Here is a 249,475-nt window from a genome sequence, read left to right on the forward strand (position 1 = left end):
GATCTCTAACTGCACCCTCCTGTCTAATGAGTTTTGGTGACCTTTAAAAAAAAAAAAAAACCCTAATAGTTTTCCACCCATTACATTTCCAACTGAAAATCGCCAATCTGTCAATCAACTCTATAGCTGCTTGAAAAACAAGCAAAACTGCATGCAAGTGCTCTGCATTTTCCTCATTTCCCCCCCTATTAATTCTGGAAATTTTGTGCCCAGCAGCAGTATAAGGAAACACCTAGATAAAACACAGCAAGATGCTGAAGTCTGTCTGCCCTCCTAGACCCAATTGGCCATGATAGCACAGATCAGACCGAACTAGGACCAACGGCAATCACAGGTCTCAGCTAATTCCAAACCACCAGGTGGATGCTAGAAGCGATAAAACACATTAGCAATTCAGTTGAAATATTTTTTTTAAAAGCCTAAAAATATTTTTTTTAAAGAAAGATGTTGCAATATCAGAGTGCGCACTTGGTTGATTTCCATGGGTTCACTCGTTACTTCCCCCAATATGAAAGCGGGAGGTGAAATGTGTAGTAAATCAAATGATTTCTGATCAGCTGAACAACTGGGAAACAAGGGTTTGTTCACTGTTGTCTAAAGAGGTTGAATCTACCACTGAAATCTACAGAATTGCACAAGGGACAGACTGTCTGGATTCTTGCGATCACAGACAGGGTGGAAATGGCAGATAAAACTCATCCATCTTCTTATAAACAAACATGACAAACCTCACCATCGCCTTTGCGGTTTTAAAAATGAATGTAATTCATAAGCTTGGGCCACATAGATCATTCCGCATTTCTCCACAAGGAAGAGTAGCTCATTGAGGAACTGGCTACTCTGGTAGTCTCAGCAATTGAGGGGTTAATGCCGACGGTTTTCAGAGACACCTGTCCACTGGCCCAAGCGTCACTGACCATCCCAAGCAGGCCATGAAATGGGGTAACCACACAGCATTGCAGTAGATCTAAAATGGAGCTCAGAGACATAGAGTTTCACAACTTATCACTAATCTGGCTGTATCTGTCTGAAATTTTTCTCCATCAAAACTGTTCTTTGACAGAAAGTTGGGTTTGCGAATAAATTCAATGTTTTACAGAAAGTTTTCTGTTTGCTGTGGAAATGTTGAATTTTTGTTTGCTGAAAAACTAAATGTCCCAAACCAGAAATATGTCGACTCACAAATGCTGTCACAGTGCATCATGGGAATCCCCCAGGGCTCTCATGGTGAACCGCTTCCCCTCTCCAAGATGGAAGATTATGGTGCATCATGGGAGATGCACACTGACCAGGGAACTTGGCTTGAACTACAATTCCCTTGCAACAGAATTTCCAAGTCAATTTTTTCCCATTTCTGGACATTTTTTTGTGGGGGGTTGAAATTCCTCCTCCCCCTCTCCCCCCGCCTCGGCAAAAAATCTAAATTTTCCATGGGGAGAAGGAGGAAATTCAGTCAACTCAACCCCTGAGCCATTCAGTCCCACCCCAGCCAAACGACTCGTTGTGACACCGTGGAAGATGACCTGGTAAAACTGAATTGCACACGGGTAGCACTTCCTAGGTTCAAATTAGGATTGCAGCAGGGGAAGAGAGGTTGTTCTTAGAATAATGATGCCTTGGGAAACTCGGCACCGACAACAGAGCGTCACTCGCTTCAGAGTTGGAAGGGGAGACCTTGTGAAAAACACCTAAGACTGTTGGACGGGCAGGGGCATCAGAAAACAGCAGCTGGGGCAAAGCAAGATATTACGCTGCTGGGTCCCTGTTAAAGGGACTCATGCCCATTATCAGAGAGGAAGCAGGAGCAAAGGGGGAATCCAATTTGAGGAGCAGGGCATGCACAATAGGCCGGGGATCTCTGCAGTGCATACCCACAACAGCAAGAATCCCAAACCTGCACCTGCTCTTCTGGGATTCAGAATCAGAAACTGACCAGCGGGCTAGGATTCCCATTTACACTAAGGCTCACTGTTCCAGCAGTGCAAAGGGGTCTTCGTGCCCACTTTAAAGCCCTTTTAACACTGATTGTGCAGCATCATGGGACCTTAGTGTAAATGTGACTGACTTTATCGGACATCAGGGAAACTCCCTGAAAACAAAACAAAAGTATCCAGTTATTCTGGAAAGAGACCAACTCCTTCAGGGAGGTCCCCCGCTTCCTTGCTTTCCCGAGCTCACCCGACTTTACACCCTTGAGAAAGCCCCCCTGACGAGAAAGCAATCCGTCGGAAGTGATGGGAAACATTTTAAAAAGGCATGAAATCGCTTTTATTTCAAATCAACTGATCAGCGCCCCTTAGAAATCACTATTACAAGCATGCGCCCTGCTACGGGTGGGCGGGGAGAGACGGGATGGTTCGAGTTACTGGTTTCTTCTTACTTCTTTTTTTTCCCGAATTGCAGATGCGACGAGCCGATGAGGAACGAAACTGTTTAGCACCCAGGGAGCCCAGCGGGGAAGGAACAGCCCAGACGATCAGATCAGCTCGGGCAGGCCGGCCAGCTACAGACTGCAGGAATGGAGAGGGAACAGGGAAGGCTGACGGACGATGAACGTTACGGCGGCAGCCATCAGGATCGGGGCCAGGAAGCAGATAACAGGGGTGGCGCTCCTGCAAACCGCTCTGTGGAGCTCTCCCATCCGAGGAGCACCCAAGCCTGGCCCTACTGAGCTGGCAGGATCCCAACACATGGGCAGATGCCTTGTTTTCCTTCCCGTCCTCCCCCATTTCTTACCAGCCCCTCCCCCTGAAGCCACTGGGCAAAGTCCGGCTGATTTCCATGTGACCTGCACCAGGCCCTGTTTGTGAGGGAACCTGACCCCTAGCCTTCCCTCCCCCTCCCTAAGTAGGGCTGACGTGCCAGGCCCCACCCTCCTTCAGTCCCTACCTCTCCTTGTGACCTCTGATCTCCTCCGCGGCGGCTTTCTCCTTCCCCTCTTGCTTGGCCTCTCTCGAATCCGGGACTCCGGTGGGGTCGCTGTTCTTCTCCCCTTCGGGGGGGCTGGCCTTCTGCTTCTCTCCCTCCTTGGGGGCTTCTTCATTCTCCACTTTCTTCTCCCCTTCTTTGCCCTCCGCCTCTTTGGCGCGTTTAGGGGAGTCCTGCCAATGGGAAAGGATCAACTGGGATCGCCGGTGAGCGCACTCCTGAACTGCCTATGAGCGAGGTCCCTGTCTGCAGGCACAGATACCCCCCAACCATCAAGCAGCCCTGTTCCTTTGATCCCCTGTCTCAGGGATAGGACGTGGGCTTTATTCCCTGGGCTCTGAATTCATAGAATCCTAAAACTATGGAAGGAACCTCGAGAGGTCATCGAGTCCAACTCCCCTGCCCTCATGGCAGGACCAAGCACCATCTAGATCATGGGTTCCCAAACTGGGGGGGGGGCGTGAAGAAATTGTGGAGGGGGGGGCACGAGGCGATCCAGTCCCCCCACCCCCAAGAAAGAGCCTGCTTCATCTGTCTGCTTGGCCACCTTAAAAGGGCAATGCCTGCTCTGCTCTTAAAAGGGCAATCTTTTTTTTTTTTGGCTCAATAAGTTTTGCTGCTATTTGGGGGGGGGGGGGGGAGGCGTGAGGGTTTCTCAAAAATCAAAAAGCGGGCGTGATGCAAAAAGTTTGGGAACCACTGGTCTAGATCATCCCTGACAGGTGTGTCTCTAACATGCTCTTAACTATCTCCAGAGATGGAGATCCCACAACCTCCCTAGGCAATTTATTCCAGTGTTTCACCACCCTGACAGGAAGTTTTTCCTCATGTCCAACCTAAACCTCCCTTACTTCAATTTAAGCTCATTGTTTGTTATTCTATCATCAGAGGCCAAGGTGGTTCGCCCTGTAACAACCTTTTAGATACCTGAAAGCTGTTATGTCCCCTCTCAGTTTTCTCTTTTCTAGGGATGTAAGCAATAGTCAGCTATTCAACTACCTGATAAACTTATGCTTATCAGGTAGTCGAGTGCAAGACTTGACTACTCACTTCCCCTATCCTTGCTGCCTCCCTCCCACCCACCCCCACTGCCTCTATCAGGGGGTGGGGGAGGATAGGGGAGGCAAAGCAGCCTCTGCCTGCAGCCAGCCCAGGGCCACCATGAACTGGAGCTGTTAGACCCGGCATGAGCTGGGTCCAAGCAGTCCTGGCTCGAGCCAGCTCCAGGACTGCCGCATCTCTGCATTTGAAATGTAAGAGCTACCCCCGCTGCGGCTCTGCAGAGCGGCCCTTATCGCCTAATTGCGTAGTCGATTCAAATTGTCGCAACTGCATGATTAGCCAAATAACTGCTCTCTAACACCCTTACTCTTTTCTAGATAAACAAAGCCAGTTCTTTCAGTCTTCCATGTTTTCTAGACCGTTAATCATTTTTGTCGCTCTTCTCTGGACCCTCTCCAATTTCTCCACATCTTTCTTGAAATGTGGTGCCCAGAACTGGACACAATACTCCAGTTGAGGCCTAATCAGCGCAGAGTAGAGCGGAAGAAGGACTTCTCCTGTCTTGCTCATGTTGGGTTTTTTTGCAACAGTGTCACACTGTTGACTCCTATTTAGCTTGTGGTCCACTCTGACCCCTAGATCCCTTTCTGCAGGACTCCTTCCTAGACAGTCGCGTCCCATTCTGTCTCTGACACACAGATTGTTCCTCCCTAAGCGGAGGACTTTGCATTTGTCCTTGTTGAACTTCATCCTACTGACCTCAGACCATTTCTCCAGTGCGTTTCTCCCTCTCCTCCCTCATTCAAGAAAACGCTGTCACCCATGCTCTGGTCCGCCTCTGAGCTATAGCCCTCTCTCGCCCTCCAAAATCCTACCTCCAAGGCATCTTCCGCTTTCCTCTTGATCCCAGCCTTCTCGTTCTTCTCCTTGGTTTGCTCGTCGATCACCAGCTTGCCCTCCTCGTCGCTGCTGCCCTCCGCGTTGCCTTTCTTCTCGCCGTCGCCCTCCGGCTCCCGCTCAGGCTCTGCATCCTCTGGGCAGCTCTTCTTCTGGGTCGGCTGCTGGAGGGCACGGGGGAGGGAGGAAAGATGGACAGACAGGTGGAGGAGGAGCAAAGGGGGACACATAGTTATTGCATGACCGATGCCCTGTCTCTGCCCCTCATTCCCCACGGCAGGTCTTGAGGGTCAGAGAGGGTTCGATACAGCCTATTTCTTCCCCCATGGCTCAGAAATGCTATTCCTGGCAAGCATCTGAACACACTCCCTTGGAAAGGCACCAAGCAGTCAGCCAGCAGGTACAGCAGCCCAGATCGAGCGTCCCCCTCCGTGCCTCGGTTTCCCCTTGGCAAGGAAATAGGGATAGGAAGAGTCTACTCCACAGCAACCACTTCCTCTCCACAATCACGGTTCTATAGCAGCAGGTGGACTCTCAAAGCCCTGCACGGCCACGGCCGAAGGACCCCCAGAGAGCTGCAGCCACTTCTGGGTCAGAGCATGACAACCGCTCGTGAGAAAGGAAGCAGAAGATACTTGCGCATTCGGTTTAAACTGCAGGGGGAACTTAGGGAGGCAGGACTGAACATGCAGATTTTGGGCCAGGACTCAGGCAAACACCCCCAACCCCTATGATAAGATAGATCTTGAATGACCATAAGCCCATGCGTTTAGCCATCCTCCAGAATATGGTGCCTCCCAGAAGGAGGTACTGCCTTGCGCAGAAGAGAACTCCCCTGTGTCAATACCCCCATCCAACGTGCCAGGGTGGCTAGAAATTTCTTAGAGGTCTCCCATCCACAGCCCAGACAAACCAGTCCTTGCTTAGCTAATAAGACCTGACAGCATCGCAGCGGAATGCAAGGCGGCTGCAGGCGCCTTGGGGGACTACTTTAGTGACGATGATGAGATGGCAAAGCAGAGCTGCTTTGCCCCACACATGCTGCCCCCTGTGGAGAAAATCCAGCCCTGACGCATCCGTGCCACAGAGGATTTTAGTGGGCGCGCTCGCCGAGCTAAGGGATGAAAGACACAGCGGGCTTCAGAGCAGCCCTGACCTATCTGACGAGGCAAAGAGGGCAGGCAGCGGGAGCCCACGTTTCAAGCACTGAATGAGGGCTCAAGGCATCTTTGTTATAGCCCCTCCTCTACCAATCGCGAGCAAGTAACCCCCCCGCCGCTGTTTCCTCAGTTTCCTCTCCCACCCTTTGCCCCTGTGGTGTATTCAGACTGTGTGAACACACAGCTTCTCCCACTGGCTTTCGGCTGAGGTCTCTAATTGTGTCATAATAATCGCAGAATCATAAGACTGGCAGGGATCTCGAGAGGGTATCAAGCCCAGTCCCCTGCCCTCACGACAGGACCAAGCACTTTCTAGTTCATCCCTGTCCAGTGTTTCTAACCTGCTCTTAAATATCTCCAGTGATGGAGATTCCACAAACTCCCTGGGTAATTTATTCCAGTGTTTAACCACCCTGACAGGCAGGAAATGTTTCCTAATGTCCAAACTAAACCTCCCTCGCTGCAGTTTAACTCCATTGCTTCTTGTCCTATCCTTGGAGGTCAAAGAGAACAATTTCTCCTTGTAACAGCCTTTTAGGTACTTGAAAGCTGCTATCATGTCCTCTCTCGGTCTTCTCTTTTCTAGACTAAACAACCCCAATTCTTTTAGTCTTCCCTCACAGGTCATGTTTTCTAGACCTTTGATCATTTTTGTTGCTCTTCTCTGGACCTTCTCTAATTTCTCCACATCTTTCTTGAAATGTGGTACCCAGAACTGGACACCTTATTCCAGTTGAGGCCTAATCAGTGCAGAGGAGAGCGGAAGAATAACTTCTCGTGTCTTGCTTACATCATTAATGAAGAGTAACAGATTAATCCTTGAGCCTGGAGTTGATCAAAGTTTTACTGCAGAGGGATATCACCCATCCCCAAGTGGCTTTTTGACAAAACTGAAATTTGTGTGAAAAAAATTCCACTTTGTCAAAATAAATAAATAATTGTTATTATTTGGCTTTTACGTGAAAAACTAGAAACCAACATTCTTCTGTTTTAAACGGGAAAGTTTTCAGTTTTGAAGATTTTGGTTTTTCGATAAAACTTTAGTCTAACATTTTTGATGGGAGAGGAGGAGAAATAACTATTCTACAGGGGTTGCAAGAACAAGGCTCCTTCAGCCAACTTTGGATCAGGGCAGGAGAGACTGAGGTCAGCTTTCCTGTTTTGTCCCCATTTTACAGACAGAGAGACTGAGGCACAAAGAGGGCCGGAACTGAAGAAGAGCACTGGACAGAGCTGGGAGTAGATTCCAGGAGTCCTTGTTCCCAGTGTCATCTGCTCTAACCACTCAACCTCACTCCCCTCCCAACAGCCAGGCACAGAATCCAGGAGCCCTGACTTCCAGCTCCATGACTTCAGCCGCATGACTAAATTCCCTCTCCCCCTTCACGATTACCTGTTTTTAGAACATTGGTCCCTTGAGCTCATGCCTAAAAAGATTACTGGGTTGGGGTCTCTTAACCCCGGTAACCTAACTCCACTCACCTCCCCCAATACCCCGACTGAGTTTGTAGGACGTGTCCTCCTAGTGCCTGGCCCCAGCCGTGGGTTTGGCCCTGTCTCTCTTGTATAACGAAGGAGACCAAAGTGGAGTCGCTACAGTGAAATTCCCCTCTGGGCATCTGATGCCCAGGGACACGTTCTCCCCTACCTGAATCACCCGGGGACCAGCAGAGAGACTTAACCACTAGACGCACCTGGTACCCCGAGGCTTTGACGGTCGGGTTGTTCTCGATCTCCCACAAGCCTTCGCTGAACCCTTTCCGCTTGTTGGGCTTGCCAAACTTCTCCTTGCACTCTTCATAGGGGAAGAGGTCTTTGGGACCCAGGAACGCCCTGCGCGGTGGAAATGGGAAGCAGCCTTAAAGACAGCACACCATGCGGTCTACGGTGCCCCCCAGCTGTGGACCGCAAGCATTCCAGCCGCCAAGCTTCCCTCCCAGGGAAACTGAGGCCCCAAGCGTGGCAGTAACTTGGGGTTTTCTAAGGCAGGTGAGCGAGAGCGGCATCCAACTCCCACCAAAAGTTAGCCGGGCCCTGAGGAGCTTTGTAAATCCCTGCTGTGATTTCCCAGACTTGCCTTATCAAAGATTTTTGTCAATGAATTCATACTGGGGGCTAGTAAACGTCCAGCCTCGGATGGAGCTGGGAAAGTCTGTTCTGGGGTGGAAGCAAACAGGCACAGCCTGGTCGGGGGGACAGTAACGTTTCTAGTATTATTATTTGCACTGTAGTAGCTCCTAGGAGCCTTAGTCGTGGTGCAAGGTGCTGTACAAACACACGGCTCCTGCCCCAAGGAGCTTACAATGGGAGTACCCTGGTTTATTACGTTCATCTTATTTTTAGGGCTAGTCTGTCAGAGGAGGGGCCAGCTCTGGTTTCCACACAGGAAAGGGGATCCGCCACCAAAGACTGTATGCTAGGACTCCCCTTTTGTCTTCCCCCCCGCCCATTCCTCATCACCATCTCCCCTCCGCCCCAAGTGCAACTGACAAGGATGAAGGCTGTCCCGCTCATGTCCCAGCTGAGATCTGAAACCAAGACCCCATCCTCAGCCACCTGGTCCGTCTGTCTGACTGCTGCTCCCATGATTCGGACAGACCTTCTCCTCCCCTGTTGCTCCCCCAACACACACACTCCCTCCCCTCACATACATGGGTGCTCCCTCCTTCCCCTTTTTCAATCCCACTCACGTTTCATGGGTCCCGAAGAAGAAGACTTGGTATTTATTGGAGGCGGATTTGACGGCAGCTTCTGGCATCTCGTCGATCTGTTCAGGGGACACAAATTGCGGGGTGAGAAACAGAGCGCGAACAGCCCTGACCCAAAGGCACGCTCGGCGGCTGCAGCTCACTCCCGCGACAGCGGTCACCCAAAAGCTATGTGCGTGCAAAATTCAAGCACGTTGGGTTTAGCTAACAGAACACCCCAATCTTTACAGACGGGCCCAACGCTGCTCAGAGATGATTGAGAAGACAGACCAGGAGGTTCAGTGACCTTCGATCTCCAACGTTCTCAGGAAAGACGACGGACATATATGGAACACTTGTTAAAAGGCCAATCAGAAGCAACCCTCTGTCCTTCAGAGAGGGTCAGTGTCTGAGATGTAACAACCTAGACCTTAGGGATGTAAAATCCCATTTCAAATGTTATCCAGTTAAGTTATCTGTGTAACTGGCCGGGCTGCTCCAGCCGGGCTGGGTGCTGGTTAACCAGTAATCAGTAAGCAACACCCGGTAAAGATGATGCTTACTGGGAAACTGGTTACATCCCTACTAGAGCTGCTGTGTTTGTCCAGCACCTAGCATCAGCAGATCTCAAAGCAGTTCACAAAGGAAATCAGCGCCGTTATCCCCCTTTTACAGAGGGGGAAACTGAGGCACGGAGCCGGACTTGCCCAAGGTCACCCGGCAGGCAGAGCGGCCTGGGATAGGCAGGTACATGCAGCCTTGGGGAGGCATTAAGTGTCATCTCATGGCATGGGCTGGTTTCCAGTTCCTTGGAAATGAATCATTTACTGACAGATACACACACAAACACACACGCAAGAAAAAAAAGCGAAGCGCTTGCTAAAGATGTAGCCTCCAAGTAACTGCAGGGCCAGAGGAGGAACAAAGCCATTGATCTGCAAATTAAATTATTTGCCAGTTGATAGGGCGGGGCGGGAATCTTAACCTAACACTCGCCGTGAATATTATTTTGCATGCCAAGAGCACCAGTCTGGCCTCGGTCGCGCACAGAACAGGCCCTCGGCAGAGATAAGGACCAGACATGGCTCCTGCCCAGAGAGCTCACCATCTGGACAAAGGAAGGATTTATTACTTTCATGTCACTGAAGGGAAACTGAGGCACAGGCTAGCACTAGGGACTGAAGCCAGCTCTCCACGCTTTCTCCCAGAGGACTCTCAGCCAGGCTTCCTCCGCCTCGTGTGAAGGGGGATTTTACATCTTGAGGCCTGGGCTAGCCACACCAGCCCTCCCAGAAGGGACCGTCCCGCCTGCAGCTAGCGTTCTTTGCATGCATGTTTCTCAGGCGGGCTGCCGTGGCTGAGGCATTATGGGATGGCTACCCAGGGTTCCCCCCCCCCCCCACGAACTGCTCTGCGCATGCACCAGTCCCCGTCGGGGCCTCTGGGCACAGTCGAAATATTAACCATTTTCCCACAATGCACCACGCAGGTGTCACAGTTGGGACAGCTGCACCATGACACGTGGCGGGGCTAGAACAAGAGCTGCTCCGGCAGCACAATCCGCCCCTGGGTGTTGGTGCCTGCCAGAGCCGAGCCAGAGCACGCTGTTGCATCGATAGCTCTGACCCCTGGCTGGGAACCGGCCTCCAACTTCATGGAACATGCTTCCTGTGGACATGAATGTACTGAACCCTGCGGACAGGGGCATCCCTTGCACAGCCCTGTACACCAGTGGGGGCCAAAACACAACCAATGCCCCCTGGGGTAAATGCCTCCAGCTTGCCAGGAGGAGGAATGAACTGCAACCAGAGAACCCAGCAGGCAGAGGCTGGGTGCATAAATAACATCCAGCCATCATCCGATCCCAGGCGTTCTACTCCAACTTCTACTGGAAACCCGCAAGCTCTGAGGCAGCCAATTAACTCCTCGCTACCAAATCATGCCCGCCACAGAAATAGCCTCTGTCTGGCTTAAAGCTTCATTTCCTGCATTGCCCCTCACTCTTCGCAACTGGCGACAACATCCAGGGCAGGGCCCAGAAGAGACGATTTAGGATTGGCTGCTTTCCTAGCCAACCGTAAGCTCCTGTCTAGACTGGCTCAGACATATTTAGCTCAGCAAATTCGCGGGGCTAGGCTGTGTGCTAAAAGGAATGTCAGTTTCAGAGAGGCTGGGAAAGCCTGTAACAAAGCTGGGGGGAGGGAGGGGAAAGACACCCGCAAATCAGATCCAATCCGGGAAGTGTTGAGATGTGAAAGGGGAAATTTCCGACTATCAGCGTGGGTTTTTCCTCTCCTCCGATTGAGTTGGGCCAACTCATCTTTTCACTCCTTTGTTTATTTTTACAGAGGGGTTTCTCAATTAACATGCACCCCCGGGGGGGGTGCACCAGGGTTTTCCAGGGGGTACATCAACTCATCTAAAATGTGCTTTCTTTTACAACAGGCGACATAAAAAGCCCAAGTGAAGTCAATACAAACTAAAATTTCATCCAGTGACTTAAAAGTCTCGGAGGAGTAGCCATGTTATTCTGTAAGGGTACGTCTATGCTCGCTCCCTATCTCGAGATAGGGATGCAAATGGAGTGTACCGAAATTGTTAATAACGCGTGGGATTTAAATATCCCACACTTAATTAGCATGATCGCATCCAGACGCCATTTTGAAATCGCAATAATTGGGAAATAAAACGCCCCGTGTAGCAGCGTTATTTCAAGACAAAACCCTTCTCTTGAAATAACTATTACTCCTCACACAATGAGGTTTAACAGTTATTTCAAGAGAAGGATTTTCTCTCGAAATAATGCTGCTACACAGGATGTTTTATTTTGCAATAATGCGATTTCAAAATGGCGGTTGTACAGGATTACGCTAATTAAGTACGGGATATTTAAATCCTGCGCTTCATTAGCAATTTCGGTACACTCCATTTGCATCCCTATCTCGAGATAGGGAGCAAGTGTAGACATACCCTAACTGAAAAAAATGAAAAAAAAACAACGAACAGTACCTGCAGCACCTTAGAGACTAACAAAAAATGCAGAGGGTATCATGAGCTTTCGTGGGCACAACTCACTTCTTTGGATGAATGAAGTAAAGGGTCCAGGATACTTGTTATTACAGCTTTATGCACTAAAATATAAGTACAATATTTCTTTGATAATTATATGATAAACACTAAAAAACAAGCAATTTTTAAGTAGTGCCCTCTGACACTTGTATTTTTAGATCTGACTCTGTAAGCAAGTAGTTTTTACATGAGATGAAACTTGGGGGTACACAGGACAAATCAGACTCCTGAAAAGAGTACAAGGGTCTGGAAAGGTGGGATCACCACTGGTCTGAAACATACATAGGGCAAGGAACTGGACTCGACCCCTCAAGGTCCCTTCCAGTTCTAGTGTTCTATAGATCTGAGAGGAGCGGGGGAAAGGTAGACCAAGGATCCATGGCCTTAGACTGACAAAGGGCCCACAGACTTGGGGTAGCTCTAACGGAATTGGCTTGCTGCGGTGGAATCCATTCACGCAGGGGAGCTGGAGAGAACCTTGGTCAGGGGCGTCTTTTGCAAGGGGAGGGCTCAAATTCGTTGCCACTTAACCCTAACTCAACCGTGAGCAGCGAGATGCCTTCCACACCACTCCAATGACGCCGACGTTGCGTGACGGGGGCGTTAAATGGTGCAGCTGGAAAGGGGGTTATGCTTGCAAACAAGTTTGGATGGGGGCCGATTCCTACATCCGAACACGGTGATTTCGACCTGCCTAACAGGGCAAGAAAGCAAAACTAATCAAAACGCCACTGAGCAAAAATCTGCTATTTCTTCCGGCCCAATGAAACAGCCAAGAATTAAATCAGGAACATTTTATTGCATGATTTCAGCTCAAACACTCATCCACCCGCAGCTTCCAACTGGCCCTAACTCCTACACTCAACTGTCTGCGGCAAGAAGCACATTGCCACAAGCTTTCTAATTCCCCACTCAGCCCCCTGTCCATCCAGCTGCTGGAGCTGGAGAACGTCTTTTAGGTCTGCGTTTGCCCAGTGCCCTGATCTAGCTGGTACAGCAACACACACACAAATAAGATGACAACAACCAGGAAAGTTTATGTGCCTGGTTATTCGTCAGTTATCCAGGACTCTTTAGATCTGGTCCTCACAGGACAACAGAGCCAAGCTGCTTAAAAACGATTCCCTCCTGTGACATTTTAGATCTTTGCAAAACTCCAGTATGCTCGGCTTGCATTGATGCAGGGGGCTTGGCAGGTGAGCACAAAGGGAGGGAACAGACTGTGAATAGTCTGTATTCCAAGATAGGAATGTTAGCTCGCACCCTGGTTGGGCTGGTGCAGCCGCCTGCCTGATGCAGGCGGGGAAGTGGGGGGGGGGGGGGCGTGCTCCAGCCCAGCTGGGCCCCCCACCCATGGGATCCCGGTTGTGTGGTTAACCCGTTAAATGTTTAACCAGTTCACTGATTAAACGGAATTTTACATCCCAATTCCAAGAATACATCACAGTCTCTTAGAACACGAGGGGCTGTCTGAGTCTTTCTGTACACCAGGACTACTCAACATGTTAGTTTGTGGCCTGCAGTGTGGTTTGGGTTTATGCGGGGCCCGCGGGTGGGAGCCAAAACAAAAAAGTAGTCAGTATAATGGTCTTCTGTTGATATGCAGATAAGTAGTTAAATTCCTGGACTGCCAGTGCTCATTAAAAATGCAGTCCTATAGCTGGAAATCGGGTCAATATTGCACTTTATTAATATCAGCAACTCTGACTTAAATGAGGCCTGTGTTGTGTAGTCTTGCCTTTATCTTTGTACTCATGCCCGTCAGTGGGAAAGAAGCTATTTGCATATATTTGCATGGATGTATACGCAACCACACTTAAGATGCGGCCCTCAGCATGTGCTGTGAGTATTATTGTAGCCCCCGGGGCTTCCAAAGTTGAGTAGCCCCGCTGTACACCAAGACTCAAACCAGGAATCGAGACCCACTCTTCTAAACCACTCTTTGTGGCCGGACCAAATCCAGGCACTTCTGGGACAAAGAGGGACGGCCATTTCCACAGCAAACATCCTCCGTGACCTTCCTAGAAGCCGTGGTGCTATCCAGGAAAAACGGGCTGGGCAGAACACAACCAGCAAGACACAAAGCATTCCCCCCGCCCCGGCACCCCATCCCTTGTTCCATAAAATCGCCTTCCCGCAGCAGCTGGTCTAGGGAACACGACACCGTGACACAGAGAAATTCCTCAGCCGCCGCACACCTCTGCTCCAGGGCCGCGTGGGGTGTCTGACTTCAACCACAACATTAAAATTCTCCATAGCAGGCTGGGATAACAATGCAACTTTTCCACTTGGCTGGTGATCAAAGGCTGCCCGGCGGGATGTCTGGGCTGGGGTGGGGGAGCTGGGGGGTGGGAGGTCATATCCCCGGGCCCTTTGCATGCAGGGAATAGAAAGCCCCTTGACTAAAAAGAAATAATCCCGCCTCCAATTTCAGCCCTCCACTCCCTCCCTCCGTTTAGAAAGTAGGCGGGAGAGGGGGGGAGGGGATCAGTTGTAATTGGATTGGCTCAAAACCCTCTACAAAGGCAAGAGGTGATGCAGTAAGGGCTAGTGGTTGGAGAAGGTGGGACCAGAGAGTCAGGACTCCTGGGTTCTAATCCCAGCCCTGGTTGGGAGGGTAGCAAGATCCCCAGTGGGCTAGAGCAAGAGATCTTGGGATGTCAGGCACCCCGGGAACACCGCTGCTGACGTGCAGTGTGGCTTTCATCAAGTCATTCTCCTGACACTCTGTGCCTCAGTTTCCCCATATACCAAACCTGGAGGGGTGGGGGTTAAGCTGTTCATAAAGCGTCTTGAGACCTGTGTAAATGCAAACACCCCAACATCCAAGGGCTAATGGGGACGGTACAAGAACCTATAGAGCAAAACGGTTTTGGACCAAGATGCTTCGTTAAAACATGAAGCATTTTGACTTGGGACTCGTTCCCCCAGGCAAAAATCAGACGACGCGGCTCTCCCTCCCCCACCCCACCCCGGCCTGGGGCACGGGCCCATGATTAGTGGGTCAGGCCGACACTCGGAGCCCCACAAGCCGGAGGGAGCAGCCACAACGTGGGCGACATTTCACATGGGCACTGGAGGGTGAAGGCGCCTGATGTGCCGAAGCCCCAGGGTGGAGTCGCAGGCTCGGCATCACGGGGAATTAGCCCAAGGACTGCAGGGCCGGGGGCCAAAGCACCCACATTATCCCCCATGGGAGCACGGGGCCTGCACCCTACCCCCCCATACATACCTCGAGTCCAACCCCCCCCCGACCTAACGCCCCACACCCATCCCACCACACACGCCAATTCTTCCAGTCACTTGCTTACAACCGCACCTCCCCTCAGATACTCACAATGCATCACAATACCGCTCCTCTGCTGCACTCACAACAGCCCCTCCCCCTTACACACACACACACACACACACCCATTGCCCTCTCACTCGGAGAGCAGTTCCCCCTCCCGTGTGTACATACACACACCCCGCACCACACTCTCACAATGCATCTCCCCATTGCCCGCCCATCACACCAGATGTGCTGTGCGCGCACACACACACCCCATTGTATGCCCCCCAGGACTCCTCCCCCTGGCTCTCCCGTCTGCCTTGCCTCGGCCCCCGCCGACTCAGCATGGAAAAAATGTAGGGTCGGCCCCGCCATCCACCGCCAGGCCTGACGGAGAGACGCCGCCAAGGAAACCACAACCACCTGGCAGGGCCTGATCCGCTGCCCCCCAGCCATGCTCGCTGTACCCTCCCCCGCTCCCTGGGGATCATCCCACCCTGGGGACAGAGGGGGGAAAAGCGTCACCGCCGGGAAACCCGCACGGGCCCAAATCCGCAGTGCAACGGGCGAGATGCCGGCACGTGGCCCTGTACAGCTTGGGCGGGAGCGCTGGGAGAGGGGGCGGAACGGGGGCATGGATCCCAGCTGCAAGAGTCTGGATCTGGAGGCCTCAGGCTGGGCCCATCTCTATTATTAGGGAGCAGATCACAGGCTTCCCAGATCTAGAATTAGAACCCAGGCGTCCTCCCCCCGCCCCAGCAGCACTGTGCTCTGACCACTAGACAACACTCCCCTTTGAACACCGCCGCGCCCCTCCCGCCCGCCCTGCACCATGCTCTGACCACCAGGCGACGCTCCTCTCCCCGATCTAGGAACAGAACCCAGGATTCCTGGCTGCTATGCCCCATGCTCGGATTTCCAGACCACGTTGGGAAGTGGAGTCAAGTCTCCAGGTGGAAACCAAACAGAAGCAACATTGCGCCGATCAAAGCTACACAACCAAGGGAGACCTCAGGAAAAAGACAAGCGGGACCGGGGGCGGGGCAGGTCCCCAGATCCTTCCCCCGGCCGGGGAGCTGCTGTCTTGGGGTTTGTTCCAAGCTCAGGGCTGGAAGGGGCCATGAGAGGTCACCAGGGCCGGCCGGCCATGCTGAGGCAAGGCCAAGCAAGGGAGGTTTGTCCAGACTGTTCTGGAAAATCTCCCGGGAGGGGGATTCCCTGGGGCGCTGTTCCAGAGCCGCCCTGAGAGCTAGAACGTTTCTCCCCTCTCCTTCCCTTGCTGTAGTCACCCCAGCACGCCCGGCCCTGCCTCCCGTGACCACGGAGAACACCCAGTCCCCACCCAGCCCTGCACTAAGCTGAATGCTGGTCTCAAATCCCCCTCCGGCTGCTCTTCTCACCACCCCCACCCAATGGGGTGCAGCTCTGTCTTGGGGGCAGCTTAGCCCCACTGTTGGATAGCCCCCCCTTTGGGGAAAAAACCAGCAACGCTCCAGTCCTTCTGCATCCCCCTATTCTCCCCACAGTTCCAGGGTTGGGGGGGTTATTCTGCAGGCAGGGTCAGAGTGCAGGATAACTCCCCCCTCCCCTTTGTTGCCATCAACCCCTCTCTGAGCAAATCGAGCCAGGGCGGGCACAGGAGAGGCACCTGCGGCTGCCAACACATCTGCCCCCTTTGCAAGCAGGTATGCAAGGGGCAGCCCTTCCCCCAAAACTTGGCAGCTAACCTGGAACCTCACCCCCCTGGGTCCACAGGGCTTCCCCCAGCCTGTTCTGCCAGGGCTAAAGGCAACAGAGTCCAAGGGCCCTGCCTTTCAGCTCCCCGCCCTAATCTCTCGTCCCCATCCCTGCCTAGCGCTTGGAGCAGAATAGACACTCCCTCGTCCCTTCCCCTCCCCCCAGGACTTGGCTACAGTGAGAGTTAATCCGCAGCAGAGCAGGGTGTGAACGCAGAGGGGATTAGCGACTCCCAATTAGCGAGCAGCACACATGGGCCATTCGGAATCGGGGCGATTCTGGACCCCGAGCGCCTGGCCGGGGAATTAACCAGGGACTCCGCTGGGGACACTGCCCCGAAGGAGCGAGGCCGGGCCAGCACGGCCCTTTTGTTCCCGCGGCGCATTTCCAATCGCTTTGTTTAGGAGGGAAAGCGAACCGCAGCTCCCCTGGCTTCCATCTTCCCAGAGGCAGGGCTGGCGGTGCCGCGGAGCCACCAGGGCGGGTGTGGGGGCTCTCCCGCGGGAGCCAGGAACCCAAGCCGCACCTGCCTTTGCGGGTAAAGACACTGGATAATCACAGGCCAGAAGGAAGGGGGAAATCCCCCCAAGAATTGCCCCTCCCGCTATGCAGAAGCAGGCTAGAATGTCAGCTCCAGAGACCACGGCCTGTGCCCAAAGCAGGCATGCGGCACGCACACTCAGCTCCCTGCCAGCCCTGCTCCCTGCCAGCCCATGCCTCAGCCCCGATCCAGTGGGCCAAATGGGCCTTCCTGGGCCCGTCAGAGCGTTGCTCTCTCTGCTGAACGACTACGGCCAACTGGGATGAAAGTTCCCGGAGACATTTTCCGCCCTGTCGGCCTCCCAGTCTCCAGCACCATCAGCAGCCAGGCATCTGACCCCAGGAATGGGCAGCAATGGAACAGTGTCCGTCCCTGGGAGGGGATCTGTCCTACCACGGGGCAGCCAACGACAGGCTCAGCGCAGCTGTACAAGGATTCGTAACTAGGGGCAAGTGTCCTGCTGCACGTGGCCTTCCACGGGGAATTCAGGCTCTGACCGACCGATTCAACAGGAAATTTCCATTTTTGTCCAAAAATCCCCGAACAGCTCCATCTGGAAAAGCTGCCGCACTGCCTTCTGGGAGTTGCCGTCTGGTTGGATTCTGCTCCAATTTCCCACTAGGGGCCTGGCTCCCTGGCCAGACCACACCTCCCATGAGACCGTGGGCATGGCCCTTCTGGCTGGGAGGCTCAGCCGCTCGCAAAGGGCCAGGTCTTCCAATAGTGGCAATCAGCAGAGGGGACGTGGGAGGTGCCAGATTACACCAGCACAGGTTACAGCTCCAAATCCGGCCCAGCATCCCATGGAAGGCATCTATACCTAATTCAGGGCTCGTTAACGATGCCTATTTCTTAGGCAGCCATTTCATGGTCCATCTCAAAGCGCTGGACAGTCGTTAGCGTGTTTTATCTTCTCAACAGCCCTGTGAGTCAAGGTAACCCGCGTTGTACACATGAGAAAGAGAGGCAGCGGGGGTGCGGCTAAGTGATGTGCCCAAGGACACCTAACAAATAAATAGCACTGCAAGGAACTGAACACAGATATATATATATTTTTTTTTAAATGGAGATTGCCTATCTCCTAGAACTGGAAGGGACCTTGAAAGATCATTGAGTCCAATCCCCTGCCTTCTCAGCAGGACCAAGTACCATCCCTGATGAATTGTTGCCCCAAATCCCTAAATGTGGTCTCCGCAAGGATTGAACTCGCAACCCTGGGTTTAGCAGGCCAATGCTCAAACCACTGAGCTATCCCTTCCCACATCTTAGGCCAGGGCCTGAGCGTCCTTCCTCTTTCGTCTTCCCTTTCCCTCCCAGACAGCTAGTTCAAGCTTACAGCAGATGATGTTGCGATAGCAACTCTAAATCACACACACCGGCCACCTGTGTGGGGAAAAAAAGAAAAGAGTCGCTCTCTGGAAGCTTTTTATAGCTTCTAAAAATAGCCCCAAGTTTCAGCCAGAATACAGCCCACATTTCCAGTGGAAGCCACCAAAAAGTGCCGGAAGAAGGCCAGTAAGAGGGGTCAGTTTCCTATGGGCTCAGGTGGGACCTGCTGCTTATTCCCTGCGTGACCGTGGGCAAGTCACATGCCTTCCCCGTGTCTCAGTGTCAAACGGGGATCTGAGCGACCCAGATCAGAGAGCCCTGGATGGAAGGCGGCGTAGGTGCAGCACAACACGATGGCATCATCTACACTAGGGATGTGCATGGTAAACCTGTTAACCAGTAAGCCTCACCTACTGGTTAAGGTTAAACTGTGGGGTCTAAAGCAGCTCCCTCCCTGCGGGGGGGAAGAGGGGGAGGAAAGGGAGCACTCCAGCCCAGCAGCGGGGCCCCCCATCTAATCCATTACCCAGTTAAACAATAAGTTTAACCTGTTAACCAACTAAACGGGATTTTATATCCCTCATTTACACAGTAAATATGTTTAAGGTAACATGCGTCTTGGGTAACCCAGCCTTTACTGGACAAGTGCAGAACCCGAACTCCAGTTCTAGAGAGCGCATTAAACTTTAGCCGAGGTGCTTTGCGGTAGGGATGTGACGGGTTAACCGGTTACCTGGCATGCTTGCTAGGGTAATCGGGTAACCAGCGCCCAGTCCAGGCCTTCTCTTGCGACATGGCAGCCTTGGTCTGGCCGAAGCAGCTGGCTGGGTCCAGTTAACAGGTTAAGCGTAACACTTAACCAGTTAACTTTTAAACCAGAATTTTACATCCCTACTTTGCGGCCGAGTGCAGCCCTAGCTAAACTCTCCTGCTAGAAGTAGCGACGAGGAGTCCCGTGGCACCTTATAGACTAACTGAAGTGTAGGAGCATAAGCTTTCGTGGGCAAAGACCCACTTCGTCTTTGCCCATGAAAGCTTACGCTCCTACACTTCAGTTAGTCTATAAGGTGCCACGGGACTCCTCGTCGCTTTTGCAGATTCAGACTAACACGGCGACCCCTCTGATACCTGCTAGAAGTAGAGATTTAAAATCCCATGTAATTGATTAACCCTGCGTTTCTCAAACTGTGGGTCCCGCCCCCCCCAGGGGGTCGCGAGCAACTTAGAGGGAGGTTGCGATATCACAAAGTTTGAGAACCCCTGGCTTAACGTAATTGGTCAACAAATTAAAGGGGGGGACAAGCAAGAGGGCCGCTCCAGCCCAGCTAGGCTGGAGTGCTGCTCCTCCCGACCCCAACTACCGCGGCTGAGCTGGAGTGCCCCCCAATGCAGGCAGGGTCTGCATCAGAGGGCTGCAGTAGCCTCTGCCTGTGACGCGCCTAAGTCCATCACAGACAGGAGTTATTCCTGAGCAACCCCAGGTATGTGGGGAGCCGCCCCACCTCCAACGGTTAACCAGAGCCGGTAAGTTTCACTTGCCAAGGGTGATACTTAACCTGTTCACTTGTTAACCTCTCACATCCCTAGCCTGCAACCTGGGTTACTAACTGTGACGTAGTGGGGGGCTGTCTGCTCTGTAACCCGGGGTTCCCCTGCGCTGTGATGTGTGATTCCCACTGACTCACTCACATGTGTGGCCCAGACACCTAGTCCCAGCCAGAGCAGATAAGTCTCTTCCCAGGGGGAGAGAGAAAGGAAGGGAGGCGGAGACCGGTCACCTGGCTGGGGGGCAGGGTCCGGGAGCACGGTGGGAAACAGGAAGGGAACAGACTAAGTTGAAGGTTGAGGGGGTGATGGACCCTCTAACCCAAGGGGTCTGAGGCATCCTGCTCCTGACTCCTGTAGCCACATCACGTCCATGCTGTGCTGTATCCTAGAGAAGCAATACACCCCCTCTAGTCTACTGGCTGGCGGAGTCTGTTCTGGCTGTTACGGGGGTGCAGGATTGGGGGGAACCTCGACGTGCCATCACACTAACAAGTTAACATGACCCTTGGTGCTCAGATAATGCTCCGCTCCCTCCTGCCCCCACCCCAGGATTTAAAAAGCTCCCGATGCCAAATCTCCTCCAACGCCAACAAGCAATGGGGAGACCAGGACTCTTGGCAGCTGCTCACAAGAGTTACACACTAATCAACATGGACTTCAGCCGCAAGGAACCCAGAGCGCAGCGTGCCGTGACCGGGCAAAAAGCCTGAGGAAACCTGAGGGCCAGCACGGGAACAGCCAGACTTGTAATGGATGGGATCGGGCATCTATCCAGTGCTGTCTCCAGTCACTGTCAAGGCAGAGAGGTCCAGCGGGCAGCACACCAGACCCGCTTTCCATCGAATCTTTTCCATCCATGTGTGGAATAATTTTATGTGCACCAAGGCATGTGCCAATGTGCACCACCAGTAGAAATGCAAACCTAGCAGTGGCGCTCTGCTAATCCGCTGGGCGGCACTGGAATCTCTCCTGAGCCGCCGCCCAAGCGCACGGCTTATAGGGAACACTGCCCTGGACAGGAACCTGTGGGTTCCATGCCTGGCTCTGCTCTGTAACACAAGGCTGGATTTTCCGGTGCTCCAGCCCCACAACAGAGCGGTGAATGTTCAGAAGAGCTCAGCTTCAGTTGTCCAGAACACCTTGGCAATCGGGCCACGACACTGCTCCAGGCCTCAGTGTCCCCTTCTGTGAATGGATAAAAGGCCTTTCTTGCACTCATCTTTGTCTCTGTTGAGGCCGTGAGCTCTGCAGGGCCAGGCGTGGGTGGGGCAGCTGCTGGCACAAGGGGTCCTGATCTCAGCTGGTGCCTCTCGGGGCCGCTGTAACACATACAAACCGCAGAGAGGAGCAGGGTCGCCTCAGGAAGGTGCTGTGATCACAGCACACGCTGCCCCACACCAGTGTTCCCTGGAAGCTGAGCACTTGGGCAGCCACCCAGGAGAGATTCCAATGCTGCCCAGCTGATTAGCAGAGCGCCCACAACTGGCAGCAGGTGTTTGTACTGGTGGTGCACTTCTGCATATGTCTCAGCGCACGTAATACAATTTATTCCACACATGGGCAAAAAAAAAAAAAAAGAAAGAGAGAGAGAGAGAGAGAGAACATTCCTCCGTGCCCTGAACTCTATGTCCATATAAATGCCTTGACTTTACGCTCCTGGGCAGGAGAAACAGAGAAGTCAGTATCATCATCCTTGTTTAACACATGGAGAAACTGAGGCCCAGAACAAAACCAGTCCAAGCGCACACAGGGAAACCTTACAAGAACCAGGACTAGAACTTGCTCATTTCCAGCTCCCAGTCTTCTGTTTGGGCCCTTTATATTATAAGAGCAGTGCCTAGTGGTGCCAGGCGCTGTACATTCCCCTAGGGCAGGGTTTCCCAACCTATGGGTCGCGACCTCCTCCCCCTGGTTTTGAATTGCCTTGGGTAACCAAGTCTTCCTGAACTGTCAAAATGGGTCCCCATCTGGAAAAGGTTGGGAACCGCTGGCCATGGGAAAGGCAGCTCCTGTCTTGAAGGACCCTCTGGCTGTGCAGTAAGAGGATGAGAGGGGAAACTGAGGCAGGGTGGGATTACTTGCTCAAAGGTCACCCATCAGATCCATGGCAGGCCAAGAAAAGAACCCAGGACCTGTCTCACTGCAGGCTGTACCACTCAGCGTGGCAGGAACTGAGCTACAAGAGGGCCCTCCCTTTCTGTACTGGGCTGGAGCTCAGCTCCCCCTCGACCAGGGGGACCTCAGCTACCTGGCTCTGAGCAATTGACTAGAGACCGGGGCACGTCCTGGGAAGGGGGCGGGGAAAGAGGGTGGCTGGGAGAAGCTGCAGGCGGGAGGATCAGGACGCATACCTGCCCAGCGACGGCAACCGCAAGCCGGGAAGCTGTTAGCCCGCAACAGACAGGAAGCAACAGGGCTCTCGATGTCAGGCCGTTTGCTGCCTTCCCCTGAAACACCCCGTGCCTCCCCTTGCAGCCATCTGGAAAAATCACAGTGAGCCATGTGCTTTCCCCTGGACTCCACACCCCAAAGAGGCGGGGGGGGGAGGGAGGAGGGAAAGTTAGCTGGGGCCTTTTTGTTTGTTTTGATCCACCCCCACAGATCCAGGGGTTCTAGTGGCTTTAGATGGCATCTGGCCCAAAGCTGGGCACTGAGATCTCACCGACCAGGGCAGCACCAGCCCACACAAGGACGGCGGAGTGGTGGGGAGGGGGCAGAGAGCTGGGAGCCAGGGGCACAGTGGTGCACTGCGATGCACAGGCTAGGGATGGGGGGAAGGCTGCTTCCTGACCCCACATCAGTGGAACGGCATGAGTCTCTGTTTAATGCCGGAGGGGAGGGGGAGATTCTAGCGGTGTAGCTGCACTGGTGCAAACCCCTGGTGCGGCAGGGGCTGCACAGGAGTGAAAAGGTGGCAGGCCCTCGTGCGACTTACACCAGTGCAAGATGTTTACCACAGCAACTCGCACCGATGCAGACACATGGGTGCAAAAATTCCACTCGTCCCTGGAGTCTGTAGTGCCCGAGCCTAAGGTTGGTAAACGAAGCCTTCACATGTCCGGGCACCGGCTAAACCAGGGCCAGAAGGAGGCCAGATACAAAGACTGGATGCAAAGGGAGTCACGTGACGGGGAGGCACCGGCTGCTGTCTGGAAAGGTTAGGAGGCAAGGAGCAAGTTCAATCATGCAATGAGGCCCCAGCTACTACATGACACTGAGTACAGCATGACCTAGTGGGTAGAGCACTAGATCAGCCAGTCCTGGGTTCTATTCCCAGCTAGAGCACTGATACGCTGGGTGACCATGGGCAGGTCTCCCTGCCTGGTGCCTCAGTACCCCTAGTTGGAAAACAAGGAAAAGGCAAGGACTGCCTGCATAAAGTCCTTTGAGGTCCACGGATAACGAGTGCAGTATAATGGCTACGTGCTACAGTATCTTCTTGCTGACCCCCCAGCCCTTTGGCTATTGATCTGGCTCTCAGTCCCTCCTAATCATGAATGGATTTTATTCCTTCCATCTTCCTTCGGAGGGCAAGGAAAGGAGTAGCCCCATTTTACAGATGGGGAAACTGAGGCCCAGAGCAACCAAGGCCCAGATTTTCTCTGTGTGGCAAAGGTAAGACAACGGAAGAGCCTCAGTCTCAAGGACCTACCTCTCCCTTGAAAATGAGATGTAGGCTCCTAAATTCATCCCGTTTGCAACATCTTGCTGCTTTTAAAAATCAGTGCAGGACCGGGAGCCGGTGTGTAACCGTTTACGGTGTCAGTTAACTGTTTAAACCGGTGGTTCCCAAACTTTTTGGCATCACGCCCCCCTTTTTGATTTTTGGGGGGAAAAAAACACCCCCAACAGCAAAACTTGTTGAGGGGGGGGGAAAAAGGCCAAACTTTTTGGCAAAAAAAAAAAAAAAAGGAACTGACCGGGGCAGCAGAACTTGGCGGGGTGGGATAGGGTGGGGCTGGGTTGCCTTTCGGCCCCCCTGGAATTTCTTCAGGCATGCCCCCCCCATTTGGGGACCCATGGTTTAAACGCTTATACTATTACATCCCTAGCTGTGATCCCACATGCCAAGTAGCGCTGCCTGGGGCCGAGAGCCGGGTCTACCCCAGTGGGATAAGAGCCAGCACTGCAGGGGGCATACCAGTCAGCCGTACGACCCACGTGGAAAACGTCCGAGGTCCCCCCCGGAAGCCAACTGGGAGTACGCTGTACAATGCTAGTTGCATTGTCCGGTGATTTCTCCTCCATGGCACTGGGCAGCCCCCGGCACCGCCCCGCTCAGACCATGAGGCCAATGGGAGTGGGGATCGGGCCCAGCCTGGCTGCCCTGTGGTGCAGGGGGGTGAGCCCTAGCAGCCCCCCTCAACCCTGCCGTACGGTCACCAGTGGACCGGGGAGAAGAGACTGGAGGCTGGTGACGGAGGGAGCTTGCCTCAGTTGGACGAGATAGAAGATGACGGGCAAGCCCCCCCATGATAGCTTTGCCTGGGCCCTTCACTCCCGCCCCTCCGCTACCCCAGCCCTTCCGCCACACACAGGCAATCTCAACTTGCTACCCCCGGCCCCCCAGCTCTGTCAGTGTCCCCCTCAGATCCTGATTTGCAACCCCTCCCATCCCCCCGCTGCTCCAAGCCCTGTGCCCCCCCAGGGCCTCCCCTGAGTCACAGCCCATGCTGGAAGGCTGCGGGTCCGCAAAGTGCTTTGGGATCCTCCGGGGAAGGCGACACAGCAGCTGAGTCTCTGTCTGGCAATACAGAAAGGCCTCCTCGCGTCTGCGGCCCAAGCAGCAGCAAGGGATGGCAGCCCGAGTACGAGGGCTGGAATTGGTTCCCTTGCCTGATCCGACAGGACAAAGGTCACGCCCGCCCTTCCGCGCAGCTGTCACGCCCTAGGCCGTGCCAGCAAACTGCAAGATCACAGGGCTTAATCTTTAAGAGTTTGTGTTGCATGGGCTGCCTACCTCCCATCTGCCCCCCACCACCTCCGATTGGAAATCTGGATGGGAGTGGAAGCTTGGGAAAGGTATTCCCACAGCCCGGGCCTGCTCTGGAGCGGCTGTGACTAATCTTGAGCAGCGAAGAGAATGAGTCAGAGTCACGGCAGGCTCCCGGTGGCTCTCCTCCTTTCCCTAGCATGGAGGGCCATGCTGCCCAACGGCTCTCTTGGGGTACTGACCCCCGGGCCCACTTCTAGTGTTTGCACCGTTCTGGCTGCGGAAAGGAGCCTGGGGGTAAACACGAGATGTGCCAAGCATCTGATGCCCCCCACCCCGAGTCTGACTCCCATGAAGCCGCCCGGTACCCATGAGAAACAGGGATTGCAGTCACTTTCACAAATGGGTAAACCGAGGCAGCGAGGGGTGGCGTTACTTGCCCACAGTCACTTAGTCTGTCTACGGCGGGGGCGCCATGTGAGACGGGAGCCCCACTGTGCCAGGCACAGACACACAGCCAGCGACCGTCCCTGCCCCGAAAAGCTCAGGCTGAACAGTTGAGACGGACAGAGGGGCAAGAGAGGGAATGGAGACAGCCTGAGAGAGGAAGCGACTTCCCCAAAGACAGGAGCGGAGCCCAGGGCTCCTGGGCACAGGACCCTAACCACTAGCCTACCCAGCCTTTCCCAAAATAAGAGTCAACAGCAGAGATGGGGCAGATTCTTGCCTTCCCTCTCCTCCTCCCCTCCCCCCGCCCACAGCTCTGACCACTGGACAGCACAGCCTCCCTGTTCACCGGGAATCCCACTCTCCCAGTGCAAGAGTCAAGAGAAAGTGGACTCTGCTGGGCTTAGACAGTAGGGACTGATCCTAAAGCTGGCATTGCCCTGGCAGGGTGTTTCATCCCCCCCCCCCACCCCCACCCCCACCCCCACCCCTGCCTCCTTGCACGGCCATTTACTCCAGCCCCATGTGAGTGCGAGTTACTGTCGCCCCAAACCAGGCAGCATGAAGTGCGATTCCCAGGGGAACCAGGCGCTGAGAGACCAGAGGTGACATTTTCAAAAGACACCAGGCCCTGGCTCTCTGCTGGGAAGGTGCTCGGTGCCCTCCCAGCGGGGAGCAGCCGGAGACACACCAGACCTGGCTGTCACCGACCGCCTGCTCTGGGGGAGAGGGAAGGGAGCCGGCACCCGTCCCTGCACGGCATGCTGGGTGCAAAGGAGAATCGGGTCCCGGGGGGTTGGTGTTTACAGTTAATCAGCGGGAAGGTCAGGCAGCCGCCAGCAGCCATGCGCAGGCTCAGTGCAGGGCGAGGCGGGGGAACCAGGGCGCGTTTATCTTCCCCAGGAGATTGCTCCGCCTGCCTTTGCCCAGGCACTTTCCCTGGGCCGGTCACTTTCAGCTCCCAGGTGCGGCTCCTACGGGGTGGGGGAAGGTAGGTTGTGGGCCCTGGAAGAGGGATCTGGGGTCGGAGGAGCACTGAACACGGGAGCTGAGCCAGGGGCTCACTGGGGTCTCTCTTCCACAGCTACTTATTGGAACTCTGGCACTGCTCTTCCCTCCACCCCATGTGACTCAGTTTCCCCATCTGTAAAACAGGGGATCGTATCCCTCATAGGGTGCACAGTGAAAATTCAGAGAGTTGCTTAGCAGTGTGAAAGGCTGGCAACTTTCATTACCTGTTTAGCTAGAGTGTTGCGGACAGGCACACTGGACTGGGGCCCAAAAAACCCGGCCTCCGTGCTAGGTGACCGGGCAAGTCCCCTCCTTTCCCTGAGCTCCCCTTCCCCTTCTTGGCTATTTACACTGCAACTGTTTAAGGCGGGGGCGGTCTCTTACTATACGTTTGTACAGCGCCATGCTCAATGGGGTCTTGGGCCTCCCGGCCGCTACCACAAGACAAATCGTGCACCACTGCCCTCTACTGGATGGAACGTGAGCCATGCAGTCGTGTGTCACAGGCCCTAGACTGCACCCTGCTAGCGGGGGATTCTCCTGTAGCTCAGAACAAGGCTGAGAGTTCTGTCTCCACTCTCTCCGCACTGGGCCGAGAGGCTTCAACGTCACGCAAGGTCCCGGCCTCGGTACCGTAGGCCAAATCCTTCATCGCCAGAGTCCCTGCTTTAGAGAGAGACCAGCTTCCGCAGCACGAGATTTCTGTCGGAGCAGCATCCCAGGTTCCAATGGTCCCGGGCACCATGGGGCTGATGCAGGCACTAAAGTTCCCTCTACGCTGCACGGCCCTGCTGCTGCCTAATAAGCACCACGCAGCGCTCAGGGCTGCAGTGAGGAAAAATGCCTTTCCCGCTGCCCCGGAGCTGCCGTGGTGGGGAGAGGTGCCTCTCCCTCAATTCCAACTGAGCCCAGCCCAGCCTGGACCTGCCAAGGCTGAGGGAGAGGCACCTATCCCACGGCACCAGCCCCGGAGCTGCTGTTGTGGGGAGAGGCACCTTTCCTCACCCCAGCTAAGGTGCTGCTATGGGGCAGGGGGAGTTCTCTCTCTCCCCAACAGCCCTGGGGCAGCCTGCACCCCAAATCCCTCATCCCCTGCACCTCCAACTGGAAACCTCACGCCCCCGGTTCTCAGCCCCTCATCCCTGGCCCCCTACCAGAGCCCACACCCCAAACCACAGCCCTCAGGGCCCTCCCCCCAGATCTCAACCCTGAGCCCCCTGCAAGCCCCTGGGCTCCACTCCTGCCACATGAATTTTGCTACCTGTTCCACTAGAGAGGTGCTGTGTTGCACCTCACCTCCCTGTCGGTGCAGATCACAAAACTCGTTCTGCACAGGGGCGGGAAAAACAGAGGGAACACTGTCAGGAATGGAGACAAGAAAATAAGGCTGCACTTGCTCACTGCCGTTGGAGAGGCCCAGACATCGCCTCACCCAGCCTGGCATCTGACACGTCTGCATTACTGCCCTTGTGCCGGGAGCAAGCGCACACACTGTGGGGAGGAGGGGAAGGGGGCTGGGCTGGTTGTGCAGAGGGGCAGCTGGTGGATTAGAGCAGGAGGGCTGCCTGCCGTCTGGATGCCAGGCAAGACCAGATGAACTCACTTGGGTCGTCTGGATGCACCGGCTGACATCTACAGAGCTGGCCTGCGCATCGCCTCTTTTTCCCGGCAACAACCCGAGCCTGTTCCTTGCCTGTGTGAAGCAGACAGACATCCGCCAGGACAGGCAGAGAGGCCTGGCCGAGTGTAAACACACTCGTATCATTTGTCTTCCCAAGCAGAACTCCAAACCAACTCTAGCAGGGTGTCAAGGAGACAGCAGGTTCCCAATACCTGCCCATGATGTAAGGCAGAAAACCGGCCAGGTGCTAATCTCAGGGGAAAGCCAGAATAACTTTGGAATTAAATCAGCATACCCGAGACCGACATCCAGATGGAAAAAACGGTTGTGGTCTCGTTTATCAAGGAGAACTTCACCCCGGGACTAGCGCTGAGTGAGTTTTCAAGCAAGGCCTTTTTCCCCTGGCAAGCGCCGCGGCGCTGAAATTGGAACTTCTGCCCGAGCATGGAGTGATTATTTGGGGAGGGAGTGGGAATTAAAACAAAGCATTTCAATAAGGTCGCAAGATGCAATTTTGGCCCACAGCACATGAGACCATCTTTAAGTTTTCACTGGAAAATTCCTTCCCATTTTGAAATTGGATTACAAGGGAGAGACAAGAAACATTTCCACAAAACAAAACCTGCAAAAACTCCTTTTTGTGGGAAATTCGGAAACTCCGACAGAACAAAAGGCAGTTGGGAAGTAAGGATGTTAACCATTGTGTAACTGACTAATTGAATAGTCGATGCATTTTTGCATTGACTATTCGATTAGTTAATAGAGCGACGCTGCCCCTTTGAAACTCTGCAGTGGCGTTTCAAAGCGGCAGCGCTGCATGGAGCCTGGGGTCAGATGCGGACTCCCTAGCTGATCCTGGGCTCCACGTGGCGCTGCCCCTTTGAAACTCTGCAGCCACATTTCAACGCAGCAGCACCACAGGGAGCAGCTGACCCCGGGCTCTGTGCGGTGCTACCGCTTTGACGTACCCCCCTCTTCCCTCACCCTTGCTGCCTTTATCTGATAGAGGCAGCAAGGGAGGGGGGGAGCAACCAGTCGAGTATTCTGTCGACTACCGGATAAGCATTTGCTTATCGGATAGTCTACTAATCCTTAACATCCCTAATGAGAAATCACGGAAGAGACAGGAAGAGGAAAAGAGGACTCTGGCCTCAAGGACGTTATTAGGGATGTTTAAAAAGTGGGTAACTGTGTAACCGCTGAAAAATTCAAGCGGTTACACGCACCCGCAGAGGCAGCCAGCTTCCCGCTAGCCAGTGTGTGCCAGACGCTGGCTTTTAAGCCAGCTGCCGCCTGCCACCCCACTGTCCCGGCAGGACCGAGGCCTCGCCCGTCTTCATCCCCCTGCGTAGAACAGCGAACGTTAACCGATAAGCCCAGCCGCATCGGTTTTCCGTTGACACGGTTATACGTTCACATCCCTAGCAGCTAAGAATTCGGATTGCCCGCTTTGGCCACCACGTCCTGGGGCAGCGACAACTAGGGGAGTGCTGGGTATGCAGGGAGGAGCTGCTGCCCATGGAACACTGGGATAGCATCATCGCCATGGCTGGCCCAAACTGGCTTCCTTGGGTGGACATTTGTGGGTCTTCAGGCAGGAGGGGGACTCCGGGTGGCCCACTGTGCCAGACTCCCAGTGAAGCTAGGCATGGCCCAGGGTGCTCAGGGACTGGATGGGAAACCCACAGCCCCTCTGGACATGGGATCGGTGACTCAATCGGACCAACGCCCCTCGGCCGTAGTGCTGGGGGAAGCAGTCCGTGTGTGACTCAGCAGGGGGCGCTCTCCCTTCCTCAACAGGGGGGAGGGGGATGGATTGGGGGTTCCACCCAGCAGCTCCTGACAGCAGCTGGTCTGTCGGGCCAGGACCTGAATGCTGGGATCCCAGGCTTGTTCAAACGAGGGATGGAAAATGGCTGGAGCGTCCCTGCCCCCGGCGCGCATGGGTTGGGCCCGCCGAGAATGGGGGCTGCTCCGGCTATGCTGGAACGCCCCCCGACCTGTGGCAGCTTCATGGGCTGCAGCAGCTCCCTGCTTGCGGGACAGGGGGTGGTTTGCTCCAGCCCCCGCTGGTTAACCATAACAAGATCCCCATTCACAAACCTAGTTCACGTCCCATCTCCTTAATGTACCCCCCTCATCTGTGCTGATAAGACCCTTCCTCTCACCAGCCAAAAGGAGGAAAACACTCGGGAACGTATCACACAAGCCGAACCCAAAAAGACTTTATTTGGGGGGTGGGGGGATTTCTAATAGCAAGGCAACAGGCCTGCCCACCCGTCTCATACCAGTATAACTGTGTCGGCTAGGCACATGACTGTCTCACCAACAGTTCCACCCGTGCAACTCCCACCGCAGACGCAGCTAGAACCGTGCAAAAGTACACGAGCCCAGGGTGGCTTCCTCCCCTGCCCGTGCAACACCAGTATAAGCACCTTTACACCAGGATAACAGCACCCATGCTATACTGCTTTCACTAGCCCAGTGCTATTACAAAGGTCCCGTTGCTTTGGGCAGACAAGGGCTAATGGATGTGACCACGGTCTCCTAGGAGGCGGGTCTCAAACCCAGAGCGTCCTGCCCCTCATCCCAAAGCCAGCCTCCCTCATGCCCCATTCATAAATAATAGCCCCCCCAAACCCACCCGCAGCTCTTCAGCAGGAGAGATCACAGCACTTCCCAAAGGAGGCCAGTGTCACTGTCGCTATTTTACCGGTGGGGAAACTGAGGCACGGAGGGGGAGGAGCTCACCCAAGGTCCCCCCGCAAGTCAGTAGCAGAGTCAGATCTCCTCTATCCAGTGCACTAGACCCTAGGCCGCACGTAAGCCCTGTACAGAGCTCTAGCCAGGTTGGGTCACCCTGAAGGCCCCGCCACCCCCAGCGTCCCATGGAGCCTGGAATCTGCAACAGGCTGCTCCAGGACCCCCGAAAGAACAAAAACCCTCCGGAACTCATGGTGCTGCCAGATTCACCCACGTCACAGGTGCTGTGTGTGAGGGGCCATCGGGCCCGCAGTGAGCTTTGCACCCGGGAACGGTGCTGAGCTCGGCAAGATTTCTCCCAGAAACTCTTCTCTCAGCCTTGGTAATCCCACGCGGTCAATGGGGCCAGGTCAGCTACACGTCCCCGCACGCAGCCCAGTTCTCAGCCACTCCATGGCTAAGCTTGAGGCTCTGCACCCCCTTTGTCCCCCCTGGATTCTGAGGCCCCGTCGCCAATCGGCGCGGCCCCAAGACTGCTCTAACTGAACACCTGGCTTGCATGCCCCCAGGAAGCAGGGACTAGCCACAGTGCAGTGCGCTCCGGCCACACCCGATTCACACCTTGAGCCCATGGGCTGGGGTAACGGGGGTGGGGAGGGATATGACAGTTCCACACCAGCTGGGGGTTTCCCTACTCGGGGGGTGATTCTCGGTGGGAGGTGGGGGACTTTACAACTTCTTAGGCTGCCAGGGGGTTCTGCACCATGGGGAATCCGGCCTCCCCGGAGGCACAAGGCAACCAACATGGTCCGGGTGGCTCCACAGCTCACAAGACCCCTGCAGGGTCTCCCAAGCCGTGGGGAGCCAAGAACCCATGGCCCGACGCCAGGGCACGCAGCACCCTGCAGAATGCAACTCCTAGGCTGCCACAGGTAAAGCCCTCCCCCCAGGGCCCAAGCTGGGGTACCCCAGTCCTTTAGCTTACTGCTATGGGGGGGGCATGTTAATAAAGGGGAGCAGCACCTGGAGTGAGAGCACCAAGTGCCCGCATGCAGAGACCCGCCCGCCCGGCCTGCCGCCGCTCCCACTCTAGTGCCACGCCCGGCCTCGGGGCGTCTATCTGCAGGGAAACGTTGGGCCTCGCCCCTCTCGTGCAGCAAGCACTCCCTCCCCATGGGCAGGCCAGGACAGAGGAAGCAGGCTGGGCCTACGCTTGAGGCCCTCGCCTGGGAAAGCCGGATCCCAGGTGCCACGTGCCCTTGGCCAAGTCACCCAATATGAGCAGAAGGGGAAACTGAGGCTAGCGGGGCAGCTGGAGGAGGAAATTCAGGCGGCTGGGGGACATGGGGGGAGACCGGGAGCCAGAGAGGACCACAGGCTCTGTCCGAGTCCAGCAGCCACAATGAAGAATTTATATTCCTGTCCCTTTATATTCCTGTCCCTTTGCTGCCCCGGGGGACGTGGCAGCCCCTCTCTCGGGTGGGGCTGAGACCAGACCCGGGATCCCGGTCAGAATGTGGCAGGCCGGGCTCTAGAGGGATCAGGAGAGAAGAGAGCCCTGCCAGGAGAACAGCAGGGGCTTGGATGTCGAAGCCGAAGGTGTTTCCCTTTAAGACGCTCCCCCCTCGATTCTTTCCTTTCAGAACAAATGGCGCGGCCCGGGGAGAGCAGCTCCTTGAAGCGGCGGCGGAGCCAGCGCCTGCAGCCACCAGGCCAGCTGGATCCGGTTTCTCGTTTAAAGAGGCAGGGAGCACAAGGCAGGAAGCACGAGGCCCGATCCTGCAGGGTGCCCAGGATTCTGCAAGGTGCTGAGCCCCTCCGGGGCAGTATAGTCTCCCCCTCCCCCCATGGATCAGGCTCAAACCTGCAACACCTCCACTGAATTGTCTGTAAATAAATAATGGGGCTATAACTAAGAAGGGACTTGGATCCCAGAGCTGCAGAGGGGGATGTCCCTACGGTGGGGAAGGCAGAGCGACGGTAGCCGCTGCGCCGATCTATGTACTGCTGCCTGCTCCAAGAGCATCAGGGCCCCACGGCGGGAGCTGGGATTCCTGCTCGGACCAGCTATGATCAGGGTCTTGATAGCAAGAGGAATAATGGTTGTGAGCTTAAAGGGCTAGGTTATGAAAACCTGGGTTGTGCCTGTCCTGCTGGGTGACCAGCCCTTGCTGTGCCTCAGTTTCCCCTCCCACTTCTTGTCTATATTTAGGTTGCGACCTCCTCAGGGCAGGGGCTGTCTCTTATCACACTGGCATACAGTGCCTAGTACCAGCTCAGCCTTGGCCAGGGTTTCTAAGTGCTGCCATCCTGGGTGAAATTATTAGTATGGATCAACTGGACTCAGCAGAGTGGGGAATTGAACCCTGATCTCCTGCATCACACGCTAACGCCTCAACCATAAGGCCAAACACCCCCTCACCCGTTACCTAGGTTAGGTTTGCAGAGAATTTTTTTTTTCCCTTTTGCATGGTGGTGACCACATTCAATTGGCGGGGCTGTCAAAGCTGCCTGAGTCCCATAATAGGAACTAGGAGTTTAAGCCCATTGGGGATTCGGGAAAAATCTTATCTTAAAACTAAGAGGACACATTAACGATGAAGACTGGCTAGTCATGTTAATTACAGGAGAGCTTAGAGACCAGCCTCCACTGTGCTAGGCGCTGTACGGGCTTCAAGCCAGCTCCAGACCTAGAAGAGAGGATGATCTCAATGAGCTCCGATCTCATTAAGCAAGATGCCCCCTCTGGTCACACTTCCCTCCTCGTTATGCCTATTTTTAATGTACCGATTGTCTCTCTAGATTCCGCTCACATCTGATTTAGACCCCCGGGTGTTTTGCACGAATGCACCAATCCAAAACATATTAAAAACACCCTTTAAAGTGTAAACAAGCTGGCCCATTCTTTGTGAGCAAACCCTGCGCAGTTTCCTCCCACGAGTAGTGGGATTATCTGTGGGAGGAAGGACAGGAATATCTGCCCTTTCCAGGCTGCATCCTGCAAACATTTCCTGCCCTAACGATTGCTCACGAGCGGGGGCAAGACCCTGAGTTGGCAGGATATGCGCGCCTGAGAGCAACGCTCGGCACCACGAGCAAACCTACTGGGTCCAATTCCCCACTGCCCTGAACCTGGTTGTGTTGTTTACACCCAGGCAAACAGAGACAAGGACGCTGCTGTGCTGATCTGGGAGCGTTTGATGTCGCTAAGCTTTGCGCCGGTGTAAACGGCCCCGCAAAGCACAGGGAACAGAGGATCCGCCCTCCCCGCACACACAACCACGCACACACACATTCACCAGGCTGCGAAAGGGCAACTAGGCCTCTGGCCTGAGATAAAACAGGCCGGGAGCTCTTCGGGGCAGGGACTGTCTCTGCTGTGTGTCTGTGCAACACCCAACACAAGGGGGCCCCGAGCTGTTCCTGGCCCATGAACAATTAATAAATAATAAAATAATAACAATAATTATAACAATAAAGTGGTTCTTTGTGCACACTGAGCTGATCACATGCCCACTAAGAAATCTGCCTCTGTTCCCCTCCTCCCCCACGCCTCCCCACGCACTGTTTTCACAATTTGATCTACAGGGAGCTCTCCTCTCCCGGCAGAATTCTCATCTGAAATCGACCCGCCCGAGGGACAGTCCGCAGCCCCCTCCCACTCCTAGGCCCCTGTGCGCGGTGTCAGTGAAGACGGGAGTCAAGGCCACGTTGTTTTGCAGTCCCCCCCCCCCACCCGGTGCCACACGCTGCCAAAGGAAGAGACTTTCCTCTCTTGAAGCGAAATGCCAGCCGTGAATTAAAATGTGCCCCCCCCCACTCCTTTGGGAGGTCCTGGGGAATCACAGCAGCAAACCACCACGGCTACTTTTTGAAAAATCACACACGGGAAGGGCAAAATCCATGCCCCCCCCCCCCCCTTGCAGCCAAATAAGAGCAAACTTAAAAAGACAACAAATGGTCTATACAGACTAACTTGGCTACCCCCTAAAGCTTCCAAATAAGAACACTGGCCCGTACTGCCCCCTTCCCATCCCCCCCATAACCCCTTCCCCCACGCTGGAAACAGGGCGCTGAAAACGCTCCGACACCGAGGGTAACTTGTTGGCTCCTCCTAGCAAAGCTGCTTTCAAACACATTTTCCAGGCCAGCGCCAAATTGTAATCCCCTGCCCCTCCCCCCAGTGCCTATGAAACCAAACAGAAGTAATTCCACACAAGCCAGGAGGAGGGGGAAGGGAGATTGGGGGAAGGGGGGAGGGAGAAGAAGCGGGAGGCTCAGAACCACCTCGATGGGCTTTCAAACAGGCAGCTCTTCTTGGGGGGTCATTTTCCCATTTGAAATCGCTTTCGATTTCAGCCCCGTCCCGGCTGCGCGGAGGAGGAAGAGGGCGGGGTAAATCCTCCAAGGAAATTTTAAACTGCATCATCAACCGCTTAAAAATAACCAGCAACGGATTCTGGAGCAAGAGTCTGTCTTCCCCACCCTCTTGCTCCGGAGCGGCTGGATTGCCTGTGAAGTCGGTCTCTTCCAGACCTGGAACTGGCTGCTGTTGGAAGTGCATAGCAAAGGCTCTGGCTGGCTGCCTAGCAGGATTAGGCCCCAAGGAGCACAGCACCCCCAGGTCAATACCAGAAGGGGGGCAGCAGGACATCAGCAGGGCTGAGGACCCGGGGGGGGGGGGCTAATTCTGCAAAGCACTAACGCACGTCATGGGTGCTTCCACCTGTTCCGTACCTGCGCTAAGCCCTTTGCTGAATGAGGACCTAGGCCTGCCCAGTGGCACAATCTACTCCCACACTTATTACTCGACACCCACACTATGGCAGGGCCCAAAGGCCGAGACAGGACTTTGCCGTTGGCTTCGATGGCCCCAGCCCGAGGAGGGGCAGAACACGCCCCCATAAGGCTCCGCATATTCGTCTTGAGTTTTAAAAGGCGACTGTTCACACACGCTCCAACCAGCCCCACCTGATTCCAGAGCAAACAAGAGCAGAAGTCTGACCATCTGCAACAGAATCAGGCTCCCAGAAGGGACAAGCCTGAAATGGGAGCCACCGAAAGGCATCTAGAGGCAGAGAGCAGGACAATCATTTATAAATCCATCTTAACGATCTCCATTTGTAACATCCAATCAGGCTTGTTATGAAATAAACTACATTTAACTTCAGCGGCGCCTTCTACAAGCAAAATTAAATTAAAACCAATACACGACATTTCTGGCACCTTAAACTGATGGCTGGGGCACCACATGGTCTCTCCTGGGTTACAGCTACATCAATATACTTATAGCCGCTGCCAACACCCCCTTCTCCTGCCTAACTGGTGCAGTATGGGGCCTGCACTGATTTACCACTCCCTTCACTGATGTAAAACCATTCTGTGCCCAGTAGAGCGTGATTGCATTATAGGGGCATCCTCACCCAGACAGGTACACTGGGGTGATTCCCTAGCCCAGCCCAGCCTCTTCGGGTGTGGCCCACCACATGACTCCAAGGACCCCCACACATGCTCAGAAATTACTCATGGGACCTGCTACTCTTGAGCAATACTCACACAAAACAGGCCCCCCCCCCCCATCCGAAGAAGGGAATCAAATAGTCAAACTTCTGAGCTTGTGGGCCTAGGACCCAGGTCTATTAATAAAAGAGTTTCACTGTAACAGAAGCACAAAACTAAACTAGGTCAAGATAAGGAGGAAATGTCTAATCTAAAGTTCTGGATTTTTTTTTCTCCGCCGTTGGTTTGAACTAATCATGTCCACCACGTTCGTGTTATAACATGTGTCATCTGCAGACCTGGTCTAACAAACCTTCACCCCCACCAGCAGGCAACACACCAGCACATGTGCTCCCATAATTACACCCCCATTTCCTAGACTGAGCCAACAGCTTCACAGAGAAACTTTCCTCCATTAGCCAGACATTTGCTGTTTAGTAACGTGCGAAATTAAAATTCCAATCAATCAAACAACAAAGGAACCCCAAAAAGGCCAGATCCTGAGCTGGTGTAACACATTGGGGCTACTTTACGCCAGTTAGGGATTTGACCCAGAGGGGACTGGGTACTAAATGGAACTATTGCACTTTTAAATGAAATTTAGAAGATAAATAAACAATACCCTTAAAGCTCTGACAAAGCAAAAGCAGTTACCAGTGATCATTGACTAGATCTTTAATCCATAGTTTATTTTTTGTAAAGCTGTTTGTTGCATTAAAGATTAAATATAACGTCCCATTCCTATCCCCTCCTCCAACACAACAGGGGAAGTGTAGTTTCACTTAGCCTCCAAGTAGATTAGCAAAAAAAAAAAAAGCAAGAGACCCTCTTAGGAGAAAACTTTGAATAGAACCAGGTTTACTTTTTAAACAAACTGCTCCATGTTCATTAGCCAGCAACAGATCAACTGATTTTTTTTAAGAGGCAGCAGCTTTCAGTGCTGCTGGAATAATTCATGATCACAGAAAATATTGATAAAGGTGAAGTTATATAAAACAGCCACAAAAATACATGGTGTATATTGATAATTCACTTTGACTCCCATATATTCGTGTATGATCTAATGTCTGTTCTCAGAGATGTGTATTATACAGATAGGACCATGTAAACACACGTGGAACCCTAATCAGATTTTCTTGCACTTTTATTTTTTAACATTAATCTGTCGTCCATACGTTTCTAAATTGGTCTTTTCTTTTGGAGCAATATATTTCTTGTCCAGCATGAAAATGCACAGGCCAGAATATACAAACATATATTAAAACAAGTGAATAGAGCTATAATCTACTTTGCTTCCTACATATTTATTATATGGCCTCATTTCAGTTGTTATGCTCACACAGAGAACGGCATATATTCTGATTTTCTTTTTGATATTGAATTTATCTGACCTGATTTCAGACACGCTACCTAACACACACCTCTCACGTGGAAGCTGAAATTAGACCATCTGAAATATGGCTGAAAAGAAGAGATTAAGAAACTAGACAACGTGAAAGCCGATATTACACTCGCTTGTGCACAGGTAAACACGGAGGGCGATACAGATAATCTTGGGGTTTATAATCCGGGTAAAGCAGGACTCCCATGTCTAATCTGTAGGCTCCCAGGCCATGTTCCAACCTAGCCCGACAGTTGTTTCATCTGATCTCTGCTTTCCAGGGCCCTGAACGACCCAAGGAGGCCCCTGGCTCCATTTAATTTCAGCCCCAGAAAGGTTACTAATCTAATCTCCCTCCCCAGGTTGCCCCCACCCCATCTATAGGCTCCCAGCCTAGGTTTCTAATCCCAGGCATGGGGCTTCCAGGCTGTGTCCCACTCCAGAGCTATTAACTGTCCCAGCCCCCCATGTGGGGCGCTGCTCCACACACACCCCCGGCCCCACGTGCGCTCTCCCAGGCGGGGGGAGGGGATGGTGGGGGGGCAGCCTGGCCGGCCTTGCACCCCCCCCCCCCCGCCTCCTCGTGCAACGTGCAAAAAGCCCGCGTTATGCAACTGAGAATCCCTCTACGGGGGGGGGGGGGGGCTGTGTCGATCCTCCCCCCTGCACACCGCCGCCCCCCCCCCCAGTCCCGATCCTCCCCCCCTCCTTACCCTCGCAGGCCAGTGGGGGTAGCCTTTCATCTTGGCGAACACCAGGTCCCCGCATTTGTACTCCTTCTGCCTGTTGGACCGGGACATCTTCGCCTTGAGCGCCAGGCTGCTGGAAAGTGGGGGGGGTGGGGGCTTCAGCAAGGGGGGGGGCGGGTGAAGTTTGGAGGCAAAGCCCAGCGATCCACCCCGCAGCTCTCCCCCACCCCTCGGGAGAGCAGGCGGCCTGGGGGCGGGGGGGAGCTGGCAGCGGCGCGGCGCCCAGGTGCTAGCAGCAGGTTGGCTCCCGGGAGACGGGTCGGTGCCCCATGCAGTTGTTTGTGTTTGAAATTCAATTGCTCCCTCCCTTCCCCACCCCCCTCCCGGTGGATGCGATCGGAGGCTCGTTTGCTGATGCCTCGTCCCGGGCAGACACACCACTTGGTGCAAACCTGCCCCCCTCCCAAGGAGGAGAAAAGGGGGGGGGGGGAGTTTGCAGTCAGCAGGCGGAATGCGCAGAGCTCAGAGTGAATAGATAGAAAAGCTGGGGGGGGGGGGGGCAGGAGTGAGCAAATGTAGCTGGAAGCTGCCCAGTGGGGCCCTCATGCTTGTAACAAGCCACAATCGCTCGGGTGCTACATTTGTCTTGTAGGAAAAGACTTTTCCGAATAATAAAGTATCCAGGGAACTGGCTACAGTTGTTGCAAAAACAACAACTAGGATCAGGTTCCGGAGGGGGTGGTCGAGTGTCGCCTGTTTCAGCAAAAATAGGGAGGCGTCTGGGGGCGCCTTAGAGGCTAGCAATTTTATGGTGAACAACAAAGGAGTCCGGTGGCCAACCAAAGCCATCAACGCATGAGCTTTCGTGGGTAAAACCCACTTCCTCAGATGTGTTGGAGCGGAGGGAGGGAAGCCGATGAGTCTGTAGATTGTTGAAAATCTCCGAGGGGCAGCTGTGTTAAGACTGCACTTTAAAAACAACTTTTAAAAATGAGTCATTTTCTGGGCACCTTAGAGGAAAACAAAAATATATGTAGAGTAGCGTGAGCTTTCGTGGGCAACACCCACTTCATCAGATGTGTTGGAGTGGATGGAGGGAAGCCGATGAGTCTGTAGATTTTTGAAAATCTCCGAGGGGCAGCTGTGTTAAGACTGCACTTTAAAAACAACTTTTAAAAATGAGTCATTTTCTGGGCACCTTAGAGGCAAACAAAAATATATGTAGAGTATCGTGAGCTTTCGTGGGCAACACCCACTTCATCAGATGTGTTGGAGTGGATGGAGGGAAGCCGATGAGTCTGTAGATTTTTGAAAATCTCCGAGGGGCAGCTGTGTTAAGACTGCACTTTAAAAACAACTTTTAAAAATGAGTCATTTTCTGGGCACCTTAGAGGCAAACAAAAATATATGTAGAGTATCGTGAGCTTTCGTGGGCAACACCCACTTCATCAGATGAGACGATCTTGAGATTTTTGTTCGTCTCTAAGGTGCTGCCAGACGCCTCGTTGTTTTTAAAGTGACAGACTAACACGGCTCCTCTTCTGAAATGTTATTATGCCAGTTCATCTGATGAAGTGGGTTTTACCCATGAAAGCTCATGATTCTATTTATAGTTTTTGTTGGTCTCTGTGGCTACGTCTACACTGCAGTGATAAATCGGAAAAAGATATCTTTTTGCGTATCTTTTTCCAATTTACTTTTGAAAGAGGCCCTTTCGAAATTGGGCGCATCTACATGGCTCCAAATATAAAAAGAAAGTGCTCTTTCAACACATCCCTTCTTCCTCGTAGAACAAGGTTTACAGGGATGGTGGAAGAGCGCATCCGTTTTTTTGAAAATATTTTGAAAAAGCAGACACGTTCTTTGGACGCGGTGTTGCTTTTCCGGGATACTTCTGCTATCCTGAAAAAGCAATGCAGTCTAGATGTAGCCTAAATTGCCACAGGAATACTTGTTTTTAAAGTTACAGATTAACACAGCACCAGCCTGAGAAATTTTATCATGGTATAAGATTTCGTGAGTGGCTTGCAAAAGAAACAGATCTCTGTATCCCTACCAGCTGTTTCTTTCTCTTTCATGTCCTGCATCTAATGAAGTGAGGGTCCACTCATGAAAGCTTTTGCCATAAAAAAACTGTTCATCTCTCAGGTACCCCCTGACTCCTTGTTGTTGGTCTTTTTTCAATAAATAAGAGTTCACTAAAATAAGCAATGAAGTGGCTAGCTCCCAGTTTGAGGGGAGGTGGAAGGTGGAATCCAGCTAAAGTTTGTCATGTTGCAACCTAAAATTATTACTAGAGCCCGCCCGGTAAATGTGTGGCTATCCGCTTTATAGCCGCAGCTCATTTTTGCACATATGGATGTGGATGCAGATACAAATTTTGTATCTAGAACCCTGAGAATTTGTGACTATCCACTTTATATCCACAGGTATCAACATCCGCAGACATCAATGTGGATAACTGCAGCTCGTTTTTGTAGCTGCGGATACAAATTTTGTATCTGCACATATTACTCCTCCTAATAGTCATCCAGCTGCCGGTGACTTTTTAGGAGGCTGGGAGTGGGGAATAGCCAGCTAGATTTGACTTGTGGCAAAATCATTATGATAATTAATGGCCCTGCTAATTAAAGTATTTAGCTATTAGTAACTTTTTGGGATGAGGGGAAGGAAGCCTCTGGCTAAATTTGGCTGGCTGCAACATAATAATTAGCTAGTGATAAAATATCCAGCTTCTAATGACTTTTTTCATTGGGGTAGAGAAGTATCTGGCTAGATTTGCCTTGCTGCAAAATAGTGAAAAAATAATATTGTCACAATAGAAATACTTAATTTTCTAGTGTCTGGACGCTTTCTGGGCTGTGGGGAAGAGAAATAGTCAGCTAGATTTAACTTAAGGAAAAAAGTTTCCAGTTATGAAAAATCAAACACATAATTATAGAAGATAACTGGCTGGATAACCGTACTCAGAGAGTAGTATTAATGGTTCACAATCCTGCTGGAAAGGTATAACAAGTGGGGTTCCACAGTGGTCTGTTTTGGGACCTGCTCTGTTCAATATCTTCATCAACAATTTAGATATTGGCATAGAAAGTACGCTTCTTAAGTTTGCAGATGATACCAAGCTGGGAGGGGTTGCGACTGCTCTGGAGGATAGGGTCATAATTCAAAATGGCCTGGACAAATTGGAGAAATGGTCTGAGGTAAACAGGATGAAGTTTAATAAAGACAAATGAGAAGTGCTCCACTGAGGAAGGAACAATCAGTTTCACACATACAGAATGGGAAGCGACTGTCTAGGAAGGAGTACGGCAGAAAAGGATCTAAGGCTTATAGTGGACCACAAGCTGAATACAAGTCAGCAGTGTGATGCTGTTGCAAAAAAAGCAAACAGGATTCTGAGAAGCATTTCCAGGTGTGTTGTGAGCAAGACACGAGAAGTCGTTCTTCCGCTCTACTCTGCGCTGGGTAGGCCTTAGTTGGAGTATTGTGTCCAGTTCTGGGCACCGCATTTCAAGAAAGATGTGGAGAAATTGGAGAGGATCCAGAGAAGAGCAACAAGAATGATTAAAGATCTAGAGAACATGAGCTATGAAGGAAGGCTGAAAGAATTGGGTTTGTTTAGTTTAGAAAAGAGAAGACTGAGGGGAGACATGATAGCAGTTTTCAGGTATCTAAAAGGGCGTCATAAGGAGGAGGGAGAAAACTTGTTCATCTTGGCCTCTGAAGATAGAACAAGAAGCAATGGGCTTAAACTGCAGCAAGGGAGGTTTAAGTTGGACATTAGGAAAAAGTTCCTAACTGTCAGGGTAGTCAAATACTGGAATAAATTGCCCAGGGAGGTTGTGGAATCTCCATCTCTGGAGATATTTAAGAGTAGGTTAGATAAATGTCTAACAGGGATGGTCTAGACAGTATTTGGTCCTGCCATGAGGACAGGGGACTGGAATCGATGACCTCTCGATCATAGAATCACAGAATACTAGAACTGAAAGGGACCTTAAGAGGTCATCAAGTCCAGTCCCCCACCCTCCCAGCAAGACCAAGCACTATCCTAGATCATCCCTGATACATGTTTGTCTAACCTGCTCTTAAATATCTCCAGTGATGGGGATTCCACAACCTCCCTGGGCAATTTATTCCAATGCTTGACTACCCTGACAGTTAGGAACTTTTTCCTAATGTCCAACCTAAACCTCCCTTGCTGCAGTTTAAGCCCATTGCTTCTTGTTCTATCCTCAGAGGCCAAGATGAACAAGTTTTCTCCCTCCTCCTTATGACACCTCCCTAAGCAATTTGTTCCAGTGCTTAACTACCCAGACAGTTAGAAAGTTATTCCTAATGTCCAACCTAAACCTCCCTTGCTGCAATTTAACTCCATTGCTTCTTGTCCTATCCTCACAGGTCAAAGAGAAATTTTTTTCACCCTCCTCCTTGTAACACTCCTTTAGGTATTTGGAAGCTGCTCTCATGTCCCCTCTCAGTCTTCTCTTTTCTAAACTAAACAAGTCCAGTTCTTTCAGTCTTCCCTCATAGCTCATTTTTTCTAGATCTTTCATAACTTTTGTCACTCTTCTCTGGACCCTTCTCTAATTTCTCCACATCTTTCTTGAAATGTGGTGCCCAGAACTGGACACAATACTCCAACTGAGGCCTAATCAGCGCAGAGTAGAGCAGAAGAATGACTTATTGTGTCTTGCTCACGACACTCCTGTTAATGCCTCCCAGAATCATGTTTGCTTTTTTTGCAACAGTATCACACAGTCGACTCCTATTTAGTTTGTGGTCCACCGTCCACTATGATCCCTAGATCCTTTTCCGCAATACTTCTTCCTAGACAGTCGCTTCCCATTCTATGTCTAGACTATATCCCTCTTTCAAAAAACCTCATTTTTTGAGGAGTACAGGATCTTTAGAAAAAGTTTTTTTTTCCCAAAAAAACCACGTCTTGGTGGCGGTTTCACTTTCAAAATACTCATTTTTGAAAGAACGTGCGGCCGCCATTATGCAGATGGAGCATGGGAAATTCAAATCCCAGCTTTATTCGCAATTTTGATCTGTCTAATTTACCTCCCTCTTTCGAAAGAGGGATGTAGTTTAGACATGCCCTATGTATGAAACTGATTGTTCTAAGTGGAGCACTTTGCATTTGTCCTTATTAAACTTCATCCTATTAACCTCAGACTGTTTCTCCAGTTTGTCTAGATCCTTTTGAATGAAGTGCAAAAATGGATGCACTTCGCAGATGAATCAACCCGACTGAAATCCATTGGATTTATGCCCAGGCATAAAGTTTAACCATATGGCTGTCATCAAGTCCTGAGCTATCATCAACCTGTTTGCTACCTTCTCCTTGCAAAATGCTCTGGAACAATTTGCAGGATCTGGCTTTTGTTTTGTTTTCAATCAAGACAAATAACCATAGCGAAGATCCCCATTTCCACAACCACGTAAGCACCCAAGTAACCTTCTGTTGGTGAGTAACCTCCCTGAGTTCCTGGAGGTTTTAGTGTATTGAAGTTACTCACTCATGACAAAATAATGAGGAGTCCAGCGGCACCTTAGGGTACCATAGTTATTTCGGAATAAGCTATTCCAGAATAGTTATTCCGAAATAGTTTATTTTGAAATAACACGTCTACGCTGCAGGGAAGCCTCAAAATTAGTCCGAGGCCGGCTTCCCTAATGTAGACGTGCTATCTCAATTGAGAGCTATGGGAAGAATAACGTAGAATGGCCCTGATGAGGAGCTATTTTAAAAAAAGCAGCAGTGGTGTGTTTAGACGTCTTATTTCAAAATAGCTATTTTGGAATAGGTGTTATTCTGCGTAGAATGAGGTTTACAGACGTCAGAATAAACCGTCTGTTATTTTGAAATTATTTCAAAATAAAGAAAGGGCTGTGTAGACACTCGCATAGTTATTTTGGAATAACAGCCATTATTCCGAAATAACTTTGCTGTGTAGGCACACCCTTACAGACTTAACAGATTTATTTGGGCATAAGCTTTCATGAATAAAACCAGGGATTGCAGGAGCCCAGTCTAAATGTGTCCTGTTGCAAATAAGGTGGGAAAAACAGAGAGAAAAACAAAAGAAAATACAAGACAGTCCAACTAAAGATACTTTATATGAACAGAACATTCTGGTTCACAGTTGCTATTGGTCCTGTACAAATAAATATGTAAATAAAGTTTCCAATGACAATTAATAACAATATTGCAAATACTTAAGGCCCCAGCAATTAAGTTACTTATGTGTATGTGTCAGTGTGGCTAACTCAGGCTATATTTAGTGTGTTTCTTAAAGCTAATGTAGTGATAGGCAATTAGGCTAGTGACAAGTATCAGAGGGGTAGCCGTGTTACTCTGAATCTGCATAAACAACGAGAAGTCCTGTGGCATCTTATAGACTAACAGATTTATTGGAGCTTTCGTGGGCAAGGATCCGCTTTGTCAGATGCATGTAGTGGAAATTCCAGAGGCAGGTATAAATATACAGACACATGAAAAGAAGGGCGTACCAATCAAGAGAAAGGCCAGAGATAACAAGGTCAATTCAGTCAGGGAGGATGTAGCCCTGTCAGGGAGGATGTAGCAACTTCAAGCAGCTGATGTGGAGGTGTGAACACCAAGGCTGTGTCTACACTGGCATCCCTTCCGGAAAAGGGATGCTAATGTAGCACTTTGGAATAGGCAAATCTGCGGGGAATTTATATATCCCCCGCGGTATTTGCATTAACATGGCTGCCGCTTTTTTCCGGCTTGGAGATAAGCCGGAGAAAAGCGCCAGTCTAGACGTGATTCTCCGGAAAATAAAGCCTTTTCCGGAGGATCTCTTATTTCTACTTGAAAGTAGGTGTTTGTCTCATAAGAATATGAGAATGGCCATACTGGGTCAGACCAAAGTATGAAAGTAGAAATAAGAGATCCTCCGGAAAAGGCTTTATTTTCCGGAGAATCACATCTAGACTGGCGCTTTTCTCCGGCTTATCTCCACGCCGGAATAAAGCGGCAGCCATGTTAATGCAAATACCGCAGGGGATATTTAAATCCCCCGTGGATTTGCCTATTCCAAAGTGCTACATTAGCATCCCTTTTCCAGAAGGGATGCCAGTGTAGACACAGCCCAAGAGAGGAGAAACTGCTTTTGTAGTTGGTCAGCCATTCACAGTCTTTGCTCAATCCTAAATTGACAGTGTCGACTTTGCAAATGAATTGTACCTCTGCGGTTCTTTTCATGTGCCTGTATATTTATACCTGCCTCTGGAATTTCCACTACATGCATCTGACGAAGTGGGTCTTTGCCCACGAAAGCTTATGCTCCAATACATCTGTTAGTCTGTAAGGTGCCACAGGACTTCGCGTTGTTTAGGCTAGTGAGTGGGCCACAGGAGTAGCCCTCCTTCATCTCAGTGGGCCGCAAGATCGGTGTAACCAAGACGGTCTCCCTGGATGAGGTAGTTTTGCTCACTGTGCATGTGGACCTAGAATTTGCCAGATGTGTCAATGGAACTGTAGCAGCACTTTGATTGGCTGCAGAGGGAGCGCCCGGCTCTCACAGTCAGTGCAGAGTGCAATCAGCCCGCCCCTCCTTCATGCGCCCTGGCTTTACGCACCTGTCACCTGCAGAATCTGGCAACCCTACACATGGGTAACAGTAAACAAAGAATCTCATGGGCACTCATAGAACCCCAATGGGTCACAGCTTGCTCTCCACTGAGCTAGAGTTATAAGGTTAGGTAAGAATCTTGGTTTTTATTTAAAGAAGAGATGTTTCTAGCCCTTTTGATGGCAGAGAAAAGCTTAGAACGGTGACGCTTCCTCCCTTCCCAAGCGCTGCAAAATGAGAAGGGGCATTAAAAGCCCCCCAAATGTGTTATTATTTACCCTCCTGTGATTGTTAGGCCCAGGATTGGGGCCTTAAATAAAGGACTACTCAGAGTGTGAAGTCAAGCTGGTGAGCACGTCTTTGTGGGGTGGCAGCCACCACTGTGAATGGGTGAGCAAGTTCTCAGAGTCCATCAGAGCTGGGAGGTGATGGAGTTGTTCATGTGTGATTCATACGCTCCCTCCACCACCCTTTCCGCCAACACTAGAATTAAAAGCACTCAACGTAAAACAGGACTGAAACTGATGAAGCTCTGAATATGGGGGATTTCCACTTCTGTACTCCCCGTGCCATTTAATAACTGGACAGTCAAAAGAGCGGGAACAGGGGTTGAATGCGGGGAGCTCCTGGAAGCTGTAGGTCAGATTGATCTTGCAAGGGGATGACGCACAGATCCTCAGAGAAAATTGCACACCCAAACGCCCATTCATTTCAACAGGGGACTTTTGGTCTGACCTAGTATGGCCATTCTCATGTTCTTATGAGACAGACACCTAGTTTCTTCTGAGAATCTTGTTTTCCTTCATTTGAATCACTGCTTTCGGGTGGAGCTAGGGCGGAAGGGATGAGTATGCAGACTGCCCCAGGAAGAGAGGACTACCCCGGCCCTCTCTAACCACAGCAGCATGGGGCCAGGTGAGAAGCGCCTCTCTGTGACCACTGCACCCCATTGGGCACAGCCGGGGTGCATGTTCCCTGGCCGAGTCAGGACCAGGTTCATCTGCCCCCCTGTGTATGTTTGCCAGGTGTCCGGTTTTGAACTGGACAGTCCAGCATTTGAGCTTTCTGTTCGGGAAACAAATTGAGTAAATATAAATGAGACAATATAAACGTCCGGTATTTTCTAAATAAGATGTCATATAGATTGTGATGTAATGTCAAGTGCATCCGGTATTTTTGTTGAAACCATCTGGCAACCCTACCCCTGTGCTCCGCAACCAGAGTGGGGAGTGCAGCAAACTGTGCACTTTTCCCTGGCTCCCTGACAAAGGGGAACAGCCAACAATATCCCCGTACAAATTGGAGGGGACGGACGAACTTCATCTTCCCCCTCCCTAAAGGGCTCCTGGAGGGTGGGAGGCTTGGGGTGGAGTCAGACGGCAGTGGCGGGGGGAGAGGTGCATCCCTAACCAGGCCCTTTCATCTGCCTGGTGATTCTGTCTCTTTTCTGTAGGATTGTATGAGAACCAATCCCATTCTAGGCACGTCCCATTTTCCTGGCACAACCAAACTCTGATCTTGCTTTATGTTATGATCAGATACACCAGATTTGGTGGCCCTGGTGCTTACTGTTTAGGAGAAGTTCCTGAGCAGGCAGGCAGACAGAGGGACACACAGCCTCACAGACAAACTCTCTCAAATCTCTAGTAGACAATAATAATTAATTAGTACCAAAGTAGCGGCTAGAAGTTTCTATTGACAGCAGACCCCCATTGTTCAAAAGAGTATTCACACACATTGCAAGAGACAACCCCTGCTCCAGAAAGCTTCCAGTCTCAACAGACAAGACAGACAAAGAGTGAGGAGCAGGAAACCCTATTATCCCCGATAGCAGGTGGAAACTCCAAATGTACTGAACAAATTAAGCCTCTATATTATTGATGTGTGTGTACTTCCATTCCTTCTAGCCCTTGGGGAGGCAAAGATAACCTTTGACGCATGAACCAGCTGTATACAAAATCAGTGGTGTCTGCCTGAGTTTGCTACCAGCCTGAAACAATAGGTTAGAGAGGTCTGAACGTTCCCATACATCTCCATGCGCTGATCCTTCTGAGGCTTGAGGATGTTGTGAGGACCAGGCCTTTAACAGGGTTCAAAAAAGAGCTAGATACTTTTGTGGAGGATGGATCCATTAATGCTTATTAGCCAGCATGGGTAGGAATGGTGCCCCTGCCTCTGTTTGCCAGAAGCTGGAAATGGGCGACAGGAGAGGGATCACTTGATGATTCCCTGTTCTGTCCAATCCCTCTGGGGCACCTGGTATTGGCCACTGTTGGAGGACAGGAGACTGGGCTAGGTGGACTTTTGGTCTGACCCAGTGTGGCCGTTCAAAACCAACCAACCAACCAACCAACCAACCAACCAAAAAAGCTTCCCCATGACAAATGTAAGGCTAACGCTGCTAACTCTCTCCCGGCTGGAGGAGCGGGAGGAAGGCAATCCTTTCATCCCTCTGGAGAAGACCCCATTCCCAGCTCCTTCCCAGTTTTCTTTATCATCCATGTCTAGAACCATCTGCTTCCCGAGTCATCCGCTCAGCTCCCAAGCCTGGATACTTCCGCCCATCTGGTGATTCTGACGGGCTGCCTGTCAGTCCTCTTTCAAGTTCATGCTGCATTTCCCTCCTCTCCCCATTGGCCAGAAGGGCCGATCTCTTACCGGGGGCCACATTCTGCTACTGTGACTCTCGCTAGAGTGCGCCGCATGTTCAGCACAGTCGCATTGAAGTCAAGGGGGCTACTTGAGGAAGCAATGTGAAGGAGGGTGTGATCCTTAGCCCTTCGGCCGTGGGCAGCGTTTAAAACAACAGGGCCCTGATCCTGACGGAGCCCAGCCCTTACAAGTCCCAGCTGAGATCGGTGTTGCATCATGCGAGGCACTGCACGAGCGCACAGCGAGAGACACCCTTGCCCTGAAGATTTTTGCAGTCAAGACAGCCGAAGGATAAGAGGGAAAACAGAGACCACGAGTGGGGAACGGCTCTGCCCAAGGTCAACCAGCAGATTTGTAGCTGAGCTGTGCATGCCCCCCAGATCTCTGACCTTGTCGAGACCCCTAACCACATAATATAACTAGGGATGTGAACGGGTAACCGGGGAAGGGTTAACAATTAGTTGGGAGCAGGTCTGCTTCAGCCCTGTGGGGCTGCCAGCTCCCAGCCCACCATCGGCAGCCTTGCACGGGGCCAGAAGAGGCAGTTGAGGGAAGAAAGGGGGGCTGGGAGGACCTGGCTTCTGCACCTGGCTACCACTTCCAGCCCCATGCGAGGCTGCCAGCGCCCCATGCGGGATGGGAGCTGGCAGCCAGGATGGGGCCGTAAGCAGCCCCAGCCTGCGGCTCCCCCACTTGTCCCCATTTAATCAGTTAACTGATTAAACTTTTTACTGGTTAACTATTTAAATGAGATTTTATGTCCCTAAATATAACATAATGAATTATAATGATCTAAAAACAATAAGGAGTCCTGTGGCACCGTAGAGTATCATGAGTGTTCATGGGAAAAACCCACTTCTTCAGATGAGGTTGAGTGGAGAAAAAACGGGGAGCTCTCAGAATTTATAACAGAAAAAGAAGGGAAGCACCTGTCCATCGCAGTGCCGGTGATAAGGAGGCTAATTGCGTGCGCAGGAAGTGTCCCATACTTACATACATTTTGATGTCAATGATGTTGAATGTAAGGAAAGCTGGTTTTATAATGGACCATCCAGTTCAAAAGCTTCAGGGGGTAGCCGAGTTAGTCTGTACAGGATAAACAGAAAAAACAACAAATGGTCTGGTAGCACTTTATAGATGAATAAAACATGTAGATGGTATCAGGTGGGTATCAAGTGTACCCATGAAAGCTCATGATACCATCTACATGTTTTGTTAGTCTATAAAGTGCTACCAGACCATTTGTTGTTTTTTAAGCTCATCCAGTTCAAGTCTTTGTTCAGGCCAAAGGAAACAGTGTCAAAATATCTAATTAAATCTAATTATCTAAGTAAATCAACCAAAGGCAGAGGGAGAAATCACTCCTTCCCACCACTCAAACCTCATAACCAAAGTCCCTTCCCCCAGATTACAGCTCAGTAGAAAGCATTACTGCTCTGTGTTGCCATCTAGTGATACGGATTTGTGAACATCTCAGAGAAGCTGCCATAGTAACTCCCATGTCGACTTCTCTCCTCTTTTGTTCTTGTTGTCTTGCATGGATGTTGATGGCCTCTGGCATTGGAACAGCCCTTGCTGGGAAATGACTTGGATTCGGAGTTGTAATGTTTTTACAGGGAGGCATGTTTGAGGGACTGCCCTGGGCCAAAAGATGGTGGCAGAGAAGGAAACTGACAGAACAAGGGAGCACATGGGTACATCAAGGAAGTGCCAGAGACCTCTTGTAAACGGCATGGCCAGTTGTAGTATTTGGAAGATTGGGATATATTTCTGAGATGGGTGTTAAAGGAGAGGGGAGTGACGTCCTCACTCTGACTTCATTCATCACATTAAATTTCCATTGACTGCAGAGGGAGTTTTGCGTGAGAAGACTGGAGCTGACCTGAACTTCCATGATCTTTTGGTTGTTGTCAGTTTCAGTGGAAATGATTCTCATAAATTTGTGACAAGAGCGAGCGAGCAGGAAGACGATTTAAAAATGTTCCTGCCATGATGGAAACCCAGTCACTTTTATGATAGGTCCAGTAATGTACAAAGTCCTCAGGATTAGTGCTAGGTGCTGTACATACATATGGTGACAGAGGAAAGTCCTGCTCGGAAGATTTTACTATTAACATTGACTAGGCAGAGGATGGGTTAATATTTGTGTGTCACAAACAGGGAATGGAAACAACTCTGTGAGGTCACACCATGAGTCTGCAACAGTGGCAAGAATTGAATCCTGCTTTCCTAAGTACCAAACCACTACTTTAACCACAAGGACAGTCCCCCTCTAGTGGGCTCTCACAAGCCCACCAAAGTGAAACTGACTAAAACCAAGAGTGAAACCAGCCAGATTCATTTCATTGTGCCAGCTTATAAGAAATGGAGAGAAATTCAAAGTCAAGATCATAACCAGTGAGGAGTACATGCAGGTTAATATTCTTGCAGCTTCCATAACCTGTGGTCTTCATCATACAGGGGAGAACATTGATTTTTAACACAGAAGGGACTAGCCAATTCTTTGGGCTAATGAATAAGGGTTGGGGCCAACTGAAGAGTAGCCCATAGTGAGCCCTTCCAAAGAGGTAAAATTAAGGCACCGGCATCACAAAATGTACTTTGCTCTTTTCTCTTGATCTGTCTTTAATTATTTATGTTAATAGTTCACAGCATACTAGCAAATGGGCTTCATTAGGCTTTGGATCACATTTTCAAGGAATAATAATATCTCAAGTCTTCATCCTGCCCTTGTAGGTCAGGAACACCTTCCTTGAGATGATACCAGTATAAAAACAGCACGCATGAGATGATGATGATTACTGGTTTGTATTGCAGAAGTGCAAGAAGCAACTTGTTCAAGTAGCAAATTAGTGGAAGAATTTGAACTAGAACCAAGGTTTTTTCTATCAGCATTCATCCCTGGACCACATAGCCCTTTGCCAAGCCTGATACGTGGGACTTATGGTTATAATTAGTCATTTTGTAGTTAACCCAGATTCTACCTTTTCTGGTCCAAATCCTAGGCACTGAGCAATTTGGCTGGGTGATTTGCAGTTGGCAGTATTCCTGTAAAATTCAGTGTAATAATATGGCAAAGCAGCAGGTGCAATACAAAGGAAAGGCTGGAAACATGGAATCTTGTAGCGGTGCGTCAGGAAAGTAGGCATTTTGACTGGGAGGCCCAATTACAGCATGACTAGTTTATGTGCTGTCAGGAGTCTGCTGCACCCTGACACCCGTAACTGGAAGAATAAAATGGCTAAGTGCTAATGCCCCCAGCTGTATCATGGAAAACAGTGCACCATGTGAAAATTGGTGGCTTTTACAGTGAGGGAACAACAGAACAGTTCAGGGGAGAAACAGGGCTGTGATTAAGGCAAGAGCATGAAATGGGGAGGCCAGGCTCCTATGTAAGGGCCTGGCGGTCTAGAGCCCCTAACTCAGGGTAGGCAATCATTTTTTCAGGAGGCCACTTAATGAATTTTGGTACCGGTCATGGGCTGGCTCCACCACCACCCTCCAAAAGGGGTGGGAACTGAGATGGAAGGGGTGGGGCAGGGCTGGGAACTAGCCTCTTTCCAAAGTTGTCTTTGAAGTAAAAACACAGCTAAGGGCTCGCATTTCCCGGCCCCGCTGCTACCAAGTTTCCTGGCAGGTGCCCAGGAATGCTGCAGCTATTTAAAAGGCTGCCGCTCCAGCCCCTGCCAGGGTAACCATTTAAATAGGATCCTGCTGGCTGAGCCACTGTCTGCAAATTCGGCAGCAGAAAATAAATTGAAAATGGCCACACGTGGTCCATGGGCCAGATCAAAGCGTTAAGGCGGGCTGGATCCGCATTTTGCACAGCTCTGCCTAAACTGAATCCCTGGCACCTCTCGCCACGCTTGGCATTGGGATCAGCAGCCACTCTGGGAGGAAAGCACCCACTTCTCTGAGCCGCCTGCCCCGTTCTCTGCACCCTAGAACCCAGAGCAATGCCCTGGGACAAGCAGTGACTCTGAGAACAGAGTGTTCCCCTACAGAGCTTCTCCCCCTTCTCCCTACTCTGCAATAAGGGACTAATTCAAAGGGGAGACCACCCTTTGCTGAGTGCAAGGCAATTAACTACAAATCCCAGCATGCCCTACAGCGCCCCCTGCTGTTCAGGACTGAGAAAGCGTCTCGCTTGGCATTGTGGGAGTCGTAGTCCATCTGCCCTAGAGCACTCTGGGTCCTGATTTGGCGATTAACTAACACTCCTGGCACGCATTGCGTCAGGTCCCGCTCTCACAGCCAATGAAGAGTTCACCCAGGTGCATTGTGGGCGTTGCCGTCCACCCACAGCAATGCACCATGGGAGTTGTAGTCCTGCCTGGGGGAACGCCGGCTCTGTAGCAACGATAATGAAGGGTGGAGGGAGAGGGGGGCATTATTTGCAATGCATTATGGGAATAACCGTCATTGGAGTCTGGGAAAGCTATTAAATCCCTACGGGCCCGGGGCACTCTGGGAGTGGCTATGGAACGCCGCGGAGTCACCACATGACTACAAATCCCAGCATGCGCCGCTTCCGCTCCCTGTGGGCGTCAAGGGCCTTTTGCCGCGGTGCACTCTAGGATCTGTAACCGTACTAGCCAGAAGAAGCCCGTTAACCGCCTTTGGGCCGCGGTGCGTTCTGGGATGTCTTCCTGGAAGGCGGGGGAAGGGGCTGAGGCTCCCGTAACCACCGACGGCCGCGGTGCACGCTGGGAGTGGTCGCCCCGCCTTTGGGACTCCACTTCCCGAAGTGCAGCGCGGCGGCGCTGGCCGCGGCGAGCTACGGGGACTCTGCCGCGGTGCCCTCTGGGAGTTGTAGTTTTGTCGCGCTGAGGCGCAGGAACGGGGGGGCTCTGTCGGCGGCCATTAGCCGCGCGCGCGCTGGGCTGAGCGGAGCGGTTGGGTCGCAGCCTTCGCCTCCCCTTTCCCCCCGGGGGTGGAGCCGCCATGGTGGCTTAGCTCCGCGCCCAGCTCCGGTAACCGAGGAAGCGGGCGCGGCCTAGCCGAGCGGGCGGATCCCCGGGCTCGCCTAGCGGCCGCCCTTCGGCCGGCCGCGGGGCGGGGGCCATGTCCCTGGTGGCCTACGGCAGCAGCGAGGAGGAGAGCGATGCGGAGGAGGCCGCAGGCGAGGAGGAGGAGGCCCCCCCCGCCCAGCCCCCTCCGAGCCGGGGGCTCTTCTCCGCCCTGCCCCCTCCCAAGCCCCTCTTGCTGCCCCCCCACCAGCTGCTGGGCCCCGGCTTCCCCCTGCTGCCCCCGCCCCCTCCCTTCCTGCTGGGGCCCCCTCCCGGCTTCGGCGCCCCCCCTCCAGGGATGAGCCCTGCCCAGGCCTCTGCCCTAGGCCTGGGCCTGCCTGAGCCAGCGGCCGCGGGGAGCCTGGGCGGGGAGCAGCCTCGGCTGGGAGGACTCCCCCTGCCCCCGCCCAGGGACCCCTCCGGGCTGAGTCTCCCCCCTCCCGCCGTGGCCTCTGCCGCTCCCCCGGGGGGAGGGGCCGGCTCGAGCCTCCCCAAGGGGAAGAAGAGGATGGAGCCGGTGAAGATCGCGGCCCCCGAGCTGCACAAGGGGGATGTGAGTATGAAACAAAGTCGGGGGGATCCCCTGGCGCCTCCCCCCTGAGCAGGGGGGGCCGCATTCTGCAATGGAATGGGGGCACCCCCCACCCCAGGGGCTTCTGACACCAGTAGAGGGAGACCCCCCCCAGGGAGCGTGTCCCTGCACTTGCCCCCTCTCGTTGGGGTGAGCCTGTGTGCCTGTGAAATATTGTCCTGACTCCAAGCATCCGAGCCCGCTGAGGGGTCCGAGCAAATGGCACTGACGTGGCAGCGTTCCAAGGGAGATGAGCCCCGGCCAGCAACTCTAATCCTAAAGCGCTTTGCAGCGTTATGTTGGCATAGAAACCTTATGTACAATCATACAACAGCAAAACACGAGTACCTGCTGGCAAGTTCTTTAGAAAAGCGAATTAATGAATGAGTGGAAGCAGGATGGTCTCGGTTTTGGGGTATCCAAAATATTTTTTTTATTTTGCTAGTCCAAATTTTGCATCAAAACTCAACTTTGTCTATTGAAAACTAATTATTTGAGGGTTAGGTGGTAATTTATGTGGAACTTGCCTTTTTGTTTTCATAGTGCCTCTGATCCCACTGGGTCACTAAGCACCATGAAATTGCAGCTGGTTATATGCTGTACAATAGGAAGGGGAGATAAATAGCCTTGGTTGAACAGAGGGTAAGCACTCCTATGGCAAGTGATGTTTTCAAAGTATGCAGAACCGATGGGACCTTTATTTTTCCTTTGAAAGAGCCTGCACAGAACTCCGTTCTTTTACTGCTAAAGATTAGGGTGATAGGATTATAGTTGTTGAGTTTTTAGGACATACGTATGTCAAAACTAGTGAAACTAGTTGGTTAGGGCTACTCCCATCAGGAGATACATTGGTTCAGTAATGTCTACTATTCTGAAAGAAGCTGTGGTATTTTAGCATAAAGACTTACATATAAGCTACTGTATGCTGTATAGGATTGATCTGTATGGCAGTAAAATGCAGCCTCTTCCTGAATGAAAGTGACAGCTTTTTAACAGTGCCAAGCAATCCTGTTTTTAAAAAAACTAAGAAAGGAAGTGGAAGAATAGCCTCATCCAGCTGCTGTTGTAGCACAAATTTAGGCAGGCAGATTGAAATTGGACGTTGTACAGCTGGGATTATGCCCCACAAGTGATCAGGACTTGCTTGGTTTTAGGTCTCTCTGAAAGATGACCTATTCCCTGGCACATTATCTCGCTATTCCCTGTCTAGGAATTACATATATTGCCTCTCTTAGGATGCAAAGAATTATCAGAAAAGTCTTTGAGACCACAGGCTGCCTATTTTAAGACAGGCAGCTGCAGAAAGTGGACTCTGAGTATGAAGTTATAAATAGTTGAAGCGATGTCATTGGTTAGACAGCATCTTAGCCTTGGGAGAACTGGAATTGTGTCAATGTCAGTTCCCCTTTCACCTTGCTAGGAGTCTCCAGGGATGGTAGAGAAGAATGTACACTGTTCTCCATCCTCCCAACAACTAGGAGCTCTGGTTTGTCTGTTAAGTGGCCCAGCCTAAGTCCAGAACCAAAAATGCCCAAACATAAGAGATGTGGCAGATAATATCTTGTTGCTATACAGTGGGAACTGTTTATAGTGAATTTGAATTTTATTGAAAGCATTGATAAACGAGAAAAATTCATTCCGCTTTCATGCTGCTTGTAGTGTGCAGACCTCCATTGGGGGTGGGGAGGTAAATGACTTTGCTTTAAGTGTGCTCCATTCTGTCCATCTCTAATAGTGTGTCATAATCCTCTTATTTCTATCCCTTCTGCTGACGATGTACATCTGTTGGGCAATGCGATGTATTGATCAGTCTTGTTAGCAAACTCATTACTAGTGTTCCATGCTCTTACATCCTCTATTTGCGCATTCCCTTCCTCACAGCATTTAGCTGAGAAACAGACATTTCATAATAAAACAGATGCCAGCCTACTGGAGTAAAGTTAATGAGGACGCTTAATGACTGCTATTCTGAGACAATCTGTTTCTCTTTGTGTATTGATCCTTTCTTACCCCATGTTATGGAAGTAAAATCTCGTTTAATTGGTCAAACGTTAAGTTTAACCAGTTAACTGATTAAACGGGAGGGGGCAGTTAAGAAGGCTGGGCTAGAGCGCCCCCACCCACCCACTGCAACTGGGCTGGAGTGTTCCCCACCCCCCACGGACAAGGGCTGCTGTGGCCTAGAGTGCTCCTGCCTGTGGCATGCCCTGCTGGAGTTTCAGCTCCTACCTGTTAATCATCAACGTTCCTATCCCATGTAGGAGCATATTACTTTGCACAGTTTATGTGGTACTAGTTGTCCCTGGCTAGCACATTGATGAGCAAAAGTCAGTAAAAAGAAATGTGTAACAATGGAGCCATTCTTATGCTTCACTACTCTACACCTGGAATGAAACCTCTTTTCCATTGTGATAGTTGTTGTCCCTCAAACCCTTCCTCAAAGTTCCTTTCTTTCACCTTGCATCCCACCAGGATTTTCTACCTCAGTCTCTGCTTAAACATATCACAGCTTACATGTTGTTTTAAGTCTTGACTCTCCTTATTTGTTTACTTTGGAAAGCATGAAGCTAGATATTTGTATAATGTAGGTAGTAAACTTGGACAGTGGCCATGTCTCCCTTAATCTCTGTAGATCCCCATGTCCAACTATAGGAATGAATAAATCTTTAGGGCCTGATTGTTCACTAAGGTCCCTTTATGATGACAGAGCATGGAAAGGGGCCTTACGTGTAAGAGTCAATCTCCAAACACTAATTTCTAATGGGACTTGGGTGTCTAAAACTTCTAAGCATCTTTAAAAAGTCTTCATGCTAAATTACCAGATCCACGATGTTAAGAGTTTGTTTTTCCTCTTGGGCTTACATTGTCTAAACACAAAAGCAGAGCGCTCTCAGTTTTGGGGTGGGAATTCTTTGTGATTTCAAAACAGAGCCTGACTTATAAAAGACTCAAACTAAGTTTTGCCTCAATGTTTTGTTTCTGATATTAAAAAGTCTCCAACACTTTAAAATCACTGTTGGCCCTCTGTATGCTAATCACTGGTGAGCAGCTCAAAATGTGCTTCTCATTTGCTCTCTCCCCACATACCTGTTTTGTAACAATATTAAAGTGATAGCCTTAATATTTTAAATCCAATTTAATTTTAATTAAATGGGTCTTTTAATCCACATACTATACCGATGAGCTTGATCTTAATTTGAACAAATCGTTGATCAGTTGCATCAAAACTGCCCTTATGAGATTTAAAGTACTAACACTACTGCACTTGTTTCTATAGTTATAGTTTTTACAATAGCTTAGTGTCTTATATGTGGCCCTGTCCAGGCTGCATTAGTTACAACTATCGCTAAACATATCAGTGAGTAGCACAGTCTCTGCTTCCATTATTGTTTCTCGTAATAGTAACCAGGGCTGGCCTTTAGCAAGACACCACTTCTTGACCTGATTTCCCATATCAGTAGGCCTGTAGGTGAAAGAACATCAATCTCCCACTACCTTTTCATCATCTAGGATCCTTGCAAACCCAAAAGCTGGCCCCACTGCCAACATGATCTCTTGGAGAATGAGTACATTTATCTTTTGCTTTTTACTGTCACGTGTGCTGCCTAAATTGATTTTATTTTTCTTTCTCAGTCAGATTCAGAGGAAGATGAACCAGCAAAGAAGAAAAATTCTCTTCAGGTAATAACTTAAAACGTACTTCTCAAACTTATGCTTCCTGTGGAATAGGGATATGAGTGGTTACCTGGTAAGCCTCACCCTTAACGGATGAAGCTTACTACTTCTTGTTAACAAGCAGGGACTGGAGCAGCTCCCTGCTCATGGTGGACAGAGGCTGGACTGGAGCAGGACTTCCGCCTTGATCGGTTAACTGGTTGAGTGTTAAGTTTAACTAGTTAACTAATTAAATGTGATTTTACATCCCTACTGAGGAATCAACTTGATAAGCTCAAGATTGTGCCTACACCTGGGACGCTCAGTCAGCCTCCTATCAGAACCAAGGGGACACTAATGTACAGTAGCAAACAACCGAAGTTCCCAGAGGAGAACTCCGGTTGTTTGCTGCATATTATATGCATGTGGTATGTTCAGGCTGTGCAACAACTGGTTAGGTTGATACTAAAACTTTGAGTCAGTTGAATCAAGTTGCCACAGGTTAAATGGTAAATTAATTTAACGACATGGTAAATTAATTTAATATGAAACTTAATCTCTAGTAGCAAACAAAATAATCGGCAGATAAGTCAAGTCACTTGAATCTCTGAACCTGCTTCCAAGTTCATAAAAGTGACAGAGTAAGCAGACACTTGGTTAACAAAATGCAATTGACTTCAAAGTACTGTACTTCAGAAAAATGACTATCAGTCCAACCCCACTGCTTTTGAAATCAAGAGACTTTGCATTCACTTCAAAATGGATGGCCTTTTGGTTAAGAGACCAGAATGGGGCTTGAGAAATGTCCGTTGAGTTCCTGGCTCTGTCACAGTTTCCCTGTGCGATCATGGGAACTTAGTTTCTTATTGTGCACTTGTTGCACTTGGGCAGTGAGATTTTCAGTTCAGGGACCCCAAAAGAGTCTGGGCAGCCTAAAACCCTACGTCTATGTCTACACTGGCACCCTTTTCCAGAAATGCTTAAAACGGAACAGTTTTCCGTTATAAGTATTTCCGGAAAACACGTGTCTACATTGGCAGGATGCTTTTGCGGAAAAGCACTTTTTCCAGAAAAGCATCCGTGCCAATATAGACACACTTTTCCGCAAAAAAGCCCCGATCGCCATTTTCGCGATTGGGGCTTTTTTGTGGAAAACACTACTGTGCTGTCTACACTGGCCCTTTTCCGGAACAGTTTTCCGGAAAAAGGACTTTTGCCCGAATGGGAGCAGCATAGTATTTCCGGAAAAGCGGCTGATTTCTTACAGTAGATCGTCAGTGCTTTTCCGGAAATTCAAGGGGCCAGTGTAGACAGCTGGCAAGTTATTCCGGAAAAGCGGCTGATTTTCCGGAATAAGTGACCAGTGAAGACACAGCCTACCTGTATTTCTTATTACTTATCCAAATCCTCCACAGACAAGTTGGTTACTCCAGTGTTTTCAAACTACCAGTCAGCCAAATCCTATCTCCAGAGATTGGTGGTAGCTCATAATAGATGCAACATTTAAAAAAGGGTAATATACCTGGATTTCAGGTTGGATAAACAGCAGAATTGAAGGTAACTGTTTATTGCTTCCTGACCTGTATGAGTTTAAACATTGTTCAGGAGTGACCTATCTATTTAGAAAACACCTGTCATTACAGACAGCATGGCCTAGTGGATAGAATACTGGACTAGCACTCAGGGGACTTGGGTTCTGATTCTGGCTCTGCTCCTGGCCAGCTGGGTGTCTTTGGGCAAGTGGCTTCACTATTTTGTGCCTCAGGTACCCTTTGGTAAAATGAGGATTAAGATAGTGGCTGCCCTTGTAAAGTACTTTGAGATCAAATAATGAAAAGCACTATATAATACCTAGGTGTAATGATTATTCTCCATCAGTAGATATTGAGGCTAGACTTTAATATTTGTAAGAGTGGTAAAAGCAGAGGAGCTGGCATTGGGAGGGAAGTAGATTTCCAGTGCAGAAGTACCAGATGAAATAATTAAAGTACAGTTCTGCATGTTCAAAAGCATGTGGTTGTAGGGACAATCTGTAGTGTCTCCCCTTCCTCCCTCCTCCGAATTCTGCCTCCCATTGCTTCCAGGTGTGAACTTGAGAATGGGATTATTTATTTCAATAGCTCTGTTGGGCCATAGTCATGGATCAGGATCTCATTGTGCTAGGCATTTTACAAACACATCGGCGGTTCTGTGGACCTGGCACACTTATGCACTATTCATACTTCATACGAATGGCCTGCAGGGCGGAGACTAGGCTTTGTGATGTGAAAAGCTGGCACAAACGCACAACTCATCAATCTTTCCCTTACTTGCAACCAGCCTGTATATGTGAAATTTGGATTAAACTCCAGACTGGAGGGCCTAAGGTGTAAGTGATCAGATACCTTTCTGAAAAGGGTTCTGTAGGGTAAAGCAATGTTCAGAGCATGAATCTGGAAAATACAGACTGATGCCTTTGGCTGTGTCCAGACTCCATGCCTCCGTCGACGGAGGCATGTAGATTAGCCACATCGGAAGAGGGAAATGAAGCCGCGATTAAAATAATCGCGGCTTCATTTAAATTTAAATGGCTGCCCCGATCTGCCGATCAGCTGTTTGTCGGCAGATCGGGGGAGTCTGGACGCGATGCCCCGACAAAGAAGCCTTTCTTCATCGACACAGGTAAACCTGGTTTCACGAGGCTTACCTGTGTCGATGAAGAAAGGCTTCTTTGTCGGGGCATCGCGTCCAGACTCCCCCGATCTGCCGACAAACAGCTGATCGGCAGATCGGGGCAGCCATTTAAATTTAAATGAAGCCGCGATTATTTTAATCGCGGCTTCATTTCCCTCTTCCGATCTGGCTAATCTACATGCCTCCGTCGAAGGAGGCATGGAGTCTGGACACAGCCTTTGAGAATTAGACCTTCATTTAAAAGCACCCCCTTCCATTCCTTTATTTTTGGAGAAGAGAGCATCTGGCAGGTTTTTCCTCTCCATTCACAGTGCTAGCATGCTGCAAAACCCCTTTCAGCTCTTCCTGGTCTGTCAGATTTTTCTATCACTGGTTCAGGGCAGAATAGAGCCTAATTATAACCAATATAATTTTCAGTCCCTCCAGTGCATGCTGAGCATTGCCCATTGGCAAAGGTAGATAAAAGTGAAACTAGGGGAAATATTGGGCACTAGGTTGGGAAAATAAACTCATCTATTTTCTTGTTTCCTATGTTTCTGAACCATCTTTTCTGAATGAAACACACCAGGGACTCAGCGAGGGCTCTGGCTTGTCTGCTTTGCTCCCTCAACCCAAAAACTTGACAGTGAAAGAGACAAACCGGTTACTTTTGCCCTATGCTTTCTCGAGGAAAGTGGCAGAAAATGCCCCTGAGTCGAAGCCAGCTAAGGCTCTGACTTCTTCCTCCAAGCCAAAACCTCTGTCCAAGCCAGCAGTGGCCACATCTCCTTCACCGTCTGCCATCAAAGCGGCTGCCAAGAGTGCTGCCCTGCAGGTAACCAAGCAGATCACCCAGGAGGAGGACGAGAGTGATGAAGATGTGGAGCCGGAGAACTTCTTTTCTTTGTCTGACAAGAGTGAGCCCAGTGTGGTCAGCGTGGAGTCATATGTGTATTCCGGCACCATGGTGACAGAGGATCTGCCCCCTGGGACAGAGCCGGAGCCTGAATTCCAGGATGCTGCGGCTAATGCTCCTCTGGAGTTCAAGACGGCTGCAGGTTCAAGCACCACTCCGCACAGCTGGGCACCTAAGCCTGGAGAAGACTATGGCAACCAGCCATATAACCAGTTCCCTGGCTACAATGATGCCAATGCTACAGGAGCATATTATCAGGTGAGAGCCAAGAGTGCCAGTATGTGAAACACAATGGGCTTGGTTTCTAAAGCAGCCCATTTCTTGAAGTATCTGCCAGAGCGGGTTACAGGAAAACATAATCCCAGCTATACATATAAAACTATGGGGTCTAAATTAGCTGTTACCACTCGAGAGAGCTTGGTATAATTGTGGCTAGTTCTCTAAAAACATCCACTCAATGTGCAGCAGCAGTCAAAAAAGCAAACAGAATATTGGGAACCGTTAAGAAAGTAATACATAATAAGACAGAAAGTATCTTATTGGCCTCTTTGTGAATCCATGGTACACCCACATCTTGAATATTGTGCGCAGATGTGGTCATCTCATCTCAAAAAAGATATATTGGAAAAGATTCAGAAAAGGGCATCAAAAACTTTTAGGAGTTTGGAATGGCTGCCATATGAGGAGAGATTAACAAGATTGGGACTTTGCATCTTGGAAAGGAGACAACGGGAGGGGGAGGAAGTGTGATAGAGGTGTATAAAATTGTGACTGCAGTGGAGAAAGTAAATAAGGGAAAAATATTTAGTTGTTCCCATAACACAAGAACTAGAGGTCACCAAATGAAATTAAAAGGCAGTGGGTTTAAAACAAACAATAGGAAGTATTTCTTCACTCAACACACAGCCAACCTGTGGAACTCCTTGCCAGCGGATGCTGTGAAGACCAGGACTTTCACAGGGTTCAAAAAAGAGCTAGATAAATTCATGGAGGGTAGGTCCAGCAATGGCTATTAGCCAGGACGGGCAGGGATGGTGTCCCTAGTCTGTTTGTCAGAAGCTGGGGATGGGCAATAGGGGCGGGATCACTTGATGATTCCCTGTTCTGTTAATTCCCTCTGGGGTACCTGGCATTGGCCGCTGTCAGAAGACAGGATCTTGGGCTAGCTGGACCTTTGGTCTGACCCAGTACGGCCATTTCTATGTTCTTATGTTCTTCCTGCTGAGTCTATATGCACTGAAATGCTAATCCTGTGTCTAGAGCATTCTGAGTCTGCCTTGGTGGTCTCACTCATTAATCTGTTTTCCACATGAAGCCAACGTTGGGGACAAAGCATTAATATACTGTCCTTCTAGAAGAGTTCAGGAACTTCCTAAATGTTCACTGAGCTTTTTTGAGTACAGAAGGAAATTGTGCATTTCAGTTGATCCTAAAAGTAGGCAAAGATACAGGGAAAAGTACATTAGTGTATTGGGATGGAGCTGCTTCTGGTGTGGTTGTGGAGATACAAAGCTGTGGCTCCAGCAAAGCAGAATTGACTGCAGTCTAAGGGTAGGTAGTAGTCCCTATGTACACATCTGTAAAATGTCACTCAGACCTGTGACACTGCCAGAGTAATGATGAGCTGATCTGAGTGTGGGAAAGGGCTAAAAAGAGGCATCATTCCCCTTGGGGGGAGGTGTCAGGGCAGTTCCCCACTCTGAGTGCAGAAGGTGGGGGCCCACAAGAACGTTTTAAAATACCTTGCCACTAAAGGCTTCTGTTTAAAACTCCCCAAAGTCACAGATTCCCTGGCTTTGGCATGGTATTGTTGCCACCACCCAAATGCAAAAACCCCTTTGAGAACCCAGGCACACTTGGGAAATTCCTTCCTGTGGGGTACCCTCTTTAACCCTCCCTCTGGGGAGAGCTTGAAAAATGTGTAATTTTTCTTACTGGTTGGCCTTGTAGTCTTAGGCACATGCACGCAGTACCTCCTGCCTTCTAGGACACAGGAATCAGATCATGGTCTTAAAACGCTGATTTTTATTAACCAAACAAAGAACATACTTGGTGAAACATTACTTGGTTGCTAGGTGTTACAGAGCAACTGAAAAAAGAGAGATTAAAACAGAGAATTGCTTCCCTGGGATTCAGTTTGGAGACTTATAGTGTAAGGGGGTAATTACATGTGGTCAGCACAGAGAAGTCCAACAAATCCAAAAATAAAGGAAATAATCTGATTATGTCTGACTAAACATTCCGGTTGTGTCTACACTGGGCCATTTATTCAGGAAAAGCAGCCACTTTTCTGGAATAAGCTGCGAGCTGTCTACACTGGCCCCTTGAATTTCCCGAAAAGTACTGACAATCTACTGTAAGAAATCAGCTGCTTTTCTGGAAAAACTATCCTGCTCCCGCTCGGGCAAAAGTCCTTTTTCTGGAAAATTGTTCCAGAAAAGGGCCAGTGTAGACAGCCCAGTAGTCTTTTCCGCAAAAAAGCCCCGATCGCGAAAATGACCATCGGGGCTTTTTTCCAGAAAAGCGCATCTACATTGGCCACGGACGCTTTTCTGGAAAAAGGGCTTTTCCGGAAAAGCATCCTGCCAATGTAGATGCTCTTTTTCTGGAAATACTTATAACAGAAAACGGTTCCGTTTTAAGCATTTCCGGAAAAAGGTGCCAGTGTAGACACAGCCCCCCTGTTCAGATCACTTCTGTTGTTCCAAGATTTAGTCCTCTCCTAGGTCTGGATATCGCTGAACCCTCCATGCCTGTTTTCCTGGCTTAACTCCTGTCTTCCAGGCTCTGTGCTGGTCACACAAAGACTAGAACAGGAAGGTCACTGTTCCCAATTCAAAAACACACACTCTGTTTCTGTTGGCTCTCCTGACTTCCTGCCAACTCACTTGCTGGAGACTTTCTAGGACCCGCTGTCTGTGGTTTTAACGCTTATAGGTAATTTAATTAATTGAGTGACACAAATGTCCAGAAAAGGGTAGTACCCTTCCTATTCATCACGGGGATGGGGGAGGTTTGGTTCATTTGTAGGGCTCAGGGTAAGGCATGTACATGACTCATTATGTGTATCAACCAACACACACACCTCCAAGGTCAAGTGATGTCCCTGAAAGCAGCTTTTTTTAAGGTACCCCCCCCCCCCCCCGGGCATCGTATTCCAGATCCAGTGCTGCATCTTGGTACCTGTGTCTAGTTTTGTTCTAGTATCTTGATGACAAACCTATTTTCCTCTTGATTACAGGATTACTACGCAAGTGGCTATTACCCAGAGATGGATCCAGCCCTAGGACCACCACAGGAAATGGGCACCGACTCATCCTTCATGGACGATGAAGCGGTTGGCATTTATCATCTATCCTACCACAGAGTTCACAATTATGTGTTATGAGAACATAGGATCTGCTTGGCAGCTCAAAACACTGGTCCCTCAAGCCTGTACCTCACTACTTGCCATACTGGGTCAGGTCTAGTGTCCTATGGTGGGCAGCCATTGATACCTGCTGCTACCCACTTCCATTCCCTTAAAGTAACCATAGTCAGTTTGATAATACCCATATCTCACAGGGAAAGGGAAGAATTCTGAAATGTAACAATAATACTAGGGCTGTCAATTAACGCGCATTAACGCAGGGCAGAATTAACCTTGCCATGGCATTTCAAAGGGGCAGTGCAAACGGAACCTGGGATCAGCTGTGCAGTGGTGCCCCTTTGAAATGCAGCATTTCAAAGGGGCAGCGCCAAGTGGAGCCTGGGATCAGCTGTGCAGCACTGCCCCTTTGAAATGTTGCCACGGCGTTGGGGCAGCACGCGCAGTTGATCCTGGGCTCCACTCTGCACTGCCCCTTTGAAATGCTGTGGCAGTGCAGAGTGGAGACCTTACAGTGCTGCCCCTTTGAAATGCCATGGCGCTTCAAAGGGGCAGCACAACGTGAAGCCCGGGGTCAGCTGGAGTCTTATTTTTGTTTAACATTGCAATTAATTGCAATTTAATTTTTTTAATCACTTGACAGCTCTAAATAATACATTTGCTTTTAATGATGTAGTATGCCTTACTAAACCAAACTACGCCAATGTGCATAAGCAGCACAGCCAAATAAGCAGAGATCAGAAGCTGCATTAACATTGACTGATCTCTCACTAGTCTTCAGTAATAAATAAGTCTCCCATGCTAAGAAAGTAACTAACTCTGGGTTATAGGTCTGTGGCGTTCTGCTGACTTAGATGGAGCTACAGTGATTTATGGTGAAGTCAGTAGAATTGCATGACTTTGTATCAGCTTAGAATTTGGCCTTGTTGCCTGTACAGAAGTATGCCCATACTGGGTCATACCAGTAGTCCATCTTACCCAAGGATGGGGGAGTACATTTTGATGGAGGGCCACGCCAAGAATTTGGTAAGTGGTCAAAGGCCAAGGTTGGGTGCAGAAGAGAGCTTGAGGTAAGGAACTGGGGTACAAGAGAGGGTGTGGGATCTGGGAGGGAGGAGTGAAGGAAGGTGGTGTGACCTGGGGTAGGAGACAGGTGCAGAATGGGATGCAGGGTCCAGGAGAGGGTCTGAGTGCAGGAGGGAGTGCTGGGTCTGGGAGGGGGTGCAGGAATTTGGGTTGTGACTAGGGGCAGGGGATTGGAGGGGTTGTGACCTTAAGGAGGGGTCTAGGAGAGAGTGCAGGATCTGGGAAAGGGTTGTGACTTGGGGAAGGGAATTGGGGTGCAGGGCCTGGGAAGGGGTAGGAGTGCAGGAGGGGGATAGAGGATTGGGGGGAGGGAGGGGCTGGGGTGCCTGAGACAGGCTCTGGCCAGGAGGCACTTACCTGGGCAGCTCCTGTCCAGCAACCTAGCAGGTTCCTCCGCCAGGCTCCCTGCCTTCCATGCCCCTGCATCTGCTGCAGAGGCCATTTGTGCTGCTCTGAAAACTGTGAGCCTGGGGGGAGAGGGGGGTACTACTTGCGCTGCCTGTCCTGCAAACAGGCAGCTCCCATTGGCTGGAAACCATCCAATAAGATCTGTGAGATTGTGCTAGGGGTATGGTCAGTGTACAAAGCCTCTCCCCCTCCCCCTGGGCTTTCAGCATTCAGAGAGCTGCTCTGAGCAGCATGTGGCCCTGGGCAGACAGGGAACCTGGCTGAGGCTTCCGTGGGCGGAATCTGGTGTCTTGGCAAACCGGAGCTGGCCCACGAGCCATATTTTGCCCACGCCTGGTCTAGCCAATATTACATCTTTTGAACAGAGCCTTGGAAGGACATCCAGAGCATGCAGTTGTGTCCCTGACTATCTTGGCTAATAGCCATCGATGGGCCATTCCTCCATGAATGTCTCTAAGTCACGTATTACATTCCTGGGAGCATGTTTGGCAAAGCCAGCGGCCCTGACCTCTAGGTGTGTCATTAGGTTTTCCTGCCTTTTTTCCTTTTATTCTAGTCCTTGTTATGAGGTCACTGATTGAAAATGGGCAGCTCAAAAGTACTTTTCTCATACCCCTGCAAGGGATGTAAACGACTAGTTGCTTTCCCCCCCTCGTTGACTCGACTAGTTGCTTTCTCCCCTCTCCCCCTTGCTGCCTCTCTCAGAGAGAGGCAGCAAAGGCGGGGGATAGCAGGAGCCGGGGCGGGGAAGGCAGAGACATAGCTGGGACTGGGCGTGAGCTGGGAATCAGCTGTCCCTGCTTGCTCCTGGTCCCTCCCCTCCCCCCCCAGCTACGCCTCTGCTTTTTAAATGTATTTAGAGCCTAGCAGCTCTTAATACATTTGAAAGGCAGAGCCACAGCAGGGTTAAGGGAGCGAACCCCGCTGCAGTTCTCCAGTGCCCCCCTTATTGACTAATCAAGCAGTCGATGGAAAGTCCATAGACTACTCAGTTAGCTGATTATACACAATTTAACATCCCTAATGCCAGTGATCTCCAGGTCTTTTACTCCGGGTGGTATAGTTTGCTTTATAAGCTGGTATCAGCAGGAGACCATCCAACAAGTCCAGTGTAGTTTTCACTCTGGATGTAGCAGGGAGTCGATGTCACACACAACATGGTGTGGTATGTGCAGCATCTAGCTGGCTTACACTGTAAAGCAATGCAAAAACTGCAGCTAAACCAGCTTGGATCTACCTTAATGCAGCAGCGTACTCCATTCGCGTCCCAAGGACTTAGCAGATTCAGCTCAAAATCCGAATGAAATGGGTCACAGACTGCTGCCATGGTCCAGAAACTGCCAGCAAAGTTAGCATCTGGAATCAAATGATGCTGCAGAAAGCACTGACTGTTGTGTGCTATTCCCTTCCAGCTGCCTCAGCTCATTTCATATGCCGTGTTGCTTTAGAGCTCTGCTCAGTTGGGCCGCATGAACGTGGAGTGACTGAACATTTTCAGTGCTTCCTTGACTCCTAGAATGGGAGGGCATGGAAGCCAGGGCTGCTCAGTTTTGTTTCTGGCTTTGCCAGTGACATAGGGCAGTGTTCCCTCTTGCTTTTATGCCCATGTGCAGAATGACTTTTGTGATGTGCCTGAGTACGAAGGGGTGTATTACCTCCACATTGCTGCACAAAACACATGTCATTCTGCGCATGGACAGTGTGTGGAGGGGATGGGGCCATGAGGTTAGGGGCCTCAGGGCTGGGACATAAGGCTCGGTGCAGGAGGGTGAGTGCTCCAAATGAAGATACAAGCTAGGGATGTGAAAGTACTAATGATCATGGTTACATGCATGTACCATCTTCCTGAGGCCCTGCTGCGTCTGTATCCGAGGCAGCAGCACGGGGAAGCAGGCAGGAGATGGTACACGCACAGGGAGCTGGCTTAAAAGCTGGTTCTTCGTTTGCACCAGCTCCTGGGGAGCCTACTGGCGATATTAGATATTGGGTAATTAAATAGTCGAGTAACTGCATGAATTCTTATCTGTAGTTGCCAGGGGCAGGGCTGGCAGCCAGTAAACTCCGGCCCCGCTCTCGGGGAGCCCCCTGCCACTCCACACGACTGCCTTTGTATCAGAGGCACCAGCCCGGGGTGCCAGGTGGGATCCGGTCCATGAGGGGAGCCAGTTTAAAAACCAACCTCCTGTGCTGCTGACTGAACGAAGGCAGCAGTGTGGGGTGGCAGCAGCACCTGTCCGTGGGGGGTCTGAGCTCCCCATGAACAGAGGATGCTGGGTCCGAGTTCCCCCCAAACAGAGGCTGCTGTGGAGGGGGACAGGCTCCGGTTGGTCGCTGACAGTGGCTGGTCCAACAGCAGCCCCTACCCACGGGGGGGTCCCAGCTCAGGCAAAGGCTGCTTCACAGCAGCCTCCCTGCCCTCTGTGCTGCTGACTCCCCCCCAGCACCATCTTCCCTTCCCCCACTTGCTGCCTCTATCAGTAGTCGACAAGATTAACCAATAAGCCTAGGCTTATCAGTTATTCGTATAGTTGACTTCTCATTACATCCCTAAAGCCTACTGCTGCCCCCTGTGTAGCCGCTTACAGGTTACTTATTACATGCATCTTAACATCCCTCGTGCCAGCTATGGATTGAGGCCAGCGATGAGGAGTTTGGGGGAGAGGACTCCCCTTCCCCTCACCCAGCTTTCTCCCATGGCAGCCACTTGGGGCCAGGTGAGAGGCTCCTCTCCATGGCCACCCGAGCTTCAGAGGGTGCGGCTGGGGGAGAGGTGTCAGCTGTGCAGGTCTGGGCTAGGTTTGGTGGGCGCCAGAGAAGGGGTGTATGTCCACTAGCCATGGCAGCTCTGTGCAGGGCTGGTGGGCAGAGCCAGCTATGCCACCATGTGACTGTGCAGCTTAGAGGGAACGTAGTCTTCAGTTGCTTGTTTCTCCATTTTTAAAATATATTTCCCCATCTCATGGGTTGGGTATGAGGGAGAGAGTTTGTGGGGCTCATTATTTGTAAACAGCTGTGAGATCTGCTGCTCTTTAGAAGAGCAGAGTTACTAAGAAGGACTTTCTGGCGGAGAAGAGGCACATGCTAGTGGCCCAGCATTGCAGATAAGCTTCATCTTTCCAAGCCCCAGACGCTGTTGCTTGGTGCAGTGTATCCAGGCCCTGTAATAGGAGCATAATTCTCTTCTGACCTTTGTTTTCATTCCCCTCTCAGTTCAAGCGTCTCCAAGGCAAACGGAACCGTGGGCGGGAGGAGATAAACTTTGTGGAGATCAAAGGGGATGATCAGCTGAGTGGAGCCCAGCAGTGGATGACCAAATCCTTAACAGAGGAGAAGACCATGAAATCTTTCAGCAAGGTAGGGGCAGGACGTATTGCCTAGTGGGTAGAGTGCTGGCTAGGATGCTGGTGACCTACCTTTAGTTCCCAGCTCTGCTCCAGGCAAGGGCCAGTCATGTCATTGACCTTGTGTCCCAGTTCCCCATCTGTAAAAAGGGGATGTTGAGGATAAAATCCGTTAATGATTGTGACCCACACAGATGCGGTCAGATAGGTAGATTGGTAGCAAGGGGATGGTGAGCCTCAGGGCTGCTGTCAAAGCTGTAAGGAACTTGTTTCCACATCTCTGAATTGCATTGGTGAGATCAGTACTGCAACGCAACATCCATTTTTCATGCTCATGTTTTAAAATGAATGTTGAAAACTAGGAGAGAGTGCAGAGAATATCAACAAAAATTATTTGAGGCCTGGAGAAAGTGTCTTATAAATGAGACCTTTTATCAGAAAAGCCAAGAGGTGATTTGAATATAGTGTAGTGCAGGTTTTCTCAAACTGCGGACCACTGGGAGTGCCTGACCCCACTGAGAAACTCCTCTCTCCCTCTTCCTCAACGTCTCTCCCTGCCGACCGTAGTTCTCTCTAAGGTGCGGGCCTGCACGGCCGCGCACAGACAATTCTACGCCCGCCCACCTCCTTCGCAGAGCCATGCAGCAGCATGTACCTTCCTACTGGAAGGCAAGAGACTGGTGTGTTCCTGCTCCCGTGGTAGGTGGGGCTGTGGCAGGTCCCGTGTGCGAGGCTGGAGCTGGGGCGCTGTGAGATTGTCCCTGCTGGGGAGCTTCGCTGTGGCCCCGGTTCCAGCTCCGGCAGCGGCCCTAAGCTGCAACCACTGCACTCCTCTCCCCGTACCCTCACAAAAGGCGGCCAGGAGTGGTGGAAGGAAGGCACCCTAGCGAGGTGCAGGTGAGTGTGTGCATGGTTTGGTTTGGGAAGAGGAGGGTGACTGGGGGTGGGGGAAGAGGACTGGAGTTTTTAGTCCACTGAGAAAAAGCGGAGGCTTCGGGTGGGTCCCTTTGTGTGCACATGGGAGAGGGGAGAGGCGTTGACTGTGAGCTCTTGGATCCCACTCTTACTGGCCTAGCCACCAGCAGTGCCCAGCTCACCTCCACCTGCTTCTTGGGCTCCTTCACCCCCCTCACCTCCCTACCCCCACTCCAAACAGACTTCACCACTGATTGCTAATGACACTGGCAGGGTCCAAAATAACTGATGGGGCTGCAGGTAGGAGGCTCCCCCTTCCCTGCCCTGACCCTGCAGCAGGGCCAGTTTTTGAAAGTGAATTGAACTAGAGGGGTGGGGGAGAGTCCAGGGAAGCGATTTGGGTGGACAGTGAAAATAGTATTTATCCCTTTGTGAACCTCGAGGAGCTGCTCTTTATTTCCAGTGCTCCATGGAGTCTCATTGTGCTTATAGCCAGTATCCCAGCTGGGCTGTCTGTCCCACCCACCAGTTCACACCCACTCAACTCTGCCAGCCCAACCCATCCCAGCTGAGAACAAAGTTCCATTTGCCCCTGTGTCCTCCTATATCCTCTTTCCATCTGAGCCCCACATCCTAGGCTGGGGTGGGCAATAATTTTGCGGGGGTGGGGCCACTTAATGACTTTTAGTATGTGGTCATGGGCTGGCTCCACCCATGGAAGGGGTGGGGCCTGGTGCGGAAGGGGTGGGACTAGCTCCCTCCAGACTTGTCTGGGGCCAGGTGCTTTGAATTAAAAACATAGCAAAGGGCTTGTGGCTCCTGGCCCCCCACTACTGTGCTGCCTGGCAGCCGCCTGGGATTGCAGCAGCTATTTAAAAGGCTGGTGGCTCCAGGCCCTGCTGGGGTAGCGCCACAACTGGGAGCTATTTAAATAGGATCCTACCGCCTGGAAATTTTGTGGCACAGGCAGCAGGGTATAAATAGAAAGTGACCAGATGCAGACCGCGGGCCGGATCAAAGTGTTAGATGGGCCGGATCTGGCCCCCAGGCCGCATCTACCCAGCCCTGTCCTAGGCTCATTCCTAACCGTTCCTACCTGAGCCAGCCAGGTTCAGAATTCCCAGAAACATTCCCCTTCTTCTAAGATCCATCCTTCTTCCCACCCTGAAAAAAATCTTTCCTAGCCAGAGTGCCCATAGCTCTGAGCCCTTCTCTTCCCAAATGCTCCTTCACCCTGGATCAGAACCTCTCCTGTTTCAACTCATACCACCCCTCCTTACAATATTTTGCTGCCTTAGATAAACTGCTAGCTGTGTGGCCTCTCTGTCTATTTTACCCTGTATTTTACTTTTTATTGCTATTCAGGCGCTAAAGCAGCTTTATATTAAGTATCCACCACGTCTGTGTTGTGTTAATTCTGCTCTTTCTTTCCTTCTTTCCTTCTTTCCTTCTTTCCTTCTTTCCTTCTTTCCTTCCTTCCTTCCTTCCTTCCTTCCTTCCTTCCTTCCTTCCTTCCTTCCTTCCTTCCTTCCTTCCTTCCTTCCTTCCTTCCTTCCTTCCTTCCTTCCTTCCTTCCTTCCTTCCTTCCTTCCTTCTTCCTTCCTTTCTTTCTTTCTTTCTTTCTTTCTTTCTTTCTTTCTTTCTTTCTTTCTTTCTTTCTTTCTTTTCTTTCTTTTCTTTCTTTCTTTCTTTCTTTCTTCTCTTTCTTTCTTTCTTTTCTTTCTTTCTTTCTTTCTTTCTTTCTTTCTTTCTTTCTTTCTTTCTTTCTTTCTTTCTTTCTTTCTTTCTTTCTTTCTTTCTTTCTTTCTTTCTTTCTTTCTTTCTTTCTTCCTTCCTTCCTTCCTTCCTTCCTTCCTTCCTTCCTTCCTTCCTTCCTTCCTTCCTTCCTTCCTTCCTTCCCCTGCCACATACACCATTTTTGGTGTAATTTTTCCAATATTTTTTTGTTTCCCTTTTTCCTCACTTTTCTTATCCCACTTCTTCCTCTTTTTCTAATTCTGGGTTCTGTTCTCTCATCTCCCCTCCATCCTTCTCTTATTTTCTCCTCTTCTCCCCTTTACATTTTTAACTTATTCTTGTCTAATTTATGCTCTCACTGCATATCTATTTTCTTCATGTTATCAATATGAAGGCCTGACTGACACAGGGTAATAGAAAGAGTGTTCAGATCTTCTCTGACAGTTTATTTTAGGCTTGGTTTTACCAGGAGAAAAGGTTATCTGTCATGTCTGGCACATATTGGAATATTTCTGGCCATTATATTTTTATCTAAAGTACTGGAGCTCCATTTTCATGAATCTTAATATTCTTTCTTCCATCACATTTTATACATATATTTGTTAATAACGTGGGTGCCTGTCACGGTGGCACACATCCGAACCAGCGCACGTGACTTTCATATTGGTGTCCAAGGCAAAACTCTCTCTGCTTGTGAATGGAAAACCTTAGAGGGAACACTGCTGCTACCAGGGAGGAGTGAGGACTTCAGCTCCAAGCAGTGTCTCTGGGGCCCACGGAGCACCTTGAGAACTTAACCTGCAGCTAGCTCACTGCTCAGATCGCAGGTTGTGCAGGGTAGGGACTGTGTCCTGATTTGTAAGGCCCTCAAATCTACAGTGATGCTGGGCATGTGCAAACCTGTATAGAGTAGAATGGATTTGTTCACCATTAAGCACGGCGTGTTTCTCATCTGGTTAGTGCCTCTGAGTGCTCTTTTAACAGAACTAGGAACAAACTATTATTCACTCCAGTTTCTTGACCACCGAAACGGTAAATCACAAAATTAAAACTTCCCATGTAGCAGGCACAAGGAGGCAGCATGGCTCAGGGGTTAGAGCAGAAGGCTGGGGATTGGGAGATTTGGATTCTATTCCCACCTTGGCTTTGACTCACTGTGACCTTGTAACCCACTTTATCTGTTTCTACTTCCATTCCCCGTCTGTAAAATGGTATGACACCCAGCTTCTGTATGTGCTGTGTGGTTTAATCAGTGTTCAGAGCACATGGAGGAAGATGCTTTGTAAATACAAAGTAATTAAGTACAACTCGGCTGTACAGCCTCTTGAAACAGGCCCTTAGACCCAATGAGTAAGCAGCAACCATTGATTAGGAGCTTCCTCAACAATGGGTCTGCCTCTGGATTCATAGATTCTGAGGCCAGACAGGATCATTCTGTCTGACTTCCATATGTAGCACAGACTGGAGAAATTCCTTTTAAGCTAGAGGATATCTTTTAAAACAAAAAACAATTGCCAGAGGTGGAGAATGTCCCACAGCCCTTGTCAAGGGCTTTTAAGCAAACCCAACACTTCTGGTTTCTACAGCATCACCTTCCTATCCATGATACATTCTCCTTTGCTGATTTCACTAGCTGGGGGCGGTGTCTTTCCATCAGCGATAGTGATTTTGAATTTGTTTTGTCTTTAGAAAAAAGGAGAGCAGCCAACCGGACAGCAGAGAAGAAAACACCAGATCACGTACCTGATCCACCAGGTCAGCTGCCTACTATGGAATGTTACAAATGCACTGTCACTTAGGAGTGGAGAGTAGCAGTGAAAATGAGCTGGTGGAATCAATGACTTGTGCAGTTATGAGGGAGCGCCCCCCCCCCCCGTGTGTCTGACATCAGGCAGATCTCAATTGATGGCTGATGGCTTCTCATTGAAACCTGCAGTGGTTTTGTGGGGGGAATTGAGGGCTGCAGCAAGCTGTGTGGGATGGAGGCCTCGCAGAGCTGAACCCACTCTTGGTGCTTCAATCATTTCTGCCTTTGGGTTGAAACTTTGTGGTGGCTGAGACCGGATCCAAGCCCTGAGTGTCCCTCATCTCCCTCTCAACTCTTATGTACCGTGCATCGACCAGAAAGAGTCATTAGAGGGTAATGCAAGCCTCTTCCAGTCTGCCTGTTTCCGTCCTCCCCAGCTGGGGTGAATGCATGGCCTCTGTTAACACTGTGTGGGCTGGGATATGTGTGGCTGATCTGCCAAAGATAAAAGCCCTAGGAGACAATGGCAAAGCCAAGTGGTCAAGGGCAGTGCATTGATACCATGGGTATCTGAAATAGCAGAGGGTCTTGATGCACCATGAGTGAAAACTCATCTATGGCGCTTTGGCACGAGGTTAATGGGGCATGCCTATGGCATATGGAAACAGAGTTAGGCAGAGAGGGTTCATGCAAACAATTTACAGCCTGGACCTCCCTTGGGCAAGCTTGACAGTACATGCGTTAAGCCTGGTTCCTGTGCAACTTCTCTGGATTCCCCAGACACTTGATTAGGCACACCAGCCTTTCGATGGGCTGCACAGCTGGAGCACGTGTCTAGGGAAAGCCAGGCCAAGGCCAGGAAGAAAGCCATGATCCTGACAGACAGTACCTCACAGTGTTTCTGGTAGATCCTCCCCTCACCCAGCCCTGACTTCCCAAATCTGGGATTGCGTGTGATGGAGCCAAGAATGCTGAAGCCACTAGGTGGCAGAAGGCCTGCTGTTGCTCGTAGAACTGACCCTAGCCACCACTTCTGGTTTCCTGACTGGAGGATGAGGGAGTCAGTGCAGATGCCTTCCTAAGCAGACTGTTTCCTCTTAAGCCCAGTGTAGAGCGACAGAGAAATGGCTTGTCCCAGGCTTGTGTTTGGAGGTCACTGGCTTAGCCACCTGCTGTCAGCTGAAGGAAGTGTTGACTAGTGGTTAGAATGGGAGCCTGAGAGTCTGGACTCCTGGGGTCTGTTCCTGGCTCTGCATCAACTTGCTGTGTGGGTTTGAGGCACATTAATCTAATGGGGCCCCAGTCCGTTTACTTTGCAGAGGGAATGCATACTCTACAGGGCTTTTGAGACTTGATAGGAGTCTGTGAACCTCTTGGGGCAGGGGTGGCCAACCCATTCTGGGCAAAGAGCCAAGATAGTAGTGGATCCAGCACGAAGAGCCGGGGCAAAATTGTCAAGCAAAAAAAAAAAACAAAAAAACAAAAAGATTGCCCCTTTAAAAGGAGCCTCTGGTCAAGCAAAAAAAAAAAAAAAAAAAAGGCTCTGTCCCTTTAAGAAACTACATTTAAATGCATTTTGAGGCTTTTTGGCCACAGCGGGTTCCTGCCACCATCTTTATTTCTGCAGCTTTCATGGCTGCACCGGACAGCTCCCCTGCCCAAGTCAGCACAGGGAGCTGGGAGCAGAAGGCCGTTTTTGGGGTGTGCGGGGCGCTTTGCGAGCCGTATCCAGGGTTGGGGAGGGAGAAGAACCACATGCAGCTTGCGAGCCTCGGGTTGGCCACAGCTGTCTTGGGGCATCTCCGGAGTAAAACTTCTAAGGAATGAGCTGCTGCAGGAAGTGGTTCTGTAGGTGGTGCCCTTCCCTCCGAATGGCCCGAGCCAGTGTCCCAGTGTGAGTTGAAGGATGCTGCGCTGCTGTAGATGGAACTTAAACCAGAGGGCCTGGCTGCCTGTGGTCACTAAAGATCCCTTCCCACCTGTGAACATCACTTGCATGCAGGATTACACGTTTCCTCTGTCAGGTAGCACAGCTGCTAAGGCTCCATCTCCAAGTAGCATTTCATACCTGGGTCAACGATGCCTAGGCAGCCCTTACCTCTTACTTCAGGTCTCTATCAGGATATTTATATTACACCAGTGGCTTTCAGCCTGTGGTCTGCACACTGGGGGGTCTGAAGATTTTCAGAATGGCTCACGCCTCCATTTGAAATGGTTAGCAGTCTGCCGATGAAAAAAGGTTAAACTCTCAACCATGGCACTAGAGATCTAACTGTGAAGGGCTCTGCGGTTCTCATGTGAAGGGACAGAGGAAGGCAAAGGGCTACTAAAACAACAAACAACTGTTGTGATTTTAATCTCTTCACTTCCTTTTTTACAGGCGAAGGAGCGAGAACTGGAACTGAAAAACACATGGTCCGAAAACAAACTCAGCCGGCGTCAGACCCAAGCCAAATATGGATTTTAGCGCCTCTCCTGTTCTCTGGGCATTAGCCCAGATGACCTACCACATCAGACTCCTCCTGGCCTACCAGGAATTGAGGAGGCCCTTGGCTCTAACTGTGTGGATGGGAGTATACAGCACTCCCCTGTCTGTGAAGAGAAGGGTTAAATGCTAACCATTTCTGAAACCCACACTGTAATTTTTTTTAATGATGATATAGAAGGTTCAAATCAAGTCTGGTTCGTTCAGCTGGGGACCCTGGCACCGGAAAGCCACAGGCTTGTCCAAAGAGGACGTGACTGGTGCAAAGTTTTGAGCTCTCATCCTGTAGGTGTACAGACTACCAATTTTTTTTCTTTATAGTAGTCACCAAAACCTTAGGTAGAGTCTCAATAAATTTCCAAGTCCACCATTGCTCCCTTCCTTGGACCTACTGTGTGTTGAGTGTAATTTCCTTTGAGTTTCAAGGGCAAACTTTTTGTATTATTATTATTATTATTATAATATTTGAAAAACCCTTTGGGATAGCTCAATTTGTACTAATGGACACACTTCTCCTACAGGCCATCTCAGCAGGTGTGGAGTGTTTGGTAATTTTTGTTGTTTGCTCTCCATGCCCTGCTGTACATTTTGAGTCACTTTTGAAGGAAACTTTTTGTTTTCAAGATGTATATCGGCTAACAAGATGGTGCTTGTTTCACTTTAAAAAGATCGCACAAATAACCCTAATCTTGGGACTCCACGGAAGATTTTCTGGTTTCCTCTGCCAGCACAAGAAGCTATTGTAAGCTCTGGGATGTACATAAATGAGGAAGCTGTGGGTGCATCTCCCCAAGCCACCACCCAGAGTGCTGCAAAAATCTGATCCAAATACTAGTCGAATCCAAGTATTTCTGGGGCGAGATGGTGCCCTGTAGCTCACAATGAACTGAAATCACAAATGGAAACCGCAGTATTTCCTGTAATAATCCAAACCTAGGCAAAAGCTGCCTGTGGCTCATCTTTGTTTTTTAACCTGTCAGCCTCTCTGTATGGCTCCTTGTTCCTGCTGACACATCAGCTCTAGTTTAAATGTTAACTCCACCCACCTGGCTGGAAATAGAAGGCAATATCTAGACTTAAAAAACTTGGTTTCACAGAACATTTGAAAAATGAATTTTTCCTTTTCACGTAAGCTGGTGAGCTTCCTAAAGGCGCAGATGGGGCCCTGCCTGCAAGTAATACCCAGGCCAGCTTTCCAAATGTGTGTGCACCATTCTCTCTGGCCTCACTTCCTAGCTGATTGTTTGCTGCCCAGTTCTTGTCATGCTGAAGCCAGGAGTGAGTTGGTCCAGTTCTTTAAGCTACATTCCTGACATCAAAGGTTTTATTTTGTTGTAACTGCAACTGAAGCAGTTAATTGCAGCAGTTCCATTGTGGAATATGCCAAAGGGCAACTCGCTCCCATCAACTTGTCCAACCCCCCAAAAAAGGTACCTGGCAATGAAGTCTGACTGGGTATTTTAAAATCAGATTCATAGGCTAGTTCCGTGGATGTTTTAGTACTTTGCAAAGCCCGTTTTGAGTGTTCCAACGACCAGAATAAAGTTACTATTGAGTAATTTATTCATATCTGTACAGTGAAATCTTCTGAAAAAAGATTTGATAAAGGAATAAAACTTTTAAACGAACCAAACCACCCCTCTGGCTGTATCTCCAGGGGTTGGGATTGTTCACACACTCTTGTCACTTTCAATAACTGGATTGGCACAGGAGTGATTAGTTCTTACCAGTGTTAACACGCTCACCCCACAGTTGACTCCTGCACACGAAGGCCCTGTTGCATCATACCCAGCAGCATCCTCGAGGAGCTTTACAAGGGGTTCAGCTGCGACTTATAATCACTTTAAAGTCCCTTTCCTCTGCCAAAACCGTGGCTTGTCCCCACAGATATAGGACGTCTTAGTGAGAGGTGTAGCTGTGTTGATGGGAGACGTGCTCCGGTCGAGATGGTGCTGCGTACAGCAGGATCTTGGCAATATCAGATTGGAATCCAGAACTATTCCCGCCCTGGAATTGAAGAGCTGAGGCAATCAGAGGTCAGTAGGGGTGGGTGGAGATGGCTGCCTGGCTTGTGCTTGTCTCCTGCAGGGGATGCCAGAAGAGATGCTGAAATGGAGACTTCGGGCCATGGAATGTTCAAACGGCTGCTCCCGGCGGAGCTGAATCATGGAGGAGCCTAGTGGCCCTTGAGCCCAGCAGTTGCTTTTCTGATGGTCTGTGTGGTGGTGGGGTTTGCAGCTGCTCTCCCCACAAAGAAGTGGTAGGTCTTGGGGAAGAATCAGGCAGAAACCAGGAAATTGAGCAGAAGCTCTCTGGCCTCCTGCTGCTTAGCAGCCCTGTTGTCAGGTGCACACTTGTGAGTCAGGCCCCTCAGGATGGGGGCTGCTCTTAGGAACCTTTCACGTGTAGGATTTTGTGTAAGTTTCATCTTCGCGTTGAGCTTCTTGACTTTGAGAGATGTACTCTTGTTCTTAACTGCAGCATTTCTTAGGCCCCCCCCTCTGCACGTTACCTACTGGCCCCCTCCGCTGCTCTTCCCCAGGAGAAGAGACTTGCTGTAGCATGCAGCATTTTCCACCTACCATGGTTCCCAGGCCATCCCTTCCATACCTCTGCCTCTCTGTTCCCACATCTCCCATTACCTTGACCTGCGCACCTTGGGCCCCTCTCTATGCTGCTCCTAACTGGCAGCTGACCCTGGCAGCTGCGCGGGCACCAAGGGGTCCTGTCTCTGCTGCTGGGCCTGGACTTAAAGACCATGCTCTGAAAACACTGCCTTCAAACTTGCCTGCTGCCCCGTCTGAGAGTAATGGGGGGCGCCATTACAGCCGTGTTTGGGCTGAGCAGCATCCTTCTGAGGGTGCTGAGACGCCTTAAGTGAGGGTCCCAGCTCAGGGAAGGCCCATCGCTCCGGTGCTAAATTCTTGCCCTGAGAAGCAGGAGTGAAATAGAGTCCACGGATACGTATGGAGCAGCAGAGGGCCCATAGGATCTCATCTAAGTGGGACTGAAATGCTACCCAGTGGCAGGCAAATGGATTTCCTCCCTTTGTTTCTGTTTATTCCCTTTCTTTAAAAATAAGAATCATTCTTATCCAAACCGCTCTGTCCCTTCAAATCAGTGGGCGTCCGTCCCCTCTGGAGTGGGTAGTTCCACCACATGAAGCAGCTTCTCCGACTGCCCTAAGGCTATGTCTAGACTGCAGCGCTCTGCCACGTCCAAGGAGCATGTCTGCTTTTCCGAAAAAATTGTTGGAAAAGCAGACACGTTTTGTCGGCCTCCCTGTAAACCTCGTTTTACAAGGAAGAAGGGAGGTTCTGAAAAAGGGTTTTTTCTGAAACGTGGCCCCGTATAGATGGGCCAAATTTTGCAAAAGCCTCTTTCAGAAGTAAATCAGGAAGAGAGATGCTATTTGCATACTGCAGATAGTTTCTTTTTCCAATTTATTTTTGTAGTGTAGACATAGCCTAAGAAGCAAAGGACTCCCTCCTCTCCCCGCCCTCTCCCCGATTGAAGGGAGATCGTGGGTGCAAGAAAGACCTGTCTTGGGTACCAAGTCACCTCTGACGGAGAGCTGGATGGATGGGAAAATGCAGCGGAGAGCTCTGAGGGAAGAGACTGTGAGCTGAGGACTTTGCTGGTTTTTGACTGGCGATGGTCTGTATTGGCCGGGCGATGGAAAGCTCCTCCGGAATCTCCTCCCCTTGCTTGGAAGAAGGGGAGAGCGCCAGTGCTTGGGATCCTTGGATTCATGGAGCAGGCTGCTCTATGCAAACGGAGCGAGGCGGTCGAGCAGCATGTCTGCGGGAATTCCGTGTGCTAGGGACCAGCTGGCTGGGAAGAAGCCGTCTCCTGCGTCTCTCGACTCCTGGATCCCTGGACAGTGGGTGTCTTGCCAGCTCGCCTTGAATGCAGGAGGGCTCTGGGAGAAAGTTTAAATGCTTGTGTCAAACTTTCCTAAGGAGCGGGTGTTTGCATTTTCCCTCTTCCCAGCTCAGGCAAGGAGCTGGGTCGGCACTAGGGGCTGAGTGTCAGGGATCTCGGGGGGGGGGCAGGCATCTTATGGTCACACACGGGTGTGACTTCCTACTATTTACATAGCAGAAAACTTATCTAGGCCAGTGAGAAAATCTAGCAACTTCTTAAGAAGTTAACATGCCCGCCTGGCCCCTCGGTGCTGTAGTTTTGCCTGTCCTTTAGCTGGGGTGACAGGCTGTTTTCGCTGAGCCAGGTTGGTTTTTCTGCTAGATTTACAGAGAAACCAACTAGAGAACCGGTCAGGCCAGGGGCTTTTCAGAGCTGCAGAATTCAGATCAAGACACAGCTCGGAGGGCCTGGTTCCTGGTTAGGCCTTCAGGTGCAGCCCTGACAGTGTAAAGAGGCCTCGGAGCAGGTGGAAATGGTTCACTGAATATCCTCCCCTAACTTTCTGGGTAGCCAGGAGCAGGTGAAAGGGCCGCTCCCAGCTGTTGGGGTAGGAGGTGAATTGGGGGCAAGGCTAGAGAACTGGAGAGGACCCAGAAAAGCAGCACGACAGTCAGTGTAGGCTCCAGTCTGGGGGAGCGAAATGGTGGCAGAAAATCCAGCCCAGCCAAGCCCAGTAATGGGACTGCAGGTTGCATCTCCCTAAACATGAATGTTCCTGGATGAGCGAGCCCTGGGGAAGGAGGACCAGCAGCTGGGAGCCTGCGGTGGGGGTCTGGTGGTAGTGCAGCTAGAACAGCCCAACAGCGGGGCTGGGGCCATGGCCTCCTGGACGGCAGCTAGGCTGGAGACGTGGCAGCCTGGCCTAAGAGGTGGAGCAGCGGGGCTGGAGCTGGCCAGCAGGCAGGGGTGGAATGAGTTGGCAGCAGACTTAGAGGCTATGGCAAGAAACCTCCCTTGATCTGGTAAATACCTTTCTTTGGGACCTTTCAGGGTGTGCTGGTCGTGTTATAATATCACCCCCCTGGCTCTTATCCATCAAGTTCAATGGGGTCCGTTCCATTTTACTGATGGGGAAACTGAGGCACAGAGTTGCAAAGTGACTTGTCCAAGCTCGCTCAGCAGGCTAGTGCCAGAGCTGGGCCTAGAGCCCAAGTTTCTCGACACCCTCCTTCGCTCTAGCCACTAGACCACACTGCCCGCCTTTCAGATTCAAGTTTGGGTTCAAATTTTGACCTGCCGTGGAAGGGATGCTCCTGTCAGTTTAGCCAACCCAAGTGGGTTTTTTTTTTCCAATTAAGCAACTCTTCCCCCAGAAAAGGCTACTACCAGAATATCCTTTCCCCATTTTCCTTTGAGATTAATTAAATCCAGTGCCCACCACACCTCCTGCCGGCTGCAGCATGAGAATCCGAAGGGGACACTTACCCCAGACGGGGTGCAGGGCCGCAGCGGTGCATGGACATCATGTGCCGGTGCTCCCTCTGCCCAGGGGGAATCTCAGCCTGATCCCCTCCCCCAGTGATATTGAGGCTCATGGACTGCAATGGAGACTGGATTGGGCCTGAGTCTCCTTGTGGTGTCATTTCCCCAGTGGGTGCAAGCGCTGGCCGTGGTTGTGTAAGGGCTGGCTTCCCCTTCTGCCCCCTTCTTCCCCCAGGTTGCCTCTAACACCTACCGCGGCGTCACTGCTTCCTCGAGGCATGCAGGCTACGACGGTCTCCGGGGATCAGCTCGTAAATGTTTTCTAGCTCTTCCTGTCCCCGGCTGGTGGCTGGGCCGGCCCGGGGGGCTGTCTTCCTGTCATAGACCGGGTCATCAAACTCCCGGGGGGTCTGGGAGGAAGGAGGAGAGGGGGCAAGTGAAAGGGACGCTGAAACACGCCATGCTAGTCCTCTTCCCACCGTGTGTCGCTGTGGGGAGGGGGGGCCAGGCAGCCCTGGGGCCGGTAACGCCTCGTACGCCCACAGTCCACGCGTGGTCCCCACCAATAGGCCTCTGCCCTGGCTTCAGTGGCATGAGACTCAGGAAAACTGGGTTCTGGTCCCAGCTCTGCCACTGCACTGCCAGGTGCCTTTGTCATATCCCTGCTCTGTGCCCGTTTTCCCTCCCGCCTGTTGTCTTCCCTTCCTTGTAAGACATAGACAGGCTTGGGCTATGCAGCTGCAGTGCCCAGCACAATGGGGCCCTGATCTCGGGGGCAGTGTCTAGTCCAGGCACTACTGTAACACCCCCAAATTATGGAAGGACCAGGCAAAATCAGTCTGGGGGCTCTCTACTAGTTGAGGGGGGACATGGCTTTAGTAGGTTGTGGCGGAGAGACCCCCCACACCCGCTAGGACCTGGTCTGAGCCCCACCAAACTCATTGCACACATGCATGCCCTCCAACAGCCAGCAGGATTTGAACCAGCGGCCTAGAGAATTTCAGGGCCCATCCGAACCGACTTATCCTGCCCCCTTGGTGGCCATTTAAAGTGCTGCTCCCCACTTGTCCTTCCATGTGACACCCACCTCTGAGGAGGGGCCAGGCGGCTTCCCCAGACTCTCTTCTACAGTGGAAGCTGCAGGCAGCCGGATCCTACTGGACCCCTGAGCGGACTTGCTCCGGAGGAGCCTGCGGTGCCCCGGTGAAGGCTTGGCGGGAGGTCTGGACAAGCCCCGGGGCAGGGTGGACGCCGTGTCTCGAAGGGCTCTAGGTGCACGGTGAGACAGGGCCTGGCCCGCCAGCTCTACCTCCGCGTAGACGTTCTCAGGGTCAGGGAAGGGCAGCGAGCCGCGCCCCATGGCGTAGAAGGGGATGGGCTCGTCGGGTTCATAGTAAATGCGGCGTTCGGGCGGCGAGAAGCCCTCGCAGGGCTCGGCGTAGGTGTGGAAGCGCATCAGCTGCTGGTACTTGGCCTCCACGGGCTGTGCCGGCGGGGGCTGCTCAGCGGGCACGGGCGCTTTGTTGACGTGGGCGTATGGATCGGCTGAGGCCGCTGCCTCTTGCATGGGGCTGCTTGGCCTTGGAGTGGGGTCAGCCTTGGTGGGGAGCGGGGGAACGGAGCAGGAACCCTAAAGGAGCAAAGAAACATCAGCTTGTGTCTAGGTAGCTTCACCCTCTTCCCCTTGACTGTGCCCATGTTTACCTCCCTGGAAGGGCATCCTTCCTGCCTTTGCTCCGCAGCCAGCAGGCAGGAGTGGGTCTGCTGGTGGGATGCCTGGCCTTGTTTGTGGACAAAGCTGTACGCTTGGCCACCTTCTGCCGGGGGGACGTTTGCTGGCTCAGGTGGGGCATCGGATGCTGCTTCGGCTCCGGCCGGGATCCCACCATTTGTGAGGCTCTTGTCGTTCTGCAGCAAAGAGGAAAACAGATGTGGCTTGAAAAGAGGGAAGAGAGCGTAGCCTAGTGGTGAGACTCGTGTTTTAGTTATTTGTACAGCGCCTTGCACAACACACTCTGGTTCCATGACTGGGTGTGCTAAGGGCTATGGCAATAAAAATAACAAAGAGCAAGAGAGCAGGGAGTGGGGACTCCTGGGTTTTCTTCCCAGCATGCCTGGGGTACAAGGGATTAGAACTCCCAGCTGCTATGCCACTGCCTCTCTGCGGCCCCTGGCCCAACTTGCCTTGTAGTTTACTCAAGGCAGGGAAACACTTCTAGTGCACTGGGTATAGTTCTGCACGGCCGCACTTCTCGGCAACAGTGATTCAATCTGGTGCTAATTACTGTAATATCTGTAATTTACTGTAAAAGGGCGTCAGGAGGAGGGAGAAAACGTGTTCGTCTTGGCCTCTGAGGATGGGACAAGAAGCAAAGGGATTAAACTGCAGCAAGGGAGGTTTAGGTTGGACATTAGGAAAAAGTTCCTGACTGTCAGGGTGGTGAAACACTGGAATAAATTGCCCAGGGAGGTTGTGGAATCCCCATCTCTGGAGATATTTCAGAGTAGGTTAGATAAATGTCTATCAGGGATGGTCTAGACAGTATTTGGTCCTGCCGTGAGGGCAGGGGACTGGACTCGATGACTCTCGAGGTCCCTTCCGGTTCTAATATTCTGTGATTCTATGATCTGTGCCTGCCTCGGATTCCATGGCAGTCATTGGGCTGACCTTAGCTCTCCAGCTGCACAAGCCCAGAGCGGTGCTGCTTGGCCTGGAAAATCCACACCAGCAGTACAGGGCCTATGACACACACTGGAGCAGCTCAGATCCCCTCCCGTGGAGGGCAGTGGTGATGCCAACCAGCCAGGATATTCCTGGGCCTTTGTTGAGACGCCAGCTGCTGCCTTCCAGCGATCCCTGAGCGTGACGTGGGATGCCAGGCGCTCTGGGCAAGTTGCTCCCTTACCCTTGGGCATGCCACTGTGAGGAACTCATAGTACGGGGTGACGGGAGCCGTGGTGTAGTGCTGAAGCAGGCCCTGGAGCTCGGGGTGGGCGCTGTCCTCTCCTAGGATCACGTAGCGCTCGTCTTCCAGCTGGTCTAGGATGAAGTGCCGGCAGCGATCTCGGCCCCTGGTGCCCGGAGAGAAATCGACACCGGTGGGGGGGGGGGGTGAAATTTCCACCATACTCGTGGGAAATTGTGCTGCTTCCACCCAGTGGGGACTCAGCGGGCACTGTGTGCACTTTGTCTCTTTCCCTCTCCCCCCACCAGGGGCAGCAGGGCCATGTAACAACAACGGCCCCTAATTACACGGTGCCAGGCTCAGCAACCAGTATCAGCGAGGGCCTGGTGGAGCACAGAAGAGTGTGGGGGGATGGGGCCGCTGGGTGAGCTCACCTGCAGGGCGGGGCGGGCTTAGGAGCAGGGGCAGCCAGCTGACCTCACCTGTAGGACAAGACGAATCCGACTGTGCTTTCGCTGAAGCGAATCAGGAACGTGCCCAGCGGCTTCTCCTGCAGCAGCTGCTCCGTGTCCCTGGGGGGGAGGGGGGAGCGCCAACAGCATCAGAAATCGCCCGGCGCGGGAATTGCCGCCAAAGGGCAGCCGCTCCTGGGCGTAGGGGGCTGGGAGGTGCTGCCGGCAGTTCAGGAACAGTATCTCAGCCCCCACCCCCACGCACACTTGGAAGGGGACAGTCCAGGCATGGGGGCTTCTGCAGACTCACAGCGAGTGGGGGGCAAATCCAGGTTGTTAGTAGAGCAGCGGGGGAAAGAACCCAGGGGGCCGAGCTCCCTGGCCTGCCCTCCGGACGCTCCCTTGAGTTTGAAACTCTTTCCTTAGCCATCGGCGTGACAGCTGAGAAGAGCCCCCGGATCCTGGGGATGCTGCTACAGGGCCCACACCAGGCAGCCCCACATCTCCCCCCCCGGCTCCTCACCTCCTGCTGATGAAGCCGTGGAACCAGTGCGGCAGCTCCCCCTGCTGCCGGATCCGGCTCACCTGGGTGCGCTCGAACCACGCCCGGGTCTGCGCCTGCAGCGCGGAGGGGGCCGCGGGAGGGTCCAGCCTCGCCCACGACTCCGCTCCCTGCGCAGGGTCCCCGAGCAGAGACCAGCTCAGCTTGGCGCTGGCCGGCGGCCACGTGCTGAAAGGGACCTGAGGGAGTGGGAGCGAGAGGCCTGGATGAGGGGGAGGGCAGAAGTAAAGGGGAGGGAGGAGGACGGGCCTGGCTCCCGGTGGGGGCAGCCAGGCTGAAGGATGCTAGTCCAGCCCCTGCTTAGTGCCAGGCTGGGGTTAGCGATGACTGTGGGGGGGAGCGCCACCTCGCCCTACCCTGCAGCACAGCGCCCCCTAGTGCCAGGCTGGGGTCAGCAATGAGTGTCTGAGGGGAGCCCCACTTCTCCCTGCCCTGCAGCACAGCGCCCCCTAGTGCCAGGCTGGGGTCAGCGATGAGTGTCTGGGGGGAGCCCCACTTCTCCCTACCCTGCAGCACAGCGCCCCCTAGTGCCAGGCTGGGGTCAGCGATGAGTGTGGGGGAGAGTGAGGGAAGCCTCACACCCTGTTCTGCAGCACAGCGCCCCCTAGTGCCAGGCTGGGGATAGCGATGACTGTCTGGGGAGAGCCCCACCTCTTCCTGCCCTGCAGCACAGCGCCCCCTAGTACCAGGCTGGGGTCAGCGATGAGTGTGGGGGAGGGAGAGGGGAGCCCTCCACCCTGCCCTGCAGCACAGCCCCCCCTAGTGCCAGGCTGGGGTCAGCGATGACTGTCTGGGGGGGGGGCCCACTTCTCCCTGCCCTGCAGCACAGCGCCCCCTAGTACCAGGCTGGGGTCAGCGATGAGTGTGGGGGAGAGTGAGGGAAGCCTCACACCCTGTTCTGCAGCACAGCGCCCCCTAGTGCCAGGCTGGGGATAGCGATGACTGTCTGGGGAGAGCCCCACCTCTTCCTGCCCTGCAGCACAGCGCCCCCTAGTGCCAGGCTGGGGTCAGCGATGACTGTCTGGGGAGAGCCCCACCACTCCCTGCCCTGCAGCACAGCGCCCCCTAGTGCCAGGCTGGGGTCAGCGATGACTGTCTGGGGAGAGCCCCACCTCTTCCTGCCCTGCAGCACAGCGCCCCCTAGTGCCAGGCTGGAGATAGCAATGACTGTCTCGGGAGAGCCCCACCACTCCCTGCCCTGCAGCACAGCGCCCCCTAGTGCCAGGCTGGAGATAGCAATGACTGTCTCGGGAGAGCCCCACCACTCCCTGCCCTGCAGCACAGCGCCCCCTAGTGCCAGGCTGGGGTCAGCGATGACTGTCTGGGGAGAGCCCCACCTCTTCCTGCCCTGCAGCACAGCGCCCCCTAGTGCCAGGTTGGGGTCAGCGCTGACTGTGTGGCGAGCCCCCTGCAGCACAGCGCCCCCTCATGCCACACCAGGGCATTGGGGCCAGCAGTGGCTGTGAGCGGCAGCTCCCTTCCCTCCCGGCTGCATGGTGGACGTGGCAGCCGGCGCACGTGCCCAGTGGGGGCAGGAGAAGTCCCCTCCTCCCCCGCAGAGCTCGTGTTTTCCAGCGGGCCCAGGGGAGGGCGGTTCCCTGTGCTGACACTGCTGGGAGCTCTTCTCCAGCTTCTCCAGCCACAATCTCAGAAGCGGCTGCTGCTTCCAGACACCCCATGAGGATCCTCCAGGGTTTCTGTCCTTTTAGGACCAAAGGCCCCATCTCTCTGATAAGGCCCAGACAGACGTCCCAGGCGGATTAAAAATATCCCCTTTCTGGGAGCCGGCTTTGCAGGGAGAAGCACCAGGTGCCTGCCCCCTGTCCCCCCTCGCCCCAGCGGCTGAGCCGAAAGGGTGGCCTCTTTGCAGCGTTCTGCTAAGGCGGGGGGGGATCAGCCCCTTTGTGAGTGTCAGAGGGAGGCAGGGGGGGGTCAGTGAACATCCCTTCCCCCTTGCAGAATCCAGCATGCCCATCAGCGGGAAACCGGAGCCGGGGGCCCGGGTCTGCGAGTGGGGCTGAGAGCTGGGCCAGCAGCGCCCCTGTATGCCCCCCGGCCATGCCCACCCTCACCGGGCCCACGCTCAGGGCTCCGTGCGCTGCCTGCCACATCCTCTGAGCCTCTGTGCCAGGGGGCATGTGCCCACACCCTCCCAGAGAGACAGCTATTGAAGGGGGGCCAGGCATCAGGCTGGGTGGACAGGGACTGGGGGGTGGATGGACGGACGGACGGAGACACTGTAGGGTTATGGGGTGGGTAGCGTACGCTGGATGGTGCAATGGAGCGGACAGATGGATCGATACAGAACGGGGACAGAAGGACGTACGGATGGACAGATACCACGGAGGGGACAGACAGATGGATCCTCTGGGCAGGTTGGTGGATGGACAGAGAGGGAGGAGGAGGGGTGGCTAGACAGACGGACGGGCCAGGCGAGCGGGCTGGAGAATGTACCTGCTGCATCCCCCCCCAGCAGCCATGAAATCCACGAGTCCTGCACATTTGCTCTGGTATTTAACCTGCCGAAGCAGGCCTGAGCATCCTCCCCCTTCATTCTGCACCCGTCGGACCTCCCCACACCCGTAGAGCTGCCCTGCCACTCCCACCCAGCCGGGCCGGATCCGAGGGCTCCCCGCTCCTACCCGGGTGCAGGTGCCCTGGTCCTGCTGAGAACAGGGTGGCTGCTCCTCCTCTTGGGCTCCTGCTAGTGCCATCCTGAGCCCAGTGTCCAGCGGCGCTGGCTCATCTGCGTCAGTTTTGCTGAGGCTGTAGGGTTTAAACGTGCTGAAGAGGCAGGACCCTGGATTGTCCCAGACATCGGCCTCTGAGGACGCAAACAAACAGGCTCAGTCCTCCGGCAGGGCCTTTCAGAGTGTCAGGCGAGTGCTCTATCCACTAGGTCACACTGCCTCCTAGCTCCCAGGCCTTCTCTGGCCAGGTGTTGGGTGCTGAACTTTGACCCTCCAGCCTGGGAGGATATCCTGGCCCATCGAGGACAAGGGGAGCCTTTCTTGAGTCAGGATTTTACCCTTACTGGGCCAAGCCAGGCTTTAGAGACCACTCTCTCAGCTGGAAAATGCCCTGGGAACAAGGCAGCCTGGGGCCAGCCCTGGTCCATTAGCCCTGCCTCGCTGCACTTGGGCCAGATGCTGGTTGGAGTGTCTTTGTTCTGCTCCTATAAGGAGGGGTCAGAGGCTGGCTGAGGACAGTGGCTAACCCCAGCCCTTGCCGCCGGAAAGGGGAAGGATGTGGAGTTTGTTTCAGGCTTTGGATAGCCTAACCAGGACGCTGTGACTCCAGAAGAGGTTGAACGTGTCACTTTCTGAGTCCAACCCGCAGCTGGAACGGGTTGGGGAAACTGAGGCAGGACGGCTGCAACGCCCTACTCTGCAACAAGGGGGTGCTCTGAGACGGGCCTTTAGCACCAGTCTCAAGATAGTGGGTGTTTTTCACCAAGCTCCGGCTCCTGGAGTCCCGTGATGGGGTGAGACGCCCAGTTCTCCCTGTCTCTTTGTTAAAATACAGTTTGAGCGTGGGGGAGGTTTTTTTTTTCAAAATATGAGTCCTGGTGTAATCCAAAAGGCCCAGAAATTAGAAGGCAAATACAAACAGAAATGTTGAGAATCCTTCAAAAAGGAATACGGAATAAGAGAAAATATCTTATTGCTCCTGTATAAATCCCTGGTATGCCCCCGCCCCTAAATACAATGAACAATTTTGATTGCTCTAACCATGTTAGTTATATGATCAAGAACACATATTCCTGCTCATCCAGAAATATAATTGATGCCATCATGTGCCAACAGTGTCCGTCTGCTATATATATTGGACAGACTTCTCAAGACACTTTGCCAAAGAATTAATGCCCACAAATCAGACATCAGACATCTTCACAAGGAAAAACCAGTTGCTTTTCATTTCAACCTAGCTGGACATAGTCTTAACGGCCGTACTACATGAATCTTACTTCAAAGACACTTTAACACCAGATTACAGAGAGAAACTTCAGAACTTTCAAGCATGCTCAAATGTAACACTTTACGCATGGGCCTTAACAAAGATGCTAATTACCTTACTCATTACAAAGATAGCTTCCCCACTTATCAGCCTCTGATTAGCCATTCATTGACTCATAAATAGCTATTCCTTCCCTCCCTCCCTCTCCCTCACCCCACCTTCTGTACTAAATCTGATTTGTCAGTTTAATAATGTGTTCACTTTTTTCATTGTACTACTTTGGTGTATATGGTCATGCCAATTCTGTTCCACTATTTGATCTGAGGAAGTGGGTCTGGCCCATGAAAGCTCATCGCCTATTAAACCATCTTGTTAGTCTTTAAAGTGCTACATAGTTTTTCCATCTCAAAAAAGATATCTTGACACTAGAAAAAATTCAGAAAAGGGAAATGAAAATGAGTCGGGGTTTGGAATGGGTGTCATATGAAGAGAGATTAAAAAGAGTGGGACTTTTCTGCTTAGAAAAGAGGAGACAAAGGGGGGATAGGAGAGAGGTCTATCAAATCATGACAGGTCTGGAGAAAGCGAATAAGGAAAAGTTATTTAATTGCTCCCAGAGCTCAAGAACAAGGAGTCGCCCAATGAAAATAACAGGCAGCAGGTTTAAAACAAACAAACGGAAGTCTTTTTTCATGCGACGCACAGTCAACCTGTGGAACTCCTCGCCAGAGGATGTTGAGAAGAGCAGAACTTTAACATGATTCAAAAAAGAGCTAGATAAATTCATGGAGGTTAAGTTCATCAATGGCTGTTAGCCAGGATGGGCAGGGATGGTGTCTGGGAATGGGTGACAGAAGAGGAATCACTTGATGATTCCCTGTTCCGTTCATTCCCTCTGGGGCACCTGGTACTGGCCGCTGTTGGCAGACAGGACTCTGGGCTAGATGGACCTTTGGTCTGACCAAGTATGACCGTTCTGATGTTCTTACAAAGCTTCCAGAACGCCTTATAGATTTCAACATTTCACGACTCACTCTCATGATGTTCTGGGCTCTGACTCACAATTTTTGGACTCTTGGCGTTAGCCAAGTCACATCCTGCGGGCATCCCTTGGCACTTGCTTTCCCTGGGCGTCACGATGCCTACGGGATGGGGGAGGGGAAACGAACCCCTTGGGTGCAGCGGGCTGCCAAATGCAGCTGCTTTGCTCCAAGACGTGAGGAAAGGTGAACAGATCCATTGTGCATCTCTGCAATAGCAAGATGCTACAAGGCATATGCGGCTGCTTTTCTGAGGATGCAATAAGACAGGTGCTGTGCCGCGGCTGATGCTAAATCCACGTGTCACCTCAGCCACTCACTCCTCTGAGCCTTTGTTCTAGACGGCACTAGGAGCACAGCCCATAGCGGCAAACAGGATGCTTTCCCTTACAAAACGTACTGGGGGGTTGCTTCTTAACTTTGCCAAACTCCCAGAAGTTTCCCAGGCTGGGTATTTTCCTCCGGCTGAACTTCTGGGGAAAGTTTCAGTGACAAACATGCATCTGTTTCTTAGAAAGAGGGACGGGAAATATTTGTCATTCCAGCCAGGCAGAAAAAAATTCTTCCTATCCCATATGTGATTTTGCAATCAAAGACTGCATCCTAATTTCGGCCCTTTGTGCCTCTGAAGTCAGTTTGCACAGGGAGCCTTAACTGGGCGTGTAATTTTTCCAGGTTGTTTGATTTTTGCGACCTTAATGTTCTTGTAATGACAACGAGGAGTCCTGCAGCACCTTAGGGTACGTCGACACTACAGAGTTTTTTTGGAAAAACCTCAATTCCGTCCACACTGCAATTGCATTCTTCCCAAAGAAAATCAAAAGAACAGAGGGATTTTTTCGGCACTGGTAATCCTCATTGTACGAGGAAGAAGCCTTTTTTCCGAAAGAGCTCTTTCAGAAAAAGGCGTGTGTGGACGGGGAAGAGGGAGTTCTTTCGAAAGAAGAGGAATGAGGAAAAAGCACAGGTGCCCTGGTGGCCATTCCACCCACAGTAATCACAGCTGAAATGTGAGAGAGCGTCCATGCAGTGTCAAAAAGCCAGATCGCTTTTCCGATGCACTTTTGCTGTGTGGACGCTCTCTTTTGGAAGAAATTTTTCCAGAAGATCTCTTACGGAAAAGCTTCTTCCGAAAGAAATCTGCAGTCTAGACATCACCTTAGAAACTGACAAAAATGGGTAGAGTAAGGAGAACTTTTGTGAGCAAAAGCCACTTCTTCAGATGAACTGAAGAGGAATAACAGAAAGCCAGAATTTAGAACGGAAAAAGAAGGGGGAGGGAGGTACCTGTCCATTGAGACTAAGTGGGCTGGGAGTGTACCATACTTTGCTTTTGACGTACAAATGAGGTGTGAGATTCAGGGAAGGCTGGCTTTATAATGTGACATCTAGTTAATGTGTTTGTTCAAGTTCAGAGAACGAAAGCTCACGATACCATCGACATACGTTGTGAGTCTTTAAAGTACTACCAGACTATTAGTTGTTTTTTAAGTTTTTCCTGTTACAGACGAACTGCCCCTCTGAATGGTTTCAAATGTCACCTCAGCCCCTTTCGGGTGTTTTTCTAGCACCTTGACTGAGGCCTGGAAGGTGATTGTAAGATCACAGGAAATACCATTGTTCTGTTGTGTTGTAACCCTGAGCTAAGGATAGGTGAGCTCTCAGCAGAGGTCAGTAGGGAATCATTCAAACAGGTGGTAAAGGGTTTACACCAGTTGATCCAACCCACCATCTTCATACTCCGGAGACCTCTGCCAACAATTGCCGGGGCAAGTTTCGGAGTCCTTTTAATGACAGCCCACCCCCTGCCACACAAGTGAGAGCCGTGTGCCGATCCTGCCACCCGACCAGGACATGTTTGTGCCCACAAGGACAGCTGGTGAGTTCTAGGTGCCTGTGGTACCCAGACTCCAGGAATAATCTTGGCCTAGGGGCCCAGCTCCACAAAAGTTTGGGGCCGGGTCTCTCCCTCGGCCCCACGTGCCACCTCCACGTGATTTAAAAGGGCTCCTGCGACTCTCACCCCTCCTGCACTCAAACTCCCTCGTGGAACCTGCACCCACTCCTGCACCCCAGTGCCCTGCCCCAACCCAGAGCCAGCACCCAAACTCCCTCCCTAAGCCTGCACCCTTCCCCCACCCAAACTCCCTCCCAGAGCAATAGGCAGGTGGGGGGTGGGGGGAACTTGGACCCATTCTGGCCCTGCCAAAAATTCTACAAGCCTGCCCTCTCTGTACCTGGTGATCCCCTTGGAGCTCTGCCCAGGGGCCGGGGTTCCCCCCCCGCCCGGGACCTGATTCCAGGATCGGGCCCACGGAAAAGCAAGACCCCTCTCTCGAAAGAGAACTACCTGCCTTTGCTTGTTGCTGCAGGCAGCGGCAGGTCCCAGGCTATCAGAGAGATGAGGCTGGGGAGGGTGCCTGCTGGCGAGAGAGGCACCGGCTCAGCCCCTGTTGCGCCTGCGTGTGGTGGGAGCGTGGGCTCCTGCCCACGCTGTTTGCGCAGCGCTGGACATCAGCTTTGCACGGGGTGGGCGGGTCGCCCAGGGGCGCGGGGAAGCTGAGTCGCTGTTTCGAAAACTTTGCAGCTGAGCCGGGCACTCCCAGCTCATCCACCCCTCCGGCCCCGATCAGCTGCTCCGGGACCCGATGTCGCCCCCTAGAGGCTGGCATGGAACAAGCAGCGTGGGGCTCAGAGCCCCTGCTGGGCAGGTGTCTCCGTCCCCCTCCCCCTCCATAGCTGGGCAACCTCTGTAAAGACGCCCAGGATGGCATGAGGCAGGGGGCAGAGATCCTAGCAGGAGAGGAGCAGTGGATCACCCCAATGCATGGCGGACAGTCGCCCCCCTGCCTGGAGGACTCCCATTTCCATGGCTCCCACCTGGTCCTTCTTTGCTGGACGCCCCCTCGGGGAGCTAATCTGATCCCATGATGAGCAGGAGAGATTGCTCCTGTGTCCCCCCCTCCCCCCACACACACCCTCCGGCTCCTACCCGTCTTAGGCCTCTCCTTAACCAGGGAGTCCATGCCCGGAGATGCCCCCTGCGAGGAGCCGCGCTCCGGGGCCCTGGCAGCGATGGCTGCTGGCGGCAGGGGCTCTTGCAAGTTCTCCTCGCGCTCTCGCTGCGCACCCCGGGCAGGAAGCAGCTACTGAAGCCACAAGACGCGGCCCATGCAAGGCTGAGTGCAGGAGCGAGGGCTACGTCACGGAAAAGGAAAGCGCAGCGGCACAGCCTTCTGGGGCGAGAAGCCGGGGAGGGGAGGCTGGGGTCACCGCAGCGCCAGGCCCAGCCGGGGCTGGGACCTGGGGGAGGGGGAGACTATGGCTGTCACCTCTCCCCGGGTGCAGATGGCATGAGCCAGTGAGCTGTTGAAATGACCCGATCCCTGCGCATCCTAGGGGGCTGAAACGCCACCTGCCGCCAGTGATGCTTGACAATGCTTTGTGCCTCCCCCCTCAGCCCGGTGCCTCACCCAGGAGACCCGGGTTCAAGTCCCTGGGCTGCCCAAGCCCCTGGGCTGCTCCTTGAGTGACCTCCGACAAATCACAGGAACTCAGTCTCCTTAGGAGGAACGGAGAAGAATTTCTCTTTGCCTAGTCAGAGCATAACTCCTACTCGCCGGAAGGGACTGTCCGCCCCCGGGTCTGTGCGTGCCTGGCCCAGCAGGGCCCTGATCTCAGCCCCCCTCCGTGTTATCCCACCCGTGTCGGGGATAAGCTGCCTTAGCTATTCGCAGGCTTATATGGGTCAGGGAAGCGGTCTGGGGCCGGGCGACTCCTTGGCTGGGGACTCAGAAAAGGGGAGCTCCCTTAACCGAGGGGGAGCTGTGCTGCAGGGGTGATGACTCAGCAGGGGGCGCTCTCCTTGCGGGGGGCTCCCCCAGCCGGGCCGTGCTGTGCAGCTGAGAGCCGCGCCAGTGACCTAAATCTCTCCCTGAATAAGGCAGCGGCAGAGCTGCCTGGGGGAGAGGCCACGAGCTTCCAGCGCCCGTCTCTCTGTTTCCAGACTCTGCCCCAGATGTCCCACAGGACCGGGTGGTGTGTGAGGCCGGCAGGAGGCCTGTTGATGAGCCAATTCACGTTTGGCCAGGGCTTTGGAAACTTAAAATAGCTGGAAAAGAGCCAGTCCTCATTTACGGGGCCCAGCCCACAGGGGGAGGGCAGAGGCGGGGAACCTTGGTTGGATGGGGGCCACTGAGCCACAGAAAAATCACAAAAACGAGAAACTACCCTCCCTCAAAACAACCCCCCCCTCACTGACATGGCGCCCGACTGAGAAACAGAAAGACCCCCCCTCACGTTCCCCTGGCACACCAGAGCCTGGGGGAGCCAGAGGTAGTAGCTTTGGTGGGCCCCCCTGTGCTCCAGGGTGGGGCCAAAAGGGGGTTGATGTGTGGGAGGAGGCTGCCGGGAAGCAGACTTGGAGTGTGGGGGGTTGGTGGGGCGGGGAGGGTGGGAGGGTGCAGGAAGGGGGATCGGGGTAGGAGGTAGGGTGCAGGAAGGGGAGGAGGTAGGAGGTAGGGTGCAGAAGTGGGATCAGGGTAGGAGGTAGGGTGGAGGAAGGGGAGAGGGTAGGAGGTAGGGTGCAGGAAGGGGAGGGAGTAGGAGATAGGGTGCAGGAAGGGGAGGGGGTAGGAGGTAGGGTGCAGGAAGGGGAGGGGTTAGGAGGCAGGGTGGAAGAAGAGGAGGGGGTAGGAGGCAGGGTGCAGGAAGGGGAGGGGGTAGGAGGTAGGGTGCAGGAAGGGGAGGGGGTAGGAGGCAGGGTGCAGGAAGGGGAGGGAGTAGGAGATAGGGTGCAGGAAGGGGAGGGGGGTAGGAGGTAGGGTGCAGGAAGGGGGTGGGGGTAGGAGGCAGGGTGCAGGAAAGGGAGGGGGTAGGAGACAGGGTGGAGGAAGGGGAGGGGGTAGGAGACAGGGTGCAGGAAGGGGAGGGGGTAGGAGGCAGGGTGGAGGAAGGGGAGGGGGTAGGAGGCAGGGTGCAGGAAGGGGGTGGGGGTAGGAGGTAGGGTGCAGGAAGGGGAGGGGGTAGGAGGCAGGGTGCAGGAAGGGGAGGGAGTAGGAGGTAGGGTGCAGGAAGGGGGTGGGGGTAGGAGGCAGGGTGCAGGAAGGGGAGGGGGTAGGAGGCAGGGTGGAGGAAGGGGAGGGGGTAGGAGGCAGGGTGGAGGAAGGGGAGGGGGTAGGAGGTAGGGTGCAGGAAGGGGAGGGGGTAGGAGACAGGGTGGAGGAAGGGGAGGGGGTAGGAGGCAGGGTGGGGGAAGGGGAGGGGGTAGGAGGCAGGGTGGAGGAAGGGGAGGGGGTAGGAGGTAGGGTGCAGGAAGGGGAGGGGGTAGGAGGTAGGGTGCAGGAAGGGGAGGGGGTAGGAGGCAGGGTGCAGGAAGGGGAGGGAGTAGGAGATAGGGTGCAGGAAGGGGAGGGGGTAGGAGGCAGGGTGGAGGAAGGGGAGGGGGTAGGAGGCAGGGTGGAGGAAGGGGGAGGGGGTAGGAGATAGGGTGCAGGAAGGGGAGGGGGTAGGAGGCAGGGTGGAGGAAGGGGAGGGGGTAGGAGGCAGGGTGGAGGAAGGGGAGGGAGTAGGAGATAGGGTGCAGGAAGGGGAGGGGGTAGGAGGCAGGGTGGAGGAAGGGGAGGGGGTAGGAGGCAGGGTGGAGGAAGGGGAGGGAGTAGGAGATAGGGTGCAGGAAGGGGAGGGGGTAGGAGGCAGGGTGGGGGAAGGGGAGGGGGTAGGAGGCAGGGTGGAGGAAGGGGAGGGGTAGGAGGTAGGGTGCAGGAGCGGAGTTGGGGTGCATCGGGCGGTGCCGCAGGGCTGGAGCCCCAGTGCCAGCTCCCTAATGCTGTGGAGGGAGCTCTGAGTCTTAGGGGCTGGATCCAGGCAAACGGGGGGCCAGATCTGCCCCTTGGGCTGTAGGTTCCCTACCTATGGGCTAGGGATTCCTAGACCCCAAGGCTGGCGGAAACACTGATCATCTAGGGCCCCTACTGCAGACTCCAGGCCAGAGACAATTCCTAGAGCGGAGCTTCTAGCAAGACATCCTGTCTTCATTTCAGAATGGTCAGGGAGGGGTTAAGGGAGCAGCTTGGGAGCCAGGACTCCAAGTTTCTTTCCCAGCTCTGGCAGGGGAGACTTCATTGGTGAGAATAGGGAGCTGGTAGGCAGGATGCCTCCACGTAAACCCCTCTGCAAGCGACCTTGGATGAGCATCTTCTCTTCTCTGTGTTTGATCCCCGCCCCTTGCAAAATGGGGTAAATATTTAACCTCCTAGGCAACGTTCCCTCTCATTTTTCCATCCATGTGCAGAATACATTTTGGTGTGTGCACCGAGGCAGGTGTGGATGTGCACCACCTGCGGAAACACCTGCTGCCAGCTGTGGGCTCTGCTAATCAGCTGGCTGCCCTTGAATTTCTCCTGGGCAGCTCCCCCCCAAGCTGTGTGTAGAACCCCTGCGGTCTCAGTGGAGTGGGGGGGATGCTAAATTTGGGCTGGCTGGTAAAGCCGGTGGGGGTCTGGTCAAAGAGTATGCCCCTCCCCCACGAGTTGGGGAAACAGCTGATCTTCATACCGATCTTCCCCTCTCTCAAATCCAGGCCAGACCCACAGTGGGATTTACGACCCTCCTGCCTCAAAAAGTGTCTTGTCCAGCCACGAAAGGAAAAACCGTCCCATGGAGCGAGTGAGGCTGCCAACCGCACATTGTCAATGACTCCCATATGCTGGAGACTTTATCAGAACAGCTCATACTTGGCAGGGAAAGGGGATTGAGTCGTGAGCCACTGGGAGGCAGAAAAAGGGCAAAATTCTGTGTTTTACTTATAAGGAAAAATGTAGGCCACGGCAAGGCACCGGCTCCCCCTAGTGGGCCATGCTTCTCCCTGCAGCCCAGTAGGATACGTCTACACGGCAGTGTCATTTCGGAGTAACGTCCGTTTTTCCGAAATAACTATGTGGGCGTCTACCCAGCGAGCCCCTTCTTCCGAAATAATGTTGAAATAATGGGGGGCTTGTTTCGCTGTTTGGAAACCTCATTCCACGAGGAACAACGAAATAGCTATTCCAAAATAAGGTGGCTGTGTCTACACTGGGCCACTTATTCTGGAAATGCAGCCGCTTTTCCGGAATAATTTGCCAGCTGTCTACACTGGCTGCTTGCTTTTCCGGAAAAGCACTGACGATCTAATGTAAAATTGTCAGTGTTTTTCCGGAAAAACTATGCTGCTCCCATTCGGGCAAAAGTCCTTTTCTGGAAAAACTGTTCCAAAAAAGGGTCAGTGTAGACAGCACAGTAGTCTATTCCGCAAAAAAGCCCCGATCGCGAAAATGACCATCGGGGTTTTTTTTGCGGAAAAGTGCGTCTACATTGGCCACGGACGCTTTTCCGGAAAAAGTGCTTTTCCGGAAAAGCATCCTGCCAATGTAGACGCGCTTTTTCCGGAAATACTTATAATGGAAAACTGTTCTGTTTTAAGCATTTCCGGAAAAGGGTGCCAGTGTAGACGTAGCCGGTGTGTGCAGACGCTCCACCGCTGCTATTTCGAAACTGCCCCTCAACAGGGCCATTCTGTTATTCCTCCACAGCCTCCTGGGGCTGTAAACTGAGATAGTGCGTCTACATTAGGGAAGCCGGCCTTGGACTCATTTTGAGGCTTCCCTGCAGTGTAGACGCGCTATTTCGAAATAGCTGTGCGGTGTAGATCTACCCTAAATTGCATCTATTAGGCCTGGAGTCGTGAAGGGCACATCAGTAGAGTTGTTTAATCCAGTCAGAAAGGGCAGCTGAAATAAGCTCACCCACCCTGTGATCCAGGCAGTGGTGGGTCCTCTTAGTGCTTTTAGCATATGCAAAAGCTCCCAGGGATCTGGGTTCTGTCCCCGGGCACGTCCCCTCTCTGTGCCTCAGTTTCCCCTCTGTAAAATGGGAGTTATGCGACTGACCTTCCTTTGTGAAGTGCTGCAAGTTCTATGGCCCTGGAGAGCCAGGCCAATTATCTGGGGGGGTAACAGAAGCTTAATTTCTCTGTTGTTGATTTTTCTTTCCCTGACTTTCTGCAAATTACCCAGCCTGGCACTTCAGGGCCCCTCTGCGCAGAAATGCTGAATTAAATCTGTCTCGTTCAATCAGCAGAAGCCTTGTGTGGCTTGCTTTGATAATCATCCTTCTCTGCAGGAGAAAGTTCTCTGCAGTGATCCCTCGCGTGTGCACACCGTGTCAAGTGCCAAAGGGCCAGGTGGGGAAATGGAGTCACGGGGGGTATGTCTACACAGCAAAGTTATTTCAGAATAACGGCCGTTTTTACGAAATAACTATGCGAGCGTCTACACAGCCATTCCGTTATTTCGAAATAATTTTGAATCAACGGGCGGCTTATTCCGAAATCTATAAACCGCATTCTATGAAGAATAATGCTTATTCTGAAATAGCCATTTTGAAATAAGACAAGCGCGGACACTCCACTTCTGCTATTTTGAAATAGCCCCTCACCAGGGCCATTCTAAGTTCTTCCTCCCCAGTGCCTCCTGGGGCTCTAAATTGAGATAGCATGTCCACATTTTAGGGGAGCCAGTCTCGGACTCATTTTGAGGCTTCCCTGCAGTATAGACATGCTATTCGGAAATAAGCTATTTTGGAGTAACTACAGGCAGTCCCCAGGTTACGTACAAGATAGGGACTGTAGGTTTGTTCTTAAGTTGAATTTGTATGTAAGTCGGAACTGGTACATATTGTAGGGGAAACTCTAGCCAAACATTTCTCCAGAGCTCAGTTTTATTCTCCCACACCTCACTTCCCTCAGTCCTTTATTCTCAAGCTGAGGTGTCTGCTGAGAAAAGCCGCTCCGTGTCTCCCTGGTCTGCTGGGGGGGGGGGGCGCTAGCTTCGCGTCTCCCTGGTCTGCTGGGGGAAGCAGCTAGTGTGGGGTTGCCTCACCCCGTTTGTAAGTAGGGATCCGTTGTAAGTCGGATCCATGTAACCCGGGGACTGCCTGTATTCTAGAACAGCTTATTCCGAAAGAACTTTGCTGTGTAGATGTGCGACAAAATGACTTGCTCACGCTTACCCAGCAGAGCCAGGAATAGAACTCTGGACCAGTGACCACTAGACCACCCTACATTGCTCTGCCAGGTGGCCATAGCCCAGAATAAGGGTGGCTTATATCAGTATTATGGTCAGTTTAAATTCTCTCTCTGAGTGACCCAGGTGCAATGGTCCCATGTGGACAAGACTGCAAACTCTGTCCCTTCATGAATGGGCAGCACCTAGCACTCCATGGATGAGGCTACAAATGCACAATCCAGCTATTGTGGCAAGGTTCCCTGGAAGCTGAGCATTTGGGCAGCCACCCAGGAAAGATTCAATGCCGCCCAGCTGGTTAGCAGAACACTCACAGCTAGCAGCTTGGATTTCTACGGGTGGTGCACATGCACACATGCCTCGGTGCACAGAACAAAATGTATTCCGCACTTAGATGGGAAAAAAATAGAGGGGACACTGCCCTGTGGCATGGCTATTTTGGTGGAATCCTTGTAATTCCAGCCTCCCGTGACCCGCCAGTCTATTCTACCTTAAGAGCTCAGTCCCTCCTCCTTACACCTTTGCAACCTCACAGACTTACCCGTTTCCCCTCTGGGCAATTTGGTGAGACTATTTTTATCTGTCAAACAGGTTTCCGGTTTGCAATCCCCCAGCTTTGAGCCACAGAGCAAAGGCAGAGAAAGGGGAAGAAACAAGAGAGGTCTTTTTACAGCTGATTCGCCCTGATCCCTGAGCAGAGCAACAGCTAAGCAGAAAGCAGGAGACCCGGTGGTCTGGGAACAGTATCGGATACAAACACCTTTGGATTTGCTGCTCCAACTCCGGGAGAAACCCAGACGCTGTGCACTGCTGCTTGGAGTGGTCTTAAGAAACCTGTCCTAGCCTCTGTTTGCTGTAGGCCATGAATTTCCACTGGGGAGGCCTATTGCAGAGCTTTCTCAAGAGAACTTGAAGGAAGGATCATAGTTTTTTTAATGGGCCGTCTCAGAATCGTGCTCATTTCAGGGTTTGATGCTGCTATTTTTCTTTTTTTAAAATCCTGTGAAAGTGCAGGCAAATCTAGGGATTCTGAGTCACTCTTTGGAGCCTGCTTTGCTGAGTCTGGGGGTGGTAGTTAAATGAAGAGGAGGAGGAGGAGGCATGAAACAGATGCGATTGGTCAATATCAGAGGAAACTGACCACAATCCCCCAACCCCTCCCAGGAGAGGTATCATAGATCCCTGCTCTTTCCTATCAGTCTCCTCTCATCAGCGAACTAAGCAGAGCTGCTTTGTGTACACACTGGGGAGACGCGACCTCTGGTCCAGGACAATTCTGGAGTGACTCTCTGTATAGGTTCTGTGCGTGGTGGGATTTCTGGAAGCAAAGCAGTGACCCGCTGCCAGGCACGCAAGAAGAGCCCAATCATCGTGGAAGATCCGGAGACGAGAACTTGGTGAGTGAGGATGAGCCCTGTGCAGAGTTTGTTCTTTTTCCTCCATTGCAGACAGGTGATGGCTTTTGTCATCAGCAGGACCCCAGCAGCCACGTCAGGGGGTAAGGGCGTCTGACACACAAGGGAGATATGGGGTGTTGCTGCCGTGGGGAAGATCTGGGGGGCTTTTTTGGATGGCCAGTGATTTTTGTGTAAAGGGGGCATGTGGGGTGATGGCCACCCTGCTGTGATCCTTTGAAGCCAGCAGGTTTCACACTAGCTCCTTCTGCCCAACAGTCATCGAAATAGAATAGGAGACGGATGGGGCGGGAAGGGATCTACCGAGTGGATGTAGGAACATTGACTGTTCCATGCACAGTCACTATTTGCCCACTCCAGAGAAAAAGCAAAGGATGTTTATACTGGGTTGTGTGGAGCAGAATCTTACAAAGCTGTTTGTTCCCCTGGGGGCTGCTCTCCCGGCTTTTTGCTAGTGAGACGGGGAGAGAAGGGATGATCAGAATCAGAGGACTGACCCATCTATGCGCCACAGTTCCTGCACTTTTGGTCTGTCCCCCTGCGCTTGGGCACCAGGGTATTTTGGAAGCGAGAGTCTATATTTAGAAAGTTGCATGGGGAACCGGCTGGCTTTTTTTCCTCTGCGCTGAATGCTGCGAATAATATTTATTTTGTGCAGCTGCGGAGAGGAGATTGAGGCTGATTTGGGTAAACAACGGCAGTGGGCAGGAGCCGGGAGAGCGGATTTATTTTTGGTTCGGCTACCGGGAGGGGCAACAATTCTTATCAATGGGAGCAGATAGGGACCTGTCAGTGGGAACAGCAGGAAATGCTGCATTAACCTCCTGGACTTCTGCCTTGGCTGGCTGGGTCTGTCTGGAGCAGAGCTGCTTTGGTTGCTGTTGAGTTAAATTCACACTGGGCTGGACAGAGATGTGGGGTTTGCACAGCTGAGAACGGCCCAAGGTATTGGCTGCTTTGAAACCTGTTTGAAGCCATCTGGAAATCCGTGCCTGGGTAGGATATGGAGTCTTTTCTCTTGTAGGTTGCTATTGTTACTATTATGCCAGGTTATGTTGATGGCCATCAAGCAGGCCTTTGATCTAAGACAATCCCAGATTAAAGCTAAGCAGCCTTCTTCCAGGTTAAAGAGAAGGCGCAACTAAGCCCCTTTTACACAGCGAGAGCTGGAAACAATAGAAGCCACCGCCCAAGGCAATGAGTTGCCAGTTCTGATCTGGTGGATTCCCTGTCTGCAGATTCCGGGGGTGAAGTGATTAGTAGGCAGCAAGACAGCAAGAGAAGCAGTGTTGTGAGTGGCACTGAGACAGAACAGAGACAGAGCTTCTTGGGCACAGAACACACTGGAAAGGCAGGTGTGGGGAGTGCTGAACAAGGAAAAGGATTGCACCAAAGAATACTCCTGCTTCGTATTGTTGGTTTCCGAATGTCCTAGCAAGGTGCTGAGTATTGGCTCCCTGGTCAGGCCAAAAGAGCAACAGAACCATGTAATATGTGTCCGGTGCCTTTTATAAAAGAGGTCAGTTTCAGACTGCCCTCTAGCAGCCAGGTGTCCAGGTAGCATGTAACTGACCGGCTCTGGCTGGTGATTGCCTTGACTCACAGAGCTGTAACTCCTCATTAGCTTTTCGAGGGGATACCAACAGGGACAGAGCAGAGGAATGGTGGCTGCATAGCTGATGACCTGGCCATGTTTGCAAAGTCTCTTCCTGGCTTATAATGCTCCAGAGATAGCTAAGAAGCTACTTAGCAGTGGGCTGCTGGATAGCTGCCCTGGCTCGGTAGCTGCATCCAATGTGGGTACTTCCCAGTACACTGAACTGGGATTCTGGAGTCCTGCATGGTAGTCTTGGCCCTGCTACTGGTTTGCTGGGTAACCTTGGGCAAGTCATGTTCCACCTCAGTTTCCCCATCTGGGAAATGGGGAGAAAGATAGCGCTTCCCTTTGAAAAGCACGTTGAGAGTTGCTGACGAAACGTGCCCGATGAGACCTCGGGGCTGAGGACACTGTTGTTATTATGAAGTGTACTTGGCTCTGGCCGGATTGGAATGTCTGTTTGTATTTTTTGCTCCTGGGGAACAGCTGAACTATTTCAAGCCTAACTGTGGGCAGGGCTCAGGTTCCTAACCACTTAGCATGCCTGCCTTCCTAGTTCCCTGTTGGAATTCCTGCAATTCGTAATTGCAACACCGCACGCCATCGGCAAAACGCTGTCAGCCCAGGCAGGGAAACTACTGTCCATCTCCATCCATCCCTCCCTTCCTGCCCCCACTCCAATCCTACTACAAACATCATGCACAGACTGCCCTCGATCATAAAAACAGCCCTATTTGGTCAGATCAATGGTCCATTGAACCCAGTGTCCTGTTTTCCAGCAGTGCCAGGGCTTCTGAGGGTGCCAGATGAAGACAGATAAACAAGACTGGGACTTTTCAGCTTAGAAAAGAGGAGACTAAGGGGGGATAAGAGAGAACTCCATAAAATCATGATAGGTGTGGAGAAAGTGAATAAGGAAAAGTTATTCACTTGTTCACTTAACATAAGAACTAGGGGTCAGCAAATGAAACTAAGAGGCAGCAGGTTTAAAACAAACAAAAGGACGTTTTTCTTCATGCACTGCACAGTCAACCTGTGGAACTCCTCGCCAGAGGATGTTGTGAAGCCCAGGACTTTAACATGGCTCAAAAAATACCTAGAAAAATTAATGGAGGTCCCATCAATACTTATTAGCCAGGATGGGCAAGGATGGTGTCCCTAGCCTCTGTTCGTCAGAGGCTGGGAATGGGGGATGGGAATGAGGGATCGCTTGATGATTCCCTGCTCTGTTCATTCCCCGCGGGGCACCTGGCGTTGGCCACTGTCGGCAGACAGGACACTGGGCTAGATGGACCTTTGGTCTATCCCAGTCTGGTTGTTCTTGTGTTCTTATGCTCAGGACAGTAAAGAGTGGCCCATCTGCTATCATCCAGTGCCAGCTTCTGACAGCCAGAAGTTTAGGGACACCCGGACCATGTGGCTGTAGCCCTGCCTATCTTGGCTGATGCCAACCTCATGCCTCGGTTTCCCTACCATTAGAATGGGGCCAGGGATACTCCCTTGGCTCTGAACATAACTCATTCTCTCCTCCTGAGCAGATTGAAGGTGAAGGGACAGAGCAGGGGCTGGGATAAATGGCTGGGGTATCGGAGACCCTCATCTGTGTATTAGAAACCCCCTTTTCTACATGGGGAAACTGAGCCCAGAGCAGGCAAGCGACTTGGCCACAGTCAAACATAGCCAGGACTAGAAACCAAAGCTCCTGATTCTCAGTCCAACTCGCCTGCCCTCACCTCCCTGAGAAGATAACCCAGGAATCTGCCTATCGCCTGCTCTAACCACTGGACAACACTCCCTTCCCACAGATGAGTTGAAGAAGCAGGATGCCTGGGTTCTAATCTGTGGCTCTAACTCTGTTGTCTCCCGTCTGGGCAGGACACTGACGCCAGTCAGGGAACAGGACAGAGACGCACGTCCTCGACCCGCCAACTGGGATAAAAGCTCCCAGCCTGCTTTCTGGGGGAGTCAGATACGCGCAGGATTATCTATTTCCCTTTAGCCCCCGACAGAGGGATCAGCTGCCTGGCAGGCCCTTGCCAAGATCTTCCCATCAAAATTTCATCCCACTAGAGCACAAACAATGTCTGGAATTTAGCTAGGGCAACAGATTTTTCCAGGCAGTAAATATAGTTCAGGGCCAACACCCCACCCGCTTAATTAAGGGGCTGTCCATTGTCTTCCATTTTAAAGGGACAGCTCTGAAAAAGTGGGATATGCAAGGGGCATCTCTCCCTGGGGCTTGGGAAGGGGTTTTCCGGCAGGGAGTCTTCTGCGCATCTTCCCCATGTGATTGCAAGCCACCGGGCCCTGTTTGTTTCTAGCAACGGCTGGTGGTTCCCAGATGGGGGGAAGCGGGGCAGAAAGGCAGCCAGTGGACTCAGGGATATGTTCCCGCTGGCTTTCCACCGCTCATATTGCAGTCACCCGGGCAGAAACTTTGTGACGTGGTCACACAATACAGACTAGGCCAGGCGTGGGAATGAGAGCAAGTATTTTCCCGTGGTTCCACGAGGCGGATGTGAGAGGGGTCCCACCCCCTCAGCTGCTCTGCTATTGCCCCTCAGACCTGACCCACAGCCCCCTACTAGTCCACCCCTGGGATCCCCACCCACCCACTCTGCCAATGCCCCTCAGTCTTGACCCCCAGCTGCCAGCCTGCACCCCTTCATTCCTGCACCCCCATCAGTCTCAGGGCCAAAGTGCTCTGCATTCTGTCACAGCTGGGCTGGCAGTGAAATCCCTGTGGCAGAGTAAACATCTTCTCTTTAGTGTCTCCTCTTCTGTGCTGGGCAGCTGCTAGGAGGCCTGGTGGTGGGTGGGGGGGTGCAGCTGAGCAGAGAATGGAGGAAACGTGGGAGAGGGGCAGGCTGGGAGTCATGTGACTGGCAGGCTGGGTTCAGCTCTGCCACTGACTTGCTGGGTGACCTTGGGCAAGTCACTCCCCTCCCTGCCCCTGCTCCATGCCTCAGTTTCCCCTAGTGGAAAAAGGAGGTTAATCCTGACCGATTCCTCCCCCCAAAGGACTCAGTGAGGACACTGTGGGAGGCAGAGGGCAATGGAGCGTTTGCGTTGCCAACCAATTACTCCGCTCGCTGAAGCAATGGGATTTTGGCTGCCCAATGTTAGCGAGCTCTTTGGCCTCTCCCCACCCGGTGTCTTTGGCATGCGCCCCTCCCCCGGCTCCCTTTTCATCTCGTCTTCCTCCAGCCAGGTGGTTGCCCTGTGAGTTCTTGGGCCACATCCTCAGGCTAGGATTGCAATTTTCAGAGCACCAGGGTCTCCAAGGGTGTGGCTGGGCTGCCGGTTAACAAGCAGAGGCTCCGAGATGAGAATCCAGACTATGGATGTCAAAGAGCGATGCTGGTTTGCACCCATTGAGGATCCGGGCCACTGTGTCCTTTTCTCTTGAGATAAAACGAGCCGTCCATCCTGCCCTGTCCTAGGGCTGCGTTCTTGGCATTTAGTGACTCAACACCTCCCAACGGGGGCTGTTCGCTACCCAGGATGTCAGGGCTTTTGCCGAGCTCCAAGCCTGGGGAATTCTGCTGGCAGCCTGCCAGGTGCTATTTTTTTTTCCTGTTGGGGAGACCCCGCCCTTGAACAAGCCTTGAACTTGCTGTTTACCCAGAGCCTTGTGTGTGCTCTGCAGGGCATGGTGTGGAGCAGCGTGGCCTAGTGATTAGAGCACTAGCTGAGCTCTCGAGATGTTTCTGTCCTGCAGAATGTCAGGGGTAGGGCCAGGAATAGAACCCCGGAATCTGAGCTCTACCCACTAGCCCCCGCTGCCTCATGTAGACCCAGACTTAGCAGAAGAGCAGGGGAAGAAAACACCTTTAAAAAGCCTCTCTTTTTCCTTGTATGAAATATTTGCTCTTTTCTTTCGGAGCGTGGAAAGAACCGAGATGGGGCGGGGGAAAACTTGTCACGTGAATAGTTTTTTGCTGAAAAATGTGGACTTGGGTCGACTGAACCAAACGGGGCAATTAGGCCAATAGTTCCAACCAGGGGGGCAGAACAAGAAACATGGAAATGGGTTCCCTTTGGGTCAGACAGTCATTTGGCTACGTACCTTCCACTTGCTTTTCAAAACCATTAAACCTGCTTCAAAAGCTCCTCGAATCTAAACAAAGCGTGGTTTGGCTGGTTCAAAACCAGTCCTCCAAGTTGGGCAGGGAACCAAAGACTTGTTTATTCATCCGGCCCTAACCTAGCATCAGAAAGGGCTGTGGGGGTGGAGATGGAGGATGGGCGAGCCGGAGGCTCTGTTATCTCACACTCTTGAAGGAACTTGCTATTGGTTCTTTCTTGCTTTGCTGTTTCCATGAGCCTCACATAAATCCCTTAGAGCATGGGTTCCCAAACTGGGGGGGCGTGAAGAAATTCCAGGGGGGTGCAAGGCGACCCAGCCTCCTCCCCCCATCAAGTTTTGCTGCCCTGTTCAGTTCTTTTTTTCCTTTTTTGCTCAACAAGTTTTGCTGCTATTGTGGGGAGGGGGAGGGTTTTTCAAAAATCAAAAAGGGGGATGTTTGGGACCCACTGGTCTAGAGGGAATGTGGGTGCTGGTTGCAGAACAGTGCGAACAAATCATCCGCTGCAGTTCCGGGCTGGGTCACGGGGGTATGCACTAGGGGGTATACTAGTGGGGAGGAAGCTGCAGGAGGATTATTCTAAGTTGCTGTCCTTTAACCTCGAGCCGGCCTTACTCTCGCTGCCTCCCCCCACCCCGCGTGGGAAGCTGGGGCAGAGGGAGCCAGGCAGGGGAAGAGGGAGCAGGAACTGATTACTGGAGAATACAGAAGTCCAGCTCTGCACCTCCAGCCCTCCGAAGGGGAAGCGAGCATGGTGGCCTGGGTGTTACGGTGTGGAGAGCGGGCACACCGTGCACCCCAGGCATGGCCCCTGCCTCTAAGAGAGGGCCCCAAATCTGTGTCCAAGCGCCCCATGCCCTCCGCCTCATCGCTCCCACCCTGCCAAATTCCGCTTGCCCTACGCAGTCTCCTCTGTCACTGATCCTGGCTCTTTCTCCCTTGGTCACCCCCTTGCTCCTATCCAGGGGCCGCGCCTCCTGCCACCAACTGGGCTCCAGCAGCTTTGGATGGAGTCCTGATCTGTGCATGGCTCCTGCCTCTTATCCACCCCTCTGCTGGGGGTGGGGGTGGGGGGCAGCCTTCCATGGCTGCCCCATGGATCTCACAGCACCAGTGTGTGTTTCTGTTGCTTTGCAAAGGGCGGAGCCCAGTCTGGGAGTTGGGGGCCTGTGGTGTCGGGGGAGCAGGTTGGGGGCCAGGAAAGTTTTCCAGTGTCTCCTGCTCTTCTCTTCCCCTCCCCCCACAGTCGAACAGCTGGGCCACGGTCCAGCATCCAGCGCCTGGAGAGGCCAGAGGCTCCCCAAGCTACCCACCTAGCTTTAAATAACTCTCCACCCGGACCAGCCCCTTCCCTGCGCTCTTAGAGCTGGGTCTTGAGGCTCCTCTCCAATCTGCTCCCGAGGGGTTCAAGAGTGGGAGATTTTTTTTGGGGGGAATCTCCTGATTGGGGTTAATTTACCCCCCACTGTCTCTCCCCCGTTGATCATTTTCTGCGTTCCACCTTACATTGAAATCCTCTCTTCCTCACCCCGCCCCCCATGCAAGAGCTGTCCCTCCCCCTCCCCGGGCTGCCCCATTGGGGTGGATGGTGCAGGCAGTCTGCTGTCGCTGGCTCTGCAGTGGTCCAAAGAGAGTGGTCTGCTTTGTAGCTTGGAGGGGGGAGGGGAAGAATCTTAAGGGCTCTTCCTGCCCCTGCAGTCCAGCCTGAATTCGATCTCCTGCCCCCAAACTAACCCTAACTTCACTCTCTCCCCTGCCGCCAACCGGAAGCTCCTTCACTCTTACCAGAAACCACCATCCCCCAACCTCTTCCATGGACAGCCTAACCCCCAGGTTCCTTTGGGCAAATCACTGCCTTGAGCTGTGCCTCAGTTTCCCCACCTATAAAATGGTGTCCTTGGCCTCTGTTTGTCAGGGATGGCAGGAGACAAATCACTTAATCATTGTCTTCGGTCCACACTCTCTGGGGCACCTGGTACTGGCCACTGTCGGCAGACAGGCTACTGGGCTAGATGGACCTTTGGTCTGACCCAGTACGGCCGTTCTTATGTTCTTATTATTGGGGTTTGTTAGCTGTGTCTCCCTAGCAGCTGCGAGCCCAGGGTGCTTGGTGCTGTACAAACCCAGAACAATCAAGTAGTCGGCGCCTTCCTGCACTTGGGACTAGAAGAGCCTAGAGTCATTCCCATTTCTGCCCCTATGAGAGAGGCAGTGGAGTCTAGTGGCTAGGTCGCCCTCAGCGAGCTGGAGTGACCTTGGGCCTGTCCTGTCCCGAGTTCACCCTTCCCACCTATGCTCTGTCAGGTTCGCCGGGAAGCTGCGAATCCCCCCTATGCCTGTACAGCCCCTGGCACAGCAGGACTAGGTGAGGACTCTGGTTTCTGTTGCACTAGGAACCTACCCACCTTCCCTCCAGCAGCCGGCCCTGGGCAGATCAAACACAGCATAGGCGCTTTGAAAAATCCCGAATTAAAAATCAGGGGCACAATTTACGCTCCCAGGGGCTGGCTGCCCCCATGCAACAAACGGGCACAGGCTGAGCCCTGGCAGCAGGGGCCAAGGGGTATGAGCGCCCCTAGACGTGTCGGGGGGCCCTCGGGGTAGGCCTGCGGGCTGCCCTTGTGCAGAGCCGGCTGCCCCCCCCCCCCCCCACTTCCCAGGCAGGATTTTCACGCCCCGGCCTGGGAGCGACATTTTTCAGAGGATCCCTCGTTGCGGCTCCACCTCCCGCTTTGGGACTCTCCCCCCCTCCCCGCCCCGCGCACCCAGGCGTTAGGTGAGTCGCAGCCTTGGGCTGCAGGTGCGCCGGGAGCCGGGGCGGGCGGGGCGGCAGCGCTCCCCCTACCCCCGCGGGAGGTCGGACGCCTCGCGCCGTGGGGCGCACTTTCTCCAGGCTCCCTGCCCGGCCATGGCTCGGCTTTAAGGGAGCCTGCCCGGGACAGGTAGGCAGGGGCAGGCTGGGGACGGGTCCCGGGAGCCAGCTGGGAACCCTGCATGGGATGGGGATGGGGAGGGGGCTTCTAACCAGGGGTGCGCCCCCCCGGGTCCAGCCCGTGTGTGTGTGTGTGTGAGTGTGTGAGTGATCTTTGTTGTGTTGTGTGCATGATGCGGAAGGGGTGTGTGTGTGTGTGTGTGTGTGTGTGTGTGTATGTGCAATCTTTGCAGCGTTGTGTGCATGATGCGGAAGGGGTGTGTGTGTGTGTGTGTGTGTGTGTGGTGTCCATAGAATTTGCCGCGCGGGGTGTCTGCCGGGAAGGAGGTTGTATATGATCTAGGGTGTTGTGTGTGAGAGAACTTTGCAGCGTTGTTGTGTATGTTGCACAAGGTAGGGGTGTGTGTGTGCGATCTTTGCAGCGTTGTGTGCATGATGCGGAAGGGGTGTGTGTGTGTGTGTGGTGTCCATAGAATTTGCCGTGCTGGGTGTCTGCCGGGAAGGAGGTTGTATATGATCTAGGGTGTTGTGTGAGAGAGAACTTTGCAGCGTTGTGTGTATATTGCATAAGGTAGGGGTGTGTGTGTGTGTATGTGCGATATTTGCAGCGTTGTGTGCATGATGCGGAAGGGGTGTGTGTGTGTGTGTGGTGTCCATAGAATTTGCCGTGCGGGGTGTCTGCCGGGAAGGAGGTAGTACATGATCTAGGGTGTTGTGTGTGAGAGAACTTTGCAGCGTTGTGTGTATGTTGCACAAGGTGTGTGTGTGTGTGTGTGTATATAGAAGTTGCTGTGGTGGGTGCACACTAGGGAGGGGGCTGGATCTGATCTGTGGTTTTGTGTGTCAGAGATCTTTGCAGCGTTGTGTGCATGATGCGGAAGGAGGGTGTGTTTGTGTCTGTAGAATTTGCCCTGGTGGGCGCATGCTAAAGCGGGTCACATGTCATCCACCGTATTGTGTGTCCTGGGAAAAGGGTGTGTGGTGTACAGAATGTGCAGGGGTGGGCATATGGGGAAAGGGTGTGTGGCCTGTACTTGCAGTATTGTGTGTATGCTGGGGAAGAGGCCCGCGTTGTGTGCGTAGAACTTGCAGAGTGTGTGTGTGCAAGGAAAAGGTGTGGATGTGACACTGTGTGCAGGAAGTGTTGTGTGTTGCCTAGGAAAGTTGTGTCTCTTCTTTGCAAGGGGTGCTGGGGAAGGAGTGTGTGCTGTGGAGGGGTACACAGAGGAAGGGGGGGTTGGGGAAGTGTATGAGTCACACTGAGATGTGTATGATCCAGGGGGACTGTGCTGTGTCTGGGGGGAATTACAGAGGTGAGAGGAATGGGGGGGGGGACAGGATTCCCCAGTTAGCTCAGATCCCACCGCCCACTCTCCCCCCACCCCTAACCGCCCCCTTCCAGCTCCGCTCTCCACAGGCTCCCGCTTGGCATCTTCTTGCTGAAACACCACAAGGCAGTTGCATGCAGGCCCATGGGGGCAGGAAGCACGTGGGGGAAGGGCTCAAACCCAGCAAGCTAGGGTGATCCTAGGGCAGCTGCTGTGTCCTCACTTTTGGCTGAGGCACCTCCCCAGGGCAAGGGCAGAGCAGGGCTGGGAGGCAGAGCCAAACAGAGGAAGGATGGTCTAGTGATTAGTGTGCTCCCCTCCCCCCGGAATTCTGGCATTAGGGGGATCAATTCCCACCTGTGCCACAGACTGCCCATGTGACCATAGGCAAGTCACTTAGTTGTTTGGTGCCTCAGTTTCCCCATCTGCGCCATGGGGCTAGTGATGCAACTCTACCTTGCAGCAGCTGGGGGGGGGGGGTTATGAAAAATATGGTGAGGAGCTCAGATATTGTGGGGGGGGGGCAGAGCTGAGTCAGCCTGGGGAGGGGAGGCGGGGTGAGAGGAGGCCTAGAGTTGAGTGGGAAACAATTTTTGTGTTCCCAAGATAAAATTCAGATGAAAACAGAAACGGTTTTGTCATCTACATTTTTCTTCAAAGGGTTGGGGGCTGTCTGGTTTGTCAAAGACCAGAGCAGGTGGTGGTTTTTATTTTTTCAACAACTGCAGAATTTCAGCCCATAACGCAACACTTTTGTGGGCTTGGCTGGCGATTGTATTGGGTGTCTTTCAACTAATCCCCCACCCCCAAATGTCATCAGAGATGGATGTTCCTTGCAGACGTCTCTGTTTGGACCAAAAAAATGTTTTTTTTTCATTGACGTGGGGGCATGTTTTCAATGAAAACAATCCAATCCACTCTCATATTAGCATCTCCCTGTCAAGTGCTCCTGGTTTCAGTATCTGAGTGGGGCTGGGGGGGTTCACCCAGTCAGGCCACTTGGATCTTCTGCCTAGATTTGTAGTTCCTGCCTAGCAGTGAATGGATGCATCAGAGGCAGGTGCAACTCTCCACAGATGGCGTGACATTGTGCAGCGCGCTGGGTTGTAAGAACTGAGATTTCTTCCTGACCCCACCTGCTGACTGATGCCCTGAAGCATGTCTATTGTTGATGTCTGGTGGTTCTTTTCAATATGAAACAAAGCTCCGCCTTTATAATTCTGCTTGCAGTGATCCGGGGCGCCAGCCTCTTGGCTTCCGTCAATTTTCACTGTAAATGCAGAGCAAGTCTGTCTACCCCCCTGGTGCAACAGTGCTGGGGGAGCTAGTTTTGTTTTGCAGTGTAGATTGGGTCTTGCCATCACTTAGAAATTACACTAAGACCTTGGACTCCTTCCCACTGTCTGGTGCCAAGTGGAGACCTCTGTTTTATGTTTCAAGGTCACGCTTTGTTCCACATTCTCTGGCACAGCTGGGTTTGTAAGATAGGCAGGGCAGCAATGAGGTGCAGGCATGGTTACGCAGCCCCTCGCTGCCTGGAGCCATCTATCACTGTGTAGTCGCTCGGTGACCATATAACATTCCTGCAGCCCCCAGATCAACTGCCCAGCTAAGTACGGCACATAAAATAACAGTGGCACTTTTTAATATTGTTTCGGAGGGGAAAACAAGAACAAGGACCTGAAATGGGCTTCTGGTGGGTTACACGCTGGGCTGGACTCAGGAGGCCTAGGCTTTACCCCTGCTCTGCCACTGGCCTGCTGGGTGGCCTTGGGCAAGTCACTTGCCCGCTTTGTGCCTCGGTTTCCCTGTCTGTAACTTGCAGACAATGATGCTGCCCTCCTTTGTCGAGTGGGGTGAGATCTGCGCAGTGTAGGAGCTGGGTGTGATGGTTATTGTTCTTTGGCCAGGCTCCTATAAAGCATTTGGACAATTCTCTGGATAACGACCCTGACCCTGCGTGTCCTCAGAGAAGAAGCAGAGTGATGCCAGTTTAGCAGAGCCACGAAATGTGTCGCCTGCGGGGAGGGCTTGTGCAGGGTACAGCTCTGGCTGAGAGCACAGGGTGCTACACAATGGAGAAGCTGGTCATCTCGTTAGTGCAGGGCTGCTTCTTTGTTCTGAGTCTGAATGGGGTTCTCTCAGAAATGTGAAACTAAGCAGGTGTTGGCTGGTCAGTTCTTGGAGGGGAGACTACTGTGACTGTCACCAGATGACACATGTTGAGTCTCCCCTCTGAATCAGCCCTAGCGGGTGCTGTGATATAGAAGAGGCATCCCTGTGGAGCTACTCTTGAACTTTCTGCCCTCTACTGGATGGCATCTGAACTGTGCAGTGTTGTGTCATAAGCCCAATAAAGCTAGTGGGGATTCTCCTTTTGCCCCAACTCTGTCCCAGGCATTACTAGAAAGCTCTGGCTGGCTTGCAGCCTGGTAGAGATAACAGTGGGTGGAATCACATATAGACCAGATGCAGTGATCATTTCCCACAGAAGTCATTGGCGTCTTTTGTCCATCATGCTGCCCATGATGCTAACAGATTTGCTGAAGTATGTTTAGGAGGCAAATGCTGCTGTTGGTGATACCAGTAAGGCCTGAATTTTTCAGGATCAGAAAAACAATGAGAATCCAATATCCCCCAGTACATGGTTTTCATTTCACTCTACCGGTCAATTTCACTTCCTCTCTCGTCATTTTCACTTTCTGGCTCTGTGACTGCTAGCCACAAAGCACTTGTGCTTCAGGGTGATAATGTTTTGATATCAGGTGCATTTTGTTGGGGGAGGTGGTGGGGGGAAGAGGGCTCTCTGTTGGCAAAAGGAGCCCCTGGTGCAAATGATACTATGTTTGGTCCACTGGTCCTCCCTCAGGCCCTCAGGAAGTGCTCGGATGTGGAAGCCCCTGCAAGTCAGGGTGTGAGTTTAAGAGCACTTAGAAAACCCGGCAATGAAACAATAAGTAGTTCCCGGCCTGAACAACCGCAGAAGCCTGGAGGCATCTCGCTTGGTGGGTCAGAGCGCTTTTGTGTAACCAGGTTTGGATGGGAGACCCGGTGGGCGACGGGCATCTGGTGCTAACCCGTTTTGGCAGAAATTGGAGAAAAACTGGCTGAACTCCAGTTAATGTCAGTGCAGCTAATCCTGATTTACCCCTGTCTGAGAAAGGGGAGGCGCAGCTCCAAGTGCCTGGCCTTGCTAAAGAAACAGCTGAACAAGGCAGATAACACAGAAGCTCTGTTTGCAGAGGTCTCCAAAGCACCAAGCTACATGGGGGGGAGGCACAGAGAAGGGAAGTGACTCACACAGGCTCAGAGGTGGGGATAGAATCCATCTCTCGTGAGTCCCAGCCCCTCGCTCCCCCCACTGGATCACAGCAGATGTGAAAGCTGCACGGGATGCTAACGAAGGCCTGGCCTGTGTTAGAAAATTAGGCAGGCGTAATGACGTCATAAAATTCTGCATTCCTGAGCGGGGCGGTTAAACTGCCCCTCCTCACAACATGGACGGCAGTAGAATCCTGCCACCCTAGCTCCCTGGGAGATGGGATATTGATGCTGATGGGAGAACCGTTCCTGTCGGGGTGGGTCGTGTCTCTAGACTGAAGATCTGCAGCGTTTCACTTGTAAACAAGCTGTAACTCCCCTGTCTGGATCTGTAACCACTAGCCTGCACTGCCTCCCTATGCGCTGGATGAAGGGGAGGCCATCCAAAGGTGTTTTGTTCTTCCCGTCCCCGGTGCTCCCTTGAATTTTTCCATCCACGTGCAGAATGAATTTTGTTGCACACACTCAGGCATGTGCACATGTGCACCACCAGTAGAAACACAGGCTGCCAGCTGTGGTTCCCTGGCTCATGATTGGGGCCTGGGAAACGCAGATGCTGATGAGCTGTCTGGAGAATCAGGAGTTAATGAAACCACTGAGCTGTGTTACCACTGCTGGTGGAATGAGGGCCCGGGTGTGACACCCACAGAGCTCGCCTGCATGACTGTGTCGCTTCCACTCCGGATTTGAGCCTCTCACCAGGGCGTGAAAGCCCTGTTAACATCAGTGAGTTTAGCATCACAACCCCTCTGCAGGGTGGAACATTGTTAACCTCCCTCTTTATAAAGATGGGGAAACCGAGGCACAAAAGGGGCAGGGACTCCCCAAAAAGTCATCAGTGGAGTTGGGAATAAAACCTAGGGCTCTTGACTCGCATGCTCGCAGTCTCTACAGCACTAGTCACCACTCCCCTTCCAGAGCCGCGAATGGAGCCCAGGCGTCTTAGCTGTTGCCTTAACCACATGGCCAACCTTCCGGGAATCAGCCAATGAGAGGGCTCCTCACCAGCTCACCTGAGCAGCCTGTAATTGGCATGAAGGGCAGGTGTGTGTGTGGGGGGGAGGGGTATCTGCGCTGCGACTTCTGGGGCTCAGCAAATGTCTCCGGTTTCCTGAGCCTCCGTCCTGTCTCCCTGAGCTCACCGGCTCTGGGGATCCTCCGGCAGGAAGGTCAGAGCCTGGAGACCTGGCAGGCCCTGGTCTCAGGTTTGTTCGAGGCTTTTCGTCCGGCGGATCTGGAAGAGGATTGACGCCTGCTTGCTTGTCATTTCAGGAGGAAAAACCTATTAAAAAACCAAAAACAATCTGGAGACGATAGCTCGTTCTGTTTCCAGCCCACCCCCACCCCCGGTCCTTCCCTGTTCATCTCATCCTTGCCCTCGGCACTTCACCAGAGAGGGCTTAGAAACAAAAGTGGAACTGCTGTCGCCACACCTGCCCGGGGAGCCCCTCACCGTGGTCTCGGGACATGGCGTCTCTGGGATTGATGCTGCAGGCATGGAGGCTGTGGGAGAGCAGGGGCCACGTCAGGCTGGGAGGGCTGATCCGGTGCCTGCGTGTGGGGCAGGGATTAAGGGCTTTAAACCCTCGGTGCTGTCTGTATTCTCAGGCTCTGCAGGCCTCGTCCACTCCCGGGGCGCTTAAAGCAGCCTCAGGGGTGCTCCTCGTGGGCCTGGGGAAGCAGAGGAGGATACCCGTCGTACAGCGCCGTGTGACTTGACCCACCAACAAGTTATAAAAGGGGCCTTTGTGCATCTGTGACTCCACCCCCTCTGGGCAGCGTCTCCCTGATAAGTCCTAGTGGAAGATCAGAGGGGGCAGCTTTCCCCCCCCCCCCCCAGATTTTAATTCCTTCCCCCTGATGACTATAACGCTGTAAATCCCTCTGCAGCTCAGCAGAATAATCTCCCTTGTAATCGCTCTCCAGGGTTCCCCGGCTTTGCTTCCCAGCTGTCTCCTCTCCACTCCTGAGTTCATTTCACTCCAGCGTTTGGGCCCCCTCTGTAGCCTGGGGGCTGGAGAGGGGCCGGGGGAGCCCACGGCTCTGGACTGGGCTTGCAGGGCGCAGGTGAAATCAGTTTGCTGGAGAGGTGAACTCAGAGGACAGACTCTTCGGTGGTGTGGGGGTGCCGGTCCGGGATTGAGGGGCCTCGTAGATGTGTGTGTGTGTGTGTGTGTGTGTGTGTGTGTTCAGGGCTAGGACAGAAGGGGGTTAAGGGCATCAGGAGAGTTGGGGAGAGCTCAAAGTTGCATGGGGGAGGAGCTGTGATGCAGGACACCTTTACAGGCATCAGCCCCCCCACATCCTGCTTTTCTCTGGCAGGTGACTCTGAGCGCCGCTGTCCACAGTCCACCCCGGCAGGGCCCGGCCCCACATCCCTTCCCACCTAACCTGTGCCCTCTGTTTGTTTTTGCAGCTGATGGCCAAGGATGGCGGGGCCGTGGGCCTTGCCAATGGGGGGTCTGGGAGCCCCACCGACACCATCAAGGTGAGAGTTGACCCTGGTGCATGGTGGCTGGGATCTGCTCTTTCCTCCGGTCGTTGAGTGGTCGGGAGGCTGGGCTCAGGTGCCTTATGCTCCTCCTCCCACTCCCTGTTTTCCCGGCAGGGGATGGCGGGGGAGCAGTGGTGTCTCTGGTTCTCACCTGCCTTGAACACTCCATCCTGCCGAGCTCTGGGACCCAGGGCTATCCTGTGGCAGCAGGTTCCGCACCTGAATTTTTGCATTTTTTACAAAAGTTTTGCTTTTAAATGCAGCTGGCGTATTTATCCAGCCCCAATTATTTCAGCCCTTCACAATCAGCATCATATGCATTCTTGTGTCAGAGCAACTATACCCAGCGGGGGAAACTGAGGCAGGGCGGCTAAGTGACTCAACCAAGGTCACTCAGTGAGTTGGTGGCACAGTAAGGCGTGGCACCAGGTCTCCCAAGCTCTGGCTTAGTTGCCTAGCTGCTGGACCAACCTCTCTTGGCTGCCTTTCGCTTCCATCAGCTTTTCCTCAGTCCCTGCAGCCCAGCTCCTGGCTAACCCCTCTGCGGACCAGCCGGTTGGTTCTAAAGAGGTAGGTCAGGGAGGCTGCGAAGTGGCAGGGTTTGGGGAATGGTGCTGTGCTACAAATGGGGATTAGCTGCACATGGCTGGGAGCTGGATGGTGAAGGCAGCTGGTAGCAAAAGATACTTTGATCTGCCAGGTGGCAGCAGGAGAGGCTGGAAATTGACCCAAAGGGGAAGTAAGGGCCAAGTTTCTCTCCGCAGGGAGGCTTTGCCCGGGCTCAGCCTCTAGCAGATGCTTCATCTCTGGGCTCTGCGGGTTGCCACCGGGCAGGTGTCGAAAAGGCCAGTTCCTGCTCAGCCCATCAAGGCAGGACTTTGCTCTCAGGCCTGAGTGGTGGGGCCGTTCTGAGTATGAGCTGAGCACCAAGGGAAGGCTGAGCACCAAGGGAAGCATATGGCGGAGAGCTGGTCATCTCTGTTCACTTGTTTCTGCCCATTGCACGGGCGCTAGCTGGCTCCTGGCTGGCCGCCTCCACAGAGAGGCCAAGAGTTGAATGAGTTATGGAGTCTGAAATTCCCCAGAGCGGGGGGAGAGGCAGGGGGGAGAGGCAGGATCCTGCCTGTGCCGCTGGGCAGCGTGGCTGGGCATGGTTGAATCCCTGCCCTGCCTCACACAAGATCTGGCAGCATTTTGGTTCCACAGGAATGATCCCAGGGTGGTGACGCAATGGGCTGTTTTTGCCACGACTCACCCCAGAGCTGGCCGCATGTCAGTGGCCGATGACTGTTCCCTGGGCAGCGTTGAGGTATGCTGTTCAGCTGCGATGCCTCCCCCCAGAGGTAGCTGCATTGCAACTACCCCATATGCTGGTTAGCCTGAAGAGTCAACGCTTGCCAGTAGAGATCACAGCAGGGGGGAGGAGGGAATGTCATTGAGGTACCCTTGTGTAGGAACCGACAGCGCTTTCTGACAGCGCTCACTGTGGGAGGAATTTGAGTAGCTCCTCAGAGCCCTGTGTCTCTGCTGCCCGGTTTGGATGGAAGGTGCTGTGTAACTGCAGGCATGCTGGCGCAGGCACAGGCATGTGGATAAAGCCGGGTGGCAGACATTGGCATGTGGGAACGGGGGCCTACCAGAGGAGTCCCAGCCAGGCCCCTCTCCTTCTCCCCAGCTCTGTGATCCCTTCTTCTCAATCAGGATGATGAAGTGAACCTGTTGTGTTATTGTAGCAATGCAGCATGGGAAAAATCCTGCTCTTCCTCAGTTTACCTTAAAGGTGCCGGGGTTGATGTTAGTCTTGGTGATGGGGGCTTTGCGCCGTCCCATTCAAGAGCTCTACAAACCTTCACTCTGTTTCTGCCACAAGCCCCCCTGCGGCCAGAATCCCCCTGCCCGTGGTGCACACTGGAGTAGGGAAGCAACATGCCCAGGGGAATGCAGGGAGTCAGTAGCAGAGGCTGGAAAACAACCCAGGAGTCCTGGCTCTCAGCCTGCTATGCCTTTGACGAATAGCTCCCTGTAGACTTGTAGTGTATTTCTGTACCCACCTGTGGCTGGCTCTGCAGGGACTGGAACCTGTGACTTTCCACACAAGCCCAGGCGTTGCTACCTGCTGTGCTAAGGAAGGGATACCCCCTGCAGCGGCCTGACCCTGCCAGCTAAGCTGCGGTGTTGCCTTCAATGTCTTCTCTGCTGCCCTCTGCAGGAGACCGGCTGCCCAGAGGACGATGAGGTCTTTGTGTCGGAGCCACCGCTGAGTCCCAACTCCATGGCTACCTTCCGAGCCAGCAACGTGGAGGACCTGTACGAGCTCTTGGAGAAACTGGGCAGGTGAGGTGCCGCAGCTCAGGCCGGCCCTCCGCTGTCTCCGGGCTGCGTCTCGGTCCAGCGTAACTCGGGATGCTCTGCTCATGTCTGTGCCCCATTGCGGGGGGAGGAGCGGTGCAGCCCTGGAGCTGGAGGGAGTCTGGGGGTGGGGGGGAGTTGGCGCGGGCAGTCCTGAATTTTGTCCTGCGGACGTGTTGCTCTCTCACGTGGACGGAGGGTGCTAAGCTCGGGGTCTCTCCCCGCCAGCTCAGAGCAGAACAACCACCGCAGGAAATTCCTGCTTGCTTCCCGCCCCTGGCTTGTCACAGAGCTGTCCCCCATGGCTTCTTCTCGCTGCCCCTCCCTCTCGGCTCTTGGCAGGGCTCCCCTGCAGCCTGAGCAGCTGAAAGGGTTGGATGGCGTCAAGGTGCAGTCGATCGCATGGAGCCAGCATCAGTGATGGCCTAAAGCACCTTCCCTAACCATGAGGCTTTGCGTCTGTCCCAGGAGTGCACACAGAACCCAGGAGTCCTGGCTGCTCCCCTCCCTGGGACTAGAACCCAGGAGTCCCGGCTCCTCCCCTCCCTTCCCCCGCTGGGACTAGAACCCAGGAGTCCCGGCTCCTCCCTCTCCCTTCCCCCGCTGGGACTAGAACCCAGGAGTCCCGGCTCCTCCCTCTCCCTTCCCCCGCTGGGACTAGAACCCAGGAGTCCCGGCTCCTCCCTCTCCCTTCCCCCGCTGGGACTAGAACCCAGGAGTCCCGGCTCCTCCCTCTCCCTTCCCCCGCTGGGTCTAGAACCCAGGAGTCCCTGCTCCTCCCTCTCCCTTCCCCCGCTGGGTCTAGAACCCAGGAGTCCCGGCTCCTCCCTCTCCCTTCCCCCGCTGGGTCTAGAACCCAGGAGTCCTGCGTGGATCCTGGGCATGGGTCACGCTACCCCTATATGCCACATCAGAACTTGCATCTGGTGCCCCCTCCCCATGGCTGGCCTGTGCGTGGGGCAGGGAGGGCATGTTGCAGGCCAAGCCGCGGAGGAGGCGTCGCTAGCGTCGCTGACGCAGCGAGGGGCAGTGTCGTGCTGTGATCGCCCCAGGAAGGCCGGGTGCTATGGGGCCGTGTGTCTCCCGGGGGGCTGTGCGCGCAGCCTCGCTTGGGGCTCTCGGAGGCTGAACGCACGCTCCGTGATGTTTTATGGCGCACGTCTTGCAGGAGCCTCGTTCCATGGAACCGTCCCTCCCTGCCCCGGGTGTGGCTTTGTGGGGGCATCAGCCAGCGGCCAGCCTGGCTCCTGCTGTCAAGCCAGGCTGCTCCAAAACACACCGTGGGGTGGACGTCTTCCCCTTGGCTACGTTCTTTAATCACTAGGGAAAGTTTGGTGAAAATACGACTGCTGATGGCTCAGTGGTACATTGGCTGCTGCTGCTAGTTCTGAGGCAGTGGGGCCTAGGGGTTAGTGCAGGGGACTGGCTGCGGGGCAGGACACCTGCGTTCTATTCCTAACTCTGGAGGGGAGTGGGGCCTAGTGGTTGGAGGGGGCACTGCTTGCCCATTCTGATGCCCCCTGCCCCTCTGCACCCATGGCTTCAGCCCCCACTAGGTTACCTCTCCACCTTGTCCCCGCAGTGGGCACTTCGGGGTGGTGAAGCGCTGCCGGAAGCGGAGCTCAGGGTCCTTCTACGCCGCCAAGTTTGTGAAGACGCGCAAGTGCAAAGGCAGCCGGTGGGGGCTGGACCGCGAGCAGGTGGAGCGGGAGGTCAGCATCCTGAAGCAGCTGGAGCACCCGAACATCCTGCACCTGCATGATCTCTTCGCCAGCAAAGCTGAGACGGTGCTGATCCTGGAGTTGTGAGTGAGCGGGCCGGCGTGTGGGTGGGGGGCAGGGCACGTGGGTTTCCCCCTTTCCCTCTGTAATAACGCTGTGTTCCTAGCGCACCCCATCCTCTCCCTGCTGGGGGACCGTCCCCATTGCACTCAGGGGAAACTGAGGCACATAGAAACCGGGAAGACTTGCACCAGAGTCCTGCAGTGAGTCAGTGACCAAGAAAAGCTGGGGAGAGAGCCCAGGAGTTCTAGATCCAGTCATTGTTCCCTCTAATAATTTCCATCCATGTGCAGAATAAATTTTTATGTGCAGATGTGCACCACCAGTAGAAACACTTAGGCTGCGGGCGCTCTGCTGATCAGCTGGGTGGCACTGGAATTTCTTCTGAGCAGCTGCTCAAGCACACAGCCTACAGGGGACACTGGTCTCAGTCTCCTTTGCTTTAAGCGCTGTAGATCACGCCCCCTGCCCTCTGGGCTGCGGTTAAAACCCAGGAATCCTGTCTACCAGTCCTCTCTGCCGCTCTAATCGCTAGCCTCCACTCATCACTCGCCTTGGCACAGCTGCTCTGCCCTGGGGCGTGTCACACGTGGGCCCTGAGCTCTGAGCCTGCTTCCCCGTGCCGAGCTGCGGTGTCTGGGTTGAGATGGCGGGAGAGGCCAATGATGCTTAGACCCGCCCCACCTGCAGAGGCTGCAGGCTGACATGATGCGGCTGGGGGTCCCAGTCCTTAAACTCTCTGGGATGGGCAGCGGAGGGCATGGGTATTAGGTGATGATAGGGCTAGGGGAGGCAAGCCCCCACCCCGCCCCAGCCCTGCCCCTTCTGCCTAGGCCCCGGTCCCTAATGGGAACCAAGCCACCCCCTCCCCCACTAGCTCCTCCGGGAGGCCCCGGAAGCACAGGGAGGGAGGGGGGCTTGTGGCTCCAGCCTCTCCGGCCCCGACGAGCGGGCGCTCGGGGGCAGCAACGCTCCGCCCCCATTACGCCTACAGCCAGTGTTCTGGGGGCGGAGCCTGGGCGGGGCCAGGCCAGCAGTTTGGGAAGGCAACGCCTTCCCTTGCCTCGTGTACCCACCGCCCGGGGCTGAGGGTTTGAAATACCGGGCCCTTAATGGTGCCTCCCCAGCGAGAGAAGCACGGATTTGACTTGGGCTGCGTCCGCTTCACTTTTTGAGCCCGGTTGGCTGATCTTTTTTTTCATTATTTTTTTTTTAATCCTGGCAAATCTCATTTAGATCCTGTGGTGAAAGGGCCTGACTCTCCGTGGGCCTTGGGCCACAAGGCAACCGGGACCCTGGGTGATCCGTGTATGTGCATACGCTCCTATCTGTCTGCCTCCTGTGGGTATGACATGGCCATCTGCTTGGGCAACGCCAGCTGTCCAGAAAGTGTCCGTGGGACATCTGTCCAAGGGTCGCTTCCCCCCCCCACTGAAATGCAGCCCCCTTCTAGGCTGCAGTGGTTTAACAGCAACACACAGCCAGAAGCACTCGCCCGTCTCGGAAATGCAGCCACCTCTGAGGAGGAGCCTGGCCGGGAACGGCAGAATGGAATTAGACCCACGCAGGGCCACATCACTCCAAGTCAGGACTCCTGGGTGCTATTCTCAGCGATGCCTTGTCCTTTGCTGAGGCCCCAGGTCAAATCGCTCCCCCACTTGGTGCCTCAGTTTCCCCCGGGAGGAGGTGGTGCCAATTCCACCTGTGCCGGGGGCTTTGAGATCCTGTGGCGCCAGGCTGCGTTAGGCGGGTGTTGAAACCGCCCCCGTTCGAGCACGCGCTTGCTGCTGTCCCTGCTCTCAGGATCCGCGGCGGGGAGCTCTTCGACTTCATCGCCGAGAAGGAGATGCTGACGGAGGCGGAGGCCATCGAGTTCCTGCAGCAGATCCTGCAGGGCGTCGCCTACATGCACGGGAAGCACATCGCCCATTTCGACCTCAAGGTGCCTGGCTCCCTCCCTCGCTCCCCGCTGGCCCCTTCGCCATTGCGTCTCCGACCCAGCATGCGGGAGGAGATTGGAGGTGGATGTGTGTGGGGAGGGCAGGGGGGCAAATGCCCTTTGTAGCTATGCCAGGCCTTGCCTGGTTCCCCGAACTCCAAGGCTGCTCTGCCTCGTGCGTTTTCCTCCCTGCGGAGCAGAGAATGCCCAGAACATGGCTTGTTCCAGCCTCACCGCCGATCCACCCCGTTCTGGGGGCTGGGCAGGTCCAGAGCCCAGTACACCAGCTCCACCCCAGCCAGGACAAGGGCTGTTAGTGGCTTGCCTCCGCTCTCTTCGAGGCCCTCTTTTTGCTGCCATGGAGACCCAGGCCCGTGGTACAAATTCTGTGGCTTTTCCCATGGCCAGAGGGGTCTGTGGTGGCCCCGGGCCTGTGAGTTGCCCCTGAGTCTGCTTGTTCCATCTCCTCTCTCTCCTTCCCACCCCGTCCACTCCCCGAACTCCTGGCATGGCCACTGCCACCTTGTGGCCAGCCGTAACTCTGCAGGCTCAGCAGTTTTTTACACAGGCCAACCTCCACCTCCCCTCCCCAAATTGGACAGCAGTTGGAAAAATTAGACCTTCCTTCTGCTCTGGGGCAGAGAGATGGGGCTGGGGCAGAGAGATGGGGCCGGGGCAGAGGGCCCAGATAGTGGGGCTCTCCTCCCTGGCTGTATCGGCTCTCCCACTTCCACGCTCGTTGGAGACATTGGGCTCAGAGCCCAGCCTTGCGTGGCGGGAATCTCAGCAGGAACTCACCGTGGGAACCTTCAGGCCTTGTGTGTTCCCACCTTGATCCCTGCTGGCATCACACGCCCACCGCTTAACTGTTCCAACCTTTGCAGCCACCACAACCCTGCCGTGGGCACGGGGCCTGCAGCGTGAGCTGACCCCTTTTAGCTCAATGTCCCTTGCATCTGTTTGCACCAGGGCAAAGGGAGAGCGAGATGCGGCCCGCCCCGATCTGATCACATTCCCACACGTGCTTTGCACTGGTGTCAGGGACCGGGTGGGGCGTGGGGCACCGGAGAACGGGGCTCATGGTGTCTCTTGCCACACTTCCACAGCCAGAGAATATCATGCTGCTGGAGAAAGATGTCCCCAATCCAAAAATCAAGATAATTGATTTTGGCCTGGCCCAAAAGCTGGAAGATGGAGTGACCTTCAAAAGCCTTTGTGGGACTCCGCAGTACATAGGTAAACAGCCAAGCACTATTGATCTGCTGAGAAGCTTATCCAGGAGCCTGTGGGACTCATTGGCATAGTGTTCTATTGGGGGGTTAACCTGTGGAACTCTCTGCCACTGGATATCATTGAGTCATAAGGTGCAGCAAGATTCCCGAAAGCCTTAGCAGGGACACACAGAGCAATCTTGTGTGGTTCCCATAATGTCTTTCATTCCCAAAGCCTCTGGGAATACTTGATAGCAAGGAACTTCACCCCCCTCTATAATAGTGCTACCTCTGGGGACAAACACAGTGGCTGCTTCGAGCAAGTACAGACCCTTTAGGATGGGATGTGGAGGAGACTCTTGTTTCCTGTTAACCTGCAGTGGAGGGTTAAAGAGGCAGAATGTGGTACCCAGAGGTTTGGGGACAGCTCTTAACTGCCCTTTCCTTCCCAAAGCACCAGGGGCTCTTAATGACCTTCTGGGGTGAGAAGTTTGTACTCCTGGCCAGTCTGAAAGCACAGCTCGGTATCCCTAGCAGCACTCAAGCAGTGGGAACGGCTGGATTTTTAGCGGAGCGAGGGCCCTTCTGTTTTGATTTGCTATACATCTTGGGTCCCGTAGGGGGTGTACGGAGTCAGGCAGCGGATGCAAAGTGACACTTGGGTATGTCTACTTTTTTTTTTTCTCCTCCAAGCTCCCGAAGTGATTAACTACGAGCCCCTCAGCTCGGCGACAGACATGTGGTAAGGACAGGAGCCCACCCAATTCCCCTTCATGCCATGGCTCGGGCGAGGGGTATGAGCGGGCGTCAGCTCAGATGGGTTCTCAGAATCCCCCAGGGTACATTGTCCAGGGCGCGGTCTTTGTTTGAAACACTCCAAGCGCCGCTGGGAGACGATTCCCTGGCCCCTCACATCCAGCTAAAACGGATCTGACAGCCAGTCTTAAGGAGGTCCATCTGCTCCGCGAAAGGGGGTTCTGATAGAGCTGTGTTTCTCACCCCCTTTTTTTTTAAAAGTGTCCCTTTTAAAAAAAATTATAAGTGGCCCCAGGACCTATAGTTTTCAGACACACAATTTTTTTTCTACCGTTGCAACACATTTGTTTAAACAACTTAATTGTAGCTGGGTAGGCGATGAAATTTTTGGGTGTAAAAAGTACAAAAATAATAAAGTGCTGTAAAACTTAAAACAAACATTCAGTGTTCTCCAAATTTCAGTTGTCTTGACAAACCCACTCAGACTTCTGTCAAGTACCCCTAAGGGTACTTGTCCCATTAGTTGAGAAACACTGCGATAGAGGTCTATACAGTCATGACAGGTATGGAAAAAGCAAACAAAGAAGAGTTATTTACGTGTTCCCGTAACATAAGAACCAGGGGTCACCAAATGAAATTAATAGGTTTTAAACAAACAAAAGGAAGTTTATCTTCACCCAGAGCGCACACAACCTGTGGAACTCCTTGCCAGAGGATGTTGGGAAGACCAGGACTTTAACAGGGTTCAAAAAAGAACTAGATAAATTCATGGAGGTTATGTCCATCAATGGCTATTAGCCAAGATGGGTAGGGATGGTGTCCCTAGCTTGTTTGTCAGAAGCTGGGAATGGGTGACAGAGAGGGATCACTTGATGGTCCCCTGTTCTGTTCACTCCCTCTGGGGCACCTGGCATTGGGCCTTCAATCAGAACAGAGATTGAAAGGTGTCTGGTCGGGAGGAGAACACACTAGCACCTCTTTTCTTTCTGACTTCCATCCCATTGCAGCCAGCTACTTAAAAAAGCATTTCTGTCATCCAGTCAATGCTTCCAAGCCATGCAATCGGGGAGGCTGGGGGAAGCGAGGGTGTTGCACACCTGGGCTATGTCTACATTGGTGGCTTCTTGTGCAAGAACATCTTGCACAAGGGTTCTTGTGCAAGAAGTCTTTCATAAGAAAAAGTCCACACTGCCATGTGCGAGCTGTGCTTTTGCGCAATATCTCCCATGGCGGTGTGGACGCTCTCTTGCGCAAGAAAACTCTGATGGCCATTTTAGCCATACGGCTTTCTTGTGCAAGAAATCCCTGCTGAGCATCCACACTGCCCTCTTGTGCAAGAGCTCTTGTGCAAGAGGGCTTACACCTGATAAAAAAGAGCGTAGCTCTTCCGCAAGGAGCCCTCTCTTACCACGCCGTACTGTAAATTTCCTTGTGCAAGAGCAGGCGGGCAGTGTGGACGCTCTGCAAATACTTGTGCAAGAACGGCTGTACTTGTGCAAGAAGCCACAAGTGCAGACATAGCCCTGGAATGTGGGAAGCGAGCGGTGGGTTAACACGCCATAGAGTGAAAGCTGCTTGTCCAGCCTGCTCAGGATAAACAAGGGAGAGACAAATGGATCAGCCAGGATTTGGGATAAGAGTTGGGGAGGAGAAAAGGGACGTTTATCCCACTCTGGCATTTATGTACCTGGCCCCCCTCCCTGATTTCTGCCAGCGTAGCCTGTGCGCATGGCTGATCCCTGTGCCTCAGGCTGGCTAACCTAGAATGTGTCTTTGTATATTTCAGGAGCATCGGTGTTATTACCTACATTTTGTAAGTACCTGACGTCTTGGGCATCTCTTCTTCTCTGAGCCTCCCATCTTTGGCCCCCGCATTGTTGTTTTTATCCAGAGACCGTTTCCCTTCCCCCAACTCTTCACCAAAGAAGGGCAGAGTGGGGAAACTGAGGCACGGAGCAGGGGCACAGCTTCCCCGGGAGCTCTGTGGCAGAGCCAGGAAGGCAACCCAGGCCCCTTGATGTCCTCACCCAGGAATGGGACCGTCCACCCCATTTCAGTCTGTTTTACGCTGTCAGCGTGGGGCAGAGGGCAACCAGGCCCTTTGCTGACAAGTGCTATTGGGACAGGAACCGGGACTGTCTGGATGTCTGTGCAGCACCTAGCCTGCGGGGGTCCCGATCCTGGCCAGGGCTGGTCCCGATCCTGGTTTCCGTCTGGGTGATAAGGCAGGTAGACGGGGCCCTAAGCTGACTGCTTGGGGGAGAAGGCAGCAGTGGGGAGTGGATTACGGGGATGGAGGGAGAGTTTCATACCAGCTGAGGACCAGGCTGGCTGCACATGCATCCTGTCTTTGGACAAAGGGGCGTGGCTCCCAGTAGGGGGGTGGACATCACGTCCTTTGCAGGTCAGGTGGGTCTCACGCTCCTTGCTAGCTTGCCTCTGTCCCTGGCGGCTCGCCCTGGCGGGGTCCTGTGGACTCAGCCGGCTCTCAAGGGGTCCTTGTCTCGTGCAGGCTGAGCGGCATGTCCCCCTTCCAGGGCGAGACGGACGCCGAGACCCTCTCCAACGTCGTTGCCGGCATCTACGAGTTTGAGGACAAGTACTTCAACGAGACCACCGAGATGGCCAAGGACTTCATCCGGCAGCTGCTGGTGAAGGAGCCGGGGTAATGCCGGCACTCGGCGTGGCCCGCCGGGCAGCGAGACCCTGGGGTGGCTTGTGGACAAGGGGGTTCGCTGAAGGAGCCGGGAATCCCTCGGACGCATGGGGGTGACAAGCACCTCTGCTGACAGAGGCCCCTGGCAGAGGGCTCAGGTGGGATGTGGGGGCCCCATTCTGTCATCTGGCACCGTGTGATTTCTGCCCCGAGGAGCTAGGCCAGGGGTGATCCCAGCTATGGGGGGAGGTTCCTTCAAGCCAACCTACCCCCAAATACCCCAGCTGGAAAGGCCAGCGTGGGTGTGCGATCAGGGCCAGCTGGACCCCAGCTTGTAACCTGGGGGGGCAGCGATGTTGGGTGAGTGCCAGAGGGGGTGGCAAGAGCAGCCCGTCTGCTGCTGCTGATGTTGGCAACAGAGGGGCGGGTGCGGGAACAGGGGGTAAGAGGGCACGTCGGTGGGGGGCGGTTGAATCCATTGCACAGCGTGGCACATGGGCGGGCTAGGGAGATGGAGTGGAGGGAGCATACGCCTGCCTGGGGGGCTCGGTGGAAAGCACCGCAAGGGGAAAGGGCCTGGGAGGAAGTGTGTGGGGTGGGGGAGAGGGGAGGGCCCCAAGAGGAGCAGGGGGAAAGGGCCTGGGGAGAAGGGGAGGGGAGCGGGAGGAGGGCCCAGGGAAAAGTTAGGAGGGAGAGCCCCAGGGGGAGCAGGGGGAAAGGGCCTGGGGAGAAGTGGGGGAGGAGCCCAGGAGGAGCAGGGGGGGGGGGGGGGCGGAGGAGGGCCCCAAGAAGAGTGGGGGGAAAGGGCCTGGGGAGAAGCTGGGGGGAGGGCCCCAGGGGAAGTAGGGAGAAAGGGCCCGAGGAGAAGCGGGGGAGGAGCCCAGGATGGGGGGAAGGGCCTCAGTAGGAGCAGGGGGGAAAGGCCTGGGGAGAAGCGGAGTGGGAAGGGGGAATGCGGGGAAAGGGCTTTCCCTTTTCTGGTGGGAAAGCAGCGAGCCGCTCCCACTCTCCCCATGGCGTGTGTTGCAGGAATCGCATGACGGCGGCCGAATGCCTCATCCACCCATGGATCAAGGTGAGGGGGCTGCTGGTGTTTCCACTTGGAACGGGGGGCACACAGGGAGATGGGGCCTACTTAGACTTGCCAGGAGCTTTCAACAAAAATCCCGAACATGGCAAACTTGGTCAAGCAAAAAAAAAAAAAAAATCCACGGGAAACCAAAGTTGCTGAGCCAAAAAAAAAAAAAAAAAAAGTCACTGCGCCTTTAAATGACTCCGTGTTCCTCACTCCCCGGTCCCTGCCAGACCCGGCAGGGGAGAGCTGTCCCTGCCAGGCTTCTGTCCGAGGGAAACAGGAAATACTGGACATTTCACATGTCTGGTATTTTCTGTTTTTTTTTTTTTACCGGACGGGGGACCCGAATACCGAACTGTCCGGGTGAAAACTGGACACCTGGCAAACCTAGGCCCCCCAGGCTAGTGAGGGATGCCCTTGAGTCCTGCACCTGGGGTCAAGGCAGCCACTTGTGGTGGCTTCCCTCTTCCCCCCCGGGCCCAGGCTGGGGTGGGGGTGTGAAGCCAAAGGCCAGGGGCAGAATTGGGCATGAGCCATCGAATATGAGCTGAGTCCTTCATGGCGGGGAATCCTTCAGACATGGCTGTTTCCTGCTCCCTCAAGAGCCTGATCCCCATGGAAAACCCCTCCTCCCAGCCCCCCGGGCCCGGTTCCCTAAACAACCCAAGCCGGGGCAAAGAGCCTGTGGTCTGATTCTCACCTCTGCTGGGTGTTTGTGGGTTGTAGGGGATTGTGTGTGTAAAGGTACTGGGGTCCCTCTGTGGATGGGGGGGCATGCTTGGGGTCCGGGAGGCCGCGACCACTCACGTGTTGCCCGCCTCTCCCTCTCCCGGCAGCCCCTGAGCCGAAAGCAGGCCGCCAACCGCAGCCGCTCCTCCATCAACATGAAGAACTTCCGCAAGTTCAACGCCCGCAGGAAATGGAAAGTAAATCCGGGAGGGCCGCGCAGGGGCACATCCCCAGGACAGCCGGGGGCGCTCTCTCTCCAGTGCTTGCCCCAGGCCAGGTGTAGGGGGCACTGTGTGGTGGGGATTGGGGCAGATCTCAGCAGGGGGCGCTCTCCCCTCCGTGCCAACCCCAGGGGCTCAGTAAAGCCTTTGGGGGCACTTGCCCCTCGTAATCCTTGGTGCACCAAAAGGGGGTGCCGTGTTCCCATCTTTCTGATGGCAACTGCCCCCCCCCCCCCAAAAAGCTCTGGGTACATTTCCCCAATGTAAAAGCCACCGGCTCGTTCCGACTGGGTGCAAATGCCTCTTCGGTCCCTGGCCTAAACTTTACCTCAGCTACTGTGCTCTGCCCCAGAGGTGGACACACTTTAGTGTGTGTGTGGGGGGAGTAACCCTTTAAGATGAAAGAGGCTGCATAACAAGGGGAATTGCTCTGGGGGGTGGGGTGGGAGAGGGCTCTCGTACAATGTGGGAGCTGGGGACTCAGAGACCTTCACCTTAAGCTGCCCCATTGCGGTTGTGTTTCTCCTCAGCTCTCCTACAACATGGTGTCGGCCTGCAACCGGCTCTGCCACCTGAAACTCTTGTGTGTCCAGAGGAAAGAGGATGAGAATCTGGTGAGGCCTTGTTGATTAGCTTGTGCACTTGCTCCCTCGGCAGGCGGCACTGGGGTGGGGGGCGATGGGTAGGCACTGCTTAGGGGCCCCTGAACCCACTGCTTAGGGATTGGAGACAATGTTCCCTCTCATTTTTTCCATCCATGTGCAGGGTAAATTTTGTCCAGTGCACTGAGGCATGGGCGGATGTGCACCACCCCTAGAAACACCTGCTGCCGGCTGTGGGCGCTTTGCTAATCAGCTGGGCAGCATTTGAATCTCTTGTGGGTGGCCGCCCAAGCGCTCAGCTTACCGGGACTGCCGGCTGGGGAAGTGATGGGTGAACAGGCATCAATTATTGATTAATGAGGTTGCTTTAATTCATAATAACTATATTATTATATTATATATTATTATTATTTATTATTAATTATCCAGGTGCCAAACCAACCCCGCCTTCCCAAAGCTCCTGGTCTTAGTGCCGGGGCTGCTGGCCGACCGGCCGGCTCTCTAGCCCAGTGGGTTTCAAACTTTTTTTTCTCATGACCCAGTTGAAGAAAATCGCTGATGCCGCGACGCAAGAGAATGTGACTGGAGTGCGGGCTTTGGGGTAGGGCTGAGGATGGGAGCTTTGGGCTGTAGGAGACTCTGGCTTTGAGGGGGGTCAGGGCTGGGCCAGGAGGCAGCTCCCAGTCAATGGTGCAGCAGGGGGGCTAAGGCAGCTTCCTGCCTCTCCTGGCACCGCAGACCAGGCTGCCCCAGAAGCAGCCAGAAGCAGGTTCCTAGCCAATACAGGTGTGGAGCTAGTGCTCGGGACAGGGGCAGTGCGCAGAACCCTGTGTGCTCCCCACCCCCACCTTGGAGCCGGGTCTGCTGCCGGCCGCTTCTGGGGCGCAGCACAGTCTGTGGTGCCAGGACAGGCAGGAAGCTGCTTTAGCTCCCCCACTGCTCCCCTGATCCCCCTGCAGCCACGAGACCCAGGGCCCGACCTTCCACCCCCCAGTCCTGAGGCACGACCTGTCGTTTGATTCCCACTGACCTAAGCAAGGCATCGCTTCAGGCCGGCCCTTCTGCTTGGTGCCCAGTGTTGGCATCGACCTGGCCTGGGGGCAGCGGGGCCAGGCATGTGGCCGCGCGTGTGTTTGCCAGTGTGCACGGGGGTCGGTGTGCACGAGGGTCCGTGTGCGTGTGCACGGGGGCTGGGTTTACACCCGGACGTGCGTGTGTGTTTGCCAGTGTGCACGGGGGGTCAGTGTGCACGAGGGTCCGTGTGCGTGTGCACGGGGGCTGGGTTTACACCCGGACGCGTGTGTGTGTTTGCCAGTGTGCACGGGGGTCGGTGTGCACGAGGGTCCGTGCGCGTGTGCACGGGGGCTGGGTTTACACCCGGACACGCGTGTGTGTTTGCCAGTGTGCACGGGGGTCGGTGTGCACGAGGGTCCGTGTGCGTGTGCACGGGGGCTGGGTTTACACCCGGACGCGCGTGTGTGTTTGCCAGTGTGCACGGGGGTCGGTGTGCACGAGGGTCCGTGCGCGTGTGCACGGGGGCTGGGTTTACACCCGGACACGCGTGTGTGTTTGCCAGTGTGCACGGGGGTCGGTGTGCACAAGGGTCCGTGCGCGTGTGCACGGGGGCTGGGTTTACACCCGGACGCGTGTGTGTGTTTGCCAGTGTGCACGGGGGTCGGTGTGCACGAGGGTCCGTGTGCGTGTGCACGGGGGCTGGGTTTACACCCGGACGCGCGTGTGTGTTTGCCAGTGTGCACGGGGGTCGGTGTGCACGAGGGTCCGTGTGCGTGTGCACGGGGGCTGGGTTTACACCCAGAAGCGCGTGTGTGCGGGTGCATTGTGTGTCCTCCCTCCTACCCTGCCTGACCCTCTGCTCCCTCCCCTTTCCCAGCGGGACTGCGAGAGCGACCAGGAGGACGAGGCCAGCCACCCGGTGACGCTGCTGCGCCGGCGAAGAAGCAGCTGCTCTTGAGACCCCTGCCCTCATCACAGACTCCAGCATGCTCCCACGGCCCCTCCCCACCTTCTGCATCCACTGGGCAGGGGCAGCTGTCGCCCAGGGAAGGGGGACCCGCGCTCAGCCCTGGCAGATCAGACACCCCGGGCCCAGCAGGAAGGAGCATTGACTTTGGTCGGCTGGGAGCGGGGTGGGGCTGGAAGCAGGCGTCTGCCTCTCCCCCCGCCCCCGGCCCCGCTCTGTCCTGCGGCCCAGGGAAGCAGCTGGCTGCAGGTGGAGATGGTGCCCGGGGCACACGTGTACGGGGGACACGCTGAGGCTGGGCCAGGGGCCGCCAGGCAGTGCCCGTGGGGAGGGGCATTGGAGGGGCGTGTGAAGCCATCCTGCTATTAACCCTTTCGTTGCCCTTCTGTTATGCAAAGAGACCCCGCCCCCCGATTGGGCCTTTCAGGGTGCATTTTCTGCACCCCACTTATGCTTGCCAATGGGAACCCCCCACTAGCTCTTCTGACTGGCACTTGCGGGGTTAACTGGAACCTCCCGCCTCCCTCACTTCCAGCCCATGTGCTCCAGCACTCTCAGGGTTAATCCAACTATATAACTCCCTCCTCCCCCCACCCTGCCCCGGGCCCAATGTGTGAGGGGCTCTCTTTTTCCCCCAGTACATCTGGGGTTAATAGGACGACCCTCCCCCTGCCCCCCCCCCCCCCCCACCCAGCACTTGGGCAGAGCAGTAGGGGACGAAGGGCGGCTCCACATGCTGCCCCAAGGTGCCATGTGCCTTTATCCCGGCTGCAGCCGTCCAGGGACAGCCAGAGCAGCCCTTCCCCGGCGCCCCGCAATCCCCTGCCTGCCGCCCTACGGCGCGGGGCAGCCCCCCGGCCATGCCCCGCCTGCCTGATCATTTGGAAAGAAATAAACATGCGAAGCATCGGCTCTGCCTGCCCTGGTTGCCTTTGCAAGGGGCGGGGTTGCTCCCAAGACGAGGCAGGTCCAGGGACCCCCTGCCTGGCCTGAGCCCCCCCCCAGGCAGGGGCTGCCTCTCCACGGCTGGGCCTCAAATCTTCCCAGCAGAACCGGCTCTGACCGCTGGGTGGTGCCAAAACCCAGTTCATGGTGCTTGGTGTCTCCATGACTAGATCTCCCAGGCAGGTTGCTACCTGGGCTGGGTGGTTTCTGCACGGAGCTGTTCTAGTGTGCTGGCAGGTTCATGGCATGCCTGTCCCGCTAAGGGTAGGAAGGACTAGTGGTCAGATGGCACCAGGGCCGGGCATGGCCCTTAAAGGGACGGAACACCGAACAGCTGTTCCTGGCCACGGATCCCGACACCCCGCAGGCAGGTGCAGTCTATCCTTTCAGGTCAAGGTCCAAATGTCTTGCTCCAGAGCCAGACTCCCAAGAAACATTTTTCACCCCCCAATGGAAACAGGGATGGAGACAGGAGGTGGCCCGGATTTGGCCCACGGGGACAGTCCCTCCCGTTAGGAAACAGAAAAGGCAGCTGATGCTGGGGAGCAGCAAACTGGTGTGTGGGGGCATCTGCGGAAGATGCGGGGCTGCAGATCCAGACAGTAGCTGCTCCCGTAGCGGCTGGTGATGGGAACAGCCACCTGGTCCGGTCCCTGTTCAGACCGGATGCTCCCTCGTTAAATTCCTCCCTCTATTCATCTTGTGCGGAAAATTCGCAGCCTTCCGCAGGGCCGGAATCCAGGGGTGCTCTCGGGTGGGAGCAAGGTAACAGGTGGAAACAACAGCCGGCCTGGGAGCTGGCCTTTCCCCCTGGAGAAGCAGCGGCTCAGCATAGCAGTGGTTTGTTTCCTTAAGCTAAAAACCAGAGTCCTTAATTGTGCTGATCCAATGGGCCCCGTCTGCCACGAAACATAAGGACTGGGTCAGACCAAAGGTCCATCTAGCCCAGTGTCCTGCCTTCCACCAGTGACTAATGCCTGATGCCCCAGAGGGAATGAACAGAGCCGGGAATCATCAAGTGATCCCTCCCGTCGCCCATTCCCAGCCTCTGACGAACAGGCTCGGATACCATCCCTACCCATCCTGGCTAATAGCCATTGATGGACCTACCCTCGCTCTTTTTTGAACCCCGTTAAAGTCCCGGCCTTCCCAACATCCTCTGGCAAGGAGTTCCACAGGTTGCCTGTGCGCTGCGTGAAGAAAAACTTCCTTTTGTTTGTTTTAAACCTGCTCCCTATTAATTTCATTGGGTGACCCCCTAGTTCTCGTGCTATGGGAACAAGTAAATCACTTTTCTTTGTTCCCTTTCTCTACACCAGTCATGGTTTTATAGACCTGTCATAACCCCACACCCTTGTCTCCTCTTCCCTAAGGTGAAAAGTCCCAGTCTTTTTCATGTCTCTTCATATGGCAGCCATTCCAAAACTCTCCGCATTTTTGTTGCCCTTGGGTAACATCATTTTGCTGCTGGGTATTTACGGCCCGCAGGCTAAAAATTCCTTTAACAAGAGAGGTCAAAGCTTTGTCTAAGGGAGGAAGCTCCCAGCTTGCTCCATCCTGAGCCCAGATGAGGCTGCAGGAGGACAAGTTTCACTGCTGGGCTTCATCCTGTGGAGGGGGGTGATCAGCCGGGTGCAGGGACTTTACCCTGTGCTGTATGTGCCACTGCAGACGTGTCCCGTCGGGCCAGGTTTTCTACCACGCCAGTGTTCCCTGTACGCTCAGCACTGGTGCGGCCACTCAGGAGACAATCCAAGGCTGCCCAGCTGATTAGCAGAGCGCCCACCTCTAGGTTTATGCTTCTCCTGGGGGTGCACATTGGTGCACTTGGCAAAAAAATGCACGTGGATGGAAAAGATTAGAGGAAACATTATAGCTATGCCGCTGCCCTTCCCTAACCCTGACAGTGGCTTGCAGGGCAACCTGGCCCTAGTCTGCCCTCTTACTGTGCCTCCACGCTGCCCCCCAGGAAGAAGGGGGGAGTCAGTGTTGCAGTGAAAAGGGCCCCTCCTTTCGGCCTCCTTGCTGGAGAAGAGGGGAGGCGGGAAGGAGCCGTTGCTGCTGATCTGCCTGCCGCTCGCTCGTGGGAAGAGAGGCCAATGCAGCTGGCTAGGGCAGGCGAAGATCTGGCCGTGTCAAGGGCCTGTTAGTGGTGCCCGAGCCGGTCGCTGGCTGTGTGGGAGATTTGACTCCCTGCTGCTCCCTCCTTCATCCGGGGTCGGTGAGAGAACGGGAATTCTCCGCAAGAAGTTTGAAACGAGAGGCAGAACTCCCCCCCAACTTGGCTTGCAAGTTTTTCCCTGAAATTTTGAGTCCATGAGCCTCTCTGCCTCCTGCCTGCCCATCCCTGTGGCATGGGAAACTGAGGCACGGAGCCTTGCCAAGGGTCGCAGAGTTGATCAGTGGCGGAGCTGCGGGGTGTGGCGAGCCCAGGCAGCCCCCCCCTCACAGCTAGCTGAAGTGTTTGGGGATCTCGCTTGCCTCGCCGAACTCTCTGACTCCTTATTTCCCAAACAACCTCCCCCCCTCCCGCCCAACCCCATCTGGGTTCAGTTGTCAGGCTAAATATTGTGGATGTAGCAATCGAAAACAAAAGTGGACCGGAGCCCAGCCTGTTCCGGGCCCCGCAGCCGGGGCAGCAGTGGAAGGAGGAGTCTGGGCTCCTAAGTGAAGGTGGGTTCGCTTTGGCCCTGCCCCCTGGCTGGCACCTGGCCACGCTCGGGGAGGGCCGCAGGCAGCTCCGCCCGCCCTTCGGTGCCCAGGTGCGCTGCTCAGCTCGCTCAGCCCCATGCACGGAGGATGCAAATCAGCGAGCGCAGCAGCTGGGAGCTTTCTCCGTGAAACCCGGAGGGAGGTGGATCGAGGCCAGTGGCGGTGGAGGCCACGGACCGGCGCTGTCACTGCCCGTCCCCTGGAATGAAGGGGGAGGCACTGGGGTCCCTCTGTTCCCAAGCTCCCCGGCCGGCGTGGCGCCTGCTTCCTGCCTTATAAGAGGAGCTGCCGGAGGCGGGGGCGTGGGGGGCGCCTTCTGCCTCGCTTTGGAAAGCGAGCGGGGGGCAGGTGGGGGCGTTTCAGTCCATGGACCATGGGGGCGAAGAAGGACACAGTGACATCGGTATCCCTCTGCTCCCTGCTGCTCAGGATCACGTTGCTGGGGCTCAGCCGCCTGCCACCCGTGCCCGCGCTGGCCACTCCTGGAAGTAAGTTTCCCCCGCCTGGCCTTGGACGTCCTCTCCCGGGTCGCTGAGACAGGCTGGCTGGGGCGGCCTGGCCTCAGCGGCGTCTCTCCCGGCTAAGGCAGCGGGCTGGGGCTGCGGCGGCGGTGGGGGCTAGCGAATGGAGAACGTGGGCAAGAGATTGCAGCTTCTGTTGCTCAGTCTGCACCTAACCTGCTTCATCACCGTGGGCAAGTCACAGGAGTACGGCCAGTGGCCCAGCTAGCCACTAGCTTGTCTCTGACACTGCCCAGTGACTTCAGAGGGAGCGCACAGAACAGGGCAATTAGCCGTGGGCGGTGTAGGGACACCCCAAGCATGGGGCTTTGTCCTGGACCAGCATGGCTAATATCCATTGATGGGCTTGCCCCCCGGGAGCGCATCTAATTCCTTTCAGAACCTACTTCTGCCCCAGTATCCCCTGGCAGGGAGTTCCACAGGTTGTGGGTGGTGGGCAAAGGGGTACTCCTGTTTGGTTTAAACCTGCTGCCTAGTGATGTCATGGGGGTGACCCTTCGTTTTTGTGTCGGGGGAAGGGGCTCCTCTGTGTCTGTTTCCCCTCTCCCCTGTGCCTTGTGAGATTGTAAGCTTGCCTGGCGGAGCTTGCTATGTGACCATGTAGCTTCCAGCACCGCGGGGCTCAAATTCTAGGTGTGATTGTCATACAAATAGCACAATAATAATAAGACCCAGGAAAGCATTGTGTATGTGTGTGGGGGCACTGCCAGCTCGTCATGCCCACCCTTGACTGGGCGTGATTTACGTTGTCCCAGAACTCGCTGCCCCTGTCTTTGGAAGCAGCTTGTGCTGCGCACAGGAGGCGTCAGGATACCAGGGTAGATGGAACCCCTGCTCTGAAATGGTCTGGTAGTTTCGAGGGCCTTTGTGGCTAAACATGCTGGACTGGCACCATCAATAAATGCTGATCCCTCAATTTTTTTCAGCGTAAGGATGGAGTAAACTGTCCCTGAGCAAGGGGTCACTTGACTTCAAATCACGGTGACCGTTTCTGGAGCAAAACGGCACCAGCAAGCGCTGGTGGGGGGCGGGGTAGCGGCCTATTTGTTTTTTTTAATGGACTTTTGATGGGCGACGAGGAGCTGATCCTGGGGGTGGGGAAAGCAGGCGTTCAGGCAATAAATAATTCAGGTTTGCAGGGAGTCGTGGAAAGAGACGAGAAAGTGGAAAATTGTAGCGAAGAGGAGGCGGGAGGCAGGAAAACAAAGACTTCAGTGCGGCAGTGGCCAAAGGCAATAGTTTTGACCCCTGCTCTTCATACTAAAGCCCAAAGCAACAAAGTGAGGCAGGAAAAATCCCCAAAGGTCCCATGGACATAGGGGGAGTAAGAGGAGGGTACGGGACTGGAAAGGGATGACAATGCAGTCTGGGAAAAGACCTCTGAGCTCAGCTAGAGTGTGGCTTACAGGCCGAGTCTGGGGAATGGGAACAGCTGGCTTCTTATGCTGCCTTCCCTGCTCAGTGCCTCAGTTTACCCATTTGTCTAATGGGAGCAAATGATCATAAGGAAAGACCCATCTCACAGCCGGGGAGGTTGAACCAACAACCAATGCGGGTGAAGAGCCTGAAAGGGAGAGGGGTGGAGCCGGGGCATTAAAATGGATGAGGGTAGGAGGAATAGCCCAGGGAAGATGCAGCCGTGGAGGTTTGGAGACCCCAGAGCAGGGTTGGAGCAGGGTTTGGGAATTTCAGGGGAACACAAGCTGCCAGGTCCTGCGTGCTGGGGACCAGAGAAAGTGGCTTTTGTGGTTGAAGCTTTTTATCACCTACACATGTATGGGGAGCCAGCGCCTGGGAACAGAGCCCTGTGGGTGCGTCTCTGGGGAAGTTGCTGGTGCCCCCCAAGGGGGAACGCCCCTGCCCTTGCGACCTGGATTCTTCCCACTCCAGCCCCTTGGGAAGGCTGCTGCATTCAGAGTGCCTCTTCCCAGGGCCGCTGCCCCCTTGGTGTGGGGTAGGGGGAGTGAGGAGGGCCCTTAGCACCCTGCAGGATCGGGGCCTTAGAGCTGAGCAAACCAGGAGCGACACTGTTCCTACTGCCTGTGATTGGTGGCGGGGGGTGGCGAGGGCAGACACTGCTGCCCACACTCGGGAAAGGGGCATCTGGCTTCCCCGGATGGCTGAATGGAGGGGTGTTGGAATTTTTGCCATTCCCATCAAGGGAGCCAGGATCTCACGCCTGGGGCTGGACACACTCGGAGCAACTGGCTGGTGCCAGTGTGAACAGACCTGCTGTGGTGCCGTAGACAGGGCAAGAGGCTGAGTGGAGTCGCGCCTGATTTAGGTCCGTGTAAACAGGAGAGTTGGAGCCCGTTGGGCCAAATGGAGTAGCCAGTGGAGCAGTACACTCTAAATAGTCCGGACAAAGGAAGGATTGTATTGGGGGAGGGGGAAAAAATGAAGGTCTGTATCAACCCCTCTTTAGGGCCAAGCTGGATCCTTTCCTCTGGAGTTTTGCTTCGGGTTCTGGCTCTAATTTCCATGAGCAGTTTTGCAGCAATGTTGTAGGTTCCTTGGGGAGCAAGCGGGATGACCCTGGAACATTTCTGGGTCCTTCTATTAATATGAAGCGGCGAGGAGTCCTGTGGCACCTTATAGACTAAGGGTACGTCTACACTAGCCCCCTAGATCGATCTAGGGAGGCTAACGGGGGCGACCGGAATTGCAAATCCAGCCCGGGATTTAAATATCCCGCGCTTGATTTGCATGTTCCCAGCTGGTTGCCATTTTAGAAATTGACTAACCCGAAGTAACTGCCCGCGTCTACACGTGGCAGTGAAACGGGCTTCCGATTTAAAGCCCCTAATTTGAATTAGGTGGTAAACCTCATTGCAGGAGGAATACCAGCTAATTCGATTTAGCGCTTTAAATCGGAAGCCCGTTTCACTGCCGCGTGTAGACGCGGGCAGTTACTTCGGGCTAGTCAATTTCTAAAATGGCGACCGGCCGGGAACATGCAAATCAAGTGCGGGATATTTAAATCCCGGGCTTGATTTGCAATTCCGGTCGCCCTCGTTAGCCTCCCTAGATCGATCTAGGGGGCTAGTATAGACGTATCCTAACAGAAGTGTTGGAGCATAAGCTTTCGTGGGCAAAGACCCACTTCGTCAGATGCAGAGTGGGCTGCCCATGAAAGCTTATGCTCCTACACTTCTGTTAGTCTCTAAGGTGCCACAGGACTCCTCGCCGCTTTTGCAGATTCAGACGAACACGGCGACCCCTCTGATAGGGTATGTCTACACTAGAAAGTTAGTTCGAACTAACGGACGTTAGTTCGAACTAACTTTCCTATGCGCTACACTAGCGCTCCGCTAGTTCGAATTTGAATCGAACTAGCGGAGCGCTTAGTTCGAACTAGGTAAACCTCATTTTACGAGGACTAACGCCTAGTTCGAACTAGCTAGTTCGAACTAAGGGCTGTGTAGCCCTTTAGTTCGAACTAGTGGGAGGCTAGCCCTCCCCAGGTTTCCCTGGTGGCCACTCTGGCCAACACCAGGGAAACTCTATGCCCCCCTCCCGGCCCCGGACCCCTTAAAGGGGCACGGGCTGGCTACGGTGCCCGTGCCAGGTGCAAGCCTGCCAGCACCCAGCTAGCAGACCCTGCACCTGGCACGGCACAGAGCCACCCACCCGATGCCCCCCAGCCCACCCCCTCTTGCCGGGACCAGGCTGGCGGCTCCCGGGAGCTTGCCCTGGACCGCAAGAGGCGGGCACCTTCCTGGGCTAGTGCGGACATCGTGGACCTTGTCCACGATCTCCGCACTAGGCACAGGAAAGTGGCCGTCTATGGCAGGAGAGCTGCCAGCCTGGCCACCCAGGACCAGGTGTGCATGAAAATCAAGGGGGTCCACTGAGACCCCCGACACTGAGCCCTGAGCTTACAATGGCCGTCCTGGGTCAGACCAAAGGTCCATCTAGCCCAGTAGCCTGTCTGCCCACAGCGGCCAACCCTAGGGACCCTGGAGGGGATGGACCGAAGACAATGACCAAGCCATTTGTCTCGTGCCATCCCTCTCCAGCCTTCCACAAACTTTGGGCAGGGACACCACTCCTACCCTCTGGCTAATAGGACTCCATGGACCCAACCTCCATGACTTGATCTCACTTCCCTTTAAACTCTGTTCTAGTTGTAGCCTTCACAGCCTCCTGCAGCAAGGAGTTCCACAGGTTAACTATTTGCTTTGTCAAGAAGAACAACTTTCTCTTACTAGTTTCAAGCCTGCTACCCATTCCTTTCCTTTGGTGTCCTCTAGTCCTTCTTTATGGGATCTCAGGAAGAACTTTTCTGAATGCACCCTCTCCACCCAACCCCTGCTTTTACAGACCTCTATCCTGTCCCCCCTCCGTCTCCTCTTTTCTAAGCTGAACAGTCCCAGTCTCTGTAGCCTCTCTTCATCTGGGACCTGTTCCCAACCCCTGATCATGTTAGTTGCCCTCCCCTCTCCCAGCCTTTCTCTTCCCCTCTCCCACCTCCTTTTCCCAGTCTCCCCCAGTTTTTTTCAATAAAGACAGAGTCAATGTTGGAAGAAACGTTATCTTTATTTTGTACATCAAGAAGAAGGGGGGCTAGGGAAGGGCGAGTGGAAGGAGGTGAGGGAGGAATGGGGTACGAGCCCCCGATGGGGAGGACTGGGCTGGCTCTGCGGGCTTCTGGGGGTGGAAGCTCTCCTGCAGCCCCCCAATTACTCCCTCTCCCCAGATGGCAGCCTGCGGCAAGTGCAGCCGGGCTGATGGCCGAGTGGTGTGATGTGCCCAGTGTGGGCACTCAGGGCACTCCAAGCCAGAACTTCTTTGCAAGCGGGGCACCCCTTAGAACTGTGTGTCCGGGGTGGGGGTCGGGACCCTTTAAGCGCAGCCCTCGGCTAGCCTGAGACAGCATCTCCATGCTCTAAGTCCTCCTTTTATGCCCTGCCGGCACTGCTTCCGGCCATCATTAAGCCCTGTTCAGAGTCCACTCAATGTGGACTTACTAGTTCGAACTAGCAAAACGCTAGTTCGAACTAGTTTTTAGTTCTAGATGCGTTAGTTCGAACTAGCTTAGTTCGAATTAACTAATTCGAACTAAGTTAGTTCGAACTAGCGCTGTAGTGTAGACGTACCCCCATCTATTAATGTGATTCCCTGGCTTGGCCAGGAGTTCCTGGCACAGAAATACAATTTGTTGCTGCATTGCTGTTGCCTGGCCCTCGTTTACAGTGTATCACGAATCCCTGGCACTTGTAACCGTCAGGGAAAATCGCCTGCTGCCTGGCACGTGTTGTCTGGTTTATAGTCCGGGAATGAAAGGCCCTGAAGCCCCTCTATTTTCAAACAAGAGAGACCCCAAACTAGCGCCCAGTTTCTCCTTGCAAAGCTGCATGGACTGTGCGGGGGGAGAGGGGGGTGAAACTCAAAGTGTCAATTCAAAGAATAAAGAAAACCTCATCAAAATACAGGTGACCCCTGCATTTACGACCTAATTGGTTCCTGGAGAACCATTGTAAGTCATAAGTCGAACCCTTATTTCCCATAGGTGCAGTGTTATAAATGGAGGTTCTATTCCTGGAAATCCATTTCATACCCTAAAAACACCAAAACTGATGACAGAAATGGAGGAAAACTAAACTACATAGTTCAAATAATGCACAAAAATAATTAAAAAGTGGAGACCGATGTGCAGAGGTCAAGCGCTGCACTGGTGAGTCGGACTGGCCTTGTGGGTTTCTCGTTTTGGGATGATGTGTGGAGTCTGCATGATCCGCCGTCGTAAATACGAGCTGAGGGCGTAAACGAGGGGGTTTTAGGAGCTATCTTGCACGAAAAAGAATGGTTGTAAATGCAGGGAGTTGTAAGTCGGGCGGTTGTAAGTTGGGGGTCGCCTGGCTGGCCTGCAGGGCGGGGCGGTGGGAAGACGCCAGCGCCCCCGCCAGTGTGGCAGGAGGCAAGGTGGTTCATGAACGACCATGGGAATCACTGTGCTGCAGCTGACAAGCGTGCTTGCTGCAAACCGAGCGGAGCGGTGGTAAAATGACTGGCGGTGACACGTGCCACCGGCGAGGCCAGCTGATGTCGGCTGGCGGCTTGCCCAAAATGCCGGGCAGAAAGAGCCAGGCGCTGCAAAATGGAACAAAGGTGAACAGAAACGTGAGCCCCGGCCGTTGTGCTCCGTTGCTTCCCCCCTGGGTTGGTATTTCCTCCTGTGCAAACTAACGGCGCTCGTGCAGCCAGACCAGCTGGGCGCCCGGGGTCAGCGCCCCCCCCGGCGTAGTGCGCCACGGCCCCATTGTGGAGGAGCAGGCCTGGGAGGTTCGTGCACAGGTGTGAATGATCTCACAGCCTACAAGGCAGGGGAGAAACCAATGGCCATAGCCAGGAGCTTGCGAGAAACCAAGCCCTTGCGCCGTGGCGAGGTTGCTAATTCCCTGAGCCTCCTCTCCCCGGGTCGGCTCCCTGCGGTGGCGCCTTCCCCCTGGAAGCGTGCTCCTGGCAGGTGGTGTGTTTAGGGTTGAACCGAAGTTCAGCTGTGTTTGATTTGGGGTGTTTACAGTAAATGTCGTGCTAGGAAACAGGCTGCCTTAAAAACTGTGCGCTGGGTCGTCACTCGGCGTCAGGTTTCAGTCGGGCGGGATGGAGCGGATCCTGGCGCAAGAGTGTTCCTCGTGCACAACAGGAAGGGGCCGGTTGGCCATGGGGACCGTGTAGCCCTTCATGCCGTGTTCTCTCCTGGCTGCCCCCCCAGATGAGGCACCTGCCCCATGGCTTGGGAGCGTTGCATGCTGGGTGGTGTTGTTTCCATATGCCCCAGAGACTCTGCCCAGCGGAGGACCAGAGCTGGGAGGGTCTGGACCGAGCCGCAGAATAGGACGACGTGGGGTGTGTGGCGTGTGCTTCCCCTGCCTCTAATGTCAGGCCCTGGATGAATTTCCCGGCTAGCAGCCAGACATGCTGAGGGCAGTGGCATAGCCAGAAGGTGGGTGGGCAAGAATGAGGGGTGGGGAGAACCGGACAGGAGGGATCGGGGGCTTAGCCCTGGTCCCGTTCCCTGGCTGACATGCCGGCTGGAGCCAGGTAAGCCCCCCCGTGCTTCCCTCTCACTCCCCATCTGGCTGGGGTTGGGTCTGGGTGCAAAGGAGGCGGGCCACGGCCCACTCAGACCCCGCCCCTGTGGTTCCGCCCTGGCTTAGGGACCAGCCTGTCGTGAGCAAGAGAGGGCTCAGGTGATTTTTTCCAACAAAGGAACATGTAGGGAAGACTCCAGTACTACGGCCGGGTGGGGCTTTGGGGGCCTCCCAGGCTGGTGTCTACAGCCTTCTCAGCCAGGGGCGGAGGGCAGGGAGCCGCCACGCCCGGCAGACCACAACATGAGAACTGGTGCCCTCTGCTCGTGGCACGCAGGCTACGTCCAGACTGGCATGATTTTCCGCAAATGCTTTTAACGGAAAAGTTTTCCGTTAAAAGCATTTGTGGAAAAGAACGTCTAGATTGGCACGGACGCTTTTCCGCAAAAGCACTTTTTGTGGAAAAGCGTCCGTGCCAATCTAGACGCGCTTTTGTGCAAAAAAGCCCCGATCGCCATTTTAGCCATCAGGGCTTTTTTGCACTGTGCTGTCTACACTGGCCCTCTTGCGCAAATGATTTGTGCAAGAGGGCTTTTGCCCGAACGGGAGCAGCATAGCATTTCCACAAGAAGCACTGATTTCTTACAGTAGGAAGTCAGTGTTCTTGTGGAAATTCAAGCGGCCAGTGTAGACAGCTGGCAAGTTTTTCCGCAAAAGCAGCTGATTTTGCGGAAAAACTTGCCAGTCTAGACACAGCCCTAGTGTTCTCAGCCCTCTCTTGTTGCCTCCGAGCAGACAGGGCCTTGGTGCTGATGGTTCTGAAAGCCTGAGTGGGAAAGGCCGGGGCAGAGTAAAGGCCACAGGGAAATTGTCTGGAACGGCTCGTGTGGGCCGGCTCCCTGGTGAGCGCCATTTGGGACAAAATGCACTTCTGGCTGGTTATGTTTGCAGCTGTTAACCTCTTATGAAATCTTTGTAACGTTCCTCATTCTCACAGTTCCTGAATGTCTCACAGTGTTACCCCGAGCTTACCACATTTGAATGATACATAATGTGAATGGTTAAACTATAAATAAATCATTTGCATGACACCGTTAGCAGACTTGCAAAACCTGTTCCTAAAAAGCCCAGCCAGTTTCCCGTCGTATTCTGCCTTGTCCGTGTTTTGCATAAAAGAGCCCGTTGATTTAATAGCGGTGCTGAGGGGGGGGCAGTGCTTAAAGTTAATTTCAATGTGATTTTTAACGGATCTGGGTTTGTTTTTTTAAAGTCACAAGCACAGAGCATGGTGCAGGACCAACTATTCAGCGCAGTACAGTAAGATATTGAGGCTCCAACTGAGACGGCAGTCCTGCTGCGCTCGGTGCTGTACATAGCAAGAGACAGCCCCTGCCCTGAAAGCTCAGAATCGTGCAGGGGGAATGGTGGTAGAACTGGGACTTGGGTTGAGGACTGCGTGATGGCTCACTCGTGATTTTAGCCCTATATACATCTTCACTCTGATGAATCTTGGGACATTGAGGCCGAGGCCCACAACGCAAGTGTGGTTGCATATACAGGCAGTCCCCACGTTACATGGATCCGACTTACATCGGATCCCTACTTACAAACGGGGTGAGGCAACCCCGCACTAGCTGCTTCCCCCCAGCAGACCGGGGAGAAGCGAAGCTAGCGCCCCCCTCAGCAGACCAGGGAGACGCAGAGCGGCTTTTCTCAGCAGACACCTCAGCTTGAGAATAAAGGACTGAGGGAAGTGAGGTGTGGGAGAATAAAACTGAGCTCTGGAGAAATGTTTGGCTAGAGTTTCCCCTACGATATGTACCAGTTCCGACTTACATACAAATTCAACTTAAGAACAAACCTACAGTCCCTATCTTGTACGTAACCCAGGGACTGCCTGTATATGCAAATAGCTTCTTCCACACTGATGGGCATGAATACAACGATTAAACCTTAAGCTGTGGCGCTGGACCCAAACGTGGCCAGTGTGAGCTGGTCCGCACCTCTAAGGCTTTGCCCACAAGGCTAAGCACTTCCCACAATGCCCCACCGACACCCTGCACCCGTCTGTTCCAGCCAGCCCGTCCGCTTGCGTCTTTCAGTGCTCACCCTGCCTGGGAGACGCCTTGCTGTTGTGGAGCGTGTTCCCAATGGAGGCCAAGGATCTCACTCACAGGCCACATGTTGAGCCCCGTGTAAACCCAAACTGCACTGTGGGCCACAAACAAAGGGGACGTGTGTTGAGTAGCCGTGGTGTAGACGGTGCTGGGTCCTGCCGTGAGGGCAGGGGACTGGACTCAGTGACCTCTCGAGGTCCCTTCCAGTTCTAGTGTTCTAGGAAATGTATCTATAAAACAATAGGGCAGCAACTCAGAAATACCTGTGTCAAACAGAAAGTCCACGTCCTCTGGGCGTTGAGAACATGCTGTGTTTGTGTGTGTGTCCCGGTGTCTCTCACACACGCATATTTAGCAATGCTAGAAGAGGGGAGTTAATGAGAATAACCTCCCTGGAGGTTACATAACCCCTCAGTAAATATCAGCCCCGGGAGAGAGATTAGACGCGTGTGGGGATGAGAAAGTCAGATGCCAGGGAGCGAAGACGGTTGCTACCAGCCAGAGGAGCCTGCATGGTCGGAGCAGAATGCTAGCTAAAGCAAAGCGCTGCATTGTGAAAGGCAGGTCATCGGGGTGTGGGGACTAGGGAGCTGTAGCATCCCCAGACTCAAAGTGGTTTCTAACAGGATGTCCAGTTTGGTTCACAGGCTCTCAGCACGCCCACTATCCCCAATACTCCAGCGCTTGACAGATCAGGTAGTTTGTATGTGGGGTGGAACCAACTGAAATGTTTCCATCCAATATTTTTCCTGCTGAAAAAAATCTCAGATTTTCTAAGGGGGGGTCAAAACTGACTTTGTTTCCACGGGAAAATGTCATCTTTTTTTTTTTTAATGCCAGTTTTGCTACTTCCATGGGAGACCTTGAAACACAAGAAAAGGGAAAAATTTTTCATGGGGTTTAGATTCAAGTGGCTTCGTTTTTACTTCCAAAGCTGGAATGCAAGGGCCCGTTCATTTGAACACGACTCACATTCAGATTGGGATTAAATTGAAATGAAAAAGTTGTGCTTCAAAATTTTCCGAAGAGGGGAAATTCATTTTCATTCCAAAATTTTCCTAGGCTTGGGGGGAGAAATAAACCAAAACATGTTGTCACTCAGATCCAAACACGGTGTTTTGGTTCTGCCTATCGTATGGATAGAGCCCCCCCCATCACAAAATCCAGGTGGTCATTTCAAACCATTGCTGCCCACCTCCAAAATTCATAGGCCTGAGACTTTGGTGTGGCATATAACGATAATCTCACCACATTGCTTTTTATCACGAGATCTGACAGCATTTTACAATAAGGGTCTGTATCATTCTTTCCATTTGACAGGTGAGGAAACTGAGGCAGGGGGTGTGACTTATCTAAGACCACCCCGCATCAGAGCTGGGAGTAGAGTCCATGTTTCTGGTGGGCTAGATGAGGGCTCTAACCACTGATCCACACTGTCTTATATGTTACTACCACACTGTGCAGTTGTATTTTGTGCCCATCGGGGGGAAGGGGAGGGACAGAAATGAGGGGACTGGCTTATTGAGATATGCCAAGAACAGGCTTTGGGGGGGTTGGTCTTATGGTTAGCTAAGTTCAGCTCCTTCTCCTGCCACAGGGGCTATGTCTAGACTGGAAAGTTTTTCCGCAGAAGCAGCTGCTTTTGCGGAAAAACCTGCCAGCTGTCTACACTGGCCACTTGAATTTCCGCAAGAACACTGATGATCTCATGTAAGACATCAGTGCTTCTTGTGGAAATACTATGCTGCTCCCGTTCGGGCAAAAGGGCCAGTGTAGACAGCACAGATTTATTTTGTGCAAAAAAGCCCCGATCGTGAAAATGGCGATAGGGGCTTTTTGTGCAAAAGTGTGTCTAGATTGGCACGGACGCCTTTCCGCAAAAAGTGCTTTTGCGGAAAAGCGTCCGTGCCAATCTAGACGCTCTTTTCCGCAAATGCTTTTAATGGAAAACTTTTCCGTTAAAAGCATTTGCGGAAAATCATGCCAGTCTAGACGTAGCCAGGCTGTTTGGCTAACCGTTGGCAGATCACTTAATAGGGGCGTTCCTCCATTTGCAACTTAGAGATAATCAGGCTTCCTTGGCCTGTCTTGTATCGTTTCACTGTAAGCTCTCTGAGGACAGGCATGTCCCATATACAAAGTGCCTTGCATCATGTGGCTTTGCTTGGTGGATTGGAGCTGGGGCTGGATTGTCTCCATGCTACCGTGACACACAGGGGAGGGGGCTGGTGAGCATCTCTCTCATTGTTAAGGGGGTTTAGGCTCAGCTTGACTGGCAGCTGTTGAAATTGGCGGGAGCTCCCAATGCAGCTGGGCTTGCAGCAGGAACGCACAGAGGGCACATGTCTCTCCCTGGGAGCCTGTCCTGGCTGATCCAGCTGCCTCAGGCACAGAGACAGTTCCCTTGTGTGCCAAGGTGGCCCAGTCCCTTACTGCCTGCAGGCTGGTGTGCCTGAAGGAAGGCTATGAAGGGTCGCTGGGATTTTCCATCTGTAGTTCTGTGTCCTTCATGCCCTTATGTTTCTTTATGGGTGCTGCTCCCTAGCCGTACTACATCTTCCATGGCACACTGCGGCACCTAAGTCACAGCTGGAAACTGTGGTGTATCATGGGAGTTGCAGTCCTACCAGGGCGCAGTGACCCTTAGAGAGAATGGAAGCACAAGAGACCTAGAACTACATCTCCCATGCAGCACTGCAGCAGCTCAGCTGGCAGTAGTAGCTATCTTTGACTCAAGCTGCAATGAAACTCCCCTTGCACATTTTCCAATGGAAAATGCAGCTGAAATTCACTTTTTCACCCACAGAAAATGTCAACAAAACCCCATTTTCCGGGGGCGAGAAATACATTCTATTGTGAATTTTCCAGCCAGCCCTGCTGTTCTCAGGTACTTATCTGCTCCTTAGCACCCCAGTCTCTGGGTGCTTACCAATTTTAATTTCACAAGCCAATTACAGAGACAGAGGGTGCAGAACTGACCTTCATATGCCCTTTTGACACTGTTTCACTGGGCTTGAACAAAAATATTGACTGGATGGCCCATTATTAAACCAGCTGTCCCGTCCCTGCGTTTAAAACCTCATTGACATCAGAAGCTAAGTATGGGACACTTCTAGCTCACTCAATTAGCCTCATTAGCGCTGGTACTACAACTGATAGGTACTTTTTCTCTCTCTTTTTCTTTTTCTGTTATAAATACTAGGTTCCCTTTTTTTTCCCACTCAAGCTCCTCCTCCGAAGAAAGTTTTAGCCCACAATAGCTTACGAGTCTCTATATTTTTGTTAGTCTCGTAGGGGCCACCGGATCACATCTTGTTTTTAAAGCTGCAGACTGTCACGGTGACCCTGCTGAGACTTTTGACCAGTTTTAATATATTTTGCAGCAATGCTACTCTCCCCATGTTGCCTTGTCAAAGGTATTTAGGCACGTACCTCCCATTAGTTATAAGCGGAGTTAGGCAGCTACATCCCTTTGAGGGATGTAGGCAAGTGCCCCAAAAATCTAAGCCAACGCCCTAACCACTAGGCCATCCTTCCTCACTGATTCGGAGCGCTCATGCCTGGTATTTCCCTCTTCCAGTCTGCAGCAGCATGGACATCCGCAATGATGTCTCCCAGCTGCAGAAGCTGGAGAACTGCACTGTCATCGAGGGCAACCTGCAGATCCTCCTCATGTTCACCACCGCTGCCGAGGACTTCCGCGGCCTCAGCTTCCCCCGCCTTGTCATGGTCACGGAGTACCTGCTCCTCTTCCGGGTCTACGGGCTGCAGAGCCTGCGCGACCTCTTCCCCAACCTCGCCGTCATCCGTGGCACCAGCCTCTTCTTCAACTATGCCCTGGTCATCTTCGAGATGCCCCACCTCAGGGACGTCGGCCTGCACAGCCTGACCAATATCCTGCGGGGCTCGGTGCGCATCGAACGCAACCAGGAGCTCTGCCATATCTCCACCATCGACTGGGGGCTGCTGCTGCTCGACTCGGTGGAGAACAACTACATCGTGGGCAACAAGCTGGTGGAGGAGTGTGCCGACGTGTGCCCGGGCATCCTGGACGTGGAGAAGCCCTGTGTCCAGACCAGTGTCAATGGGCAGCTGGAGTACCGGTGTTGGACATCCAGCTTCTGCCAGAAAGGTTGGTGTCTGCCCTGCTCCAGTGCGTAGGGGTTAGTAAGCGAAGCAGCTCTGCTTTGGGATGGGGGCTCGGATGGGAGGCTGCGTGATGATGTAGATCAGGGGTGACCAGCTTGAGTGCTGCATGTAGCTTTTCAAAGAAAAAATCGCCACTCCTGAACTTGGGGCTCTGAAAGGGGCAGTGTCTGGTGCAGCCTTCAAAATGGCTGCCTTCAAAATGGCCGCCCTTAAAAGGCTTGACTAAACGGTGGCCCGGGGGGGAGGGTGCTTTTTTCCCCCCCCCCTCGGCTCTTTGTGCTGTATCCACCACTATGCTGGCTCTTCACCTGTAATGGGTTGGCCACCCTGGTGTAGAGAGGGGGGTTGAGGATGTAATGGGGGAATATGCTTCCCTGGAGATGGTCAAGGTGGTGCTAGGGCATGCTGAGCTGTTCCAGGGGCGGTGAGTATAATAGGTGGGGGAAGGCACTGCCGGCGTGGCCCCACCCAGACTCTGCCCCCAGAACGTGATACAGAGGCAGCAGCATGGGGTGAGTGTGGGACACGCAGCTCCGCAGGAGCCGGTACACACAAGGAGCCGGCTTTTAAGGCAGCTCCCCATGTGTACCAGTTCCCACCTGCTCCTCTGCACAGATACAGATGCAGCACTGTGAGGCGGGGGGGAGGCTTGCATGTAACCGTGAAGGTTAACTAATGAGCCCAGGCTTGTCGGTTAACTGTTTAACCATGTACATAATGATTCTCTACTACCTATTTATTTCATTGGGTGACCCCTAGTTCTTGTGTTATGGGAACAAATAAATAACTTTTCCTTATTCACTTTCTCCACACCTAAGTTAAATATCTTCAAGCCACCAGGGCCTGATGAAATGCATCCTAGAATATTCAATGGACTGGTTGAGGAGGTATCTGAGCCATTAGCTATCATCTTTGCAAAGTCATGGAAGTCGGGAGGGATTCCAGAAGACTGGAAAAGGGCAAATCTAGTGCCCATCTATAAAAAGGGAAATAAGAACAACCCAAGAAACTACCGACCAGTCAAATTTAACTTCTGTGCCAGGGAAGATAATGGAGCAAATAATTAAGGAATCCATCTGCAAACATCTGGAAGACAATAAGGTGATAGGTAATAGCCAGCATGGATTTGCAAAGAACAAATCATGAGAAGCAAATCTGATAGCTTTCTTTGATAGGATAACAAGCCTTGTGGATAAGGGGGAAGCAGTGGATGTAGTATACCTAGACTTTTTAAAAGCATTTGATATAGTCTCACATGATCTTCTTATCAATAAACTAGGGAAATCCAATGTAGATGGGGTTAGTTGTATAACTGGCTGGATAACTGTTCTCTGAGAGTAGTTATTAATGGTTCACCCTCATGCTGGAAGGGCATAAGAAGTGGGATTCTGCAGGGATCAGTTTGGGGACCGATTTTTGTTCAGTATCTTCATCAACGATTTAGCTATTGGCATAGAGAGCACGCTTATTAAGTTTGCAGATAATACTAAGCTGGGAGGGGTTGCAATTGATTTGGAGGAGAGGGTCATAATTCAACATGATCTGGACAAACTGGAGAAATGGTCTGAGGCAAATAGGATGATGTTTAATAAGGACAAATGCAAAGTGTGCCACTTAGGGAGGAACAATCCATTTCACACATACAGAATGGGAAGCGACTGTCTAGGAAGGAGTCCTGCAGAAAGGATCTAGGTGTCATAGTGGACCACAAGCTAAATATAAGTCAACCATGTGACACTGTTGCAAAAAAAGCAATCAGCTACGTCTACACTGGCATTATTTTCCGGAAATGCTTATAACGGAAAAGTTTTCCGTTAAAAGTATTTTCGGAAAAAGCGCGTCTAGATTGGCAGGATGCTTTTCCGCAAAAAAGCCCCGATCGTCATTTTCGCGATTGGAGCTTTGTTGCGGAAAAGAAATCTCTGCTGTCTACACTGGCCCTTTTCCGGAACAGTTTTCTGGAAAAGGACTTTTGCCCGAACGGGAGCAGCATTGTTTTTCTGGAAAAGCACTGATGATTTTACATTAGATCATCAGTGCTTTTCCGGAAATACAAGGGGCCAGTGTAGACAGCTGGCAAGTTATTCCGGAAAAGCGGCTGATTTTCCGGAATAAGTGGCCAGTGTAGATACAGCCATCATGTTTCTGGGATGCATTAACAGGAGTGTTATGAGCAAGACACAAGAAGTCATTCTTCTGCTCTACTCTGCTCCTAAAGCTTTCTCCCCCTCCCCTCCGGGCTCAATTTTTTTTAAGTGAAACTGCCCCACAGCTGCATTTCTGAGTGGCGTGCGGGTGGGGTGAAGCAAGCGGGGATCCACCTTGGGGCTCCCCACAGCATTCGGAGGGCAAATCTGGTGGCTTGGTGGGCTGAATCCGGCCCGCAGGTTGTATTTTGCCCAGGCCTGTAAAAGGATGTTACAAAGAGGAGGGAGAAAAAATATTTTCCTTAACCTCTGAGGACAGGACAAGAAGCAATGGGCTTAAATTGCAGCAAGGGAAATTTAGGCTGGACATGAGGAAAAACTTTCTAATTGTCAGGGTGGTGAAGCACTGGAATAAATGACCTAGGGAGGTTGTGGAATCTCCATCACTGGAGAGATTTCAGAGCAAGTTAGACAAACATCTGTCAGGGACGATCTAGATGGTGTTTGGTCCTGGGACTGGTCTTGATGATCTCTCAAGGTTCCTTCCCCAATTATGTGATTCTACCTGTAATGTGGCTTATTGAAGGTGCTTATATGCTGTTTATAGTTATTCCTGTGGAGGAAGGGAAACAAGGTACGCTAGATGCTTTTATCCTGATATAAATGTTCATTCTAATGGGCGTGTTGGTGTAACTCTAGCAGTAAAAAAATCGCACTCATACCTGACACAGCTGTAGCTGGACAATATCTGCACATGGAGCAGGCCAAGAAGTGATGAAGTGGTGCAGCATTACGACTTTATTTGCCAGAATCTGGTAGAGCCACTGAGCAGCCGATGTAAGCTGTGCCTGTCATTTCAGGGGCAATCAATACAATTAAAAGACTACAGTAATAATACTAAGTAAAGGAAATACTGCACAAAGCATTGGCACGTGGAACTCACTGCTACCAGATGTAATCATGGTGGTGTGCTCAGCAAGATTCGTAAAAGTGACTGGACATTTGCACATGGTACTCGAACTTCAGTACCGGGCAAATTAACTGAAACTATCTTAAAGAATAAAATTGTCAGTCACATGGATGAATATAATTTGTTGGGGGAAAGTCAACATAGTTTCTGTAAAGTGAAATCATGCCTTACTCATCTACTAGGCTACGTCTGGACTAGCATCATTTTCTGGAAATGCTTTTAACGGAAAAGTTTTCCATTAAAAGCATTTTCGGAACAGAGCGTCTAGATTGGCGCGGACGCTTTTCCGCAAAAGCACTTTTTGCGGAAAAGCGTCCGTGCCAATCTAGACACGCTTTTCCGCAAAAAAAGCCCCGATCGCCATTTTCGCGATTGGAGATTTTTTGCGGAAAACAAATCTGAGCTGTCTACACTGGCCCTTTTGCGCAAAAGTTTTGCGCAAAAGGACTTTTGCCCGAACAGGAGCAGCATAGTATTTCCGCAAGAACACTGACAATCTTACATGAGATCATCAGTGCTTTTGCGGAAATTCAAGAGGCCAGTGTAGACAGCTGGCAAGTTTTTCCGGAAAAGCGGCTGATTTTCCGGAAAAACTGGCCAATCTAGACACAGCCCTAGAGTTCTTTGAGCGGGTCAACAAAAATGTGGACAAGGGAAATCCAGTAGCAGTGATTGGGCAAGAAAATGGAAAATGAAATTTAATATTGGTAAATGTAAAGTCATACACATTGGAAAAAATAATCCCAAATATACATACAAAATGATGGGGACTAATTTAACTACAACTCCGCAAGAGAGAGATCTTGGAGTCATTGTGGATAGTTCCCTGAAAACATCCACACAGTGTGCAGCAGCCATCAAAAAAGCAAACAGAATGTTAGGAATCGCTGCAAAAAGTGATAAAGAATAAGACAGAATATCTTATTGCCTCTATATAAATCCATGGTACGCCCACATCTTGAATACCGCATGCAGATGTGGTCACCGCATCTCAAAAGTATATATTGGCATTGGAAAAGGTTCAAAAAAGGGCAACAAAAATGATTGGGGGTACGGAATGAGTGTGATATGAAGAGAGATTAAAAATACTTGGACTTTTCGGCTTACAAAAGAGGAGACTAAGGGGGGATATGATAGAGGTCTATAAAATCATGAGTGGTGTGGAAAAAGTGAATAAGGAAAAGGTATTTACTTGTTCCCATAACATAAGAACTAAGGGTCACCAAATGAAATTAATAGGTAGCAGGTTTAAACCAAACAAAAGGAAATGTTTCTTCAAGCAGTGTACAGTCAACCTGTGGAACTCCTTGCCAGAGGAGGTTGTGAAGACCAGGACTTTAACAGGGTTCAAAAAGGAACTAAATACATTCATGGAGGTTTGGCCCATCAATGGTTATTAGCCAGGATGGGTAGGAATGGTGCCGCTGTCTCTGTTGGTCAGAGGCTGGGAATGGGTGATAGGGGAGGGATCATTTGATGATTCCCTGACCTGTTCACTCCCTCTGGGCATCTGGCATTGGCCACTGTTGGCAGACAGGATACTGGACTAGCTGGACCTTTAGTCTGACCCTGTATGGTCGTTCTTATGTTCTTATGTTAATGGATGTTTCCGTGATTACAGGAGAGAGGATAAAAATGTACAAGGGATGTAAACTGTCATGTTGGCCAGTCACTAGCTGAGAGGGTAAAGAAAATTCACACATGAACAGGTTACACCTCTGCTGTCCATTAGTGAATTTCTTGGACCTTCAAGCATCTGGTGCTGGCCACTGTGAAAGACAGGATACTGGGTTAGATGGACCCTAGTCTTAAAATCTAGGCGTTGCTAGGCGACAGTTCTCATTGAGTTTGGCTTCTGTGTGCCACAGGCCTTCACCCAGTGAGTCCGGCGTGAATGATCCTCTTTGCACATCCTGCACTGACCACACCTTCATACGTTCTGTTGGTGTTGGACATTTTAGAGGACATCTATTTTTAGAAATTGAGTAGTTTGTTTATTTAAATGTCTCTGGCACTATTGTTGGTATCCTTCCACCATGTGTCATCTTCCGGGGCCAATGGAGCTGGCATGTTGCAGGATCTGGAGGGGTAGGGGAAGGAACGAATAACAGTCTCTGCAAAAAGCAAGGAAGAGAGCTTGCCAAGGTTTGGTGGAAGAGCTGTGTTGAGCAACTCAGAAAAGGGCCGTTTGCAGAAACAGAGAGGCAAAGATTTGCCTTGGGCACCGTTTGCAGAAACAGAGGGGCAAAGTATTAACTGTCGGCCTCACGTGACTTTGTTTTTCGATCAAGGGGCAAAACCCATGGCAAGAAAGAACAATAGTAAAGTCTCTTGGGGGAGAGCACAGCCTGTGTGTGAGCGTCTCATCTGGTAACAATCTGCAGAACACAATATCTGCTTCTTAGACGTTATGAAAGGGCAGTACCCAGAAAACATTGCAATTTCATAGCTGCGCTGCGCACCGCAAACACCAACAAGTGGTCTAACGTGCCTATAATCATTCGACCATCTGTCTAGTTGCTAGTCCACCTCTCCCTTCTCTTGCCCCTTCCATTTGAAGGAACCATCAGCATCTAATGACCTGGACTGGGCCTAGAGGTGGGATGTTTTCCATTTCTCCTGCTAAACTGCCCTCTCTAAGGGTATGTCTACACTACCATCCTAGTTCGAACTAGAGTGGTTAATGTAGGCAACTGAAGTTGCAAATGAAGCCCGGGATTTGAATTTCCCGGGCTTCATTTGCATCTTGCCGGGCGCCGCCATTTTTAAATCCCCGCTAGTTCGGACTCCGTGCCGCGCGGCTACACGTGGCACGGACTAGGTAGTTCAGATTAGGCTTCCTATTCCGAACTACCGGTACACCTCGTTCCACGAGGAGTAACGGTAGTTCAGAATACAGAGCCTAATCTGAACTACCTAGTCCGTGCTGCATGTAGCCGTGGGCACGGAGTCCGAACTAGCGGGGATTTAAAAATGGCGGTGCCCGGCAAGATGCAAATGAAGCCCAGGAAATTCAAATCCCGGGCTTCATTTGCAACTTCGGTTGCCTACATTAACCACCCTAGTTCGAACTGGAGTGGTAGTGTAGACATACCCAAAGTGTTAAACTAGACAGGGATTCTTGTCACAGAGGCTTTAAACAATCTGTGTGTGTGTTCACGATGGAGAATCAATCACTGGCAAAATGGGAATCTGAGACTGAACCCCCACGCAGGGGTTACAGGAGGACTGAGTTTTCCCCTGGAGTCCTAAGGGACCTGAAAGCCAAAGGGCATTACAGACCTAAGGGGGTTAGATGCCTGTGAAAAATATCCCCGCTTCTAATGACCTAGCAGGTCCGGTTTAACCAGCTGGCTGGAGTCATACAGAGCAGCAAGATTTTCGCGCTCACCCTTTTCTTGCAGCCTGGAGGTCTCTGTACCGGGGTATGTCAGCAGGGGTATATTGATGCACTGGTCTACACCCCAGCGGAGATCCCCTGCCCTGGTGTTGCTGCCTAGGTGTCCCAGTAGACAGGCCCGGTTGTCTCTGCTGAGAGGGGCGTTGGGACCGGGCCATGTCTCCGCGCAGCCAGGGCGCCTCTCGCCGGGCGCAGCCTGGGCGGTAATAGGAACTGCTTTGTATCATCCTGCTGAGGAGAGGCCAGCTCCCAGCTGCTGTGTTTTCCCAGCGGTGGGGTAAATACGGGACCCACCCGGGCTCGTTTGCTGTAAACAGGAGGCCTGGTAATGAAATATACACTGTAAACACAGATCCTTATCAGTGCTGTAACCAGCTGCTGCAGTGCTGCGGGGACAGGGCTGCGCCTTTGGCTGCCCTGTTCCCTCCGCCAGCTTCGCCAGGGAGCCACAGAGCACAGAGCAGAGCAGGGACTGCGGTACCACCGGGGAATGATCAGTTTATCTGTCTCCCTCCCTCCGTGTCCATCCATCCATCCCGCCATGCATCTCTCCATTTGTCTCTCTCTCTTTCTCTCTCCTGTCCTTTTGTCCTATACACACCCCTCCCTCCATCTCCCCAAAACTCCTCCATCCATCTGTATACACACCCTTCCCTCCTTCCCTCACTCCTCATACACACCTCTTTCTCCCTCCCCTCCCTCCTCCCATCAATCCCCAAACACCCCTCTTGATCCATCAGTCCCCACACACACCCCTCCAATTCCATCATCCAGGTACCGCTGCTTCAACAATAGAAACAAAAAAGTCCCTCATGTAACCTTTGGCCAGCTGGGCCTGGTAGCTGCCCCTTCTTGTCCCAGGGCTGGGAAGCTCAGATGCTTCATCCAAACCCAGTGACTATTACGCATGTGAGGCCCTGTCTTAACATCACATGCGTAATAGTTTCATGGCCAGTAAGCTGAGCGCTTGGCCGAATGCCCAGGAGAGATTCCACTGTTGCCCACCTGATTAGCAGAGTGCTCACCGCTGCCAGCATGTGTCTCCTGGTGGTGCACCTCAGCACCTCCCTTGGTGCACAGAACAAAATTTATTCCACGTGTGGATTAAAAATAGAGGAAGCATTGCTCTTGGCACACCTGCCATGACCTGCCCTGTGTTCCAGACTGGGGAGATGAAGAAGAGAGAGGGCAAAATGACGTGCCCAGGACCTGTTTAGTGGGAAAGCGGAGACTAGACCCCACCCTTCCTCTGGCACTAGCATGAGAGCTGCTACAGAGTTTGAACCCATCCCCACGCAACCCGCAGCACCAGTGCACCACCTCCCTGCATCTAGGCAGCTGGGAGAGCAAGTGTGTTCTGATGGCAATCTACATGTACCTGTCCAGAACAGCAAAGTCTCCCTCTCTCTGCCTCTTTCTCTTTTCTCAGCCCTTTCCTCACCCCCACCATGTGAAACACCAATCGGCCAGCCTGGGCCTTTCCGACAGGTGAATGTTCCCTTTTTCTTTTAGACAAATCTCCCCTTTGTCCCAGTTTGACCCCAGACAGTGTTCCCTGTAAGCTGAGTGCTTGGGCAGCTGCCCAGGAGAGACTCAGCATGACCCAGGTGATCAGCAGAGTGCCCACAGCTGGTAGAGTTCGTTTCTCCTGGTGGTGCACATCCTACATGCCTTGGTGCACATAATAAAATGTATTCCGCACATGGAAGGAAAAATTCCGAGGGAATCTTGCCCACTGGTGCTTTTCCACTCTGGATTGCAGTCAATTTGCCGAGATGCTGAGTAATCCTGTAATGAGGTGGCAGAAAAGTTGGCCACTGGTGGAAGTTGTACCCTTGAAACAGCGTTACATCTCGTGCAAACTTTCATGATAAGCAAAAGCATTTGGGTGATAAGCTCTTTGCCTCAGTTTCCCTATGGGATTCACTCGTGGAGTTGGTGACAGTGTTAGGGGCAGAACCCTCACTAGGGTGGGTTGAAAATTTGCATCAAAACTTTTTCCATGAAAAATTGGGCTTTTAACTAGACTTGTTTTTGTTGTTGTCATGAAAAGTGCCTTGCTTCCAGTGGTAATTTTTGTTTTTTTCATTGAAAAATGTGAACGCACAAAACCAGAAATACGTCAGTGGGAAATCTAAATATTTTGGCTGAAAATCTAAACATTTTGCTGCTGTGGTACCTCATGGGAGTTGTTATTTGGGTGCGTCATGCTCCCATTCTCCGCTCAGAGCTGGGTTCCCCAATTGGACTTCATCTCCCATCATGCTCTGCAGCCATACCACTCCCATGATGCCTTGCTTCATCCAAAGGGAGCATCATGGGAGATGTAGTCTGACCAAGGAAGCTTGACCTTTAGCGGCAAATGGGAGCTTTTGCCAGTTGTCCTTAGGAGGCAGCCATGTAGAGTGATGGGAGGGATTCATCCCCAAAAAGTGAATAGTGTGGGGACGAATGGAAGGGAACCAGGGTGGGGATGAGGACAGAATTGAGACATATATCGGCCCCACCCTACATTGGGGTCCTGCCCCTTTGGAGTGGCGAGGCGTTTTCTGTCCCCTGTCCGGACAGCAGGAGGGAGTGGCAGGGAAATCAGCCTTCCACAGAGTGACCCCTCACTCCTGACCCCCCGAGAATGAGGGGGGCAGGCCTGATGCATTCCTTCCCTCCTGCCCCACTGAGAGCCCCTTGCTGAGGTGGGTTTAGCAGGGCCCAGAGCAGAGAGGCTTGGAGCCGAGGTGCTATTGAGAGGAATGGGGGGCAGCTCTGCCCCTCTCTGAGCAAAGGCCGTAGGCTCTCGGCACACTCAGGCAGGGATCTCTGTGTTGGCTGCCTTTGGGGTAGCTCCACCTCAGAGCAAAGCCCCGGAGAGCTGGGACCGGGATGTGGCACTCGTGGGAGGAGAGGGGTGTATGTGTGTGTGGGGGGGAATGAACCAACCTCTCGTCGCTCTCTGTCTCCTGACCCCAGTGTGTCCCTGTGGCGAGGGAATCGCGTGCACCGCCGGCGGGGAGTGCTGCCACCCCGAGTGCCTGGGAGGCTGCAGCCGGCCGTGGGACAGCCGGTCCTGCGTGGCCTGCCGCCGCTTCTACTTCAACGGGCACTGCCTGCCCTCCTGCCCGGCCCGCACCTACCGCTACGAGAGCTGGCGCTGCGTGACGGCCGAGTACTGCGCCAGCCTGCGCAAGGTGTCCGAGAACCCCCGCGAGGCCTCCGAGTTCGTCATCCACAAGGAGGGGTGCCTGTCCGAGTGCCCCTCGGGGTACACCCGCAACGACAGCAGGTGAGCGGCTCTCCCTGGCGGCTGAGGCTCAGCCATGGCCCCTTGCCCCGCATTCCACCCCCTATGCAGTGACCCCCTGCATCTCGCCTGCCCCCGCAGTGACCCCCCACATCCCGCCTTTCCCACGGTGACACCCCATCCTGCCTGCCCCCGCAGTGATCTCCCCACATCCCACCTTTCCCACAGTGACCCTGCATCCCGCCTGCCCCCGCAGTGACCCCCCACATCCCACCTTTCCCACGGTGACACCCCATCCTGCCCACCCCCACAGTGATCTCCCCACATCCCACCTTTCCCACAGTGACCCTGCATCCCGCCTGCCCCCGCAGTGACCCCCCACATCCCGCCTTTCCCACGGTGACACCCCATCCTGCCCACCCCCACAGTGATCTCCCCACATCCCACCTTTCCCACAGTGACCCTGCATCCCACCTGCCCCCGCAGTGACCCCCCACATCCCACCTTTCCCACGGTGACACCCCATCCTGCCCGCCCCCACAGTGATCTCCCCACATCCCACCTTTCCCACAGTGACCCTGCATCCCGCCTGCCCCCGCAGTGACCCCCCACATCCCGCCTTTCCCACGGTGACACCCCATCCTGCCTGCCCCCGCAGTGATCTCCCCACGTCCCACCTGCCCCCCAGTGACCGTCCACATCCCACCTGTCCCCACAATGACCCTCCCACATCCCGCCTGCCCCTGTAGTGACCCCCCCCCATATGGAATTGCCCAGCTCGGGGTACCCAGAGCACTGGGGTGGTAACAAATTTGCACCTGCCTCTCTCCCTCCTCCCCAGCATCTTCTGCCACAAGTGCGAGGGGCTGTGCCCCAAGGAGTGCAAAGTGGGCACCAAGACCATCGACTCGACCCGCGCGGCGCAGGAGCTGGCTGGCTGCACCTACGTCGAGGGCAACCTGATCGTTAACATCCGCAGGGGCTGTGAGTGTCGTGAGACAGGCCAGCCCCCCCGGGCAAACACCCCCCGCTCTTCCTCAGACCTCCCTTCCTCCCGCTGGGTGAGCTCCCGGCCCTGAGACACACCAGCGGGGCTTCCGCATCTATCCCGCCGTTCCGTAGCCAGCCTGCTGGGTCTCCACTTGTGGGGTAGCTGCGCGGCTCAGGGGTGACCGGGCAGGGTCTGCAGGACCCATCCCCTTTAGCTGACACCCGTGGGTGATGTGTGTTGGCTGGGCGCCAGCCCACTTCCCATCACGTCCCGCCAGGAAAGGCTCCTCTGCCCGCTGGCTGCAGCCTCAGCAGCGAGGCCAAGATGCAGGGTCTGGGTTGGGAGCAGAACCCAGCAGCCACCTGCTCTAGACACCGACGCAGGTCGTACGAACGGACTGGCCCTGGTAACGGGGGTCGCATGAGCCGGTTCGTGCGCGGCCCTCCACGGCCTCGCCCTGAGTGCAGGGGTGCTGCTGGGGGCGCTGACGTGCCCCGAGGGGCATGGATATCCGTGGGAGTTCTGATGGGATCCCCAGAGTGCAGCCTGGAACTGTGGGAACCACCGTGCTCCTGCGTCTCTCCAGCCGGGGCTCTCTCTCCCATGGCTAGTGATAAGCAGCAAACCCCTCCAGGCGCGGTGATTACTCAGCATGGCCGCATGGGGCGCCCCGCTCCCCTCTAGACTGCACGCATGATTCCAGCACCCCCCAGTCACCCAGAGAAAGGCTCCCGCCAAACCCCCGCAACTCCCACCCTCGGACCGCAGGAATGGACCAGCTCAGGACGAGCAGCACACGGTTTATTCCTGGGCTCACCGCTTCATCCGTGGAAAATGGGGGTACGCGCCAGCCTTTGTAAACCTGAGCAGGATTGCCAAACACGTCAGGCAGACTCACGGGTAAAGATCAGCCGTAAACCCAAGGTAGGGACAACAAAAGGTGGAATTTAAGTGATTAGCAGTGATGGGCAAAACGTCGGAGAGTTACCAAAAGATAAGAAAATTTCTCAATCCTATTAGATCGGGGTGGGCAAAATATGGCCCACGGGCCGGCCCCGGCCCACTGGTGCCAAGTCATTTGACCCAGCCTCGCTTATCTCCACCCCGGGTCAACTGAGACCCCGGGGATGGGGGGAGTGTGCAAAGTTATTCGCTGTTCAAAGCAGCTGGCGACTCCTTCCCCCTGCCAGGGGCATGTGGTGCCTAGACAGAACCACCAGCCATTTTGAACAGCAAACGACTTCACACACTCTCCTGCCCCCGGGTCTCAATTGGCCTGGGGGCGCGGGAGCGTGCAAAGTCTCCTTCTCCCTCGAGGGTGCACGGTGCCTAGAGGGAACCAGCCCTTCCGCCTAAGGCCCCGCCCTTTCCAGAGGTGGAGCCGGTAGGGTTGCCAGGTGTCCGGTTTTTGCCGGGACTGTCCATTATTCTGATCCCTTGTCCGGTAAAAAAACCCAGAAAATACTTGTTTGCCTCAGATGGAAGCCTGGCGGGGACAATTTTCCCCTGCTGCATCTGGTGGGGATGGGGGCGTGAGGAGCGTGGGGCTATTTAAAGGCACAGTGCTTTTTTTTTTTTCTTTACAACTTTAGTCTCCCCCCTTTTTTTTCTCAAAAGAATTTTTTCCTGGTGTTTTTTGGGGGGAGGAAGGGGCGGTATTTTTTGTTAAACCATCTGGCAACCCTAGGAGCCGGCCCACAACCACTACTCACAATTAATGAAGTGGCTCCCCTCCAAAAATTATTGCCCACCTCTGTAGTAGATGCAGCAGCTTTTCTCACCTACCGGCTACTGCAGTTCATGGGCTCACAAGTTTCACCCTTGAAACCTGGGCCAGCCTCCTCTTTTGGAATCTTAACTCTTCTGAATGTCCTTGTTGCTTGCAACCTAGGAGGGAGGGAGGAGAAAAAGGCCAAGCTTGGGGCCTGATTTATACCCTTAGTCTATGTGCTTGGAGAGCACCATGTCTGGGGGCATTGATGAATCCCCGGGCAAGGTTGAGCAATTCCTTAAGTGTGGCCTCGTGTGGGTGGGTCACTGAATTATCACTCTTGTGCTGGACAATGGCTTTTGAGGGTCATTGAACACCCGCCCTGTTGGTTGCTTTCCTTGATGTTTGTCTCAGGGGAGTGAACATCTGGCCGGTTCCCCAGCTCACAGTGTGTTTTATTGGCAACCCTCTGGGTATCTCTAAACTACATCCCTCTGTTGAAAGAGGGATGTAAATTAGGCAAATCGAAAGTGCAAATGAAGTGGGGATTTATTTCATTTTTTCAGGAGTACCGGATCTTTCGAAAATGTTTTTTTTTCCGAAAGAACCGCATCTAGACGGCGCTTTCATTTTTGAAAAACCCTTTTTCAAAAGAGTGCTCAGACACCATTATGCAAATGGAGCGTGGGATATTTAAATCCCCACTTCATTTGCACTTTCAGTCTTCCTAATTTACATCTCTCTTTTCGAAAGAGGGATGTAGTCTAGACATAGCATCCAACGCGATCTCAGAACTTCCCGTGCACTGGAAATATGCCCGTTGAGACAGGACAGTGACTTTCAGCAAATCATATCCTTCCCCCGATACCTTGCATAGTGTGCTTCATGTACAAGATTACAATGCTATACACATGAGGAACATGGGGATTGCAGGGCGCTTTCCCAGAGATAGAATGTCACAAGAAGCACCCAGGTTTCTGTGCACATCCCATTCAGCCCCCCAGCCTCTCCACCTGGCGTTTCACATGGGGACTCGCCTGGGCGGCCGTGCGTTAGGAGCTCTCTTTCCCTGTCCCCTTCCAGACAACCTGGCCTCGGAGCTGCAAAGCAGCTTAGGACTCATTGAGACCATCACGGGCTTCCTGAAGATCAAGCACTCCTTCGCCCTCGTCTCCTTGTCCTTCTTCAAGAACCTCAAGCTCATCCGGGGAGACTCCATGGTGGACGGGTGAGAAGCCCAGGGAGAGGGTGCCTGGAGCCAAGGGGTAGCTGCTGCTCCACTCTTGATCCCTTCAGTCACTCACCTCCTTAACACTGGTCAGCACATGGTAGAGTGATCTGGATTCCCCTGCCAGCTGGCCTTCTGATGGCTCTCATTCTGGCATTAGTCCAGCTGCGTCTCCATCTGTGGAGAAGTGGCCCCTTCCTCTGGCATGGCAGAGGGTAGGAGATATCATGTCTGGGGAACAGCTGCCCAGGGCAATAGATCCCTTGTTTGGAAAACACAGCTTGCATCCTCATCCAGCATGGAGAAAGAGAGATCTGGGTGCGCACATGGGAGAGACCTCGGCATGGGGGCGTGGGGATCTGTGTCGTGCGTTCATGTGCTTCCGTGTAAGGAGGCTGCCACATTCGTGCACACACGACCGCACCTTCGTGTGCGCACGTGTCTGGGTTAAGGGTGCACCTCTAGGTCTGGGGGCTGAAGCTTGGCAGAGTCCCGGGTGTGTGTGCTGTCTGTGTGCTTCAGTGGGCTATGAATGCACCTCTGGGGGTGTTTGTGTGCCTCTATTATGTGTGTGTGCATGAGCGAGAGCAAGAGTCGTGTGTTTGTTTGGCAGTGTGTGCACACTCTTAGGTGTCTGTGTGCGCATCTGTCTTGTGTCGGTGTGAGCGAGCGGGGTGTGTGTTTGGGCACATGTGCACACGTCTCTCTGTGCGTGTGTGTACCTGTCTCGTGTGGGTGTGGTTAGGCATGTGTGCACGTGTGTGTGTGTGTGCATTTGTCTCATGGGTGTGTGAGACATCAGTGCGTGGTCAGGCATGTGTGTACACTCCTAGAGGCGGAATTTGTGCCTCTGTCTCACAGAGGGGTGTGTGTGTCTGGGCGTACGTGCACACTTGTGTGTGCGAGAGCCTGTCTTGTGTGCCTGTGAAAGCGCGGTGTGTGCGTTTGGGCCTGCACATGGTGGTGGGTTTGCGTGAACCCCCTGGTTTACCGCATCAGTCCTCGCCGTGTGATTCCAGTCGCCTCTCCCTCCGCCCACAGGAATTACACCCTCTACGTCCTGGACAACCAGAATTTGCAGCAGCTCTGGGACTGGGGCCACCACACGCTCTCCATCCCCGTGGGGAAGGTGTATTTCGCCTTCAACCCCAAGCTCTGCCTCTCCGAGATCTACCGCATGGAGGAGGTGACGGGCACCAAGGGCCGGCAGAACAAGGCGGAGATCAACCCCCGCACGAACGGGGACAGGGCCTCCTGTGAGTGCCGGGCGCCCAGCTGGGACCTCGGAACCACCCTGCAGCCTGGGGAGTGGGGAAGCCCCACAGCATCCAGTGGGGTGGGTGCTGAGAGCCCCATGCTGCTTTTGGGAGCCACCCTGCAGCCCCTGTCAGGGCGGGATGGACTCCAAGAACAGCTCCCTCTCCAGCCATTGGTTGGTGAGCCAGAGCCGCACACTCCTGGGTGACATGAGTTGGGTGGGTCTCAGCATTCCCCAGCTCCTTTCTCCTTGGAGGTCTGTACAGAGAGGCCAAGCATGGGGAAGTGGGCTGTGAGCCCCACGCTACCTCCCTCCGCTTAGCAGGAGGCAGCCTGGACTGTGCTGGCCAGGGGTCACCTTCCCCACACTGCAAGTCTCCGGCAGCACCGGGCCTCTGCAGGCCCCCGCCCCTCTGGGGACCCCCAGATTCCAGCCTGGATGCTCCCAGATTTCCCAGAACACGCCCCTCCCTCCCCAGTATTCCTCAAACCACAGCTCCACTTCACCTGCAGCACTCAGCTTTGTTTCTAGTACAAACATTTCGCAGAGAATTGTGAGGCCAGGAGGAGCCAGCAGCAGGGCCAGAAACCAAATTGCAACATGCTGTCCAGAGCCCACTCTTCATTAACAAGCCAGCGCCTTGCCCTGTGAAGGTCAGGCCTCGCTGGCATTCCCTGTAAGCTGAGCGTTTGGGTGGCCGCCCAGGAGAGATTCAGGTGCCATCCAGTTGTTATCAGGGTGCCCACAGCTGGCAGCAGGTGTTTCTATTGGTGGTGCACATGCTTTGGTGCATAGAAGAAAATTTATTCCACACATGGATGAAAAAACTTAAGAGGGAACACTGGCCCTCACTCCTACGTCTCGCCAGCATCTCCCAGACGGTCTTGGCCACCGTCAGCTTGTTTTCTAGCAGAAGGGTGCAGGGTATGTCTCTGTACCGATATGTTCCCTGCTCTAGCTGCTGGCTCACGCTGCCCATGGGCACCCACTCAGTACCGTACGGCACTCAAGTCATGCTTAGCCCTCGCCAGCCGGGTAAACGTCATCTGCCTGAAAGAAACTGGGTCATCATCGCCTTCTGGTGACTAGCCCCCCATCTCAGACCTTACGAACATGGTGGTGCACATGGGCCGTCCGTTTGTCCTGCTGGGGTTGTGATGAGCAGTGTAGCACAAAGGTTCAGTACAGATTGTTGGTGCGCTAGAAGGAATGAGATGCCCCCCGGGGGGTCCTTGTACCCCACAGGCAGCCTGTTGGCCCGGAGGCTGGGTTTCCAGGTGGGGGGCTGCATGTGTGCGGTGATTGGAGGGGAAAAGCCTGTTCCAAGGGGGAGCCTTTCCCACCGCTGCGCTGGGCTTTGGAGCAGACCTGCGTGGGGGTTTTCCCTGTGAGGGGCTGCACAAAACTGTTAGGAAACTCTCCCTGGGTCTCACATCCCGTAGTCCCTCACTCCCTAGACTCCACTTGTACAGCCTCCCCTCCACAGCTGTCCCGTTCCACATGGCCCCCCAAATTCCCCACAGGCCCCATTCCAACACCATCCCTCAAATTCCCATGCAAGCCCCGCTCTACAGAGCTCTGCAAACTCCTCCCATGCCTCATTCCCTGCAGCCCCCCAAACTATCCCGGACCCGTGTCCCACAACCCCCAACCTCCCCTCAGGCCCTGTTCCCTACAGCCCCCCAAACTATCCCGGACCCATGTCCCACAACCCCCAAGTTCCCTTCAGGCCCTGTTCCCCACAGCCCCTCTGTCAGAGCTCTCCCCTTTGGCTCATTCCGCACAGCCCCTCCCACCCCCGAGCTCCACAGTGACCCGCTCCACACAGCCCCCCAAATTTCCCTCAAGCCCACTCCCCACAGCTCCCCCAAGCTCCCCTCAGGCCCCGTTCCCCACAGCCTCCCAAATTCCCCTCAAGCCCATTCCCCACAGCCCCCACAAACTCCCCACAGCCCCTTCCCAGAGCTCTTCCCACAGCCCCCACCCCAAACACCTCTCAGGCCCCATTTCCCACAGCTCCCCGCTCATAGCTTTCCCCTTAGGCCTGTTTCCCCAGCCCCCTCAAACTGCCCTTAGGTACCGTTCCCCTAAGGCCCTGTTCCCCACAGCCTCCCCTGAGCTCTCCTCAGATCCCTGTTGCCCAGCCTCCATGTGTGACCCGCAGCCCCCCGCGTTCCCCAGAGTCCCCACTTCCTGCAGCCCTCCCCATGTGCTCCGCTTCCATCGCAGGCAAGACCCAGACGCTGCGCTTCGTCTCCAACATCACCGAGTCCGACCGCATCTTCCTGAAGTGGGAACGCTACCGGCCCCCGGAATACCGTGACCTGCTCAGCTTCATCGTCTACTACAAGGAATCGTAAGTGCCTCCCACGCTGCCCAGCTCCTGGTTGCGCTGCGCCCACTCAGTGCATGCCACCTTGCCCCCTCCCTTGGCTGGAACCCAGGAGGGTAACAACCTACTACTGCCGCCTGTGAGCAATGTTACTCCTTCGGCCTGAATGATGCGGTGCTAGTGGCTCCGGTCCTGCTGAGGACCCGGGCCAGGGGCTGAAGCGTTGGCAGGCTTAGCTCTTCCATGGCATCCCCTAGGATTTTGGCGTGAATGGGGGAACAGCTGCTTGCTTGGGCTATGCTGCTGACCTTCTGGCTGGGCAAATTGGAGCCTTGCTTTGCATGTTCCGGGCTGGGAAGCAGGGCTCTGCTTTGGGTTAGTTCAGCCCACAGGGGAACAGAGTTCTGGTCTGGGGTGATCTATTCCACTGCCCTCCCTGCTCCTTTGTGTGCAGCATTGCTGTGGGGCTGCGCAACAGCTGCTGTGATCCACCCCAGAGGTGGCTGCATTTCAGTGGCTGAGGAAGTAATTCCTGCCAGGGGCCTCGACAGCCTGCAGCATTAGGAGACCTGGCTCCGCTCCACCCATCCCATGTATAACCGCACCCTGAGTCCTTTCGTGCTTTGGGAACATCCCTACATGTTGGGGCACTCAGACGACAAGCGTGAGGGAAAGAGGCTGGGTTTGTAGATGCTCCGGATGGCCTGTGCACTGACCCCTGGCGGGGGGCGTATCTTCCGGGCCAGGCCCTTCCAGAACGTGACCGAGTATGTGGGGCAGGATGCCTGTGGGGCCAATAGCTGGAACGTGGTGGATGTGGAACTGCCGCTGAACAACGACCAAGAGCCGGGGGTGGCGCTGCTGAACCTCAAGCCCTGGACCCAATACGCCATCTTCGTCCGCGCCATCACCCTGACCACCGCCGAGGAGGGGCGCAACTACGGCGCGCAGAGCGAGGTGGTGTACATCCGCACCATGCCGGCAGGTAGGAGGGTGGCCACGGGGAGGGGGGTCCTGGGGGGGGAGAATAGCCTACTACTGCTACCAGCTATCAGCGGCTCCTTTAGTTCTACGGGGGGAGGCCTGTGCTTGGGGCTGATAATGCTGGATTTGAATCCTCCTGACTAGCGTGAAAAGCAACTAGAGCACTTTACAAACATTGCCTGCTCGACCTTAAAGGGGGCTTATTTTGGAAGGGCCGACAGAGGCTCCTTCCCCTGGGGTGGGAGTTCTGGATGGAACCTGCCTGGCAGGATCCAGCCCAGAAGTGGGCAATCATTTTTGCAGGGGGCCCACTTCATGAATTTTGATAGGCGGTCGTGGGCTGGCTCCACCCCTGGAAGGGGCGGGGCCTCAAGTGGAAGGGGCGGGGCCTCAGGCAGAAGGGGCAGTTCCCTCTTGGTGCCACGCCCCCTGGCAGGGGGAGGAGACTTCACACACTCCTCTGCCCCCAGACCCATCGGGACCTGGAAGTGGGGGAGGGCCCAAAGTCATTCGCTGTTTAAAACAGTTGGTCTCTCCCTCTAGGCCAGTGTGTTTGAAAACCAGTGTGCGAGGAGAACAACAGAGTTCAAAATGGCCACCCTTAAAGGGGCAGGAAACCTTTTTTTTTTTCTTCCCCTTCAATAACTATGAGGCCCTGGCAAGGGGAGGGAACTGCCAGCTGCTTTGAACAGCAAATGACTTCGCGCACTCCCCCGCCCCCAGGTCTTAATAAGGTCCAGGGGCGGGGGAGTGGTAGGGCATGATCAAATGGCTTAGTGGGCCAGATCTGGCTCCCAAGCTGGATCATGCCCACTCCTGACCCAGCCCCTTAGGCAGAGGTCAATGCAGACGGTGCCACGACTGACGAGGGGGCACAGTGGGATGCAGAGGGGATGCAGGGAGCATCAGAGTTGGGGTGATGTGGAGAGGGAGCAGGGGGCGCTCCAGGCCTGGCTCTCTGGGGCTTAACGTCACTGTGCCGGTGTCCAGCCCCCACGGTGCCCCGGGACGTCCTCTCCATGTCCAACTCCTCCTCCCACATCATCGTGCGCTGGAAGCCGCCCAGCCAACGCAACGGGAACATCACCTACTACCTGGTGCTGTGGCAGCAGCTGGCGGAGGACATGGAGCTCTACGTGAATGACTATTGCCACAAAGGTGAGGCCTGGGGGCGAGGGCCTGACGCCGGGGTGAGGGGCTAGGCAAGGGCAGCGACGGGGGAGGGGTGCGGCACGAGCACAGAGCTTAGCTTTGGGGCTCCATGGGCCCCTCAGAACCTCCCACGGCTCAGCCCTGCTTGTCCCACGGGGTCCATCCACAGAGGGGTTGGCTGGATCAGGACCCAGGGCAGAGGAAGAGGGGGTGGGGTGGGCTTCAGTCTCCCCTCTGGGGGAGGGAGAGCTGGGAAGGTGTCCCTGGGGATGCAGCACCAGGCAGCGCCCCGCCCCCCGGCTCCTGGCCCCACTCTCTCACTGCCCACGCCCCCAGGCCTCAAGCTGCCCACCAGCAGCGCGGACACCCGCTTCAACGTGGATGACAGCGGGGGCCCCGAGCCGGAGCCGGACTCGGAAGAGCGGTGCTGCCCATGCCAGCAGGACGGCGGGCAGCTGCACATGGAGGGCGAGGCCGTCTCCTTCCAGAAGAAGTTTGAGAACTTCCTCCACAATTCCATCATCATCCCAAGGTACCAGGGCAGGGCTCAGTTGGGAGAGGGGATTCTAGAGGGTGGAGCTTAGGGGATTCCAGAAGGCGGGGCTTAATTGGGGGAGAGGTTCCAGGGGTGGGGCTTCCAGGGGGCGGGGCTTAGTTGGGGGAGGTGGTCCCAGGGGGTGGGGCTTAATTGGGAGAAGAGGAAATTCACTCTCCATTCCTGCAGTGCCATCTTTATAGCCACCTAGGAGGGGGCAGGGCTCAGCCTGAGAGGGGGGAGGGAGATTCTTTTCCCAGCCTCTCAGCTCCATCACCATCACCATCATCTCCACATCCATTGGGGGTAAGGCTTAGCCAGGTTTCAGAACAAGGGGGGTTGCATCATCTCCATGGCCTGGTGGCAGGGGGCTTAGTAGGGGATGGGGGATTCCCGCCCAACCTTGCTGGGAAAGACAAAGACAGGAAGGGAGGTATGGGCTAGTGATTAGAGCAGGGGTTTGTGGGACGACCCTGTCCCTGGGGGCAGAATGGTGGGTGATTCCAGCATTCGGGACCCCTGGGTTCTCTGCCTTGCTCTGGGAAGGAGTGCCAGCCAGCAACTGGAGCAGGGGTCCTCAGAGCCAGAACTCCTGGGTTCTAGCCGGCCTATAGCTCCTATAGTTTGCTTCTCTATGCCTCAGTTTCCCATGTATAAACTGTGGATGGTAGTGGACAGGACAGGGTGCCTTGGGGTGCGGTTCAGCTACTGTTTGCAAAGGGCTTTGCCAGTCTCTTTGCCAATGCTGGCCTCGGGGTGGGGTTTGCAGCAAAATCTCGGGTAAGTCTGACTTGTGTGTTACGAGCAATTTTGCTCCCCTCTGATGGTTGGGTCTAGGGCTCTGGCTGGCAGAGAGAGTCACTCCTTTGCCGGCGGGCTCCCTGCCATCCCTGACCCTGCCGTTCGGCACTGTCCGCGTGACTCCGCTAACTAGTCCCTTCTCTTTTGTGTCTTTCCAGACCTCCCTGGAAGGTGACATCTGTCAAAAAGAACCCGCAGAGGTAAGTGAAGCTCAAAACAACCTTGACACACACCGAGTAGGGTTAAAACAGCTGGAGAGGGAACCCAGGAGTTCTGGCTCCCAGCTCCAACCATTAGACCCCTGTCCCCTTCTACGGCTGCAAACAGAGCCCAGGAGTCCTGGCTCCCAGTCCCCCCCTCAGCTTTAACCACTAGACCCCTCTCCCCTTCCAGGGCTGGGACTAGAACCCAGGAGTCCTGACTCCCAGTTCCCCCAGCTTTCACCACTAGACCTCTCTCCCCTTCTAAGTCTGGGACTAGAACCCTGGAGTCCTGATTTCCCGTCCCCCAGCTTTAACCACTAGACCCCTCTCCCCTTCTAGGGCTGGGACTTGAACCCAGGAGTCATGACTCCGAGTCCCCCCCAACTCTAACCACTAGACCCCTCTTCCCTTCTACAGCTGGGAATAGAGCCCAGGAGTCCTGTCTCCCAGCCCACCCCCCAGCTTTAACCACTAGACTCCACTCCCCATTTCTCTCCTGTAGGTCTCCGAAGAGGCGCAGGGATATCTTGGCGGTGACCAGCTCCGGCCACCCCCTCCTCAATGCCTCCTCTCTGGAGCCCCCAGGGAACTCGGCTCCCCATAACCGCACGGGCGCCGCCCCCAAAGCCCAGACGGATTTCCGGATCTTTGAGGACAAGGTGGTGCGGGACCGGGCGGTCATCTCCCAGCTGCGCCACTTCACAGAGTACCGCATCGACATCCACGCCTGCAACCACGCGGCCCACACCGTGGGCTGCAGCGCCGCCACCTACGTCTTCGCCCGGACCATGCCCGAGCGTACGTACTGGCCCGGCGGGGCGGGGGGAACAACACCAGGGAACCGTCCATTTGGGGCTTGCAGGGGGCTCAGGCAGGGCTAGTCACAGCTCATTCCCCTCTCTGGACACCTGCTTCACATCGGGGCTTTCAGGACCCCACACGTGCAATGAGTTTCCCGGGCTCAGCCTAGGGTGCTGGGGGATCGCAGTTCAGGTGCCTCTGCCTGATTCCAGGTGCGGCCCCGGGGGAGCAGGAGGAGGCTGCGGGTCGGGTTTGAAGGGCCCTGACAGAACGTGTGGATCTAGGTTTAGCTGGTCCTGCCACAGAACAGGGGGCTGGCCGTGGTGCCCTTCCCAGGGTCCCTTCCAGCCTGGGATGTCGGTGATGCTCTGGGGGTCCCAGGGCAGGGATGGCAGGGGGCGCTGTCGGTCCGATAGCAGGGCATGGAGTAGCAAGTTTCCTGCATTTCAGCCTCTGCTCCCCACCTGCTGGGGGTACTGGGAAGTCTCTGCTTTTCTCTTCCTTGTCCTGGAAGTGACGTGGGGGGGCCTAGGGCTGAGACCCCCCCCACTCCGCACACTGCTGCATGCTCAGGGAAGCTCCCGGCCTCTCCTGCTTTGCCCCTCCAGTGGAAGCGGATAACATCCCCGGCAACGTCACCTGGGAGCCGGCCAGCAAGAACAGTGTCCGGCTGCACTGGGAGGAACCCAGGAACCCCAATGGGCTGATCCTCAAGTACGAGATCAAGTACAGCCGGGAGCACGAGGTGACCAAGACCTGTTCCCCCTGCCCCACAAGCCTGCGTGGCCCGTGGCACCTGCCTGCTCTGCCCCACCCACCCCATCCCTCATGCCTCTTCCACTGTCTGCCCCCACCTGCTATGGCTCCCACTGATGGGTGCTGCTGCTGCATGTAGTCAGCTCTGAGGGTCCCCGGTTTGAGCCCCGGGGCTGGGCAAGATGGCAGCTGCTGCCCCAGTGCAACCCAGCCATGGCTGGTTTCCAGCCCGTTTCCTCACCAGCGGCTGCGTCGCTGCTGGGTGTCTCCAAAGCTCGGAGGCCAGTGCAGACTCAGGGCGCCTGCCCTTGCAGGGCAACTCTGTAGTCCAGCATGGGCTCCTGCTTCAGGCTCCAGCGTGGCCTCTCTGGGGCAGAGACCCATGTCGCTCTCCTACGAGGGGCAGTTCTGGGCTGCAGGGTCCCCTGTCTCCCCTGCAAGAGAGAGGGCCTCTCCTCACCCCTGGGGCCCAGCATCCTCACTGCACCACAGCCTTTCTGAGGCATGGACCCCTCGGGGAGGCGTGACAGAGCAAAGATCCCAGCCTTGTGCCAATGAGATCCCCCCTTCTCTGAGGGGGGGGGGGGGCTGTGGGCCCCGGTGGAGTGACAGACTCAGGAGAACAGAACCACTTGCCTTGTTAATCCCAGGCGCGCCTCAAATATTGAACCCCTGCGTGGGTGCAGGGCACCCAGGTTCTTTCCAGGTTCTGCTTGTGTCAGCCCCTCACCCACCCCTGTGCTTTTCCGTCTCCTCCCACCTGGTTTCTCTCTAGGCTTTGAGCTGTGGGAGGCAGGCCCTGGCTTGCATAGGGTGTTGGAGCATCCCAGCCAGTCCTGGCTCTCGATGCTACCGTAATGCACCTAAAAACGATCCCCGGGCAATTCCGCACGGAGGCCGGCCCTGAGTCTGCAGGAACATCCGTGTCTCTTTCTCTCCCTGCCCCAGGAGGTCACCACAGTGGTGTGTGTCTCTCGCCACCGCTATGCCAAATACAGGGGCGTCCACCTCACCCTCCTGCAGCCGGGGAATTACTCCGCCAAGGTACGGGCCACCTCGCTGTCCGGGAACGGGTCTTGGACGGGACTCATCAAGTTTTACATCCTTGGCCCGGGTATGTATCTGGGGCAGGCAGACTGCAATTCCCGGCCCCAGGGCAGAACCGTGAATGGGGCCCCCCCCCCCACTCACACACACCAGTCGTTCCGGCACAGACGTGCTCTGCCTGACATTGGGCAGCGTTCCACATGCCTGCCTGGTAGAGCTGCCAGCTGTCTATTCGCATAAACCCGAAGACCATTGCCGCCCTGCCCTGCCCCTTTCCTGAGGCCCCGCCCCTTCCCAGAGGCCCCACCCCTTTCCGGGGACCCCGCCCCTGCCTCACCCCTTTCCTAGGGCCACACTCTGCCCCGCCCCTATCCTGGGGCCACGCCTCTGTCCCACCCGTTTCCTGAGGCCTTGCCTCCTGCTGTCTCCATCCTTCTCCCTCTGTTGCTCGCTCTTGCCCACCCTGGCTCACTGTCTCCAGATTGGGGCACAGAGGGTTGGATGCAGAAAGGGACGAGGGGTGCAGATTCTAGGTAGGAGTTTGGATGAGGGAGGGGGTGGGGGCTCTAGGAGGGAGGGTGTTTGGGTGTGGGCTCTGGGCTGGGACAGAGATTGGGGGGCAGGGGCAGGAGGGGTGCAGAGTGTAGGCTCTGGGAGAGAGTTTGGGGGTGGGCTCTGGGCAGGGGGTTTGGGTGTGGAAGGGGGTGAGGGAGTGGTACTTACCTCGAAAGTGACCGGCACTCCCCTCTAGTGGTGGCGCCTGGGCAGGGGAGGCCAAGGGGGTCTCAATGCACCGCTGCCTCCAGGCTCAGCCCCTGCAGCTCCCATTGGCTGCAGTTCCCAGCCAATGGGAGCTGTGGAATTGGCTCTCAGGGTGGGGGCAGTGCGAGGAGACGCTCCCCCCGCCAGGGGCTTCAGGGACGTGCTGGCTGCTTCTGCAAATGGTGAGGAGTGAGGGCAGGCAGAGAGCCTGCCTTAGCCCTGCAGGCCCCTGGGCCCTTTCAAATTGCTCGGGCCCCTGGGAAATTGCTCACTGAACACCCCCCCCCCCACCATTGGTGGGCCTGATTGGGGTGTTGTAGTTCCAGCTCTCCCCAGCAGGGGGGCTAGCTGGGGCGGGAGCTCCTAGTGGGGCCCATCAGAGAGTGGAAATGCGGGGCGTAGGGGAAATTGCTGGCTACTCCTTTCCCTAGACAGCTGCCCTAGGGACTCGGTGGATCCCAGATCCTGCCCTGTGGAAGGATCCCTCAGGAAACCAAAGCCCCCTGCACAGGGCCTTCATGGCACTTCCGGCTCCTTGTTTTGCTTCTCAGTCCCCATGGCAGGCTCCTGGCAGCAGCTGGATTGCAAGATCCAGACTTTATGTCTCCAGGGACCCTTTCCATCACAAGCTCCATGCATCCTGCTTCATGGGGCTGTCCATAAATTACGTCACACATTAGGGAGTGGGTAGGTCCTTCATTTGGCATGTTTGTTTCAGTCTTACAAGGAATCCCAACAAATGTGTCATGTATTTTACAGGCAGCCCCTAACGTACCCCTGCTTTCCACACTCTCCCCTCAGCAGGACTGCCCCACGTGGGCCACCACCAGGGATGGCACCCACAACCTTCAGGACTGATGCGCGGAACTCTGCTACCTCAGCTAAAGGAGTAGCTCCCCTAGCGGGCAGCTGTAGTAGGCTGTTTTCCTCTATCAGGACCAGCCACTGAACTCCATTAAGCTGGCAGCAGTAGTAGGCTGCAGTTCTTTATATGGACCAGCCATTTAACTCCGTTAGCTGCTGTAGTAGGTGGTTATCCCTTATATGGACCAGCCTTTTAACTCCATTAGCTGCTGTAGTGGGTGGTTATCCTTTATATGGACCAGCCATTTAACTCCATTAGCGGCTGTAGTAGGTGGTTATCCTTTATATGGACCAGCCATTTAACTCCATTAGCTGCTGTCGTAGGTGGTTATCCCTTATATGGACCAGCCATTTAACTCCATTGGCAGCTGTCGTAGGTGGTTATCCCTTATATGGACCAGCCATTTAACTCCATTAGCAGCTGTCGTAGGTGGTTATCCTTTATATGGACCAGCCATTTAACTCCATTAGCTGCTGTCGTAGGTGGTTATCCTTTATATGGACCAGCCATTTAACTCCATTGGCAGCTGTCGTAGGTGGTTATCCTTTATATGGACCAGCCATTTAACTCCATTGGCAGCTGTCGTAGGTGGTTATCCCTTATATGGACCAGCCATTTAACTCCATTAGCAGCTGTCGTAGGTGGTTATCCTTTATATGGACCAGCCATTTAACTCCATTGGCAGCTGTCGTAGGTGGTTATCCCTTATATGGACCAGCCATTTAACTCCATTAGCTGCTGTAGTAGGTGGTTATCCCTTATATGGACCAGCCATTTAACTCCATTAGCTGCTGTAGTGGGTGGTTATCCTTTATATGGACCAGCCATTTAACTCCATTGGCAGCTGTCGTAGGTGGTTATCCCTTATATGGACCAGCCATTTAACTCCACTGGCAGCTGTAGTAGGTGGTTATCCTCTCTGGAGAGCATCCACTGGGGTAGGAGAAGGGCCCAGCAGGGCCATGCTCTCTGTCCCCGAGTCCTAGGAGAGGGGGTGGCTCTCCTGGTAGCATCTCAGGAATGGGCTTGTTTATTCCCCTCCCCATGCAGCTGAGGAGGAGTCGGGCAGCTTCTACGTGCTGCTGACCATCATGCCCATTGCCCTCATGGTGCTGATCGCCGGCCTGGTCGTCTTCATCTTCTTCTACAATAAGCGAAGGTAGGTAACGCCGCTCGGAGCGGGGGAAAGCCGGGAGTGCGGGAGCCATTAGCTCTGGGCTTGGAGCCATAGTCACTTCTGGGACCTGGCTGTTGAGTCCTTTCCACTTCCCAGTGTCTAAGCCGGGGAGAGGAGCAGCACAAAGGAGCCGGAACCCAGCTGGGAGAGATCCCCACCCCCCCGCCCTGTCATTCCACCCAGCACAGGGGGGATGTGGTGGGAAGGGGCTGTTCCCCAGCAGTGGGACATTTAGGGCAGACCCAGCTCAGAATTCATGCGGCACAAAGCCACTTCTGTTTCCTTCCCCTGCCGGGCAGAGCCTCCACATGGGGGCCCCCTGCAAGACCTGGGCCTCTCTTTCTCCAGTATGGCGAGAACTTGCTGGCATTTTTGCACAGCTGCCTGTGGCGAGGGGTCCTGAGCTATTTACAGGCGGATGTTCCAGTCCCCAAATGAAATTAACGGCAGGTTTTAACCAAGCAAAAGGAACTCCCTTTTTCTTCATCCAACCTGTGGAACTCCTTGCTAGAGGATGTTGTGAAGACCAGGACTTTAACAGGGTTCAAAAAGCGCTAGATAAAGTCACAGAGGACAGATCCATCAATGGCTATTAGCCAGGATGGGCAGGGAAGGTGTCCCGAGCCTCTGTTTGTCAGAATAGGTGACAGGGAGGGATCAGCTGGTGATTCCGTCAGAGGCTGGAAATGGATCACTGGATGATTCCCTGCTCTGTTCATTCCCTGTGAAGCCCCTGTCATTGGCCACTGTCAGAAGACAGGACACTGGGACACTGGGCTAGATGAACCTTTGGTCTGACCCAGCCTGGCTGTTCAGATAGAATACAGGGAGAGCATATGGGACCCCCCACACACACACACCCTCTTCATCCACCAACCCAAGTTTAGGACTGGACACCCTTTGATTCCAGGTTCCCAGTGTTTACCCCATGGTCATGTCTAGGGCTAGGGTGCCATTCCTGGAAACAGACTGTGTTCTGTGCTTCCGAGCGTGCCAGAACTCAGCCAGACCAGCCGTGTATCTAGTAACTCAGTCTGGTATGTTGTGTATATTCACTAATCAGTTACAACGGCTCTTTCCAGGTGAGGTCAAATTTCCTTAAAAGCCACGTTCTTTGTGGGGAGGATGATGGGAATTGAGGCGGGCTGGGAGACGGAGGCACCAGGATTAAAGGATTTCCTTTGCAATCGTTGGCTTGCCCTTCCCCGATTTCCCCGCCTGTCCTCTGCAGAGGTGACCAGCCCCGATTCCCCGTGTCCGAACCTCCCCTGCGCCCGGAGCCTGGGAGTACGTGACAGTATCTCTCAGATCCCAGCCCAGATAGGGTGCCGCCTCCCTCCGTTTTATTTGCCTGGCCTAGTCCGAACAGGAAAACACCAGCTGTGAGCCTTAGATCTTGTCAGTTTTCAGAAAATAACCACCCCGCAGTCAGAAGAACCCTTAGCCATCCAGACCCGGCTGGCACGGCCCCTGCCGTGGCTGGTAGGAGTGGACAGCAGTCTGGCTTGAATAGGCCAGGCTGCTCCAGGCTTGTGCTGCAGACCGGAGCTATCTCAGAGTGCGACGGGGAGAACTGAAATCCAGGCGTGCATTTGATAGTCCTGGATCTCCAGGTAGCTCGCAGGGGCCAGATCCCTCCTGTCTTAGGTCCTGATTCTTAACTCCACAAAGGCCCCATGGTACGTCGCAGCGTAAAAGGGGTGTCAAGAGTCACTGCCTCCTGCCCCCCGAGCCCTGTGTGCTCCCAAAACGGGGCATGCAGGGGCCAGGGTGCCAATGGGAATTGGAGGCATGTGGAGGGGGTTTGGATTTTCACTGTTCGCATTTTCCCCCTGTAGCTGCAACTTCCCCTTGTGAACGTTCAGGAGCATTTTTTTAAACGGCTCCCAAGTTCATTCCTGCTGGAACACAGGCTTGGCGCTAGGTGGGGTTCCTTGCCTCCCGAACGGGGCTTTCTGGTGGTCTGGAAGGGCACCGTGCCTTTGGGCAGCCATTGCACCAGGGCAGCTCCTTAGGACAATGGTTTTCACCCTTTTTTTTTCTCATGATCCCGTTGAAGAAAATCGTTGGTGCTGCGACTCAGCAGAATGTGATTGGAGTGCAGGCTCCGGGTGGGGGCTGAGGATGGGACCTTTGGGCTGTAGGAGGGGCCTCTGGCTTCGGGGAGGTCAGGGCTGGCTGTCAGCGATGCAGTGCGGGGGCTAAAGCAGCTTCCTGCCTCTCCTGGCATCACAGACCATGCTGTCCCCAGAAGCAGCCAGCGGAGCTAGTGCTCAGGGCAGGGACAGTGCACGGAGCCCTTTGTGCTTCCCCTCCCTCCTCCGTCACCTAGGAGCCGGGCCTGCTGCCGGCCACTTCTGGGGTGCAGCACAGTCTGCGGTGCCCGGACAGGCAGGGAGCTGCCTGAACACCCCCACTGCTCACCTGATCCCCCTGCAGCAACGAGACCCAGCGCCCGACATTCCACCCCCCAGCCCTGGGGAGCCGCCCCTAGTTTGAAAACCCCAGGCTTAGGATGTGATAGGTCGTGACGCCACTGCTGTCTGGAGTAAACGACCGTGCGCGGCGTGGGGCTACGGAGAGGCAGCCCCTTGTGCACATCCACTAAGAGCAAGGCGCTCCAGAATGGCTCCCCCTGGTCCATCCTCGAGGGAGTTAGGCTGTGGAGGAGTTATGGCAGGCGCCGGCTAGCGGAATTTTCCACGCACTTGCTGCCCTGGCTGGACCTTGTGAAAGTGAGGCACTGATTTCTGTCCTGCTTTCCTCCCATCATCATAGGAACAATGACGGGTACCCCAGCGGCACTCTGTATGCCTCAGTCAATCCGGAATACTTCAGCACCTCGGACAGTAAGTACAGCCCTCTCCGGAGAGGGGCAGGGACAAGTTGGGCAGCTTCCAAAAAACAACTTCCCATTGCTGTTTCAAGGGGCCACTCGGGGATATTGCCACTTTATAGGTGGGGGAAACTGAGGCACAGAGCGGGGAATGGTCACGCCGGCAGTTTGTGTCAGTGCTGTCCACTTGTGCTTGAACCACTTGACCTTTCGGCCTTGCTCCCTCTCTCAGTGCAAGATAGGGGTGTGTGAAATCCACTCGGGCTGCTTCTCTGGCCCTGGTCCTACACTTGCTTGCATCCTTGGAGTGGCTGTAATGAGCCTGCTTCATTTTAGTGGCTGCAGTGGATGGCCAGGATCCAGCTGTCAGTAAGGCAGTCCCACAGTGGGTCACATGCCGGGGTTGATTTGCATGCGTTTAGCTCTTCAAAGCACCAGCCATCGGTCCCATCTCAGTGTCACCTAAAGGGTTAATTCCATCCCTGCACCCTTTAGCTTAGCCCCTGAAGTGAAACTCCAATCCTGTGGGCCCCAGCCCGGATGGAACCTGCAGCACTAACAGCTTGAGCTAAAGGAGCAGCTCCCTCAGCTGGTAGTAGTAGTAGACTTTAATTTGCTTTTATGGCTCAGCCACTAGAGGGAACCACAAAGCACCCTGTAGTCGCTTTGACATAAACCTGGCTTGTCTCTTCCTTGTCAGTGTACATACCGGATGAATGGGAGGTGTCACGGGATAAGATCACAGTGACCCGGGAGTTGGGGCAGGGGTCTTTCGGGATGGTCTATGAAGGGATCGCCCAGGACATCGAGAAAGAGGGCGAAGAGACGAAAGTGGCCTTGAAGACATTCAATGAACTGGCCACCATGAGGGAGCGGATTGAATTTCTGAACGAGGCCTCGGTCATGAAGGCGTTTAAGTGTCACCATGTGGTACGTGTGGGTCTGGTGGGGAGAAGACGGTGGAGGGTGGGGCAGGAGGGAGGATGGATTCTAACAAAGGCTGGTCATGATGAAGTCTCAGACCAAGACTGGATGCCTTTCGACAGGGTATCTTCTCTCAAGCTCAACCACAAGTACAACTATGTAGATGTTCTCTGGATACTAGATCAGATTAGAATCATCTCTTCTAGCTTTGGGCTCTATTAATTAGAAATATTGTGACCATTCTTAGACCTTTTTCCCTGCTGGTTGGAGTTGTCTTTCTTTCATCAAAATGTAACAGTTGGAACCTTTGAAGAACTTGTGACCGGCTCCTTGAAAACCAGGGGCATTCCCTAAAATGTTGTCTTATATTTTCCTCCTCTGAATTCACATTTCCCACGGGTTTCCATGAAATCTGAAAATTGTGGAGCAGCTCCCATTTTAACTGAATGCAAGAGCTGGTTGAGAAACATTTTTCCCCGCGTGCAAAATGTCGACTCAATGAAACCGTTTCAGTAGAAGATTGTATTTTCTTTCTTGTGGGTTTCCATCAAAAAGCCAAAACCTGAAGGTTACGTCTACACTGTGCATTGTTGCGCAAGAAGATATGCAAATGAGGCATGGCGATGAATATCGCCATGCCTCATTTGCATACCTAATGAGCCGCCAATTTTGCAGAAGGGGCTTTTGTGCAAGAAGGAGTTTATTTTCAGGAAGAACATCTCCTGCACAAGAGGGGGGTTTTACACAAGAAAGAGCACTGTGGACAGCTCCTTCTTGCGCAAAAGCCCCTTCTGCAAAAATGGCAGCTCATTAGGTATTCATCGCTGCTCCTCATTTGCATACCTAATGAGCTGCCATTTTTGCAGCACAGGCTTTTGCTCCTTCTTGCCCAAAAAAACCCCTCTTGTGCAGGTTTGTTCTGCCGCTTATTTTCAGGAAGAACGGCTCTGCGCAAAAGCCCGTGCCGCAAACTGGCGGCTCATTAGGTATGCAAATAAGGCACGGCGATATTCATCGTTGCACCTCATTTGCATATCTTCTTGCACAACAATGCACAGTGTAGACGTAGCCGAAGAGTTTCAGCTGAAAACCGGAAAGTTAATGATAGTCAAGATTTTTTTTTGTAATGAAAACCTGAAAAAATGAATTGAACGTAGACCTTTTTCCTGCAGAAATTTCTATTTAAACAAAAAAGTCATTTTCTCTTGCATATGGAATACTTTCAACCAACCCTCCATTCCCTTTTAACCTCCCTCCACCATGCTCCCAGGCAATCGCCGTCACTTTCGCTATGGCAAAATGCAGGACAATGTAGCACTTTACAGACTAACAAGATGGTTTATTAGATGATGAGCTTTCGTGGGCCAGACCCACTTCCTCAGATCAAATAGTGGAAGAAAATATGGGAGCTTTACTTGAGCTAAAGTTGTTTGGTTTGGCCAAGGGGCCAGCACGGATATATCAGGCCAGACCATTTAGGCTACATCTAGAGTACAGCATCTAGACTACAGCCAGTACTTTCGAAAAAGCAAGCCACTTTTTCGAAAGAGAGCACCCAGGCAGTCTGGATGCTCTCTTTCGAAAAAGCACAGTTCGCGTTCCATAACGCCTTTTCTCGAAAGAGCACTTTTGAAAAAAGGCATTATTCCTCGTCAAATGAGGCTTTCCGCGATTGAAAAAACAGCCATGTTCTTTCGATTTTCTTTCAAAAAAACGGCCACGTTCTTTCGATTTTTCTTTCGAAAGAACGCGGCGGCAGTCTAGATGCAGGGGAAGTATTTTTGACAAAAGGCCACTTGGTTCGAAAAAACCCTGTAGTCTAGACACACCCTTAGATTGCTAACCTGACCTTTGTCCTTGTGGAACAAACCAGCCAATCAGGGTCCTGCCTCACAAGAGAGGCTGATGGTCTATCCAATCAGGTATCCAGCCCTACTGAACAGGGGGTTGGTTTGTCCAATCGGGGATACTGCCCCACAGAACAGCTCAATGGCTCATCCAGTCAGGAGCCTGCCCCACAAGACAGGGCAATGGTCTATCCATTTGGGGATGCTGCCCCACAGAACAGCCTGATAGTTTATCCAGTCAGGAGCCTGCCCCACAAGACAGGGCAATGGTCTATATCCGATCACGTATCCAGCCCCACAGAACAGCCAGATGGTTAGTCCAATCAGGGGCCATGCTCTATCCTGGCCGCTGCTGTGAGAGAACAGACTCTTGTCCCATCGAGTTGGATATCAGGTCAGCTGCTGAATGGGACCAGGGCAGGGCTCTGGCTAGCACCAGACCCTGCCTCCTGCTCAGACTGGTGGCCCCTCGTGTCTGGTGGCCCTTCCTCCTCCTCGGCCCCTTCTGGATCAGTCCCCACCGGCCTATGGACTTTGGAGCTGCTCTTCTAACTGGGGCCCCTCGCTCCTGTCTCTCCCTGGCTGTAGGTCCGTCTCCTCGGCGTGGTGTCCCAGGGCCAGCCGGCCCTGGTCATTATGGAGCTGATGACCCGAGGGGACTTGAAGAGTTACCTCCGCTCTCTCCGACCGGACGCAGAGGTGGGTGGCTCGTGGGCCGGGCCTCGTGCTGCTCTGCTCCCCGGGGCGGCAGGAGACGGGAGTCGAACCCAGACTAACACCCCGTCTCTCCTGGGGGCTGCTGGGACGGGCGGGGAGTGAGTGAGAGAACAGGTGGAAGGGACTCTCTGTCTGTGAACCCAGGGGGCTCGTCGGGGTGGGGCCGATGTCCCTGGGCAGGAGAGGGATGCCTGTTCCCCCCACTTTGCTCATGGCCAAAACTTTCCAGGCCTGGTCTGGAGGGGCCACGTCTGGACTCTATGGCCTACGGACTCTGTGTCAGCACCTGTCCCTATAGGCTACATCTACACCACAGCGCTATTTCGGGAGACGGGCGGTACCCTGAAATCCCTATTCCGTGTCTTTTCAGTGCGCCCATTATTTCGAAAAATAGCAGGCTCGCTATTCCGACATCCCGTAAACCTCATTCCGCGAGGAGTCAGGGTCGTTTCGGAATAAGTGCTGGGTAGACAGCGCCACATTTCGAAACAAGCTATTTCGAAATTAACTCTAAATAAGCTACGCAATGAGCATAACTCAAATTGCATAGCGTATTTTGAGCTTCAGGTGCAGTGTAGATGCTCCGTTACTGTCTGTCTGTCCATCTTTCCCCATATACTCTATAACCATCCATCCCCATATACTGTCTGTCCATCCATCCATCCATCCCCATATACGGTATAGCTGTCCATCCTTCCCCATACTGTCGTCCGTCCATCCATCCATCCATCCATCCATCCATCCATCCATCCCCATATATGGTATAGCTGTCCATCCTTCCCCATCGTCCGTCCATCCATCCGTCCGTCCGTCCCAACCTTTTTTATTCAAGGGACTAGCAAACCCGTTCACAAACTTGCCGTAGACCGGCAACAGTTGTATATTTGCATATTCATTATGCAAATAACAAATATGTAAATAAACCATTTCCTGTTTGCCAAATACGTACCCCCACTCCCTCATACACTCCAACCCTGACTTCTGCGCCCCCCCTTATTATTTTATTCAGCCCCGGAGGCCAGAGCAGCCACCCACTGGACAGAGCAGATCCTGGCCCCCAGCCATGAAGCAGATTCCATCCCCCTCCTCCCCGCAGCAGGTCCCAACTCCCTTCAGCAGGCCTCAGCCTCCCCTGCCATGCAGCCATGGCAGGTCCCAGCCTCTCCCTGCCCCGCTGGAGCAGGACCCAGCCGCCCACCAAATGGCCACAGGTAGGCCCTGCCCCCAGCCACCGGAACAGGCCCTGTCCACTCACCATGCGGCCATGGCCTCATCCCCCTGCCAGCACCGCAGCCACTCTCCACACGCCAGCTGGGCTGTGTAGTGACTGTCGGAGCTGGGACTGGGGCCAGGAACTGGAGCCACTGTGAGCCTGCCCCAGTAAGGACAGTCTCACCCCGGCTCTGGCTCCGGCCCTGACCACCGCCCCACTCGTCCTGCTGCTGCATGGTGAAGTGGGCGGGAGGGAATTCCCTTATAGGGAACCCCGGCAGGCAGGGCTAATTAAAAGCTTGGGGCATGGCCGGGCAATGTGCCACAGCCCGGCAAGCAGGGGGAACCTCTGCCCTCTAATGTATATCTGTCCATCCTTCCCCATATTGTCCGTCCGTCCGTCCATCCATCCATCCCTATATATTGTATATCTGTCCATCCTTCCCCATATTGTCTGTCCATCCATCCATCCCTATATATTGTATATCTGTCCATCCTTCCCCATATTGTCTGTCCATCCATCCATCCCTATATATTGTATATCTGTCCATCCTTCCCCATATTTTCCATCCATCCATCCATACTATATATCTGTCCATCCTTCCCCATACTGTCTGTACATCCATCCATCCATCCAACCAACCTTACACATTCTATGTGTCTATGTCCCTACTTGTCCACACTGCCAACCTTGTTGGCCATCCTATGGGTGATTTAAATTTCTCTGAGACAGAAATACACCCCACCTTTGAGAGAGGGCATTGGAAGCTCTCTGGGGAAAGGACCATCTCTTTGCTCTGCATTTCTACAGCACCTTTGTTAACAAAGATGTGGACAAGGGGGACCCAGTGGCTATAGTGTACTTAGATTTCCAGAAAGCCTTAGACAAGGTCCCTCCCCAAAGGCTCTTAAGTAAAGTAAATTGTCATGGGATAAGAGGGAAGGTCCTTTCATGGATTGATAACTGGTTAAAAGACAGGAAGCAAAGGGTAGGAATAAATGGTCAGTTTTCAGAATGGAGAGCTGTAACTAGCAGTGTCCCCCAGGGGACTGATCCTATTTAACCTATTTATAAATGATCTGGAGAAAGGGGTAAACAGTGCGGTGGCAAAATGTGCAGATGATCCAAAACTGCTCAAGATTGTTAAGACCAAAGCAGACTGTGAAGAGCTTCAAAAAGATCTCACCAAACTAAGAACTCACAAAATGGCAAATAAAATTGAATGCTGATCAATGTAAAGTAATGCACACTGGAAAAAATAACCCCAACTAAACATACAATATGATGGGGGCTAATTTAGCTACAACTACTCCAGAGAGAGATCTGGGAGTCATTGTGGATAGTTCTCTGAAAACATCCACGCAGTGGGCAGCAGCCATCAAAAAAGCAAACAGAATGTTAGGAATCATTTAAAAAGTGATAAAGAATAAGACCGAGAATATCTTATTGCCTATATAAATCCATGGTACGCCCACATCTTGAATACTATGGTGGATGTGGTTGCCTCATCTCAAAAAAGATATACTGGCATTGGAAAAGGTTCAGGAAAGAGCAACAAAATGATTAAGAGTTTGGAACTGGTCCATTATGAAGAGAGATTAAAAAGACTCGGGCTTTTCAGCTTAGAAAAGAGGAGACTAAGAGGGGATATGATCAAGGTCTATAAAATCATGAGTGGTGTGGAGAAAGTGAATAAGGAAAAGTTATTTACTTGTTCCCATAACATAAGAACTAGGGGTCACCAAAATGAAATTAATAGGTCGCAGGTTTAAAACGAACAAAATGTTTCTTCATGCAGCTCATAGTCAACCCATGGAACTCCTTGCCAGAGGATGTTGTGAAGACCAGGACTTGAACAGTGTTCAAAAAAGAACTAGATACATTCATGGAGGTTAGGTCCATGTATTAGCCAGGATGGGTAGGAATGGTGCCCCTGCCTCTGTTTGCCAGAAGCTGGAAATGGGCGACAGGAGAGGGATCACTTGATGATTCCCTGTTCTGTTCAATCCCTCTGGGACACCTGGTATTGGCCACTACTGAAAGACAGGACACTGGGCTAGATGGACCCAGTCTGGCCTTTCTTATGTTCTTACCTTGCATCATGATGTCCTGAGCCATGATCGGCTGCTAGCCACTGCCACCGTATGGGTAATAAAATACTAATTTTAGTTCCCAGCTGGGCTGGGTCTCCCAAGCCCACAACATTCAAACGTGGGACTGCCAGGCCTCCAGTCCAGGGGCTCGTTCCATAGAAATTGTTCCTTGGATGTTGAAAGAGGGACTTGCACACGCACCCCTCCGCAGCCCCATGACCTTCATCCCCCTCCATTTGATGTGTCACTTCAGAACAACCCTGGCCTGCCCCTGCCCTCACTCAAGGAGATGATCCAGATGGCGGGGGAGATCGCTGACGGCATGGCCTACCTCAATGCCAAGAAGTTTGTGCACCGGGACCTCGCCGCCCGCAACTGCATGGTGTCGGAGGACTTCACGGTGAAGATCGGAGGTGGGTAATAGACATCTCTGTCCTGGGCTGGCCTGGACCCCATCAGCCTCTACTGTCCTGGGGCTCAGCCCCTTCCGGGATCAGCCCCTCACTTTATCACCTCCTCTGCATGTGGAGAGTCCATGGATATTTTGCTGGTCCCAAAGTCTTGGAGAGTTTGGGCCAAGTCCCAGGCTGAATCGCCGGACTTCTTGGAAACAGGGCCTCCCTGAGTGTCGTGTGGTTCGATTTATTTTAGATCCAAGGGAAACCAGGACACTCCGGGGCTACTGAATCACTTTCTTATTTATCGCAAGCTTGAAGCAGTTAATACAGTGGTTTAGGTTTTCCAAGCCTTAAAAGCAATTTAAACCTTAAATACTATAAATTCTAAAGCAATTAATACAGCGCAAAGCAATGCAAAAGCAATTAGAAGATCTACTATAATCAGGGCTTGACCAACGGCGGCGAAATCTACTCGCCAGCCCTGCACTGCGCATGCGCAAGTCTTGCATTGTGCACGCGTGCGCCACCAGTGAATGGGGCGACTGGCCACGGGCGAGTAGAAACAGCAATTTGTTGAGCCCTGACCATAACACAATAATAAAGCCTAATTCACTTACACTTCACCCGTATGCTACCTACAGTGCCAGGCAGGAGGTTGTGGCTCCTTTTCTTCCCACGCAATGGAACACCGTGCACTCTATCGCCGGTGTGAAGGGCCTATTTACTTCTAGTTGCATCGAGTAGGATGTGTGGGTCATTCCTGTCCATTCCCTCCCACCGATTGTTCTTACTAAGCCCATTTTTAGAGCAAAGCAAGACATGGTCGTTCTAATAATAGTTACCAATTGGTTCCGTATTGTGTAGGACACGGCAAATGCCCAATGTCCCTATTTGGGGTATTTCCTGCTCAGGATGTTGCTGCTCTGTGTGCAGTTGGGAGGTTTATGACTGCATCTGTCATTTTTGCGGATCAGAAACAGAAGTACCCGGGCAAGGCTGCTTGTCCTGTGTTCTTGACGGGGTCTCATGTACCAGGCTTAATCTGCATTGTTATGCAAAAGAATTCCTTCCTCTCCGGCAAGATGTGCGCATTTGCACCAGCCTTGAGACAGGCCTTAAAGGCAGACATCACCGTTTATTGCCAAGGCAGGGTAGCGCAGGCCGCCTCACACTGAACAGAGTCCATCTCTGCTCTGGGCTACCTGCAGGAGGGGCTGAGCCCCACTGAAAATGGGGGTGAACACGGCCCATTTCTGAATGCCAACTCCCCTGCTGTGTTTTCTTCTCTGCCTAGAAAGGCAGAACTTTTTCTGCTGCTTAGTGCACGAGACACGGAGCCTGAACTCCTGGTGTGGCCACTGACAGGGCAAGCGATCTTGGGCAAGATGAACAATAGAGGAGGCTTTGTCGGGACATCACTTCCTGCCTCCTCGTGCCGCAAGAGGGGGAGGCTCTGTGGAGATGCCAGTGTTACTAGCGGAGAGCCAGGTCCTAGAGAATGACCCTTTTCTCCCCGTCTCCTTCTTCCCCAAAAGATTTTGGCATGACCAGAGACATCTACGAGACGGACTATTACCGGAAAGGCGGCAAGGGGCTGCTTCCCGTCCGCTGGATGTCCCCAGAAGCCCTGAAGGACGGGATCTTCAACACCCACTCCGACGTCTGGTAAGCCTCCAAGGCGTCAGGGCCGTGGCGACAGACCGGCTGGTCCAGGATCCTCCTCCCAACCCTGGGAAGACGAGATCCTCCCATATTGCACCTGGCCGGCACATCAATACTGGATGGAGCCTGGCAAAGGGAAATTCACGATGTGACGGAGGGCTGCGGTGTGGCGATTTCTCTGGGGGTGGCAGGATCGGCTGGGGCGGCCCCATCTCCATCGATATGCTGTGGCCTCGGGGGGCGGCAGGTGGCTGACCTAAGCTGCCTGTGTGTCCCGGCAGGTCGTTCGGGGTGGTGCTGTGGGAGATCGCCACGCTGGCCGAGCAGCCCTACCAGGGCATGTCCAATGAGCAGGTGCTGCGCTTTGTGATGGACAACGGCGTCCTGGAGAGGCCTGAGAACTGCCCGGACAAACTGTAAGTCGCTCCCATGGCCCGGAGTCAGGGAAGAGCCTGTCCATGGACCCAGGGCGGAGTCCCAAGGAAGGGGGGGCTGCCTCAGTTTCCCCTGCCCATCGTATCCTGGACTGGAAGCATTAAGGACCAGATCCAGACATTGTTCCACTCTGCTTGGCTCGCACGCCGGCATCCAACTCATGTGGATGGGGCCTAGACCGTGACCTTCCCGGGGTCTGTAAGACCCAAAGCTGAGGAGAGCACAGTCCTGTAGGCCCCTTTGGTTTTCGCCTTGCACAGCGGCGAACGGGAGGCAGGCCTAGCCTACTGCCTAGCAGGACGGACTCCGCCGGCTCTGACTGGTCCCCAGCCGGCAGCCTCAAGAGAGAGGCCAAGGCTCTCGGGGAGACTCCCTTCCCCACAGTAGGTTTACAGGCAGGGTGGTGCCAGGGGCTGGGGTGCTAAGTCAGGAACCTGGCCCGAAGCAGGCAGAGGAAGGGCTGATCCCCCGTCCGACTGAAACCTGCCTCCCTCCTCTCCCCCCAGCCACGAGCTGATGAGCTGGTGCTGGCAGCAGAACCCCCGCCAGCGCCCCAGTTTCACCCAGCTGCTGGAGAGCATCAAGGACGACATGAACCCCAGCTTCCGCCGCCTCTCCTTCTTCTACAGCGCCGAGAACAAGCGCCGGGGCTCCTGCGAGCCCTCGGACGTGGAGACGGACCACCTCTTGGAGGGGGAGCCCCGCTCCGCGCTGGCTGCCCTGCGCTTCTCCCTGGCCGCCAACAGCAGCCCCGGGCCTGCCGTCGCCCCACGGAAAGACCAGAGCTATGCCCGGAACTGCTGCCACTTGAACGGGGCGCCGGGCCTCTGAGAGCTGGGCAGCCCCAGCATCGATTGTACAGAAGAGCCGGTAGCGATTCTCCGTCCCGTAAGGGCCACGCCATGGACCGTCTGGTCCCGCCATTGGCCTCCCTGGAGGTCTGGATCCCCAGGGCCCCCAGCACTGACACCCCTTCCGCTCTCCGGGATTGGAGCAGATCCGTGTGCGCTGCTGGTTTTCATCCCTCCTGGTGGGGGAAGGGCCCCCGACCGCACCCTCTGCGTCCCTTCTGGCCCCCCCATCCGGAGTGCCGGGCTTGGGGCAGACTTTGGTAGGGACGGGAGAGCTAAAAGCTGACGAATGGTTTGAGGAGATGGGGACTGGGCCTTTGAGCTGCGGCTGAGAGTCTAAGCGAGGGGGGAAACCTGGGACGCTCCGCGAGCCCGGAGCCCACGCTGTCGGCGACGGTTTTGGGGTGCGGGGTGACGGGTGCCTAGAACAGTCCGTGCTGTCGCTAACGGGCAAAGCCCCTGAGACAATCCATGGACTGAGACCGCTCACTGGCTGGAAAAAAAGTCCTGCTTCTTTGGGTCCGGACAGCGGAGGGCTGGGCGGTTCCTTGGACACCGGGGTCTCCTCCCTTCGCTGGGAAATGCCGGGGTCGAAGGCACTTGGGGATCTTTTTCCCCTCCTCCAGCCAAGGCACAGACAGATCCTTCGCTGGTCAGTCACCCCCCTGGACTCAACAGCTCAGAGCTCCATCGAGCTCAGCCACATTGTGACTTCCTCCCGCTGAGGATCCAACCTGTGGGAGGGTGGGGGGATTGCTGCTGCTTGCCCCCACTAGGAGTGACGGCCTCCGGCTTGGAGCAGGCGATGGCTGGAGGTGGGTCTCACGGGGCAGGGCTCTTGGCCACACCAGCGTGGCCGCGTGGAGGGTGTGCGGACTGACACTGATGATGCTTCCAGCCCTGAGGACAGATGGACGGACGGACACACACACACACACACACACACACACAAAGCCCAGCCTGGCTGGTGTAACCGGGACACACACACACACACACACACGAAGCCCAGCCTGGCTGGTGTAACCGGGACACACACACACACACACACACACACACACACACACACACACACACAAAGCCCAGCCTGGCTAGTGTAACGGGGACACACACACACACACACACACACAAAGCCCAGCCTGGCTAGTGTAACGGGGACACACACACACACACACACACACACACACACACACACACCTCAGCCTGGCTAGTGTAACGGGGACACACACACACACAAAGCCCAGCCTGGCTGGTGTAACCGGGACACACACACACACACACACACACACACAAAGCCCAGCCTGGCTGGTGTAACCGGGACACACACACACACACACACACACAAAGCCCAGCCTAGCTGGTGTAACCGGGACACACACACACACACACACACCTCAGCCTGGCTAGTGTAACGGGGACACACACACACACACACACACACACACCTCAGCCTGGCTAGTGTAACGGGGACACACATACACACAAAGCCCAGCCTGGCTGGTGTAACCGGGACACACACACACACACACACACACACACACACACACACACACACACACGAAGCCCAGCCTGGCTGGTGTAACCGGGACACACACACACACACACACAAAGCCCAGCCTGGCTGGTGTAACCGGGACACACACACACACACACACACGAAGCCCAGCCTGGCTAGTGTAACCGGGACACACACACTCACACACCTCAGCCTGGCTAGTGTAACTGGGACACACACACACACAAAGCCCAGCCTGGCTAGTGTAACCGGGACACACACACACACACACACACACACACACACAAAGCCCAGCCTGGCTGGTGTAACCGGGACACACACACACACACACACACACACACACTCACACACCTCAGCCTGGCTAGTGTAACTGGGACACACACAAAGCCCAGCCTGGCTAGTGTAACCGGGACACACACACACACACACACACACACACACACACACACACACAAAGCCCAGCCTGGCTGGTGTAACCGGGACACACACACACTCACACACATACACAAAGCCCAGCCTGGCTGGTGTAACCGGGACATACACACACACACACACACACAGCCCACCCTAGCTGATGTAACCGGGACACACACACACACACACACCCACCCAAAGCCCAGCCTGGCTGGTGTAACCGGGACATATACACACACACACACACACACACACACACACACACACACACACACACCCCACCCTGGCTGATGTAACCGGGACACACACACACCCAAAGCCCAGCCTGGCTGGTGTAACCGGACACGGCTCCGTTGCCTTCAGGCCATTCCCCACCAGCTCCCCAGGGTGGCCTGTTTGCTGCTAAATCCCTCCTCCCTTGTTGCCAGGGGTGGAGAAGTTGCATCTTCTGGCTCTCAAGGATTCACGCTCCTTCTCCAGGCCAGGCCGAGACGGGTGCTGGAGGTGCTCCCGGCCCAGGGTCTCTGTAACCTGCCTTCAGGCCATGGGCACGGTAGTGTCTGCTGACTTCCCCCGGCAGGGATCTGCACGGCCGAGGTGTACCGTCCCTCTAGGCTGACTGGCCAGTGGCAGCCTCCTGGGGTAGTTATTTATTATCTGTTGTGAGTGGTGCCTAATATCCCCAGACCCCCATGGCGCTAGGTGCTGTACAGACACACACCAGGCCACTCCCTGCCCTCAGGAGCGGACAATCTAAGGGCAATTTAGACAGCTAGCCGGGCACATTTTTCCTTTCCACCCTGCTGAAGAGAGGAGTAAGATCTGCTGGGTGCATTCCTCTTGGAGGCTGGTGGTGCAGACTTTAAAGATGGGAAGGGAAAAGTCCGTGATTCGACCACCAAGGGCGAAGCAATTCCTCTTCCTCCTTGTCCAGTCCTGCTTTCTGGAAGTTCACCCCTCGCCATACCCTGCTCCTGGGAGCTTTGCCCATGGCATGGAAGGACTAGCCCTGGAGTTTCAGATGTTCAAGTCCTTTGCTCCCCCAATCTGCCTCCCCCCACCTAACTTCTCTCACCAGCTGTTAGGTTTTCACCAACAATTTTCATGCACCTTGACATCTTTTTTTGTATCAAGGAGGTGCAAACTCAGCACCTTGACCTGGCTGCCTACCCAGCAGGGCCAGGTAACAGGGGCTCCATTTCCCTGGGGACATCCCTAAGGGTTTTGCATCAGATGCTGGCAGTGCCATTCCTGAGTCTCGACGCGAGAGTTGGGATTTCTCTTAAAGCTCCAGCTCCCGGAGTCATGGGATGCAGTGAGACTCTCGGGTTTAATGTTTTTAAAAAGGAAGCTGCTTGTCTCTGGATAATGTGGAGGAAACCTTAGAAACGTGCCCCCCAAAAGCTTGGAAAGCAACCAGCAAAGAAAAAGAACCCAGGGTTAATTTTTTTTAAAAAAATTCATGATCTTTAAACCAATCTCAGGATTTTTTTGAGCTTCACTCATGCTGTCTGGACACCTGGCGTCGGGGTGTTCTGCTACAGGGCTGGGAAGTCAGATACTCATTTTCCCAGGACAACTTCCTGGCCGAGAAGCAAGAGTTCTCCAGTCAGTGCATTTTGTGCTATGCTGTTCAGTAAGAGTGTTTAATGACAGAGCCTTCTTCCATCACAGACTCTGCTGACGTATAAACTCCATTCCCCCATAGCTTCCCACACCCCTCTCTTTCAGATCCCCAATGGGAGACACACACAGACCTGCCAGTGCAGGTTTACCGATTTTTACAAGTCCTACAAAGGTGAATTTCCACCTTTAGTTTCTTGGAGAAGGAAAAGGAAGAAAATGGAAGGTGTCAAAACTGGGCCGGGGTAAGTCGGCTGCAGGTGGAAAAGCCCCAGGTGAAGCTGGAGTGAAAACAGGATCAATCTGGTGCGGGTTTGAAGCTGAACATTTAGCTTCTATTTGTCCCTTATTCAGCTCTTTTTGTGAATAAATCTCAAAGCTCTTTACAAAGGAGGCCAGGAACATCATCCCCACTGCACAGATGGGGGAAATTGAGGCACAGAGCAGAGCTGTAACTTGCCAAAGAGCCAGGAACCGAGCCCTGATCGCCTGTCCCCAGTTCGGTGCTCTGTCCACTAGGCCATGCTACCTTAAATGTTCAGCCTCTGGACCAAGTCATGTCCTCCGCTGCATGCTTGCAGACTCGGTGACTTCAGCGGGCGTGATTCACGACATGGTTTACGTGCTTTTTGTTGTAGCTGGTTTCTACAAGGGGCTTCCGGGAAGCCGGCCTCAGCAACCGCACAGAGAAGTACAAATAAATGAGGTGATGAAGCTCTGGGTTTTCTTTTAGCCAGGGCTTAGGTTAGCGAGTATCTGTATCGGTGGCATCTCTGCCTCTGCCATTTAGCCAGCTCCCAGGGTGGCTCCAATGAAGATCCATTGGCAATGTTCTGTCAGAACTATACTGGGAGGGGAAAATCGGGTTTTGAACAAAACTGATTCGTTGTGGGTGGAAAATATAGTGGGGAAAAAGGAGTTGGCGCTTCTCATTAGCAACCGGGAATCTTGTTTTGGCAAAAATGGCCTGTCGAAAATGGCATTCCTTTTTGGTGGACATCCCCGCCCCCATCATCACCCCTCCCAGTTTCCAGCTAACTCTGGTCAGCATCCACTGGTGGAGGGAGTCACATTTGACAGGAATAGTTTTAGCCAACATTGGACATAAAGCCAGAGAAGTTCGAGGATTAAAGGCACGTGGCTCCATAGCTTGAGTGACAGGCTCTGTGGCAGGGACTCTCACAATCTGTGGGTGGGATCCAGGCAGGTGTGTAGCCTATGCTGGATAGTGGATGACACAAGAAGCAGTAGTAGGCTGTTATCTTCTGCTTGAACTAGCCACTGACAGTGGAGGCAACACTAGTCCATGCAAGGAGTTTCCTTGGATTTTATTTTCAGAGCCTGGGGTCAAAGCTGGATTGGTTTGGTGGCTGGACTGATCATATGGCTGGCTCAGATGTGCCTGTTGGTGGGGCAAAGCCCTCTGTGCCAAGAATCCACAATCGAAATACGCAATGGGTTGGAGAACAACACAAAGGGTGTGTCTAGACTACAGGCTTTTTTTGAAAAAAAAAAGTGGCCTTTTTTCAAAAAAAACGTCCCCTGTGTCTAGACCGCTGCTGCGTTCTTTTGAAAGTAAATCGAAAGAACGCGGCAGTTTTTTTGACCGTGGAAAACCTCGTTTTACAAGGAAGAATGCCTTTTTTCAAAAGTGCTCTTTTGAAAAAAGGTGCTAGGTCGTGCAAACTGTGCTTTTTCGAAAGTACTGGTTGGAGTCTAGACGCTCTTTTTTGGAAGAGGCTTGTGACAGGCCAGGAGCATTGAGGACTAGGTTATTAGTACTGCAATGTTCACTGGGCTAAACCTCCGGCGTGTCATGCGCCACTCTAACAGCTGGGCTGCTAGAGAACAGTCTACTACTGCTGCCAGCAAGGTGCAGCCTTCCTTTAGCTCAAGAGGTAGAAATCTGTGTGCGGGTACCCCAGGCAGATGAGCTGAAGCCCACGCAGGGTGTGGTGGGAGAACTGTGTTGGGCAGGGAGGACGTGGTGTTTCAGGGGGTAGGAGACCAGTAGAAGAGGCAGGCAGGGTAACCATGATGAGGAAGGAATTACAAAACTCCTCTGTAATTGTCGAGGGGGCCTGGTAACCCAGCCCAGGTGATGGAATGGGAGGAGGGGGTGACAAAGCCCCAGTAACAGGGTTGCCCCGGGCTCCTGCCAGCTGCTACAGTTCCCAGGCTGCTTTCATCTGCTGGGGGCAGGTCCCCCCTGGGAGCCTCTCTCGGAGCTGCGCTGAGCTTGAGCAAACACAAGGGGAGGGAAAGGAAAATCTGGGGCCTGCTGCATGGGGCTGTGCCGCCCATGACTGCATTTCCCCCGCCCCAAACGCAGCACGGCATTACTGTGAATGTCAGTGAGCACATGGAAGCCCTAAATCATCCTAGCCCTCTACCCTCCCCCTCGGCACCATCAACCCTGTCTAACAGCTGGGGAAACTGAGGCACACAGCCCAGGGAAACTGAGGCACACAGCCCAGGGAAACTGAGGCACACAGCCTGGGGAAACTGAGGCACACAGCCCGGGGAAACTGAGGCATGCAGCCAGGGAGCAGTGACTCATCCAGCAAAGCAGTGGCACCTCTGCTTATCCCAGAAAGCTTGCCCCTCCTATAGTCGCTCTTGCCATGAGCCTCACCCCACCCAGGAGGGACCTATCCTAGGGGCTCAGTCTCACCCTGGCCCTCTCTGCTGATTGGCCAGTGGCCATGATGTAGACACAGGAACTAGGCTGAGACCCCACCGAACTCGTGTCATGACCCTGCACAGCTGCCAGCTTGGCAGGGCCTGATTATTACTTCCTAGAACTGGCTCCAAACCAGCAGCCGACTGACCCCACGGTCCCTTTCCTCCGCAGATACTTGTCAGACCCATGATGCTGCCTGCAGCCTTGGGGCCAACTCATTAAACACCTTGTCTGACACCATTCGTCTGGCTGGCCTCCTTCCCACACTACCCACTGGACCTGCCAAGGCGGTTAATGAGTAAACCCCTTGTACCTTACGCAGCCAGGGCCTCCCAGGGCACTAGAGACAAGGTGAACACCTGGGCTTGGGGCCAGCCAGGTGCACTGGGCCAGGAGGGGGAGCTAAGCTTGTTGGGAGGGGGCAGTGTATTAAAGTAGCTGGTAAAGTTAACCCCTTGAAGTCAGCCAGGGTGAGCACCTTCCCTGAGCAAGGATCCCTTGGCATGTGTGGCCCATTCTCCAGTGCCCATCCCCAGAGGGACAGGGAGGATAAGGGATCTACTATTGCTACCATCTTAGGGAGGTCCCTGCTGGTGGCAGAGAGTGGCAATGGTGCTAGGCAGAAACAGACTTGGGCTACGTTTACACTGCACAGTTATTTCGGAATAAGCTATTCCGGAACAGTTATTCCAAAATAGCTTATTTTGAAATAGCATGTCTATACTGCAGGGAATCCTCAAAATGAGTCCAAGGCAGGCTTCCCTAATGTAGACATGCTATCTCGATTTAGAGCCCCAGGAGGAATAACTTAGAATGGCCCTGGTGAGGGGCTATTTTGAAATAGCAGAAGTGGAGCATCTACACATGCCTTATTTCAAAACAGCTATTTTGGAATAGGTGCTATTCTTTGTCGAATGAGGTTTACAGAAGTCAGAATAAGCCCGGAATGTCTGGCTACGTCTAGACTGGCATGATTTTCCGGAAATGCTTTTAAGTTTTCCATTAAAAGCATTTTTGGAAAAGCGCATCTAGATCGGCATGGATGCTTTTCCACAAAAGCACTTTTTGCAGAAAAGCATCCGTGGCCAATCTAGACGCGCTTTTGTGCAAAAAAGCCCCGATCGCCATTTTCGCGCCATGTTCTTGCGCAAGACGCCCTCTTTTACTATGCCGTACTGTACATTTCCTTGCGCAAGAGCAGGCGGGCAGTGTGGATGCTCTGCAGGTTCTTGCGTAAGAACAGCCATACTTGCACAAGAAGCCTCGAGTGTAGACATAGCCGTAGATGGGATCATGAGTTTTTGAAGTGTACTGTGCCCACAAAAGCTCATGATACCAGCTACACGTTTTGTTAGTCTTTAAAGTGTTACCAGACTATTTGTTGTTTTTGAAGTTTATCCTGTACTGACTACCCCCCGAAGCTGTCTGACCAATGTCTCTTATGATGGAGCACCCGCAATCTCCCTCAGCAATTTATTCCAGTGTTTAACCTCCCTGACAGGAAGTTTTTCCTGATGTCCAACTTCAATCTCCCTTGCTGCAGTTTAAGCCCATTGCTTCTTGTCCCATCCTCAGAGGTTAAGAAGAACCATTTTTCTCCCTCCTCCTTGTGACACCCTTTCAGGTCCTTGAAAGCTGCTCTCATGTCCCCTCTCAGTCTTCTCTTCTCCAGACTAAACAACCCCAATTCTTTCAGTCTTCCCTCAGGTCACGTTTTCCAGACGTTTCCCCTTGTGGCTGCTGCCTGCGCTGCACCCTCCGGTTTGGGAACCCAGGGCTGTTTGTATTTGCAGGGGGCGAGTGAGATACAAGGGGGGAATATTCCGGCTTGGAGCCCCAGTCGGCCTTGGACTCCTCCCCCTCCTAAAGTGTCCAGCCCCTGGGCCACCACACTCAGCCTATTGCCAGCCTTTATTGTCCAGGGAGGAAGGAAAATGGAACCCAGGAAATATCCCTGGAACGGGGGGAAGTTGGGCGCCACCCCGCAGAGCTCTGGGCCATGGCGGAGGCGCTCTGCCAGCCGGCAGCAGTAGTAGGCTGGTAGCGTGGTATCGCCTCGCCCGCAGGGGGCGCCCTAGCGCACTCGGCTACTGGGTGACGGTAGCAGGGAGGGAGAATAGGGAGACGTGCCCCGGCCGCCTCCAGCCCCAGCGAGCGGAGGAGCAGGCTGGGCGCCTCCTGAGGGCCCGGCGGGGCGGAGTTGGTTCTGGGCTCCTGTGCCAAGCAGGTAACAGCGAGCGGCCGGTCCCCTGGTGTTGGGCGCAGGGTCGGGCGGCCAGGCGCTGCCGGGCAAACCCGCATCCCCGGCTCCGGGACCAGGCTGGGCATTGACAAGGACAAAGGCTACACAGCCCCGGACACCCCCAGCCCTCCCCCTCCTGCCCCGGCCGCTTGCAGCTCCCGTGCCCCATTGCCCCGCCCCCGAAATGCAGCCCGCTCTGGGGTGGGGCGTGGCAGCTGTCTGGCAGCCGTGCGCTGGCGGCTTAGCATAGGAAGGCTGCCTCCCGCCGAAAAGGCGCTTTCCCACCCTGATGTGGGGCGGGGGGGTTCTGGGTCTCGGGGGGCAAAGCCGCAAAGAAAGGCGGCTGTGGAAAGAAAGGCGAGCCCCCTGGCCAGGGCCCGGGGCGCAGCCAAATCTGCCCCGGCAGGGAAGGGGTTAGCTGGAGGCGAGCACTCAGTTATCCATGGGCACACCTGGGGGGGGGGGGGGCGCTGCGCCCAGCAGAGGTGAGGGAGGCCGGCGGGTGGGGGGGGTCTCTGTTGGCTTCGGGGGCTGCCCCCTGTGCGCTGGGGACGGGCGCTGTGTCCAGGAGCGCAGCTAAAGCACCGCGTCTTCTCCCAGGAAGGCTCTGACCCGGGGCTGGGTTGAGGCTGCCCCGGCCTCTGGGGAGTTTCGCCCGTAGGGTGGAGGCGCATTGGCTGGGTGGTAGGGGGGTGGGCAGAGTGACCTGGCGGAGACGGGCCCCACGTGGCTGCAAGGGGGGGACGTTATTGGAGTCTCCCCCTCCCAGTCTAGCGGCGCCCCGGGAAGGGCCGCTCCCAGGGCACCGTCCGCGAGGTGCCGCAGCCGGAGGGGGGCTGGGAGAGAGCGGCCAGGCTTGGGACAGGAGCCAAATTCCTGGTCGTGTGGGGGTGGGGACTCGCTTGGGTCTGGATAATTCCGCCAGGGAATCCCGGACACGGGCCCAGCCCTGCCCCGTGCCCCCTGGGACACAGCGCGCCCGACACCTGCAGCGCCAACGGGAGAGGGCAGGGTGGTTTGTTAACTCTGAACCCTAATGGGATTTCCCCCATACGTAAGCGCCGGGAGCTGTCTCATGCGGGTCGGCTTGGCACAGGCATGACCATTGGGTGAGAGTGGGAGGAGCTTGGGGTGGGTGGGTGGAACATCTGGCAGAGAGAGAAAATAACCGTGGCAATAGATCAGGCTAGGAATAGGGCCCTGGTGTCCTGCCTCCCGGGCCCCTTCTCCAAACCCCGAGCCACCTTTCCCTGGCCGCAAGGCAGGAGTCCCGGCTGGCCCAGACTGTCACCATTAGAGTCTGAAAAGGCTGCGCTCTTCCTCCATAACAGTGCCCTGAGCGGCAGGGGGAGAGCCAGGCAGCCCTCGGCGCCGTGTCTAACCCCTCGAATTCTCCTCCTGCCCCTTCCACGTCTCTGCTCTTCCCAGCCAGCACCTGCCACCTCCGATTGACACTCCCGGACCCCACGGGAGACTGTTCAGCTAGGCGTAGGGTGGCGCCTCACCCCACTGCCCTCGGGTGACAGACGCTCTCCAGCCCCACCCACACCTCCCAGGCGGCTCCCCACCACTCCCCCGTTGGGGCCTCCTACCACCTGCGCGGGGCGGGGGCAGAAGCAGCCATGCTGGGCAACTACGGGGCAGGGGACCCCATAGACAGGGATGCCCGAGTCAGTCTAAGCTGGCGCTGCCCTGCCTTGGAAGAGGCTTAAAACTCCGCCCTACCTCCCCCGGCGGCAGTCCTGGATCACTTCCGACGTGGGGGTCAGAGGGGCTATGAACGATCTTTGAACACTAGGGGGGATACATGGGGGAACCCTCAAAGCCAGACACGGTTTGAGGAAGAAAACGCCCGGTTTGTGTGGGCTAACCGCCTTAACTCTGCCCCCCGCAGACTCCTTGAGGTAGCTCACACTCACCTCGAGGGAAGCCGCATTGGACGGAGTCCTCCGATAGTGTGAGGGGAGGCGGTGCTGCCTAGTGGCCAGAGCAGCGGGCTGGGAGCGGGGAGACGGTGCGCTTTCGCCCCAGAGCTCCGTGCCTCAGTTTCCCCATCCGTAAAACGTACCGGGACGGTTCCCACCGCCCTTCCTCAAGCCCTCGGAGATTCCCCCCCCGACGAAACGTGCCGCGGCTGGTTATTAACAGCCGCGATTTCCCGTAATTCTCCAGCAGCGTGGGAGGGTTTCGTCACAGGCTCCCGGCGGGCCTTTCCCACTCGCCCGCTTCCAGCCAGGCAGAGAGAGGCTCTGGAAGAGACACCCCCGGGAGTCGCTTCTCTCCAATGCAGCCACCTCTGGCGTGCAGCCGAGAGATGCCGGCGGGGGGGGGGGGGTGCGGCGAGCAGCTCTTTGGCGAAGGCGGGTTCAGGCCGGAAGGCCCCTCCTGAGCAGTCAACTCCCCCCCCCCCCCAGAGGCTCGGGTCCTTAATGCCCGAGGGATTGCGGGGGGGGGGGGGGAGGGAGGAGGAAGAACCCGGGGCGGAATTCGCAGGAACATTTTTTCCAGCGAGGGGGGCTGGGGCACGGCCCAGCTAGTGTGAAATGGGAGGGGGCGGGGAGCTTGTGGGGGGGGGGGAAGGAGGGTGCTATTGTGTTAGCAGGTTGTATATGTGATGGGGTGTGGAGTGTGGCCCCTGAGCGGTGTGGGGAGGCTGTGTGCATGAATGTGTGTGATCGGAGGGGTGCGATGCAGTGTGAGCGGGAAGAGTTGTGGAGTGTGCCGGGAGGGAGGGAGGTGTGTGTGTGAAGGGGGGTGTGCGATGCAGTGTGTGTGTGTGTGTGTGTGATGTTAGGTGTACGATGCAGTGTGTGTATGTGAGTGAGAAGGGAGGTGTGCGATGCCGTGTATGTGTGTGTGTGTGTGTAGGGAGGTGTGCGATGCCGTGTGTGTGTGTGTGTGTGTGTGTGTAGGGAGGTGTGCGATGCAGTGTGTGTGTGTGTGTGTGTGTGTGTGTGTAGGGAGGTGTGCGATGCAGTGTGTGTGTGTGTGTGTGTGTGTGTGTGTGTGTGTAGGGAGGTGTGCGATGCAGTGTGTGTGTGTGTGTGTGTGTGTGTGTGTGTGTGTGTAGGGAGGTGTGCGATGCAGTGTGTGTGTGTGTGTGTGTGTGTGTGTGAAGGGAGGTGTGCGATGCTGTGTGTGCGGGGAGGGAGGTGTGTGCGCTCCTGCGCGTGTTACGGGAGTTGTGGCGAGCTGTGCGGGGCGCGGGTGTGTTGGCGCCGGGCAGCGCCCCCTACCGAGCCGCTCTCCCTGCAGCCTGCTCTGGGCCTGGGCCCCGGGGTGTCGCTGCTCTCCAGGGGCTGAGGTGCCGCCAGCTGGGGCTTGTGTGTCCCGGGAGCCAGGCGCAGCCCCAGGAGGGCAGGCGGGGCTGGGGGGGGGAGAGTCCTGCCCCCCGCCCCCGCCAGTGGGCGGCTCCGGGACTTCCAGGGAACTTGACTCAGAGTCCGCTCCGGCGCCGGAGGCACCAGGTTCCTGGACTCGATGACCCCTCCGGGTCCCTTCCAGTCCCACGGTTCTATGACATCCCGCCCGGCCCCGCGGCTGCCGCTCCCCGCGCTGCGCTCCCAGGCCAGGTGCCCTGCTGACCCGGCCCCAGCTCCCCCTCCCTCCGACCCCAGCCCCCTCCCAACCCCCCTCCCTCCGACCCCAGCCCCCTCCCCCGCCAGTCCAGCCCCCTCCCAGCCCCCTCCTCCGACCCCAGCCCCCTCCCCCGCCAGGCCAGCCCCCTCCCAGCCCTCTCCTCCGACCCCAGCCCCCTCCCCCGCCAGGCCAGCCCCCTCCCAGCCCCCTCCTCCGACCCCAGCCCCCTCCCCCGCCAGGCCAGCCCCCTCCCAGCCCCCTCCTCCGACCCCAGCCCCCTCCCCCGCCAGGCCAGCCCCCTCCCAGCCCCCCCCTCCGACCCCAGCCCCCTCCCCCGCCAGTCCAGCCCCCTCCCAACCCCCCTCCCTCCGACCCCAGCCCCCTCCCCCGCCAGTCCAGCCCCCTCCCAGCCCCCTCCTCCGACCCCAGCCCCCTCCCCCGCCAGTCCAGCCCCCTCCCAGCCCCCTCCTCCGACCCCAGCCCCCTCCCCCGCCAGCCCTGCCAGTGCCCCTCACTCCAGACCCGCAGCCCCTTTCTACCCCCGCCGTGGCTGCCCTGCCCGCTTGCACAGCGGGCTCCTCGCCGATCCCGTCTCTTCTCCATCCGCCCCGCGCTCCCTGGGCAGCCCCAGCGCCCGGCTCCTGGGGGCGTGGAGGTGCGGGGGGGGGGGCAGCCGCAGGCCCCGCCCAGCCCCTCCTGCCTTTAAACCGGGCGCCTCCTGCACACCCGCGCCCAGCCGGTGCAGCGGAGGTCGGGGAGCGGCAGGCGCTGGGCTAGGGCTGGGCAGCGCCATGCCCCGGGCCCGCAGGATGCCCCCGGCTCCCGCCGGCTGCCCCGCTTGGCTGCTGCTGGCCTGGCTGCTCCGGGTGCCGGGCTGGGCAGCGGCCGGACCCTGCCCCGCTGCCTGCAGGTGCTACGGGACCGCCTCGCTGCACTGCCTGGAGCCCAACCGCGTCCGCGGGCTCGGCCAGCTGCTGGGCGCCGAGAACTTCACCGACGTGTGAGTGGGGCGGGGAGGGGGCGACGCCAGCGCCCCCAGGGACCGTGCCATGGAGGGAGATGCCAATGCACTCCAGGGATCCGGGGGGGGGGGGCGTTGCCAGCGCGCCCCAAGAGCCATGGGGGGGGGGAATACCCGCATGCCCCCAGGAACTGTGACAAGGAGGGGGTGATGCCAGTGCGCTCCCAGGGACCATGTGGGGGAAGATACCCGTGTGCCCCCAGGGACCGTGCCATGGAGGGAGATGCCAATGCACTCCAGGGATCCGGGGGGGGACGTTGCCAGCGCCCCCCAAGAGCCGTCGGGGGGGGAGGCGATGCCAGTGCGTCCCCAGGGACCCTTGTGGAGGGGAAGATACCCGCGTGCCCCCAGGGACCGTGACAAGGAGAGCGTGATACCCGCGTGCCCCCAGGGACCGTGACAAGGAGGGGGTGATGCCAGTGTGCTCCCAGGGACCATGTGGGGGGAAGATGCCTGCGTGTCCCAAGGGACCGTGATGGGGAGGGTGTAATGCCAGTGCAGCCCTGTGTGGGGAAGAGCAGAGATGCCAACATGACCCAGGGACTGTGCCATGGAGGGAGGTGCCAATGCACTCCAGGGACTCTGGGTGGGGGGGCGAGATGCCAGAGCATCCCCAGGGACCAGTGTGGAGGGAGATGCCAGTGCGTTCCCAAGGACCGGGGAGGGGGCGGAGATGCCCGTTTGTCTCCAGTGTATGTCCGGGGGGGCATTACAAACAGGAGGCATAAGGCTGTTGGGGAGTGTGGATTGGGGAGGGGCGGGGTTGGGGTGCAGGAGTTCCAGGGGAGGGGGAGCAGGGAGGCAGAGGTATGCCGCTAGAGAGGGGACATGGGGCATTATGTGGGGGAAGCTCAGAGACGTGAAGGGTGCAGATTGGAGGCTGTAAGTGGGTGCGAAGGGCTTTGAACTGGCCTGTCCCATGCCTTGTGGCAGGCTGGGTGCCAGGGGATGGACGGGCGACAGCCCCTGGGAGGAGAGTGTCAGCTGGGCAAGGTGACCCTGTGTGCCACCTATGCCTGCCCCGGCTGGGATCAGAGAGGGCTGGGGAGACCCCACCCAGTGGGTCCAGGCAGGGTCAGGGAACCGCTCCCCTTCTGAGCTCCCCTGGTAGCACCCAGCCCTTCCCCATCTGGATCAGGGCAGAGATGGGTTTAGAACTGCCCCTGCGCATGGGTTTGGGGGCACTGGAAGGGGAATGGGGAAGCCAGCAGTGCTCTGGGTGGGTCGGGACAGTGCCCTGGCTCGGTGGGTGTGGCAAAGGGGGGTGCTGTTAGCTCTACCCAGAGGCCTGGTGAGATGGGGTCCAGCCTCAGCTCCAGGGGCTCTCTGGAGGGGTGGGGTGGGGGGCAGGAGCTCCGCAAGGGCTTTGCATTGAGCTCTCCCTGCCCAGCTTGGGAGCAGCAGGGGTCTGAGCACTGGGGGCTTGCATGACCCCTCCCCACCCCCATTTCCCTTCAGGTGGGCTCATGGAGCAGCTGTTCTCCAGGGGAAATGAGTTGGCTGCAGGAGGGAGCAGGGTCTGGTGGGTCGGAGCAGGGGGCTGGGAACCAGGACTCCTGGTTTTATTTCCAGGCAGCTACAGGAGGGGCAGGGAGGGGGAGCAGTGGGGCTTATTCAGATCCGGGAGCTGGGACCCCTGGAGGGAGGAAAGTGGGGGCGGGGGAGGACGACGCTGGGCTGTGCACAGGTTTTGGGGGGGGGGGAAAACTGGCCCAGAACTGGAGGAAATTGAGCAGAGACCCAGTCTCTACGCAGTGGCCAGCTCAGTCCCCGTTCTCGCCAGCACCCCCTATTCGATCCCACTCACCCCACTTTCTCTATGGCCCCTCCATCTGCCCCCCTTGGCTGGGCAGCTGCCCCAGTCATTCCCTGGCTGATGCTGTAGCCTGCATGATTTGCTTTCCCCCTATCCTGTGCAGGCCGGGGGCTGTGCTCCTGGGAGGGCTCCCTCCCCCCGCCCCGGTCCTGCGTGAGCAGGAGGCATCAGTGCTGTGCCCCAGGGAGTAAATGGGTCTCGCTCCATGGGAGTTGATGGGGCAGGTCCCCAGCTGTGGCCAGCCCCAGCCGGCTGCTGTGTCCGGATGGGGATCCACTGGCAGAGGGATTCCCCCTTAGTGCCAATCAGCCTGGTGCACTGAGCAGCGCGGTCAGACCTCCCCTTGAAGGGCGTTGGCTGCAGGGCTGGCGGGCAGCAATGTGTCTACATTAGCCTCTGGCACCTGCAGGCTTAGGTGGCTCTGCCGAGGCTGCTCTCAGTTTGCCCTGAGCGGGATGGGACAGGGCAGGAGGCAGGGTTCCCTTCTGCAAAAAGCCTGCGACCAGGCCTCCAAAGAACCGACTGGTGGTGGCCACGTGGCCTTGCAGAAGGTCTTGCCCCTCCCCTGCCTCAGTGTCCCAGTCTGTGCACTGGGAAGGACGTGACCCTAGCCTGGGGCGGTAGGGGGAATGTTTATGGCGTGAATGGGTTAACATCTGCATTGGGTGCAGATGGGCTGTGGGTCAGTGGGTGGCTGTGGGTCAGTGGGTGCCTCCCTCCCCAGGGAGTTGGACAGAGACCTGCCAAACTCCCTGCGGCCGGGGGTGCTGAAGCGTGTTGCACGGAGAACAGGGGCGTTAATGTCCAGTTTGCTGGCCCAGCTGAGGATCAGGCCTGAAATTCACCCTGTTTGGTCACGTCCAGGGGCGTTCGGCCAGCGCGTCCCTTTCCTCCCCGGCGGCTTCAGCATCCCAGCTCACCCTGACCTTTGCCCCCGGACAGCTGTGGCTCCTGTATGTCTCTGTGGCTTGTCCAATCCCGCCACAGGGGCGTGTGTCAGCACAGCCACGGGGGCAGGGGCGGGTGTTGGGTGGGTCTGTTTGCTCAGAGCACCAATGCCATGTGCCCCTGTGTGGCTGGGGATGGCTTGGCTTGGGGGCCTGTGTGTGTGGGGGAGAGTGTGTGGGGGGATTGAGCCTCCTAGTTTGTAGGGCACTGTTTAGTTTGCAGCAGCTGACTCTCTGGGCTCAGTCTGTTGCATTTCCATTCAAGCTGGGCTATACGTTTTTTCCGGAGTTGCCTTGTGCCACCGGTGGGGGGGGGGGGGTCAGTTTCCTTGGGGAATCCTGCCTGCAAATCCATGCCCACACATCCCCCCTGGGTCTGGCTTCTCCTAGAAGTGTCCATGTGGGTCAGCCGGTGTCCTCCTGCTTAGTACAGGCCTCCCCCAGCTGTTCCTGCTCCCAGCCCATTTGTGGGGAACCCCGCAGCTCCCCAGCCCTCCTAGGGGCCCTTGTGCTGTGGTTCCCCCTGGCTCTGATCCCTGATATGCCCTGGTCCCCAAATCACATAAACGCCTACTTTGATTTCAGCCCCTTCCTCCCCGGGAAGAAGCCCAGTGGAAATCAAGCAGCCTCTTCCCATGCCGACAGCTATACGTGGAACTGCGCAGAGGCGAAAGTGACCAGCTGCTGGGGTGGGCAGCAGGGCCAAGCAGCAGGAGTGAGGGGAGGGAACAAAAGGCTCCCGGGGGGGGGGGGCACGTCCTTCATTAACCCTCCTTTCGCGGGCGCAATCCTTGCCAGGGTGTGTGTTTGTGTGACTGAGCTTGTTGGGGCCGATCCATAACCGTGACTCAGGCAGGTAAGGGCTGCAGGATTCCCCCCTTCCTTGCACCACGACTTCGTGAGTCCCATGGAGTTCGGTGACACTCAACGGATTTCTCCGTTTTGCGTGGAATAAACCAGGGGAGATTTATGCGGATTAACGTCGTGGTGGTGTGAAAGTGGCCTGCCGGCAGCAGTGAACGTAACTTACAATTTCTTATCGGCACTGTCCTACGGCATCCTGAGTCCCTGCCGGCTCTTTCAGTAGCTCCCTGCTGGCTTTTGCTGCAGCTCAGCGAGCTCTTGCGGGAGCCCTGCACCGGGGCACACCTGCTCCCTTTCACCTCTGCCTACACCTCTGCCTACAGGGATTGGGGTTCATTGCACCGGGCACAGCACAAACCTAGGGCAGAAAGACAGTCCCTGCTCCCCAAACCAGTTCCTTCTTGGGAGCTGGAGGAGCGGAGTGAAAGGAATCAGTTAATTCTCCTCTTAAACAGCTTAAACGTCCCTTTGCAAATGTCCCCTTCCCACCCGAGAAAAATCAAAGCGCCAGGAAGGATTTCAGCACACGGAATTGCTCATCGTTCAACCCCAGTTCACAGGAAAGTGCCAAGCTGGATATGTCTACACTGCAGAGTTTTTCCGAAAAAACTTCAATTACGTCCACACTGCAATTGCATCCTTTTGGAATAAAAAATCGAAAGAACAGAGGGGTTTTTCCAACACTGGTAAACTTCTTTCGACGATGAAGAAGCCTTTTTCCGAAAGAGCTCTTTTGGAAAAAGGCGTGTGTGGACGGGAAGAGGGAGGTCTTTCGAAAGACGAGGAAAGAGGAAAAAGCACAGGTGCCCCGGTGGCCGCTCCGTCCATAGTAATCACAGCTTACATGCGAGAGAGCGTCTATTTAATGTGGATGCTATCTGTCGAAAAAGCAGATCGCTTTTTTGATGCACTTTGGCAGTGTGGACGCGTCTCGTCCAGAAGTTTTTTTTCCGAAAGCTTCTTCCGAAAGAAGCCTGCAGCCTAGACATAGCTGTTGTCTCAGTTCAAAACAGCTGTTTTCCTCCTCTCTTCAGGTCCCCTTTTTAAAACATACTGCTTCTGGATGGTTTTTTGTGTCATGGGTCGTTTTCCCCTTCATTCCCTTCTCCCCCGAGCAAAGGGAAGGGAGGGGGGGAAACATGGATGGTGGAGGGGAAAAGAAAAACCAGATGGCGAGGCAAGATGTCATGGGGGAATATGGAGCATTGGTTGGAGAAGCTGGGTGTTTTGAACACCGGTTGAGAGAAGATTGAGTTAGGAGCATGCGGATCATGTGTGATATGGGGATGAGGGGTAGAAAGGCTTTTAAATTTTGGCCACTGGGCCATGTTCAGAAGAGACTTTGGTCCTTGTAGGTGTCATTTATGGGTCAGAAACCAGTACCGATACTAATGACGGCTTGTTATTGCAGCAATGCTAGAAGTACCTGTGTACGTGATTTGAGATCCTAGGCCCCATGTTTAGATCCGGATCCTCATAAGTATGTCTTTGCACATGCAAGAGAACAGTGGTTTTCAACCCATGGCCCACGGCCGATCAGCGCGCAGCTGCGGCCCATGGGACATCCCACATAACGCACCAACCCGCAATGGCAAATGGGTGGAGAACCACGGAGTTATGCCGCCCATGGGAAGGACGGTTTCTCGTAACTGCACAAAGCAGAAAGCAAACTCTTCTGGAAAGCATCGTCGTTTCCAACCATCGGCGTGCGCAGCACATTTCAGTAGGGGGTGCACCCAAAGAATTTTTTTTAAATGTACTTTGACCCTCCCCATTAGCCACACCTCTGACCCCTGTTAACCACGCCCCTCGCCCCCATTAGCCACACCTCTGACCCCTGTTAACCACGCCCCTGGCCCCCATTAGCCACGCCTCTGGAGGTAACCCTCTCTGGGCAAGAGGGGCACATGACCAAAAGTAAAAAATGTTATGTGACCCCCACCCCCCAAGGACTTTTCCCACCTCCTCCTACCAATAGGGATTAGTTTGGCCCCCCTCAATCCCGCCCCCCCCCATGCAACTATCCTGCGATTGCATTAACCCAATGTGCGTGACATTAATGTGGGGGTGGAGAGGCTGGGGGGAAATGTTCTTTCTAAGAGTTTCCTCCCATGAGCAGAATGAATTTTGTGTTGTGCACCGGTACTGAATTCATGTGGCTTGTTTGGATGTGCCATTGTGGCACCCAAGTTATTAATAAATATCTACCTTTCCCCTCTGCTGCCATGTCTCCTCCCCTTGCTCCATCAGCTCCCCTGGTGCCTGCTGCCCCCCAACCCCTCACCCTCCTCTGCTGTCCTGACTCCTGCCCTTCTCACTGTGCTCAGCCTTCCTGAGACCTGCCCCCCCCCACCAGCCCTTCTCTCCCCCCTGTGCCCACTCCTCCAGTAGCCCCACTCTGATCATGTGAGCTACCCCTCCTCATCCCCTCGTCTAACACCTCCCTCGCCTCTCTCCTCTGGTGCTGGTCCCTCCCCTGCAGGTGTCTGCCTTTCTGCTTCACCCCCAGAATCCCCTTACCCCTGCACCCTCCTGGTGCCTCCCCCTTCCCTCACTGCCCCTGCCCCCTTTGCCCTTTCTTCCCTGATGCCCATCCCCTCACTGCGCTCTGCCCCCATTGCCCTCATGCCCCTGTGCCCTCACACATGACTGCTCCAACCCCACCTTCCTCATACCTACCCCTTCTGTCAAGCCTTCTCCCAGCACCTCCCCCTCCAACCCCCAATGCCCTTCCCCTCTCCTCTTCCAGCATCACGCTGCCCCCCTCCCACTGACACCTCCCCTCCTGCCCTTTTCCTCATTGTCTCCACTTCCCCCCTAGCATTTGTGTCTCCTTTACCCTGTCCCGCCTTCCCCTTTCTTCCCCCCCTCCCCTCCCCCAAGCTGCAGGACCGGGCGCCGCGTGGTGCTGCCGGGACAGGCGGGGGTGTCCCTGGGGCGCCGTGCGGTGCTGTAGGTCGGGCCCCGGGCCACAAAACTGGCTCAGGCCACCGTCTGTAGTCGGGCCCCAGCTGCTTTTGGAGCTGGGCCGCTGGGTTTTAAAGTTCCCAGCGTTTCCTCTCTCACCTGTTGCGCGGCGCTTGAGGACACCGTGCGTGCGCTCGCTCTGCCCCACCGTGCTCAGTAGAGGGCTGCGGGGAATTTAACGCGAGGGGCTGTGGTGCTTCGTCACAAATGCCCCTCTTCCTCCGGCAGCTGGTGGCTGGCCCCAGACACCCCGTGCGCACGCCTACGTTTCCCACGCTGACACCTGAACAGCGACTTAACACCGCTTGGAAACGTCACAGCTGTGCAGGGGGAAAGGCTGCGTTCCCTTCCTTGTGAGTCATCACGTTTACCGCAGCACGGCACGGTGTTGGCACTGTTTTGGGCTGTGCTTTGTCTCTGCGGCTGCCGGCGTGAGTCCTTCTGGTTCCATAGGAGGCGTGTGGTTGACGGGTCGGTTTGTAACAATGGGCTGTGTCACGCTGAGGTTCTCTGGTGTGTTGGGGTAAGGTCTGTCGCTGTGGGTTGTGAAGAGCCGCCCCCCTGTGAGCGACGCAAGTTACACCAGCCTAAGCGCGGGGGATGCCCAGCCAACAAAGCAGCCACCACTCACTGAGGGCGGGTTAACTAAGCTGGCAGGAGAGTTCGTCCCCAGTGTTCCCTCTAATTTTTTTCCACCCATGTGCGGAATAAATTTTATGTGTCCCAAGGCATGTGCAGAGATGCACCACCAATAGAAGCATGCTGCCAGCTGTGGGTGCTCTGCTAATAGCTGGATGGCAACTGACTCCCTCCTGGGCAGTTGCCCAAGTGCTCAGCTTACAGGGAATGCCACTTGTCACAAATTTCCATGGGAGCTAGTTGGAGTATTTGCCTTCCAGCCACTGTTGAAAACAGGGCCCTAGTGGATGGTTTTGAAAATATTCCTCACTCTGTCTCCTAAACATGCCAGCCCCGAGACATAATCCCCTCCCTCCGATCCTTGTGCCAGGCTCTCGCCCTCGCTTGGTCATTAGTTTTCTGTCCCCCTTGTCTGTACCAAGTGCCGGAAAACATAATGGATCCAGCATGGGAGCTCAGCCAGCCAGCCAGTCCAGACCCAGCAGGGCCACGCTTCTAGCTCGTCAGCCCAACCCCCAGCTACTCGATTTTGATCACAGGGGCTGGAGTAAGGTGGAGGAAACAGGGAGCTTTCTGAGCACAGGGACCCTCACCTGGGTCTCTGGGCTCTTGTAAGACAGCCAGGGGCTAGGCTGTGTTCAGTCTTCTGTTGCAGCCCGGATGGGGCAGTGCAGACTTGAGCCCTGGCTACAATAGGGCGTTATTTCGAAATAACGCCCAGTGGATTGTATTGCTAAGCAGAGCGTCCACACTGCCAAGGCAGTTATTCCGAAATAAGGGGTGGGTTATTTCGAACTCTGTACTCCTGCTTTCCTGGGGGAATACGTTATTTCGGATAGCGGGAGTGTGGACGCTCCGGTGCCGCTATTTGGAAATAACGACTCCCCAGAGTCATTCGGACTAATGACTCCCCCGGGGTTTCTGGGGCTCTGCGTCGAGGTAGTGCGTTCACATTCACGGCACCTGCCTTGGACTATTTTTGAGGCTTCCCCATCGCGGGCTTTGATTTTTGTAAAATCGGGAGTTACGTCGAGTTTCGTTATTTTGAAACAATTTCCTCTTGTAGACGTGCGACGGCAGGATCGAGTGCGGCTTTTGCCCTGGTCGGAGACGGGCTCTCTGCAGCCCCGATGGATGAGATCAGAGCAAGGTCCAAAGGGCAAAGACGCTGCCGGTCTCTGCTCCCCCGGCTGTCACCTTCCTTTCCCATTCGCCGCCCACGCGGGGTTTGTGGGACATGCGCAGTGTGCAGCGACTCTCTGCCAGGAGTGTGGGGGGGGGGAGCAATTTTTGTAACCACGCCTTGTCACATGACTCGGGATGGGGGGGAGGGCAAACTCGTTGGTTGGGAAAGGAAAATAACCAGTCAGTTACGAAAGTCACTCCTGAAGCCAAACCCCCCCCCCCCCTAGCCCTGGTAACATCCTTCCATCCATGGGTCTCAAAGCACAGGATGGATGGCAGGCGTGCCTCCTGTTTCACAGGTGGGGAAACTGAGGCACGCCGGGGCCCACGGGCTCAGGAATAGGACCCAGGCATTGGAGCTCCACCCTAGCGCCCCCTGGCCCACCCCCAGGAGAAAACAGCCCAGCGCTGAGGCCTGGCAGCCCTGTGACGGGGGACAGATGCCGGGAGCATCGCTTGGGGAGCTGCAGAGTTGGCGGCGCAGCAGGGCGATGACACGGAGCAGCTGGAGAGCGGGTGATAATGAGGAAACAAGGCTTCTTCAAGGCCGAAGGGACCAGGGCTGTAAATCAGCCCCAGTGGCGTTCAGCTCCTGCTGCCGTGGGGGAGGTGACGGCCAGTCTCTGGTGCTGGCCAGCCTGGCTGCAGGGACTATGGGTCTGTAGGAGGCTGACTTTGGGCACAGGGAGCTCAGGCCAGGGGGAGGAGCTAGGGATGGGGGGCCTGGTCCTCACCTGGGCTCCATAGGCTTCTCCGGCCGCAGAAAGGGAGGGGAGAACAGTCCCCAGAGAATCTCCCCCCCCCATGCAAGGAACCTCCTGGCCCGGGAGGACCTGGCGTAAGGGGCCTGCACCCCCCAGCTCCAGCAGAGGGGCTGGGTCGGGGGCAAGGCTGGAACGCACTGCATTGTGGGTATCTCTGCCCCCAGGGCCCTGAGGAGCAGCATGCGAGTTACAGGAGCCTAGAGGCTGCTCTGAGTGACCCCGGGGGCTGGCAGGGCCCAGGCTAGACGGTGCACGACAGCTCCCGTCCCCACCTCCCGTTTAGGGGCAGAGTCACTGAGAAGCCAGCCCCAGTGTCCTGCTCCGCCTGCTCCCTGGGCTTTGTAAATGGGAATTGGAGAAGCCCAGGGCTATGGGCTGGGATTGAGGGGCGCTGGCAGAGCTGGGGGGGCAGGGCTGGGGTAGCAGGGGCTATGGGCTGGGATTGAGGGGCGCTGGCAGAGCTGGGGGGGCCAGAGCTGGGGTAGCAGGGCTGGGGTAGCAGGGGCTATGGGCTGGGATTGAGGGGCGCTGGCAGAGCTGGGGGGCAGGGCTGGGGTAGCAGGGGCTATGGGCTGGGATTGAGGGGTGCTGGCAGAGCTGGGGGGGCAGGGCTGGGGTATCAGGGGCTGTTGGTCGGGATTGAGGGGCGCTGGCAGAGCTGGGGGCAGGGCTGGGGTAGCAGGGGCTATGGGCTGGGATTGAGGGGCGCTGGCAGAGCTGGGGGGCAGGGCTGGGGTAGCAGGGGCTATGGGATGGGATTGAGGGGCGCTGGCAGACCTGGGGGGGCCAGAGCTGGGGTATCAGGGGCTATGGGCTGGGATTGAGGGGCGCTGGCAGACCTGGGGGGCCAGAGCTGGGGTATCAGGGGCTGTTGGTCGGGATTGAGGGGCGCTGGCAGAGTTTGCCCCATTACACCTGGCACTAGCCAGTGCTCTCAGCCTCCCCCCCCCCCGTACCCCAAGGATGTAGCATGTACAAAGTAACAGTCAGTCTGTGGGTCTGACCGAGAGCACTGGGTTGGGATTCAGTTTGGGGACACTCCAGCATAGGGGATGAGCCCCATGATTGGGGGGTACCTCTCCCTGCTTGTGGGTACCCCGATGCAGCTGGCACTGTTTTCTGTTCTCCCGACATGCCGAAAGGGGGCAGATGGGCAGGTTACCAGCTGCTCTGTTTGGGGACCCCACGTGTGTGTGTGGGGGGGGAGGGGGGAACAGCTGGGAGAGGCGGGTTTGACCCTGAATCACAAAGCGCGACAGGCGAGTCATCTCGCCATCAATCACCCCCTCTCCCCCGATGCTGAACATCACCGTCCTGCCTGGGCCGCTGGGCTTAAAGGGGCCCTGCCATCGTGTTGCCCCTGCCTCGGTCGCTCTCGCTGTATCCCCCCTTCGCCTTCACTGCTGGTGCAAGGGGCCCCGATCCTGCTGGGTTCTCCTGGGCCTGATCAGCCCAGCACGGTCATTGTGAGGCGAGGCCGTGACTTTGGGAGAGGCACCTGCTAGTGATCTGGTGGGTCAGCCCAGGGTTGGGATGGGGCTGGTTTCATGGGGGTTGGCACCGGGGTCTCTACCTGCAGGGTGCGGGATGGGGCCAGAGCTGGGAAACACTCCATGGACACAGCTCGGGGCGGGGAGGGCGGGGCTGTTTCGATACGGACGGGGAGGGGCCAGTCCCTGCTCTGAGCCCAGTTGGATACTTGGCCGTTCATTTCAAGGGGGGCAGGATCGGGGCCTGAAAATACACTGGAAGCTCAACTCCCCCCCCCCACCCCAAACCAACCCCCTCTCCTCTCCTGCCTCGGGTTGCTAACTCTGACACCCTTCGGGGAGACTTTTCCCCAACGGGATGTCGTGTCATTTTCATAAGCGATCCCATTAGACCTCCAGGGTTAGTTCCCGCAGTCTGGGAGATTCCGGGTTAATCCCCCCCCTGCCCCCAACCTTTAGAAATTGCCGTGGGGAGGGTGACCCACCCTCTGGAAGTCACTGAGGTCAAAAGTGGCCTGTAAGTTTGCCTCTCGCCTCCGTCGTCTCCAGCTGATGCCCACGGGGCCGGGCCCTGCGGCTTCCATCTGGGTCATCGGGATGAGCCCCATCTGTGGATCCGGCCTCCTGGGGCTCCCCAGAAAAAGCTGCCCCCAAAATTCAAGGCCACTTTAGTCCTGAATAGAAATTAGAAGTGTGTGTGGGGGAAGGGAAGGGCAGTAACAAAATGCAGCCTCCAGGGGGCTCTTGGAGTTTGCTTTCTATCCTTAGCTCTGCCCTAGGGAAGGGGGTTGAGTGGAGGGTGTGTGTGTGGGAGAGCCCAGCTCTGGAGCAGCAGCGGGGGACTGCAGGTTGGTGTTGAGGGGCATTGGTAGAGCTGCGAGGATCAGGGATGAGGGGTGTCGTTATCCCTGTGGGGCTGGAGCAGCAGGGGGTTCCATGGGTCAGGTCCGCAGCGGTGGCTAAACTGTGCTGGGAAATTGATGCAGCGTCTGGCATCAGCCAGGTCCCTCCAGCTCTGGCCTGTGCTAGCAGCCTAGGTCTGCTCCCTGCCTCACTCGTGGGAGCCATTTCGGGGTTCACCAAGAGCGGGCCCATCACCTGCTCACACGCCAGGGGCTGCCCAGCGGCCCATTTGGACTCAGGAGACCTGGGTGCCAGGCCTGGCTCTAACACTGCTCCCTGCGTGACCTGGGGCCGATTATCCACAGAGCGGAGCCTGAAAACACTGCTGGAGGCATCCCGGGCTCCAAGCACTGTACAATGTGGGAGCAGCATGTACCAAGGCAGGGTCCTGATCTCAACTCCAGTATGTCGTACGATCTGGCCTGGAAGGGAACTGAGTGCCAGGAAATCAAGCCCTGAGGATGGGAACAGAGAGCCCACGGCCATCTGGCCTTGAATTGCTCTGTGCCTCAGTTTCCCCATGGGTGAAGTGGGGCTAATGCTCCTCCTCTGTCTCCTGGGGAAGGAGGTTGTGCAGCTACATTTGATTGTCCCCATTAATAATCCCCAGCTCTTTGCCAAGGAGGTCAGCGCCATTATTGCTGTCGCTGCACAGGTGGGGAAACTGAGGCACAGCGGCGGGCCATGACTTGCCCTGGAATGTTCAGCGGCAGAATTGGGCGATAATGGTGCTGATCATCGATGTCTCTCAGGGCACAGTTCTGTGCACTAGCCAGTAGCCCATGCTGCCTTGAGTCTGCTGGGGACTGCTGTGAAAGTCGGCGGGGGGTGGGGGGGGGAGGGCGGGCGTCGACAGCTAGCCAGGATGTGCCCCAGAGGGAGGGTCTGGTGGCTCTATGTGGCAGTGACTCTGGGATGGGGCTGGGATGTTGGTTTTCACCAGGTCCTCGTGGTTCTGTCGACAGCATCTCTCCCTGGGCGCTCTGCCAACGCTGCCCCCCTGCCTTGGCACGGGCTGCCCAGTGAGCCACAGCCCCATTGCTCCTGGGGTTGATGAGGGGAGGGGGGTGGAAGAGCTTCAGAGTGTGGGGATGCGGAAGATCCAGCCCTCCTGCAGGTTTCTGCACCTGCGGCCCTGTGCTATCCTTTCTGGTCCTACCCCCCCATCCCCTTGCCTGCACATGCGGCACGGTCTCAGGGAGCTGCCTCGCCAGCCGGTGGAGCATCCTCAATTGTTCTGAGCAGGAAACTTGCTTTAACAAGTCCTCTGCTCCCCTTGACATTTGACAGCCCCCATCTGCGCACCCATGACCCCCTCCCCCAGTCTCCCTTCCCATCACCCCAAGCACCGAAGCCTCCCCCTTCCTCACTATCTCAGCCCCGGTGCCCCTCAGTAAAGGGCAGGAGGGGAGCCACCCCCCCGAGCGGACACGCAGCCAGTCACTCCTTGTGCTCCTGGGTTTGCGGGGCAGGGGGAAGGCTGCCAGGGACTGACAAGGGCCCGCACCGGGCTGTGTGTCCCCTGCAGGGTCATCGAGAACCAGAAGGACGTAACGAACTTGACTCAGGCTGACACCAAGTCCCTGCGGGAACTGAAGAACCTGTGAGTACCCCCAGCCTTGTGCATGTGTGTACGGTGGGGGGCGAATGGGGGGAGCATGCAAGGGGTATATAATGGGGGGCTTTGGGCAGTGCTGGAGGTGTGCAGGGATCCCTTAGAAATCCACTGCCTCTTGCCTCTGAAACCTGCTCCCTCTGAGGAATGGGATGGGGTTTGGGGCAGCGATAGGGGGGCGTCAGGTGACTCTGACCCTCCCCTTTGTGCTCCTCGTACTTTGGTGTCACTTAGAGCAACACTTAGGTGTAACCTGAGCCTGGCTGCCTGGAGGAAGCAGAAAACAACCATAACGTGTTGCACTCTGGCTATGCCCCCGATTCACCCACTAGGCCAAAGCCCTTCCGCCAGCCCCACGCCCACTAGCCAGGGAAGAGGGGTTCCCTCCCACACTGGGGCTGGCACAGACACGAGGGGCCAGGGGTTGGGCTGCAGATCAGAAGAGATCCCTCCAGCTTCAGACGCCGCTGGGCCAAGCTCAGCCCTGGCGCGACCCTGCTGGCACCAGGCTTGCTGTGACGTTGGCACCTGGAAATTTGCGACATCTCTTTGTGTTTCTTTCCAGCACCATCGCCGCCTCCGGGCTGCGGTACATCGCCCCCGACGCTTTCCACGCCAACCCCAAGCTGACCCACTTGTGAGTAGCACCCCCTGCTTCCCCACAATGCTGCCCAGGGAGCCGGGGGAGCCCTGTCTGCTCAGTGCAATGGGCAACCTGTGGCTGTATTGAGATGGGACCGTGCTGCGCCAGGAGCTGTACACACATGTCATTAGAGACAGCTCATTATCTGTCTGTCTGTCTGTCTGTCTATCTATCCATCCCCATCCACCCCCCTATCTATCCATCTATCCCCAGATCCCCATCCACCCTACCTATCTATCCCCATCCACCCCATCCACCCCATCTATCTATCTATCTATCTATCTATCTATCTATCTATCTATCTATCTATCTATCTATCTATCTATCTATCTATCTATCTATCTATCTATCTATCTATCTATCTATCTATCTATCTATCCACCATGCACATGCCTCTAGACATCTATTTATCCCCATGCACACCCCTCTGTCCATCCATCTGTGTCTGGCCCAGGCTAACCCCCGCCCGTGCTGGGTGGCTTTGTTCCCCTTGCCTAGGGGCTGGGGGGATTGATCGGGCACAGCTGTCTCTCCGACTGAAATCGACGTGAGCAGCACAACTCGATCCCCTGGCAGCTGGGACATGGGGGTGGGGGCAGCGGAGCCGTGGGGGTGACACGGGCCGCAGGGCCTTGCTGCTGAGTGGGAAGTCATCGATTCAAGCCTGTTTCCAGGAGGGAGGCCTGTTCCCAGCCTGTGGGGCCGGGGGGGAGGAGGGAGACTGCGTCGAGGTGGGTGTCCCCTGTCCTTCATCCCAATGTGCCTGCACCAACTCCCCTCCGTCCCGTTCCCGAGACAGGTGAGGAATTGGCATCGCTTCTCCCCTCCCTGCCCTGCCTCGCAACCCTTCCCACCCCCCCCCCGCAAAGGTGCCCCGCTGGGTGTTACAGCTGTTGGAGGGAAGGGGCAGATCGACAGGGAGACCCTGAGGCAGGGCAGGGCAGGGCAGGGCGCAGAAGGGAGGTGTCAGCTGCAGCGAGGGGGGCTCCCCGTTATCCCAAGAAGGTTTTAACTGGGCGGGGAGGATGGACACTCTCTCCCCAGGGCACGATGGAGAGGCCCTGGCTCACCTCTCTCCCTCCACAAGGTCCTGCTTTGGGGGGGTGGCAAATGCTCCCCCCCATGATGCACCTCTCAGGCGCTCTCTGGATCTAAATGGCTGCACTTTCGGCACCCTGGTGAAATTGACTGTGCCCCGGTGTAGGCAGACCAAGGTATTTAGGTGCTTAGGGAGGCAGAGTGGGAACTCGGGAGGAATTGACCGACACGCCTAAGTGAGTTAGACACCTGAGCGCCTCTTTCAGACGTGCTTTTGGCTGCACAATGCGCCACAGCCATGAGGCACCGGGTGAGCTGGGTCTGTCGTGGTGACCTGTGTTGGCTTCACTGTGTACAGCGCCTTGCACCATGGGGCCCTGGTCCATGATGGGGGCTCTCAGGCCCTGCCCCAAAGAGCAGACAATCTCAGGACATGGAAACAGGGATAATTGATGGGTCTGGTTTGTTTATTTGCACCCTGGGTGGGACGAGGAGGGGTCTCCTACCCCTGGCCTGGCCTGACCCTTCTTAGCTTGGGTACACTAACAGGCAGCCCTCGAGGGAGGGTCATACCTAGGGCCCGGCCAAATTCAGGGTCAATTTTGGTAAAACTCTTATAGGGTTTTAAAAATGGTAAATGTCATAAGTTCATGTTGTCATGCTCGGGGTCCTGACCCACCAAGGAGCTGTTGCAAGGTTATCCCGGTGGGGGGGGGGCGGGGGGGCGGTTGTGGCATTGCTACCCTGACTTCTGCATGGCTGTTGGCGGGGGTGCTGCCTTCAGCACTGGGCAACCGGACAGCAGCGGCTGCTGCCTGGGAACCCAGCTCGGAAGGCCGAGCTACCGCCAGCAGCAGCACAGTAGGAAGGATGGGCGACATGGGTAGGGTGTTGCTGATGGGTGGTGGGTGAAAGCAGGGCTGGAGAAGGCAAGCCCCCAGCTCCTGCCCCTTTTCCCCAGGCTCTGTCCCCATGGGAGCCAAGCCACCCCTCTCCAGCAGGAGGGCACACCACCCCAGCCCCAAAGCAAGCTCCTCCAGCCTTCCCAGCTCCAGAGCACAGTGGGGGCGGGCGCTCGGGGGCAGCCACGCTCCATCCCCACGATACCTACAGTAAGGCTGTGTCTAGACTGCATCCTTTTCCGTAAAAGGGATGCAAATTAGACACATCGCACTTGCTAATGAAGCGCGGGGGATTTAAATCCCCGCTTCATTTGTAATTGCGATGTGTCTAATTTGCATCCCTTTTACGGAAAAGGGATGCAGTCTAGACACAGCCTAAGTGTTCTGGGGGCAGAGTACGGGTGGGGCCAGGCTGGCAGTTTGGGAAGGCAACGCCTCCCCCTGCCTATGATACCTGCCACCCTGACTTTTGCACTGCTGCTGGCAGGGTGCTGCCTTCAGAGCTGGGCCCCCGGCCAGCTGGACAACCACCGTTCTCCAGTTGCCCAGCTCTGAAGGCAGCTGAGAAATAAAGGTGGCAATGCCGTGACCCTCCTAAAATAACCTTGTGATCCCCCGGCGACTCCCTTTGGGGTCAGCCCCCCAGGGCGAGAAACGCTGGTCACCCCCAGAAATCTGTCTCGGAGAGGCTCAAAGCACACAAAGGGACGGATCTCATGGGGGGGGTCAGATTTCACAAACTCAGATGCGCTTTGCGTGGCTGGGAATTTTGCAGGGCTCTAGTCAGACCTAAAATCACCTCCTAACACTGCGCGGAAGGAACGAAACCTGGAGTAACCACTGGACGGGCGGTGTCTGGATCCCACGTCCACACCGGGAGAGGAGGGAGGCCAGCAGGCCCTAGATCCCCACACGTACCCTTTGCTGGCTGCCTCGGACTGGGCTGGCTGCGCAGGGATGGGACGGGTGTTTACATATGTTGGGGTGGCCAGAGGTGAGAATTTGGGGCACCGGGGTCAAAGGCAGCAAATTATGGCAGAGAGAAAGCGTGTGTGTGTGTGGGGGGGGGGGGGGTGGATCTGCATTCAGTTCTCTTCTTTGCCCGACTGCCTGTGTGACCTTGGCCAAATCACTTAGTATTCCCTGCCTCAGTTTCCCTCCTGCCCTTGGGAGGATAAATACCATGACAACTGTGCGATGCTACTGTGGTGAAGGGGTGGGTCCTGTCAGGGCCTGATAGATGGGCTGGGCTGAGCACTGGGGCGGTGGAATTGTCTCCCCCGATGGCGGGGAGGGGACCCTGTGTTGTGGAATATTTCTATCCCGGCTAGGGAAGGGGAATGGCCCAGCAAGGGGGGGGGGAGGGGCAGGTTCTTTCTAGCCTCCTGGGAGCTGGAGGGGGGCAGCTCTTGGGCCAGTTCACTGCAGCCCAGGAGGGAGCCTGGTTTTCTCTGTGTCCCGGGATGGGGCGGCTCAAAGCCCGTCTCTCTTCCCGCCGGCAGGAATCTCTCCTCCAACTACCTGCAGTCCCTCTCCTGGCGGACGTTCTACCCCCTGGCCCTGCAGGAGCTGTAAGTAAACCCGGGGGAGGGGCAGATGGGACTTTCCCCAAACCGTGGGCTGCCGGGGGCGTGGAGCCCCCTTGCACATCCCAGAATGACTGCACCGGAGTCACTCCGGATTGACACTGGCTGCAGGCTGGAGCACGGTGGAGCTGCTGTCGTGGGTGGGCCAACCCCAGAACTGGTGTAAGCCGGTGCCACCTGCTAACAGGTGCTGTGGAGCCGCCTTTCCTTCCCCAAGCCTAGGGGCGGGGGGTCTGGGTGTGGGCGACCACGCCGGAGCTCCGTGCCGCACTCTCATCCTGCCGACAGGTGACCTTCTGGGGCCCTGCGCTCCTCTCAGTCTGCTCCAGAACAGACAGAAACCTTTTCCAGAGCCGCTTCTAGGAGCAGGCTTCCACGGCCGTCCTGGAGCGCGGCTAGAAACCCTTTCCGAATTCTGCCCCCGACTGCCGGTTCTAGATCTCCTCTGGAAACCGGGCTCCCGTTCAGTTCGCGCGGGGGGTTCCGAGCCAGGTCTGCTCTGGAAGGATGTGGGACATGGGGTGAAGTGAACTTTCTGGTCCCTGGAGCCTTCCCACTCGCTCTAAACCGGGGATCCCTCCCCAGGTTTGACGCCCCCCCGGCTGAACGCTGAGGTCTCTGTGCTCTGCCGGTTCCGGAGCGGACGAGATGTTCCCCTGGCTCAAGCCCGGTCTGCCTGGGAGGTGGAGTCCGGGGATGGGGGTCGGGGAGCCAGGGGGAGCTTTGCCTCCCTCTCGCCGAACTCCGGCGGAACCCAGTGCTCCCCCAGTTCTGCCACAGCCCCCCCAGCATCCTTTCTTGCTCCTCCTGACCAGGGTCCTCGTGGGGAACCCCTTCCTGTGCTCCTGCGGGATCCGCTGGCTGCTGCTGTGGAAGGGGAGCGGCCGGGCCGACTTGGGGAACCAATCCCTCAGCTGTTGGCAGGACAGCGAGGAAATCCCCCTGGAGCAGCTACCCACGGAGGGCTGCGGTAGGGCTCTGCCAGGGAAATGGGGCAGGGCGGAGCTGGGAGTGGGGCGGGGCAAGGCTGCAGGGAAATGCAGCCTCTTGGGGTCCAAGATGCTTCCTGCTGATGCTCCACCAGGTTTGCCCCAGGGTCGGTCTGGGTCAGTGAAGTGATACTGGGGCACAAGTGGCTGGGGGAGGTTAGCAGGGGGTTCCTGTGGGGTAGGACTGGGGCATAAGTGGGGGTCCGGTGGGAGGGCCCTCTTGGTAGTACTGGGTGGGCAGCAGCGGAGTTCCCCTGGGCCGTTACTGGGGAGCAGCAGGGGGTTCCAATGGGGTGGTACTGGGGGGCACCAGGGGGTTCCAATGGGGTGGTACTGGGGGGGAACCAGGGGGTTCCTATGGGGTGGTACTGGGGAGCAGCAGGGGGTTCCAATGGGGTAGTACTGGAGGGGCAGCAGGAGGTTCCAATGGGGTGGTACTGGAGGGGCACCAGGGGGTTCCAATGGGGTGGTACTGGAGGGGCAGCAGGGGGTTCCTATGGGGTGGTACTGGGGGGCACCGGGGGTTCCTATGGAGTGGTTCTGGGGGGCACCAGGGGGTTCCTATGGGCCATTACTGGGGGCAGAAAGGGGTTCCCATGGGGCGCTACTGGGGGGCAACTGAGGGTTCCAATAGGGTGGTACTGGAGGGGCAGCAGTGGGTTCCTATGGAGTGGTTCTGGGGGGCACCAGGGGGTTCCTATGGGCCATTACTGGGGGCAGAAGGGGGTTCCCATGGGGCGCTACTGGGGGGACAGCAGGTGGAAGCCATGTGGGCTGGCCGTTGGCTTGGACAGGTGAACAGGGAGAGCAGAGAAGGCAGAAGCCAAAGGATGGGCAGGGGGTGTGTGTCGGGCTCAGGTTCCCTCCGACCAGGCTCTGGCGTGGCTGATGCCTGTGGGGCAGTCTCCCCATGGTGCCCAGGGAGACCCTGCCCTGCGGACGGAGCAGAGCCGTGGGCATCGCAGCCGGGACGTGTCTGGCCTGGACATGATGCCAGCTGACTCCGGCCGGGGATCCGGCCCGCTCTCCCTCCCTGTCCATTTCAATGGCTGCTAATGGGGCTTCCCCTCCCCACCTGTGTTGGCAGTGGACCTTCCCCACCAGGGTGGCCCAGGGATGTGGTGATGGGACCCTGGGGGCTGTGAGTCCCTTTATTCCGCCCCTCTCCCCCACCCCGTGCCTGTCACATGGCCATGGAGGCTGGGGGTCCGTTCCCAGGTCCTTCCAGCTGCTGGCCATTGGCTCTCCCTGGCCCCTCGCCCCTGACAGGCAGCGTCTGGGGGTCTGGGTGGAGTCCATGTCCCATCCTCCTCCCCTCTCTTTGGCAGACCCCCCCGAGGTCTGGATCGATTACCAGGACGTGCCGGTGCAGCAGGGCGAGAATGTGAACCTGACGTGCCACTTCATGGGAGAGCCGCTGGCGCAGGGCCACTGGATCGTACCCGACGTGGGGCCAGAGCCCCTCATCATCACCAAGGCAAAGATAATACGGTCCCGTCTGGGGCTCAGAGGGACAGCGGCCAGTCCCGGGACCCTGTCGGGGCCGGCTGAAAACTCCAAACTGCCCATGTCCTGGGGAAATCTGTTATTTTCTAGGCATCCAAAATTTCTAATTTTGGGGGAGAAAATTGAAAAGAGCCATCCCCCGTTTTTCAAGGAGGAAAGTTTCTTTGAAAATGTTTCTACCGGTTCCTCTTGTGCACCCCAATCTCCGCAGCCACATGGGGACCCTTCGCCGAGCTCCATGGAAATACTCTGTACAGACGTGTTCGTCTCATCCCCCAAAAGATACATCAGCATTGGAAAAGGTTCAGAAAAGGGCAACAAAAATGAGGAGGGGTTTGGAATGGGTCCCATATGAAGAGCGATTAAAAAGACTTGGACTTTTCAACTTAGAAAAGAGGAGACTAAGGGGGGATAGGAGAGAGGTCTATAAAATCATGACTAGTGTGGAAAAAGTGATTAAGGAAAAGCTATTTACTTTTCCCCACAATATAAGAATGAAATGAAATGATTAAGTAGCAGGTTTAAAACAAACAAAAGGAAGTTTTTCTTCACAGCCAACCTGTGGAACTCCTCGCCAGAGGATGGGGTGAAGACTAGAACTTTAACAGGGTTCAAAAAAGAGCTAGATAGATTCATGGAGGTTAGGTCCATCAATGGCTATTAGCAAGGATGGGGAGGAATAGTGTCCCTAGCCTCTGTTTGTCTGTAAATGAGTGATAGGAGAAGGATCACATGAGGATTACCTGTTGTGTTCCCTCCCTCTGGGGCACCTGGCATTGGCCACTGTCGGCAGACAGGACACTGGGCTAGATGGACCTTTGGTCTGACCCAGTCTGGCCGTCCTCATGTTCTTAAATATAGCTCCCTGCTCACCAGCTCTCTGGGCGCTGCAAAGTGTTCAGCAGCAGCAGCACGGCCCAATGGCAAGAAGCCACACAGTGGAAGCGGAAGGTGCATGGGCTGTGCAGCCTTACACCGATAGTCCATCCCAGGCTTAGAAGTCTGGCTGACTGCTCTGTGCCTCAGTTTCCCACATGGAGGAGGGTTATCCTTGTTTCAGAAAGGATTCCTCAGCTGGGTGGTGCTGGTGAGGTACTGTAGGACCTCCATTGTTTGTATGCCAACCCGTGTTCCCTCTAATTTTTTCTTTCCATGTGCGGAATAAATGTATTCTGTGCACCGAGACGTGTGGAGGAGCACCAGAGTAGAAACACCTGCTGCCAGCTGTGGACACTCTGCTCATCAGCTAAGCAGTGTTTGACTCTCTCCTGGGTAGCTGCCCAAGTGCTCAGATTACAGGGAACACTGGTGCCAACACCCCCTCCCCAAACTGCCTCTCTGTGACTATCTATCAGCAGAGACTATGGAGTATTTCTACGTACAAGTGTGCCCAGCACTTCATACACTGGGGTCTGACTCTGGGCCTTTGGGTGCTAGTACACCACAAATAACAGTCACGATGTAATAGTAACATACAGTGACTGAGATCAGGGCTGCTGCGCTCGGTGCTGTACATACGTGTTGGGAAGGACAGCACCAGAGCTGTAGAGGTTGTAGACTGGACTAGGGGTGGGAGGAGACTCAGTGGCACAGAGAAAGTGATTGGTTGGCTTAAGATCATGCAGCAGGGAGTGAACAGAACCCGGGTGTCCTGCAGCATTCTCACTATTTTTCCCCATCCATGTGTGGAATACATTTTGTTCTGCGCACCAAGGCATGTGTGGATGTGTACCACCCATAGCAATACATGTTGCCAGCTGTGGGTGCTCTGCTAATCAGCTAGGCAGCATTTGAATCTCTCCTGGGTGGGTGCCCAAGCACTCAGATTGCAGGGAACGTTGGTGTCCTGTGTCCCAGCCTAATTCTCCAACCGCTGCACCGTCTTGTGCCTTTTGTGAGCTAGGCAGTCCACAGGGCATTTCATACAACCTGTGGGCCTAAATACTTGCAGAAAGAGGGATATTTGCGTCCAGTTCACTGGTGCTGAATTTGCCCTGTGCAGACTGGTGTCAGAATAGCACTGCTGTGTGTCCATCTCCCTATACTGGTGGTAGTGAGTGGTGATTCTCCCATAGTTCAGGCTTTTCCCGATCGGGCATGAGCTTTTGGAGTTGCAGATAAGAGTGTGTCACAGCAGTGGCGTCCTAGCAGGCTGCACTTTCTGTCCCTGCAGACATCAGACTCAGAAATCACCCTGCAGATCTTCAACGTCTCCTCCAGCTTTAACCGAAAAGACATCACCTGCCGGGCTGAGAACGAGGCGGGCCCCAGTGAGGAAGCCGTGCAGCTGAATGTCACATGTAAGTGGCATGCAGGGCAGCTGGAAGCAGGGTGTATGACAATGAGAATGGCCTAGTGGCTAGAGGGACTACGTGCAAGTCTGCCCTCTGCCACAGATTTCTTGAGTTTCCTTGGGCAAGTCACTTCACTGCAGCCCATGGAGATGTACCTGAACTAGTTTGGATCTAGCTAGCTGGCCCAGCCTGAGCGCCCACTCGCCTTCTCTCCCGCAGTCCCGGCCGTGATCGTGCACCTGCAGGAAGCGATCCCGCAGCACTACTGGTGCATCCCCTTCTCGGTGGATGGCAACCCTCCTCCGGCCCTGCGCTGGCTCTTCAACGGCTCTGCCCTGGTGGAGGGGCCCTACATCCACACCAAGATCGTGGAGTACGAGCACAACTCCACCGTGGCGCACGGCTGCCTGCAGCTGAACCGGCCCACCCATGTCAACAACGGGAACTACACGCTGCTGGCCCGCAACCCGCTGGGGAACGACACCCGCACCGTCCTGGGGCGCTTCATGGACAACCCCTTCAGCTTCAACCCCGAGGAGCCCATCGTGGGTAGGGATCCCCTTCCCCCACCGCGGGGCTGAACTCCCCTCCCCGCTGAGCCTTTCATGCCACCTAGGGCGAGTACTAAGGTGGGGGAGGAATTGCTTAGAGCAGGGGTGGCCAACCCATTAAAGAAAGAGAGCCAAAACAGCAGCAGAAAAAATGTGAAGAGCTGCACCAGAATTGCTGAGGAAAAAAAAAAAAAAGAATGCTGCCCCTTTAAAAAAAAAAAAAGAATGTTGCCCCTTTAAAAAAAAAAAAAGAATGTTGCCCCTTTAAAAAAAAAAAAAAAAAAGAATGTTGCCCCTTTAAAAAAAAAAAAAAAAAAGAATGTTGCCCCTTTAAAAGCCACAGGTTGGGCTTTTTGGCCACATCAGGTTCTCACCATCTTGCCAATGCTATTTTGCTGTTCTGGATGGCTCCCCTGCACCCGGTGTTCACAGGGAGTCGGGGGCCGTTTGTAGGGGTGCATAAGGCAGCTTTGCCTTCCACAGGGGAGGCTTCGCAAGCTGTACTTTCGGGGTGAAGAACTGCACCCGGCTCACGAGCTGCAGGTTGGCCACCCCTGGCTTAGAGGAGGGAGTAGCTAGGAGGAACAGATTCCTGGCTTTGCCACTGCCCTACCGTGTCATCTCAGGCAAGGCCTGAAGTCACTCCGTGCCTCAGTTTCCCCTCCCACCCGTTTTGGATTGAGTCTATACCATGCCCCATGTGAGGGGGCCCTCACCTCCTCTAGGGGGTGCTCTAGCAATACAGCTAATAATACTCCTCATTACAGGCTTGCTTCCCCTCTCCCTACGGGGCCATGAAAGATCTTGAAGGTTATTAGTGGAGGTGGGTTGAGGGACCGAAGCTTGTAGGGGTTAGACCTGGCCCGTGCCTGGAGCAGCCTCTTGCACCAGTGCCAGACGGGTGTGAAAAGCCATTGCACGGCTGGCACCCATTGCACACCGAGTCTGCGAGGGGCAGGGCAGCTGTGGGAGTTGGGGCGCTGTGTCCGCCTCCCTCTCCCTGCTCCGCTTCAGAGCGGGGGCAGGTGGGTGATTCAGCAGGGGTCCAGGTGTCTGAGTTCCCTCCTGCTCACCCCAGTTTCACACCAGAGTCACTCCCTTGAGGTTCACTCCGGATTTGCGCCGGAAGGAAATTCAGGCCCTGGGCTGGGGTTCTGCAAAAAGTCAGCTGAGACTGGCCCGATCCGGTTCCGCCTCCCCCCCCCCCCATGCATGGATGCAAAGCTGGGGTACTGTGATCCGGATTGGATTCTGGCTGGGGGGCACCAGGGCAGGGATCCAGGGAGCCGGTGCTGATGCCGTTCAGCAAGTAACAATGCTTTTCCTCCCCGTTTCCTTGCTGCCGCAGTGTCCCTGCCACCGGTGGGTGAGTATTTCCCAGGTCACAGCTGCTCCTCTGTCCCCCAGCTTGAATTTTCCAATGCTCCTGAGCGGCTCTGTCCACCCAGCAGGGTTGCATCCCACCTGCCCGCTCCAGATCCTTCCCACTTACCAAGCCCTCCTTCAGGAGAAGCCGGAGGGTCTGCGGTGCAGGAGGCTGAGTTATTGCAACTAGGGCTGCTGCTTGTCACTTGCCTTCCACTCAGGGTGGGGGGGGGGGCTGCCAGTGAAACTGACCGAGGTTTAGGGCAGTCCCATGGGATCTCCCCAGGAGCGTCTGGGAGGTTCTGCAGCAGGCAGGTGTGCTGAGGGATGTGTGGCTAGAACCTTTCAGCCACTAGCAGTGGTTCAAGAGGAAGCCGGAATCTTACACCGCATCCTCCAGTGTTGCACAGAGGAGAGGAGGAGTCTTTGGGGTGTTCGGGGGGCCCATACACCCTATCCCTGCCCCCAAAGTGGTGCTTGATATCTGAACCCCAGATTTTGCAGCTAGCCCCGTTCCAAACCCCAGACTCCTCTTGGATCCAGCCCCCCCCCCGTCCCCAAATAAAACCCCAGCCCTGAATTCTGCGTGGGTCTGGCTGAAATTCTCCAGGCTGATATAACACTGCTGCCTTTCTCCCCTGCTGCAGGCAAGGGGAACAGCACGCTCGATGGGCCGGTGGAAACGTCAGAGGAGCACACATTTGGGGTGAGCCTCGGGAAGGCAGATTTTTTTGGGGGGAGGGACAGAGGGCCCCCAGAATATGCCTGCCTTTCTCTGCTGCTGCGTGAAGACTGGGCACACAGAACCTTAGGGTCTGTTCCGCCTTTCTGGAAGGAGCTCACTGCACTTGGAAAACATGAACCAAGTAAATCCACCCCCCCTCCCGCGATGCAAGTCGGTATTGTCACCCCCACGTCATAGGTGGGGAAACTGAGGCACAGGGCACCAAAGTAACTCACCCAAGTGCACCCAGCAGGGTGGAGGCAGAGCTGAGGATCTTGACTCCCAGCCCTCTCCTTTTGCCTCTAGATCCCTCTCTCCCTGCCCTTCCCAGAGCTAGGAACAGAACCCAGGCATCCGGCGGCTGGGACCTGCACTGTGATCCCTAGACAATATTGATTCCCCTGTCGTGCCATGTTATGGTGTCGATAGCCAGGCTGTATTTCCCCCCGCTTAAAAAGGAGGCAGTATTTCTAGTGCTGAGAACAGTGGGGACTGGATGATCTTACGCAAGTCACGTGGTGTCCCCCCCATGCCTCAGTTTCCCCCTCTGAGAAATGGGGATTGTAACACTGTCCTGACGTGCAGGTGGCTTTTGAGGCTTCAAGGGCTCTGGGGGGCCCCAACTGCTGGGGCCTTGGCTCATGCCACATGGCATGTTCTGGGCCCTGCTGGTGCGATGGACCATAATGACTTTGCGGTTGAGAAGAGCCAAGACCAAATCCCCGAGGTGGATGAAGGACCCATCAAGGGCAGAGGGGCCTTTATCTCTGCGATGGGCCAGATCCTGCCTCTCTATCCCAGCCCTCAGGCACTGGGAGTCTGGGTCTGACCCCAAGCCCAGATCCCCCTCCGGCCCCGTGAACCAAGTCGCATTTCCTCCCTCTCTCCAGGTCTCCGTGGCTGTGGCCCTGGCTGTTGTCGCCTGCCTCTTCCTCTCCGTCATGCTGATTGTGCTGAACAAATGCGGGCGGCATTCCAAGTTCGGCATTAACCGTAAGTCTCTGTGTTCCTGAAGCGGCAGGTAAGCCGACACTGAAACCTTCAGCCCTGAAAATACAGGCCTCTGATGCCTGAGCTGAAGAAGTAACTCCACCAGTGGTAGCAGTAGTAGGCTGTTATCCCCGGAGTGTAATTCCTCCCAGGCATGGAGAATGTTGGATTCTCAGACTAAATGACCGTGCCCAGTTGGCATCTTGCTTCAGAGGATGGCCAAAAGTCCCACAATGAACCTGGCCAGCTGTGCAGTGCTCCAAATGTGAGCTTCTGCCCTATAGTCTAGGCCAGTGTTTCCCAATTTTATTTGACCACGGAATCCTTTTCAGTTTAAAAGAATGTCAAGGAACCCCAGAGTTGGTTGACCAAAAAAAAAAAAAAAAAAAAAAAAAAAAGACTCTGTCTCTTTAAGAGGGATCAGGGGAGTTTCACAGAACCCCAGGGTTCCGTGGAGCACCAATTGGGAAACACTGCTACAGGCCAGGGCCATCCTTAGGATGTATGGGGTCCTCGGCAGCACTATTAAAATGGTGCCCCTGTGCCTGATGGCAGCCGGGGGGTAGACGATGATTTTTTAGAGCTGTGATTTTATAATCTTGAGCAACACACGAATGAAATATTTGTAAAGCACATTTTAAACTCAGATGCTGTTGACTCACACAATATATTCAGACGCTTCAGGGGGTAGCTGAGTTAGTCTGTATGGGTATGTCTACACTATGCCTAATTCAAACTAAGACTGCAAATGTAGGCATTCGGAATTGCAAATCAAGCCCGGGATTTAAATATCCCGCGCTTGATTTGCATGTTCCCGGCCGGTAGCCATTTTTGAAACTTACAAGCCCGAACTAACTGCCCGCATCTACATGCGGCAGGGAAACAGGCATTCAAAATAAAGCCTTATTCCGAACTACCTGTTGTTCCTCCTGCAATCCCGGGCTTGATTTGCAATTCCGAATGCCTACCTTTGCAGCCTTAGTTCGAATTAGGCTGCAAGTGTAGACATACCCTCCAGGATAAACTTCAAAAACCAACAGTCTGGTAGCACTTTATAGACTAACAAAACATGTAGATGGGATCACGAGCTTTCGTGGACACAGCCCACTTCTTCAGATGACTGGAGTGTACAATGTCCAGGACCAAAATAAATAGGGGAGAAGGGAGGGGTGGAAGAAGGAAAAAATAGGAGGGAGGGGAACAAAAAGTGGCAGTGGGTAAAAAATATCAAGAGGAAAGTCGAGCTGGAATGTAATAGGAAAAACAAATAGTTTCTAAGTACCTAAATGCTGGATACATTTTTTTTAAAATTAAATTTTTAAATTAATGGAGATTGCCTATCTCCTAGAACTGGAAGGGACCTTGAAAGGTCACTGAGTCCAGTCCCCTGCCTTCTCAGCAGGACCAAGTACCATCCCTGACGAATTTTTGCCCCAATCCCTAAATGGCCTCCGCAAGGATTGAACTCACAACCCTGGATTTAGCAGGCCAATGTTCAAACCATTGAGCCAAGAGGCAGAGAAGAACTGTTAATTAGCAAACAACACATGGTCAGGTAGCACTTAAAGACTGACAAAACATGTAGATGGTCTCATGAGATTCTACAGAGACAAAGAACCATTGTCGCCTTCATTGTTCGGTAGGTTGATAATGACCCAGCCATCCAGTATCTTCATTAGTCCAAGAGTGGGAGAGTGGAACTTGTGAATGAGCTGTAGTTCCAGAACTTCCCTGTGTATTTGGCTTGTGGAATTGGTTTGTAACAAAACAGCTGCTTGAAGATCTGTTAATGAACGCCCAGGGAGATTAAAGTGTTCTCCAACAGGTTTCTGTATGTTCCCTTTACGGATATCTGATTTGTGTCCATTAATTCTCTCCCGTAGGGACTGTCCTGTTCGTCCAATATATATTGCAGTGGGGCATTGCTGGCATTTGATGGCGTAGATTAAATTACTAGTTGTGCAGTATATTCAGAACCTGACAGTACGTTCCTGGGGTTGGCAAACCAAACCCCGGGTGAGATGGCTTTGTTACCATGCGAATGGCAATTTCCCAGGTGCAAGGTTCTGCTGATAGGTCTGTCAGGCGTTGTCCCTTTTCAATTAATAGATCCTCAGGGTGGGGAGGGGGAGCAGAGCCACAGAACGGGGATCGGAAGAGGCGGGAGGGTGGACATTAGGACCCAGCGGTGCCCCAGATTTTCAGGCGCCCTACGCAGCTGCATAGTCTGCATTTGGGCAAGGATAGCTCTGCTCTAGATTTCTTCCTGCAGGCCCCTGATGCAGCTAAGGCCCCACAGCCCAGATTGGATCCCACTTGTCCTCATGTAACTTGGGCCCATTCCTCATCTGGGGTAACCAAGAGTGACCCCAGGAGAATCCCGTCCCCACTAGGTGTTGCAACAGTGCCAACTGTTCTAGCCCGTGGCCAGAACCCCGCTGAGCATCGCCTTCCCAGGGCAGGGATAAATCCCCCGGCAGGGGCTAACAAGGGGTCAGACGCTGCACTGGAGTGACCCTCACTTTGCAGAGGGCTTGGGGACCCTGGAGAGTGGTCGGCTGGGAGGAGTCTCCCCTTCCCCTGTGCTGGAGGCTGCTGGGTCCCTGCAGCTGCAATCCCTGGGCATTGATGGGCACCGGGTTGGAACAAGAATCTTAGCACCCCTGTGCCTTGTGGGCGTGGAGGTGTCAGATCTCCTGGGGAGCAGGAAGCTGGGGACACCCCCTCGGTGATTACTGCAACGCTACCTGCTCTGTGGCCTCCCAGCGGGGCTGGGGGGGTAGATAGACCAGGGGAGGAGGGCTGCTAGAGCCTGACATTTCTCCTCTTCCTGGTCCCATGCAGGGGCGGCCGTGCTGGCTCAGGACGACGACCTGGCCATGTCCCTGCACTTCATGAACCTGGGCAGCAGCCCCCAGTCCTCCGCCGAGAGCAAGCTGGAGGGGCTGAAAACTAACTTCATTGAGAACCCGCAGTACTTCTGTGACACCTGTAAGGGCCGTGGGAGGGCAGGCCCGGGGGTGGGGGTGGGGAGGGGACAGGGTGGGTTTTGGAGGTTTAGGGGGAGTCGAGTGGGCTCGGGGCGTAAGGGGGCAGGCCAGTCCTGGGGTGTTAAGAGGGAGGAGCATGCATCTCAGGGGGAGGGGGAGCAGAGGGGTCCCAGGATGGAGGGGCATGCGTACTTGGGGTGGGTGCAAGCGGGTATAGTGCTGCGGGACTCTGTGGAACTCCCTGCTTCGTGTGCGGGGCCCATTCTAGCAGGGGAAAGGTACACACACACCCAGCGTGGGCTGGGTCCTTGGTGTCTGTGGGGCAGGGTGTTGGGGAAAAGCAAAGGAAGAGGGCGGGGGAATTGTAGGGGTTCAGAGCTGGCCCCTCCCACCTGTGTCCCTGGGCCCCTCCCACCTGCGTCCTTGGGCCCCTCCCACCTGTGTCCCTGGGCCCCTCCCACCTGCGTCCCTGGGTCCCTCCGGGTTTCCTAACCAGACCTCTCACTCCTCTCCCCGGAAGATCCCAGGCCCCAGATCCCTCTGGCTTCTCTCCTCCTCCTCCTGACCTCAGCCCCCCGCTTCCCCCTTCTCCAAATTCAACTCTCGCCCCCCGCTGGCCTGCCCTGCCTCCCTGACCCTCCTTCCCATCACGATCCCCCTCCCGCGAGAGCCAGATGCTCCCCACCCTGCTCCCCACCGGTGACGCTGCCGGGTGCCTTGCTCAGTTCTAGCTCCTTGCAGGTGTCCACCACATTAAGCGCAGAGACATCGTGCTGAAGTGGGAGCTGGGCGAAGGCGCCTTTGGGAAGGTCTTCCTGGCCGAGTGCTACAACCTCATCCCCGAACAGGAGAAGATGCTGGTGGCTGTTAAGGTAACCCGCTGCCCTCCTCTGGGGGGATCCTGGGACCAGCTGTCACCGTGCTGCAAGCTGCAGCCATTCCCAACAGGCAGGGTGGGACTAGAACCCTAACGCATCAAAGCTATGGGTGAATCCCCATTTGCTGCCAGCAGTATAGACCACATGACACACTTTCTCAGGAGTGCTAATTCCATCCAGTAGGGGGCCCCGGTGAGTGTATAGACACACACCAGTGTATTGAATGGCGACCCAATCTAGACTCCTTCAGAGGTCAGATCTAAACTCCTGCCTATGTTTCTAGCTCTGGGTTAGACCCAAATGGGCCCTGGTTTATTCCCAGTTGTGATGGGCACATGGCCCCACATGGATGGTGATCAGCTGTCAGCCCGTTACAGGGATTAAGCTAGAGGCAACGGCTGAAATCAAGGTCCTGTTGTGCCAGGCACCTTTGAGACGCTCGGGGAGAGAAAGTCCCTGCTCCGAAGCATCTGCCATCTGTCTAGGAGGGTGTCACACGTGGGGCCCAGAAAGCTGAAATGACTTATCCGGGCTCCGCCACAGCAGAAGCAGGAAGGCCGGGACCCCAGTCCCTGTGCTTGGCCCGCCCTGCCCTCAGCCTGCCCCCTCTGGGTCCGTCTCCCTCCCTGCAGGCCCTGAAGGAGGCGACGGAGAGCGCCCGGCTGGATTTCCAGCGGGAAGCGGAGCTGCTGACGGTGCTGCAGCACGAGCACATCGTCAAGTTCTACGGGGTGTGCACGGAGGGCGAGCCCCTCGTCATGGTCTTCGAGTACATGAAACACGGCGACCTCAACCGTTTCCTCAGGTGGGCTCCGGGCAGGGGACAGGAGGTGGCACAGGCCACCTGGGGGAAGCCGGCTTCTGCCCCCGTGGGTGGTAGAACAGCCGCCGGAGCTGCTCCCACGTACCCCCATCCCACAGCTCCGAAGAGCCGCTCCCCTCCCCACCCCCTCTGGCCCAGTCTCCGCAGGCAGGCTGCCCCCCAAACGGCCATTGTGCCAGCCTCACCCGCAGCGCACCACATACCCCCTCATGCCTCAACACCAGAGGGGGGCAGAGGAACGAAGGGGCAGTTGCGAGAGGGGGGTTTTCACCCAAGGCTGGGGCGCTCCGGGCTGCGAGGGAGAAGGATCTTGCACCCAGGCTGGGGAGAGCAGTGCGGGGAGAGAGGGGCAGGGCTGGCTGATGGAGACCCAAGAGACATGGCCGCTAGGTTGCCTGGGATACGGATGCGGGGGGTGGGGGATAAATGGAGCCAGAAATGAGCCGGGGGGACTGAAGCTGGGGGTGGCCGTGGACAATGGGGGGGGGAGACGTGATGGGAGGCAGAAGATGGTGGGGTCGGGGGGAGCGGAGGCCGTGGCCAAGGCGCTGGCCACCTCTGCCATGCGCCTGCCTCTTCTGTGCTCCCCTCCTGGACCGGCTCTGCCACGAAGGAGGGTCCTTCCCCCGGCGGGCTGCAGCACAGCAGGGCCCCGGCTCGGGCGCCAGGCCTCATCGGAGGCTGATGTTCGGGGGAGAGGGGCGGTAGCCAGGGGCTGGAAAGGGGGGGGCGGGGCTGAGGGGGCAATCTGGAGACAGCTTGGTGAGAATGGGGGTCCCCGCGGAGAGAAGGGTGAGGCTCACGGCAGCTAAATAAGACCCCGCTGGGGGCCGCACAGGCCAAAGGGGGGGGGAGAACCCGCCATAGGGTGGGGGCGCAAATCCCCCCCTTTAAATAATACGTTGTTACACCCCCACACACCCGCCTCGATCACAACAAGGGCCTGACGTTGTCTCCCTCGCAGCCCGGCTCCCAAACGGGTTCTAGCCATGGGCCCCCCACACCTTGCGGGTTGTGTTTGGCGACCACCAGCCAGGAACCTCAGGGGATTGGGGGGTCAGTCACAGCACCCCTCCCTCCCGGCTCCCCACCTGGCCCATTACTTTGCCCCGTTGCATCGCTCTCTGCTTGGGATGCTCCCTCCCCATGCTCCATTACCGCGGCAGCTCAGACAGCCGGCCCTGCTAATGCGCCCGCCTTGCAATATTGATTAGATTAGCTGTCTGAGAGGCTGCCAGGGAGGGAGATTGGCCATCAGCTGAAATAAGCAGAGACTTTTCGATTGGCCCCCGAGGTATTGCCGCTAGACGGGGGGCTGCCAGCGGCATCGCTTAGCGTCCGCGGGATGAGCTCTGAGACGTGGCTTTGATGATTATTGTTATGGGACTTGGCATTAATGGTTCTGCTTCCCGGGAGCCATGAGGCCCCGGCCCCGGCTTCCTCGCCCAGCGCTGTCAGCAGCACTTGGCATCAAACAAGCCCCCTGAAGTGCAGGCACCTGGCAGGGGGCGGGGAGAGGTCTTCACCTCCATCCGAGGTTCCCACTCATTTTTTTCCTTATCTGTGTGTAGAATAAATTTTCTTCTGTGCACCAAGGCATGGGCAGATGTGCACCACCAGTGGAAACACAGGCGGCCGGCGGTGGGCGCCCTGCTCATCAGCTGGGCGGGATTGCAGTCTCTCCTGGGCGGAAGGAATTCCCCCCAGCTCAGATTGGCAGGACTCTTGGTAGGGCTGGTGCTGGCACCAGCTGTAAGTAGGGAGGATAAGGCAGGTGCTGAAGTGTTAGACCCTGCTGGAGCCTGGGCCCTGGGTAATGGTGTCCCTGTGATTTGGCCGCACCAAGGCCTGCTGGTGCGTCAGGAGTGTCCTAGCGACCTGGAGTTAGACTCTAACGTACCGAGCCAAGAATCGGGTCGGTTCCGGTCTGCGCTCACCACCGCCCGTCTTTGCCCAGGTCGCACGGGCCAGACGCGAAGATCCTGGATAACGGGAACAGCCACACGTTTGGGCAGCTGACCCTGAGCCAGATGCTGCAAATCGCCACGCAGATCGCCTCCGGCATGGTCTACCTGGCCTCGCTGCACTTCGTCCACCGCGACCTGGCCACGCGCAACTGCCTGGTGGGCCACCACCTGGTGGTGAAGATCGGGGACTTCGGCATGTCCCGCGACATCTACAGCACGGATTACTACCGGGTGAGCGCCCGCACGGGGAGGAGGGCAAGGGGCCCGATTCCGCCACCCATGCCTGCCCAGGGCCCGATCCACTGCCTGGGGGTGTCCATCAGGACCTTTCCGGCAGTGCCAGTGGGCCCGGGTGCAGGAAGAGTGGGTGATACTGGTCGGGACCACCACGGAGCTCTCAAAGAACTCAAGATGGAAGGTGTTCTCCTTCCTGGATTAGGGCTGCTTTGGCCCTGAGACTCCAAACTCCTACCCCCCTCGCAGCCTACCGGCACCTCCCCTCCCCCCGCCCCCCGGTGCCTGTCTCTCTTCCAATTAGGCCCCGTTGGGTTTGGGCTGGACTCAGGCCTTAATATTGGGGAGAAAACGCAAGTTGCCTCATAAACCTTTGTCAATATTTGTGTGTCACCCCCCCCCCCCCGACCTGACAGTTAGAGGATAACAGCCAACTACTGCTGCCAGCTAGTGGCGATGAGGACCTGGTACACAGAGGGGCGGGGATGTTTTCCAACTTTTTTTCTCGTGACCCAGTTGAAGAAAATCGTTGCTGCCGTGACTCAGCAGGGTGGGGCTGAGGATGGGAGCTTTGGGCTAAACGAGGGGGGCTCTGGCTTTGGGCGGAGTCAGGGCTGGGGCAGGAGGGGCTTCCCTTGAGCAGCTCCGGGTCAGTGGTGCAGCGGGGGCGCTAAGGCAGCTTCCTGCCTCTCCTGGCACCGCAGACCATGCTGCCCCCAGAAGCAGCCGGTTCCTAGCCAATGGGAGTGCAGAACTAGTGCTCGGGGCAGGGGCACTGAGTGGAGCCCTGTGCACTCCCCTTCCCCCCACCCCTAGGAGCCACTGCTTCTGGGGTGCAGCGCAGTCTGCAGTGCCAGGACAGGCAGGAAGCCAACTGCTCACCTGATCCCCCAGCAGAAAACGAGACGCACCGCCCAAAAGGGGGTTGTGATCCGTTGTTTGAAAACCACTGGTATAGAGGATAACAGTCTACAATTACTACCAGCTAATGAAGTTCAGTGGCTGGGCCATATAAGGAGAATAGCCTACTACTGCTGCCCAGCTCACTCCGGTAGAAATTTATGCTTTGGAAGAACCCTGTTGGGGGTCCCATTGGCAAATGACTTGCCCCCCATTTCCCAGGCACCCCTCTGCCCAGGTCCCCGAGGCTGCATTCAGTGTCCGGGGAGGGCTTTCTCCTCCTTTGCTTCATTAACTAGAGACGACGTTTCCCAGGACTGCCCGGAGTAACCAATGCAATAGAAGAGTGAGGCTTCTCCGGGCAAACGCATCGCAAGCCGCATCCCCAGCTGGCCGGAGGGTTCTGCTGGCTGCAGAGACCCATCCATCTCCATTTCCTCGAAGGCTCTGCTGGGATCGGCTTCTGTGGCAGGCTGGGGGCTCCGAGGGGCCTCTTCCAATTTTCCCTTTTAGCTCCTGCCCCACCTCAGCCCTGATGCATATTTAATGGGGCCTGCAATGGAAAGGGAGCGCAGACCACTTAGCGAGAGGAAAGGCAGCACTGCCAGGAGCCAGAGAGGGGCCCCCATCACGGGCTTCTGTGGAAGGGTTAATAAAAGGGGAGGGGAGAGAGGTGATCCGGGAGGAGCAAGGAGCATCTTTCTGACTCCGTTCTGCTGGTGTAAATCAGGAGTAACTCCAGCAGAGACAGTGGAGTGACTCTGGTGTCAAACTAGTGGGAACAAAGCGGGAAATCCAGCCCCGCCCCTTTCAACTGGCTCCTCTTATTTTCATTCCATCCTGTTCTTTCCTTCTGTGCCTCGCTTTGTCATGCTTCCTGTTCGAGGCCAGCAGGATGAAGTTTAATAAGGACAAATGCAAAGTCCTCCGCGTAGGAAGGAACAGGGAAGGACAGAATGGGAAGTGACTGTCTAGGAAGGAGTCCTGCAGAAAGGGATCTAGGGGTCAGAGTGGACAAGTTAAACATGAGTCAACAGTGTCCTTCAGTTGTTTAGCCCTGCAAGGTATTCAGCTGTTGATATGTAAATACGGCTCATACTAGAATGTAAATCCAGTTCAGTTAGTGCTATAGGCCTGACGGGGAGTACTAGGGTCAATTGTTAGTTACAATGCACAAAATTCCATTCTAATTTGGCTGTTGAGGGGTCACAGGCCATGTTGACCCTAGATATAGGAGTTGTAAAATGTGACCGCCGGTACTTGCAGGAGGGACACTACAAGGCTACATCTACACTGGTGGCTTCTTGCGCAAGAACAGCTGTTCTTGCGCAAAAACTTGCCGGGTGTCTACACTGCATGTGTGGTCTTGTGCAAGTAGATTAACAGTACAGCATCAGAAAACAGGGCTTCTTCCGGAAGAGTTATTCCTCTCCCCATGAGGAATAAGCCCTCTTGTGCAAGAGCGCTTGCACAAGAGGGCAGTGTAGACAGGCAACATGAATTTCTTGCACAAGAAACCCCTATGGCTAAAATGGGCATTAGAGCTTTCTTGCACAAGAGAGCATCCACACTGCCATACATGCTCTTGCACAAAAGCACATCTCTTGTGCAAAAGCACATGCCAGTGTAGACGCGCTCCTGTGGAAGACTTTTTGCGCAAGAACTCTTCTGCAAAACAGTTCTTGCGCAAGAAGCTGCTAGTGGAGACGTGGCCCAGGAGTGTTGCGAGCAAGACACGAGAAGTCATTCGTCTGCTCTCCTCTGTACTGATGAGGCCTGAGTTGGAGTCTTGTGTCCAGGTCTGGGTACCACATTTCAAGAAAGATGTGGAGAAACTGGAGAAGGCCCAGAGAAGAGCAACAAGAATGATGAAAGGTCTAGAAAACGTGAGCTACGAGGGAAGACTGAAAGAACTGGGCTTGTTACGTTTGGAAAAGAGAAGATGGAGAGGGGACATGATAGTGGTTTTCAAGTAGATAAAAGGGTGTTACAAAGAGGAGTGAGAAAAATTAAGGGGGAGGGATAGCTCAGTGGTTTGCACATGGGCCTACTAAACCCAGGGTTGAGAGTTCAATCCTTGTGAAGGCTATTTGGGGCAAAAATTCATCAGGGATGGTACTTGGTCCTGCTGTGAAGGCAGGGGACTGGACCCAATGACCTTTCAAGGTCCCTTCCAGTTCTAGGAGATAGGCAATCTCCATTAATTAAAAAAAATTGTTCTCTTTGGCTCTGAGGACAGGACAAGAAGCAAAGGGCTTAAACTGCAGCCAGGGAGGTTTAGGTTGGACACTTGGAAAAATTTCCTGACTGTCAGGGTAGTTAACACTGGAATAAATTGCCCAGGGAGATTGTAGAATCTCCATTACTGGATAAATTTAAAAACAAAAACTGGTCTAGTAACACTTTATAGACAACAAAACATAGATGGGATCATGAGCTTTCGTGGGCACAGCCCACTTCTTCAGATGACCGGAGTATTGAGTTTAGGATACCACCTATTGTTTTGTTAGTCTATAAAGTGCTACCAGACCAGTTTTTGTTTGTTTTTCCTGTACAGACTATCTTGGCTACCCTCTGAAACTTTTAAGAGCAGGTTAGACAGACATCTGTCAGGGATGATCAGTGCTTGGTCCTGCCGTGAGGGCAGGGGACCGGACTCAATGACCTCTTGAGGTCCCTTCTAATTCTATGATTTCTTCTTTGTTTTTTCTTTTCTTTCTTCTCTTGCTTTCCCTCCTTTTACTCCCTTCCTTCTCATTCTCCTGCTCTTTGTTTCTCCCCGGACTTTTCTTTTGATTTTTAATTTTCTTTCTCTTAAATCTTTTTCTTTCTCCTCTTTGGCTTTTCAAACTCCTTCCTGCTTTCTCTTCTCATTTTTCTCTCTCCCTCTCATTCTTTCTGTGCAATATTCTGGCCCTACCCCATCCCAATGACTAACCCCCCCCTCACCTGGTCTATTGGGCAGGTGGGTGGACGCACCATGCTGCCCATCCGCTGGATGCCACCGGAAAGCATCCTCTACAGGAAGTTCACCGCCGAAAGCGACATCTGGAGCTTTGGGGTGGTTCTCTGGGAGATCTTCACCTACGGGAAGCAGCCCTGGTACCAGCTGTCCAACACAGAGGTGAGGGACGGGGAGCTTGGTGTGTGTGTGTTGCAGCCGCAGGGTTGGGGCTGGGGAGGAGGGTTGGGTCAGGTTCAGACAGAAGGATCTTTGAGCAACTTGTTTTCAGATGGCCAAGCAGGCCACTGGGGGAAAGGAGATCGGCTGAGAAGGAAGGGAGGGTTGGGAGGAGTGGGGGACTCTATGTGGAAGCCTTTAGGACCCTTTGCTCCTGTGATAGTGCAGCCTAGAGGTTACAGTTGGGAGCAGGGAATGGTGTCCGCAGCTCTGAAAGGGAACCAGTGCTCCCTGTAAGCTGAGCATTTAGCTGAGCATTTAGGTGGCCTCCTAGGAGAGATTCCAATGCGGTCCAGCTGATTAGCAGAGCGGCCACAGCCGGCAGCATGTGTTTCTACTGGTGGTGCACATCGGCACATGCCTCGGTGCACAGCACAAAATTTATTCTGCACATGGATGAAAAAATTAGAGGGAGCGTTGGAGGGGAGTCTAGGGCAGAATATGGGTCCGAGCGCCTGAGTCCCATGTACCATCTGGGGGCCTGAGCAAGGAGCTGGGAAGCTGGACTCTAGAGTCCTAGCCCCGCATGTGCTTGGGAGTCTCACCCCTGCGTCTGTCAGGGCCGAGAACTCTCCCCTGGTGGGGATCAGTGAGCCCCTGTTGCAGGACCTTCCCACGACACGGCAGCAACGGGCAAAGCAGCTTCTGCCTCTAGCAGGCTCAGCCAGTCCTGCTCTCCAGGGTGGCAGGACCGGGTGGGGAGGGGCCAGTCTGGCTGTGGGGGGCGATATTTCAGTTCTCCAAAGCGTGAATGATCTGATCCAATTTGCCAGCCGGGGTGAAACCTGATCTGGCCCTAACGAACGCGCGCATGGCCTGAGAGCCTCCTTGCCCGTCTGATGTTCCCCTGCGCAGGGGGGGGGGTCCCCCAGAGCAGATTGATGGCTCCTTTCTGCCGAGCCCAGGAAGATTCTGGAGTGGGGCAGGCCCTGAGGAGCCCAGCAGGCAGGGGGGATATATGGGGTCTGTTGGTTTGTGCTAATGACATCGTTCACACTAGGCTGGCATCTGCTGGCATCAGTCGACAGATTTTCCCCTCCCCCATCAGGACAGAAAAGGGCTGCTTAGCATTGGGCAGGGAGGGGATTTACAGATGGGGAAACTGAGGCACGGAGTGACAAAGGACTCAGCGGCAGAGCGAGGGAAAGGTTCCGGGAGTCCTTACCCCCGTTCCTGGGTGTTACCTCCGTCCCCATCCTGTGCCCCCAGCCGTTCCGCGCAGAGAGGGCACACGGGCTGTGCCCTCCACAAGGGTAGACCTTGCAGGGTTGAAATGCCTGCCCCGGCCCTCCTGCCAGGGGGAGGCAGCCCAAGGCCTCATCTCCTTCCTCCGTGTCTCCGCAGGCCATCGAGTGCATCACGCAGGGCCGGGAGCTGGAGCGGCCCCGGACCTGCCCCTCGGAAGTGTACACCATCATGCAGGGCTGCTGGCAGCGGGAACCCCAGCAGCGGCAGAACATTAAGGAGATTCACAGCCGGCTCCAGGCCCTGGTCAAGACCCCTCCCATCTACCTGGACGTCCTGGGTTAAGGACAGAGATGGGGAAGGAAACCGGCTCTTCCTTCCGGACGACCCCTCCAGAATCCTCCTCCCATCCCCCCACCTGCCCCTCGCCCCGGGATCCCTCTCCCAGCCTGGGAACAGAGGGCTTCCCCATCTCCGGCCTCTGCAGCTCTTTCCTGGGAGCATCACGTCCGGACCAAGTTCTCCAAGACCCCGCGAACTCACACAGAAGTCGCTCCCGCAGCCTCCCTCCAGCTCGGATGGCAGCTCAGCCTCAGCCGCCGGGAGTCTCCTCGCCCGCTGCAGACAGACGGATGGATGCAAAAGGGCCAGACGGAGGACGCCTGCCCTGTGTCTCTTCCTGCAGCAGACCCCGCCCTGGCACTGGAACCCTCTTCCTAGGGTTCCCGGACAGCTCAGTGATGAGTTACCCGCTGGCCGAAGGACCGATGCCAGTGGCGGATATGTCGGGGGGTGGATGCTTCGGGGGCCCAGGCCCCAAGGGCAGTGGGAGGGGGAGGGGCGTGCTGTGGCGTGGTGTTTCATGCTATTTAGAGTTCGACATGCTAGCTCTCTTCTCTAGTGGCTTCTCTGGGGCGGGGCGGGGGGCCACGTCCCAGGGCAGGTGGGTTGTAAGTAACAGGACCTTTGTGGGCCACAGGGCTGGCTGCCAGACCAGCTCTCCGGCCCGGAACAGGTCTGCTCAGGCTGAGGTAACGACACCTTTCTCGGAGCGACGCCCTGCCCTCCTGGGCACTGGTTGCAGCTGCCTGGGATCTAGCCGGCTCCGGGAGGGAGAAGAGCAGCCGTGTGGGCTGGAGCGTGGGCCGGGCACGTTCTTCCTGTCGTGACTTCCCAGCTCTGGTGCCCACACTCCCTAGGGCAGCCTCGACTGAGAAGGCCGCTAGGCCCCGGGTGTGTGTCAGACCCACTGTTGCCCACGGGAGCAGATCCTCCGTGGGTGTAAATCTGCATCGCTCCTGCCGATTTGCACCAACCGAGGGTCTGACCCTGAGACTCTTGAGGTTTTAGCCTTGCTTGGCGGTTGTGGGCCACGAGCCAGGAAGTCCACCTGGGCAGCTGCTAAGGGGAGAGCTGCCTGACTCGGCTGCCCTGGCAGCCCGTCATCCCTCCCGACTCAGCTCTTTGTCCGCCCAGGGCCGCACGGGCCTTGAGACCCAGCTTCTCGCCTTGCCCTTGGCAGGAATCCCGTGCGGAGTTTGTGGGGGACTCCAGTCTCCAGGGTTCTGTGGGGTCGGGTTAAGTTCTCTGCTGGTGGCCGTGGGGGAGCGTGGCAAAGGGGCAGGAAAGGATGGGTCGGTTCTAAGGGCAAGCCCAGGACAAGACCGTGCAGAGGTGGTCGTCTCTCTAAAGACACACCCCAACTCTGCCTCCGGTCAAGGGCTCCAGGCAGCAACTGCTGGGTAGACCCAGACAGAGGCGATCACCATGGTTCCCTGAAATGGTCAGGCCTGCTCCTCCTTCCTCACCCCTGCCGAATCTGGAGTGACACCTCTGAAATTGCTGGGTTTGATTCTCATTTACACGGAGATCCCTTTTGGCTGCTCTGGCAGTGTAACGAGGCATTAACGTTGAGGTAAATTATGATGATCTATTAGTATTGTGATACCACTTAGGCTCCCCAGTCAGGGGTTAGGACCCCGCTGTGCTAGATCTGTGCAGGGAGGTCTTGTCTACACTTGAAAGTTAATTCAGATTAATTCAGGGTGTGAATTTAAAGTGCTGTGGCAATTCCGGGATTGTTCTGGGTGTAGACAAGCTTATCCTAGTTCCACCTGCTTTATGGCCCCTTTCCAGTGTGAAGGGCCTACCCACAGAGTGGCAGCTTAATTAAACTGGTTTAGTTAAGTCGGGCAAACCGCTGTGTGGATGCTTATTCCAGCATGAAGGCAGTTTATTTTGCTTTAGTTTAAACCTGTCCCAAATTAAATTAAAGTGCAATAAACCTAATTTAAACCAAAATGGAGAGGGGGGAAAGAGTGTTGCTTCAGTTTAATTAATTCCATTTAAATTCACACAGTAAAGATTTGTCTTCCTGGGGACACTCAAGAAAGCTAATTCAAATTAACATTTAATATGGATTAGTTAAACCACATTACATTCCTTATTCAGAATAAAAGTTTCACCGTAATTCACAGTTTGACCTTAATTCACTTTGAAAATGAATTCAATTAAACCAAATTAAGGCCACTTTCATTCTGAATGGGTGTGTCCACACAGACTTAATGCAGTTTCACTAATCCACTTTCAATTCACATCTGTAGTCAATCCTGATTTAATTTGTCCTACCCCTCCCAGAGGCAAACTCTTAGGGTTAAATGGGGTGGAACTTTCCCCTGGAACCTGGAATTTATGCTGCTTTGAGAACAGGATCCTACAAAGCTAGAGGCTGCCTTCTTCGTGTTCATCTCTCTGTAGCGCTGTCTCTGCCTGTGGCAGACAAGTGTCTCTCTGAGCCGTAAGTCAACTCTGTGAAGGAAAATAATACGTAATAAAATCTGCTGTCCATTTCACTCAAGCGCTAGGCGATAGATTGGGTGAGAGTTATTGTCTATGTTGTTTCTTTACCGCGGTGGCTAGCCCAGCGCTCGCCTTCCCTGCAAAATGACTCTTTCCTCCTTAACTGGATTAGCTCCCCTTCTGCTCTCTTCTTCACCCAGGGCCACAGCTTCCCAGCAGGGTGATGAGCGAGAGATGAATTCACATGGCACCCTGCCCCCGCCCCCAGAGCAGAGGGTGGGTCATGTTGGGCCACGTTGCCAGACACGATCCGGCCCAGTCTGCTCCGCAGGGACTTCAGGAGAGAGGGGTTTAAGGAGAATTTGGGGACAGAGGAGGAAGGGAAAGGGTTTTATTTAATCTGCCATGGTCAAGATCGTTTGGGGTGGGTAAGATCTGGCCTTCTAATCCAGGCCATGGCCCACCCCACCAGGGCCGTAGGGTGCAGAGCAGTGCCATGCCACTCAAAGCGGCTGGCTGCTCTCTGTACCACCCATGTCTGGGGGGGGAGAGGGGGGAGGAAGGCCAGTGGGAGCCGAGAGACTGGGCTAGGGTGGAGGCAGGGACAGCATGCGGTGCAGAGTCGCATTGAACATCCTTCTGCTTTGAGCGACCTGGGGCTGCAGCAGGCAGGGAGCCTGCCTGAGGGTCCCACTGGACAGCTGGCTGGGAGCTGCCTAGGTAAGCATCTCCCAGCTAGAACCTGCCTCTGGCATCCCACCTGCTCCCTGTTCCAAGTCCTATGCATCCCCCCTCCAAGGTCAGACTCCGCCCCCCATCCTACAACCCTTCCCCAGGTCAGAACCCTCTCCTGCACCCCTCCCCCCCCGAACCCTGCCCCAGCTCACAACCCCTCCTTCACCCAAACTCCCTCTCAGACCCCACACCCCGTCCTGCACCCCAGACCCTTACCCTAGGCTCCCTCCTGCACCCAACCACCATCCCAAGCCCTGTACTCCCTCCATAGAAAAGTGTGGCCCTTGACTACTTACCCCAAATCTTGGAGTGCCCCCCCCCCAAAAAAATGATTGCCCACCCCTGAGGTAGAATGTGGATACATTTTGCAAACGCACCCGTGTGCTAAAATAGGAAGGATTTCCTAGTGGGTAGAGCACGGCTCAGCTCCTGGCTGGGCTGTCGGCTTGCGGCGTGAGTGTGGGCTTGTCTACATGGGGCAGGAGACGCTACTCCGGTTTAACGCCATGGGCGGAGGCTGGTAATCCAGAGAGGGAGCTCAGTCCCTTTTGGAAGGGGAGTGCGCGGATTTGGAACAAGGCCTTAACCTGAGAGAGTGAATCCATTTTAAATCCACGCCCTGCCTTCCCCCTGCGCTTTTACCCTGGGCGACCTTTTGCTGGCCTGGCCCCAGGGTGCTGCCATCTCGGCTGGTTTCTCAGACAGCAAACATTGGCACTTGACTGGAGCAGGGGCACCGGAAACGTTTTTGGAGGGGGGGTGCCTGTACCCCTCTCCGTGCCCTTCCCCGCCCCTAGAGCTGGGGCTGAAGGCCGACAGGACCTCCCATCCGCTGTCCAGGACCTCCCATCCAGGGTGAGCGTCTGGGAGCCGGGGACCAGCAGCTGAGTTCTGGGATATGGGGCCGGCAGTCGGGTGTAACCTGAGGCCAGTGGCTGAATGGGACCTGGGGCTGGCAGCAGAGCCCTTGGGCAGCAGTGAGCTGCTGGCAGGGACCCTGGGAGGCAGGGGCAAGGGGCCGGTGTCCTGGGGGCAGGAGCAGCAGCACCCCCTCCCCCTTTTCCCATGCCTATGGAAAGGAGGAACCTCAGCCACTGGCTGCCAACAGCCCATGTGCTTTGCAGAGACCAGTAAAGGAGAAAAGACCTTCCCTGCGGGTCACAAACTTCCGCTACTTCTTGCCTCCTCAGGGAACAGGGGGGTCCCAGGTTCCCAGCCCCTCCCACGCACCTGCCCTGCTTTTGTGCCTCAGTTTCCCCACCTGCAAGGCAGCCTAGTGACATTGTCCTTTATGCGTCTCAGAGGGGGCAGCCGTGTGAGTCTGTAGCTACAAACACAAGACCACGAATAGTCCTGCAGCACCTTCGCGTCTAACCCAAAAAACATAGCGAGTGTCATGCGCTTCTGTGGGCACAACCCACTTCTTCAGATGAGCCGAGCGAGGGGTCCACACAGACAGCAGAAAAAGAGCAGGAGGGGAAAAACCTGTCAATGAAAGCGGCTGTGCTAAACGAGGCTCATAGAGCGGGCTGTACGTGCCCCATGCTTACCTCCTGATGTCATATGGGTGTCGGACGGGCCAGTCTATGGTCTCTAAGGTGCTACAGGACAGTTCCTGCTTTTAGCTTTTCTTTATAATGTGCTGAGCATAACGGGGCAGTGGGCAGAGGGAAGGATCAGGGTCAAACCTGCCCTTTGAACAGACTGTCGGCTACACCCTCTCCCCAGCCTTCCTGCTTGGGCTTTGCCCCACAAGTGCTACTGAGGCATTAGCTGCATTTGGGATTTGGGCCCCACGAGGGCAGCAGGAGATGTTGAGAGAACTAGCGAGACATCAGCCTGGAGATCCCTGCTGAGCCAGGCTTTGGGCACGGAGGTTTACCCAGCTCCCCCCCCCCCGGGAGTCCAGCACCCCCTCCCCCTTTTCCCATGCCTATGGGAAGGAGGAACCTCAGCTGCTGGCTGCCAACACCCCATGTGCTGTGTGGAGCCCAATAAAGGGGAAAGGACTTTTTCTGTGGGGGCACGAGCTGCAGCTACTTCCAGCCTCCTCAGGGAGTGGGGGGTACCAGCTGGGGCTGCTGCTGGTACAGCTGATCAGAGATGCTCTGCCCTGGGAAAAGACAGAAGGATCCTACCGGAGTGTGTGTGTGTGTGTCAGGCCCCGTGTGAGCCAAGCGACAGAGGATGGGCGCCTGTTATAGCCCCATCTCCAGCAGGTGGGAGGATCAGCTCCGGTGATCCCTGGTGTGTTGGCCGAGGGGCCGGACAGCGTGTAGGTACCAGCCCAGCAGGTGCAACAAATGTGCCTCTTTTAGCAACTGCACCTTGGGTGTAACTGTATGGCTTTTAACAGCTGGTGTTTGCAATATAACACCACCTACCCCTCCCCCCAACTCCCAGCCCCAGGCTGAATGTCATGAAACAGTCTCTGACCCGAAGAGGTCACAGGTAAAGTCCCTTCTAATTTTTCTACATGTGTGCAGAATGAATTTTGTTCTGTGCACCAAGGTATGTGCAGTTGTGCACCACCAGGAGAAACACCCGCTGTGGGCGCTTTGCTAATCAGCTGGGCGGCATTGGACTCTCTCCTGGGTGGCCGCCCAAGCGGCCATCTTACAGGGAGCACTGGTCACAGACATGGGTGCAGGAACTGCGCCCCCTGGTTCCTGGCCACAGTCCTGTGGGCCGGGAGCTCTGCTTCTAGCCCTGCCCCCAGAGTCCCAGCTGCTGGCCTTGTGAGCTGGGGCTTTGTTTCCGCGTTGAGCGGGGGCAGGCGAGGGGATGGACAGGGGAAAGGGAGCTGGATTTCAGCCACCCCACTCTAAAAAAAGTTCCTATGCCAATGGTCCTGGACCAAACAGGCAGCTCTGCCACTGACATTTTGTGGGGACCTCAGGCAAGTCACTTATTTCTCTAGGCCGTGGCTCTCCATTTGCTCCGCCTTGTCCGTGGAGACGGTGAGTTCTGCAGTGGGGGCATCGCGCTCCCTCGCCAGTGTACAGCGCAATGGGGCCCTGGTTGCCGTTGGGGTGTGTGTGAAGGCCAGTTACCCCCCCACGGGGGTGACTCAGCAGTACCTCCGCTGCGGGTGATCAGGAGAGCGTGTGACGTGATCCCTTGGCTCCCAGCCCTGCTCCCCTCCCTTCACTTCCAATAAAAACGTCTCACCTCCTGGGGACGCTAATGTTGTTACTCGCAAGTGACGCGCACGCCTGTTTGCAGCCTGGCCACTGCGCGCCTGTCTCAGTCGCCGCACAGAGGGACGTGGGGCCAGGGGCCAGCTGGCAGCGGTATTAGGTTTTACTTTATTCGACAACCTGAGTGGCGGCCCAGCCAGCAAGAACACAGGTGCCCCCTTCATCGAATCAAACGCCTTATCGTATCCCCGGCAGCATCCCCATAATCACATCTGCGGGGTAGTGCTGGCGCTCGCCTGCTGCCATGCTTAATGTTTGGGCCCTGGGTCTGACCGTAATGGAGGCGAATTGATTTCATCTGGCCCATTAGTGACTGCAGGCCGGGACACAGCAGGGACTTTGCTACCCACGGCAACCTAAGATAAGAAATGGGGCCAGCAGCTTTGGCAGGGTCAGGACAGCAGCTTGGGTTTGAAGCATGTCTGCCGGCGGCCGGGTGTGACATAGCATCAAAACAGGAGCCGCGTTCTCTCCCATTTTACAGATGGGGAAACTGAGGCATGAAGCCAGGTGCAGGGGGTTTGGCTAGCCTCACCAGCAAAGTCAGTGGCAAAGCCAAGAATTGGATCCAGGACTCATGGGACCCAAGCTTTTTGGTGCTACCAGAAGCCAGCATTGAATGTAGACAAGGCAAAGCGTATACCGCTGTCGGACTAAACTCTTGGTCTCCTGACACCAATCTGATGCTTAACCCACTCAGCCACCTCATGCCAACCGTGTCTCAAGGCATAAAAACAAGGGGTTGTACAAGGCAATGAAAAGTGGTCAAATCAAAGCTGCTAAAAGGAAATAACATTTTCCCACTCAAGGTGGTCAAAAAGGCAAATAGAATGTCAAGAATTATTAAGAAAGGGATAGAAAATAAGACCCAGAATATCTTACTGCCCCTGTATAAAACTATGGTACGCCCACATCTTGAGTACTGTGCACAGATGTGGTCTTCTCACCTCAAAAAAGATATTTTGGCCTTGGAAAGGGTTCAGAAAAGGGCAACTAAAATGATGAGGGGTTTGGAACGGGTCCCATATGAAGAGAGGTTAAAGCGACTGGGACTTTTCAGTTTAGAAAAGAGGAGACTGAGGGGAGATACGATAGAGGTCTATAAAATCATGAGTCGTGTAGCGAGGGCGAATAAAGAGAAGTTATTTATTAGGTCCCATAATAGAAGAACTAGAGGACACCAAATGAAGTTAATGGGTAGCAAGTTTAAAACTAATCCAGTCCTAGTATTCTATGATTCTATGATTCTAATAAAATAAAGTTCTTTTTCACACAGCGTGTATTCAACCTGTGGAACTCCTTGCCAGAGGAGGCTGTGAAGGCTAGGACTATAACAGAGTTTAAAGAGAAGCTAGATAATTTCATGGAGGTTAGGTCCATAAAAGGCTATTAGCCAGGGGATAGAAATGGTGTCCCTGGCCTCTGTTTGTCAGAGGCTGGAGAGAGATAGCAGGAGACAAATTGCTTGATCGTGGTCTTTGGTCCACCCTCTCTGGGGCACCTGGTGTTGGCCACTGTCGGCAGACAGGATACTGGGCTAGATGGACCTTTGGTCTGACCCAGTGCAGCCGTTCTTATGTTCTTATGTTCTTAAGGTGTGTTTCGCCTGCGGAACTCCCTGCCACAGGACGTTGAAGCATAGCAATGTCCAAAGAGTGGCGTAAGAATGAATACAGTGTGAGTGCTAACAGGAATATTAAACCCCCTGCTTTGGGTTTAACTGCTCCCTGACTATTAGAGGCCAGAATGGAAGATTATGTGGGTTGCTTGTCCCACAGCTGCTAGAAAGAGTTCTTACACTGGTGCTGGCCACTGTCAGAGTCGGGATCTTTGGTTAGCTGGGCCTGGGCTAGCCCCAGGAGCCCCTTTTGGTGTGCCAACAGGGCCACATTTACCCGACCGCTCCCTGCCCAAGGTGGGAGCATGGCTTTTCAGCTCGCTGGGATGGCTGGCAGGCTCTGCGCAGGCAGGAAAGAGTTAATCTGCTTGCCTTGAACTTTGTCACAGGAAGACTCCCCTGTGTTTAATCACTCCCTCTCCACTGCAGCTGAGCCATGAAATTTGTCTCAGCCTGGCCACTTGTGGTCAATCAAACGGGAGGAGGCATAAACGCCAGCCGGCTGGCCAAATTCCAGTGGAGGGTAAGTCCCTTCTGCCTGTCTTTATAAACTCCCCGCTCCACCTCCTTTCTTCAGTTTGGCCTGGTGCCACTGCATGTCCCATCTGAATTGTGGCTGTGCTCCACCCCAGCGACGGCTGCATTTTGGTGCTGGGTGAGTGATCCCCATGCAGGGTGGTTGTGTGCCATTAAAGATCTGCCCTGCCCTGCAGTGGGTGCGACTCCTGTGCAGTGTTTCTGTCTGCCGTCCAACAACTGCCAATCTCCACCCCAGAGGTAGCTGCATTTCAGTTGCCAGTGTCAGATCTTCAGCTGCTACAAACCCATGCTGTTCCACTGGCAACAAGGGAGCTGAGCCAGCTTACAGCAGCTCAGTCCCTGTTCCCAGATGGG

The 249,475-nt window shown here is 54.6% G+C and overlaps 6 protein-coding genes across 13 annotated transcripts; 4 read left to right on the forward strand and 2 right to left on the reverse strand.

Moving 5' to 3' along the window:
- Positions 1-2,244: 2,244 nt before the first annotated feature.
- Positions 2,245-38,892, reverse strand: HDGF (heparin binding growth factor). Of its 2 annotated transcripts, none has more exons than XM_075908320.1 (6): positions 38,478-38,892; positions 8,678-8,754; positions 7,682-7,820; positions 4,806-4,991; positions 2,890-3,101; positions 2,245-2,510 (listed from the first exon to the last, which is right to left on the reverse strand). In XM_075908320.1, exons 1-6 carry the CDS (start codon positions 38,562-38,564, stop codon positions 2,504-2,506), a joined length of 708 nt encoding a protein of 235 aa, XP_075764435.1. In that variant the 5' UTR covers positions 38,565-38,892; the 3' UTR covers positions 2,245-2,503. The 2 variants fall into 2 exon arrangements, with proteins under 2 accessions (XP_075764435.1, XP_075764436.1); XM_075908321.1 differs by having other exon boundaries at positions 4,806-4,988; positions 38,478-38,888.
- Positions 38,893-53,534: 14,642 nt separating this feature from the next.
- Positions 53,535-76,990, forward strand: PRCC (proline rich mitotic checkpoint control factor). The gene is made up of 7 exons (XM_006113963.3): positions 53,535-54,277; positions 57,929-57,976; positions 61,191-61,775; positions 64,759-64,854; positions 69,589-69,732; positions 74,061-74,126; positions 76,499-76,990. The coding sequence occupies exons 1-7, from the start codon at positions 53,780-53,782 to the stop codon at positions 76,583-76,585; spliced, it is 1,524 nt and encodes a 507-aa protein (XP_006114025.3). The 5' UTR covers positions 53,535-53,779; the 3' UTR covers positions 76,586-76,990.
- Positions 76,991-77,967: 977 nt separating this feature from the next.
- On the reverse strand, positions 77,968-94,119 carry SH2D2A (SH2 domain containing 2A). 2 transcript variants are annotated; one of them, XM_075908161.1, is made up of 9 exons: positions 93,862-94,119; positions 88,515-88,696; positions 85,834-86,051; positions 85,341-85,430; positions 84,859-85,024; positions 83,657-83,860; positions 83,262-83,582; positions 82,206-82,362; positions 77,968-80,525 (listed from the first exon to the last, which is right to left on the reverse strand). In XM_075908161.1, the coding sequence occupies exons 1-8, from the start codon at positions 93,893-93,895 to the stop codon at positions 82,213-82,215; spliced, it is 1,365 nt and encodes a 454-aa protein (XP_075764276.1). In that variant the 5' UTR covers positions 93,896-94,119; the 3' UTR covers positions 77,968-80,525; positions 82,206-82,212. The 2 variants fall into 2 exon arrangements, with proteins under 2 accessions (XP_075764276.1, XP_025035894.2); XM_025180109.2 differs by having other exon boundaries at positions 83,040-83,582; positions 93,862-94,117.
- Positions 94,120-100,555: 6,436 nt separating this feature from the next.
- On the forward strand, positions 100,556-133,313 carry LOC102460485 (death-associated protein kinase 2-like). Of its 5 annotated transcripts, none has more exons than XM_006113888.4 (13): positions 100,556-101,325; positions 117,026-117,097; positions 119,313-119,437; positions 121,035-121,256; positions 123,037-123,175; positions 124,279-124,408; positions 125,077-125,125; positions 126,926-126,952; positions 127,652-127,804; positions 128,825-128,870; positions 129,707-129,796; positions 130,351-130,434; positions 132,314-133,313. In XM_006113888.4, exons 2-13 carry the CDS (start codon positions 117,029-117,031, stop codon positions 132,392-132,394), a joined length of 1,215 nt encoding a protein of 404 aa, XP_006113950.1. In that variant the 5' UTR covers positions 100,556-101,325; positions 117,026-117,028; the 3' UTR covers positions 132,395-133,313. The 5 variants fall into 5 exon arrangements, with proteins under 5 accessions (XP_006113950.1, XP_014424433.1, XP_075764407.1 ...); XM_075908292.1 differs by lacking the exon at positions 100,556-101,325 and adding an exon at positions 109,764-109,804; XM_075908290.1 differs by lacking the exon at positions 100,556-101,325 and adding an exon at positions 109,811-109,970.
- A 146-nt stretch (positions 133,314-133,459) lies between these two features.
- On the forward strand, positions 133,460-194,269 carry INSRR (insulin receptor related receptor). Its single transcript, XM_075908289.1, has 22 exons — positions 133,460-136,548; positions 149,316-149,867; positions 159,369-159,681; positions 160,481-160,623; positions 163,425-163,569; positions 164,611-164,825; positions 167,057-167,183; positions 167,906-168,144; positions 169,134-169,301; positions 169,632-169,827; positions 170,790-170,831; positions 171,337-171,632; positions 172,244-172,380; positions 173,340-173,505; positions 176,116-176,224; positions 179,021-179,091; positions 179,779-180,008; positions 182,438-182,548; positions 186,126-186,285; positions 187,806-187,935; positions 188,214-188,348; positions 188,874-194,269. Exons 1-22 carry the CDS (start codon positions 136,434-136,436, stop codon positions 189,196-189,198), a joined length of 4,125 nt encoding a protein of 1,374 aa, XP_075764404.1. The 5' UTR covers positions 133,460-136,433; the 3' UTR covers positions 189,199-194,269.
- A 7,651-nt stretch (positions 194,270-201,920) lies between these two features.
- NTRK1 (neurotrophic receptor tyrosine kinase 1) lies at positions 201,921-243,086 on the forward strand. 2 transcript variants are annotated; one of them, XM_075907124.1, is made up of 17 exons: positions 201,921-202,272; positions 215,397-215,471; positions 216,049-216,120; positions 219,569-219,637; positions 220,468-220,622; positions 221,970-222,118; positions 224,321-224,447; positions 224,661-224,990; positions 226,341-226,358; positions 227,005-227,063; positions 227,972-228,074; positions 230,916-231,062; positions 231,803-231,933; positions 232,572-232,744; positions 234,720-234,960; positions 238,829-238,987; positions 240,389-243,086. In XM_075907124.1, exons 1-17 carry the CDS (start codon positions 202,064-202,066, stop codon positions 240,572-240,574), a joined length of 2,403 nt encoding a protein of 800 aa, XP_075763239.1. In that variant the 5' UTR covers positions 201,921-202,063; the 3' UTR covers positions 240,575-243,086. The 2 variants fall into 2 exon arrangements, with proteins under 2 accessions (XP_075763239.1, XP_075763240.1); XM_075907125.1 differs by lacking the exon at positions 226,341-226,358 and having other exon boundaries at positions 201,923-202,272.
- The last annotated feature ends 6,389 nt before the right edge of the window (positions 243,087-249,475 follow it).

This window comes from Pelodiscus sinensis, chromosome 24 (assembly GCF_049634645.1).
Source record: "Pelodiscus sinensis isolate JC-2024 chromosome 24, ASM4963464v1, whole genome shotgun sequence".
NCBI lineage: Eukaryota > Metazoa > Chordata > Testudines > Trionychidae > Pelodiscus > Pelodiscus sinensis.

What these genes read in the sequence shown, in the direction of transcription:
- HDGF (XM_075908320.1), bottom strand. Translation starts at nt 38,564, where the DNA reads ATGTCCCGGTCCAACAGGCAGAAGGAGTACAAATGCGGGGACCTGGTG. An exon ending in ACCCCCACTGGCCTGCGAGG is followed by an intron (nt 8,755 to 38,477) that starts GTAAGGAGGGGG and finishes TCCCCTGAACAG; the next exon opens with ATCGACGAGATGCCAGAAGC. An exon ending in TCAAAGCCTCGGGGTACCAG is followed by an intron (nt 4,992 to 7,681) that starts GTGCGTCTAGTG and finishes CGTGCCCTCCAG; the next exon opens with CAGCCGACCCAGAAGAAGAG.
- PRCC (XM_006113963.3), top strand. Translation starts at nt 53,780, where the DNA reads ATGTCCCTGGTGGCCTACGGCAGCAGCGAGGAGGAGAGCGATGCGGAG. An exon ending in AGAAGAAAAATTCTCTTCAG is followed by an intron (nt 57,977 to 61,190) that starts GTAATAACTTAA and finishes GAAACACACCAG; the next exon opens with GGACTCAGCGAGGGCTCTGG. An exon ending in CCATGAAATCTTTCAGCAAG is followed by an intron (nt 69,733 to 74,060) that starts GTAGGGGCAGGA and finishes TTTTGTCTTTAG; the next exon opens with AAAAAAGGAGAGCAGCCAAC.
- SH2D2A (XM_025180109.2), bottom strand. Translation starts at nt 93,895, where the DNA reads ATGGACTCCCTGGTTAAGGAGAGGCCTAAGACGG. An exon ending in TAAGGAGAGGCCTAAGACGG is followed by an intron (nt 88,697 to 93,861) that starts GTAGGAGCCGGA and finishes TTGCGTCCTCAG; the next exon opens with AGGCCGATGTCTGGGACAAT. An exon ending in GGATTCGTCTTGTCCTACAG is followed by an intron (nt 85,025 to 85,340) that starts GTGAGGTCAGCT and finishes TCCGGGCACCAG; the next exon opens with GGGCCGAGATCGCTGCCGGC.
- LOC102460485 (XM_006113888.4), top strand. Translation starts at nt 117,029, where the DNA reads ATGGCCAAGGATGGCGGGGCCGTGGGCCTTGCCAATGGGGGGTCTGGG. An exon ending in ACGCCCGCAGGAAATGGAAA is followed by an intron (nt 129,797 to 130,350) that starts GTAAATCCGGGA and finishes GTTTCTCCTCAG; the next exon opens with CTCTCCTACAACATGGTGTC. An exon ending in GGAAAGAGGATGAGAATCTG is followed by an intron (nt 130,435 to 132,313) that starts GTGAGGCCTTGT and finishes CCCCTTTCCCAG; the next exon opens with CGGGACTGCGAGAGCGACCA.
- INSRR (XM_075908289.1), top strand. Translation starts at nt 136,434, where the DNA reads ATGGGGGCGAAGAAGGACACAGTGACATCGGTATCCCTCTGCTCCCTG. An exon ending in TACACCCGCAACGACAGCAG is followed by an intron (nt 159,682 to 160,480) that starts GTGAGCGGCTCT and finishes CCTCCTCCCCAG; the next exon opens with CATCTTCTGCCACAAGTGCG. An exon ending in CGCCCGGACCATGCCCGAGC is followed by an intron (nt 171,633 to 172,243) that starts GTACGTACTGGC and finishes TTGCCCCTCCAG; the next exon opens with TGGAAGCGGATAACATCCCC.
- NTRK1 (XM_075907124.1), top strand. Translation starts at nt 202,064, where the DNA reads ATGCCCCGGGCCCGCAGGATGCCCCCGGCTCCCGCCGGCTGCCCCGCT. An exon ending in CGTGCAGCTGAATGTCACAT is followed by an intron (nt 224,448 to 224,660) that starts GTAAGTGGCATG and finishes TCTCTCCCGCAG; the next exon opens with TCCCGGCCGTGATCGTGCAC. An exon ending in AGATGCTGGTGGCTGTTAAG is followed by an intron (nt 231,934 to 232,571) that starts GTAACCCGCTGC and finishes CCCTCCCTGCAG; the next exon opens with GCCCTGAAGGAGGCGACGGA.